Consider the following 206386-nt stretch of genomic DNA (forward strand, 5'->3'; position numbering starts at 1 on the left):
CATTCGAATAATCGAGTAACTTCGTTATCGCGTATGATACAGTGCAATTACTTGATTGCAATGATATCTCAACGATTATTAACAGATACCAAGATGTCTCGACAGTTGCAAAAATCTTTTATAAATAAATTACACGTGGCTCGCGAAGCTGTTTCAACGTTGCTGGAAACTTTTTGCGTATATGATATACGAAGCATTTCGAAATGATCATTGCAGCACTGTAGCGAGACACGCCTAACTTGATCGTATCGGTGAAATTTCAAACGGATTTGGAAGTGTGCATAGAAGTTATATTTACCAGGGACACGTACTTTCCAAAAATCATCAAACTATTCGAACAGTCAATTATTATTTAGTATGTTAATAAGCCACGATGTACAATACCCTTAAAAAGTTAGAAAGAATAAATTTTCGGAAAATGGAACAATTTGACTTTCAAATGGCTTGTATGTGATGTAATCATCTGTTTGATGAACTTTTAATTGCTATCGTAGATAGGATCGTAAAATACTACGAATGTTACAGACATTGTCGTGATTTTCCTATAAAGTAACACACGGCGCGTAGTCCGTTTGATGTTCGATTTGCTTGGCTCTTGTAATCCAATTTCAATAAAATTGTACAAAATGCACGTGATACGAAAGAAAATATAAAATATACAAAATACTCTTTACTTCTCTTTTTTTTTTCAATCATATTCTCAAAAATATGAATTTGCATCAAAATCTACAGTCCAATTAGAATATTAGAAAGAATATTCAGACAGACGATGTATATAAAGGAGATACAAATTACGACGATGAGAGAACTCGCAAGATATTTGTATCTGTGAAATTGCAACTGTTGCGTCGATAAATATCTACGCCGATTAAATGTTTGATACACTTCGGATTCTCATCGGAAAACCAGTAATAACATATTTCTATTTCGTAATATATTTCTGATGTACAGAGGATGCTCTCAAAAAAATATACACCCACTTTAATTAAATGGTATCGTGAAATTGCTGCATCGTATTATTACAATTTTTATACAAATCTTCCTTTCCTTCAATTTTGTGTACATTTCGGATGTATTCCTTTCTTTTAATCCTATTAATGGATCGATAGATTTAATTTTATAAAATTGATTTTTTGAATATTTATACATTCCATATCTTTTTAAGCACCACGTCACACGATTCTTTCGGTAGAAATAACTGCGTAAATTTAATAACTGCGTAAAATTACATTTTCTCTGTACCTGGGAGCTTTTGCGCGGTGAATTTTATACGATCGAAGCCCCTTTTTCGAATGGCATGGGTGCTTCGGCATGGGAAAGTGCCTCTCCATTATCGTTTTAGCTGGCTGTTTCCATTTGTATAAAATCGTCGTTATTATCGTCTTTATCACAACGAAACCATCCCATTACATTAGTGTATTTAAGGTTTCCCCACAGTTACCCCATCATTCGAGCAATCCACGTGCTTTACATAATTCTCAATATCACGTTTCCATTTTCTAACATCTGTGACTGTAGCTTTTCCAACATGACGTACTCTTGATGAATTCTATCGCCGATTCTTACACCACCTCCCACCTTTTTAATTAAATTCTATTTTCTTTCTGTACGACTGGAACGTTGTTAGTTTCATACCAAATTCTTATTTATCGGAATTCTATTCTATCGAACAGAGAAAAGAATGTGTAGATTTTTTAAAAAGAAACTTATCCGTCACTGAGAAATGTTAGGTTCGACTGATAAAACGTACAGACACCAGAGTATTCGTGGGAGCAGTCGAACATCAACGATCTCGGCATATTCCACCTCAAACGCGATTCCGTAAAATTCAAACTAATCGTCCAGCGAGCTGTTCCATGTTTTCCAAACTGAACAGATCGTGAGCATCGGCCAGCGATATGGGAAATGAAGATAATTTCCAATTGTTCGTAACATCTGACGATCATTCGACTTAAAACATAGTTCTCGCGGTCGCGGCAAACAAGTTACGCAGGCAATTTGTCAGCTGTCGAACGAGAGAGCTGGCTGGTTGTACTGCGTTGAAGCAGAGCGATGCGAAGAACGGGAGAGACGCGAAAGGGAAGCGTTCACCGAGAATACGTCCGTTTCGTCTTTCTCGTTAGACGGTGGAAATGAATTGGCGATTTCACCATGAATACTACAAAGGAAGTTAACGCTGTAACTGGCGCGAGTTTCGCGTGAAACGTAGCCTTTGACGAGGTGAAAGCCGGTTTGTTTGCGCGTCTCGCCGAACAAATCCGATAACCAAAATTGTCTGACGAAATTGTTTTACACGAGCCGTGTTCTCGGTAACGCTAGCGGCTATTTAATCAAAATTGTCGGCCGCGTTTCTCGTTGGCCGTTCGATCGACCAACGTGTAATTAAAATGATACTCTTAATAGATCCTCATGGACAAAGATAGCGAGGCTGGCAGTTGGCGAAGCGAGCTAAGCAAATAGCGAATTATATCGCGTGTTATAACGGGATCGTGGAAGTTTGCGCATATTTTTACACTGATAAATTAACCCTGCTGCTGATCCTCTTGTCGTAAGACAACATAGGAAAATATATAAGTAAATAGTATCGCGAATAATTACGAATAATTGCATTCATTTTCGTTAAAGGTAAATTATATTGTATTTACGTGCCAAGGATAGAACTGAAATTGCCGCTAATATTGATTTATTCTTGTTAAATTTCAATGTCAGAATAAAAAAGTTTAGTAGTTAGCGGTTGCGACCTCTTTGAAAAGCGTGTACCTAAAAGTGTGTCGCGAACAGTAAGCGATGGCGCGTATACTCGTCGAACACGGAGTACGGGTGGCTGTTATAATATAGAATTAAGTTGTTACGAAACGACTGTTTTATTTTTCAATTTAGTACTGACGGGGCTCGTCGTAACGTAAAATACTGCCATCTCTTCGTGACGAGTATACTCGTGGAAAACAGCCAATTGGTTAAACCAGGACCAGATCACGATACCGTTTAAAGATGAAATTTGTAGAATGGTTAGAGTTAGAGAATATCGGAACTTTGTATTATTATAACGTTTACCATCGCTGCGCTCTCGATATTAACCCTTAACTGCTGCTCTGGGACTCCCAGACGATATAAACATCCGCGTAACTTCGCTCTCGAGCAACGCGTGATGTCAAGTAATTTTCAATTAAGTCGCCCCTTATGACTATAACTTATAACTTCTGATCTTTGTTCCGTATAGGAGTAATTGAGAACGTACAACTTTCCTTTCGCTTTGTTTCGTCTTGTCCATTATGGATGAAAATGCGATTATAGTTACGAAACGAATCATTCTTCGTTGATCGCGATACAATGGAAATGTTTACAGCGAACGTTCCCGAGTGCTTCGAATAAAGAAAGAACGATGCAATACGATACTCTTTGACTTATAAATAACTTTCCTTTGAGACCAATCGGTGGATCAATTTTCTGGCTCCGCAGACGCAATGTTACACGTAATCCTAGGAATCGTGAAGTTTTCAGTCTTTTCTAATATTATTTTTCAACTTGAAATTCAATCTATTGGACGTAGGAATATTTTTACTGTAAACTATTAGAAAAATGTCCATCGTATAATCGACGAGCATCGCGAGAGTAATATCCAGGCTTTAAATTCTAAAGGCTCGTTACCGTACAACTGTAGTAGGCAACGTCGTTGCTCTAAACACGTACGTAATTTTGTTCACATTGTATAACCGATAACTATTTTCTTTTTATTATTTCTTTTTATTCGAATGTCCTTCAGCTTTCGCTTTACCACCGTACATCATCCCTACGTCATGCACCGATACTATTTTTCTTTTACACTGTGACACTTACTTCTCTGCTTGACCATGAGATCCTGATCATCATGCAAATGGTCTAAGACTGTTGTCGTAATACTCTACGGAATAACTAAAATTGTTGTATCGTTCTAACACGTTATAGACTTTATTAAAGAGGAACGTTTACTCGATAGAAGACTCAGATTCATGAAATAAGACACCGGTTTTCCCTGACGCCACTTTACGATATAAATAATTAAACTTTTTCTCCCTCGTATATGGAAAGCTTAAAATACTTTTCCTGTATTATCTATGCCAAATCTCCTGTCAATTTCGTTACTAAAATAAATGTTACAGTTATCAGCAATAATCGCTTGCACTCGACTATACGTTTCTTTAATTAAAAATTTATCAAAGCGAAGTCTTCGATTCTTTAAATTCTGCAAAATTTGATGAAACGCGCAATGACTCGAAACTTCCGACGAGTAATGTACGCGAAAGACTCTGTATACTCGTTAGGTCGTTCCTCAAACGAGAAACAGATCGAACTGTTCGCGTTCGAGTCAAACGTAAAGGGAAAAGATTAAATTTCCTAACTTTTCGTCGATAGGATCTTCATCGACGTTTATGACAGTTGACTTCTCTTAATTAGCGAAGCTTCAAGCTTTCGATATTTCCAAGTTTCAATAATTCTCATTCTCCGTTCGCCTTTCAATGACCGTTATTAGCGTGAGCGTGTGTCAATAATCAAAGCGAACGATGCTCTTTTGAACCTTCCTTTCCTCTTCCATTCGTCTTCCTTTTCAGAACGGAATAATGGCTAGATCTACTTTACTCGTTGCGCTGATTTAACGAGTGCGTGTTTATTCTCTCTTTATTCTTCGTCTGCTTCTGCCCTCGCATCTGTTGAACATCGATTCGATTGCTGAACTCGACTGTGTGATTCTCCTATCAGGAACGACATTTGCGTCGGAATATACATGTTACGGTCGTTCTTTAAAATTCTTCTAAATTAAAAGTTCCTTAAAACTCTCCTAGCTGCAAAGTTCTTCTCCTGAAAGAGTCGCGGTAAACGTGGATATCTGACGTTACGCGTTCGTTAACGAGCTTCTCTTATGTCAAATATTACAAAGCAACGATTTACCCAAAATATAGAAATATCTTCCGAAATAGCGGACTCATCGTTAGATTATTAGATCGCGGATGTTCGTGCATTTGTGGGAATTTTAAAAATGCAAAAGTCCATGAAACGTTTAGGAAACGTAGAGGATGAAATAAATCTTATCTATATATATCTTGAATATGTTTGTGTATGAATATCTTATGATTTGTGTGTATGAATATCTATATCTTTGTGTATGAATATGAATATCTTTGTGTATTTGCTACGATATAATTATTAAAAAGAAGAAGAAACTTTCAATCATGAGAAAGATGGAATATAATGAAATATATTCAGACATTGAATAAAAATTTTTATTTTCATTTCGGAAGATGGAACGAACACGAAATATGCAGCAAATTTTGCGAATGTTTCAAAATGAAGGAACTGCGCAAATATAAATATTTGCAAGTTAATTGCACTTAATATGGAACACCTGACTTTAAAAGCTTCCCAAAAACAGAAACATGCTTTTCTTTTCAATTGCCTTCGAGAAATTAATAAGTCCTTTCTGTGTCGCTTTATAAATTCTTTTAACATCGATATTACGTTTTTTCCTAATATTAAATTCTAACAATTTCTTACAATTTTTCAGCTGAAAGTTGTATTAAAATAATTTTGGCAACTGCTGAAAATTGTTGAAATTGTTGCACCAAGAGCGTAATTTCTGGGAAAAAAGGGTCGATGAGAACTCAAATCCTTCCGGGACTGTTTTACTCGCTCTATTAAACAAACATGTTTAATGATAAATCATGCAAAAAGTAATATTTTTTACGTTCATTATTTAACACGACTCTCAGAAAAATTTTATAGGCTGTCAAACGTAACAATCAACTGCATTCGATCAACGCATGCTTTCATTTTTAAGGAAATGTTTCATTTATTATTTGCGTTATTACTTTAATAAACGTTTGCTATACCGTTAACGTTCATATCTATAAACCAACGTTTACTTACAGCTTTACCCTTACATAACGTCAATCTTCGAAAGAATTACGGATTTTTATTATACAATATATTAATCTTAGTTATTATAACGTTAAGTTATTAGCAAAATTACAAGATTGAAGTTACCAGAAGAAAAAAAGCGAGGTGTTCGTTTCCTCTTTTACAAATATAGAAGAGGAAGGTTGCTTAAGAATGATTAAAACGTAAAATGAAATTCTAATTAAATAAACGCCGTATTACCATTTTTCTACTATAGTTTCGAGTAAATTCCGCGCACTAATCGTATTTCTCTACGGCACAATAATAACATTCTGTTAATCAGCCTTTGAAATGTCACCGCAAATGTTCCATGTGCAACGTGACGTGTATTCCGTGATAATTTTCTTAAACTATATGAAGTTAACGTTTATAACATTCTATAAAGTAATAAGCAAACTAAATGAATAGCCTTCATCACGCTGTATATCCTGTTTGCATATTTAATATTAATATCAAAGCTTCCATGCAAAAAGATGTTGTATTTTGCAAGCGTATTTTATTACCGAGTGCATAATAATTCATTAACAATCCCCACGATTTATCGTCACAGTACGAAAGTACGTTCAATAATTTACATTCTGTTTTTACACAGTCTGTTGTAGCTATACTTTGTTTTCACGTATTTCAAGTAAACATATCATCGATAAATACACCAGTACAAACGCTATTATATCGATGCAAACGTTAAAACATTTTCATCATGGTGAAATGTATTTGGTACATCAATTTTAGCGAATTCAATTAATGTATGACGAATGTTAAGCATTTACTTTGATTCGTTGAGTTTTAAGAATGAAATTAATTAAAATTTCCTTCAATCAAGGTAGATGTAATTTTAACAGAAAATTCCATTAAATTTCTATAAGTATTTCTAATGGTTACTCTTATGCCTATAGATAAAAATTAAAAAGCAAACTATCCTATAAAAATTAACAGATAAGATTATTTTTTCCTGTTAATTTCTATGCCATAATTGCCTCTTCGATTCCCCATTTCTCTACGATTTATTCGTCTCGTACACAATTTTAACGTAATATTTGTAACAACAGACAGAGATACTTAGTTAGATTTAACACGATTCTTTTTTTCGCTTTTGTTAAAAAATTATTCGCAGACCGCAGCTCCTCCTTCGATAAATTTTAATTCTCATTACGTGTACGTACATAAAACGTAGCGAGTACGAAACAATCACAGAATAACGTGATCTTCGATGAGATGCGATGTTTTAATAAGTTCTGATAATAGATGCATCATTAAATATGTAATTGGAAATGGTTGTTAATCGCGAGCATTAAATAATAATGTAATTTGAAAATAAATTAAATTCGATATATTTATACCGAATATATTAAAGACGTTTTAACATCGACATATTCAACATTTACTACTATTTTCCAGGCACAATATCTTCTTGTCGTTACGTATTTGAAACCTCCATAATATCTGAACTTATTTTAGCGGACACAGCAGTATGTAATAGTTACATTAATGAATAAAAAAAAAAAAAAAAACAACAACAAATCGCGAGTATCTTCGTTAACTTACAAGATACGTATTATTAAATATCCAAAGAACAATTCTAAACAATTTTGCAGAAATAACATTCCAAACAAATATAATACTTATTAATTGATATATTAAATTCGTCGGATGCAATTTTTTAATCGCACATGAAACAAACGTATATTTCTCATTTCGTTGAATTGTTTTCTACATTTAAATTATTCCTGGATAGATGAGAATTATACGAAACTCACGAAATAAGGAAATAAGCAAAATAAAAAGAAAAAAAGAAGAAAAAAGAGAAGAAACTGGTAGATTTCACTTATCGTTAAACTTATATTCTTAAACCAAGTTAAACTTAGTTCGCCATCTTCGTGATATTACGCAATTCAACAAACTGTCAGATGCAAATACAACGTTAACATAGAATTGTAACGATAAAAGTTATATTCGAAGTTATGGTAATCTCTTCTGCTATGACTCATCATTGTGCAACTGTAACTTATACCATTAACAAATCTGTATTTTCAGCCACGTTTCTAACTATAATCGTACATTCCATGTACATAAGTAATGTCCACATTGAGGAACGTATAACGCTTAGTTAATAAATTCGAAACCACATCGTTCGCGTGTAGTCCACGCGAACTATATTTGAATTGTGTTAAAATGGCAATTTGTAAATTTTATACGTCATATCGAAGGGATTAAGGATATTGAAGGAGAATACATAAATATTCGAGTCGCGTACATAAGTCTTAATATTATAATAATAAATAATAAGTCATAAATAAGTCATAAATAAATCATAAATTTTCATAATCTTAGTACGTTATTGATCTACGATATAGTAAAAGTTCTATACAATAAGTAATAAGCTTTATACAATAGCTCGTGGTTGATAACTCCGCGTTAAATACAATTTATGGCAACAAAATTTTATCCTATTCTAACAGTTCGTGGAAATAAAAATCGACGGACTTATGCAACTTCCAGTTGGCGAACAAATTAACGCAAGTTTCCAACGAATGAAACGCGAATAATGGGCCAAGGAATTTCCGACGATATGAAGAATTAGGTAACGTTGTCGGAGAAGAGTGCGCGAATGTAATACAATACCTTGGAAAAGTAAAACGTTTCTTTTAATAATGTAAATGGGCTGAAAAATATTGCGGCAGAAGCGAGCAATTACTGATTCTACGTGAAAAACCGAGTGGAAAATGTGGAATAAAATTTGTAAAAATTTCAGTACACCGGTTAAATCCTCAATTTCGATCCTCGGATGAAAAAAAATTAATTGTAATAAATCATACCAGGTGTTTTTCCTATCTTTCTTATTTTTCACGTAGAATCACACTCTGTGTTTCTATTCGATCTATTGGCCAAAATCTATAAAATTCACGTGGCGATCAACGTATCGATGCATTCTGTCAATTAATAAAAGAAGATATAGCTTAACGTAGAATAATCTTTTTTATTGCGATAGTGATGGAAATTTCATTATCGAGATTAATCGTTACCTTGTTGAAAGTCTGATCGGCGCTATAGCGAAAGAGTAGTTAGGCGAGCGGAATCACGGCGTGGAATGGAAAAGCGTGAGAAAGTAGTCTCATAATGTAATTAATGATCGAGGAATCGAAATTCTGTCGTATTTTACAGCGAGGATAAGAACTACTCAAGCGACAATCGAATGTCACTTAAGCGCTCTGGAGATGGAATCAATTAGTACTTGAGTGGCGTTAATTCTTGCGCGAAGATCAATTCTCGCAAACTATTCGAAAAATAAGGATTAAAAGGTTTTTACATAGGGAAGCGTAGGATTGAAGCTTAGGATTTAATTTTGACGCGAATAAATGAAAGTTTAAGAATCGAGATTTAATTGAAATAAAAGTAGGATCGTTAAATTAAAAAACGTGAATAATTCTCAATTTTTGTCGCATATGAAGTATAGACACAAGTCCTTCAAATAATAAAATATTTAACCAACGTTAAATATTTAACTATAACGTGAAAGTAATATAAATGTAAATGAATATCGAACATTCTGAATTATAACACCAATTAATCGCATGCTAATTAATATTTACGAATCATAAGCGAAACACGATGGAAAATCGAAATTCGATATATATATTTCGAACCGTAAAAATAAGATCAGTAGAATGAACATGAGTTGGTGTACACTAGTTTTTTATTAAATGAAAAATAATAGATACGAATAGTAATAATAATAGAATATTTCTTAATTAACTTTTTCATTAATAGATATTATGTTTACATATATACAAATAAATATAATTTTCTACAAATAATATATATGTTATCAATTTAGGATATGAGTATAAAATTTCTCACCATGTCACAAATTTTCCCGAACGTTATTTTTCGCATTTGAACTTGCAGTTGGATACTACGACTATATTTCTTGTATTTGTTTACAAGTTTAATAAAACTATTTTACGCTATGGCTTCGCTTGTTACTTACGGCTTCTTCAAACCAAGCGATTAAGAGATGGAATAAAGCTGAAATTACGTGATATAATATGCGCGTATACTTCGTGTGCCTGACATTACGAGCATCACACTACTTACAAAGGAGATTTTACCTTGTATAAATCATACTTTTACTTTAGCAGCATGATAAATTTTATCCGATTACTTGAAAGCTGTTTGTATTCCGAGTTATTAAGCATCGTTATAACAACGAATGGTGTTGATAATTCTCTAATTTATTTAAATTTCCAAATTAACATAAAGTGTTACGTAATTATTTTATAAATGTCTTAAAACGTTATGAATATTAGTTTATATGAAATCTTCCCTTAGAGAACGTGGGCGGATGAATATTAAACTTTGATGGAACGCATCTAACGATGAAATATTACATATCTATGAAATTCATCTAAATGATTAAATATCAGATATCTATGGTATTCATCAAACGATTAAATATCAAATAATATAAAAAAAATATAAAATAACAGTTAGCAACATTTCGATATTATGGATTAATTGAATTAACTTTTAAATCGAAACACAAACGTGTTAACTACAACCTGCGGATTAAAGCGATTACAACTTTTTCCTTTTTTTTTACTTTTTTTTTTTGATAGGAAAACTTCAACCAATACTTTTGTGTAAGCCTGTGAGGTAAGCCTCGACTTCTAAACTAACTTCGTAAGCTATAGAACTAAAAGAGCATAATCGTAATGTGATACGAATAGTCGGAAGAAATTTAACATTTATTTAAAAACTATATATATTTATTTAAAAACCGCTATATTACAAAGTCTTTAACTATATTTTTATGAATCTGTATAATTTGTTAGAATTTTAAAAGGATACATATATATATGCAAGCTCCCTAGATTTCATGTAGGATAGGGATTCTTTTTGTTTCGCGGGTAGCACGACAGGCTGTGTTTCACGGACAGACCGATCTTCCCTTGTTTTACGGACGACCATTTTAAGAAGCACGTTTTTCCCGAACGGACGGACAGACAGTTACATCAGAGACAAACAAGGTTACGGAATAGTTATTTAAGATTTTAAAGACTGAAGAAGAAAGATCGGTAGCTCAGGACGTTGAAAATCGATTCTCAATTTTCAGGTAAACATTGTACTAAAGACTTGTTATTTCCCGTTTATATAATTATTGTTATTTATTGTTATAAACGCATATTAATTGTCGTTTATTTTTGTATTTTATTATTTACTTTATAATAAAAACTCGATTTTCAGACTACAGAATCGATCCCTGAATTATCACCAAATTACGATCTTACAAATCGATTTTCACTACGCCATGCCGTTAGAAGTGAAGCTACGTATCGCCATGAACGAGAACGCAAGGGGGAGAAAATAGAATGCATAAGAATCCATAAGAAAACCAGAAGATGAAGTATGTGATGTCTTTCCTCCAGAATATCAAGCAAGAGATCATCGTCCGCGATTATTCAGTTTATCGATAGTGAAGAAAGCCGCAAACAGCTTAACCAAGGTAAGCCATTACAGAAACATTGCATTCACGATGGATGACGCAACGGCAGCGTCATACATCGGTACAAGTTTAAACTTCGTGTTTCGAGATATTTACTTAGAAGAATCGGAGATCATCCCCACAAGGAAAATAAAGACCGAAGTCGAAAAGCCCAATCTTCAAACAGAAACATTATTAGAGATCTTCCAGAAACAAAACATGCATGAGAGAGAAGGCACAGACTTTGTCATAAAACAATTTGATGGAAGGCAAAAAGCCACAGATTGGAGTATGAAATATTCATATTTCACATACGGATCCCTTCCATACTCTAATATGAGTATGAAACCGAATACGAAAAATACGAAATCCAAACTGATGAAAAAAGGATCAAGAATTTGAAGAAATATTTGGGAAAAACAGCATCAGAATGGTACCAAGCAAATCTGCTGAAGGATGAAGAATACAACTGGGAAAATTGGAAGGTGGCAGTTCAAAAAGCTTCTGGCAATAAAGGTTGGTCTGCAGTACGATACACTTATAACTTTAAATACATTTCAGGTTCATTCACTGAATATGCCATAAAAAAGGAATGATTAATATTGGAAGTAAGGAGGAAGACTTCTGAAGAGACAGGGATAAATCTAATTGTTATTGGATTACCCATACACATTCAAGATAAAATGGATAAAGAAACAGTACAATCAACAAATGAGTTAATCGGATTCTTGGGGCAATATCAGACGAAGGGAAAAAAACACAAGGGAGTAACGCAAGATTGGACAGAAAGCCAGAGCCACTGCCCAAGAAACAACCTTGTGTGATTTATGAAGCACTGAATTTCCCAGGTCGATTTCACCCAATAACAACTCACCAAAGAAATACATGCACATACTCATCGATCATTTTTCAAGGGTTGTTTTTATGTCCACATCGAAAACACAACACACAGAAGATATCATAAAACTTATAGACTCGACAGGAGAAACTGATTCCATAAAAATTATCCTTGCAGACCGATACCCAGTAATGACATCCAAAGAAATTCAAGAGTATACGAGGAAAAGGAACATTAAATTAATTTTCACCTCGACAGACTGCCCATCCTCCAATGGACTGAACAAAAGGGTAAATCAAACATTAGTAAACAGGATCAGATGTAATTCAGACAAAAATAAGAGAAACTGGACAAAAATCACAGAAGAAAGCGTAGAAGAAAACAATAACACCAGACACAGTGTAACGGGGTTTGCCCCAAATCATTTACTGAATGGAAAAATGATTGAAATCGTCCCTAAGGAAATAATGGAGAATAAGATAAACCTAAAAAGAGACAGAGAAGAAGCATTCAAAAACTCAACAAGAAATTTCGAAATCAACAAACAAAAATACGATAAAAAAAGAAGAGAACACGAATTTAAAATCGGTGATATGGTCTTCACCCATAACGGAAAAAAAATGAATAGAAATAAGCTGGAAGAAATGAGGAAAGGACCTTTCATAATTCTAAGAAGGATTTCAAACTCCATATATGAAGTGGATAACGGTAATCGGGGATCTGAAGGGAATCTGTTTCACTCCCCATTCGAGGGGCGGTGTAAACTCCCTAGAGTTCCTGTAGGATAGGGATTCTTTTTGTTTTACGGGTTGCACGACAGGCTGTGTTTCACGGACAGACCTTCTTTTATTTTATGGACGACCATTTTAAGAAGCAAATTTTTCGCGAACGGACGGACAGAGAGTTACATTAGAGACAGACAAGGTTACAGAATAGTTATTTAAAATTTTAAAGACTGAAGAAGGAAGATCGGTAGCTCAGGACGTTGAAAATCGATTCTCGATTTTCAGGTAAACATTGTACTAAAGACTTTTTATTTCCCGTTTATATAAGTATTATTTATTGTTATAGACGCATATTAATTGTTGTTTATTTTTGTATTTTATTATTTACTCCATAATAAAAACTCGATTTTCAGACTACAGAATAGATCCCTGAATTATCCCCGGATTACTATCTTACATATATGTACATATTTGTATATATATATATATATATATAGAGAGAGAGAGAGAGAGAGAGAATGTTACAAGGAAGTAATCTAAAACTCCGTAAATTTGTAGTACATGTTTAATGAGAGAAGTATAAAATATCTGATAAGCGTAGATCCAATAATTAATCCTATTTACTTGATATACCGTACTTTTTATTTAACATTTAAATCGAACGTTTAAATCGAACCCTCGATAGAATAGATAGAATAAACGTGTCCAATAAAATAATCTCGTCCATCATCTGATTTGAATCCAACGAATTTTTTTTTATGAATACACATAGAGAGAAATCTACCTATTGTGGACACACGTACAAATCAATAAATAATGCATGTCGTGCAATATCGGCTACAGAAGGAATAAATAGAGAATTATGTATTATCCACAGATGGCAGTTATACAGTGACTACGAAAGGTATTTAAATAATATGAATATAAATACATGATACACGTATTAAACTTGGTATTATTTAATGGTACTTTCATACGATTATAAGGATTTGATTTGAAATATAAAAGCTGATAGGAAAACGGTTCATTGGAAAATATGGACACGCGCAAATATTTTCTCGTGCCCGCAGTATATTAAAACAGAAAGTCAAATATTTGTTATGAATGGCGAAGGATATTTTTCTCTTCTTCTTGACCCAGCAATTGGATTTCATCAATATTATATAACGTTGATTAAAATTTACTTTTCTCTCGAGTGAGTACTATAAGATCACAAAATGACATAGATCTTTTCTTTGCAACTTGCTGAATATAAAACTGCGTCCTTTTACAGGCAACCATGTATATTCCAAGCGTGATGAAGGGATTAGATCATCGTATCGTAAATTATGCTTACTTCCAACCCCAAAGGCAGACTTTCTATGTGCTTGTCTCTTTGCTTCGAGGGCCAGCGAACTCTTCACTCTATATGACAGAAACAGCCTAGAATCCAGGGGGAAATTTGAAAGTCAATCAAGGAAGGAACTGCAAGATGGACAGAGCAAGGTCTCGTAGAAATGTATGTGAGATTCGTTTCTCGCAAATTACGAGATACGGAAACGTTTAAAGTCATCTACAGGCGGAAATCTGTTCAAGACAGTCGCGGTAATATTTCGACGTTATATTTCATACGTTAAGCCAGCTATTATTTAAATATGTTCTTTGAAATTAAGTAAAATCAAAGTAGCTGAAAAAGTACAGCTGATAAAATTACGTTCAAAACGTGAATGAACAATAATTTTTACTTTCGTTACGCTGTTGTTATCTATTATCCATTATTTCTTATGGCAAGAAATGGGAACGTGCTTAATTTACGATAAAAACGAGAAACAATACGTAAAATATTTTTCACGATAAATTATTTTCATATTGTTTGAAATAATTTTACGCTTCCGCGATATAAGTGGCGAATGTAATTGAACAAGAATCATTTTTGATAAATGTAACAGATATATACCGTATATATATGCAAAATATATTGTAACGTGTTAATTCATAAAGTTACGTAAAATTATTGGAAATCTATGTACGTAGGTATGTTTAAATATTTCATTCATGTTTTTATTCCATTGAATTGCAAGTTATATAAAATCATTTCATTAATAGTATAGTTCAATGATATAAGAATTGCGAATTAAGAATATTGTTTATTAGTGATATAAATAATTAAATTAGTAATAATGTATACTTAACACGTTCTTGTATTTTGTTATTAAGGTAGAGTTAAATGGTTAAAGAATTAAAATTATTTTGCTCTTCTTTCAAAATTATTTCAATCTCAATCTCATGTTTTAGAAGGGAAAACTATAATTTTTGTTCTTAAAACATATCATCCCCTAATAGTCTGCGTTCGAATCATGATTATTCTAAAAACCACTATGATTGTGTTATTGAAACAACGTCATCAACTAGTTTCTTAAACTATGTAGATGCTATTGAAACAAACTACGTACATGCATAGTAAGTTTATATGAATATTAAACATAAGAAACTTCGTTTGACTTGATTTGGCTGAAATCAGCTTGTCGAAGTGCATCATAGAAATAAGTCACGTCGATCAAAGTTGTAGCGCAATATCTATTAGACTGTCATTAAAGTCATCGTTGATACATTAATAGATGGTATCATACAGTTAAACGACATGTCATAATATTCTTTCATCTAAACCATAGTAGCAACAGACTGTTTCCTACAGACTAGAGGTATTTCATGGGACGATCATATAAATTCTTAAATACAATAATGTATAATACACATACGTACATACATGAACCAAGTCTGTAAGCATAATCTATAGACTATAATAAATACGTGAAACATTTTGAATTCTGTATTAGATTTGAAGAAATCTCGAATAAATCAAAAGATATTAAATACTACAAAACTGTGAGCATTATTAAGGATTAGGATGTGATTTTTTGAAAGATATAAATATAATTTATGAATAGTTTCAAAGATGAAGGTGAAAGAAATCTGTAACAAGAATTAGTCCCTTAAGGAAACGTTAATTACTTTGTTACTGTAGAAACACTTGTGGATTCTTCGATATAAAACTAACAATTATCTTTTATCTAAAGGATATGTTATAATACAAAGATCCTTAAAATTATTCGATGGAATATCCAATTGATATTAATGCTGATTACCTACTTTTTAACCTATCATTTACAAAGAACAGTTTATTTATCGAAGCTATAAACTCTTTTGCCCGCTTCAGAGCTTCCATCGACGATTTATGACGTACATGGTGCAATAATGCCTAATGCGATTCTCTTTAATATCCCATATTGCATACATTCTCGTACCGATTACACAAATTGTTTGAATTCAAGAAACATGCGATCACTATACCGGTATAAATTTGTTATTTACTTGATCTGAAATATCCTTTCAAGTTTGAAGTGAAATTGAAATTCTTTCAAATAATCTTTGACTTAAAGATGTTATTTATAGCTTCGCGTTTATCGATATTGATTCCCTAAATTTAACTGATTTTACATGTATATTTATTTTACGATTTAAGCATTACATGTTAGTTTAAGTATCATTTACATACCAGCTACTTGAAATCCATTTAATTTCATGTAACAACTAATTACAGAACAAGGTTTAATTTTTACGCTAACTAAGCTCAAAATGTCCATGAAGCATGATTTGTTTCTGGAAAGTCATTTAACTATTTTAACTAACGAAATGTATAACGAAAACTATCGATTTTCAGAACTTTATAATATAATGGAATCGTTTTACATATTTGCGGACAAACAACACAACAGTTTTCGTCTATGAATACGAAACAAAAAATTTAAATAAAAATTATATTAATCCTTTCGGTACGAGTTGTTTTTTAACATCGATGGTACGTATAAAGCAGTAAAGCATGTGCGTGACCTGAATACATTTCCGGTCTTTTTATAACGATTGTGAACAAATAATGTAAAACTATAACTTCAAAACTATAACGTATGTTTCCAGATAAAGAAAATAATCACAGACTTCGCTGGATGCATAAGCATTCATAGACAACATCAATGGAATTTTTTCTGATGAATATGTCCTTCTCCTGTAGGAAAGTATGAGATGACTCGTTTGTTTGTAAGAAATGTTCAAGAGCAGTTATGAAATCATTTACGGATTTCACTACGTTTTACATATTCGAAACTTTCCATCTTTGCATTTCTTTTCTGTCTCCCCTTTCTCGTGAATACTTAAATACATGATTTTTTCAAAACTTCACAAAAATAATCGTAAGAATCTATTCTATTTTTTCTCGTATATTTCCTTGTTTGGAAAAAGGAATAATTTATGACTTGTAATTTGTAAAATTACGCTAATAATATCAGTTTACTTGTACAAGATGGCCACCATACACATATTTGTCACATTAGAAAATATAGACCTAACCAAACAGGAATATTACACATTACAAGTTAACGTACATATATATGTAGTATCTATTTACAAGTATCGCAGATTACCTCTTGAAAAGTAAGAAAACATAAAGACTAAAGTAAAGTTGTAAATCTAAACTACAGTTCAAGTTATACAAGGCATGCAAAGCTTCTCTTGAAACGTTAGGTGCGTACTTCGATATACAATATAAAGAAACATAGCCCGCGAGAAAAGCTATATAGTACATACCATACAGATCCCTCGCCATAACTTTGTCAATATGCGCAACGAAATCGGTAATTTTCGCGCCACCACTCAAACGCCGTTTCCCTCGCTTTGGATAATTGAATTAAATCCAGATCGTCCATGTTTACAGCGAAGCAACATGTAATACCGCCAAAAGTGCTTTCCACCCCCTCACATAACTGACATCGGCCGTCCGTGGATCCAACGGAAGGATTTTGAACGTTGGGGAATGCGTAACGCTGATTGGCTATTGAGCTCGGGGGTCGATCGTATAAAGGGACGCCGGGTCGCAACGAGCCTCACAGTACCGCTTCGACTGTGAACGCGATAGGAATTGGACCGTTTATTTTACAAAGCTCATTTATCTTTTGCAACAATTACATTCGAATGTCTTTTCAAGCGCTAACGACATAATCGACGTTTGGTAAGCGATTAGTAACTGCGAATTCGTAGAATTCGTGGATAATTCTCGAGCTGTTTCGTGCGTACGCGATATTAAGTGGCACGCAAACAGGTGCACCTATTCGCGTAGCGCAAGAAATGTATCACGGAGGTCGTTGCAGGTAATATCCATCGACAGACGGGACAATTCGGGTGCACGATCTATGCCTATGACTGTGCAGTAGGGCATACTCTTCTCGACCACTTGTCTGGCGCCAACCACGACTATTGTCTCGCGAAGGCCAAGCTGTAAATCTTCGTTGCTTATACCGTTTTCTTGGTGAGTGTTAATTTTTTACTTATTCGATGGTATAATAATACCGTTATTACGAGGTAAAAGTTTTGTTAATTTTCATCAAATTCCGTTCGTTTTTCATTACCAATTTTCAATAAATTATCGTTGCTTGTCTGTCGGATTCGTATTATTATAGTATTTTAACTGTCTATGTTTTTAACGTTCCATGGCTAGAAATCCACGAACAGTACACAAATTACCAATTGCTGTTCTTTTATCTACGCGACGTTTAATTTCCGTTAAAATTAAATTACGTTTAAAAAGCTAGTTTAAAAAATGACTCGGTTAACCGGTTAATATCGGATTCTTGCTATAGTTGTTACATGACTTTTTACTATTTTTTGTCTATTGCCAAATAACCTTTCTCATGGTAGGCGGATCGTACACGATTATAACGTGGAGAAAACGTGAAGGGTAATCGTTTTACTAACTCGTTGCCTTAATTGGTTTACCTTAACTATGTTGGCTGTGTCAACCGATGATACGGGTTACGCTTATTTCATTGTTCACGCAACACGGTATAACGGTACATATCTGGAATCTGCATAGATGATTAGGGATGAATGTTATGGAAATTTCCAATCTAAACAACCCAGTCTTCAATGAGTATCGATCGATCGCATTTTAATGTCGTTAATTACGAGCAATTATATTAATGAAACTATCGTAAATCTTGTACAAATAAAAACAAAAAAGGATCAAGAAATTAATATTATTGTTACCATCGTTGCGCGCAAATATTACGTACAGTGGGTATTTTATCGTAAGAAGGAACATATTACTTTGTCCCAAAAGTTTCTTTCCTTTTATAAGGAAATTATTTAATTGTTAGTACATACGCATCTTCTAACGAATGGGAACAACTTCGAGTCACCGTAATCATCATATCGAATGGAGAAAAAAAAAGATCGAAAAATATATATATTGGAAACTTTGAATCTAAAATCTGATATTTATACGAACGTTGTAGCACGAAATTTAATTTCTCTTCTTTTTCCGGCTTCCGTAAAACGACTGCGTCTAAAGGACTTTCGAAACTTAATTATCCCGGTTGAATCTTTAAAGTAATATACATGGACTAACTTTTCATTGAAGACACCGGTAAGGAAGAAAATCGCCAGGAACTGGTAATTATCGAGCGCTTCCACAATGAGTAGACGGTCAGTTTGTCTAACTCCTTCATTCAAGGATAGCGCATACTTGAAGTGTTTCCTACTCCGGGGACTGTTATTGAAATGCTTGGAATTGCACGTATAGTTGCGCAGTTATGCGTTTAAGGGCCACATCTGTCATCTCGATTTTTTTATTATCGTTGCACACCACCTTGCATGATTTTAATAATATTTAGACAGAAGAAAAAATATGAATAAGTATTCTTGTTATTATTTGCGTTATTAAGTCAAAATGGAAAATACCTTCGGTTCGAACAGTTGATTTTAATCAACTTTAGTTGAAATTCGATTTGTACTTTGGAAATTTTAATCGGTTGCAGAATATATAATATTAGAATATATAATAACGGATATAATATGCAAAGTTAAATGTATTCTACGTCATTGTCATTATTGTTATTGTTTGATCGTGATCGGAGAATAATATTTTAAAAGACATGACGAATATATGGCATAGAATTTGTATTATGAGATCGAAATGGAAGATACTTTTAGTTCGAAGGTTTGATTAAAATTCAAATTTCATTGTGCTTGGCGAATTTCCATCGATCGTAGAATATACAGCTAAAACATCGATGTAACATCGAAAGTCAAGCAATATTCTACTTTCTCGTTTCGCTTGTTATCGTCATGTACAGCCTCGTAATATTTTTAAAACCATAGGACACATATAAATGAGATATAAATACGTAAGTGCGTTATTAAATCGAAATGGCAAGTACTTTCGGCTCGGATATCGATCAAAATAATATTGAGAGTGAAATGCAAGCTATGTGTATCACGCGTTATTTCAGCGCGAAGTTTCGGTGAAATTGAACCGAAAAATTTGATTTCAACGCAAATCAAACGCTGGTTGGCCGTGTCAAAAACATATCGCCGTATCCACTGTTTTGGTCCGGTTATTTCACGCGTGATGACACATATGCAAAATTGAAAGTCCTTTACAACGTACGTACACAAGTGTCCCGTGTGCTTCTTATCTCTCCTTACGCATAAAACGCTATGTGTATATTTCGAAATATGAGAAACGGTTGATTTGCTGTACAAAGTGCAACGTCACGTGATTTTTATCGAAAGCTATAACCATACCAGATATAACGTTACAGAATAAAATACGTCGCGAAATACCATTACAGCGTGCTTGGTTTTATTTTCTAATCTTTTTATCCTAACTTTGTCATTTCGCTCGTGCGTGTGCCTTGTAACGTAACGGTAGTAATACAGTTTTTACGTTCACTCGCATACGTAGCTTGCAACGTAGTATACTTTATGTTCAGACTGCTGGCCATAAACTCGATTTACAATAATTATCCTCCCTCTTGCCTTGTATTCTCGCTTAATCATACACACACACACGCAAAACCTTATTTTTATTATTCTTTTATTTTATTCTTTTTTTGTTATTTTACCTTCAGTTGCGATACGTAAAAGATTCTTGTAATTACGCTCCATCTAAGTGTTAGCCTTATACCTCTAACGTTATAAATAAATTCTTAATATCGAATCGACATCGCAGAAAAGGTAAAATATGGAACACTCAGATCGGTTAACAGAACAGAAATGTAGTTGTTCGCAATCATCGAGATCCGAGCATCAAATTGTTTGACTACTCGATGATCCACATTTTGCCATCAGAATAATAAATCTAAAATTTAGCGAAAATAGTTTCTGGCAAAATAAACGTTCAGAAAATGAACGACTAACTGAGTGAAGTAGCCTATAGTCGTTTGGCAGACATTCATCATCGATCGGATTAAGAAAGAAAGGGAGACCTGTTCCATATTTGGCCACTTTCCTCTATGTATGTAAAGTGTTTATAACGTAAAATGCTAAAGTCGAACCTTGTTAGCTCGAAGCCCAAGGGATGAGCAAAAATTTCCGAGTTCTAGAGGTTTCTTCTTATCGAAAACGTCGAGCAAATGAGGTTCGACAAGCGGAAATTCGAAGGAGTACGAAGGTTGAATTGCGTTCATCTTTTCAGGAAACGTTGGTATTTTAAGGTTCCCCTTCGAATTCGTTTGATTCGACGCAAAAGATCAACCCCTGTCATTTTTGCGACTTAATGCGTCTCTCGTTTCAAATATGTCAAATTGACAGAATAGTAGAACATCGACTACGCGAAAGGATAAACAATTAATTTTCCTCTTTGTCATTTGCACGCATTCTAATTCGTTCTTTTTCTCGGAGATATCGGATTTCGTTCACCCGTGAAGGTCACAAACTTTTAGACAAATCGTTGCAATCTCCTTTACATCTTCGATGTGTAATACGAATGGATACGATGGATACGATGGATAATACGAAATCGTTATCGATGTATTAGGTATAATATCGGTTGGTCGGAAAATTCGTTCCGATTTTTAAGGAATTTAATAAAATAAAAGCTTTGCTTAGTACCTTTCCATTGAGGAAATTTCAAGTATGTTTTCATTTATGTTTTTAAGCATATCACGCTGAAAAAACGTTACTGTAAATGTTTTTAAATATGCTCGTTGATTTTTAATAAAATATTACACGTGTTAAACGCTGCTGGGAAAGTTCGTTCGGATTTTTAACTCTTTGGACGATGTAAAAAATCATATTGAAAAGTTTCCCGCCGGAAAGCCTGAGAGGTTCTGGAAGAATGGATATTCAAGTTGCGTGAAATATGGGAAAAGTTTGCGGAAGAAAAAATCGTGCCTGTATAATTCGATAAACGTATTTCGAGTAGAAATGCAAATTAGAACCAAAGGATCTTTTCAATCGTTCGAAAAATACGTGGCAATTCAGGCTATATGCTTGTCAGAGCATCCGCGGAATATTAATTCTGTGTTATAACAGCCACGCATACTCCACGTTTCACGAGTATACTCGTCGTCGCTTACTTTTCGCGACGCATTTTAACACGCTTCTCAGAAAGGTCGCAACAACTAACAGCTTCATATCGTATAAATAAATTAAATCTTTTTTAAGAACATTTTGGCCATTGTATCTTTGATAGCTAAAACATTTTATTCCAGACAAATCCCTTGCTTCGTGCAACCAACACCGAATTATTTTAAATTAGATTGGTCGTTTGGAAAGAAGATACGCGTTTTCCTTTGCCCGCCAATTTGACAGGTGTTGGTAAAAACACGGTGGAAATGACTGGCGCAATGACGAAAAACCTTTAGCTTCCATCGATATGCGTCTGACGTCGACCTTCGAAGAAGTTGGGATACAACTTGCGTCTTACATTTTTCGTCTCGCGTTATTTGCGTAAATATACAAAGAAAGACAGACGTCTGTCTCAGTGTGGTTCCGATCGTTCGGGATCTAAATTCAGACCTAAAACTGTAGGTTCATTCTTCGCCATCCGCACGCTGTTCTCGTGATTCTTTGCCCAGAGTTTCATAAGACAGTCGCTAACGAGCTCGCTAACCGAAAGGTCTGCGACTGCGACCAAATGCTCTGGAACCGTACGACTTTTAAAACGATAAGGATTGACGACGACGAAGACTGAAAATGCGAAATATATATATATAATGCGTTCGTCTAATAACGCACGCACATTCGTACGGTAAATACCTGAGGTTATTTGGTGCAGGATGTGTAGATGTTTAATAGTATATTTATTAACAATTCTCGTTTTCGACTCTTTACGTACAACTCTTGATTCAACAAATGTTTTCTTGATCCGATTCGTTTCTTTTTGTCGCCCTTTAATATCCCCACTACGCACGCGATTGGTGGGCGTCCGAGACCGTTGTTACGTGACAACGGTCTCGGACGCCCACCAATCGCGTGCGTAGTGGGGATATTAAGAGACGACAAAAAGAAACGAATTTTTTTTTCCAACGTCATTTTCGTCCGTGACCGTTTACACGTGGCAATGGTAGCGGACGCCCACCAATCGCGTGCGTAGTGGGGATATTGAGAGACGACAAAAAGAAACGAATTTTATTTTTCCAACGTCATTTTCGTCCGTGACCGTTTACATGTGGCAATGGTAGCGGACACCTACCAACTGCGTGCGTAGTGGGGATATTGAGAGACGACAAAAAGAAAGGAATTTTATTTTTCCAACGTCATTTTCGTCCGTGACCGTTTACACGTGGCAATGGTAGCGGACGCCCACCAATCGCGTGCGTAGTGGGGATATTGAGAGACGACAAAAAGAAACGAATTTTATTTTTCCAACGTCATTTTCGTCCGTGACCGTTTACACGTGGCAATGGTAGCGGACACCTACCAACTGCGTGCGCAGTAGGGATATTGAGAGACGACAAAAAGAAAGGAATTTAATTTTTCCAACGTCATTTTCGTCCGTGACCGTTTACACGTGGCAATAGTGGCGGACGCCTACCAACCGCGTGCGCAGTAGAGATATTGAGAGACGACAAAAAGAAAGGAATTTTATTTTTCGAACGTCATTTTCGTCCGTGACCGTTTACACGTGGCAATGGTAGCGGACACCTACCAACCGTGTGCGTAGTGGGGATATTGAGAGGCGACAAAAAGAAACGAATTTTATTTTTCGAACGTCATTTTCGTCCGTGACCGTTTACACGTGGCAATGGTAGCGGACGCCTACCAACTGCGTGCGTAGTGGAGATATTGAGAGGCGACAAAAAGAAAGGAATTTTCCTTTTCGAACGTCCTTTCGTCCGTGACCGTTTACAGGTGGCAATGGTAGCGGACGCCTACCAACCGCGTGCGTAGTGGGGATATTGAGAGACGATAAAAAGAAACGAATTTTCGTTTTCGAACGTCACTTTCGTCCTTGACCGTTGACACGTGGCAACGGTAGCGGATGCCTACCAACCGCGTGCGTAGTGGGGATATTGAGAGACGACAAAAGGAAACGAATTTTCGTTTTCGAACGTCATTTTCGTCACGCCTTTTTCCAAATATTCGGTGGAGGGATTGTAGGGATATCGATGACTGGTTAGGCCTATTGGCACTTACGCTTCGATGTTATACTTGTATCGACGAAACCGTTGGAAAGTTTTGTTATCGCAGCTACATACGTAAGTGTGTAACACAGATTAACCATCGTACCTGATTAACACTAACTCTTAACGAAATGAATAAGGGCAAATGCACAATTTTAAATAAAATTTTCTATGTCGTTTCACCGGGCTTGGTAAGATTAGCGTTGAACAAGGACAAAAGGCGCCTTTATCCGTCTAACAGGGCATTCTCTTCCCATTCTCATATCGCATCCATTTACACGGTAACGTACGACCCTCGTACTCTGTATTTCTATATCTTTATGGTTATTCCAGACAATGTCAACAATAGAAAGAAAGATTGGTTGCTGACGGCTCGTAACGTATAGCTGGAAAAGTTGGAGCTGCAGAGAGCAACTTGTTAGAGTAGCGGCAATATGGAAGTTGTACTCGCACAGGTAAACTTGGCCATGTAGAAGTCTGGGCTGGGTTAGATCGTGTTCTAAACTCGAGTTACAGAGTTAAAATAACGTATCCGGACGTGTAGATGATTCGAGTTAAAGCAAGCATTATTTTCACTTATAGGAGGCAGCGAAACGAAAGGAATCAAAGAAAATTGTTACAGCCTCGTGCAGGTTTTTGAAGTCATAGGGGCTCGATCGTAAAACAAAATTCGCCGAACGAGCGGGTATTCTATTTACCTGATAAAGTTAAATATTATCGCCCGCGCTACAAAAGAAAAAATCTATTATCCATTTGTTCCTATCTCCACCATTTACATACACCGTTTTTGCAACGGTAAAATTCCTTTGCAAATCATTTTTTAACGAAAACTACGAACAATGTTTTCCGCGTTACTCTGACGCGCTTTTAATTCGCCGTGCTTCATGCGGCTTTTGTCGCAGCCGCTAGCGTTGAAATACGTGTCGCGGAAAGGTCGTAGTTGAAGCTGCGCAATAGTAAAGGAAAAAAGGCGCGATATCGGTTCATGTTGTAGGCGATTCGGCGTAAACGCGTGGGAGAGATACCCTGCAACGATTGCCGCGCTTTATTAACTAGCGTAGAGAAGTTGAAAGCGAGAGAAAATTTCAGTGACATCGATGAACACCCGGCGGTATGGAATACGGGTCACGCTTATCCCGGGCATCGATTGGAATTACTCGCACGAGATACGACCACGGATAAACGTTTCGAGGAACTTTTCCGTTGTTCCCAGCGTCGTCTCCTCCGATTTGCGAAATCTTTCGTACTTTTTCCGTCGATGTAACGAGCGTAGTTTCGGTCCAATTGGAACAAGGGTCGAAGAAAGGAAGCGAAATTGCTTTTTGACTCTCGATAGCTCGCTAAATCGCGACCTAGCAAACAACGAATCAGCTTACGCGGAAATGCTGCATTTATGCATAAGAAGCGCGCGAGCCAATTTCTTCGAAGATAATTACGTTCAATTAGCATAGAATTAATATCGTAAGGTCGGAATTTTTTTCCTTTTTATATAAAATAAAAACTGGTATTTTTAACGAGACTTTTTACTCGAGCAGAAAGAACGAGATTGGTTGTTGGTTGAAGTAGCAATAACGATGTGACGAATATCATCATTCGTTCGTTTCACTATTAATTTGGTGACGTTTTAACGACCAGGTATACCGGTTTCATGTTCTGTGCGAAACAATCAGATTGTGACACGTATACGTGTGGGAAATGTTTAAAGATTCGGAAGATAAAAGAAGCGAGTAATAGAATTTAAGGATGCATAGAATTCACAGAATATGCAACGATATATAGGACATTCAAAGTATAATCTTCGTTAGGATATTTAAAAAGTACGACAAATATCTGTCCGGGTTTTAACACTTTAGTGTGACCGTAAAAATATAAATATTCGTATATCCACAATGTAAATATAAAAATTTCAAATAATATTTCCATGTGATGTGGAATAATCGACGAGGAAGTAACAGTCGAAGACTGTTTGATGCACCCTTCTTGCGTGTCAGTATTGTTTCATAAAAATGAATTTAAAAGAAACTATTTGGAAATTGAGGTGGAAGATACCCTAAACTACGATAAAAAATACACACGTACACACTATTTATACATACGTACTGAGAGTGTTCCAAGGATGAAATGTTAAACAGCGTTGAATATTAAAACTATTTTAAAAATTAGAGGAAAATTAAGCCAGCTTACTGCTATTACTATTAGGACCGAGTATTAAGAACCAGATGTTACTAATCAGATGAACAATGAATGAACGAACAACGCAACGACAAGAACAAATTCTTTTTTTCGAATAAAGTCATCACACACACGCGCGCTTGTACGTTCACCTGAAGTATATAATAATTTATTATATTAATTAATAAGCCTATATACTCTACAATGATATAATTAGTTAATCGTTGAGCGTGGTATCGCAGGAAATGCGTGGACGAAACGTGCAAGTGCATGTTTATGCTCGAACGAGAAACTAAGTTTATCGAATAATTGAAAATATTCCGCGAACCTATTCCATAGAATTAAATAAAACGTGGATGTTAAACGTGGATGTCTTTAAACGTTATAAAATTCCTTCTTCTTCTCGTCTATTCGATTTAAACCCGACTTTTTCGCGCCTTCTTCTCGAACGACAGTAAATTAGAGTTGGAAATATTTAACGTCTCAAATAAATAAATAAATAAAAACTAATCGAAATTCTCGATTGCGTGATTGTGGGAATAATTTTCCCAAGTATTGAAAATTCAGGCAACATAAAGAGCTTAATACGTAAAGATCGAAAGAATGATCGGAAAGTAAAATAGAATTACCTGTCTGTATTATTTATTCCCGAAACTAATGAACTAAAGAGAAAGCGAATGAAGGTGAATTTCCTTTTGAAATTTTATCTCGCATGGGCAAATTACTCTATACTTTGTAGTACGTATACAGGAAATTCAATTTTCATTTAAATGCGGTGCACGTAACCTCTGGTCTATCGAAAGGAGAAACCTACCTGAAGAGTTCAATTCTGCCATGTGATATTTAGACTCATTCTTCTTTCATACATTTTTTCTATATTTCCATTTTAACCTCGTTTCTCCTTTCTCCGCTACCGATAATTTCGCGTTTCTGTCTCCTCCAATGTTTCATCTGTCCACGATCTGTGCAGTGTACGGGTGTCTCGTAGAATTTGAATTTCAATGCGCCGACAATGAGTTACCTACCTGCGGCTTGGAAATTATTTTTCATCGTCCTATTCGAGAGAGTTTACGCAATAGGTAAATTTCGTTTGTTTCGATAAGTCGGTCAAATTAGAAGCGATGCATAATAAAATACGGGTAAAATGTTTCGGGCGAGAAAGACTCCGTGGAACAGCGATTAACCTTTCGCGATTGCATGTAGATTCGATGACGAACTCGAAGATTCTTTATATCGAATAACCTTTGAAGCCACCATCTATGTTTATTTGTTAAGATTCAGATTCAAGTGATCGACCATTTCTGATTTCAAAGAGATGGCTTGGTTTTCTTATTTAGAAGTTTTACATTCGATCTTATGTACGAAGGGAACGTGAATCTTTATATTACTGCAGGGAAAGCTTGAAAGTTGGGGAAAAGTATTCTACATTCGTATTCTACATTCAAAAGTATTCGTATTCTACATTCACCTTTGTTCAATTCATTTTTATGTAAATCATTCCGCGACACAGATAATCGCAATAGAAAAGGACTGAAACTTCGATAAAAACGTCCCGACAATCCGATAAAAATTGTCTATGCAAAGATATTTAATGTTTCCCACGCCTTTCCTCGATCTAATGTTTCTCATCTAATTTTCTATTCGTGCATTTATTCTTCAGACTCGACGAAAAGATTCGCGGACATATATACACGTGGTTTCACGAAATTCTCGGGAAACCGTCCAATTTTCCAATCGTCAGAAAGATTCAGTCATTGATATGAAAATTGGTTTTGTTCCGCTTTCGAAATTTTTCAATTCGTCGTACTCGGGTTTTTGAATCCGATTGGTCTGCCCCCAACAACCTTACGACGAATCGCTCGCTAGGAGACGCCTCCATAGATGTCGGTAGAATTCGTCCAAGTCAAAAATATCCCTGGATCGTCTACCCCCTGCGGAGCAAAACAGATTTCAAGAAAATTTTCTCCGCCCATTATCCAGCAGCGTTTCGTCTTAATGAACAGTTCAAAAGACTATTAATCAGAGGATACGCCGCACGAAATCCTTTTTACGATCCGTCTCACAGTTTGCTAACCGTCGCCAGTAACAAACTCCAATCTGTTCCACAATCAACTCTAATTTCAAGGCAATCTCCACGCTAATTTCATTTTGGCATTCCAAATCGTATCTCGAAATGGAAATCACGTCCGAATACCCGGAAGATATAGTTCGCGGATCATCTCCGCGGGAAACATCGACTTTCTTTATTAATTCGTAATTGAGACTGATTTGTGTGGTTCGCGTGCTGTAATTCTCCGTATGTGCGTATAGCGCACGCGTGTGTGCGAGATACGTGACGGGGGAAAAAATGTGTGGGCGAATGGGAAAGACAGGGGTGGAAAAGAAATGTAGACGCCCAGTGGTTGCAAACAGTATCCGTACATCGGTGTATTTACTGCTTCATCTACGTTGGCGGATAAGGTGAGGCAGCTTCAAATTGATACATCACGAATTTTATTAAGTTTTCTTCTTTCTAAAATTTGTTCAAAATCGTCGACGATAATCGTCTATTCTGTGACACGTACGTGCCGGTGGCTGTGAAATTGCAGCAAGTCGTATACGATGGAGGACGAGAGGAAGTTTAAAAAAAAAAGGATAAAAGAAACGCGACAGTTTTAGAAAAAAAGAAAAGTTGTAATTGATAAGAAGAATTGGATTGCGAACAAGCTTGATACGGATGACTGTCTTCAACGTTGTTGGTGATGAAAGTCGCAATTAGTACGTAAGGTGCAGTTATCGTACACTGTTTTGTGAATTTTAAACTTCCCTTCGATCGCCGCTGTATCTCGTTTTTAGACGCGTTTCGACGTTCGACGTTCGGCGTTCGAGCGCGTTAAAAAGTATTTTTCCGACACGCAATAAAACGTTTCGTAAAATATACGATCTTCTAAAGTGAGATTTACGCGTCGTACAATTTTACGAGCAGTTTGTTCGAAAATGTGCCTCTTAAATGCTTAAATCACTTGCACTATTTTTAGAATTAATCGTATATTCTAGCTGCTGACTTACGATATTAAAAGATAATGGATTTTGTTGAAAAGACAAGTGAGAAACGAACAGATTTATTCTTTTATATCGCATATATGTATTGTAATTTTGCACCATTACATTGTTACATTCTCATCTGCTTCGATAACGAAATTTTCTGTTCCGTACGCTTTAAAGGCTCCAAGATATTTCGTGGTTCGATGGAACGTAGAATATTGCAGATCCATCGTGTCTTCACATTTTATCTTTTATCACTGATCTCTCACCTGCATATAATGTGGATTATAACGTTATTTTAGCATCCGCCTTTTCAGCGAAAGGTATAAAACGCGAAACTCCTCTTCGAGATCCATCGATGTTTCCATAAAACATTTTGTATGGGGTATTACCATACACGACACTTTAAGCTTTATAAACAACGTTTTCTCACTCAGTTACATCATACGAGTTACGCCATTGAAAAATTTTAGGCCGACATTAATAAAATTACAAGATAAAACAGTCGTTTCGTTGCAATTTCATTCTACGTTATAACAGCCACACGTACTCCGTGTTTGACGAGTATACTCGTCACCGTTTACCTTTTGCGACACATTCTAGGCACACGCTTTCAAAGAGATCTGGAAGAGCTGATTAATCGTATCATAAATTCACTTATCACTCGCTTTTTATCGAGCAATTATCACAATTTATTAATCACTGACAATTAGTCGGCTAAATGGTAACATGGACCGTTAGCATGGAAACGTAGAAGCATTTCAGCGTTCGCTGCGTACACGGGATTTATCGAGAAAAATACAAGTAGAGTAGAAATGCGTTTATTGAAACAAAACTTTAATTAACGCCCAATTAACGGAACGTTTGCTGGTATTATTCGAGCAAAGAGCGATACGTAGCGAGAAAAATTGGTAAGCTTCCATTATACGAACTCCAATTATATAAACTGTTCTCGTTTCCTGACAACTTTAGATAAATCGTCTTCCGCCATATTTGTCGAACGCGGTTTAACATCCGCAGCGGTCTCTCTGAATCCCGTAAAAACTGTGAAATGAAAGAAACGCATTTTGATCGTTCGCCTGTGCAACAGAACGAACGTTTCTACGTCGCTTTTGTTATTAAATGGTTTCGTAGAAAGTATTACGTGTTTCGTAGTATAGAGCCTTTTAATACAGTGAAAATACGGCCAGTTGGAAAAATCTGCGTACATCTCTTGGATAGAAAAAATATTTTCTACGTAAAGACGCAGGCAGAGAGGCGTGTGCAGTTGTTTAAGCTGTAAGCTGTTTGATAAATGTATTTTTAATATCTTTCTCGATAAATCCTCGTACATAGAAATACTCCGAAATGCTTTCACGTGTCTCTGCTAACGATTGATATTACATTTAGCCGACTAAAAGATTATGACGCGTCAGAACGCCTAGCGTTGCAGCGCGTGAAGTAGATGCGACAGGAACACGTTTACGCGTATACGGTAATAACTTTTAGTTAAATATCAACGTTTTCCTGACTTATCATCGCTCGTACGCAGAGACGAGCTCTGTCACGAAGCTGATCCTCGCTTTAAATTCTTACGTACTTCGACGATATGATTATTTAACGGGGTGTCCTGAATTAGAATGTTCTAAAACAGCGTCTTTTTGTGATTTTTTTTAGAAGGGAAAGAAAGAAACAAAGTTATTGAATTTTGAGGTGTGGCTTTATATATATTTAACGAATACAACAAATTTTTTTTAATGTTAACAAAAAAATTATATCAGATTTCTAATCGTTTTCAATCGGCGTGAAAGATTCACCTCGTAATTCTTGACTGAAACGGAAAAACTAGAAAGGATTAAATTATTATATATTTTTCTTCTCGATGAACTAAAAAAGTTTGTCAAAAAGTTGATTTAAATAATTGTTATAGCACCTTGAAGTTTATTCTTTCTTCTTAAAAAACACATTTTTTTATTTTCCGCCTTCTTTTTTTTTTAGTCCATCGAGAAGAAAAATATATAATAATTTAATCCTTTATTGGTTCTTCGTTTCAGTGGAGGATCACGCCGATTGAAAAATGCAGCCCTTGAAATAGGCTTAGAAATAATTTTACGCTGTTATAATTTTTCTTTTACTTTAAAAGAAATAAAAAGAAATTTTTTGTATTCGTTAAATATATATAAAAACATACCTCAAAATTCAATAACTTCGTTTCTTTCTTTTCCTTCTAAAAAAAAAATCACAAAAAGACGCTGTTTTAGAAGTGATTAACTTGCGATTTATCGTATATTTCATCTGTTGAAGTAACTTCATGAAAAATTCTACATCTTTATTTATGTATATCCATGGCCTGGAGATTGCTATTACGCAGATATATTGCAAATAAGGAGCGGCGCATATTATCCTACCCTTGAATGTATATTATATTCTGGGTTGCAAGGTCTAGGAACAAAGAAACTAATAAACAGATTTCTCTTTATGTTCCCTGAAGCCTCTAGCCAAAGCCAGAAGCTTACCTTTTTTGGTAATATTCTTTTGCCATAAATTTATGAACGTGCTCCCTATCGTTCCATTTTCTAGTAATACTAAAAGATTAAGGATCTGAATCAGTATTATATTATATTTATACCTTTAATTTATACCTTATATTTATACCTTTAATCATTTCAGTATACTTTTCTATTACAAATTCATCCATTCGTTATTCGATCAGTCAACGTCAAATTCAACATCATTCAAAACACGAATTAAACGACGAACGAGAAACGCCAGTTCTACGAAACATAGAAAAATAGAAACATTCCGATTTTTCTGATGAAGTTATCGTTTACAGTTATCGTTTCGAGTCAGGTGTTTCCGCTCGATGCGTAACATTTTTTACAATTGAAAGTGAAATTGTCGAGCATCGTTGAAAAAAAATTCTGCGTCGCAGCATGTACGAGCAATTTCAGATAAACACAGTTTATATTTTAATCGATGAACGGAGGCTCGATCTCGAGAACGTTTGTCGAAATTAATATTTGTAATCGTGGATTTCGATAATCCGAGAATTAGCTTTTACCTGATAGAAAAGAACTTAGTGGTAAAATATTGTTTTGTCAAACGAGAGGCTGTCTTTAAGTTTCAATCATATCGGGTACTTCGATTTCTTTAGGTGACTTTGATATTAACCCTTTCCACTCTGAATTTTATTTCAATTTCGTTACCAGCAGCTCGCAACGCTTTTAAATTCAATTTGAAATTTACTTTAACTAAAAAAGAAGACAATTTAAATAAACAAAGGAAGAAACAAATTCATTTAAATACCAGTTTTATTCACACTATTGTCGTACCTTGTAATTTTTAAGTGTATGGTATATCTTGGAACAACTTCCAGGATGCAATCCTGGCTTTTTTTCGCGCGTTTCACAAAAAAAGGTGGGTCTGAAAGAATGTCTAGTGGGACTCGACAAAGGAGTTCCTGAGGTAAAAACTGATGTCGAGTCACACTCCACACAGGAATACAAAGGGTTAAATATGCCATGTATCGTTCGTGTACATACATAATTTTCTAATGTAATTTGATTAAATCCGCATGTTGCACGGTTGCACTTGATTGTCCGTGCATTAAACCACCAAGATCAATTTACTGCCGGTATCGACATTAGTATTGACATTGCTAGTATTACGCTTGACGCTTTACGCCATCAAGATCATGAAAATCTATTTCGTCTATTTTTTCACATATGCCATGCAATTTCACTCCTTATCGATATATTTCAATTTAACTTTATTCCAACTTGATCGTGGTGTTTGAAATTAGAGAAAAACGTAAAATAATAAACAGAAAATAATTCTAGTAGTTTCTTACAGTAATTTTCTAAAACGATGCTACGCAGTTGATAAAAATATATAAAATAACGCGTAGGGCAACTGCTGTATCATTTTACCGTGTTGCTGATTTTATCGATATAGACGTAAATTCGAAATATCAAATACCTTGACAGGATATTCGACCTGTGATCAAGCTGCTATAAACTCGATGGTATAAACTCTTGGCAAATTATATCGTAAGCATTAAGAATTTGCTATAAATCGTTCGTCGTGCCGTAAAATGTATCAGTTACAGAGCTGATAAAATTTTTCCATCGACGAACGAAATAGACACGCGAATATTTATTCACTTGACCGTGTAACGCTGACAATTTGCAAGTCGTGCCAAATCCGCCGACACGGTTTTGCCTCTTTCTCGCCATAAATCGCACGTGTCAAGAGATTCGTGTGACAATCGATTGCGTTGCTCTTGCTTGGTGATGTTAATCGTAATTAGAAATATGTGCGCACGAATAAATTTGCAAATAAAGCCAAGAGTAGCTTGCAGCTTGCAATTTCCGTTCCGTCGGGCGATACTGCGCGAACAAATCAAAGAGGACAACAGAGTCTCATAAACAAGCGAATCTGCTAAACAAGATCTAAAATGTTAAAAACACGTCGCTGATGGCCACGAGTGGTTTACTGGATATCGAAACTTTAAACTACGTTTCTAATTCGCGAGATGCGCGGGTTACTCGTGAGATAAACGAGATATAGTGGAAACTCATTGTCTAACTCGCTACAAGTTGCAAAGAAGAAGCCATTGATCATTACTACGACGTCGTGCACTGTGCACATTGATTCGTTTGAAACGAGGTTTCTTTATTTTTAAGCGAACTCTATTTATTACCGAACCGAGGTTTTACCAATCTACGCAATTTGTGTTTGTACCGTAACTACCCTTAGGTAACACGAAAACAGAGGTCCTTGTGCCCCGGAGTACCACAGCACAGCTATGTGCCTGACGATATACGCGTTAATAAGCCACGACCCATGCGCATTCTTGAACCCGATAACAGGATAGTTGCGTTGATGCGTAACATTAACATTCGTCATTTTTTCGATCAATTTACTTTATCCAATTCTATGGGATTCACGTTGCAACTATGAAAAGAATTTGCGACTGTTTAGTCGGTACTTCTCTTCTTGCTATTTATTACTCTTCCACCTTTTTTTTTTTTGTACATGAAGAAATCCTCATGAACACTCCGCTGCTGCTAATAATCGGTAACAGCAGAGTACGACAGGAGTGCTCCAGGAACCTCTCATGAATTGTCTTCAGTTGCACCCTTTTCCGTCGTCCTCTTGTTCGAGCCAATCCTAATAATTCTCCGACTGTTGAATTTGATGCTAGGGAGGGGGGGGGACATTGCCCCTAGCGTTATCCCCTGTTTTAGTCGTGGGTCCGTTAGGACGGCGATGAAGCGGTTCTAGGGCCGCCTGACCGCCATCCCCCTGCATGCGTTATCCTACAAGGGTGAGAGTTCTTCTTTCTCTCCCTTTCTGCTCGCTCGCTAAAGAGGCGGACAGCCTCGTATTCCTATGGTTCGCTCTCAACATCGTTTCTAGAATCGCCGAGGGTGTGTCAATCTTTCACCTATGACGTGCCGCAGGGAGCAGCTGTGTAGCTCCCACGCCGGACAAAGCTCCAGCGCGTGCTGCGCCGTGTCCCTGCCCTCCCTGCTTTTTAAAATTCGCGATTTAAAATTTATATTAATTTATATTATATTTAAAATTTTCGCGATTCAACGTTCAAATTGAAATCTTTTTCGTTCTTCATTAAGTTAAGATTACTAGAAAATAATCGTAAATGCTGCTTTATAATCATATAATTCAAGTTAGAAGTGTGCACATACCTTACTATCATATATAGAATGAGCAAATACTGTTTACTAATATCTTCTACACGTTTCAACGATATATTCTGGACGTTTTGCTTGCGACGAAACAACGAATGCGACTGGTTTGTTGAAATAAACGAAGCCATGTTATAATGCGTCGCTATCAATTGCGCCACAGTGGCCTCCCCTGACCACCAATAAGATAAATGGTCCATTGGGGAAGAATGTTGTCTTACATCGTCATTTTATTATTATTTTGCCATTATATGCTTGGAACAATAAAAATATTCCCGTGGCGTGCTGAGTGAAACATGTGATTTCGGCGTGTCAGTCAAAGTGTTAAGGAAATTGAGCTACTTCGTAGTAATACGTCGAACTATTTTCTTTTAATTACACAACTTCCGTTTGTGTCTTGAAGTTTCGTAATAGACCTCCGTGGCCTGTCCGTGGTCCGTCGTGTTGATACGGCTTTTGCATATTCTCACACTGAGTTTCACATCTTGTACGTCTGTACGTTGTCAAAGTTTAGGCGCAGCGATAGTACAAGTAGTTAGAGGTATGTTCGAAGGTGAAGTTCAAGTTTCAAGCTTCGAGCGTAGATGTTCAGTAGGAGAGACGCGAAGGTCGTTGGTTGAAAGAGTAGACCAAGAGTAGACCATGGACGTAAACCAAGGAGAAACGTAACTGAAATTCTGTGCTACCCAGGAGAACGAGGATGATGAGAAGCGAATATAAAACAAACATATAGGTTGCTGGCAAACTCGAGGGAACAATAACTCGCCTCGTTCGCGTCAATGTCGCCATTGGTACGCGGTTATTCCGCTTTTTGATCCTCGAATTGAATTAACGCGAAATAGCAGCCGAAAGCCTTTGTGATTGACGTGACTTTGAATAACAGCGAACAACAAAAATTCGATGCGACGCTCGAGCGCGTGGCAATGGGAGCAGAGGACGCAAGTACGTCAACAGCGGTGCAATTTAACAATTCGAATGTGGTGAAGTGCATGGAAACCTTTAATCCGAAAAATAGCAAAGAAATAACTGCTGTCCCTTGCACGATTCTCGAGCGGCGTCATCGACCGTCAGCTCTATCGATAGCGTCCGTCGCGAAACAACAGTTTGCGTATTGTTCGTTGATAAAATTGCCGAGTATCGATTATCGTTCAACCCGGCGCGGCAATCTTTGACCCGCGGCCGGCATTATTGTCCAATTATTGGAAGAATTCGAGAATCGACGCAGCTTCCTATTGGCTTTGTTCGAATTCACATCCAATTCGCGGAATTAATTGGATTCATTCCTTCAAACGTATCTTCATTTACCTTCGATGTGCGAACGAGTTTCGCAACGTGATGGAACGTACCTTGTGCTACTTCGTTTACCCCAACAGACACAAAACAGAACGATTCTATCGATCAACGAGGATGAGGTGCCTTTATTTCTTTTTTTTTTTCCTCCTCGGTTTGAGCAGAGTAAAAACAGTGCGCGTAGAGTGCGTTTTGGCACTCGGTTCGGGGATCGGCAATCCATTAACGCTTCTCTGGCTCGTGTTGTTGCAGTTGTTTGCGATTCAAAGTGATTCGAGTTATCAAGCGACGTATAGTTTGGCGGCGTAGCCTGTACAGCTCTTAACGTACCAAGCTAAGAGTTCTCGTAGAAATCACCTCGAGTGCCACGAAACAAGTTTTTTCGCCAGCAGGAGAAAACTTGATGTAGTTCAGCCTTAACATATTCCAGATTCACGAACGAGGGAAGCGTACGGGTAGAGAGGCGTGTGTGTGTGTCGGCTGTTACTTGCAAAGGAAATTCTATTCGTCGAGATCGATGGCATAGACGAAAGCTAAGAAACGATCGACCAATGTTTATTGAAATTTATATTCTTTTTTCAGAGAAACGACGTTGCGACACAATCTTCCAGTGTTAGTGGTAGCTTATTCGGTAAGTGAAATCACAGTTAAATTTCATAATACGGTATTTTTATCGGTACGTAGAACGTTCTCCGGTAAAACATCAAAATTATTCAATTTTGCAATTTACAATGTTTTCTTCGCGCAAGTACCCTTCAAGTAAATTTATTAATTTACTGCAGAGATTAGTCGCGTGTTTTTATTCTTCGAAAGAATTGCAAATTAAGCGTCTAACGCAATTTTACGTCGTGCATATTTATGCGCAACTGTGATACGAATTCAGAGGTTCGATAAGGAAAAAAAGAAAAAAATGAAAAAATAATGTGTATTCTGTGCAACCACGGAGAAAGGAATATCCGTTGAACAACCAGTTTGTGAAATATCGATTGAATTTTTTACCGAATAACTTGCTGAAAATAACGTCAATTGTTTTAAAATTAATAAAATTTGTATTCCATGCAAAGATATTAAACCGATAGAAATGCTGATTTTATCTTGACGTTTTCCATTATTTTCAAAACAACTTTCTCAACATTTGTAGCCTGACCTTTTACGGTACACAGTTTAACCTTTATACGGTAACGCACTGTCGTAGAACGTATTTCGCGTCGTATAAGAAACAACAGAGAATAGATTTTCTGTTCGAAAACAATGAAAGAGATTTAATAAAAACAGTTTTATTATCGTGCAGGTACGAGAGACTTTTATCGTGAAAGCTATTTCACGAACATATTTACCATGGTGTACAAAACGGTGGAAAATTTAGGAGATAATTTTCACGAAAAAGAGATATATCACGTAGAAACGTATCATCGAGAAATATATATTAATTATCGTTTGTTCTAATAAATAATTAATAATTCAATTACGATACGCTTATGGTCGATTACAACTCATTCGAATATCTCGTAATGATTTAAACGAAGACGTTTAAAAGACATGCATTGCTCCTTCTATCAGCTCGACCATCGTTAAGATTCTCTGAAAAAGATCATTCCGCGAGTATAAAAAATTACCTTCGTTAAGTCCACACCGTTCATCAAGTCCGTTAAGAAGTTCATCCTCCGAGGAAATGTTTAAGACAGGGGACCGAGGCAAAGCGTTCGATGAAAGGGCAATTAAAGCGAACGCGTCCAATGAAAACATATCAAATCGAATTCGTTGTTAACTAATTTCTCGAATTATCGAAAAACATCGCTTTAATTGATTTTCGAACGAAATACATCGGTTCGAGGGTTTCAGGGTTTCAATTAGACTGCCGATGTTTATATATTTATGGAAATTCGCGTAGCATGAAAAAAAAAAAAAAAATATACGCGAAACGTGAGAAGCGGAAAACACATTGTAGATGTGGCAATATCGATAGTGGACGAAACAAATTTTAATTTGGCTCGCATATTTTTATGGAAATTCGTAATTCCATCGATCCGAAATTTTATTAAAAAATATTTTTTATCGCTTCGATGAAGGTACGAATGAATTTACGCGTGAACACCAGCGATCTAGTTATCACGCAGTTGTAAGTTAGTTATGCTCTTAACGGGACCCAGAACTTGGCAGATTTGTCATCTATTTTAAAAAACCTTCCATCGTTCGATTTGATAGGCTGTTTCCCTTTTTGATCTGGTATTAAAATATTCCCTTTGCTCAGCCTGGAAGTGATCTCCAAGTCATGGAAATAAAACGATAAAAGAAAAACAGAGCGCAGATAAAATTTTCCACGAAACGTTGGACATGTCTTATGCCGTTAAAATTACTGAACCTGCTCGAACAAGCTGAATAGCCTTTTTCGCAGCTGTACGACTAGTTGCACATCGTTGCACGCCATTTGTCGCGATTAGCTGCCGCCGACTAATGTGGAGAATTTCGTACAAGTCGTTGACTCGCTGCTAATTAAGAAGGCAAAGTTGCCGAGTAAGACGTCCGAATTATCTCCCTTTCTTTTTTCCCTTTTTCTATCCAAACGAAACTGACAGTATCAAAAATGAACGTTTTGGCGGCGAATAAAAAAGCTGAAACTACGTTCCTACTAACGCGATTCTTGTCGTGATAACAAAACGCAATTACTATGCACGCAGATTTATTTAATTTTGCTTCTCGTTGGAATTTCTGAGAGAAATTTTTAGTGATAGTGAAAGTAGCGCAGGATGACAGCTAAAACAACTTAAGGCAACTTCGACGAGTTAAAAAAAGGGCAGAAGTTTATTCTACGTCGAAGATAATACCGAGCTTAAGCGGGCTTTATCGCGATATCGTTTCACGTCAAAATATTTTTCTCAATAACGTCAAAGTCTTACGTTCGTTTTTAAAATCCTACAATTTCGATTTTCTTAACGTCTCGGAAGATCGCAGAGGAGAAAAAGCGCGACAAGAATATTTTCATTGACCTTTTCGCTTTGTGACCACCTTGTAATTAAACGGAAAGATTTTAATACTCCATTTATTCCATTCCTAGGATTCCTGAATTCCATTCATAGGAAATTCGAAATGGAACACGAAAAAATATATAAAATATATAAAGTAGCGTTTTCTACAGCAATTGGTTGGTAAGGCAATTTTCAACCGAGATTCTACCTTTTTACATTCTCCAAATAAGGATCCGCGGTTTAATTAGAATTTATTGGGAAGAATATGCAGAAACACGATGCAAGGACGAGATACAAGTTACGAAAGGATTTGCGAGTAACTTACGAGTAGCTTAGCAGCTACGATCTGTGAAATTTCAACTTAGTAAATCTTCTACACGAGGAATAGCGAGAGACAGGAATTTTGCGGAATTGGTCTTGTCGAACTTGGATTCGGCTTGGATTATTCGATAGAAAGAGTGACGATCTGTCGTGTGTAGCGGAAAAGCGTGTGAAGCTTTTCACAGAATCGTCGCAAAGGGAAACGATTATCGCGTGAATCGCTTCTCCGAGATATCGAAAGCTGCATCAGACCTGTTTCGAAGAAAAAGAATTTAACATACCGTGTCCCTTATCGATCCGGAGCTTTCACGGGCATTTATCCGCCAACAAGAGAAAGCTTTCGCTTTCGATATTTCTATCGGGCGCGGTGTGCGTTGTCCTGGAAAACGGCCACGAGTTTAAAGCGTCGTTGAAAGGCGTATTCGCAAGAATTGTAAAGATCAGATCGCAAGCCGAAGGCAACGGGAAACCGATGCTGACAAATGATGTTCATCGTAATATCGTAACACGACGTATTGTACGGGATATCGACGACGTTGTGTTCGCTACCGATGTTTTCCACTTAGCTGTAATTAAATAAAAGCGAGGATAATCTGAAAGATCAACGACGACAGTCAGTGGCTCGTTCTTCAACGTTACAAGTTCTTGCGATTATCGTTCATTTTCAAAAAACGAGATGCATAGAACAGTCGTCGCGTACGTTTTCTCTGCGTTTATGAGAAATTCGAAAACGAGTACACAGAGTGTACGAAATAATGCAGAAGCGTATAAAATATTCAAAACAGATATAAGCAAATTTTCTACTTACAAGACAAGTTTCGAAAGATTATGAAACTTCCGAGACGCGTACAGGACATTCTTTCGCTGTCCAAAGTTGCTCTAAGGGGATGAAATTCACCTCCGAGAATCGGCCTACTTTCCGATTTTCCGTTATAGCTTTCAAGCCACAAGTATACATAGAAAGAAACTTTTCGGACGAGAGTTACATCTTTCGATCAGCGCCTATCGTTCGATAAAAGTATCCGTCAATGTTACAGCAATAGCGGGAAATTGTCAGAGGTAGATTTCACTCTCCGAGGGTGAATTGTGGCAGAAAATAAAAATTGCGCCATACGCATCCACGTATTGTCTGCGTGCAATTTCAAAGTTCCACAATTTGTTGAATTTACGCGTTGACGTGTGCCTGCTTAATGAAGCGCGTTTTTATTTATTTTCGTTGGAATATGTATATCGTGGTCGTTTTATACGTTCAAGAGAAATCTGAAATCATGCAGAAATGGATACAACGTGCTCATAACGTGTAAAAACGTATCGGATGTCGTATACGTAAACGTATACAATATCTAAAGTAGAGTACCTGTTGCTTGTAACAACAGCAGGTTGTCCCCTAATCGTCTTTGTTTTACAAACATATCTTTTACGACAACGCATCTTTATACAAACACGAAAATTCAGTCAAACAATGCGATCTTCATCTTAATAGGACAAAATGGATCGTACGTAATTCGATAAAATAATAGAAAACAGAAAAATGTTGCGCGTCTATGATTTCCTTATAGAACGAAAGAAACTTTTGCCACGATCTAATATAATATTTAACAAATAACGGCAACTTCCGGTTCAAGTGTCTCTCTTAATTATTTTCGTGGAAATATGAGCGCGCAATAAATATTCACAGTCTAGTTAGACACAGTACTGTGAGAAGAAAGTAATAGAATTTTTATCACTATAAATAATAGATGCATATCCTTTATCACTGGTGGCATCCTAAATCATGCTAGTGGCTTTTGTCGCGTGACACAGCCTGGATATTTCTCTTCGGTTATTATCTGTTAGTCTGTATGTCCGGAGCAAGCTACATATATAAATGTACGTACATATATATGTCGGAGATGAAAGAACACCGGAACCCCTCCCTGGAATCGCGGGAATACCGCAACTCTGTAACTTAGATTAAACAAATGCCGCACCGATTATTCGAGTTTTATGATCATGAGCTTGGGCTCGAGGCGACAATCAGTCGCCGAACGTAGCCGCGGTCAAAGGGATGAACGTTTTATCTAAGAAAGGCACAGAGTAACTCTATACCTCTCCTTAAAAGAAATAGTCGTAGCGATACGTGGCAGTAAATACTTCAATAGTTTCTATCCCGCGGCCCGCCACACGCAGATTTTGTCCTTCGGGTAAGATGATCGCTGGGTGTCGGCATGCCTTTGTGGTGTATGTTTAGCTAACGTGAGGACCCGCTATAGATCTTAAGATTTAGTCAAGCGAAGTCCGTCAAATAGTCTTTGTTGCAACTACGGGAAGATAGGAGAAACCTATCTTCCACGAACGTTGCCCCCCGTCAACAACCTCCCCTCAAGGGCGGCCAGCATCTCTTTCAAAACGCCGATATGGAGATCGACCAATTAGCAACAGCGCTAATTTCCCTCACCTTTGGAACGAAAGCTTTCGTTGACGAATCCGAGGATCTCATGTCCTTAGACACACCCATTATAGTTCTCCTCGACGGCATCGTCGAGACGGAGATTCATTCTTTCGTACGATCTCATCGACGAATGACAGTACCACCTTACAACCAGTGAATACCTCACGTCTAGTTAACAGAGAGTTAGACTTGAACTGTGCGAGAACATACGTTTATCATCCCGTGACCGCGGATTCGTTTCGAACCTAAGGTCATTATCACTAGTGCTACGAGTGCCTAATCTTGTTGATAAGCCTGTGTTAGTAAACTCTTTATTGTATCACGGCAATGGCTAATTGTAATGAGAACTCATCAAACGCCCCTCTCCATAATCCTGACCCTAATCCGACATATACATACATACATACATACATACATACATAGTATATAGCAACGACAGGAAAAAGACTCGCAGCGATTAATTTTCGTTTGCCACGAGTCTATGAATCATTGGCGTTAGTCTGCTTGTTCGACTGCATTTTCCGTGGTAGTTCGATGTGATTAGGATAGCTCGTTACATGGTCGAAACATTGTTGAAACTGCTATATGACCATGATGTTACACAATGAGTGTGTAAAGATGAGAGAAAAGAGAGCGCGATAGGGAGAAATTTTGGATCTTTGTTTTGATCTCAAAATGGATCTTTGTTGAAACGACCTTTTTCGTTTAAATAATATGTAAGTTTTTTATTTATTTAAAGATAGCTACACATCTTTCCATTTACGTAAATCGATCTCTTCCATCTTCGTGAGTTAGATCTGTCGAAAGTTTTTTCGCTTTCTCGAGTTGGCAAGTTGGAAAAAAAAGAATCCCTGACATCGCGACGCGAAAGAATGATCGATTTGCCATAGAATGGTCATGTACAGTGAACGGCGATACTATCGCAACATCCTTCGCAATTGAATAATTTCTTCGTAAGGTCAGATCAAACGACTTGAGTTTTTGCGATGAACAAGGTAGAGGTTTATTTTTCAAGCTTTCTTTATCTGGGTTTAGAGCAACGGAAATTGGAACGTGTTTCGAAGATTCGCACACGTACAGAACGTTAAAAAAATAATTTATTTCGAAATCTTTCAACTTTCGATTCGCCTTTCATCTCTTCGATTCGCCATCTGAACAAATATTTTGAAAAATTCAAATCAATTTATATGCTCGTCCTTGCTTCTTTCATAACACGGATTACTATCATTTTGAATGAACATGTGCTTTTTTCGTGATTCGAATTAAAAGAATTAAACAAATCGGAACGTTGTTTTCCTTGTTGTAGCATTAACATTTTTATTGCGCTCGTAATTCACGATACTTAGGCTGCAACATACCGAAGCTCTTCTCATACTTGTATCGCATTAGGGGCAAATGTTACATGGTTGCAGAACCGTACAAGCAATATGCTGGAGACAAAGTGGGGTGGGATTTTATGTACCAAGTTAATGCTACATTCCGTTCTCGTTCACTCTAATGGGACGGCTTAATAAATATCATTCGATATATCTTGAAGGTTCCGCCATTTCTATCTGAAAGTTGTTCACCAAGGGTAGAAGGTAAATTATCGTTGACATTCCCTTCCTACACTCCCTTCCATCTGACATAAGAGACACGAAGGGGACGAAAAGATTGAGAATTAATGGTCAATATGATCTTGTAGATGATTTCTAAAATGTTCTGAAAGGGAGATAGCGACTGAACCTACACTGAAGCTATACAATCTTTACATTTTTTTTCGTGTTTAAAATTACCAATTTCTACATTTTACGTTTCCTTCATAAAATTAGAAACTTTCTTGACGAAGTTGCTAATAATCTACTTGGCCAGTCGACTGTTGCCACCTGTTTGGAAAACGTTTTCCTAAAAAGCGATGACGAGTATATTCAAACACAGGGTATGTGCAACTGTGTAGTATGGAATTAAGTTGTCAAATAAACTAAACCAGAATAACTAGTGAAATTGACTGGTTTTACAATTTTATTTTAAAATTCCTACTTCATGTTATATTCTTTTCCGCAATGATGTAATGACTTTTGCAACGATAACTAAAAGAATAATATAACGAATCTTGTTTTGTTTTTTATGTATTCAAACTCAAAATAATGTATCAAGGCTACCTATACCAATATCAGTTAAAATACCCGGTACTTGTCAAGGTGTAAAAGGGTAAAAGGGTCCCACAATCTGTTTCCCACAATCTGAATCCCAATTAACCAGTTTCCTCGTTTTGTACAACTTGCCACGCGTTCTTAAAATGTTTATTGCGTGTCATTCGATATAATGATAACATTTATCAGGAAGTGTATCAATCCTATTATAAGTGTATCAATCCTAGTTCAGGGATGATGGTCCCAGATGTATTAATAATCCCAAAAATGCACTACATAACATGGAATTCCTTCTGTAAGAAAGTAATAAATCACTAAATATAAAAATATTCCATTGTTACGTATTTTTTAAAGACCAGTCATTTTCGCTGGTTTTAGTAGAAATAGCTTCGTGTTAACTATCGGTAGTTCTAGCGTTAAGTTGTAACGAAACGACTTTTTTATTTTTCAACTTTATTGCCGAAATTTATCGCAATTGAAAACAGCAAGTTTTAACTATTTTTTACGCACGACGAGTATACTCGTCAAAGACAATTAACTGATTAAGATATTCTGTATGAATTTACCATAGAATCTAAGCGGGCTGACATCGATGATAAACGTACTGTCTTTTTCACCTTAAAAATATCTTCTTATTAGGTCTAAAATAATGAAAAGGGCAGGAAACTTGTGAAACTGCTTCCGAGGTATAAAAAGAAGAAGATATAGGGGGCGGGGCGTTAAAGGTTTTTAGCAGGGAGCGTTTCAAAGTCCCCAAATAAAAACTTCGAATGTGGTAATTTTTTTTTAATAATAAAAGTTTTATCGATGCTATATCGTTTCTCCCTGGTGTCTTCTGTACGCTTTGAGACATTTATGACCATTCGTAGGTGAGAGTGAAAGTTAATGATATCTCGCTTACATCGGAACAGCGACTTTATCCCTTCAAATTTATAATTTCGATCTTTTATTTTATCTTGTGAAGTTTTATGCTTCCAGCGTGTAGAGAGGTGTCTTTGCATCTTCGACTTTGCTTTGATCAACGATCGAGAATTTTATCTTCTGCAATCAAGTTTATTAAGTTGGACCAACAAAAGAGTTGCTCCAGTATTACTGTTCCTTTGCAAAATATTCTAGATTTACTTATTCGTTTATTTTTATAATTATTATTTATCGATTATGTCTTATTTATCAAAATATTTCTTTGTAGTCAACAAGCGACACGAAGGTCATCGAATGAACAAACACGAACTTATCGTATTTGTGGTTTTCAAGTATGCCGCTAATATTTATACGTTTGTTAGAAAATTTGTGCGTAGCACGGCGAAAATATGTGAATTATCAGAGGCAAGGTACTTTATTTAAGCTCCGTTCCGCCAATAATATTTACAATTATATTAATATATACAATTATATTAATTTGTACGACAATCTGCGGTTTATTGACAAATTCTCGTTTGATAGATTTTTTATAATCGGACAGAAAGCTGGCAAAGGCAACGGAGAATTCGCAGAAGCGTTCAAAAGGGAATGTTACCCTCGTTCGTCAGTCTGCTTGTTAGCACCCCCTGTAAAATTAATGAGGAGATCACACAATAAGAAATAACTGCAAATTTACAGATAGGGTTCCACCCACGCAGAGTTTACCTTCTAATGAAATTTCCAAGAGATAATGCTTTCTTCAGACAATTCCTCGGACTATTCGCGCGTTCAATTTGTATAATTGCTTCCTATCAGCCAGGACAATTTATTACGACGCAGTTTGCTAGCGATTAGCTATCAAACTTAAACGAAACTATTCAGATCGACGCTTTGGTAATGACATTATCGATGATATATCATTCCATGATACGTGATATAATTAATTTATACGTTATATCAACGTATTATATTATTTTCATCGCGTTGCTCTATCTATTATGGTTGTCGGAGCATCCCATAAATAATTCGATTGATCGAGGAGCGAAATTTGCGACAATGGAACTCGTCTCCGTAGAAATTTTATAAGAGGAAAGTAGAACATTTCATAGGAAGACAGCAGGCAGCTGTGGAAAATGATAAGAACATTAAACGGATAGACTTAACCAGTTAGCCGTCTTCGACGAGTATAGTCGTCACGAAGAAGTGGCAATATTTTGCCTCACGACGAGCCCTGTTGGTAATAACATTAAAAAATGAAACGGTCGTTTTATTACAATTTAATTCTGTATTGCAGCAGTCACTTTGTGTTTGACGAATATACTTGTCGTTTCAAACAGATTGCAACAGCCTAATGTAACAACATTTCCCTGTAAGTGGAAACTTATAAGCGACTATTATTATTATTATTATTATTATTATTATTGTTATTGTTATTATTATTATTATTGTTATTATTATTATTATTATTATTATTGTTATTGTTATTGTTATTGTTATTACTATCATTATTATTATTGTTATTGTTATTGTTATTGTTATTGTTATTGTTATTATTATTATTATTATTACTGTTATTATTATTATTACTATTACTGTTACTATTATTGTTACTATTATTGTCTCAATTATTGTTTCTTGAAAATTTTTAAAATTTCAAATTTTTAAAATTTTTAAAAATTTGAATATTCGAATTTTTAAAAATTTGAAAATTTGAAAATTTGAATTTCTATTTTTGTTTCTATTATTGTTTCTATTTTTGTTTCTATTATTGTTTCTATTTTTGTTTCTATTATTGTTACTATTATTGTTTCTATTATTGTTTCTATTATTATTACTATTATTACTATTATTATTATTACCTTATTTCACGTATATTTATGTGCAACATAATATGAACAAAAGAAAGAAAGTTTAAAAACATTATTACCATTGCCAGTGCGTTATGGTTATAGCGTCATAAGAGGCAAAAAAGGGGAATAAAAAGCGTTAAAACGTCCTAACTTCAATTTCCACGGCAAATGAAATTGTTTACTAAAAGGTATAATTTACATCTCATGGCTAACATATGTACATGCTCGTTAATGAACGTTGCAACACCTGCTGGTTTTCTATAACATTAGAAAATAATTGATCAGGATTACTAGATAAATGATATGATAAAATTGAATTTTTCGGTATTCGTACGAACCAAGGATAGACGAAACGCTGAGTGAATGTTTCTGAGTGATAATTTCATTTATTGTAATTTCTGTTTCATAAAAATCAATCTAACGTGCGTTTACACGTTAAGTTTTTCCTTTCATTACATACATGAACGTACGTGACGTTAATGAACGTTACGGACGTACATGAACGTTAAAGATTCTAAAGTTCTCCGTTATACCGTGATAACCGAAATGAAAATTCAGATTTTAATTTCAGAATCGAATGGCCTCTACTGTCTCTATTTATTGAATGGTTAAAAATATGTTGACGATCTGTTCGGTTTATTTCGTATTTGTAAAATTAAATTTCCCTTTATCGAAATGGTTTGCGATTACGTGTAAGTGCAATTGAAATGATCAAATGTCAATTCTCTTCCTTCCTGAAATTCATTTATCTTACATCGATCGACAACGTAAATGTCAGAGACCGTCGTTATAAATATCTATGAAACGTCAATGTAATGTAACGAGCGACGGATATATAGAAATTTAATTCCCTGTTATTTCTAGTTTTCCGAAACAACTGATACAATAGCGACAGCGTGTAACGGCAATAAATAAAATAGCAGGCTATTGTATTTCGTTCTAAATTAAAAAAAAAAAAAAAAGGATCAATGCAGCGGAGAGTATCGTTGAATTATTAATAAGTTGAAATGTTATTTTAACACATGCATCGAATTTAAGCTTGGCTCAAGTACGTTGTTGATTGGATTTTTAATTTGGTCCTTTATGGAACTAGGCTAATTAACCTGCTCTGTTTTTAATTATCATTCCTGATTACATTGCAACAGATTAGCTCTGACGATTTATGAAAGTTGTTCGTGTACTAAAATTAAAACGTTGAACGAAGATATAAAATATGCGGAAGGCGGCGAAGCTATAAGAAGTAAACAAGCGATGCTCTTTAATATTGATAATCGTTAGATTGTATTCTAATGATTAACCGATTACTTTAACGAAAGTGAATATAATACCTTTACTTTCGTTGCATTCATTATTACGTTTATATATAAAATTTGCTGCTATTAAATTCATTATGATAGTGAAAGAATAATTCCGCCGGAATATTATATCGAATTTCAATATTAAATGATTATTAAATTATAAACGATGATAAACCATAATAATAAATTATGTCTACCACGTAGTAGGTACGAGAAACGTATAAAAATCTGTTCAACATACACATAATAAAATAATAGAATAAACGAATTGCTAGCTAATTGTTTCATTATAATTCGATGAATAATATCGTAAGTTAATTTCGCGTATATTCAATTATTGAAACACATTGTGTATAATAAGAAATTTTAACATCAAATTACTTGGTAATTTAATTTCTGATCTCGAGATAATCCGCGTGACATCCTCTTTATTCTATCGATATTAAATTTTCACGAAGAAGTTAATTTCAAGCGAATGGTAATATTAATCGAATGTTAAGCACGTATTCTTTGCTACGCTGTCGCAATGCTATGTTAATTTATCAAGTCGATAAACTTTTCGACCGGAACACGTAATACGCAAACTTTCACCAACTAATACGAGTTGCAAATTATTAACGCGCTATTCGTTTCTCTAACGTTATTAACTGAGAACTTGCACAAATTTCTATTCAATTTCGAGCAATATACGCTGGAATAACGTTTGAGACGTTGTTAAAATTGGAAATTGCGATAAACGAATCGTTGACTTTTATCGCTTTCCTACTTACGTGTTACGGGTTTGTATTTGTCGAAAATTTCAACAATGTTCTGTCTATTAAAGAGAAATTACATTCGTCGTTCTCACATGTAAAGTTACTTCACCAATTAACATGGAACGCGCGTGTTTCGTAACACAGACAGCACTATCCTTTAAACCTTGCAGCGATAAATAGGTAATAATAATAATAATAATAAACCGATAATTAATACAATGTTTATGCTGTATAGAGTGTACTATATATCTATATAATAATCTATGTTTAATCTGTGCATTGAGGTTGAATGATAACTCCGACAAATGTGAATGAGAACTCTACGTGCGTAAATGAATTTCATTTTGTAGCCGACAGATGAAATTTAATAAATTATATATATAATTATATATATACTGACAAAATGTTATTTTCTATCTACTTTCTATTATCTAATTTTTATTTTAAAAATAACACTTTGCTAGTTTTAACTCGACTTAGTTCGCGAAAAAATCGAATTTGCAAATTTATCAAGTATACTTAAACGACGGTATGTTCCGGAATAAGTAGGACTAGATAATCGACAGGAGGTGGTTTCACGTGTGAAAATAAGTCGAAAACGTAAAATAACATTTCTTCGTAGAACGCTTTGTTTCCCAGAAAAATAAATTTGAAAATTTCTCATTTATTCGTTAACATTTATTATCTCGAAAATGAAGCCTTAAACGGGAACATGTTACTCCACATTTTCGACTTGTTTTCACACGTAAAATGACCTCCATGTCGATTATTCAGTCCCGTCCAGTCCGGAATTACCCACGTTCCGGTATGCTTGATAAATTTTCAAACTCAATTTTCTCGACAACCACGTCGAGAATGCAAAAATTTTTATGCTATATATATTTCATTTATATTTCCACGAAGAATCACGCGGTGCTTGCTTCTTCGTATCACTCGGCTCGGGCTCCGTACATCAAACTCGCACGTTGAACTATCTCCGCTATTTTTGTCTTTCTCATATCTATCTACATATTAAAACTACGCTGAGACAACTTCTTTTTCGTCTTTTCGAGTTTCCTTTGAAACAAGAAATAGAGATAATTTTTATTACGAAAGTCGATAACGTCGCTACGTTGTACTTGGCGTTTAATATCGAGTACTTATTACGAAGAAACTTGCTCGAGTCCTAAATGGGTCGTGTTGTTTTTCATTGGGGAAATTGATAAACGACGATGTGGAAGTAAAATAGTCGACAGGTCTCGTTCGTGCAACATCGCGACGATCGTTCAGACCACGCTGTTCTCGATACTGCAAACAACACGTGACGTCAAAAATGCATCGAATGCAAATTGGACAAATTGTGAATTTTAATAAATAAATAAAAAAAAAAACCATTGGGCTGAACATCTGACAGCACAGGCGGTATGACCCATGTTGAACCATGTTGATCGAAACGACGAAAGGTCACGCGTTAGCCTGCGTTGACAAAACGGTGCCACTTGAGTGGAATCATGCGATTTCTCTTACCGTATCGTCGTTTGATCCTTCCGTCGATTCTAATGGAAAATTGAAATTTCATTTCTGTTGCTTCTTAACAACACGACATAACGAGAAATCGAACGACTCGTTGTTATTTCATTTCGCTCTATCTCCTCGTTTTATTTATACATCTTTCGAAAAGCTATCGTCGATAGCGTTTTTAAACAGTTAACCGCGTTTCATGAATTAAACAGGTCGAGAAAAATGTTAATCTCGGTGTGTTTCATCTGTCGTATAATATAAAACATTACCATTTACCATAAAAATTCCAAATTTTAGTAAGAAGCGCTAAGAATGTTATTTAGTGGTACGTTCGCTTTGTCAGTAAAACTGAAAAATTTGATTTGTTCCTTTGTTATATCGGTTATTCCCTGTACAACGTATTCCTTTTTATAAACTCAGTTGATTATTTTCACCGATATATCGGCAATGCCCGAATTGTTTACGCAATTTTGTCTGCTTGCAAATTGAGTGGATGTTTTACTGCGTGTGTCCGGTATTCCCCGATAACGATCGAAATATAGTACAGAAAATATAATGCGATTCAGTTTTTTGGTCGAATGTGTGTTGAATAAATTATCGAATATGCAATTCCACGAACACGAGCTTCGAAAGTTGCTCCACCATCTACGAGTTCAACCGTAAAACCTACGCTTCCTATCAAAAAACATTTCCCCAATTTTATACCAGTTATATCATTGATCGAATCCACTTCACGTTGCTGGTGTTAGATTTGCCAAGTGCCACTTTGTGCGATATTCTGTTTCGAGAAATACCACACTGGGAGGATCCACTGAATTTCTTCTATCTTTTCACATTTTTCTTGTTTACGAATTTTGTTATTTTGTTACAATTTTAACATTTTATGTGGGAAATAATTCATTTTTTCGAAGAAAAATGTAAGCCATCGTCATTTTGGTTTAACGTCGTCGTAAAACTTATAACAGGAACACGTAACACATTTTCTTTGTGTTCGACGTGTATACTCGTCGTCGCTTATTTTTATTTGCATTTTATTCACGTTGATTTCTAAAACTAAATTCCACGGTTAACTGGTTAACAGTACATCGCGCTTCGTGAATATTTCAATTCACTCTTCTATGCTAAGGAATCGCACGAGTCATCTGATGCGTCATTCGTCTATCATCTGACACGGACGAAGAAAGGAAGAATTTCTCGAGATTTTACGCAGAACGAAAATTTGTTTTTCGATATACGCTACAATTTTGTTTTTCTCATAGAGATTATACGAGAAAGTAAAATGTACTATTGTTCGTTTTATTCCGCGCGATTCTCAACTTTTATAATCTCGCGTAACGTAACAAAGCATTGCAAAAAGAAATAAAAAGGTGGAAAAGTAAAAACTGAAAAATATGTTGCACGTAGAAATTTCTTACGATTTCTCTTCAAACTTTGAAAATTTGGATTCAAATTAACGCGATATAGTATCATTTACATGTACAGTTTAGTTGATAACAAACTAACAGCAAACAAAGCAATGTTTATCGATGTTTTACGAAATTTATTTATTACACGACTTATATTTGTGTGACTTTTTCTTCGTAATTTCGTAATTGATTGTTATTCTGGGTGTTTAGATATTTTTCATTCTGTCCACAGTTTCCACTCGGTCGTATCTTCCTTTCGTTAACAAACTTTCTCGAGTTTGAGGAAAATATGAGAGAACCGTTACTTTATATGCAAGTTTCCTTCTTCGAACGTTAAAAGTTCGAAATTTTCTTCAAGCATCAGGAGTATTTTCATTTGTCGAAACGAGGACGAAATTGGGGTATAAAACTTGGCGAGCGCTGCAGCATCGAGAATTAATGATATTGTGCTTCAACTTAATTTATCGCCATGAAAATGCTGGTCTGCACTTAGTCGACCACGAACTTTTACTATTTCGGACTTTTTCCTCCTAATATTTTATATTGGGTTGGCAACTAAGTGGTTGCGGATTTTATCATTAGGTGGCACTGACAAAATCCGCAATCACTTAGTTGCCAACCCAATATTATCGTTCCATCTGAAACTTCTATTATTTAAAGCATCGTATTAAACCTTGTGTCCGAGTACAATGTTTCCAGTAATATTATACAGGTTGGTTGGTAACTGGTGGTACAAACGGAAAGGGGGTGATTCTACGCGAAAAAGAAGTCGAAAATATAGAATAAAAATTTTTCGTTTGAGGCTTCGTTTTCGAGAAAATCGACTTTGAATTTTCGCTCGGTACGCGTGCACTTTATCACGTCTCGTTATAACGGACCTCACTGTACATCGTTGTCTCGATGGATATTATCGCAGTTTAAGTTTGTTTTTGCCGTAACGGAAAATTAGGAATACATAATGAAATAACATGAAGTAATCATAAAGTTTATTGTTACAAAAATTGCTGAAAGTGTTGCCCATTCTGTCCAACACATACTTCTGCTCTTCTAATTAAATTTCTATGAACACTTTCTAACGCATTCGTTTGTTTTAAAGTATGAAAGGCTACAATAATCTTTTCTTTCAATTGCTCGAAAATAAAACCTCGAACGAAAAATTTTTATTCTATATTTTCGACTTCTTTTTTCGCGTAGAATCACCCCCTTCCCGCTTGTACCACCAGTTACCAACCACCCTGTATGTTGGGTTGTCCGGAAAGTGTCTTTCTTTCAAAGAGACGTCTTTTTCAACGACGCATCTTTATACAAACATAAAACCTAATCTGTCGAACATTGTGATCTTTAGTTTGATAAAACAAAACGGATCATAGGTAATTCGATAAAATAATATAAAACGGAAAATGTGCATCCATTATTTCCTTATGGAACGAAAGAAACTTTTCGGACTACCTAATAGTTTCGTATTGCCATAAACGGAGAAAATTCGAACTTTCTAAGTAACGTAAACTAAAACTCGAAATTCGTTAAAGTAAAATTGAGGAAAAATCAAATATTGTGCATAGTAACTTTCTAAATTTTTATGTACAATGTTCGTCGTAATAATATCAACGATAGAATATAATCAGAAGAGTACGCGTGCGATAAATTCGATCGTGCGTTTAAAAAGAAATAAATGAAAATTTCAATAAGAACGTAGTTGGCGATTTAATAGAATTTCAATAGAATTTCAATAATGGACAAGAATTTCGTTATTTGTCCGGTAACGTCGTTGTGTCCATTTTCGTAAAAGCCAGATTACGATTGCACGTTTTTCTCGATTCGAAGCTTCGTCGAGTTTAATCCGGCGACCGGTTTAGGCTACAGTATGTTTCAAATTTCCAGCCCTTTGTATGCAGAAAAATCATTCGACCCGATGAACCGCGTGAAATGTAGAAGTTCACTGATTCAGCGAACGAAAATAAATCGCATGTAATATTAAATCGATATCGTCGACCTGAGGGCGAACTTTCTCTTTGGAATCTCGTATCTTGGACACGTCGAATCAAACTTTCGAAATTCGATATTTCCACCGATTCAATGCTACTCGTATGACTTTGATATTTGTCGATACAGCCCGGTACACGTGTAACGACATTTGCGACTTCGACGCATGGAAAATCCGTCTCGCAAAATGTGCGCTAGCCTGTGCTGAGCTGGTGAATGATTGCCACGTTAGAACGAAGTAGCTTCAATAAATAATTGATATGCAGCGAAATAAAGAAAGTTGTGGCAAAGTAAAAATTTTAATGTAAATCTTTCGATGGATTCAAAGGCGTAATAAAAAAAGGTAATAAAAAGATTTCGAAGCAGAACTAGATTATTTGAAATTCTCTGACGAAAATGATACGATAGAAGGTCCTTTAGTGCGGAAATTACGTTACAGAATTTTTTCGAATGGAAAGAACACAATGTAGTTATTGATTTTGAAGAACGTTCCATAAAATATTGAGTTACTTAAGCTGCTTATATTTTGATTTTTGAAAATAAGCAAACGCGTATTGTTTATCATTTTATTGTTAACTTATTTATTCCATCTTTTCTATTATTCGTTATTTAATATTAAAAATTACACTTATTTTCTTAAAGTTGATTCATATAATTATCATGCTTTCTTTTATGAATTAATTGAATGTTAACGCGTCGCGTAATTTATAAGTATTAAGAAAAATCGTTTATTCGAGTACATTATTCACCTGGTGTAATGTCACTCTATTAAGAAGCACGAAAGAATATATTCTTGTTCGATTTATCACGAAAAATAAAATCTTGCACGTGTGTACAAGCTGTTGGTTTCATCCAAAAACTACGACGCATGGGATAGAGAAACAGATATATATGCAAATGCACGTAATATATAAGAGAAAAACGTATGTACGAGTCCATAAATCGAAGTACGAACTGAAGAGGGAAATTTAAATTTTATCGAAAATTCTACTTCTAATCGACGTCTGCGTAAGATACGAGGACTAGCTGTTGGCGAGATACGGAAGCAATTTGTAGGTTCGATTTTAACGTCTAATAACTTCCAATGGCTGTCTGATATCCGCACGGTAACATTTCCAACGAAATAACGAGAGCGATTCGCAAAAGAAAATATCGACTCGCAACATTCGTTCTGGGCACGTGCTGCGTGAGCGCGTCTGCGTAATCCGTTTTTAACGGGCGAAAAAGTCAGTGTTATTGCTAAAACGAACGTACTAGGAAAAAAGTAGCGAAGCGTAGAACTTTAAAAATAAAACAACATTTTTCCACGTTATATTCCTTCTGATATTTACGAAGCCTTCGTGTGCCAAAAGAATCTGACATTCTAATGTGACAATAAACAGGAAATCTTTTAAGCAAAAAGAAAAAAAAAATACATATATCTCGAGTTCTCAGTGGGATTAGGGGCGTGTAACGAATCTTCATTTAGATTAACCATTGTTGTTATACGATATGCATGATATTTACTGGTACCGATATGATTACAGTACCGATATGGTACAGAGTTTGACAAGTAACCGTGGCAATTAGATACTCGAGATGCCAATGACAATGATCTTAGGTTCAATAACGAATCCACGGTCAAAGGGATAACAAATACGTCTTCTTCCAAAGTCTAAGTCGTACTGAGCTTACTTGTCCACAATTCAAGTGTAACTCAACTTACTTGTCTACGATATAAGTAGAACTCAACTTACTTGTCTACAGTATAAGTAGAACTCCCTCAGTCCAAATGGAACTGCACTTATATACTCGTCTCTGTACCCCTCGGGTCAACTATATTTTTAAGGAGATCTATACAATTACTCCATAGCTTTGTTAGGTAAAAACGTCCATGCCATGACCGTGGCTACGTTTAGCGACCAGTTGTGTCACTTCGAGCCCAAGCCTACTGTCATAAATCTCGGGTAAACATAGTCGGATTAAATCATAAACAACTACTTCTGAGTTTTATTATTTAAGTGCAGCTATAATAAAAAGTCTAGACTAAAGTATTGGGGGTCTTCCCAAAAATTCCAAAAGAAAGGCCCCGATGTCCTTTTATCTCCAACATGTATATAGGAGAAATAAAATAGTATAGTAATTTTTTAATTGCACACTAAATTAGTATTAAATTCCATACGATATTTTCAAAGATCTTGTATCTTTGAATCTATCAGATTTGTTTTTAGATACAAAAGAAAATTAATAAAAATGTGACTTATTTTTATTCATTCTTTTGTACTGTTCGATCGTTCTCCACTATGATACGGTTTCAACGAAGAAACGTTTTATTTATGTTCAAGTGAGAATTTACCTAAATCAAGATGAGAAGCCCGAATGTGAATGTGACGGCAAACTATGGCGAGCTTCAAATCGTCATAGAGGAAAGCACATCGGGCGAAGAGGAAGAGGAAGGGCGAAGGAACGAGTCGCCTCCGCGTGGCATGGATAATGTATGTTTTTTTTTCTTTTTATTTATTAGAATATTTACAATCAATTCTCGTTGAGAATTTTCAGTAACTTAGTTTGGCGTGATACAATGACATGGATTATAATAGTTTTATATTGTTGGTTCTAGTAGAAACTAAGGATTTAATCTAGAGGGTATTTTCTTTTTAGTCTGCGGATCTGGTCCGTCGTGTCCAGTAGTTGGGTGACTAGTGGGTTGTGGTGGTTGTTGACTCTTGTGTTATATCTGCTTCTGAACTTGTGTATTTCATCTTTGACTGTAGGTATCTTGAGGTCGCGGTGGATTGTTTCGTTGGTAACATACCAGGGTGCATTTAATAGGGATCTTAGCGTTTTCGATTGGAAGCGTTGGAGTATTTCAATGTTGGAATTACTTGCTGTTCCCCATAGTTGGATTCCGTAGGTCCAGACAGGTTTTATTACGGCCTTGTAGAGGGTTATTTTGTTCTGTATGTTTAGTTTGGAGCGTCGGCCCGTGAGCCAATAGAATTTTCTTAGTTTTTCCTTTAATTGCTTTGATTTCTCTGAGATATGTTTTTTCCAAGTTAGCCTCCTGTCCAGGGTCATGCCCAGGTATTTTACGGAGTCCTTGCTTGGGATTATTGTGTTGTTAATGGTGACCTGGGGGCAGGTTTGTTTTCGGAGCGTGAAGGTTACATGAGAGGATTTTTTTTCGTTTATTTTGAAGCCCCATTTTTGGAACCACTTTTCCATGGTGTCGAGACTTCGCTGGAGAGTGGATGAGGCAATTGTCGGGTCTGCGTGGGTAGCTAATAGTGCTGTATCGTCGGCAAATGTTGCTATTGTTACCTCGTTTGATATAGGTAAGTCGGCAGTGTAGATGGAGAACAGTAGGGGTCCGAGGACACTACCTTGGGGTATGCCGGATTCTATTGGGAATGTTACGGAAGAGGCGCCTAGGCATTTAACTATGAATTGTCTGTTGGTTAGGTAGGATTTTAAGATGGAGTAGTATGGATGGGGTAGGATCTTTTTGATCTTGTAGAGTAGCCCCACATGCCATACTTTGTCGAATGCCTGTTGGATGTCTAAGAATACCGCTGAACAGTATTTTTTCTTTTCAAGGGTTTGGCTGATCATGTGGATTATGCAGTGGATTTGCTCTACTGTTGAGTGTTGTTTTCGGAAGCCGATTTGGTGGTCTGGGAGTGTTTTCAATTCTTCTAGGAGTGGGAGGAGACGATTCCTGAGCATTCTCTCGAATAGTTTAGACAGGGTAGGTAAAAGACTGATTGGGCGATAGGAGGTGGTTTCATATTTTGGTTTACCGGGTTTAGGGATGAGGGTGATTAGTGAGATTTTCCAAGCCTTGGAAAAGTGTTGAAGGCGGAGGATAGCGTTAAAGATTGATGCGACGAGTGCAATCCCTTTTATGGGAAGTTCCTTGATTGCTTTATTTCCTATTAGGTCGTGACCTGCTGCTTTCTTGGGGTTTGGCCGACTGCTTGCTTGTATAATCTCTGCAGAAGTGATGGGCTCAATAGGAGGGGACATTTGGAAGGGAGTGTGCAGGTATTCGGTAACGTCTGCAGCAGCTACGGAGGAATGGAGTTTGAATACTTCAGACAAGTGTTTGGCAAATAGGTTGGCTTTTTCTATAAGGCTACGCGCCCATCCGCCTTGCGGGCGGCGGATTGGAGGTATTATTTGTGGGGGGCGCGTGAGTTTCCTGGAGGCCTTCCATAGTGAGTAGTTGGAGTCGGCTGTGGGGGACAAGCTGGCGAGATATTTGTGAAAACAGTCATTATTGTAGTTTTTTATGGTTTTGGATAGTTTTCTAGTTGCGTTGTTTAGTTTGCGTTTGTCCTCCGGTGTTCTATGGGTCTGCCATACTCTTCTTAGTCTACGTTTTTCTGCTATTTTTTTTAATATGTACTGGGGATATTCGTGTTTGCTGATGGACGTTATTGCCGGTGTGGAGAAGCGGATAGCGTTTATTATGCTCGTGTTTAGGTATTCCGTGGCTGCTTCGATTTCTTCGTTGGCTTTTAGTGAAGTTGAGGCTGAAGTTGTGTGTGTGAAGATTTCTCTAAAGAGCTGCCAGTTGGTGTGTTGGTTATGAATGGAGCCATTAGGTGTATTCTCGATGATAGTTGAACTGACTGTTACTATCACGGGGGAATGATCAGAGGAGAGATCAGCCGAGGAATTGATTTGGACGTGTCTTGACGAGATATTTTTAGTTATGATGAAATCAAGGAGATCGGGTATTTTGTTTGTGTCGGTGGGCCAGTGTGTGGGTTCGTATGTGGTAAGGTAGTTGAGGTTATTGGTTATTATGCTGTTGAGGAGGTTTTTACCTCTTACTGTAACTAGTCTGCTGCCCCATTGGGTGTGTTTGGCGTTGTAGTCTCCTCCGGCTATGAATCTATTGCCCAGGGTGTCCAGGAAGTTGTCGAAGTCTTCTTTGGCGATGGAGTGTCTGGGAGGGCAGTATACAGCTGAAGTGGTGATTGTACCATGACAGTCTTCTATTGCTACGTTTGTTGCTTGGAGGTAGTCTTTCTGGAATGGTGGAAGTTCGTAGTGCTTGATGTTTGATTTGATTATTATTCCGGTGCCGCCGTGGGCCTTTCCGCTGGGGTGTTGTGTGTGGTAGAAGTTGTAGCCGTGTATTTTGACGTAGTTTTTGTCGGTGAAGTGGGTTTCGGATATGAGCATCACATCGATTTGCTGTTGTTTTAAGAATAGTTCTAGTTCAAATTTGTGCTGAGCTAGACCGTTGGCGTTCCACAGAGCTATTCGCATTGGTTTTATTTTGCTTCTGTGCGTATGAATTTGTCCATGAAGAGTGTGAGTAGTGACAGCAAGTTGTTAATTTGCTCAGTTTGCTTCTCGATAAGTTTTTCGAGTCTGGTAAAGTTGTCTGTGTTTTGTGGGGTGGGAATTCTATTTTCTGTGTGTACAATGTGTGTTTTCGAGTTGTTTATGGTTATGTCCTTGGGTCTCAGTTTTGGATACACTATATTATGTAGTGTTTGTAGGCTGAGCATCCTTTGTAGTTCGCAGGATGCTCTCCTTGACAGTGGATACACTTGGCGGGGGTTTCCGGGGATTTAGTGCATTGGTCAGTGGGGTGATTACCTGCACATTTTACGCACCGGAAGTTGTGATTGCAGTATTTCTGCGTGTGGCCGTACCTTTGGCACCTCTTGCATTGTATTATTTCTTTCTTTACAAGAGGTGGCTCGAACTTAACTATGGAGTTCATCAGCCGATTGATATTGTAGATTTCTTTATTGTTTGTTTTTTGTTTTAGGTCTATAAAAAATAAGGATAGTGGGTTTTTTGTGATTCTATGCCTAATGTTACTGATGTTAGTTACTTCGTGGCCGTGATTTGACAATTCGCATTTTAGTTCGTCTAGATCGACTGAGTGATGGATATTGCGTAGCACCACTCGAAATGGTCTTTCTTGTTTGAGCTGGTATGTGTGGAATTTAGCGTTTAACGTTTTTAATAGCTTGGTTAACTTTCTATAGGCGTCTGGGTGGGTCGGCAGTATTTTCACGTGGTTGTTGTTAATCTTTAACTTGTAGTCCTCTTTGCTGATGTCTTTTTCGATAGTCTTAATCATTGACTGTATGTCGATTACGTCGTTAATGAATATCGGTGGGGGAGGGGGAATTCTTTGAGTATGGAGATTATTTACCTTTTCGGTTGTAATCATGGAATCTTCCGTGGACTCCAGTATTGAAAATCTATTGTAGGTGGTCACCTGGCTGGCTGATGGTTTAGTTTGACTCTTGTTTACATTTGTCTTGGTTGGTTCGAGCTTTCGTTTTTTCGTGTGATGGTCGTTTACCAGGATAGATGTGTTGCCCTCTTGCCACGGGGGAGGAAAAATGGCGGTGTTATAATTTAGCTCCGGGGAGCCTGTTGGGAATGATAGAGCCATCATCGAGCTAGTTAATTCAGTGTGAAAGAACTAGTCGAGAGGCTGTTAACCCCTGGCTAGGTTAGTTGGATTCGCTTTCGACAGATGGGCGTCACGTGGAATTTTGTGAACTTCACAGGGCACTGGACACACGTCTGCACGTCTCGGCACTCAGCAGCAACTGGATGGTCACGTGCTGCTTTGTGAACATTGCCGGGCACTGGACACACGTCTGCACGCCTCGGCACTCACGAACGAACCGGATAATGTATGTGATAATGTATTTTTAGTGTATCCTGTTAGCTTAACAAAACATAACGTTGTTCAACGTTTGCATAATATATTTAAAGAAAAAGATTGATCGTACTTTCTGATCTGAAAAAATAGCTCTGTTTATACATTATACATTATACATGTGTATGGGAATTAACTAGTGTCTATATAGTTTCACACTGACAAAATAGTTTCGAGTTACTTAAAAATAGTTGCTTGATTCAAGCAACTGTACGCGTTAACAAAATAGTTTCAAGTAACTTGAAAATAGTTGCTTGATTCAGGTAACTTGACCAATCTGAATCATCATAAAAACTTGGAAGGATATTTCAAGCAAAATTACAGATTCACATTGGTAAAATAATAGGTTCACATTGACAAAATGGTTTCGAATTGCTTGAATTCAAATCGTTTGACGAAGCAACATGACTAATCTGAATAGTTTAATTGTCATCTTTATCCAAGACTCGCATAGTCAATCGAGCCATTCGGAAATCACATTGACCAACTCCAAAATTGAAAAGTAGAGAAAAGTAATTACAAGTATCGCAAGTGGTGAGACAATATGCGATAAAAATGAAAAGATGAGCGTGGCATTAAGCTCTAAGGAACTAGAGGTTTTGTGAGAATCAATCGTGTACTTGGACGATGAAATTGCGAAATTGTGAGATTGTCCAAAGATGAAGTTGGTCAATTTGACTTTCGCCAGGCTCGATCGTCACTACGACAGTTCTCGCGTATCGAAACTATCTTGATGTTTGTGTGGACAGGTGAGACGAATGAGCGATCGTCGCGGAGAAGGATCGGGACATTCGGTCGTTACGATGGAAGCAGAGCTACCGACTTTGTTTCGCCGTCGCGAATCAGTCGCCTGTTTTCCTTTTGGAGGCGTGACTAGAATATTACCAACTCGGCGAGACCCAGCGTCCAGAATGTCCGCACCACCGAGCGGTAGAAGAAATACGCACTATCTTCGGTTGGACATTATGGACGACATCGCATACCTAAGAGCGAGGGAGGTAAGGATCTTTCGTTTATTTTTGTTGAAGTGATCACCACTTCTAGGAAAACTCCACATCTGGTCTTTTTAGCTTTCTCAAGCGCTGAAGCCATCGACAGCATATAGACAAAGGAATAGCAGGGAGGCAGACCCAATACGGTAGACAGGCGACGTTGGCTTCGGGGTTCTCAGTCATAAAGTAACACTGCTAGCGTGCGGATCTGGACCAGCTCAAATTGTATTCCTGTATTTCATTATTAAGTCAAATATATACTTTGTATCTTACACTTTATCCACACGTTTTTCTCTCTTCTCAACAGGTTATGGGCCCAGGGCCATATATAATATAATGGGATGTAATATTAGCAGTAAGTATTTAGGATTAATTTATATTTATTATTTTTTTTAATAATCGAATCGTATTCTTACGTTTGAAAATAATGCACGTTTTAGCCTATTCAAGATCCTGATCCAGTTATTAATTGTGACCTTATGGATGGCCGCGATGCTTTCCTTACAATGGCTAGAGAAAGACATTATGAATTCTTTTCCTTAAGGCGCGCGAAATTTAGTTCTATGTCTATGCTATACGAATTGCACAATCAAGGTCAAGACAAGTTTGTCTATACTTGCAATAATTGTAAGAGCCATGTAGAAACAAGATATCATTGTACGGTTTGTGATGTAAGTATTAAAACAATCATCTGTAAACATGTATCATCCAATTTTCAAACAATCTAATGTTATTATTTATTATGCTAGGATTTTGATCTGTGTATAAGCTGTAAAGAAAAAGACGGTCATCCTCATCATATGGAAAAACTTGGTTTAGATTTGGATGATGGTTCATCGCCGGCCGATGCTAAACAAGCTAATCCACAGGTAAAAATATATTTTTATTAACTGAATATATTAATAATTTTGCTATGAATATTTATAATAAATATTTTTATTTTATAATAGGAGGCGCGTAAACTTTCAATTCAAAGATGTATTCAATCGTTGGTGCACGCGTGCCAATGTAGAGATGCTAACTGTCGTTTAACAAGTTGTCAAAAGATGAAGAGAGTAGTAACGCATACTAAAGTTTGCAAACGAAAAACGAACGGTGGCTGTCCAATCTGTAAACAATTAATAGCGTTGTGCTGTTATCATGCTAAACACTGCCAAGAGACTAAATGTCTTGTTCCATTCTGTTCGAACATCAAACATAAGCTGAAACAACAACAGCTTCAACAGCGGCTACAGCAAGCGCAGTTGTTAAGGTAAATACGTCAGTAGTAGTGGTAGTGGTAGTAGTAGTAGTAGTAGTAGTAGTAGTAGTAGCAGTAGCAGTAGTAGTAGTAGTAGTAGTAGTAGTAGTAGTAGTAGTAATAGTAGTATTAGTAGTAATAGTAATAATAATAATAATAATAATAATAATAATAATAATAATAATAATAATAATAATAATAATAATAACAACAGCAGCAACGTTAGAATAATAATTTCCAAAGATAACTAGGTGTATGTATATCCTATGTATATAAGTTAGGTGTATATCTTTCTTTTTAATGTGTTTCAGGAGACGAATGGCTGCAATGAATAGCAGACCCACAGGTCCAGTGGGAGCAATCCGGACAACAGAGTTCAAATGTTACTATGACCACAGGTGTTGCTATGAAACCAGGTGTCAGTCCTACCAATTTACCTTCGCCACATCAACCTGGAATAGGATTGAAACCTGAAACTCAAACGCCACCTGCTCACGTTCTCCAAGTTGTTAAGCAAGTACAAGAAGAAGCTGCACGGCAACAAGTACCGCATGGTTATGGTAAAGTAACGCCAGGTGGTGGAGTTGGTGCTGGAGTTGGCGTAGGAGGACAAACAGGTGGCGTAATGCCACCACCTCCTATGCAACGTCCAATGCCTGTACAAATGCCAAATCCTGGCGGTACACATCTTATTCCAATGGATCAATGGACAGCAAGGTGAGTTATTGAATATAATAATTAAAATACCGTACACATATATGTATATAAAAAGAGGTATTAAAGCTACACCTTTATTTACAGTAGGTATCAGCCAAGTGCACTGATGCAACAGAATCCTGGTTTGAGACAGCAAACGCCGCAACAGTTAATGCAACAGCAGCAACAACATCAAGGGCTGCCAGCAATAGCTATGGGAGGACAGATGCCTAGGCAAGCTGGAGTTCTCGGTGGTCCGGTTAATCAAGTTGGTCCTCAAACTCAAAGCAACATGCACAAGCATGTATTGCAGCAACTTATGCAAACTCTAAAGAATCCCCATACTCCTGAACAACAAAACCAAATACTTCAAATACTCAAAAGCAATCCACCGATTATGGCTGCTTTTATCAAACAACGGGTATGACGATTAATTTCTTCTATATTATTTGTCTGCTGACATTTTCGATTTTAATAATTTCTATTACCATATAATTTTTTAAATTAATAGGCACTCGCTCTAAATCAACAACAAAGTGGTCAATACGGTGGAGGAGTGGGCGGACCTTTGGGTCCTAATCAGCCGCAGCAACAACCTGCTCTGCAGCATATAATGTCTCAGCAGCAGCAGCAGCAGCACCACCACCACCACCAACAACAACAACAACAGCAAGGCAGAATGCAAATACAGGCAATGCTAAATCAACAGCAGCAACAACAGCAGCAACAGCAGCAACCTGTTCAACAGCAACCACCACAATGGTATAAACAGCAAATGCTAGTATTGCAAAGGCACCAGCACCCGTCGCAGCAGCAACAACACCCGCAGCAGCAGCAACAGCAGCAGCAACAACAACAACAACAATTTACACAACCACCAGCACCGCCTTACGGTCAACAGCGACATATAAGGCCGCCCCTTCTCGGTAAGAATTATTTAATTCTGGAGAAAACGAGATTCGTCGAGCCGCTTGGTTCGTGGTCTAACGCTTGCCACGATTCCGCGTATTCTTCTCCAGGTTATGGTGGCTTTAGCGAACAAGGATACGGTCAACCTGGCTTAAAACCAACACCACCTCCGGTACCTTCTCCGCAAGGTGTGATGGGGCCTCCAGGGATTTCTGTACAGCAACAATTAATGCAGTCCGTTCGATCTCCACCGCCAATTCGTTCTCCTCAACCAAATCCTTCCCCACGACCGGTTCCTTCTCCGCGTAATCAGCCAGTTCCTTCTCCTCGATCAGGGCCGGTGCCATCGCCTCATCACCATCCACCTCATGGTACACCAACACATTCACCGGCTCATGAACTCGGTGGGCCAAGTGAAATGATGCTTTCGCAGCTGAGTGGTGGAACTGGTGCACCGACTGGTCACCCGGGTACCATGCCACATCATCCATCTCCAGTTCCACCACCCACTAGTGGCACAGACTCGAGTGAAGTGACGCCCATGACGCCACAAGATCAACTTTCAAAATTTGTCGAAGGATTGTAGTGACTATTAGTGAAGTCGGTTAACACGAGTGACTATGTTAGTGGGCGAACGATGATCTTGCATCGTATGTCAACCGTTTAGAAAGAACGGTCGCTGTTCCACCTCTCTGTCATGAGAACAGAGAGAGTAACTTCCATCCGTTCTGCGTTCCTAGCTTCGTGGAGATCAGGTACAACTACTTACGTCCGGTACACTGACCAAGTGCTGATGTTCAGAGACGGGTCAGAGTACCACTGGTGCGACCAAATTAATCCCGGATGACGCGTTTCCTTTTTCTATCTCCGAGTTAAGGTGCAGGAGCGATACAGCGTGTTGTGGTGCTGCTTAGATGCTCCGCGAAGATTCTACAGCTGGCTCAATGGACATTTGAACTTACGTTATTGTATTCTCGTATCTCAACCTCGGCTCCCCAATTGCGAACCAGTGGAACGACGAGAAACAATTAATTTGAAACTATACACACATGAAATCAAGAGAGACTATTAATACTTTATCCCCTAATACACATACATATACAAAAGAAACACACACTATGTCTCTGCCCAAACTTTTATTCCCCTTACACATGACTTTTTCATCTATATCACCTTCCCTCGCTGCTGCTCGTGCAGGCTGAGTGAAATCGTACAAATGTGTTGTGTATACTTAACGTTAATTAATAATTAATAGTTCAAATATTATTAGCGTAGCGATTATATGCAGTTATTATATACCACTATTATTATTATCGTGACAAGATGCAAAGTATATAACAAGAAAAAAAAACGAACTGTATGAAAATGGAAAGATATTGAAAAAGAAATCAACAACATTGTATGTAAGGAAGGGAGAAAAGAATTTAGTGGAAAGTTAAGTAATGTTAACTTAGGTTAATTTGTTATTAAGAGATCGCAACGGTTGCCGAAGGTTGTGCCGAAACCTTAGCACCATTAAATTTTATGGATCATTCTGAAATTAACCTTCAAAATAATCTGCTAAATTGTCCTATGGGAAAGAAACCTAATAACAGGACAGGCGAGACAACGCGGATTAACGGTGTCGCAACCAAAAAGTAGAAATTCACAAGCTTACTAATGGGAGGATTTATAAATCGTGTTAATTTTGACAACAAAAGTTTTTCAAACCGAGGGTCCAACATGTACAGTTCAATCAAAATATGTAGCTACGAAGCGTAATCGAAAAGGACCCTCGCATGAAAATCGTTCTGTACATACTATACTATTATTACGATAATAATAACGATTATTATTAATTTCCCTGTCTATTATGAATTTATTATTATTATTATTATTGCTATTATATATAATTCTTATTGATTCTTAATTATTATAATTACTATTATTACTCTACTACTACTACTATTATTATTAATAATATTATTTTTATTATTATTCTTCTTATTATTATTACCATTATTACTATTAATATTATCACGAAAGAAAAATTCAAAACATATAAGTATAGTGTTAATATTCGGGAAAAAAGCGAGAAAGGGATCCACACACACGCGTTATAATTATAATAGGATATCTCTGTGCACGATAAACCCGAGAAAAGGAAATACAAATACAGATACAAGTACACATACATACCGAAGTATGTGACTATGCCAGTGCTGTATCATAGTAAACTGTAAGTGTAACTTTTCCTCTCTCTTTTTTCTTCGATACCTATTTAAATGACTAGTTGGTAACGAATGATGCGTGAAGGTGTACTTCTGAAGTCCGTTTCGTCGGATATTTTTTAAATACACGATGTACAATGTAGCCACCATGTAACCAAGCTATAACCGATTTAATCATAATCAGAATCATTAATGGCACATGCAACCGGTGTAAGATTCATATTTAAACGTGGCGTTTCCGTCGACGAAAGCGCGGTCCGATTCGAAACAAAAAGCCAGAGAAATCATGACCCGTTTGAGAGACACGTTACCTCTTGAAAAATGTATTTGACTCATTCTGATACATTTATCATCAGATATATCTATATACATATAACATCGTACATTTCCATTTGTCTTATATACATCGGTACCCTTTGAATTCGTTATAAAAGAAGGCAAAAAGCATTTTTCTTTTTTTTTTATAAAAATAAAGAAAGAATCTAACGAACGATTGGCGAATGTTTTTTGCCTTGAAAATTTTAATCGCGGGGTTGGACGGGGGTAAGTTTAACGAGAATGGTTCGTTTAAGATAACCGGTTTTCTTTCACTCAATTAAGTTCCAAATTCGAAAGATCGCTTTTTGTTATTTTTAGACTATTTTAAATTCTTTTATAAATCGGTTAATGTGAATCGTCAATCGATTCCGAAACATTCCTTTTGTTATGTATTCTCTTTCTCGCCCTTTCTTTCCTCCATCCACCGGTTTTTCTCTACGTCCTTCGTCCCTCGGACTAGTTTTATAGAAAGAACGTCGTAGATTCGTCTTTCCAAGATCGTCATATAAAAGGACAAAAAGAAAGAGAAAAAAAGATAATTATGTAGAATTATGTGATAGCAGTTAAATCGAGCGGGTCAACTATAAATCGGTTGAGAAACAAATCTTGTCGTGCGTCTGAAATTTCTAAAAGTGAGATGAAAACGATAAGAAACAGAGTAATACAAAGAACAAAAAATAACAATCTACGAAATGCGGATGGTTATCGACTGTAGATTTAAGTAAACGATTTTACTAGTAAAAAGAATAAACGTAACGACGAAGACCCAAAAGTATTTGGCTTAGTATGGCTGTGTTTAGGGCAGTGTTGTAAATCTGAAAGTGGTATACCTTTTTTGGTAGTAAACTCTTTAAGAGCGAACAATCGAACGCTATTGTGTACCAATCCGACGATCGCGATCTACACGAGTCATTTTATCGTTTGATTTTATTAATAATTAATTACTAACGAAGATGACACAATTGCTAAGAATCGGCGTTCATTTGCGAACGAATCGTAAAAATACGATATGTGATGGGTGTGTGTGTGTGCAACAGATATAAAGAAAAATGAGTTTTCTCTTTCTGAAGATAGTTCGAGCACATAATTGCGAGTGTAAAAATGGGTCTTAGTGTGTTCGAACATCGAGAAAGAGATGGATTGTAGATTCGCGAAAGATTACTTCCGTAGATGATAAAAAATAAAAAGAAAGAAACGAATGAAACGGAAGCGGTTTGCACGTCGGATTTGTTGGCACGTCAGCGTTCGTGGACAATTTATTATTGTAACGAAAAGTGAACGATACAACACTATATATATATTATATATGTACTATATATACTATATATGTATTACATATATTATATATATATACTATATGTATTATATATATATAATACATATACTATATATGTATTATACGATTTGTTTTTCTTTTTATATTATCAAACACAATATAGGTCGCGGTTATATCATGATGGAGTAAACGTTAATTAATTAATTAATTAATTAATTAATTATTCGATAGACGATAATTGCAAACAAAACTATGGAATATAATTATTATTATTACGCTATTATTATTGAAATACCAACTATAGAGTACTACTTTTTATTATGACATTTCGTAACTAGTGAATTGATTATCTAATTAAAGATTAATGAGACGCAAGTGTAACATTTATCCCCCTCGCTCCTCCCAGGTAAAAAAAGAAAGAACTCACACCGTTCTTCATCCCAGTCTCTTTTTCTTTTCCTAAGGAAAAAAGTCTCGAGAGGGACAATGAGAATTTTCTCTCGATACAGCCCCTCGAATCCTGATCCAACACTGCATCGGTCACGATAAATGTACAATATTTAATATAATGCGCTTTCCTTTATTTATTTTTGTCGGTGGGATTCACGTCGTTCTCGCTAAACGAGACAAACGGAAATGGAATGAAAAGATACTGTCACCGTCGCCATTCAGATACCTTTTTGTATCCCCTGGTGTAAAGACCGTTCGCAGAGTGACTTCGGAAAAACTTTAGTTAACGTCTTGTTTGCCCCCGTGTTCGCTATTCATTTTGTAAACGCGTTTTGTAAAATATATATGTTCGGTTTAGATGTGTGAAAGTTAGCCTCACGATATCCACTCGGAGAGGGGAAAGTGAATTTAGGTTTTTGCTACAGTTTTGTACTCTTGGACGTAAAAAAGACTTCGTTTTTCTCTTAACGATTTGTAACGTAGATAAGAATACTGTATGTTGATGTTCATGAATATTTAACCGAATATTGTTATATTATTATTAAAAAAGAAGTTTTAAAAATACATTCCATTTTTATTTTTCTCTCAGCTCAGGTTATATATGTACATACGTGTATCTGTTCTGCCGCGCAACACATCTGCACGCCATCCCGCGCGGCTTGCCAACCAACGGTCTACGTGTCGTCCTTCGAACACTCCATAGGCCCAAGTACCCACCATAAAGTTGCAATTCTAGCCGCATTGTTCGCACACATGGTCTAAGCACATCTGTTTGCCAAAAAAGACTTTCTAATTCCAGAAGTGTTTTCAGCTGGTTTTTTAGAAAGGTCCTTGGGTTTATTACGTGCTCCTAAGAATTACGGAGAAAGCGAATAGCTAGCCAAGAAAACAATCAGGTTTCCCCATGAACAAGGTCATCTATCAACCACGATGGTAGGAGACATTCTCCCCATCCCTTCAAGCATCCGCGTAGGGCAAAACCAATCGACATCGCGGATTATTACCCTCACTTTCTTAACGAAACGTGTAAACAACGAATCCGCGTTCGTCATGCAAAAGGGCACACCCACATTGAACTTTCTTCCGTCTCAACGTTAGAGCGCCAAATTAGTCAAAGATCTAACGCCGAACTTCTAACATTAAGTCTAATACCGTGCAGCGTGATAAGTTATTAAGTGTTTATGTCTATTCAATCGTGTATACTAAGTGTTGAAAATATATATTTTAACTCTGTGAGCCACAGTGTTATCATACCTGAATCACCCCTATTATCTTAATCGAAATACGGGGATCGAACTATTCGTGGTGTCGATCATTCTAATCGTAACGGGAATTTACGACTCCCGTTGACGCGTATTCTAACGACCGCGTCTCCCCGCGATAGCTCGAAAATACAGTATCGAAAGACCAAAATCCTTCTTAAGAAGTATTTCTTATCGATAGTATTTATATAATCGCGAAAGAGTTACTAAGAAGGAAACGAATTATTTTTATCTTATCTTCCGAACAGAGACGAATCTTCTTATCCGTATACATCGAAACACTTTGAATTCTTTGTCACATTGCGCGTGTATCCCTTAATAAAGTACATATTTCAATACTCACAATGTGAACAACTAAAGTTTTTCTGTTAACTCTGTTATATTTGCCACTTTACTTGCTCTCACTTGCTACTACTCGTCTGTTCAGCAACTTCGCTTCGAACAATCGTTCGATTTTAATGTTTGTATATTTATTTAAAATTATTCGTTTCTCACCACGTGCACGATATATGGTCTCTTTCTAACTTTTTTCGAAACTTAGCCTCTTCTTACGTATCATTCGTATATTTTACACGATATTTGTACATAGAATTTCATTAACAAGATATAGCATTCAAACGCGTATGTACCCTTGTCTCGACCTGTCGACAAGTTGTACGGATTTTCAATTAGACGAGGACTTATATTTTAGTTCCATCGGATGGCAGAAAAATAAAGAAAAAGGAAGAACCAAAGTACAGTGCGACCTTCTGGCTTTCAAGGACTCCTAGGTTTTCACTGTCTTAACTTAAAATGGGACTAAAGTATGCAACGAACGCAACGCGTGTTTTCCTTCTATTTTCTCACCCTATTTATTCTTCTTGCGTTCGCCGAATCTCCTTTCCTTAGGTGTAAGGACTAATCATTTATCCGATTACAGCGCATAACGTAACAACGTAAACGAAACTGGCACGTAAGAATTATACATATACGTGTATATATTTATACATACTTACCATTAACACAATATGAAAAATCTGACGAAATAAAGTTTACGTATAATTATTTGAATACTGGACATTGTACCTGTGTGCTCTCAGACACCTTTCTCGCGATCATTTCACGTTTCAACTTCTGAATCCTGTCACGATCTGTGGATTCCCGTTCGAGCGCAGTCTTATTTATACATAACATGTCGTTCGTTTCGTTGTCCTTTGTGTACACAAACGTATTTAGATGTACATTTCTTGCAAAGAGTTGTTCGCGAGGATTCGTCAATATTCTAAAAGTCAGTAATGAAGGCAGTATGATGGTAACACATCGAATTAAATCAAATCGGAACACAGGCTTTTGTACGATTTCGTGAGGATTTCCGTTCCCTTCGTTTGACCGAAGTCCGAAGTGATTGCTGCCCGTCAGTTCTTCCGCCTTATCTATCGTTTTCAGCGACGAATCCTTGTTGAACGATATCATTGGACGGATAACAAAAGTAGGAAGTTCAGAGTCCCCATTCAGATCTATATGTACTAAGTTTACACGTACGATATGTTTATATTATCGCTTATATATAAACATATATAATATATATAAATATATATAATATATAAATATGTATGTGATATATATATTATATCATATTCTATATACATATCTTTTTTTTTTTTATTTATTTATTAGAATATTTACAATCAATTCTCGTTGAGAATTTTCAGTAACTTAGTTTGGCGTGATACAATGACATGGATTATAATAGTTTTATATTGTTGATTCTAGTAGGACAAATGGTTTAATCTAGTGGGTATTTTCTTTTTAGTCTGCGGATCTGGTCCGTCGTGTCCAGTAGTTGGGTGACTAGTGGGTTGTGGTGGTTGTTGACTCTTGTGCTATATCTGCTTCTGAACTTGTGTATTTCATCTTTGACTGTAGGTATCTTGAGGTCTCGGTGGATTGTTTCGTTCGTAACATACCAGGGTGCATTTAATAGGGATCTTAGCGTTTTCGATTGGAAGCGTTGGAGTATTTCAATGGTGGAGTTACTTGCTGTTCCCCATAGTTGGATTCCGTAGGTCCAGACAGGTTTTATTACGGCCTTGTAGAGGGTTATTTTGTTCTGTATGTTTAGTTTGGAGCGTCGGCCCGTGAGCCAATAGAATTTTCTTAGTTTTTCCTTTAGTTGCTTTGTTTTTTCGGAGATATGTTTTTCCCAGGTTAGCCTCCTGTCCAGGGTCATGCCCAGGTATCTTACGGAGTCCTTGCTTGGGATTATTGTGTTGTTAATGGTGACCTGGGGACAGGTTTGTTTTCGGAGCGTGAAGGTTACATGGGAGGATTTTTTTTCGTTTATTTTAAAACCCCATTTTTGGAACAACTTTTCCATGGAGTCGAGACTTCGCTGGAGAGTGGATGAGGCAATTGCTGGGTCTGCGTGGGTAGCTAATAGTGCTGTGTCGTCCGCAAATGTTGCTATTGTTACCTCGTTTGATATGGGTAAGTCGGCAGTGTAGATGGAGAATAGTAGGGGTCCGAGGACACTACCTTGCGGTATGCCGGATTTTATTGGGAATGTTGCGGAAGTGGCGCCTAGACATTTAACTATGAATTGTCTGTTGGTTAGGTAGGATTTTAAGATGGAGTAGTATGGGTGGGGTAGGATTTTTTTAAGCTTGTAGAGTAGCCCTTCATGCCATACTTTATCGAATGCCTGTTGGATGTCTAGGAATACGGCTGAGCAGTATTTTTTCATTTCAAGGGTTTGGCTGATTATGTGGGTTATGCGGTGGATTTGCTCTACTGTTGAGTGTTGTTTTCGGAAGCCGAATTGGTGATCTGGGAGAGTCTTCAATTCTTCTAGGAGTGGAAGGAGACGATTCGTGAGCATCCTCTCGAATAGTTTAGACAGGGTAGGTAAGAGACTGATTGGGCGATAGGAGCTGGTTTCATATATTGGTTTACCGGGTTTGGGGATGAGGGTGATTAGTGAGATTTTCCACGCCTTAGGAAAGTGTTCAAGGCGGAGGATGGCGTTAAAGATTGATGCGATGAGTGCAATCCCTTTTATGGGAAGTTCCTTGATTGCTTTATTTCCTATTTGGTCGTGACCTGCTGCTTTCTTGGGGTTTAGGCGACTGATTGCTTCTATGATCTCTGCAGAAGTGAAAGGTTGAATAGGAGGGGACATTTGGAAGGGAGTGTGCAGGTATTCGGTGACGTCCGCTGCGGCTATGGAGGAATGGGGTTGGAATACTTCAGTCAAATGTTTGGCAAATAGGTTGGCTTTTTCTATAGGGCTACGCGCCCATCCACCCTGCGGGCGGCGGATTGGAGGTATTATTTGTGGGGGGCGCGTGAGTTTCCTGGAGGCTTTCCATAGTGAGTAGTTTGAGTCGGCTGTGGGGGACAAGCTGGCGAGATATTTGTGAAAACGGTCATTATTGTAGTTCTTTATGGTTTTGGATAGTTTTCTAGTTGCGTTGTTTAGTTTGCGTTTGTCCTCCGGTGTTCTATGGGTCTGCCATATCCTTCTTAGTCTACGTTTTTCTGCTATTTTTTTTAGTATGTACTGGGGGTATTCGTGGTTGCTGGTGGACGTTTTTGCCGGTGTGGAGACGCGGATAGCGTTTATTATGCTCGCATTTAGGTATTCCGTGGCTGCTTCGATTTCATCATTGGTTTTTAGTGAGGTTGAGGCTGAAGTTGTGTGGGTAAAGACTTCTCTAAAGAGCTGCCAGTTGGTGTGTTGGTTATGAATGGAGCCATTAGGTGTATTCTCGATGATAGTTGAACTGACTGTTACTATCACGGGGGAATGATCAGAGGAGAGATCAGCCGAGGAATTGATTTGGACGTGTCTTGACGAGATATTTTTAGTTATGAAGAAATCAAGGAGATCGGGTATTTTGTTTGTGTCGGTGGGCCAGTGTGTGGGTTCGTACGTGGTAAGGTAGTTGAGGTTGTTGGTTAATATGCTGTTGAGGAGGTTTTTGCCTCTTACTGTAACCAGTCTGCTGCCCCATTGGGTGTGTTTAGCGTTGTAGTCTCCTCCGGCTATGAATTTGCTGGCCAGGGTGTCCAGTAAGTGGTCAAAGTCTTCTTTGGCGATGGAGTGTCTGGGAGGGCAGTATACAGCTTTTTTTTTTTTTTTTTTATTTATTAGAATATTTACAATCAATTCTCGTTGAGAATTTTCAGTAACTTAATTTGGCGTGATACAATGACATGGATTATAATTGCTTTATATTGTTGATTCTAGTAGGACTAGGGGTTTAATCTAGTGGGTATTTTCTTTTTAGTCTGCGGATCTGGTCCGTCGTGTCCAGTAGCTGGGTGACTAGTGGGTTGTGGTGGTTGTTGACTCTTGTGCTATATCTGCTTCTGGACTTGTGTATTTCATCTTTGACTGTAGGTATCTTGAGGTCTCGGTGGATTGTTTCGTTGGTAACATACCAGGGTGCATTTAATAGGGATCTTAGCGCTTTCGATTGGAAGCGTTGGAGTATTTCAATGTTGGAGTTACTTGCTGTTCCCCATAGTTGGATTCCGTAGGTCCAGACAGGTTTTATTACGGCCTTGTAGAGGGTTATTTTGTTCTGTATGTTTAGTTTGGAGCGTCGGCCCGTGAGCCAATAGAATTTTCTTAGTTTTTCCTTTAGTTGCTTTGTTTTTTCCGAGATATGTTTTTTCCAAGTTAGCCTCCTGTCCAGGGTCATGCCCAGGTATCTTACGGAGTCCTTGCTTGGGATTATTGTGTTGTTAATGGTGACCTGGGGGCAGGTTTGTTTTCGGAGCGTGAAGGTTACATGGGAGGATTTTTTTTCGTTTATTTTAAAACCCCATTTTTGGAACCACTTTTCCATGGAGTCGAGACTTCGCTGGAGAGTGGATGAGGCAATTGCCGGGTCTGCGTGGGTAGCTAATAGTGCTGTGTCGTCGGCAAATGTTGCTATTGTTACCTCGTTTGATATGGGTAAGTCGGCAGTGTAGATGGAGAATAGTAGGGGTCCGAGGACACTACCTTGCGGTATGCCGGATTCTATTGGGAATGTTGCGGAAGTGGCGCCTAGACATTTAACTATGAATTGTCTGTTGGTAAGGTAGGATTTTAAGATGGAGTAGTATGGGTGGGGTAGGATTTTTTTAAGCTTGTAGAGTAGCCCTTCATGCCATACTTTATCGAATGCCTGTTGGATGTCTAGGAATATGGCTGAGCAGTATTTTTTCTTTTCAAGGGTTTGGCTGATCATGTGGGTTATGCGGTGGATTTGCTCTACTGTTGAGTGTTGTTTTCGGAAGCCGAATTGGTGATCTGGGAGAGTTTTCAATTCTTCTAGGAGTGGAAGGAGACGATTCGTGAGCATCCTCTCGAATAGTTTAGACAGGGTAGGTAAAAGACTGATTGGGCGATAGGAGCTGGCTTCATATATTGGTTTACCGGGTTTGGGGATGAGGGTGATTAGTGAGATTTTCCACGCCTTAGGAAAGTGTTCTAGGCGGAGGATGGCGTTGAAGATTGATGCGATGAGTGCGATCCCTTTTATGGGGAGTTCCTTGATTGCTTTATTTCCTATTAGGTCGTGACCTGCTGCTTTCTTGGGGTTTAGGCGACTGATTGCTTCTATGATCTCTGCAGAAGTGAAGGGTTCAATAGGAGGGGACATTTGGAAGGGAGTGTGCAGGTATTCGGTGACGTCCGCTGCAGCTATGGAGGAATGGGGTTGGAATACTTCAGTCAGGTGTTCAGCAAATATGTTGGCTTTTTCTATAGGGCTACGCGCCCATCCACCCTGCGGGCGGCGGATTGGAGGTATTATTTGTGGGGGGCGCGTGAGTTTCCTGGAGGCTTTCCATAGTGAGTAGTTTGAGTCGGCTGTGGGGGACAGGCTGGCGAGATATTTGTGAAAACGGTCGTTATTGTAGTTCTTTATGGTTTTGGATAGTTTTCTAGTTGCGTTGTTTAGTTTGCGTTTGTCCTCCGGTGTTCTATGGGTCTGCCATATCCTTCTTAGTCTACGTTTTTCTGCTATTTTTTTTAATATGTACTGGGGGTATTCGTGATTGCTGATGGACGTTTTTGCCGGTGTGGAGACGCGGATAGCGTTTATTATGCTCGCATTTAGGTATTCCGTGGCTGCTTCGATTTCGTCATTGGTTTTTAGTGAGGTTGAGGCTGAAGTTGTGCGGGTAAAGACTTCTCTAAAGAGCTGCCAGTTGGTGTGTTGGTTATGAATGGAGCCATTAGGTGTATTCTCGATGATGGTTGAACTGACTGTTACTATCACGGGGGAATGATCAGAGGAGAGATCGGCCGAGGAATTGATTTGGACGTGTCTTGGCGAGATATTTTTGGTTATGAAGAAATCAAGGAGATCGGGTATTTTGTTTGTGTCGGTGGGCCAGTGTGTGGGTTCGTATGTGGTAAGGTAGTTGAGGTTGTTGGTTATTATGCTGTTGAGGAGGTTTTTGCCTCTTACTGTAACCAGTCTGCTACCCCATTGGGTGTGTTTAGCATTGTAGTCTCCTCCGGCTATGAATCTATTGCCCAGGGTGTCCAGGAAGTAGTCAAAGTCTTCTTTGGCGATGGAATGTCTGGGAGGGCAGTATACAGCTGAAGTGGTGATTGTACCATGACAGTCTTCTATTGCTACGTTTGTTGCTTGGAGGTAGTCTTTCTGGAATGGTGGAAGTTCGTAGTGCTTAATGTTTGATTTGATTATGATTCCGGTGCCGCCGTGGGCCTTTCCGCTGGGGTGTTGGGTATGGTAGAACTTGTATCCGTTTATGTTCAGGTAGTTTTTGTCGGTGAAGTGGGTTTCAGATATGAGCATTATGTCGATTAGCTGGTGTTTTAGGAAGAGTTCTAGCTCAAGTTTGCGTTGCGCTAGACCATTGGCGTTCCACAGAGCTATGCGTCTTGGTTTTATTTTGTGTCTGGGCGTATTAATTTTTCCATTATGATTGTTAATAGCGATAGCAAATTGTTTATTTGCTCTGATTGTTTCTCTATTAGCTTTTCAAGTCTAGAGACGTTGTCTGCGTTAGGTGAGGTGTGGGCACTATTTTGGGGAGGATCCCTGTGGCTATTTGATGTATTTTGAGTGCCTTGTACCGCTTGGGCATAGGAGTTTGAGGGAGTGGTGAGTTTGATAGGGCTGGGTGTTTGATTGGTTGGGGGGATTGGGATAACGGTGGATTTCGGCGAGCTGGGTGTTTGGTAATTTTCCTCTTTTGTTCTAAGTTTGGGGTATTTGCTTGAGTACAGAGTTTTGTAGGCTGAGCAGCCTTTGTAGTTGGCAGGATGATCACCTTGACAGTGGATGCACTTCGCTGGGGTTTCCGGTGATTTCCTGCACTGGTCGGTGGGGTGTGTACCTGCACATTTGACGCAGCGGAAGGTGTGGTTGCAGTATTTCTGTGTGTGCCCATATCTTTGGCACCTTTTGCATTGGACTATCTCCTTTTTGGTTTGCGGTGGTTCGAATTTAACGATGGCGTTCATTATGCGACTGATATTGTAGATTTCCTTGTTGTTTGGTTTCTGTTTTAAGTCAATGAAAAATAGGGATAGCGGGTCTTTTGTGACTCTATGCCTTATGTTGCTGACATTGGTGACTTCGTGGCCGAGTTTCGATAGTTCTATTTTTAGTTCGTCGATGTCTGCGGAGTGGTGGATGTTTCGTAGCACCACCCGAAAAGGTCTTTCTTCTTTGAGTTGGTAGGTGTGGAAGTTGGCGTTCAGGGCCCTGAGTGTCTTGGTGAGCTTTCTGTAAGCTTCTGGATTCGTAGGCAGGATTTTTACCTGATTGTTGGTTATCTTCAGGTTATAGTCCTCCTTGGAGATATCTCTTTCTAAGGACTTGGTCATTGTCTGGATGTCGATGACATCGTTAATAAATATTGGTGGGGGAGGGGGGCGTCTCTGTGCGTGGTGGTTAAGTGGTGAGTCTGCGGTTTCCATGGCATCGTTGGTGGATTCCAAAATTGCGAACCTGTTGTGGGTGTTAATTTGCGTTGGTGGATGTTCGTTCGAGTTTGTGTCTGCTGGTTCGGTTTTGCGTTTTTTCGCCTTATTGGCGTCGTTGGCACGGGGGGATCTGCAGAATTTCTGCCACGGGGGGAGTAGCGCGGGGTAGTGATGGGTTTGGACAGGCGAGCCTGGTCGTGATTGTTGGGCCATCATAGAGCTAGCTATTTCAATATGAATAACTAGTCGTGAGGCTATGCGGCAGGGATCGGGTTGGGGTTAGGTGCGTAGGCTTTTCTTCTCTCTGGCGGATAGGAAACACTTGGGAAGATAGGAGCACGTTGTGTTCACTTTCGACGGTTGGGCGACACGTGTTGTTTTCGAACTTCACTGGGCACTAGAGGCACGTCTGCACGCTTCGGCACTCGACAGCGAACTGGCAGTATACAGCTGAGGTGGTGATTGTACCATGACAGTCTTCTATTGCTACGTTTGTTGCTTGGAGGTAGTCTTTCTGGAATGGTTGAAGTTCGTAGTGCTTGATGTTTGACTTGATTATGATTCCGGTGCCGCCGTGAGCCTTTCCGCTGGGGTGTTGGGTGTGGTAGAAGTTGTAGCCGTGTATTTTGAGGTAGTTTTTGTCGGTGAAGTGGGTTTCGGATATGAGCATCACATCGATTTGCTGTTGTTTTAAGAATAGTTCTAGTTCGGCTTTGTGCTGAGCTAGACCGTTGGCGTTCCACAGAGCTATTCGCATTGGTTTTATTTTGCTTCTGTGCTTATGAATTTGTCCATGAAGCGTGTGAGTAGTGACAGCAAGTTGTTAATTTGCTCAGTTTGCTTCTCGATAAGTTTTTCGAGTCTGGTAAAGTTGTCCGTGCTTGGTGGGGTGGGAATTCTATTTTCTGTGTGTACACTGTGTGTTTTCGAGTTGTATGCGTTTCCTTGCGTTGCCTGCGCATAGGATACTGTTGGTGTGGTGAGTTTTTGGGGTTTAGGTTCTTGTATGTTTATGTCCTTGGGTCTCAGTTTTGGATACTTTATATTATGTAGCGATTTGTAGGCTGAGCATCCTTTGTAGTTCGCAGGATGCTCTCCTTGACAGTGGATACACTTGGCGGGGGTTTCCGGGGATTTAGTGCATTGGTCAGTGGGGTGATTACCTGCACATTTTACGCACCGGAAGTTGTGATTGCAGTATTTCTGCGTTTGGCCGTACCTTTGGCACCTCTTGCATTGTATTATTTCTTTCTTTACAAGAGGTGGCTCGAACTTAACTATGGAGTTCATCAGCCGATTGATATTGTAGATTTCTTTATTGTTTGTTTTTTGTTTTAGGTCTATAAAAAATAAGGATAGTGGGTTTTTTGTGATTCTATGCCTAATGTTACTGATGTTAGTTACTTCGTGGCCGTGATTTGACAGTTCGCATTTTAGTTCGTCTAGATCGACTGAGTGATGGATATTGCGTAGCACCACTCGAAATGGTCTTTCTTGTTTGAGCTGGTATGTGTGGAATTTGGCGTTTAACGTTTTTAATAGCTTGGTTAACTTTCTATAGGCGTCTGGGTGGGACGGCAGTATTTTCACTTGGTTGTTGTTAATCTTTAGCTTGTAGTCTTCTTTGCTGATGTCTTTTTCGATAGTTTTAATCATTGACTGTATGTCGATTACGTCGTTAATGAATATCGGTGGGGGAGGGGGAATTCTTTGAGTATGGAGATTATTTACCTCTTCGGTTGTAATCATGGAGTCTTCCGTGGACTCCAGAATTGAGAATCTATTGTAGGTAGTCACTTGGCTGGCTGATGGTTTGGTTTGAATCTTGTTTACATTTGTCTTGGTCGGTTCGAGCTTTCGTTTTTTCGTGTGGTGGTCATTTACCAGGATAGTTGCGTTGCCCTCTTGCCACGGGGGAGGAAACATGGCGGTGTTATAATTTTGCTCCGGGGAGCCTGTTGGAAATGATAGAGCCATCATCGAGCTAGTTAGTTCAGTGTGAAAGAACTAGTCGAGAGGCTGTTAACCCCTGGCTAGGTTAGTTGGATTTGCTTTCGTCAGCTGGGCGTCACGTGGAGTTTTGTGAACTTCACAGGGCACTGGACACACGTCTGCACGTCTCGGCACTCAGCAGCAACTGGATGGTACTTGCTACTTTGTGGACTTTGCCGGGCACGTCTGCACGCCTCGGCGCTCACGAACGAACTCTATATACATATTGTACACACATATACAGGTACACGTGATACACGTGTAACGATATTACAATATTACATTATATTATACTACAGGATGGGAGGGGATGGACTGGGAGGGGAGGGGAGGGGTGTTCTGTGGGATTAGTATAGTATTCGTATATCTATTTACATATTTACATATTTACACTTAATTCAGTGGGCGTTGCCGTTTTGTGGCTCTTTATCTTGTTGTTTTTTGTTATGGGTTCCGTATCCACCAATATTTTTTTGTGTTTTTTCTGTGTTTGTCTTCTGTATCCTTTTGGGGGAGGGCCATGTTGTATCTCCACCTAGTGTCTGCAGTACGGCTATCTAGGTTTTCCTCGTATTGAATAGATTTCATTCCTATTTTCCTTTGCATATGATAAATTATGGGTATGTTGTTTTGGTCTTGGAGACAGTTTCTTTCGTCTAGGTATATAAAGGCTTCGGGGGGGATGTAGCCTGTTAACAGAGTGATTTTGAAGTATGCGTCGTTTGGGTATAAGCAGCCGAAGATTAGGCTGTTTTCTTTGATCTTCGCGGCTTGCGAGAAGTGATTTCTCGTTAGTTTTAGGATGTGACAGTCGATGCGGTGGATGTTGGCTAAGTCGTATATTTTTTTGTTTTTTACGTATTTTCTGTATCCGCTGTGTTCAGATCTGTAAATGCTCAGGCAAGCTCTGATGCATTTTCTTTCAAATATGCGAATTTTTTCCATTATTGACGCTGGTATGTTGTACCATATTGGACAGCCGTAGGTTATAATGGGTCTTATTAGCGATTGGTAGCACATGATTTTTACTTTGCTATCGAGAAGTCTGGAATAAAACAGCCTTTTTGTATTCCAAAAAGCTTTGCTGGCTTTGGAGAGTTGGATTTCGATATGTTGCTTGTAATTTAGTTTTTCATCTATGTTTATTCCTAGGTATTTTACGCAATTTTTGTGTGGTATGAGGTTCTCTTCGTTTGCTTTTTCTTTTAGGCGGAATTTCCTGATTTGTTCCCTTTCTGCTGGGCCGATTTTGCTTGTCATGGGTCTGAATAGTATGGTTTCGCATTTGCTTGCGTTAATTTTTAGTTTCCATGTATGATAGTAATCGCTGATTTTGTTAAAGAGTTCTTGCAGTTCTGTTCTTATCGTTTTGGTTTTGCGGCCTGTTACGTAGATGATTAGGTCATCCGCGAAGGCTATGGAGCGTTTATGTGTGGATGCGTTGAGGTTAAAGAGGTTTAGTAAGTCGTTATTGTAGATGCTGAAGAGTAGCGGGGAATTTACTGTTCCTTGTTGCAGGCCGTTCTCTATGGAGAATTCCTTGCTTGAAGTGTGCGAGCCGTCGGTCATTATGAACGTTTTGTTTGTTATCATGTCCCATACTATTTTGATTAGGTATTCGGGGAAGTTCTTTTTAATTATTTTATAAATGAGCCCTGGGATCCAGACGGTATCGAAGGCTTTTTCGATGTCTATTAGGCAGGCGGCTACTCGTTGATTTGCGTTAAGTGCCCAGCAGATATCCGACGTAAGTTTGTTTATTGCGTGGATTGTGGAGTGTTTGTGGCGGAAGCCGAATTGGTTTTCCGGGATTATCTTATTTTTTGAGCAGAAGGCTGCTAGGGGGTTGTTTATGATCATTTCGTATACTTTGCTTATGTTGGGGAGGAGGCTTATGGGTCGCAGGTTTCCAGGTGATGAGCCGTCTTTATTTTTTTCTTTGTAATGGCTATGAGTTTGGCTTTTTTCCATTTTTGGGGGAAGTACGTGTTGTTCAGTGCGTTATTAAACAGTACTGTGTAGTACCATTTTATTTTGTTTGGTAGGCGTTTGAGCGAGATGTTTGGAATGCCATCGAAGCCGGCGGATTTTTTGTTGTTTAGCGTGGAGAAGATTGTACTTAGTTGATTGAAGTTTGTAAAGTAGTTTATTTCTGGGTCGGGCTGTTTGGGGTCGTCCGATGTGTTTTCGTTTGAGAATGTGCAGACTGTTTTGTTTAGCGCTATGTCTTGTTTTATTTTATTTTTTAGTATGTTTGTTTCGGCGATGATAATTCTGTTTAATTGTTCTCGGCCCATGTGTTCGTTTTGTGTGTGAGTTTTGGCGAAGTGGGTGCCGATAATGTCTAGTTTTTCCGTTGTTTTTGATATTATGAAGTTGCCCTCTGTGTCTTTGTTGGTGTTGTGTATCTCGATGCCTGCTTCTTGGATGAGGGAGGCTTTTTCTGGAGGCAGTTTGAGGGGCGGGATGGAGTTTTGTTCCTTTGGTCTGAAAATTTGATTTATCTGCGGGAACTTGCTAGCAGAGTCTTTTTGGAGATATTTTTTATTTTATTTGTCCAGTATTGATTTATAGAGTTTGCGAATTCTTGTTTTAGTTGTGATTTTATTTCGTGTAGCAGGTACTTTAGGAATTCTATGTCTTCTCTTTTGTCGTAAGAGTAGTTGTGTCTTAGGTTGTTTAATTTCGATAGTATGTAACTTTTATCTCGTTGTAGTTTTTTTATTTTATAGTTTATATATGGCTCGCAGGAGTCTTTTTTTTTAAATGTCGGTACGGATTCTTGTATATGTTTTTCTATTTCGTCTATGAACGAGTCGATTTGTCTGTCTGTTAGGTTGACATTGTTGTAGATTTTTAGGTCGCAGTTCTGTTCGAGCAGGTTTTGGAACTTTTTCCAGTATGTCTTTTTATAGTTGAACCTGGGTGTTTCGGTCTGCGTTTCGAGTGTTAGGTAGTCGGATGTGTTTTTGCTTATCTGAAATACTATGGCGTTATGGTCGCTGTCGTAGTCTATGGTTTTGAGAGTGTTATTTGGTCGTAAGTTTTGGAATTTTATTCGGGCGTCTGCTAGGCATATGTCTAGGTAGGAGCGTCCTTTTGGGTAAGAGGGTAGCTCGGAGCCATAGAGGTTTGTTTTGTAGAAAATGCTTTTATTGTCTAGCCAGGTTCTGACGGAGTTTCCTCTCGTGTTGTTTGTTTCGCTTTTCCAGCTGGTATGTTTAGCGTTAAGGTCACCGGCTATTATGTAGTAGTTTTCCTGTTTGTCGAGCTGTAAAAGTTGGAAGAGATCGTCGAATTCGTCGTTAAATTGATTCTGGTTTCCGTGGGCTGCGTAGGCTGCGGAGATAAATAAGTTTTCCTTATTGTTTATTTTTATTTTTATGATCGTCGTCTCTAGGATTTTGAATTTTGTTATTTTGTCGTTTTGTATTGTTTTGAACTTCAGGGGGTTTTTTATGAGGATTGCCGTTCCTCCTCCTTGGGTAGCGTTTGGTCTGTCATGTCTTATTATAGAGTAGTTTTTGTATTGCACTTTATGTCTATAGTTCAGTTTGGTTTCTGAGATAAGTACTATGTCGGGGGTTTCTTTCTTAATTAGTGTTAGCATGCTGTATCGTTTTGGTTTGAGATTAGTGAGTTGGCGTTTATTGAGATGATTTTCAGATGTTTAACTTTTATCTGGTTTATTTTTTGCTGTGATTGGTGGACGGGTGGGTTTTGGCTAATCTTCGTCTATATTTTCGATGATGTTGAAGATGGAATCGATTCTTTCTTCATGTGTATTTAGTGCTTTTTTTATTTCGTTTAGTTGTGTTTGTTGTTCGCTTAGAGCTTTTAGAATGCTTTTTTTGAAGTCTTCAATGACATTTATTATGCTTATTCGGGGTGAGTCTATTGTTGGGTTGGGGTTTTGTTTGACTTGTGCCGCTATGTTTGTTACTTGTGGGCTTGTCTCGTTTATACTTGTTCTTTGTTTTACTATGTCCGCGAATTTTAGCTCGGGGACGTACTTACGGCTTATTTTGGCGATTCTTTCGGCTTTTGCTGTTTTTGCTTTGATGATTTTTTCATTAATCTTTTTGGGTAATTCGACGAGTTTTGGGCATCCTTTGTATGATGCAGGATGTCCGTAGTTTTTGCAGTTTACGCAGTAGATTTTTTCTTTGCTTATTGCTGCTTCTTTTTTTATTTTGCACTCGCCTGGCCCGTGCGGTTCAGTGCATTTTACACAGCGATAGTTTAGATTACAGTTTTGTGCTGTGTGGCCTATTCGCTGGCATTTGTAGCACTGTGTGATATCGTTTTTTTAAATTTTTTCCCATGCTATTTTTAGATAGTTAAGTCTGTTTATTTTTAGTAGGTTCCCAATGTTGCTATCGGGGGAGACTTGAATTATATAGATTGGGAGCAATGTGTTGTTCTCCCTTGATTTTCTTGTTGTGAATCGAGTCACTTTGGTGAAATTAACTTCTTCTATTTTCAGGGCTTTTAGGTCTTCTAGTATTTCCGCTTCTGTGTAGCTGTTTCCTAGCCCTTTTAGTAGGTACGTGTGGGGTTTTTGAGATTTTGGGGTATATGTGAAATAGGCCGTGTTGGCTGCGGTCAGTATTTTTTTTGCATTCGCGTAGTCATTTATGTTTTGAAGATAAAGCACGTGCTTACCTGAATGGATTCTTTTGATATGGAAATTCTTGATTTTGAGGGAATTTTCCATGAGTGCTATTGTGTCTTTTGGGTCTTGTAATGTTATGTTGATGGGGGGTGGCCTGGCCCCATTTGCTGATGTGGGGGGGTCTGCCTGGTCTTCAGCGGGGTGGCTGGGTGGCAGGCCCTTATGAGTTTGGTTTTTCAGTAATGTTAAAGGATGTGGTGTTGTTTTTTTTTGGCGGAGCGGCGGGTGGGGGGGGGGGTGCTTGTCCGGACGGTATAGCTTTTGCTTGTGGTTATTGGTGACGTGTCCGGGGGAGTGGGCTGTCTGGTTGCCTTTTCCCTTAATACGTCGTTTTTTTTTTAATGTTTTCGATAATGGTTTCATGCGGTTGCGGTGTGCAGGGGTCTTGGGCTTGGAGGGCTTCGAATCTGTTTTTTAATGTGATTGCCATTGGTTGAGGTTGTGGGCTTCTTTTTTGTTTCATATTTTCGTTTTTATCGTCGTGCTCTTCTTGTGAGTCGCTTTCTTCTCCTTTTAAATTTTCTTGTTTTGTGTTTATTTTGTTCCTGGTTACCAGGTTTGGGGGCGGATTGAGTTTCCGCGTCTTTTGTGTAGCAGTTCTTATGCTGCTATCTTTAATTATTTGTTGTTTTTCTATTTTTCTTTTGATTCCTTTTTTTGACGAGCTTATGGCGGGTTCTGCCTCCTTGGTTTCGATTTCATTCCTTTCTTCTTCTATTTTTAAATTGTTTGTAGAGAGGTTGATGTTATCACTATTTTTTCACTGTTTAGCACTCTTTTTGTTTTTCTTTTTTTTTTTGCTCTCTCACTGTCTACTGTGCACTGTATAGCTTGCCGCGCTCACTGTTAGGGCCTACGCCTGTTTATCCCTTAGGGCCGAGAGGTCCGACCTGCTCGGAGGATTACGGTCAACTGAGAGTATGTACGTATGAAAGTGCAGAGAGTGAAACTGAAAAACAACCTTTTATAACTAGCGAGAATGTGAGACAATTGAGAGATAGAGATAAGATCAAGCGAACCGATTTTTATGGTAACCCAGTAACGTACGTAGCGAAAAAATTACCAGTGGATTTTAACGAAACGATGAGATCCGAAAAGAAAGAAATTATGTGGCTAAAGAAAATATTTCTCGAATGCAAAATAGAGATATTTAAGTATACGCTATGTGTAGATAATACTAGTGTCGTAAAATTAATTAAGAATCCTGAATTCCATCAAAGAAGTAAGCATATTGATATAAGATACCACTTTTTGCGAGATTTATACAATAGAGGCGAAATTGATGTAACATATGTAACAAGCGAAGAGCAACTGGCAGATATATGTACAAAAGCGTTGCCAAAACCAAGATTTGAATATTTAAGACAAAAGTTAGGTTTGAAAAATAAAAAAGATGTTAAGAGGTAATTGCTTATAGAGATGTAGAGTTTTTAGGGAGGGTGTCGAAGTGACTATCACTTCTAATATAAAAAAAAAAACTCTACATGATCTGTTTAGTCTTCTCGTAGTTTTTTTAGTAATAAATTAATTTGAATGGAAAAGAGAAAGGCAGTTGGCAAATGTATTTGTGAAGACATTGACAAAATCAAGGTTCAGATATTTACGACGAGAGTTAGAAAATATTCAGATATAATTGTTTGTTGGGATGTAGAGTTTTAGGGAGGGTGTTGAAGTGGTCACCACTTCTAGGAAAACTCCACATTTGGTCTTTTTAGCTTTCTCAAGCGCTGAAGCCATCGACAGCATATAAACAAAGAATAGCAGGGAGGCAGACCCAATACGGTAGACAGGCGACGTTGGCTTCGGGGTTCTCAGTCATAAAGTAACACTGCTAGCGTGCGGATCTGGACCAGCTCAAATTGTATTCCTGTATTTCATTATTAAGTCAAATATATACTTTGTATCTTACACTTTATCCACGCGTTTTTCTCTCTTTATATACTGAATAACCTCAACAATTTTAGCCGCTCTATCTCCGCTAGTTTGCAGACTAAGAAGAACCGAGTTTAAAGTTGACGAACTTCTATACGATCGTGCGAAGTTAAGATTTGAAAGAACCAAATATTCGTTGCTCTCCAGGTATACAATTTTCATCGTATTATTTATTATTTTATTCTTTGTAACTTATAATTATTTACACATCATATCGTTCTTTATAACAATGTACGCATACGTGGATTCATCAATTACTTTTTTTTCTTCTTTTTTAGGTGGAGTTAGAACAATTATTAATTAGGCGAGAATTAACAGTTAAAATTACGGACGAATCGAGTCGCTATGGTTTTCATTCCTTGTTCGTCAGGAGCCTCGCTAAGGAAGCACGTCTTCGTCGGTGAAGCTTATAGCATGGTCGCGAAGAAGCTTATTTTTCAATTGGAATCATAAATTATTAAGCAATAACATAGAAATTTGCTTCATCCCGCGCTCAATCGCCAGGGACGTGTCGTAAACTAGGTATCTCCGCAGGGTAATTTGGAATTATATTACAGCGGTACAAGTTGCCGAACTTCCTCACCCGCACAGATATCGTGATCTTCTCGGAAAACTAACATCTCGTGTTAGTTCAAGTAGCGTCCCATCTTTGCCAGTAGAAGGCGCGCCAAGAGCACGTGAAAGGTTGGTCATGACACTCGCGGCATTCACACCTCGAACACAGAAAAAGATACTTGTTAACGTTCAAGCGGTTCAGATATTGTTCAATTTTCGCGCGACACAAACGTTGTTCAAACTTGGAACGCTACAGGCATTTTTCAACTCTGTTACGAGGAAACTTATACATATTCATTGAAGACATACGAAAGAATACGCGCTGTATTCGTTATCATGCGTTTTTTTTTATTAGAGTTCAGACTTTTATGGATCGTCATTATTGGAACAGCAAGCGTTCAGTTCTGTTCTTCCCTACGTACTCATAATCTTGGCTGATAACCGCCATTCGCTATATACATCGTTGGTATCGACGTCAAAGGATTAACACAGTCAAATACACAATCCATACAATCCGATTTGATTGATTTTAGATCTTGCATCAAACAGATCTCTATATAAACAGATAATTTCTGATTCTAAACATTTGTATTACGTTCATCTAATTATTAGGATATTAGATATATTATAAAGGAAGATATTATGTATTAAATAATCTGCCTCTTCTTCCGCTTTGAAATCCTCTACAAACGCCATTTATAGTCGTTCAACTTTTCAGCTCACGGAAAAAAACATTACGCGTATTCCTAGCAATCGCCCAAAGACTCGAACGTGTGCTTCGATAAAGCTCGCTTAACTTTCATCGACACATCGATAACTTTGCGTTCCAAGATGTTATTACGCCCTAGAATCCCTAACATAATTTTGTAACCAGAATTTCTGTGCAAAACAATTCCATCGCTTTGTCACGCTTAACGGCTTAATCATCGAAACATGTATCATAACGCACGAATTATGATAAAAAAGAAACTGTCTTTCGAATAAAAGCAATCCGTTTGCCAGGTGCGCTTAAGGATATACAGGACGTCGACGGAGCAAGTGTACGAAATACAGCCGCTGGAGGGTAACAGTTCCGCTCAACGTTACACTCAACAGCCGAAACAACGATTCTCTGAAATGCCTACTCCGTCGGTTTCGCCGACATCTTCTCTCCGAAAGCGCGTCTCGGAACTGCCAAGAGCCGCGAGTGCATCCGTTTCCGGTGCTGCGGGCATTGTCTGCTCTAATACGGATCTGATATCGATCCTAAGCTCGTTAGCGTCTTCCGCGACGGAAATCAACCGATGCGGCGAGGAAGCGCCGAGTTCCCGGGACGATAGCAAATCAAACTGGCCCGGAAAAACGACCGAACAGAAAGGAAGACGATCGAAGAGCTTCCGTTCCAATAGCTTCGACGTGTCGACATTGCACGGAGCTAAAAGTAAGCTTAGCGGATCCTCGAAAGCCGCTATTTCGACCTTTATGGCACCGTCGAATTGGTTCACGAAGAGACACCAACCGATGTCGAAGAAGCCGGAAGATTTAGTAACGGCCAGTTTAAGTCTCAAGTTCGATAAATCGAAGGTAGTGAAGGCGGTGAAGGAAACGTTGGGTAAAAAGTCCCCTAATAGCGAGGTCAAACACAAAGTCGTATGGGACAACACTAGTGGAACCAAAGTGGACGCTCAGCTAAGTTGTATTGCTCGTTACGATATCGTTTCTTGTTTAAGAGCCATCGTAGGTGAAAGGAGGAATGCAAGAACGCACATAATACGCAAAAATCTATGGCAGATTCAAAGTACAGTACTCGTTGTGATATTCGGTAAAGATAATAAGTTCTCCTATGGAGATTTCATTTTTCAAATTATTCTCGTACAGGTACGTGTTTGCATAAATAAATAACACACGGTCTCTGCGTAAATACCCAGGCCAGTTATAAATATTTCAGTTTGCCAACGATATCTCAACATGTGGGACACTCACATGTGTGCTACTTCGTGAGCGATGATAAAGGCGCTGGTCAAGCCTTCGTCTCGATTTAACGCGCACGATCTCGCGGGATCGCATACTCCTGACACAGGTGCGTAACCGGAAGGACCTCCTATATCTAACCGCGTCAACCATACAGCAACATCGAGATTTACGCCCTTCGAGGACAGCATCTTTCTGTTCCATTTGTTCACGTTCTCGAGAGATCGTCTGGCATCGCCACGGCGGACCTACGACAACGTTTAATATTTTCTTAATAAAAGCTAGCTAATATTACGAATATATTATATTTATTATTACATCATGCATTATATACTATATATAAATATTCGTCAATGATAATAAATATATGTGCAAGTAATCGTGTTGTTGATTGTAATCAAATGTAACTTGTAACGCTATTAGTATTTTAATCTTCCTGAAAAATGTTGAAATGTTGATTCGACAGCAGAGAAGAATAGCAGAAAAAGAAAAGTAAAAGGAATCGCAAGTGTCGTATATCAATGATATTATCATAGGTCTATAACATTAAATTAAGATTCCTAAGAGATGAAAAAGGTTTAATAGTCGATTATACAGATATTTCGGATACACGATAAATGCGAGGTTTGTCAATGATCCGTGAAAATTGTTTGTTTGGAAATTTGTTTCCAAGGGATCGTTCACGGTTGTCCAATTTAACAAAATGGAACTCGTTGCATTTTATCGATCTAAAACGTCATGCGCAGATATTTTGACCTATATAATTTATATACCATACACTGTACAGATAAGTAGAAAATAAAATAATTGACACTCGCATAGGCGTATCTCAGATAGTTACTACTTTAGTTAAATGATTTAATTTAATGGAAATCGCTTACCATAACGTCTCGTTTTTCCGCGTATAAAATCATTCGTACGATCACTAGAATCATGTTGGATTCGAGCGATGGGTCCATGTAAATTGCACTGACCTAGGATTAAAATACGTACGAAAATGTAACAGGCGTTAAAACAGTATTACAGCCTTACAAATAAATTATTATTCAAAACTCTCGTAAATACATCGTATCTTATATAATTTTCCTAAAAAATTAATTTTATTCGTTATATTTATCTTAGGAAATGTACGTTATTAATCTCAACAGCATTGGAAAACCAATTACCGAATGGCTGAAATTAATCGATTACAAAATTCCATTACGGATAAATTATTCGCTGAACTTTTTAAAAGATACGTGCAAGCTTTGAACAGTGTAAACAGAAAATACAGAGCTTCCGTCCGAATATACGATCGAGATGTTTGAAAGCAAGTAGCGTACCTTGAAAATACAGAGATACGCATAACTCTGCCCTATGTTTCCCGGTTGCTTGCGTACATATGTAGGAGGAGGTATTCTATATCTAAGTATAATAACAGAATTTCGTTTGGTATTACTTACGATGTTTAAAAGAGCCAAGATATATTGCTGTACTCGAATTCCATGAAAACGGAGTAATCAGCAGCTATTCCAAGCTCTAGCCATCGTGGCGGCGAATCCTTAGCAGCTGGTCTTTTCTCTATGAAATGACTTATCTTAGAAATCGACTTATCTTCCACGAAATTAGAAAGTCTACTCGACTCGACTTGATAGCTTAAACGCATGATTATTAAAAGCATAAATTAATATCTACGAGCAAGTATTCGTGGAATAATTATTATGATATAAATAATTATTTCAAAAGTATAATTTCAAAAATATCAATTCGGTATCACCGTGAATTTCATCCTGCAAATTTCTTTAAAATTCTTGACAAATTTTGGTAAACGTATTCCTCCAGCAAATTTTTCTATTTTTCTATTTTTTTACATTAAATTAGGCAAGATAGATAAAGATTCGTGCAATGGACAATATACATATGTGTAATAGACAGGGAATAATAAAATAAATTAAAAACAGCGAAATATAGATGAACGTGTAGAAGATCAAGCGAGAGTGGAACGCAATAGGGAGAATAATTGTAAACCGAGTTCCTTTTAAGGCTGAAGATAAGCTATTCTTATATTACATGCTGTTATTATTACTTTTGTACACGATAGATTGGAATATCAGTACAATTTCTTTCTTTCAGTAATATTCGATGATTCGTTAATTTATTAACCGCTATATTGTACGTGGTAAGTAGAAAAGCAACGATTGTACAAGAATGGCATTTGGAAAAATATTTGACTTACTTGATAATCTGTTCCTTTGCCATTTAGGACCAGAGAAGTATCCAATTTCCTCGGGATTTGTTATTTTATATAGGTTGGGGTTGATAATCAATCTCGGATCCACTCGGATTGGTTATCACACCTTTTATTTTCTCTCTTATACAAAACACCAAATCACACAGCAAACGTTTAAACTCTCCCAATGCGTCTTAGCAATTAAGGCGTGGTCGACTCCTATGGCAAAAGAGCGTCGTTAGGAGTCGTACCAACATAACCCTAGTAACCTTTTAGTAACTAGCGGTCATACCAACTGAGCATTTCTCAACAGGATTTACGTCGATCGATAATTCTTCCACTATTGTATCGTTGTATTCTGTGGAGACATCGTCTTTTTCATCGTACAGAATCAATTTCTCAGCTTCTGGGTATTCCACGTCGAAGACGTCACCGGAAAGATTATAAAATCCCTGAACATCGTGGCTTAAGGAATCGCGTTTGCTTCGTTTCGACTTTCTCTTACTTTCTTCAACTTCAAATTTATTCGATTTCCCTGTAACCGAATTATCAACGTTTTACCACGTTTGCCTGTCTTATCTTCGCTATTCTCGTTACGGATAAAATGAAAAAATAGTTGCAAAATTTCTGAAATTGTAAATACGACCAGACTGGAACGTATCAACGACATATACGGTGTCACAAAATTGTGACAAGTCAATATTCCAGTTGTTAGTTTGTTGAAATTACGCCACCGCTGATTAAACGTATCACGCTTTAATAGAAAATTCAATTTCCCAGCGGGGAAAATGGAATTTTGCGCTAATTAAAGTATTGCGCTTTTGTACAAAATTCCATTGTTTTCTGTTGCCCGCGAAAATGCAATTTTACGACGGACATTTCAGACAAATTTCCATCAGACGGCTTTCCATCCGTAAAAAAGAATGCTATCTATAAAAGTGTCAATGGAAATTGATCAAAGTAACGTCAAACAAACCCGTTTAAACAGCGAGGTAAGTAGACCAATTGCTTTTAACAAAACCTGTATCGTTGCTCTTAACCGTTTCACTTTTAAATATCAATCGGCGCTGTTCCTCATTAAAATTTCGATTTAAATCGAACGAGAAATACAGCGTAACACTTGGAATTTTCTATCGTTTCTCAACCATACTTCGAACATTTACGTCGCATTCTTCGATTCATAGGATCGCGATGTTGGATTCTTCGATTTCGATACAAAAACGTTTCACAGCTTTCGACGCGGGAAATTTAATTAAGAGAACAAGTAATTTGTTTATAAACTGCCAATTACGTGCCTTGAATTTCCGATATATGCAATAAATTTCATTGCTACTTGACCTAAGTGGGTCATAAAGTTGCAACCGTGTAAACCGTGCCACGTAATTTTATTGCATTCAATTTTCCACGTTTCCAACAATTTATCAAATTAGAATTTATCCGCGCATCGTACGAAATTTTTCATAAAAATTGATTAATAATAGTAGATATATAGCTCCTCGTATTCGTAAAACAGATTTTTAATCTGTAAACAACGAGTCGTGGTAATTACGATACGATCGATTTTCAACTTAGCAAAATTTGTTTCCATTTAACATTCACATCCAGATTGTATTTCCTTTGTAATAAATTAATTATATAATTAAATAAATTTATTATTCGAACCGATATTCAGATACAGTTCGAGTATACTTGATAAATTTTCAGACTCGATTCTCCAAATCGAAAATGAGAACGTTTTATCCTATACTTTTTCTTCATTTTTCCACAAGGATTCGCGTTGTTCTCGCTTTCAGACGTTGTTCCGTTGCATCCTGTATATACGGGGTGTGCCAAATTTAAACCGCCAAATTGTAAGGAGTTGATTTACAGACAAGAAGAAGAAGAAGAAGAAGGAAGAATTTTATATAATGTTCGTCAACGGACGTTTCTTTACAGAATTACAAACGAGTATCGTTCGTACGAAACAGGTAACGACGCGTTTTCCATCGCAGCGTGCAAAAGTTCGCTGTATTATCGTGTCAGCGCAGTTGCATGCTTTTTATCATGCGACAACAAGCCCGTGTCGTTAATAGCTACAATAATGATACAATGAAAAATTATTATCTGGTATGTTTGATTGGTCGTTGGAGAACGTTGTCCGTGTGCTCGGATAGAAGCCTGACATCGATCAACGATGGGAGTAATACGATCTCGTACACACAGTTGCTAACAATTCGATCGAGTAGCAAAAACCGCGTGTTTTTACTCGTTGCGCTAGTTGTTCACGCGAACTCGCATCTCCAGAATAAACCTTCCGTTTTACAGTTGCGAAACCATAAATACAGAAAAGAAAACGCAGTTCTTGAAACTCTGACGAAACGCTGATAATACGGTCAATTGTCGCGTGCTGTGAAATGGAAAATTCGTCGTTACTTGTTTCATACGTACGATACTTGTTTGTAACTGTGGAAAAACGCGTTTATTGCCCAGCTTCGTACGACATGTTTTTCGGTAAATATTTACAAAGCGGACAATCTCGCCATATTCAACGGCTTTGAAATATGTTTGCCAAGGCTAATATTCCGAACAACTTTTTCCTGTAATACTCTTTACCGTCGCTCTGCTTTCCGCGATATTCGCAGCAATTTCTGTCTCGACGACAGCGATGATTTCGTAGTTTCGCTTTTCTCGATATCACTGCTAAAGCTTTTCCTACCTCGAATAACGACGCAAAGCTTCGTATGAATCGTATCTATCCTGTTACTTGATACGCGAATTTAATTCGCGGTAGCCTCAGTGATGTTTCTTTCCTGTGCGAGTTGAAAATGATTATCAGAAATGCATATATATATATGTCGGCTGGACGATAGGATTGGGGGTGGAGGTGTTCGATGAATCTTCGTTGATATTGGCCATCGATGCGGTGTAACAATGGTAGAGTTTATTGGCACAAGTGAGTGGTATTACAGCGTTGGTAATTAATCACAATGTTAGATACTCGCGGCGCTATGACAATGGCCTCGCGTCCGGTAACGAATCCGCGGTCAACGGGATGTCGAACGTGTATATTTCGTGGAAGTCTAAGTTATATTCAGGTCGCCACAGAACAAGCACTACGTACCGGAGAATTACTTGTATCGTCGTTCAAATCGTACGGAAGTGTGTCTCTCCATCACGGTGACGCTGTCGAGGAAAACTATGATGGGTGTGACTAAGGGCACGAGATCATCGGATTCGTGGAGAAAAGTCTTCATTCGGAAAGTGAGGGAAATTGGAGTTACTGTTAATTGGTCAATTTCCATGTTGATGGTTGGGGAAGGGTGCTGGCCGCCCTTTGTTTGTCGGTTTGAAGGACTTTCGTTAAATAGATCTTAAGATTTATAGCGGGTCCTCGGGCTAGCCGAACATGTACTGTGGAGACACATCAACATCTGGTAATCGTCTTACTCGAAGCATAGTCTGCGTGTGGCGAGCCACGGGACAGAAACCATTGAGACATTTACCATCGCACCCTGTCCCAAGCATTTCTTTTAAGGAGAGTTATAGAGTTACTTCCTGCCTTGGTTAAACAAAACGTTCATCCCCTTGACCGCGACTACGTTCGGCGACTGGTTGTCGCCTCGAGCCTGAGCTCACTATCATAAATCTCGAATAAGTACAGTCGGATCGAATGACAACGGTTTTTTTAATACGGCTATGGTGAAATCTAAATTACAGTACTAGGTGTCTTCCCAAAATTCCGAGGAGAAGGCTCCGGTGCTCTTTCATCTCCGACATATATATATATAAATGTACGGACATCAACGTCCGAGACGTTCGTCCATGCCAAACGGTAACGCGTACAGGAAACATTTGTTCAAAATGACTTTGACTTTAGCTATATTTTCAAATTGGAATTAGCTAATGGTCGTTCGCTTTGTAAATGATTATTTCTTTTTATTCTTTTTGCCTGCAGATTAAGCCCTTCCTGTTTGACGGTTTAAATTTATTAAATTAAATTTATTAAACCGAATATATATATATTCGTTTGTACTACGATTACTCTCATACTCTATGTATGGTGTTATCATATCGACGCTATCAGTTCTTACAGTATCACGATCAGAGTCAATTTTAGAATAGAAGAAGCAATTAACGGCGGATCGCAAAGTAAGAAGCTTATAACATAATTGGCAAGGAAGTCGGTAAATCGATCAACCAATCACCTACATCCAACCGTCTAACGAAAGATGAAAAGCCATCGCGATAACGATCCTTCTCACCTGCAGGATTTTCCGGATTCACAGACACGAAGCTCGAATTATTCCTGATCGACCACCACTTTTCGTTTTTCGGCTGAAACATCACATGCTGGCCATTCGTCAGCGGCTGAACGAAGAACGATCTCTGCCCGATCAACATCAAGGCGTACACTTCTTCTTCGCATATCGTCACGACGACGAAGGAACTCGCGTCTCCTTCCAAGCTACCTTGTCGAAGATCGCAGTTCGCCTTGGCGTTACGTCGCTCGGACTTGGTTTTACCCTGACGCACCCAATTCACGGTGAAATTCGACGACAGTATCAATCGATCGTTGGCCATGGTCCTTAAGGTCCAGTTGCTGATCTCGAGGAACACCGGCTCTTAGTGGAGATACTCGCGCCAAGTTTCTCGGTCTTCGTGGGTCGATCTTCTGTTCCGCGCGCTCTCATTCGGGATCACTCGAGGGTAAACGATCTCGTACTCCTGCAAGCTTTGCAGAAAGTCGCTCATTCGCGACTTAGTAGCGATCGTGCCGAGCAGCCACGTGGCGAGGAGAAAACTGGGAAGTTTCGATCGCGTCATGTCTCGCGCGCTTTGATCGAAATTTCAATAGGATTTTCTGGCTACCCAAAACTTGCCAGGCATGCTCGTTCACTCGCAGACGTAGTTATCGCGATGAAAGCAGCTAATTCGCAGACCCGATATTCTCATTTCATTTCGCCGGTTCGTAACGCTTTCGAAACGCCGTGTCATATAGACGCGGATGCGACGATACTCTCGCGTTCTAACATTTTCAATGTCTCGCGCTTTATCACGTAGCTCGCGCGGAAGTAATACGAAGGTGAATCGTTGATTTTAATACACAGGGTGTTGTTTAATCGATCGAAATAATGGAAAAGGGAACGATTCTACGGTACACCAGAGATGAAATGAAATCATAGAATGCAGTGGTTTTGTAGGTAGTGTTTTATCGAAAAGATTAACCGTGAATATTTGCTCGACCTATTTATACCAAATTGATACAGAATCTTAAATTACAGACGAATCTTTCTCAATTCCCTTCGATCATCCTCTCTAGGCGTACGAAACTGCCTCGTTGAATTCGAACGTTTCTCGATTTCCTTCGACGTCTTTCAATTTCTTCTTTTTTCAATCGCCGTTCGCCTTCTCAAAGCTGTCTTCGAACAGAATTCTTAGAACGACTTCCAATTCCTTTCGATTCGTCCAATCGTTTAGCTTTACGAAACTGTTTCGCTAAACTCCTTTTTCCACTGTACTTGCGTATCGTAACAAACTCGTCGGCGGTAACTCGCGTCGATTAACGATTCACCACTAGTAAAGTAACCGGGAATGCAGCAAACTAGTAGTCGGTAGAACGAAGCGGAACGTAAGTGGAGCGAGCGATAAGAGCGATCGCGACAATTGCACGCCTCGCCGTGCGATTCCCACGCGAACGAATCATTAAATTCGAGCCAAAGATTCTCACTAACTCGAAGATTCGCGCCAGTATTTTCCACGCGCGCGTCACACAAATTCGAACGACTTTCGCGAAAAGGACGGAAGGATAAGACGATCGATCGGATCTCGGGTCGATCGCGATACCCCCGGACAGAAGGTTTCGACGATAAAGTGGAGTAAACGCGATGAACGAGCTTCGTGCTACGACTGGCAGCCACATAGACGGATGAACGCAGCTGCAAACGCACGCGAGTGCAGCGGCGAACTGTGCGTAAGAGTAAGCGCGAACGCGAGACTGAAAAAAGCACCAGCGCTTACCGCCCACTGAAGTTCTAGTAATGGCAGCTTTATGTGCAATCACCGAGAAACGAGGATGCTGGCGAACGCATTGTTCGACCCCGACCGAGACGATTTAACAAGGGCCGAGGATTTCATCTTGAACGACCTTGCTCTTGTCACGACCGGCATACTTCAAATCCGATGGACCGATGATGGAGATAGAGATGTGGCGGCCTTGGCGACAATGTATATCGCCGAAGTGCCTAATGAGTCATCTGTATCCTAACGGTCCTTCCACCGAATGTCCTAGAAGTGTGACAACGGTCACGTACGCCTACAGGGTAGTGGGGATATTGAGGGATGACAAACAAAGAAGAAGACAAACCTGACCCCAGGTCACCATTAACAACGCAATAATCCCAAGCAAGGACTCCGTAAGATACCTGGGCATGACCCTGGACAGGAGACTAACTTGGAAAAAACATATCTCCGAAAAAACAAAGCAACTAAAGGAAAAACTAAGAAAATTCTATTGGCTCACGGGCCGACGCTCCAAACTAAACATACAAAACAAAATAACCCTCTACGAGGCCGTAATAAAACCTGTCTGGACCTACGGAATCCAACTATGGGGAACAGCAAGTAACTCCAACATTGAAATACTCCAACGCTTCCAATCGAAAACGCTAAGATCTCTATTAAATGCACCCTGGTATGTTACCAACGAAACAATCCATCGTGACCTCAAGATACCTACAGTCAAAGATGAAATACACAAGTCCAGAAGCAGATATAACACAAGAGTCAACAACCACCACAACTCACTAGTCACCCAACTACTGGACACGACGGACCAGATCCGCAGACTAAAAAGAAAATACCCTCTAGATTAAATCCTTAGTTTCTACCAGAACCAACAATATAAAACTATTATAATCCATGTCATTGTATCACGCCAAACTAGGTTACTGAAAATTCTCAACGAGAATTGATTGTAAATATTCTAATAAATAAAAATAAAAAAAAAATGATACATGTTTCGATGATTGAGCCGTTAAGCGTGACAAAGCGATGGAATTGTTTTGCACAGAAATTCTGGTTCTAAAATTATGTTAGGGATTCTAGGGCGTAATAACATCTTGGAACGCAAAGTTATCGACGTGTCGATGAAAGTTAAGCGAGCTTTATCGAAGCACACGTTCGAGTCTTTGGGCGATTGCTAGGAATACGCGTAATGTTTTTTTCTGTGAGCTGAAAAGTTGAACGACTATAAATGGCGTTTGTAGAGGATTTCAAAGCGGAGGAAGAGGCAGATTATTTAATACATAATATCTTCCTTTATAATATATCTAATATCCTAATAATTAGATGAACGTAATACAAATGTTTAGAATCAGAAATTATCTTTTTATATAGAGATCTGTTTGATGCAAGATCTAAAATCAATCAAATCGGATTGTATGGATTGTGTATTTGTCTGTGTTAATCCTTTGACGTCGATACCAACGATGTATATAGCGAATGGCGGTTATCAGCCAAGATTATGAGCACGTACGCAAATAGACTAGAATATTTTGCAAGAATGAAATGTCTTGGTATGGTACGCTTATTCTATCTATCCAAGTCAAAATAAGTATAAAAATCGGGTGGCAATCAACATATTAAAAAAAAAAAAAAAAAAAAAAAGAAAAAGAAAAGGAGAAACAGATGCTTCTGATTGTTTAGTGCATTTTCATAAAATCTTCTAAATGTTTAATTCTCATAGAATAAAAGGGAGAGCATACGTTTGAATCTCAGCAGATTTTATTAATTCTTTGAAACCATAAATACAATATGAGTATTACATCAACTTTAGTTCATACATGTAACAACATATTATTCTGCATGTAGCAGTTACATATAATGAAACATTTACTTATCCAATAAATCCATATTCTCTACTAAACGTTCGTTTATTAATAAAACTGCCATAATCGTCCACGCATTGTTCGCTTCCTTAATTATTTTTCAAAGTATAACGATAATCAATGATGCAACAGAAATATCACGTAACATCCCAACAATCTTACATGAGATTTTAGCTGTTTTTACTATACAAATTAAGTCATTATTAAAATAAGTCATTATAATAATATATATATATGTCGGAGATGAAAGAATACCGGAACGTTCCCTTTGGAACTTTGGGAAGACCCCTAGTATTGAAATTTAGATTTCACCATAGCCGTATTAAGAAACTGTTGTCATTCGATCCGACTGTATTTATTTGAGATTTATGATAGTGAGCTCGGGCTCGAGGCGACAACCGGTCGCCGAACGTAGTCGCGGTCAAGGGATGAACGTTTTATCTAACAAAGGCATGAAGTAACTCTATAGCTTTCCATAAAAAAAAAAATACTTGGGACGGGGCACGACGGTAAACATTTCAACGATTTCTGTCCCGTGGCTCGCCACACGCAGACTTTGTCCTTCGGGTAAGACGATTGCCAGATGCCAACGCATCTTCGCAGTATATGTTTAGCTGGGCGAGGACCCGCTACGAATATTAAATTTCAATTACACAAAGTCTCTCAAATAGACAAATGGCCTGTGCCCCAACTACGGGAAGATAAGAGAAATCTATCCTTCCACGAACGACGCTTCCCGCTAGCAACTTTTCCCAAGGACAGCTAATATCTTTCTCTAACCACCAACATGGAAATTGACCAATTAACAGCAACGTCAATTTCCCACACCCTTCGAACGGAGACTTTTCTCCGCGAATCCGATGATCTCGTGTCTTTTTTTTTTGCGTGGGGAGCGGAAAATGCAATTACGCATGCCCAGTGACCCGCATCACTGGGTTATGTGGGAGTCGGTCGGTTGTCGTTGCCATACCCACTAAAAACCCCTCCTCCTTCTTCCTCCGCTTAGAGGGCAGACAACCCCGGTAAAACCTGTCGGCAGTCATCAGGGTTGTCCTTTCGTGCCCCGTTGTATCTACTTCTTCGGGCAGTTACTGCTCATGTCGTCCTCTCAGCCAGTTCAGAATACTGGACTGGTCTCCTTCTGCGGTTTTTCGTTGTTTCGTGTTCTTGCCCTCATTGCTCCACGTAGTTGTTGTTTCGCTCGTTCTCCTCCTTGCCTCTTCCCAGGCCTTCGCTGTCACCCTCCTGTGACACATGACGGTCTTGCAGAATTGCCTGAATTTATTCCAGCTCTCGTCCTTGGCGGTCACCGTGGCGATCAGATTGCCCACGTCTATCTTCCCGCCCAGAGCGTTCTCCAGCTCGATCCTTCTGTCCGTCCACTTCGGGCACGCGAAGAGGGCGTGCTCTGCATCGTCGTTCGAATCTCCACAGTCGAGACAGTTGCTGTCGCTGTCCCTGCCAATCCTTTTCCTATAGACATCGAAGCTCCCATGCCCGGTTAGCAGCTGCATGGTGTGGTGATCGATGTCCATCTTCTTTTTGGTAAATAGCAGCGCACTCGGTATTAATTTCTTTGTGATATTTTCCTTTTTGTAGTTGTTCCACTCCTTCTGACAGTCCTCTTGGGCCTTCTTGCGAATCGCCTCCAGTTCCTCCTTCAGCTTGCTGCCGTCATCCGTGCCAATCCTGGACCCATGGATCTTGTTCCTCTCGTAGGTCTCTCCGAGCATCTTTATCCTTATGCAAATCGGGAGATTCCCGGTCAACACGCAAAGTGCCGCGTGGGAGACGGTACGGTATGCCGTCGTTGTTATGCACAGGGCCGTTCGTTGTGCTCGTTTCAGCTTTTTCCTGTTCTTATCGGTATTCGCTGCTCTAGCCCACACCGGTGCTCCGTAAGTTACGATGGACTCCCACACGTTGTAGTAGAGCCTACGAGCCAAGCTGGGCGGCCCGTTGATGTTGGGTAGAATTCCCCTAAGGGCTCCTATTAACTTGTCGACTCTATTACACACCATCTCGATATGCGTACCGAACCTCCGACTGGAGTCGATGACGACTCCGAGATCTCGTTCCCTTAGGCACACCCATCATAGATTTCTTCGACAGCGTCACCGCGACGGAGAGCCACTCACTCTAGTGCGATCTCATCGGCAATCGACCTGTCTTTCGTATACGTAATAATTGCCCCTTGCTCTAACATACAGTGTAACTTAGACGCTAACGAAGGGTAAAGTTCGTCATCCCGTTGACCGCGGATTCGTTATTGAGCCTAGGATCATCGTCATTTGCTTCTCGAGTATCTAATTATCGCGATTACTTGTCCAATTCCATCATAGTCATATTTGCACTAGTAAATATCTCCTCTATTGCATAACGATCACGTCTAGCGCCAATAGGGATTCGTTTCACGCCCTTATCCCTAACTCTAATCTTAACGCCAACCCGACATATATATATACATACATATATATATTTTATACATACATACATATATCAATTTTTATACACACAATTATACATATTCATTTTCATTTAATATTTTCATTTAATAATTTAATAAACCTTCGTCCCGCAAAGGCAAATAAATTCACGCATAACATTTCTCTTCAGCGGCATTGTTCTAGGATTGTATTTGTTGAAAGAAGGATAGCATTAAGCGCTGGAATAAAGAATGACGAATCGTTATTCTTTAACCATCGTACTTAGACACATATTTATTGAGCTACTTGTATTTTAATCGAAGTCTAATATCCTCCATCTGTAGGCGTAAATATTACTGCCGTTGTTAATGTCATTTTAAGTTTTACTACTGGAAAGGACATTTAAGTTTGAAGGCAGGCAAGTCTACTGTTCTTAAAGCTGACATTTAGACATCTAAGATTTTTTGTGTCTTTATTGACAAAAATATATTTGACTTTGCATATCTAAAATAAAGGATTTGCGTTATCTAAAATAAATAGATCATCTTTCTTTAGAAAATTCAATGTGGTGAAATTAGAATATGAGATAAAAGAAATACTATGCATACTTATTGTTCTTCTTAAAAATTAAAGGAATACTCATAATCCTAAAACATCCTTTCTATGTTGTACTAGATATATATACAATTAAAATGTGTAATAATGTGAATGATAAACCAGTTCGAATAATTATTTTGCTTAAACGTAAGTTAATTGAAATCAGATGAATGTTATATACGCATTATACCGTGCATTATGAACTATTGATTGATTGATGCTCATATTTAATTATTAACGAGAAAATTAGAAAAATCAGATTGAATTTAATCTGTCCTTCTTATATTTATTAAGATGAGTTCTGGGGCTTGAAACACTCGAGATTAGAAATTTTGATTAATGTTTCACATTATGACTGGACGCTTGTTGTAATATCTTTTGTACGAGATACACTATACATACACAAGATCAAAATGGAATTTCGAAACGGTCGTATCGTTCAACAAAAATCTCCTTTATCTTTGATCCTCTTCATAAAAATGCAATTCTCCTTTACAGAACATCATATAACATTTATTGTACGATATATTGTTCAATTATATTTCGAAATTTTCAGCTTCGAATCTTTGTTTAATTATACTGTAGAATTAAATATCATGCGTTATTTAAATATAGAGATAGACTAAACTTTTGTTCACATTTATTAAAGCTGTATCAACTGAGATGCTTAAATTTGCAAAATTTCATGGACTTTTATATTTAATTTTTCATCATGAATCCCGCTTTGCGATACAATACATATTAGATTTATAATATCTTAAATTTACAGTACCAATGCTGATTTTATCTGAAACTATTTGTTTGCAAATGATATCTTTCTTCGTTGGAATTACCCTTCACTTGTAAATTAATAATTATTAACATTGAACAGTATTGTTAAACTTCAATAAAAATAGGATCGATAACTAAATGTTAGTTAAAGAAACTTCCTATTACAGGTATAACAAATCATATTGAATTTTGTTTAGAAAACAATAATAAAAATGGGTGTCTTTTTGTGAAAATAATTTACAGCATATCACTCGACTTATTCATATAAGAGATATTAGTTTGTTTAAATACCCTGTTGCACCCTTTTATTCATTTTCAACCCAATTTTTTCACAACATTGAAAAATATTTTAAGCCTGAAGAAAAACATGAAAAACTTCTTATTAGCATGATTTCATGCTAAACATCTTCTTAAGATATTATAAATCTTTCTTGTTTACTAAAACCAGAGCCTAACTGAAATATACGAGTATCGCAACAGGATTAATCGTAATACATGATTAAATACAAGCAATATGTAAGCTATATTTTTACTTTTTACTTCAGAAATAAATATTTCACCAGCATCGTCTTTAGCTTAAGGAAAATAAACTTGTGAAATTTAATTTAAAGCTTCGTAAAACATGGAAATGTTGCAGGATAACAAATCAGAAAAGATATATTAAATAAATCACAGTTCAGGTATCTATAACATGTGATTCTCTTAACAAATCTGTTTCATTCATCAAGCAACTGCAAAATTTCCGTAAAATCAGAAGCGGTTTCACAAATTATAGGCATTCGTAAACATGATAGATAAGAGTTAGTATCGCGGCGTTTTAAAGTATCTATGAGCGTAATATGGAAAGTAAAAAGATGTATAATAAAAATAGTTCACTTTCCAAGCTATCACTAACATTGTAACGAATTATTATACATATAACGGCTCACGAAAGTACTCGGACGCTTACAGAAACTTTCCATGAATATTTTGTTGAAGCTTTTCATGAATTTCAAGATGCATTAGGCTGTCTCAAAAGTTTCTTTCGTTTTGTTCTATTACTACAAAATAGATCATACATAAATCGATAGAATAATATAAAACAAAAAGTGTCGTGCATCTATTATTTCCTTATGAAACGAAAGAAACTTTTGAAACAAATGTAAATAGGAATTATAAGATGCTTATTGATTACCATCGGTATTTGGACAGTTAATTATGTATTGTATAAATAAGTCACAATATTTTTAGTAGGAGCATTTTTACCCCTAATCAATCACATGTTTAAAAATACTCTTTACATTGTACATTAGTTTTTTGCTATGTGTACGTCTGCAATAAGCATCTTCTAGCTTCCATATATATATTTCCAAATTAGTCTCAATTTTTACCGGTGTAATCATGATAGACACGTCTCGTTACATTGAAGTGAAGTGAAGAAAAACACTAACACACATAATATATATTCGCAAAAATCTTCTATCTAATATTTTCGTCAACTACTGTATACACATTTATTATATATTTGTGTGAGATTAAAATCGACAGATACGATAAAAGAATATTGTAGAGGTATAGCAATAAGAAAGTACAAGGAAAGTATAGCTCGTTAATTTGAATTACACCAGATTGTCAGTCATCTATTAGGTCGTGTTAATCTCTGAATAAATTCTTAAATAAATAAGTGTTAATAAAGATAAAGATAAAGAAGTGTTAATTAAACTAGAGACACTTAACATTTATTAGCATTTGTTCTTCCCCATTACTTCTTGAATAGGTCCTTTAGGGAAGAACAGAGAGACGGTTCGCTGGATTCCGTCTGATTCCGATTTTGATTCTTGATATTTGAAAACCAATTTGTCACTTTGCCTGACATTGGTTTGTTCGGAGATACCGAGGGCTTTCCGCTCGACCCGGAAGCCCCCGTATCGTTTCCCTTTTGCGCCGTTAACATCTTCTCAATTGCGCTACCAAATACCTACGGACAAAATTGTTCTTATAAATTTATGAATATTATGTATTTACGTATTTGAATGAAAATTTTTATGAAACGAGATTTCGCGTTAAAATACGTAATAGTAAATTATTATAAACAGTTAAAAGTATTTAACTGTTATTTAATATTCCTAATATTCAAAATAATATTTAACATTCCTATATTATTAATATAGATGAGAAGTCTCGATAAGATAGTTTACAATCATTAAGTACAGTATCGCAGATCCACCATCAGAGGTCAGTAATATTAAAATAAAATTCATGTTGGATTAAAAGTGTGGTTAAGTTGGGGCTAACCCCAAATTTGCAAATTTTGACCTAAGTCAAAAAGTGGCCATTTTTGCACCTCCTCGCGAACGAAAAATTCTTGTGCGACGTTTAAGAGAATTTATCAAAAAAAAAAAAAAACAAAGAATTATTAGCATTTATACGAAATGTGACATGGAAGTTGAAAAAGATGAGTGTAGAGATGAAAAAATTAAGCAGAGGTCAAACTTACGCGCTACACTTGATCTTCATTTTCTTTAAATTTTGATCCAGCTGATAAATCAGTAATTAAACCAAGGGAACTAAGTTTGAAATCAAGCGAATCTGAAATACTATCAGACTGTTGCTACGTGAGAACAATAGCCATCTTGTACTTCGTATTTGCTCGATTCCAAACTCTAATCGATATACCAGCAGAATTTACCAGCAAAATAATTATTCAGAGATTCTGTCGATAAAACAATTGAAGTTTAAAATCGAACGAATCCGAATTACTGCGAGATCGTTGGTGGCTATTGTTCTCGTAGCAACAAACTGATGGTACTTCAGATTCGTCTGATTTCAAACTACAATTGATTTATCAATAGAGTTGTCGAAGAATTATTTTGTCGATATCGGTGTAGAACAATAGCCAACAACGATCTCGCTGTACTTCATATTTCATCTATTACAAACGTCGATTCATTTACCAGCAGAGCATCTGAAGAATTATTTCACATGGATCATGTAGAAAAAAAAACGAACACGAAAATGGAACTGTAATAACACTTTTCATTCCTTGTTGAGAGCCGTTCTTAAACATTTTGCAGGAATTTTCCCTTCGCAAGAAGATCGAAAAATAACCACTTTTGACGCTCTGTTTTCATCCCATATGAATTTTATCTTTAATATTACCGATTGATAATAATGTCACTGCGATATTGTCCGCAATGATTGCAAATTATCTTCTCCACGTTTCACCTATATCGATAATACAGAATATCAAACAACAATTATTTAATTTCACGTTGTTGTTGACTTTATTAATTTTTACGATAAAGTGCATTCTCTGGAAGAGATTTTACGATTTACGATTTTCTTTTTCATTCCCCCTTTCACAGTTCGTTCGTGAGCGCCGAGGCGTGCAGACGTGCCCGGCAAAGTCCACAAAGTAGCAAGTACCATCCAGTTGCTGCTGAGTGCCGAGACGTGCAGACGTGTGTCCAGTGCCCTGTGAAGTTCACAAAACTCCACGTGACGCCCAGCTGACGAAAGCAAATCCAACTAACCTAGCCAGGGGTTAACAGCCTCTCGACTAGTTCTTTCACACTGAACTAACTAGCTCGATGATGGCTCTATCATTTCCAACAGGCTCCCCGGAGCAAAATTATAACACCGCCATGTTTCCTCCCCCGTGGCAAGAGGGCAACGCAACTATCCTGGTAAATGACCACCACACGAAAAAACGAAAGCTCGAACCGACCAAGACAAATGTAAACAAGATTCAAACCAAACCATCAGCCAGCCAAGTGACTACCTACAATAGATTCTCAATTCTGGAGTCCACGGAAGACTCCATGATTACAACCGAAGAGGTAAATAATCTCCATACTCAAAGAATTCCCCCTCCCCCACCGATATTCATTAACGACGTAATCGACATACAGTCAATGATTAAAACTATCGAAAAAGACATCAGCAAAGAAGACTACAAGCTAAAGATTAACAACAACCAAGTGAAAATACTGCCGTCCCACCCAGACGCCTATAGAAAGTTAACCAAGCTATTAAAAACGTTAAACGCCAAATTCCACACATACCAGCTCAAACAAGAAAGACCATTTCGAGTGGTGCTGCGCAATATCCATCACTCAGTCGATCTAGACGAACTAAAATGCGAACTGTCAAATCACGGCCACGAAGTAACTAACATCAGTAACATTAGGCATAGAATCACAAAAAACCCACTATCCTTATTTTTTATAGACCTAAAACAAAAAACAAACAATAAAGAAATCTACAATATCAATCGGCTGATGAACTCCATAGTTAAGTTCGAGCCACCTCTTGTAAAGAAAGAAATAATACAATGCAAGAGGTGTCAAAGGTACGGTCACACGCAGAAGTACTGCAATCACAACTTCCGGTGCGTAAAATGTGCAGGTAACCACCCCACTGACCAATGCACTAAATCCCCGGAAACCCCCGCCAAGTGTAACCACTGTCAAGGAGAGCATCCTGCGAACTACAAAGGATGCTCAGCCTACAAATCGCTACATAATATAAAGTATCCAAAACTGAGACCCAAGGACATAAACATACATGAACCTAAACCCCAAAAACTCACCACACCAACAGTATCCTATGCGCAGGCAACGCAAGGAAACGTGTACAACTCGAAAACACACAGTGTACACACAGAAAATAGAATTCCCACCCCACCAAGCACTGACAACTTTACCAGACTCGAAAAACTTATCGAGAAGCAAACTGAGCAAATTAACAACTTGCTGTCACTACTCACACGCTTCATGGACAAATTCATAAGCACAGAAGCAAAATAAAACCAATGCGAATAGCTCTGTGGAACGCCAACGGTCTAGCTCAGCACAAAGCCGAACTAGAACTATTCTTAAAACAACAGCAAATCGATGTGAAAACGAAAGATCCTTACCTCCCTCGCTCTTAGGTATGGGATGTCGTCCATAATGTCCAACCGAAGATAGTGCGTATTTCCTCTACCGCTCAGTGGTGCGGACATTCTGGACGCTGGGTCTCGACGATTTGGCAATATTCTCGTCACGCCTCCAAAAGGAAAACAGGCGACTGATTCGCGACGGCCAAATAAAGTCGGTAACACTGATTCCATCGTAACGACCGAATGTCCTGATCCTTCTCCGCCACGATCGCTCATTCGTCTCACCTGTCGACACAAACATCAAGATAGTTTCGATACGCGAGAACTGTCGTAGTGACGATCGAGCTTGGCGAAAGTCAAATTGACCAACTTCATCTTTGGACAATCTCATAATTTCGCAATTTCATCGTCCAAGTACACGATTGATTCTCACAAAACCTCTAGTTCCTTAGAGCTTAACGCCACGCTCATCTTTTCATTTTTATCGCATATTGTCTCACCACTTGCGATACTTGTAATTACTTTTCTCTACTTTTCAATTTTGGAGTTGGTCAATGTGATTTCCGAATGGCTCGATTGACTATGCGAGTCTTGGATAAAGATGACAATTAAACTATTCAGATTAGTCATGTTGCTTCGTCAAACGATTTGAATTCAAGCAATTCGAAACCATTTTGTCAATGTGAACCTATTATTTTACCAATGTGAATCTGTAATTTTGCTTGAAATATCCTTCCAAGTTTATATGATGATTCAGATTGGTCAAGTTACCTGAATCAAGCAACTATTTTCAAGTTACTTGAAACTATTTTGTTAACGTGTACAGTTGCTTGAATCAAGCAACTATTTTCAAGTAAGTTAGAATCATTTTGCCAATGTGAACCTGTAATTTTGCTTGAAATATCCTTCCAAGTTTTTATGATGTTTCAGATTGCTCAAGTTACCTGAATCAAGCAACTATTTTCAAGTAAGTTAAAATCATTTTGCCAATGTGAACCTGTAATTTTGCCTGAAATATCCTTCCAAGTTTTTATGATGATTCAGATTGGTCAAGTTACCTCAATCAAGCAACTATTTTCAAGTAACTTGAAACTATTTTATTAATGTGTGCAGTTGAGTGAAGCAAGTATTTTCAAATAACTCGAAGCTATTTTGTTAACGCGTACAGTTGCTTGAATCAGGCAACTATTTTCAAGTAAGTTGGAATTATTTTGTTAACGCGCACAGTTGCTTGAATCAAGCAACTATTTTTAAGTAACTCGAAACTATTTTGTCAGTGTGAAACTATATAGACACTAGTTAATTCCCATACATAATGTTAATTCCCATGTATAATGTATAATGTATAAACAGAGCTATTTTTTCAGATCAGAAAGTACGATCAATCTTTTTCTTTAAATATATTATGCAAACGTTGAACAACGTTATATTTTGTTAAGCTAACAGGATACACTAAAAATACATTATCACATACATTATCCAGTTCGTTCGTGAGTGCCGAGGCGTGCAGACGTGTGTCCAGTGCCCGGCAATGTTCACAAAGCAGCACGTGACCATCCAGTTGCTGCTGAGTGCCGAGATGTGCAGACGTGTGTCCAGTGCCCTGTGAAGTTCACAAAACTCCACGTGACGCCCATCTGTCGAAAGCGAATCCAACTAACCTAGCCAGGGGTTAACAGCCTCTCGACTAGTTCTTTCACACTGAACTAACTAGCTCGATGATGGCTCTATCATTCCCAACAGGCTCCCCGGAGCTAAATTATAACACCGCCATTTTTCCTCCCCCGTGGCAAGAGGGCAACACATCTATCCTGGTAAACGACCATCACACGAAAAAACGAAAGCTCGAACCAACCAAGACAAATGTAAACGAGAGTCAAACTAAACCATCAGCCAGCCAGGTGACCACCTACAATAGATTTTCAATACTGGAGTCCACGGAAGACTCCATGATTACAACCGAAAAGGTAAATAATCTCTGTTACGTCGCGTGAAAAGGTCCGCGCGACGTACTTTAATGTCTGACCGTCCAGACCCAAACGTCATTAGAGAACCCTCAATAAAACTAAGGCCCACCATAAACCGATTCTCATTAGCTTGCAGAAACCTTGAATCCTGCAAGCATTTTCGGTTTATAGCGGGTACTTAAAAGGTCCTTAGGTTTATTGAACGTTCTTAAATATTACGGAGTAAGCTGGTAGTTATGACGGGAAAAATTGTTAATTATATGACAGGGAAAATCAGGCATTTAGAGATTAGAAACATCTGGGTTTTCCCACGAGTCATGCCGTTAGGATACTTCCATATCCCAACTTCAACCGTTAACGTCTTAGCTAATGGTAACGGGGATCTGTGTCCTCACATTCATAACGGAAATCGTTCGAGTCAGTCGTCAGTGCAAGCCACCCAAGTCAAACAGTCGGAGTCAAGCAGTCGACGTCTCTTCATTCAGTCTTTCGGTTGATCCTGTTGATTCGATTCAGTCAAGGTTGGATCTGATCAATCGCCACATCTACTACGACCCACGAGCCTTCCTCTCTCAGATTGGCAGTCAGAATCTGAGCAAGATCCAGGCAATCTTCAGACTCAACGACGTTACTATTGTGTGTGATTAAACGAAGCTGTTGGAGAAAAATATAATCATAACCCTACCAATCACGGAGTTATATTAATTCAACCACCCCTATTATCTTAACGGAAATCAGGGGATCGATCTACTCGCGGCGTCGATCATTAGGATCGTAACGGGAATTTACGACTCCCGTTGACGTGTTTCCTCGCGATTAAGTCTCCCCGCGATAGCTCGAAAATACAATCTCCATACTCAAAGAATTCCCCCTCCCCCACCGATATTCATTAACGACGTAATCGACATACAGTCAATGATTAAGACTATCGAAAAAGACATCAGCAAAGAGGACTACAAGTTAAAGATTAACAACAACCACGTGAAAATACTGCCGACCCACCCAGACGCCTATAGAAAGTTAACCAAGCTATTAAAAACGTTAAACGCTAAATTCCACACATACCAGCTCAAACAAGAAAGACCATTTCGAGTGGTGCTACGCAACATCCACCACTCAGCCGATCTAGACGAACTAAAGTGCGAACTGTTAAATCACGGCCACGAAGTAACTAACATCAGCAACATTAGGCATAGAATCACAAAAAACCCACTATCCTTATTTTTTATAGACTTAAAACAAAAAACAAACAACAAAGAAATCTACAACATCAATCGGCTGATGAACTCCATAGTTAAGTTCGAGCCACCTCTTGTAAAGAAAGAAATAATACAATGCAAAAGGTGTCAAAGGTACGGCCACACGCAGAAATACTGCAATCATAACTTCCGGTGCGTAAAATGTGCAGGTAATCACCCCACTGACCAATGCACTAAATTCCCGGAAACCCCCGCCAAATGTATCCACTGTCAAGGAGAGCATCCTGCGAACTACAAAGGATGCTCAGCCTACAAAACACTACATAATATAAAGTATCCAAAACTGAGACCCAAGGACATAACCATACAAGAACCTAAACCCCAAAAACTCACCACACCAACAGTATCCTATGCGCAGGCAACGCAAGGAAACGTAAACAACTCGAAAACACACAGTGTACACACAGAAAATAGAATTCCCACCCCACAAAGCACAGACAACTTTACCAGACTCGAAAAACTTATCGAGAAGCAAACTGAGCAAATTAACAACTTGCTGTCACTACTCACACTCTTCATGGACAAATTCATACGCACAGAAGCAAAATAAAACCAATGCGAATAGCTTTGTGGAACGCCAACGGTCTAGCTCAGCACAAATCTGAACAAGAACTATTCTTAAAACAACAGCAAATCGATGTGATGCTCATATACGAAACCCACTTCACCGACAAAAACTACCTCAAAATACACGTCTACAACTTCTACCACACCCAACACCCCAGCGGAAAGGCCCACGGCGGCACCGGAATCATAATCAAATCAAACATCAAGCACTACGAACTTCAACCATTCCAGAAAGACTACCTCCAAGCAACAAACGTAGCAATAGAAGACTGTCATGGTACAATCACCACTTCAGCTGTATACTGCCCTCCCAGACACTCCATCGCCAAAGAAGACTTTGACCACTTCCTGGACACCCTGGGCAACAGATACATAGCCGGAGGAGACTACAACGCTAAACACACCCAATGGGGTAGCAGACTGGTTACAGTAAGAGGCAAAAACCTCCTCAACAGCATAACAACCAACAACCTCAACTACCTTACCACATACGAACCCACACACTGGCCCACCGACACAAACAAAATACCCGATCTCCTTGATTTCTTCATAACTAAAAATATCTCGTCAAGACACGTCCAAATCAATTCCTCGGCTGATCTCTCCTCTGATCATTCCCCCGTGATAGTAACAGTCAGTTCAACTATCATCGAGAATACACCTAATGGCTCCATTCATAACCAACACACCAACTGGCAGCTCCTTAGAGTAGTCTTTACCCGCACAACTTCAGCCTCAACCTCACTAAAAACCAATGAAGAAATCGAAGCAGCCACGGAATACCTAAACACGAGCATAATAAACGCTATCCGCTTCTCCACACCGGCAATAACGTCCATCAGCAATCACGAATACCCCCAGTACATATTAAAAAAAATAGCAGAAAAACGTAGACTAAGAAGGATATGGCAGACCCATAGAACACCGGAGGACAAACGCAAACTAAACAACGCAACTAGAAAACTATCCAAAACCATAAAGAACTACAATAATGACCGTTTTCACAAATATCTCGCCAGCCTGTCCCCCACAGCCGACTCAAACTACTCACTATGGAAAGCCTCCAGGAAACTCACGCGCCCCCCACAAATAATACCTCCAATCCGCCGCCCGCAGGATGGATGGGCGCGTAGCCCTATAGAAAAAGCCAACCTATTTGCCAAACACTTTACTGAAGTATTCCAACCCCATTCCTCCATAGCTGCAGCGGACGTCACCGAATACCTGCACACTCCCTTCCAAATGTCCCCTCCTATTCAACCCTTCATTTCTGCAGAGATCATAGAAGCAATCAGTCGCCTAAACCCCAAGAAAGCAGCAGGTCACGACCTAATAGGAAATAAAGCAATCAAGGAACTCCCCATAAAAGGGATCGCACTCATCGCATCAATCTTTAACGCCATCCTCCGCCTTGAACACTTTCCTAAGGCGTGGAAAATCTCACTAATCACCCTCATCCCCAAACCCTGTAAACCAATATATGAAGCCAGCTCCTATCGCCCAATCAGTCTCTTACCTACCCTGTCTAAACTATTCGAGAGGATGCTCACGAATCGTCTCCTTCCACTCCTAGAAGAATTGAAAACTCTCCCAGATCACCAATTCGGCTTCCGAAAACAACACTCAACAGTAGAGCAAACCCACCGCATAACCCACATGATCAGCCAAACCCTTGAAAAGAAAAAATACTGCTCAGCCGTATTCCTAGACATCCAACAGGCATTCGATAAAGTATGGCATGAAGGGCTACTCTACAAGCTTAAAAAAATCCTACCCCACCCATACTACTCCATCTTAAAATCCTACCTTACCAACAGACAATTCATAGTTAAATGTCTAGGCGCCACTTCCGCAACATTTCCAATAGAATCCGGCATACCGCAAGGTAGTGTCCTCGGACCCCTACTATTCTCCATCTACACTGCCGACTTACCCATATCAAACGAGGTAACAATAGCAACATTTGCCGACGACACAGCACTATTATCTACTCACGCAGACCCGGCAATTGCCTCATCCACTCTCCAGCGAAGTCTCGACTCCATGGAAAAGTGGTTCCAAAAATGGGGTTTTAAAATAAACGAAAAAAAATCCTCCCATGTAACCTTCACGCTCCGAAAACAAACCTGCCCCCAGGTCACCATTAACAACACAATAATCCCAAGCAAGGACTCCGTAAGATACCTGGGCATGACCCTGGACAGGAGACTAACTTGGAAAAAACATATCTCGGAAGAAACAAAGCAACTAAAGGAAAAACTAAGAAAATTCTATTGGCTCACGGGCCGACGCTCCAAACTAAACATACAGAACAAAATAACCCTCTACAAGGCCGTAATAAAACCTGTCTGGACCTACGGAATCCAACTATGGGGAACACAAGTAACTCCAACATTGAAATACTCCAACGCTTCCAATCGAAAACGCTAAGATCCCTATTAAATGCACCCTGATATGTTACCAACGAAACAATCCACCGCGACCTCAAGATATCTACAGTCAAAGATGAAATACACAAGTCCAGAAGCAGATATAACACAAGAGTCAACAACCACCACAACCCACTAGTCACCCAACTACTGGACACGACGGACCAGATCCGCAGACTAAAAAGAAAATACCCACTAGATTAAATCCTTAGTCCTACTAGAACCAACAATATAAAGCTATTATAATCCATGTCATTGTATCACGCCAAATTAAGTTACTGAAAATTCTCAACGAGAATTGATTGTAAATATTCTAATAAATAAATAAATAAATAAAAAAAACTGAATTAGAGAAAACACAGATTAAACTCATGCTAATATATTTTAACGACACATACAAGGAAGTCACTTATGCGCCCAACCCCATCTTAAAACTAGACGAAAGCGAAATACTACAAGCAATAAAGGAAAACCATAACGACACCGTAGGACATTTAGGGATACAGAAAACGTATCAACGGATTAAGGATAAGTTCAAAATCCCCGGCCTTTTTGAAAGAGTAGAAAACTTCGTGAAGACATGCGACACATGTCAAAAGGAGAAACTAACACGTATCAGACCCAAAGAGTCCCCACAGATCTCAGACACACCACTTCACCCTAACGACAAAATCGCTATGGACATCATAGGACCGATGACGAAAACCAAACGCGGAAATCAATATATACTTTCAATTCACGACGAACTTACGAAATATCTAATCCTTGTTCCCCTTAAAACGCAACGAACTGAATCTATAATTAACGCGCTCATTGAGCACTATATTTACATATTTTCGGCACCAAAGACGATTCTGACAGACCAAGGACAAAATTTTGTTAGCGATTTAATGACGAAATTTGAAGAGGCCTTTAAAATCAAACACGTCAAAACAACTTCATTTCACCCACAGAGTAACGGATTCCTCGAAAGAACACATGCCTCGGTTAAAGATTTAATTCGTACTGCGTTACACGGCATTGACAAAGAATGGGACGAAGTACTTAATTTCATTTGTTTAGGATACAACACTGCAAAACATGAAGGAACAGGATTCTCCCCCTTCGAATTGACTTTTGGGCGAAAAGCGAACTTACCTTCCGCAATATCCAAATTCCCCGCATTTACCTATGACGATATGTACTCACTTTGGCAAAAACAGTTAAATAAATATTGGGAAACAGCTCACAAAACACTTATTCAAAATAAGCAACGCTACAAGCGAGACCAAGAAAAAAAGATTGTTAAAACTCAGACCGTGTTTAGGAAAGGAGACTTTGTTTTAATTCACAATGACCATAAAAGAGATAAGTTGGACATTGAATGGTTAGGACCCTATAGAATCAATGATGTGAAAACTCCTTACTACATTATATCTATCGACAATATTAAGAAAAAGATACATGGTAACCGATTGAAAACGTACTTTTTCCAGGATAATGCTGACCCTGGCACTAGTAACAATACCCTTGGTTAGTTGTCTTAAATTCACAGGATAGGAATTACGATTTATAAACAAATCCAACCAATTCTACTACGATCTTAGAGGACCAAGATCAATCTAAACTGGGGGGTATGTCACGACCGGCATACTTCAAATCCGATGGACCGATGATGGAGATAGAGATGTGGCGGCCTTGGCGACAATGTATATCGCCGAAGTGCCTAATGAGTCATCTGTATCCTAACGGTCCTTCCACCGAATGTCCTAGAAGTGTGACAACGGTCACGTACGCCTGCAGGGTAGTGGGGATATTGAGGGATGACAAACAAAGAAGAAACAGATGTTACCGAAAGTCAAATTGTAAGAGTTTCAGTCTTGGAAAGTCACGGCTGGAGCTCAGAACAAAATCGCAGTCAGTGTAAATTCAGAAATAAATTCTCTTGTTTTTTTGTTATCTTAATTTTTTCTTTTCGTACGAGCCTCCTGCTTTTTATTTTACGTGACAATGTTAACGAAACAACGCCATTAAGACACGTATGGTCTCGCCCTTGTAACGCCACTGTGGCTGAGAAACTATATTACTATATTACGAAACTATATTACGCGTGATATAAAACGTATTATAGCTATTGAAGTGGTCACCACTTCTAGGAAAACTCCACATCTGGTCTTTTTAGCTTCCTCAAGCGCTGAAGCCATCGACAGCACATAGACAAAAGAATAGCAGGGAGGCAGACCATAAACTGTAGACAGGCGACGTTGGCTTCGGGGTTTTTCAGTCATAAAGTAACACTGCTAGCGTGCGGATCTGGACCAGCTCAAATTGTATTCCTGTATTTCATTATCAAGTCAAATATATACTTTGACCAGCTAAACATATACTGTGAAGATGCGTTGGCATCTGGCAATCATCTTACCCGAAGGACAAAGTCTGCGTGTGGCGAGCCACGTGGCAGAAACCATTGAAACGTTTACCGTCGTGCCCCGTCCCAAGTATTTCTTTTAAGAAGAGCTATAGAATTAATTCATGCCTTTGTTAGACAAAACGTTCATCCCTTTGACCGCGGCTACGTTCGGCGACTGATTGTCGTCTCGAGCCCGAGCTCACTATCATAAATCTCAAATAAATACAGTCGGATCGAATGACAACAGTTTCTTAATACGGCTATGGTGAAATCTAAATTTCAATACTAGGGGTCTTCCCAACGGCGAAATCGGAGGCTCTGTGGTTCTACGACCAACGACGAAGAGGAACACCGCCTGTGGAGCTGTCGACGATCGTCATCGACGGAGAAGAGGTCCCTGTGGGACACCGGATGAAGTATTTAGGCCTGATCGTCGACAGTCGATGGACATTCGAGCCACATTTCAAGCACTTAGCCCCGAGGGTAACGGCCGCAGCTAACGCCCTATGCGGCCTATTACCTAACATCGGCGGGGCAGGACTGGGAGTCCGCAGGCTCTACGAGGGAGTGATCCGGTCACGAGTCCTTTACGGAGCACCTGTCTGGGCCGAAGATCTGGCGGCAAGTCGGCGCAATCTGACTCTGGTGAGAAGACTCCACAGGACGATCGCCATCCGGGCAGCCAGGGGATACAGGACGATGTCCTACGCGACAGCGACCGTGCTGGCCGCGTCCCCTCCATTTGAGCTACAGGCTCTCGCCCTTCGTCGGGTGTACGAACATCGGAGAGCCTCGACCTTGGACCGACGTGCTACGCCGATGGCACCAACCACGGACGTTCGGGAGGAAGCAAGGCTAGAAGCATGGGAGCGGTGGCGCTCGCAGCTTTTGGAAGAGGATGCGGTACGCCCTCATCGAGCAGTCCGCGCCGTCCTACCCAACTGGGACAAGTGGAGAGATAAAGGCGGGGTCCCGCTGACATTCAGAACGACTCAGGTGCTCACCGGCCACGGGGTGTTCGGTGAGTACCTGCTCAAGATCCGGCGAGAGGTGACGTCCATCTGTCACCACTGCGGGGAGGAGGAGGACACGGCGCAACACACGCTGGAGGTTTGTCCGGCGTGGGAGGTACCACGACGCGTCCTACGACTCGAGATCGGCGAGAGATTGGCCCCCGACACGCTCATCGAAGCCATACTCAAGGGACCCCAGGAGTACATAGCCGTCCGCACCTTTTGCGAGCAAGTTATGCTCGTGAAGGAGCGAGCGGAGAGAGAGAGGGAGAAAGCTCAGCATCCCAGCAGAGCGCGACATCAAGGAGTCTCCGCGCGTCACGGAGCGGCGGCACCCCCGCCGTAAGCGCGCCCAAGGAGTCATCGAGGAAGTAACAAGACCCAAGGATAAGGGCGCTAGGGGGCGTGGTCCCCCCCTGGCGGCCCCGATCTTCTGTCTAATAAGGAGGTCTCCCGCCCAGCAGGGAGATAGACGACGAGGAGCGCTTGGTAGTATTCGCAAGAGACCCCGAGCCCTCCTCGAACAGCCGTCTGGAAGACCACCGTGGAGTTTTAGTCGGTAAGAGTCCGACACTACCCAGCTGCGTGCAGCTGGATGTCCATGAGGATTTCTCCACGATAAAAAAAAAAAAAAAAAAAAAAAAAAAAAAAAAAAAAGGGGTCTTCCCAAAGTTCCAAAGGGAAGGTTCCGGTGTTCTGTCATCTCCGACATATATATATTATTATAATGACTTATTTTAATAATGACTTAATTTGTATAGTAAAAACAGCTAAAATCTCATGTAAGATTGTTGGGATGTTACATGATATTTCTGTTGCATCATTGATTATCGTTATACTTTGAAAAATAATTAAGGAAGCGAACAATGCGTGGACGATTATGGCAGTTTTATTAATAAACGAACGTTTAATAGAGAATATGGATTTACTGGATAAATAAATGTTTCATTAAATGTAACTGTTACGCGCAGAATAATATGTTGTTACATGTATGAACTAAAGTTGATGTAATACTCATATTATATTTATGGTTTCAAAGAATTAATAAAATCTGCTGAGATTCAAACGTATGCTCTCCCTTTTATTCTATGAGAATTAAACATTTAGAAGATTTTATGAAAATGCACTAAACAATCAGAAGCATCTGTTTCTCCTTTTCTTTTTCTTTTTTTTTTTTTTTTTTTTTTTTAATATGTTGATTGCCACGCGATTTTTATACTTATTTTGACTTGGATAGATAGATTAAAGCGTACCATACCAAGACATTTCATTCTTGCAAAATATTCTAGTCTATTTGCGTACGTGCTCATAATCTTGGCTGATAACCGCCATTCGCTATATACATCGTTGCTATCGACGTCAAAGGATTAACACAGTCAAATACATAATCCATACAATCCGATTTGATTGATTTTAGATCTTGCATCAAACAGATCTCTATATAAACAGATAATTTCTGATTCTAAACATTTGTATTACGTTCATCTAATTATTAGGATATTAGATATATTATAAAGGAAGATATTATGTATTAAATAATCTGCCTCTTCTTCCGCTTTGAAATCCTCTACAAACGCCATTTATAGTCGTTCAACTTTTCAGCTCACGGAAAAAAACATTACGCGTATTCCTAGCAATCGCCCAAAGACTCGAACGTGTGCTTCGATAAAGCTCGCTTAACTTTCATCGACACATCGATAACTTTGCGTTCCAAGATGTTATTACGCCCTAGAATCCCTAACATAATTTTAGAACCAGAATTTCTGTGCAAAACAATTCCATCGCTTTGTCACGCTTAACGGCTCAATCATCGAAACATGTATCATAACGCACGAATTATGATAAAAAAGAAACTGTCTTTCGAATAAAAGCAATCCGTTTGCCAGGTGCGCTTAAGGATGTACAGGACGTCGACGGAGCAAGTGTACGAAATACAGCCGCTGGAGGGTAACAGTTCCGCTCAACGTTACACTCAACAGCCGAAACAACGATTCTCTGAAATGCCTACTCCGTCGGTTTTGCCGACGTCTTCTCTCCGAAAGCGCGTCTCGGAACTGCCAAGAGCCGCGAGTGCATCCGTTTCCGGTGCTGCGGGCATTGCCTGCTCTAATACGGATCTGATATCGATCCTAAGCTCGTTAGCGTCTTCCGCGACGGAAATCAACCGATGCGGCGAGGAAGCGCCGAGTTCGCGGGACGGTAGCAAATCAAACTGGCCCGGAAAAACGACCGAACAGAAAGGAAGTCGATCGAAGAGCTTCCGTTCCAACAGCTTCGACGTGTCGACATTGCACGGAGCTAAAAGTAAGCTTAGCGGATCCTCGAAAGCCGCTATTTCGACCTTTATGGCACCGTCGAATTGGTTCACGAAGAGACACCAACCGATGTCGAAGAAGCCGGAAGATTTAGTAACGGCCAGTTTAAGTCTCAAGTTCGATAAATCGAAAGTAGTGAAGGCGGTGAAGGAAACGTTGGGTAAAAAGTCCCCTAATAGCGAGGTCAAACACAAAGTCGTATGGGACAACACTAGTGGAACCAAAGTGGACGCTCAGCTAAGTTGTATTTCTCGTTACGATATCGTTTCTTGTTTAAGAGCCATCGTAGGTGAAAGAAGGAATGCAAGAACGCACATAATACGCAAAAATCAATGGCAGATTCAAAGTACAGTACGCGTTGTGATATTCGGTAAAGATAATAAGTTCTCCTATGGAGATTTCATTTTTCAAATTATTCTCGTACAAGTACGTATTTGCATAAATAAATAACACACGGTCTCTGCGTAAATACCCAGGCCACTTATAAATATTTCAGTTTGCCAACGATATCTCAACATGTGGGACACTCACATGTGTGCTACTTCGTGAGCGATGATAAAGGCGCTGGTCAAGCCTTCGTCTCGAATTAACGCGCACGATCTCGAAGGACCTCCTATATCTAATCGCGTCAACCATACAGCAACATCGTGATTTACGTCCTTCGAGGACAGCATCTTTCTGTTCCATTTGTTCACGTTCTCGAGAGATCGTCTGGCATCGCCACGGCGGACCTACGACGATTTATTAATATTTTCTTAATAAAAGCTAGCAAATATTACGAATATATTATATTTATTATTACATCATGCATTATATACTATATATAAATATTCATCAATGATAATAAATATACGTGCAAGTAATCGTGTTGTTGATTGTAATCAAATGTAACTTGTAACGCTATTAGTATTTTAATCTTCCTGAAAAATGTTGAAATGTTGATTCGACAGCAGAGAAGAATAGCAGAAATAGAAAAGTAAAAGGAATCGCAAGTGTCGTATATTAATGATATTATCATAGGTCTATAACATTAAATTAAGATTCTTAAGAGATGAAAAAGGTTTAATAGTCGATTATACAGATATTTCGGATACACGATAAATGCGAGGTTTGTCAATGGTCCGTGAAAATTGTTTGTTTGGAAATTTGTTTCCAAGGGATCGTTCACGGTTGTCCAATTTAACAAAATGGAACTCGTTGCATTTTATCGATCTAAAACGTCATGCGCAGATATTTTGACCTATATAATTTATATACCATACACTGTACAGATAAGTAGAAAATAAAATAATTGACACTCGCATATGCGTATCTCAGATAGTTACTACTTTAGTTAAATGATTTAATTTAATGGAAATCGCTTACCATAACGTCTCGTTTTCCCGCGTATAAAATCATTCGTACGATCACTAGAATCATGTTGGATTCGAGCGATGGGTCCATGTAAATTGCACTGACCTAGGATTAAAATACGTACGAAAATGTAACAGGCGTTAAAACAGTATTACAGCCTTACAAATAAATTATTATTGAAAACTCTCGTAAATACATCGTATCTTATATAATTTTCCTAAAAAATTAATTTTATTCGTTATATTTATCTTAGGAAATGTACGTTATTAATCTCAACAGCATTGGAAAACCAATTACCGAATGGCTGAAATTAATCGATTACAAAATTCCATTACGGATAAATTATTCGCTGAACTTTTTAAAAGATACGTGTAAGCTTTGAACAGTGTAAACAGAAAATACAGAGCTTCCATCCGAATATACGATCGAGATGTTTGAAAGCAAATAGCGTACCTTGAAAATACAGAGATACGCATAACTCTGCCCTATGTTTCCCGGTTGCTTGCGTACATATGTAGTTGGAGGTATTCTATATCTAAGTATAATAACAGAATTTCGTTTGGTATTACTTACGATGTTTAAAAGAGCCAAGATATATTGCTGTACTCGAATTCCATGAAAACGGAGTAATCAGCAGCTATTCCAAGCTCTAGCCATCGTGGCGACGAATCCTTAGCAGCTGGTCTTTTCTCTATGAAATGACTTATCTTAGAAATCGACTTATCTTCCACGAAATTAGAAAGTCTACTCGACTCGACTTGATAGCTTAAACGCATGATTATTAAAAGCATAAATTAATATCTACGAGCAAGTATTCGTGAAATAATTATTATGATATAAATAATTATTTCAAAAGTATAATTTCAAAAATATCAATTCGGTATCACCGTGAATTTCATCCTGCAAATTTCTTTAAAATTCTTGACAAATTTTGGTAAACGTATTCCTCCAGCAAATTTGTCTATTTTTCTATTTTTTACATTAAATTAGGCAAGATAGATAAAGATTCGTGCAATGGACAATATACATATGTGTAATAGACAGGGAATAATAAAATAAATTAAAAACAGCGAAATATAGATGCACGTGTAGAAGATGAAGCGAGAGTGGAACGCAATAGGGAGAATAATTGTAAACCGAGTTCCTTTTAAGGCTGAAGATAAGCTATTCTTATATTACATGCTGTTATTATTACTTTTGTACACGATAGATTGGAATATCAGTACAATTTCTTTCTTTCAGTAATATTCGATGATTCGTTAATTTATTAACCGCTATATTGTACGTGGTAAGTAGAAAAGCAACGATTGTACAAGAATGGCATTTGGAAAAATATTTGACTTACTTGATAATCTGTTCCTTTGCAATTTAGGACCAGAGAAGTATCCAATTTCCTCGGGATTTGTTATTTTATATAGGTTGGGGTTGATAATCAATCTCGGATCCACTCGGATTGGTTATCACACCTTTTATTTTCTCTCTTATACAAAACACCAAATCACACAGCAAACATCTAAACTCTCCCAATGCGTCTTAGCAAATAAGGCGTGGTCGACTCCTATGACAAAAGAGCGTCGTTAGGAGTCGTACCAACATAACCCTAGTAACCTTTTAGTAACTAGCGGTCATACCAACTGAGCATTTCTCAACAGGATTTACGTCGATCGATAATTTTTCCACTATTGTATCGTTGTATTCTGTGGAGACATCGTCTTTTTCATCGTACAGAATCAATTTCTCAGCTTCTGGGTATTCCACGTCGAAGACGTCACCGGAAAGATTATAAAATCCCTGAACATCGTGGCTTAAGGAATCGCGTTTGCTTCGTTTCGACTTTCTCTTACTTTCTTCAACTTCGAATTTATTCGATTTCCCTGTAACCGAATTATCAACGTTTTACCACGTTTGCCTGTCTTATCTTCGCTATTCTCGTTACGGATAAAATGAAAAAATAGTTGCAAAATTTCTGAAATTGTAAATACGACCAGACTGGAACGTATCAACGACATATACGGTGTCACAAAATTGTGACAAGTCAATATTCCAGTTGTTAGTTTGTTGAATTTACGCCACCGCTGATTAAACGTATCACGCTTTAATAGAAAATTCAATTTCCCAGCGGGGAAAATGGAATTTTGCGCTAATTAAAGTATTGCGCTTTTGTACAAAATTCCATTGTTTTCTGTTGCCCGCGAAAATGCAATTTTACGACGGACATTTCAGACAAATTTCCATCAGACGGCTTTCCATCCGTAAAAAAGAATGCTATCTATAAAAGTGTCAATGGAAATTGATCAAAGTAACGTCAAACAAACCCGTTTAAACAGCGAGGTAAATAGACCAATTGCTTTTAACAAAACCTGTATCGTTGCTCTTAACCGTTTCACTTTTAAATATCAATCGGCGCTGTTCCTCATTAAAATTTCGATTCAAATCGAACGAGAAATACAGCGTAACACTTGGAATTTTCTATCGTTTCTCAACCATACTTCGAACATTTACGTCGCATTCTTCGATTCATAGGATCGCGATGTTGGATTCTTCGATTTCGATACAAAAACGTTTCACAGCTTTCGACGCGGGCAATTTAATTAAGAGAACAAATAATTTGTTTATAAACTGCCAATTACGTGCCTTGAATTTCCGATATATGCAATAAATTTCATTGCTACTTGACCTAAGTGGGTCATAAAGTTGCAACCGTGTAAACCGTGCCACGTAATTTTATTGCATTCAATTTTCCACGTTTCCAACAATTTATCAAATTAGAATTTATCCGCGCATCGTACGAAATTTTTCATAAAAATTGATTAATAATAGTAGATATATAGCTCCTCGTATTCGTAAAACAGATTTTTAATCTGTAAACAACGAGTCGTGGTAATTACGATACGATCGATTTTCAACTTAGCAAAATTTGTTTCCATTTAACATTCACATCCAGATTGTATTTCCTTTGTAATAAATTAATTATATAATTAAATAAATTTATTATTCGAACCGATATTCAGATACAGTTCGAGTATACTTGATAAATTTTCAGACTCGATTCTCCAAGTCGAAAATGAGAACGTTTTATCCTATACTTTTTCTTCATTTTTCCACAAGGATTCGCGTTGTTCTCGCTTTCAGACGTTGTTCCGTTGCATCCTGTATATACGGGGTGTGCCAAATTTAAACCGTCAAATTGTAAGTAGTTGATTTACAGACAAGAAGAAGAAGAAGGAAGAACTTTATATAATGTTCGTCAACGGACGTTTCTTTACAGAATTACAAACGAGTATCGTTCGTACGAAACAGGTAACGACGCGTTTTCCATCGCAGCGTGCAAAAGTTCGCTGTATTATCGTGTCAGCGCAGTTGCATGCTTTTCATCATGCGACCAGAAGCCCGTGTCGTTAATAGCTACAATAATGATACAATGAAAAATTATTATCTGGTATGTTTGATTGGTCGTTGGAGAACGTTGTCCGCGTGCTCGGATAGAAGCCTGACATCGATCAACGATGGGAGTAATACGATCTCGTACACACAGTTGCTAACAATTCGATCGAGTTGCAAAAACCGCGTGTTTTTACTCGTTGCGCTAGTTGTTCACGCGAACTCGCATCTCCAGAATAAACCTTCCGTTTTACAGTTGCGAAACCATAAATACAGAAAAGAAAGCGCAGTTCTTGAAACTCTGACGAAACGCTGATAATACGGTCAATTGTCGCGTGCCGTGGAATGGAAAATTCGTCGTTACTTGTTTCATACGTACGATACTTGTTTGTAACTGTGGAAAAACGCGTTTATTGCCCAGCTTCGTACGACATGTTTTTCGGTAAATATTTACAAAGCGGACAATCTCGCCATATTCAACGGCTTTGAAATATGTTTGCCAAGGCTAATATTCCGAACAACTTTTTCCTGTAATACTCTTTACCGTCGCTCTGCTTTCCGCGATATTCGCAGCAATTTCTGTCTCGACGACAGCGATGATTTCGTAGTTTCGCTTTTCTCGATATCACTGCTAAAGCTTTTCCTACCTCGAATAACGACGCAAAGCTTCGTATGAATCGTATCTATCCTGTTACTTGATACGCGAATTTAATTCGAGGTAGCCTCAGTGATGTTTCTTCCCTGTGCGAGTTGAAAATGATTATCAGAACTGCATATATATATATATATATAAATGTACGGACATCAACGTCCGAGACGTTCGTCCATGCCAAACGATAACGCGTACAGGAAACATTTGTTCAAAATGACTTTGACTTTAGCTATATTTTTAAATTGGAATTAGCTAATGGTCGTTCGCTTTGTAAATGATTATTTCTTTTTCTCCTTTTTGCCTGCAGATTAAGCCCTCCCTGTTTGACGGTTTAAATTTATTAAATTAAATTTATTAAATTAAATTTATTAAACCGAATATATATATATATATATATATTCGTTTGTACTACGATTACTCTCATACTCTATGTATGGTATTATAATATTGACGCTATCAGTTCTTACAGTATCACGATCAGAGTCAATTTTAGAATAGAAGAAGCAATTAACGGCGGATCGCAAATTAAGAAGCTTATAACATAATTGGCAAGGAAGTCGGTAAATCGATCAACCAATCACCTACATCCAACCGTCTAACGAAAGATGAAAAGCCATCGCGATAACGATCCTTCTCACCTGCAGGATTTTCCGGATTCACAGACACGAAGCTCGAATTATTCCTGATCGACCACCACTTTTCGTTTTTCGGCTGAAACATCACATGCTGGCCATTCGTCAGCGGCTGAACGAAGAACGATCTCTGCCCGATCAACATCAAGGCGTACACTTCTTCTTCGCATATCGTCACGACGACGAAGGAACTCGCGTCTCCTTCCAAGCTGCCTTGTCGAAGATCGCAGTTCGCCTTGGCGTTACGTCGCTCGGACTTGGTTTTACCCTGGCGCACCCAATTCACGGTGAAATTCGACGACAGTATCAATCGATCGTTGGACATGGTCCTTAAGGTCCAGTTGCTGATCTCGAGGAACACCGGCTCTTGGTGGAGATACTCGCGCCAAGTTTCTCGGTCTTCGTGGGTCGATCTTCTGTTCCGCGCGCTCTCATTCGGGATCACTCGAGGGTAAACGATCTCGTACTCCTGCAAGCTTTGCAAAAAGTCGCTCATTCGCGACTTAGTAGCGATCGTGCCGAGCAGCCACGTGGCGAGGAGAAAACTGGGAAGTTTCGATCGCGTCATGTCTCGCGCGCTTTGATCGAAATTTCAATAGGATTTTGTGGCTACCCAAAACTCGCCAGGCATGCTCGTTCACTCGCAGACGTAGTTATCGCGATGAAAGCAGCTAATTCGCAGACCCGATATTCTCATTTCATTTCGCCGGTTCGTAACGCGTTCGAAACGCCGTGTCATATAGACGCGGATGCGACCATACTCTCGCGTTCTAACATTTTCAATGTCTCGCGCTTTATCACGTAGCTAGCGCGGAAGTAATACGAAGGTGAATCGTTGGTTTTAATACACAGGGTGTTGTTTAATCGATCGTATAATGGAGAAGGGAACGATTCTACGGTACACCAGAGATGAAATGAAATCATAGAATGCAGTGGTTTTGTAGGTAGTGCTTTATCGAAAAGATTAACCGTGAATATTTGCTCGACCTATTTATACCAAATTGATACAGTATCTTAAAATACAGACGAATCTTTCTCAATTTCCTTCGATCATCGTCTCTAGGCGTACGAAACTGCCTCGTTGAATTCGAACGTTTCTCGATTTCCTTCGACGTCTTTCAATTTCTTCTTTTTTCAATCGCCGTTCGCCTTCTCAAAGCTGTCTTCGAACAGAATTCTTAGAACGACTTCCAATTCCTTTCGATTCGTCCAATCGTTTAGCTTTACGAAACTGTTTCGCTAAACTCCTTTTTCCACTGTACTTGCGTATCGTAACAAACTCGTCGGCGGTAACTCGCGTCGATTAACGATTCACCACCAGTAAAGTAACCGGGAATGCAGCAAACTAGTAATCGGTAGAACGAAGCGGAACGTAAGTGGAGCGAGCGATAAGAGCGATCGCGACAATCGCACGCCTCGCCCTGCGATTCCCACGCGAACGAATCATCAAATTCGAGCCAAAGATTCTCACTAACTCGAAGATTCGCGCCAGTATTTTCCACGCGCGCGTCACACAAATTCGAACGACTTTCGCGAAAAGGACGGAAGGATAAGACGATCGATCGGATCTCGGGTCGATCGCGATACCCCCGGACAGAAGGTTTCGACGAAAAAGTGGAGTAGACGCGACGAAGGAGCGTCGTGCAGCAACTGGTGGCCAATTTATTCACCACGTGCCGTAGGAATTTAATTTTCTTTCGCGCAAGAACGATCCACCATCGGAGAAAGTAGAATATAATTAATTTCGATCTCGTGTCGATCGCGACGTTCCGGATGGAACGTTTCGCCGAAGAGGTGGAATAAACGCGACGAAGGAGCGTCGTGCAGCAACCGGTGGCCAATTTTTCCACCACGTGGCACCACGTGGAAATTTAAACGTTTCCCATGAAAATGACGCACCATTGATGAAAGTAAAATACGATAATTAATCGGTCGTCGAGTCGAACGTGATATTCCGGATAAAACTTTTCGATGAAAAAAGTGGAGTAAACGCGACGAACGAGCTTCGCGTTACGACTGGCAGCCACATGGACGGATGAACGCGGCTGGAAACGCACGCGAGTGCAGCGGCGAATTGTGCGTAAGAGTAAGCGCGAACGCGAGACTGGAAAAAGCACCAGCGCTTACCGCCCACTGAAGTTCTAATAATGGCAGCTTTATGTGCAATCACCGAGAAACGAGGATGCTGGCGAACGCATTGTTCGAACCCGACCGAGACGATTTAACAAGGGCCGAGGATTTCATCTTGAACGTTGCTCTTGTCACGACCGGCATACTTCAAATCCGATGGACCGATGATGGAGATAGAGATGTGGCGGCCTTGGCGACAATGTATATCGCCGAAGTGCCTAATGAGTCACCTGTATCCTAACGGTCCTTCCACCGAATGTCCTAGAAGTGTGACAACGGTCACGTACGCCTACAGGGTAGTGGGGATATTGAGGGATGACAAACAAAGAAGAAACAGATGTTTTTTCTTTTCGTTCGAGCCCCCTGTTCTTTATTTTACGTGACACTCTCGACCCCACCAGAATTCTTCGCTTTCCCTTGAACCGCGAACTCGAAAATATCGTATTCAGTAAGGCGACGAATCTAATGAACGGGAATTAAATCTGTTCCGACAGCTTCCTTTGCCTGGATGAAAGAATAAGTACGAGAGATAAATTATGTCAGATAATGCACAGTGACTGGCAGAAAAGTCATATCTACTTACGTGTATGAATTCTAAGTAAAATTTATATTAAACATTTCTTTTTTTGTCTATTACACACTTTTTTTTCTATTCTACGATATCTGTTACACGTTTACTCGTCTCGTCGATTACAATTCAATTTTATAAAATTACAGCATTTCTTCTTCAAATTTTCTTCATGGCTTTCGATATTTGCAATGCTCAGTGCGTGGTGGCTGTGCAGCTACAGCTAACAATATCTTGTATATCAGTATCTTTTATAATCTTATACAGTGGCTGTGAAAAGGTATTTATATGCGTTAGGTTGTCCCAAAAGTTTCTTTAGTTTTATAAGGAAATATAATGTTATTATTATTGAATTCTGTACGAATAAAATAAAATGGATTCTATTACTACAAAATAGATCATACATAATTCAATACAATAATATGATACAAAAAATGTACATTTATTATTTCCTCACAAAACGAAAGAAACTTTTATGCCAACCTAATGCTAATACTTACGTATCTCTATCTTTTTCAATTTTTTTTCATCAGCCGTTACATTTCACTTTCAACTAGTGTCAATAGTTCGTAGTCATACGATAGTACTATCAAGTGACGCGAAATTTATCTGTCCATCTGCATAGTGGATGGTTTTCGACCAGTGACTTTAAGCGATTTTCCACTTTCTTCATATTTTTGCTTAGATTCCGCTTCGCTTAAAAAGATTCACATGTATCGATATGAAAATTATTGGAAGATATTCTAACAACTTGCAAGAGTATTCAAGAATTTTTGAGCACACTTTTTAAAACACGAGAACGTAAACAGATATTGCATGATCCTAAACGATCCAGCGTGTAAATGTCGGTAAGGCTTTTGCAGACAGAGGACAATTAATATGCTTTCAATTAATATAATTGATTAGCACGCTGGGATAAACACAATGGTAGAAATAATACAGAAATACTTTTTGTAGCCACTGTAAGTAGCTGTTGGGTACAGTATTGTTCAAAAGTAGACAGACGCTCGATTACTTTTGGCAAAATGTACTTTACTCGCAAGATTATGCATAAATGGACTGCAAAATTTCATAACAGTTAAACGTAAAACGGACAATAGCCTACGTTTTGTAAAATGGTTTATCGAAATTAGGAGATAAAGAATTTCAGATAAGTAAGAGTGTAAAAAAGAAGAGAAAGATGGTTTTAATATTAATTTTAAAAATATTAAAAGGGACATTTCTGATTTTCTTATCCGTTGATAAATTGTTGTTTGAATAATTGCTTCTTGGAATAAAAAATATTTCTTTCCATTTTATTTGCGTTTTACACAACGAGATGAATGGCAACGAACGAGATGCAAAATGAGAGATGCTTAGCATCGAGGCATTACGCGTGGGCGATAGATTAGTATGACTCTTCAGAAAGAAATTACATTACGCTTAACGACGATCGTTATTCTTTCCTGGAATGGTTTTATTTCCTCTTAACAAGGCGATGTCGTCTCACGTTTTCTACGAAAAACAAAAAATTCCATTCTTTGCCTTAGTTTTCATTATATGCTATCGCACGATAAATCATATCCCTTTGTTCACGGATGTGGAAATTTAATTAAAACCGATTTCTAGAAACGAATATGTGTTTTCCATTGGAACAAAACCCTATATCCCGTTAGAACCTTCCAGGAATTCAAGAACTTTGTAATTTTCCGTTTGACGATGTCGGATCTACATTCAACCTAAGCTCTCTCGATTTCTACGAAAATGATAACACGCAGATTTCCAGGATGCTGTTGAAAGAACAGAATGCACGAGTATAAACTGAATGCTTTCATTTAGGCAGTGTAATTACGTTAATTGGTTACAGCTGTAAACGCGCTGGTATAAACTATATAGTTTAAGCGATTTAGTAGATACCTGATCTCGCGTTTCCCTGTTTCCAGCGAAATTTTAGTATTATAAACGGAATGCGGATGTTTGTGCGTTTGAGAGAAATGTGGGTGTGTATAAACGTCCAGGTTGTACACTCTTGTTCACGAGTATCGAAAAATATGCCGATCGTTAAAATTGTTCGCTTCCTGCAAAATAATCAAAATAATTGGAAACCAATCGGAGGATACTTAAAAATTAAAGTAAAATAAAAAGAAAATTAAGGTATAATTAGTAAAAGAATATTGTACAGAGATCGTACGAAGGAATTTAAATAAAAGTTGTGTACAATTTTCTAATGTTATGTGTCCACGAGAAAATTCCCATTCTATTGGGTTTTCCCAAAAATTTCTTTCGTTTTATAAGGAAGTGACAGATGCACATCATTTTTTGTTTTACATTATGATCCATTTTGTTCTATTAGTAGAAAACGGATCATACAAAATTCAATAAAATAATGTAAAAGAAAAAATGTTGTGCATCTATTATTTTCTTATAAAACAGACAGAGACTTTTGGAACAACCTAATATGTTTCTCATTGACATCCTTGGGAATTAAGTAGAGGATAATGGAAAAATGGAAATCGATAAAAAGTATTTATTATTAAATCGAGAGTTTTAATGAATTTTTTTTTTTAGAAAAGTTTGTTACTTTATACAATTTATTGGTAGTGTATTGCTATAACAATTTTTCTAAAATTTACAATTTAAATTACATTGGTTCGTTGAACGATCGAGTAATAACTTAGCAGTGTTTTAAATCTCATTCTCGTAGATTTGATTGTATTTGTAATTATTATAATTATGAGCATCGTATTCTTAAGAACATCCCCTTTTTATATTATCAATTGTTCTTTGATTTATCGACATCATTAGAACGAGAACATCATTATTATTTTCTTATTTCTGAGCTTCGTATTATCGATATCGTCGTAATTTTATTGATTTATTAATCAATATTCATCGTAATATTATTATGAAACACATAAGGAATGAAACTCCATGTACACATTTATAAAATGAAAACAGCATTTTCATTGGTAATGCGATAAATCTTATGTATCGTGTTGTTGTGTAATATTACAGTGTATGTTACAATGTACGTATAAACGCGTTAATAGAACCAATTATTCTCATCGGCGACTAAAATGATTCACGATCGTGTGTTACTTCGTCTGCAATGTCAGGACGGATACATGATAATTGTTAATGTAATTTGTAATACTAAAGCTAGAAACAGATCGATCCCTCTTATCGTCAGATCGTTCGCAGCACCGGTACCGATATTGCAAAACGATTTCTCGCAGCAAGTGGTGCAAGCGGAGAGTTTTGTTCGTTCACCGACCACTATACATCCGGAGTCGCATTTGTTAGTACACTTTCTCTCCACCGACCAAGTTTGTGGACTAGACGTTGAATCTTCGGTGCTGGTAGTGTAAGAAAATCGCTTTACCTGAAGAGAAAGAAGCAAACGTGAAAGGAATATTTGCAGATTTTAAACTTTCACGATGTTCGTTATATGACATGTCCTAGCGGATCGCAAGAGACACTCGTACGCTAAAATATAGTATTTCTTTTAATTTTGTCCGAGTACGAGCTCATTTTGGGCGGCATTAAACCACGAACTTGATAGTATCGAGCGAAAAGAGAAAAAAGAAGACTGAAAAGAAAAGATGAGAAAGAATTCTACATGTACGTAGAATGATTCTTGATACTAAAATTAAATTAATATTTGCAACAATTCCTTGTTTCACTCTGTATGACATTTCACATTGGAACTTGTAACGAACACGAGTGAGTGTGAACGTAACATATTTTTAGTCAAGGGAATATCAATTTTCCAGAATATCTCGCATCATTTCCAGAGAATACGGTTCGTTCATTGTTAATTCGGTCGGTTAATATCGATTACGGATTTCGTAAAATTTTTGCCGTGTATGTGCAAACTGTACAATTATATCATATCCAATATCATTGTTGATTACCAATAAATAAGAAGAACAAATAAAAAATTGCATTTGCATATTCCCTCTAATGTGTACACCATGTACATATGTTCCTATAAAGCGGATTCAATTTCAATAAAGTACGTAATTATTATGAAACTGAATTGATCGACTATATTGAACATTTCCAAACACTAAAATCGCGTTATGAACGAAATGAAACTGTGGCTCTATCTTGAACAGCTTTCTCTCGCTCTCTTGTTGACGATAACTAATATCGCTTTTAGCTAGCTGTTTGCTATATTCTGTTTGCTTTAAAAGCACGCGATCAAAGCAAAATATCAAACATCTGCTGAAACACGTGCGTGACCTGTGTATAATCAACAAGCGTTTGAATCGCTGTTATCATTTGTCATTACCATACAGGTCCTTTTATCACCAGTGCACTTGTGCCCGAAAGTGGTGAAGTTTCCGGTCAGATTGGCGCATCTCTCTCCATCTTCCATTGTATCACACTGATGACACCATAAATCGTTTGCTCGTTCCGACGCTGCGTGAGTTCGATGTTCCGTAGTTAACAGTTGGCCTGATCATCGGACACAATCAACCGACAAATACGTATTAATTAATAGAAATCGTGATTTATCCTAGATTTCTAAAGATTATTAAAATCGACGTAGGAATCGGACGTAAGACGTTGGGCAAATCGTTGTCTACTTTTTAATGCTTCGCATCTTTCTCTCTTTTATTTCTTAGAAATTACTTCCTTCTACTTCTTCCTTTCTTTCATTTTTCAAACAAATGTGTCGTGCTTTCATTAACGTCAGATTTTTGTACATTTTTGTAAAAATAAATAGATATTAGTCTTGACATTTACAGACACATCGGCGATATGCGTAAGATGAAATTTCGTCGCGTTCGTTGACAAGATTGCTAGGAAGATTGCGGAAAGGGATATCATCGAGGAAATCGTCTAATAAGGTGAAACATCGGTTTAGGTTTCTTATTTAGAACGGAATTCTTCGGATGTTTAGCTTTTCCGTCGAATAGCGTCTCTAACGATATTTCGCCAAATTTTCCTGCTGTTCTTGCGATACGTCCGACGGTAAGACTTGGCAAGCAAAATATCGTAAACGTATCCGGAAATTACGAAAAATTTATTTCGATTTATTTCAATTAAACGTATTCCGAGAGCAGCAAACGTATTCCTTATCCATTGGCAGGTAATCAACGAAATCATACACGGGTACTTAAAAATACCTACAGTTATGAAAGATATTTCCAAGTTCGGAAAAACGCTTCCACGCAAGTTTGATCAATCGTACCAATCCTCTAGAGTTTCAGCTTCTTAACAGATTCGATCATCTCCGAAGACTAAACAGACGGTATACGACTACGTTTGCATCTACACGACAATTGGATCTACGCAAGACTGCAGATTCGATATCCACGAAATATTCTATGTATATTTCATGAAGTTAAAAATTATACTGTTTTATTTCACATCTGGTTCCAATAGAATAAGATGGATTAAACGTAATTCAATAAAATAATTTAAAACAAAAAATGTTGTGCGTCTATTATTTCCTTATAAGATAAAAGACACTTTTGGGACGGTCTAATGTTAAAAATTCTCTGTGAAAGTTGATTGTAATATTCTTCTTATCTAAAGAAAAAGAGAAAATAGAAATAGATGTATTCAGTATGAATTATTTATTTTATACATAGGAAACATAGGCAAGACGGTAAATGAAAAAGGTAGCCTCGAAATGAGAATTCATCGCGAAGCTTATCACGGAAGAAAAGTCAATTAAATGCACCGTGTACGATGATCGTTGTTTACACGATTCGTAACACAAATGGCTAACACCTACGAGTGAAGGCTTCAACAGGTGCACTTTCCTCTATATGCAGTTTATATGTAGAGAAAGATCTTCGCTATAAATAGACGAAACATCGTTCCTTCAGACATCTAGTGAAAACTCCCTCAACGAAACACGCTCCTAAAACGCAACTTGCTCGTAAAACAAATAGGGCCATGTAACTGAAAGGAACCTCGAGAAAGAAAGAGAAAAATGGGAAGAAACAGAAACTTCCATTTTCCATTACAGAAACGCTCTTTGTTGAAAGAAAAATTCCTCAAATTAAAAATTCTCAAAGACGAAATACCGCCATTGTCTATCCTGGCAAATTATCTTCCGTCTTAACCAGTTACCTACTCTTGACGAGTATACTCGTCACGCGTAAAAAGCAGTTTTTGCTGTTTAAACTGCAATTTCAGCGAAAACTAAAATATATTCGTAAATTTGAAGACGTTTCGACCATTTGGAAGCCAGGACCAGGTAAAACGAACAAATGAAGAGATATAAATAATTATTATGAAAAAACTATAATACAGCGTGAACAAAGTAGTTGTTCTGTCCTTTCTAACGCATTTTAGTCGCATTAGTCGCAACGGCTAACTGGTCAATACATTGTCGAGTCGATCAACTTTGGTATTCCGATCGTATCGACGTGAAAATCGGCGTGACGAATAAGGCGCAAGAATCGTTTTCTTCTCTCGCAAATACCGAAGATGGACAACGCGTATCGGCGAATTTTTAATTTCAGAAAAATGTAATTTGATTCGTGGCGAAACGTGTGAGAAACGCGTCGAATTAAAGAGGCGAAGGTTTAAGCAGCCCGACAAAGCGAGTGAAATGCGAGGCTTACCATTGATGCTTACGACCATGGAGATAGACACGACGATCAGGAAGTACGTGACAGGGTACATGTATCGGCCATGTTGATAACGTCTAGCGCGTCACATTCGAAAATAAATTCGGCTGATGTCATTGGCGCATTGATCGCATGCTGGTGTATGGCGGCGAGCGCGTTGCGACGCAAAACGAGCGGATTTGGGTACAATAGGCAGCCATATTGAGAATAGCCGGAGTCTGCGCTGGATGGGTACAGCTGCTCCAGAAACCTTGAAGCCCAAGGAAAATCAATATCCATGGCAGCCGGAAGGTCCTGTTCGTTCAGCGGGAACGTTTGACGTCAAAGTTTCTGCGCATTCGCATCACACCCAGAAAAAAGAAAATTCACTGTCACTGAATCAATGATTTGTCGACACCGCAACTAAAATTCAACTTACAATGCCTCGAAAGCTAAAATAGTCCGACACTCGCCGTAAAAATATCTTTCGTTTCGTACGTTCATTCGAACGAAATAACTCGTCTGCAACTGTGGACCGAACCATTTGAATTTTGCTCGACGAGTTAGAGGAAATCTTCGAAATGTGTTATTTAAATCTTCGTTACAGGTCCAGCTAGAAAAGTTGTAAAAAGCTACCTTTACTTTCTTCTTCGCTATTCCGACTAATTGTACTTCTTTCAACATTTCTTTACACGTCACCTATTGTTAATCTTTCCAATTCTTCTAACTCGTAAAAAAAAAAAAAAAAAAAAAAGAAAAAAGGAAAGAAACAAATTGTTTGACTCAATTTTTGAAAAGTTATTCTGTTTTAAAGAACGCACCAACGCCTCCTATAGCCCGTTACACGAGACTTCGGGATTTTGTTCGTTTTGTAACGAAACACGACTATCCAGATCACATTGGTAGAATTTGAAATCATCCTGAAAGTGCAAATGTAAAAGGCAGAAAATAGTTGTGGCGAATATTTGGGGGGAAAAATAGTACATAGTATAGATAGGTATTTTGAGCGTACAATAAATATCAAAAATTATTCCATTGAATATCGAGACGTATCGGTACAACAGATAATTGACTGTTTAATTAATTTCGTGAAATTAATTTCCTCCACGAGATACACCATAAAGAGCTATCTTCAACATGTTATAGACGCGAAATACTGTCCCATTGAACATTGAGATGCATCGATGTGATGGATAATTGACTGTTTAATCACTTTTGGAATCTCTGCGAAATATACACTCGCACTAAATATCTTGTTACTTAAAATACAATATAATATGTAATATGCGATATGTAATATAATATGTAACATACACGTACACACGCGATATATTTATAAAGAAGCACGTATCAGAGTTGGAATAATTTCGTGAGCAACAGTAGACGGTAAATGTAATTTGCAAACGACCTCTTTATCAAATATCGATAAACGCGATCGATATGGAAGGGATCAGTCCTTATGCTGGCCAAATATTCCGTCATCATTCAAACATCCATCGAAACTAATCCCAGTACATACCATTCGAATAATCGAGTAACTTCGTTATCGCGTATGATACAGTGCAATTACTTGATTGCAATGATATCTCAACGATTATTAACAGATACCAAGATGTCTCGACAGTTGCAAAAATCTTTTATAAATAAATTACACGTGGCTCGCGAAGCTGTTTCAACGTTGCTGGAAACTTTTTGCGTATATGATATACGAAGCATTTCGAAATGATCATTGCAGCACTGTAGCGAGACACGCCTAACTTGATCGTATCGGTGAAATTTCAAACGGATTTGGAAGTGTGCATAGAAGTTATATTTACCAGGGACACGTACTTTCCAAAAATCATCAAACTATTCGAACAGTCAATTATTATTTAGTATGTTAATAAGCCACGATGTACAATACCCTTAAAAAGTTAGAAAGAATAAATTTTCGGAAAATGGAACAATTTGACTTTCAAATGGCTTGTACGTGATGTAATCATCTGTTTGATGAACTTTTAATTGCTATCGTAGATAGGATCGTAAAATACTACGAATGTTACAGACATTGTCGTGATTTTCCTATAAAGTAACACACGGCGCGTAGTCCGTTTGATGTTCGATTTGCTTGGCTCTTGTAATCCAATTTCAATAAAATTGTACAAAATGCACGTGATACGAAAGAAAATATAAAATATACAAAATACTCTTTACTTCTCTTTTTTTTTTCAATCATATTCTCAAAAATATGAATTTGCATCAAAATCTACAGTCCAATTAGAATATTAGAAAGAATATTCAGACAGACGATGTATATAAAGGAGATACAAATTACGACGATGAGAGAACTCGCAAGATATTTGTATCTGTGAAATTGCAACTGTTGCGTCGATAAATATCTACGCCGATTAAATGTTTGATACACTTCGGATTCTCATCGGAAAACCAGTAATAACATATTTCTATTTCGTAATATATTTCTGATGTACAGAGGATGCTCTCAAAAAAATATACACCCACTTTAATTAAATGGTATCGTGAAATTGCTGCATCGTATTATTACAATTTTTATACAAATCTTCCTTTCCTTCAATTTTGTGTACATTTCGGATGTATTCCTTTCTTTTAATCCTATTAATGGATCGATAGATTTAATTTTATAAAATTGATTTTTTGAATATTTATACATTCCATATCTTTTTAAGCACCACGTCACACGATTCTTTCGGTAGAAATAACTGCGTAAATTTAATAACTGCGTAAAATTACATTTTCTCTGTACCTGGGAGCTTTTGCGCGGTGAATTTTATACGATCGAAGCCCCTTTTTCGAATGGCATGGGTGCTTCGGCATGGGAAAGTGCCTCTCCATTATCGTTTTAGCTGGCTGTTTCCATTTGTATAAAATCGTCGTTATTATCGTCTTTATCACAACGAAACCATCCCATTACATTAGTGTATTTAAGGTTTCCCCACAGTTACCCCATCATTCGAGCAATCCACGTGCTTTACATAATTCTCAATATCACGTTTCCATTTTCTAACATCTGTGACTGTAGCTTTTCCAACGTCACGTACTCTTGATGAATTCTATCGCCGATTCTTACACCACCTCCCACCTTTTTAATTAAATTCTATTTTCTTTCTGTACGACTGGAACGTTGTTAGTTTCATACCAAATTCTTATTTATCGGAATTCTATTCTATCGAACAGAGAAAAGAATGTGTAGATTTTTTAAAAAGAAACTTATCCGTCACTGAGAAATGTTAGGTTCGACTGATAAAACGTACAGACACCAGAGTATTCGTGGGAGCAGTCGAACATCAACGATCTCGGCATATTCCACCTCAAACGCGATTCCGTAAAATTCAAACTAATCGTCCAGCGAGCTGTTCCATGTTTTCCAAACTGAACAGATCGTGAGCATCGGCCAGCGATATGGGAAATGAAGATAATTTCCAATTGTTCGTAACATCTGACGATCATTCGACTTAAAACATAGTTCTCGCGGTCGCGGCAAACAAGTTACGCAGGCAATTTGTCAGCTGTCGAGCGAGAGAGCTGGCTGGTTGTACTGCGTTGAAGCAGAGCGATGCGAAGAACGGGAGAGACGCGAAAGGGAAGCGTTCACCGAGAATACGTCCGTTTCGTCTTTCTCGTTAGACGGTGGAAATGAATTGGCGATTTCACCATGAATACTACAAAGGAAGTTAACGCTGTAACTGGCGCGAGTTTCGCGTGAAACGTAGCCTTTGACGAGGTGAAAGCCGGTTTGTTTCCGCGTCTCGCCGAACAAATCCGATAACCAAAATTGTCTGACGAAATTGTTTTACACGAGCCGTGTTCTCGGTAACGCTAGCGGCTATTTAATCAAAATTGTCGGCCGCGTTTCTCGTTGGCCGTTCGATCGACCAACGTGTAATTAAAATGATACTCTTAATAGATCCTCATGGACAAAGATAGCGAGGCTGGCAGTTGGCGAAGCGAGCTAAGCAAATAGCGAATTATATCGCGTGTTATAACTGGATCGTGGAAGTTTGCGCATATTTTTACACTGATAAATTAACCCTGCTGCTGATCCTCTTGTCGTAAGACAACATAGGAAAATATATAAGTAAATAGTATCGCGAATAATTACGAATAATTGCATTCATTTTCGTTAAAGGTAAATTATATTGTATTTACGTGCCAAGGATAGAACTGAAATTGCCGCTAATATTGATTTATTCTTGTTAAATTGCAATGTCAGAATAAAAAAGTTTAGTAGTTAGCGGTTGCGACCTCTTTGAAAAGCGTGTACCTAAAAGTGTGTCGCGAACAGTAAGCGATGGCGAGTATACTCGTCGAACACGGAGTACGGGTGGCTGTTATAATATAGAATTAAGTTGTTACGAAACGACTGTTTTATTTTTCAATTTAGTACTGACGGGGCTCGTCGTAACGTAAAATACTGCCATCTCTTCGTGACGAGTATACTCGTGGAAAACAGCCAATTGGTTAAACCAGGACCAGATCACGATACCGTTTAAAGATGAAATTTGTAGAATGGTTAGAGTTAGAGAATATCGGAACTTTGTATTATTATAACGTTTACCATCGCTGCGCTCTCGATATTAACCCTTAACTGCTGCTCTGGGATTCCCAGACGATATAAACATCCGCGTAACTTCGCTCTCGAGCAACGCGTGATGTCAAGTAATTTTCAATTAAGTCGCCCCTTATGACTATAACTTATAACTTCTGATCTTTGTTCCGTATAGGAGTAATTGAGAACGTACAACTTTCCTTTCGCTTTGTTTCGTCTTGTCCATTATGGATGAAAATGCGATTATAGTTACGAAACGAATCATTCTTCGTTGATCGCGATACAATGGAAATGTTTACAGCGAACGTTCCCGAGTGCTTCGAATAAAGAAAGAACGATGCAATACGATACTCTTTGACTTATAAATAACTTTCCTTTGAGACCAATCGGTGGATCAATTTTCTGGCTCCGCAGACGCAATGTTACACGTAATCCTAGGAATCGTGAAGTTTTCAGTCTTTTCTAATATTATTTTTCAACTTGAAATTCAATCTATTGGACGTAGGAATATTTTTACTGTAAACTATTAGAAAAATGTCCATCGTATAATCGACGAGCATCGCGAGAGTAATATCCAGGCTTTAAATTCTAAAGGCTCGTTACCGTACAACTGTAGTAGGCAACGTCGTTGCTCTAAACACGTACGTAATTTTGTTCACATTGTATAACCGATAACTATTTTCTTTTTATTATTTCTTTTTATTCGAATGTCCTTCAGCTTTCGCTTTACCACCGTACATCATCCCTACGTCATGCACCGATACTATTTTTCTTTTACACTGTGACACTTACTTCTCTGCTTGACCATGAGATCCTGATCATCATGCAAATGGTCTAAGACTGTTGTCGTAATACTCTACGGAATAACTAAAATTGTTGTATCGTTCTAACACGTTATAGATTTTATTAAAGAGGAACGTTTACTCGATAGAAGACTCAGATTCAGGAAATAAGACACCGGTTTTCCCTGACGCCACTTTACGATATAAATAATTAAACTTTTTCTCCCTCGTATATGGAAAGCTTAAAATACTTTTCCTGTATTATCTATGCCAAATCTCCTGTCAATTTCGTTACTAAAATAAATGTTACAGTTATCAGCAATAATCGCTTGCACTCGACTATACGTTTCTTTAATTAAAAATTTATCAAAGCGAAGTCTTCGATTCTTTAAATTCTGCAAAATTTGATGAAACGCGCAATGACTCGAAACTTCCGACGAGTAATGTACGCGAAAGACTCTGTATACTCGTTAGGTCGTTCCTCAAACGAGAAACAGATCAAACTGTTCGCGTTCGAGTCAAAAGTAAAGGGAAAAGATTAAATTTCCTAACTTTCCGTCGATAGGATCTTCATCGATGTTTATGACAGTTGACTTCTCTTAATTAGCGAAGCTTCAAGCTTTCGATATTTCCAAGTTTCAATAATTCTCATTCTCCGTTCGCCTTTCAATGACCGTTATTAGCGTGAGCGTGTGTCAATAATCAAAGCGAACGATGCTCTTTTGAACCTTCCTTTCCTCTTCCATTCGTCTTCCTTTTCAGAACGGAATAATGGCTAGATCTACTTTACTCGTTGCGCTGATTTAACGAGTGCGTGTTTATTCTCTCTTTATTCTTCGTCTGCTTCTGCCCTCGCATCTGTTGAACATCGATTCGATTGCTGAACTCGACTGTGTGATTCTCCTATCAGGAACGACATTTGCGTCGGAATATACATGTTACGGTCGTTCTTTAAAATTCTTCTAAATTAAAAGTTCCTTAAAACTCTCCTAGCTGCAAAGTTCTTCTCCTGAAAGAGTCGCGGTAAACGTGGATATCTGACGTTACGCGTTCGTTAACGAGCTTCTCTTATGTCAAATATTACAAAGCAACGATTTACCCAAAATATAGAAATATCTTCCGAAATAGCGGACTCATCGTTAGATTATTAGATCGCGGATGTTCGTGCATTTGTGGGAATTTTAAAAATGCAAAAGTCCATGAAACGTTTAGGAAACGTAGAGGATGAAATAAATCTTATCTATATATATCTTGAATATGTTTGTGTATGAATATCTTATGATTTGTGTGTATGAATATCTATATCTTTGTGTATGAATATGAATATCTTTGTGTATTTGCTACGATATAATTATTAAAAAGAAGAAGAAACTTTCAATCATGAGAAAGATGGAATATAATGAAATATATTCAGACATTGAATAAAAATTTTTATTTTCATTTCGGAAGATGGAACGAACACGAAATATGCAGCAAATTTTGCGAATGTTTCAAAATGAAGGAACTGCGCAAATATAAATATTTGCAAGTTAATTGCACTTAATATGGAACACCTGACTTTAAAAGCTTCCCAAAAACAGAAACATGCTTTTCTTTTCAATTGCCTTCGAGAAATTAATAAGTCCTTTCTGTGTCGCTTTATAAATTCTTTTAACATCGTTTTTTCCTAATATTAAACGTTTCCTAATATTAAAATATTAAAATAAAATATTAAAATAAAATTCCTAATATTACGTTTTTTCCTAATATTAAATTCTAACAATTTCTTACAATTTTTCAGCTGAAAGTTGTATTAAAATAATTTTGGCAACTGCTGAAAATTGTTGAAATTGTTGCACCAAGAGCGTAATTTCTGGGAAAAAAGGGTCGATGAGAACTCAAATCCTTCCGGGACTGTTTTACTCGCTCTATTAAACAAACATGTTTAATGATAAATCATGCAAAAAGTAATATTTTTTACGTTCATTATTTAACACGACTCTCAGAAAAATTTTATAGGCTGTCAAACGTAACAATCAACTGCATTCGATCAACGCATGCTTTCATTTTTAAGGAAATGTTTCATTTATTATTTGCGTTATTACTTTAATAAACGTTTGCTATACCGTTAACGTTCATATCTATAAACCAACGTTTACTTACAGCTTTACCCTTACATAACGTCAATCTTCGAAAGAATTACGGATTTTTATTATACAATATATTAATCTTAGTTATTATAACGTTAAGTTATTAGCAAAATTACAAGATTGAAGTTACCAGAAGAAAAAAAGCGAGGTGTTCGTTTCCTCTTTTACAAATATAGAAGAGGAAGGTTGCTTAAGAATGATTAAAACGTAAAATGAAATTCTAATTAAATAAACGCCGTATTACCATTTTTCTACTATAGTTTCGAGTAAATTCCGCGCACTAATCGTATTTCTCTACGGCACAATAATAACATTCTGTTAATCAGCCTTTGAAATGTCACCGCAAATGTTCCATGTGCAACGTGACGTGTATTCCGTGATAATTTTCTTAAACTATATGAAGTTAACGTTTATAACATTCTATAAAGTAATAAGCAAACTAAATGAATAGCCTTCATCACGCTGTATATCCTGTTTGCATATTTAATATTAATATCAAAGCTTCCATGCAAAAAGATGTTGTATTTTGCAAGCGTATTTTATTACCGAGTGCATAATAATTCATTAACAATCCCCACGATTTATCGTCACAGTACGAAAGTACGTTCAATAATTTACATTCTGTTTTTACACAGTCTGTTGTAGCTATACTTTGTTTTCACGTATTTCAAGTAAACATATCATCGATAAATACACCAGTACAAACGCTATTATATCGATGCAAACGTTAAAACATTTTCATCATGGTGAAATGTATTTGGTACATCAATTTTAGCGAATTCAATTAATGTATGACGAATGTTAAGCATTTACTTTGATTCGTTGAGTTTTAAGAATGAAATTAATTAAAATTTCCTTCAATCAAGGTAGATGTAATTTTAACAGAAAATTCCATTAAATTTCTATAAGTATTTCTAATGGTTACTCTTATGCCTATAGATAAAAATTAAAAAGCAAACTATCCTATAAAAATTAACAGATAAGATTATTTTTTCCTGTTAATTTCTATGCCATAATTGCCTCTTCGATTCCCCATTTCTCTACGATTTATTCGTCTCGTACACAATTTTAACGTAATATTTGTAACAACAGACAGAGATACTTAGTTAGATTTAACACGATTCTTTTTTTCGCTTTTGTTAAAAAATTATTCGCAGACCGCAGCTCCTCCTTCGATAAATTTTAATTCTCATTACGTGTACGTACATAAAACGTAGCGAGTACGAAACAATCACAGAATAACGTGATCTTCGATGAGATGCGATGTTTTAATAAGTTCTGATAATAGATGCATCATTAAATATGTAATTGGAAATGGTTGTTAATCGCGAGCATTAAATAATAATGTAATTTGAAAATAAATTAAATTCGATATATTTATACCGAATATATTAAAGACGTTTTAACATCGACATATTCAACATTTACTACTATTTTCCAGGCACAATATCTTCTTGTCGTTACGTATTTGAAACCTCCATAATATCTGAACTTATTTTAGCGGACACAGCAGTATGTAATAGTTACATTAATGAATAAAAAAAAAAAAAAAAAAACAACAACAAATCGCGAGTATCTTCGTTAACTTACAAGATACGTATTATTAAATATCCAAAGAACAATTCTAAACAATTTTGCAGAAATAACATTCCAAACAAATATAATACTTATTAATTGATATATTAAATTCGTCGGATGCAATTTTTTAATCGCACATGAAACAAACGTATATTTCTCATTTCGTTGAATTGTTTTCTACATTTAAATTATTCCTGGATAGATGAGAATTATACGAAACTCTCGAAATAAGGAAATAAGCAAAATAAAAAGAAAAAAAGAAGAAAAAAGAGAAGAAACTGGTAGATTTCACTTATCGTTAAACTTATATTCTTAAACCAAGTTAAACTTAGTTCGCCATCTTCGTGATATCACGCAATTCAACAAACTGTCAGATGCAAATACAACGTTAACATAGAATTGTAACGATAAAAGTTATATTCGAAGTTATGGTAATCTCATCTGCTATGACTCATCATTGTGCAACTGTAACTTATACCATTAACAAATCTGTATTTTCAGCCACGTTTCTAACTATAATCGTACATTCCATGTACATAAGTAATGTCCACATTGAGGAACGTATAACGCTTAGTTAATAAATTCGAAACCACATCGTTCGCGTGTAGTCCACGCGAACTATATTTGAATTGTGTTAAAATGGCAATTTGTAAATTTTATACGTCATATCGAAGGGATTAAGGATATTGAAGGAGAATACATAAATATTCGAGTCGCGTACATAAGTCTTAATATTATAATAATAAATAATAAGTCATAAATAAGTCATAAATAAATCATAAATTTTCATAATCTTAGTACGTTATTGATCTACGATATAGTAAAAGTTCTATACAATAAGTAATAAGCTTTATACAATAGCTCGTGGTTGATAACTCCGCGTTAAATACAATTTATGGCAACAAAATTTTATCCTATTCTAACAGTTCGTGGAAATAAAAATCGACGGACTTATGTAACTTCCAGTTGGCGAACAAATTAACGCAAGTTTCCAACGAATGAAACGCGAATAATGGGCCAAGGAATTTCCGACGATATGAAGAATTAGGTAACGTTGTCGGAGAAGAGTGCGCGAATGTAATACAATACCTTGGAAAAGTAAAACGTTTCTTTTAATAATGTAAATGGGCTGAAAAATATTGCGGCAGAAGCGAGCAATTACTGATTCTACGTGAAAAACCGAGTGGAAAATGTGGAATAAAATTTGTAAAAATTTCAGTACACCGGTTAAATCCTCAATTTCGATCCTCGGATGAAAAAAAAATTAATTGTAATAAATCATACCAGGTGTTTTTCCTATCTTTCTTATTTTTCACGTAGAATCACACTCTGTGTTTCTATTCGATCTATTGGCCAAAATCTATAAAATACACGTGGCGATCAACGTATCGATGCATTCTGTCAATTAAAAAAAGAAGATATAGCTTAACGTAGAATAATCTTTTTTATTGCGATAGTGATGGAAATTTCATTATCGAGATTAATCGTGAGCTTGTTGAAAGTCTGATCGGCGCTATAACGAAAGAGTAGTTAGGCGAGCGGAATCACGGCGTGGAATGGAAAAGCGTGAGAAAGTAGTCTCATAATGTAATTAATGATCGAGGAATCGAAATTCTGTCGTATTTTACAGCGAGGATAAGAACTACTCAAGCGACAATCGAATGTCACTTAAGCGCTCTGGAGATGGAATCAATTAGTACTTGAGTGGCGTTAATTCTTGCGCGAAGATCAATTCTCGCAAACTATTCGAAAAATAAGGATTAAAAGGTTTTTACATAGGGAAGCGTAGGATTGAAGCTTAGGATTTAATTTTGACGCGAATAAATGAAAGTTTAAGAATCGAGATTTAATTGAAATAAAAGTAGGATCGTTAAATTAAAAAACGTGAAGAATTCTCAATTCTTGTCGCATATGAAGTATAGACACAAGTCTTTCAAATAATAAAATATTTAACCAACGTTAAATATTGAACTATAACGTGAAAGTAATATAAATGTAAATGAATATCGAACATTCTGAATTATAACACCAATTAATCGCATGCTAATTAATATTTATGAATCATAAGCGAAACACGATGGAAAATCGAAATTCGATATATATATTTCGAACCGTAAAAATAAGATCAGTAGAATGAACATGAGTTGGTGTACACTAGTTTTTTATTAAATGAAAAATAATAGATACGAATAGTAATAATAATAGGATATTTCTTAATTAACTTTTTCATTAATAGATATTATGTTTACATATATACAAATAAATATAATTTTCTACAAATAATATATATGTTATCAATTTAGGATATGAGTATAAAATTTCTCACCATGTCACAAATTTTCCCGAACGTTATTTTTCGCATTTGAACTTGCAGTTGGATACTACGACTATATTTCTTATATCTGTTTACAAGTTTAATAAAACTATTTTACGCTATGGCTTCGCTTGTTACTTACGGCTTCTTCAAACCAAGCGATTAAGAGATGGAATAAAGCTGAAATTACGTGATATAATATGCGCGTATACTTCGTGTGCCTGACATTGCGAGCATCACACTACTTACAAAGGAGATTTTACCTTGTATAAATCATACTTTTATTTTGGCAGCATAATAAATTTTATCCGATTACTTGAAAGCTGTTTGTATTCCGAGTTATTAAGCATCGTTATAACAACGAATGGTATTGATAATTCTCTAATTTATTTAAATTTCCAAATTAACATAAAGTGTTACGTAATCATTTTATAAATGTCTTAAAACGTTATGAAAATTATTTTATATCAAATCTTCCCTTAGAGAACGTGGGCAGATGAATATTAAACTTTGATGGAACGCATCTAACGATTAAATATTACATATCTATGAAATTCATCTAAATGATTAAATATCAGATATCTATGGTATTCATCAAACGATTGAATATCAAATAATATAAAATAAATATAAAATAACAGTTAGCAACATTTCGATATTATGGATTAATTGAATTAACTTTTAAATCGAAACACAAACGTGTTAACTACAACCTGCGGATTAAAGCGATTACAACTTTTTCCTTTTTTTTACTTTTTTTTTTTTTTGATAGGAAAACTTCAACCAATACTTTTGTGTAAGCCTGTGAGGTAAGCCTCGACTTCTAAACTAACTTCGTAAGCTATAGAACTAAAAGAGCATAATCGTAATGTGATACGAATAGTCGGAAGAAATTTAACATTTATTTAAAAATTATATATGTGTATTTAAAAACCACAATATTACAAAGTCTTTAACTATATTTTTATGAATCTGTATAATTTGTTAGAATTTTAAAAGGATACATATATATATGCAAGCTCCCTAGATTTCATGTAGGATAGGGATTCTTTTTGTTTCGCGGGTAGCACGACAGGCTGTGTTTCACGGACAGACCGATCTTCCCTTGTTTTACGGACGACCATTTTAAGAAGCACGTTTTTCCCGAACGGACGGACAGAGAGTTACATCAGAGACAAACAAGGTTACGGAATAGTTATTTAAGATTTTAAAGACTGAAGAAGAAAGATCGGTAGCTCAGGACGTTGAAAATCGATTCTCAATTTTCAGGTAAACATTGTACTAAAGACTTGTTATTTCCCGTTTATATAATTATTGTTATTTATTGTTATAAACGCATATTAATTGTCGTTTATTTTTGTATTTTATTATTTACTTTATAATAAAAACTCGATTTTCAGACTACAGAATCGATCCCTGAATTATCACCAAATTACGATCTTACAAATCGATTTTCACTACGCCATGCCGTTAGAAGTGAAGCTACGTATCGCCATGAACGAGAACGCAAGGGGGAGAAAATAGAATGCATAAGAATCCATAAGAAAACCAGAAGATGAAGTATGTGATGTCTTTCCTCCAGAATATCAAGCAAGAGATCATCGTCCGCGATTATTCAGTTTATCGATAGTGAAGAAAGCCGCAAACAGCTTAACCAAGGTAAGCCATTACAGAAACATTGCACTCACGATGGATGACGCAACGGCAGCGTCATACATCGGTACAAGTTTAAACTTCGTGTTTCGAGATATTTACTTAGAAGAATCGGAGATCATCCCCACAAGGAAAATAAAGACCGAAGTCGAAAAGCCCAATCTTCAAACAGAAACATTATTAGAGATCTTCCAGAAACAAAACATGCATGAGAGAGAAGGCACAGACTTTGTCATAAAACAATTTGATGGAAGGCAAAAAGCCACAGATTGGAGTATGAAATATTCATATTTCACATACGGATCCCTTCCATACTCTAATATGAGTATGAAACCGAATACGAAAAATACGAAATCCAAACTGATGAAAAAAGGATCAAGAATTTGAAGAAATATTTGGGAAAAACAGCATCAGAATGGTACCAAGCAAATCTGCTGAAGGATGAAGAATACAACTGGGAAAATTGGAAGGTGGCAGTTCAAAAAGCTTCTGGCAATAAAGGTTGGTCTGCAGTACGATACACTTATAACTTTAAATACATTTCAGGTTCATTCACTGAATATGCCATAAAAAAGGAATGATTAATATTGGAAGTAAGGAGGAAGACTTCTGAAGAGACAGGGATAAATCTAATTGTTATTGGATTACCCATACACATTCAAGATAAAATGGATAAAGAAACAGTACAATCAACAAATGAGTTAATCGGATTCTTGGGGCAATATCAGACGAAGGGAAAAAAAACACAAGGGAGTAACGCAAGATTGGACAGAAAGCCAGAGCCACTGCCCAAGAAACAACCTTGTGTGATTTATGAAGCACTGAATTTCCCAGGTCGATTTCACCCAATAACAACTCACCAAAGAAATACATGCACATACTCATCGATCATTTTTCAAGGGTTGTTTTTATGTCCACATCGAAAACACAACACACAGAAGATATCATAAAACTTATAGACTCGACAGGAGAAACTGATTCCATAAAAATTATCCTTGCAGACCGATACCCAGTAATGACATCCAAAGAAATTCAAGAGTATAGGAGGAAAAGGAACATTAAATTAATTTTCACCTCGACAGACTGCCCATCCTCCAATGGACTGAACAAAAGGGTAAATCAAACATTAGTAAACAGGATCAGATGTAATTCAGACAAAAATAAGAGAAACTGGACAGAAATCACAGAAGAAAGCGTAGAAGAAAACAATAACACCAGACACAGTGTAACGGGGTTTGCCCCAAATCATTTACTGAATGGAAAAATGATTGAAATCGTCCCTAAGGAAATAATGGAGAATAAGATAAACCTAAAAAGAGACAGAGAAGAAGCATTCAAAAACTCAACAAGAAATTTCGAAATCAACAAACAAAAATACGATAAAAAAAGAAGAGAACACGAATTTAAAATCGGTGATATGGTCTTCACCCATAACGGAAAAAAAATGAATAGAAATAAGCTGGAAGAAATGAGGAAAGGACCTTTCATAATTCTAAGAAGGATTTCAAACTCCATATATGAAGTGGATAACGGTAATCGGGGATCTGAAGGGAATCTGTTTCACTCCCCATTCGAGGGGCGGTGTAAACTCCCTAGAGTTCCTGTAGGATAGGGATTCTTTTTGTTTTACGGGTTGCACGACAGGCTGTGTTTCACGGACAGACCTTCTTTTATTTTATGGACGACCATTTTAAGAAGCAAATTTTTCGCGAACGGACGGACAGAGAGTTACATTAGAGACAGACAAGGTTACAGAATAGTTATTTAAAATTTTAAAGACTGAAGAAGGAAGATCGGTAGCTCAGGACGTTGAAAATCGATTCTCGATTTTCAGGTAAACATTGTACTAAAGACTTTTTATTTCCCGTTTATATAAGTATTATTTATTGTTATAGACGCATATTAATTGTTGTTTATTTTTGTATTTTATTATTTACTCCATAATAAAAACTCGATTTTCAGACTACAGAATAGATCCCTGAATTATCCCCGGATTACTATCTTACATATATGTACATATTTGTATATATATATATATATAGAGAGAGAGAGAGAGAGAGAATGTTACAAGGAAGTAATCTAAAACTCCGTAAATTTGTAGTACATGTTTAATGAGAGAAGTATAAAATATCTGATAAGCGTAGATCCAATAATTAATCCTATTTACTTGATATACCGTACTTTTTATTTAACATTTAAATCGAACGTTTAAATCGAACCCTCGATAGAATAGATAGAATAAACGTGTCCAATAAAATAATCTCGTCCATCATCTGATTTGAATCCAACGAATTTTTTTTTATGAATACACATAGAGAGAAATCTACCTATTGTGGACACACGTACAAATCAATAAATAATGCATGTCGTGGAATATCGGCTACAGAAGGAATAAATAGAGAATTATGTATTATCCACAGATGGCAGTTATACAGTGACTACGAAAGGTATTTAAATAATATGAATATAAATACATGATACACGTATTAAACTTGGTATTATTTAATGGTACTTTCATACGATTATAAGGATTTGATTTGAAATATAAAAGCTGATAGGAAAACGGTTCATTGGAAAATATGGACACGCGCAAATATTTTCTCGTGCCCGCAGTATATTAAAACAGAAAGTCAAATATTTGTTATGAATGGCGAAGGATATTTTTCTCTTCTTCTTGACCCAGCAATTGGATTTCATCAATATTATATAACGTTGATTAAAATTTACTTTTCTCTCGAGTGAGTACTATAAGATCACAAAATGACATAGATCTTTTCTTTGCAACTTGCTGAATATAAAACTGCGTCCTTTTACAGGCAACCATGTATATTCCAAGCGTGATGAAGGGATTAGATCATCGTATCGTAAATTATGCTTACTTCCAACCCCAAAGGCAGACTTTCTATGTGCTTGTCTCTTTGCTTCGAGGGCCAGCGAACTCTTCACTCTATATGACAGAAACAGCCTAGAATCCAGGGGGAAATTTGAAAGTCAATCAAGGAAGGAACTGCAAGATGGACAGAGCAAGGTCTCGTAGAAATGTATGTGAGATTCGTTTCTCGCAAATTACGAGATACGGAAACGTTTAAAGTCATCTACAGGCGGAAATCTGTTCAAGACAGTCGCGGTAATATTTCGACGTTATATTTCATACGTTAAGCCAGCTATTATTTAAATATGTTCTTTGAAATTAAGTAAAATCAAAGTAGCTGAAAAAGTACAGCTGATAAAATTACGTTCAAAACGTGAATGAACAATAATTTTTACTTTCGTTACGCTGTTGTTATCGATTATCCATTATTTCTTATGGCAAGAAATGGGAACGTGCTTAATTTACGATAAAAACGAGAAACAATACGTAAAATATTTTTCACGATAAATTATTTTCATATTGTTTGAAATAATTGTACGCTTCCGCGATATAAGTGGCGGATGTAATTGAACAAGAATCATTTTTGATAAATGTAACAGATATATACCGTATATATATGCAAAATATATTGTAACGTGTTAATTCATAAAGTTACGTAAAATTATTGGAAATCTATGTACGTAGGTATGTTTAAATATTTCATTCATGTTTTTATTCCATTGAATTGCAAGTTATATAAAATCATTTCATTAATAGTATAGTTCAATGATATAAGAATTGCGAATTAAGAATATTGTTTATTAGTGATATAAATAATTAAATTAGTAATAATGTATACTTAACACGTTCTTGTATTTTGTTATTAAGGTAGAGTTAAATGGTTAAAGAATTAAAATTATTTTGCTCTTCTTTCAAAATTATTTCAATCTCAATCTCATGTTTTAGAAGGGAAAACTATAATTTTTGTTCTTAAAACATATCATCCCCTAATAGTCTGCGTTCGAATCATGATTATTCTAAAAACCACTATGATTGTGTTATTGAAACAACGTCATCAACTAGTTTCTTAAACTATGTAGATGCTATTGAAACAAACTACGTACATGCATAGTAAGTTTATATGAATATTAAACATAAGAAACTTCGTTTGACTTGATTTGGCTGAAATCAGCTTGTCGAAGTGCATCATAGAAATAAGTCACGTCGATCAAAGTTGTAGCGCAATATCTATTAGACTGTCATTAAAGTCATCGTTGATACATTAATAGATGGTATCATACAGTTAAACGACATGTCATAATATTCTTTCATCTAAACCATAGTAGCAACAGACTGTTTCCTACAGACTAGAGGTATTTCATGGGACGATCATATAAATTCTTAAATACAATAATGTATAATACACATACGTACATACATGAACCAAGTCTGTAAGCATAATCTATAGACTATAATAAATACGTGAAACATTTTGAATTCTGTATTAGATTTGAAGAAATCTCGAATAAATCAAAAGATATTAAATACTACAAAACTGTGAGCATTATTAAGGATTAGGATGTGATATTTTGAAAGATATAAATATAATTTATGAATAGTTTCAAAGATGAAGGTGAAAGAAATCTGTAACAAGAATTAGTCCCTTAAGGAAACGTTAATTACTTTGTTACTGTAGAAACACTTGTGGATTCTTCGTTATAAAACTAACAATTATCTTTCATCTAAAGGATATGTTATAATACAAAGATCCTTAAAATTATTCGATGGAATATCCTATTGATATTAATGCTGATTACCTACTTTTTAACCTATCATTTACAAAGAACAGTTTATTTATCGAAGCTATAAACTTTTTTGCCCGCTTCAGAGCTTTCATCGACGATTTATGACGTACATGGTGCAATAATGCCTAATGCGATTCTCTTTAATATCCCATATTGCATACATTCTCGTACCGATTACACAAATTGTTTGAATTCAAGAAACATGAGATCACTATACCGGTATAAATTTGTTATTTACTTGATCTGAAATATCCTTTCAAGTTTGAAGTGAAATTGAAATTCTTTCAAATAATCTTTGACTTAATATATTCCCTATTGATATTGATTCGATATTGATTCCCTAAATTTAACTGATTTTACATGTATATCTATTTTACGATTTAAGCATTACATGTTAGTTTAAGTATCATTTACATACCAGCTACTTGAAATCCATTTAATTTCATGTAACAACTAATTACAGAACAAGGTTCAACTTTTACGCTAACTAAGCTCAAAATGTCCATGAAGCATGATTTGTTTCTGGAAAGTCATTTAACTATTTTAACTAACGAAATGTATAACGAAAACTATCGATTTTCAGAACTTTATAATATAATGGAATCGTTTTACATATTTGCGGACAAACAACACAACACAGTTTTCGTCTATGAATACGAAATAAAAAATTTAAATAAAAATTATATTAATCCTTTCGGTACGAGTTGTTTTTTAACATCGATAGTACGTATAAAGCAGTAAAGCATGTGCGTGACCTGAATACATTTCCGGTCTTTTTATAACGATTGTGAACAAATAATGTAAAACTATAACTTCAAAACTATAACGTATGTTTCCAGATAAAGAAAATAATCACAGACTTCGCTGGATGCATAAGCATTCATAGACAACATCAATGGAATTTTTTCTGATGAATATGTACTTATCCTGTAGGAAAGTATGAGATGACTCGTTTGTTTGTAAGAAATGTTCAAGAGCAGTTATGAAATCATTTACGGATTTCACTACGTTTTACATATTCGAAACTTTCCATCTTTGCATTTCTTTTCTGTCTCCCCTTTCTCGTGAATACTTAAATACATGATTTTTTCAAATGCAATAAAAAAAAAAAAAAAATAAAAAAAAAATGCTAATTCGTATATTACAAAACTTCACAAAAATAATCGTAAGAATCTGTTCTATTTTTTCTCGTATATTTCCTTGTTTGGAAAAAGGAATAATTTATGACTTGTAATTTGTAAAATTACGCTAAAAATATCAGTTTACTTGTACAAGATGGCCACCATACACATATTTGTCACATTAGAAAATATAGACCTAACCAAAGAGGAATATTACACATTACAAGTTAACGTACATATATATGTAGTATCTATTTACAAGTATCGCAGATTACCTCTTGAAAAGTAAGAAAACATAAAGACTAAAGTAAAGTTGTAAATCTAAACTACAGTTCAAGTTATACAAGGCATGCAAAGCTTCTCTTGAAACGTTAGGTGCGTACTTCGATATACAATATAAAGAAACATAGCCCGCGAGAAAAGCTATATAGTACATACCATACAGATCCCTCGCCATAACTTTGTCAATATGCGCAACGAAATCGGTAATTTTCGCGCCACCACTCAAACACCGTTTCTCTCGCTTTGGATAATTGAATCAAATTCAGATCGTCCATGTTTACCCCCTCACATAACTGACATCGGCCGTCCGTGGATCCAACGGAAGGATTTTGAACGTTGGAGAATGCGTAACGGTGATTGGCTATTGAGCTCGGGGGTCGATCGTATAAAGGGACGCCGGGTCGCAACGAGCCTCACAGTACCGCTTCGACTGTGAACGCGATAGGAATTGGATCGTCTATTTTACAAAGGTCCTTTATCTTTTGCAACAATTACATTCGAATGTCTTTTCAAGCGCTAACGACATAATCGACGTTTGGTAAGCGATTAGTAACTGCGAATTCGTAAAATTCGTGGATAATTCTCGAGCTGTTTCGTGCGTACGCGATATTAAGTGGCACGCAAACAGGTGCACCTATTCGCGTAGCGCAAGAAATGTATCACGGAGGTCGTTGCAGGTAATATCCATCGACAGACGGGACAATTCGGGTGCACGATCTACGCCTATGATTGTGCAGTAGGGCATACTCTTCTCGACCACTTGTCTGGCGCCAACCACCACTATTGTCTCGCGAAGGCCAAGCTGTAAATCTTCGTTGCTTATACCGTTTTCTTGGTGAGTGTTAATTTTTTACTTATTCGATGGTATAATAATACCGTTATTACGAGGTAAAAGTTTTTGGATGTGTGATTTCTTGATTGAAGAGACGCTATCATTATTAAAAGTTTGAATATCCCGCCACTAGCGAGGGAAACATAATACAGAATGATTCTTTCATTTGCTTACATTCGATTTGTTAATTTTACTCTTATTCTCCTTTTTAATTCGTAATTTAATTGTGAGGACATATGCTATGGAGCAATTTTTGTTACTTTTAGCATCGTTGCTTTATTTGTTAAGACTGTTGAGCAATACGATCGTTTACTTTATTTACTGCCTTGTTTGCTATTATTTTACTTTTAAAGACAGGTATTTTGGAAATATAAACTTATACATATTGGTATAATATTGATATACTTGAGATAAGCTCGTTTATGCTGTTGCTGTTTAGGATCGTTTATTCATTAAGGTCATTGTAATCATATGACAACGAGAACTAGTGTAAAATATATAAAATGTATAGTTCTATTTTAATAATCAATTTTTAGTGTCTTTAGCGAAACGAATTGATTCGTATTAAAAATGTCGTTTAGTGAATAGGAAAATAGGACACTGAAGGTTTAACTAATTTAAAAGGATTTAGTTATTGAAGATAGTACTTGCTGAGCAAATGGATCGCTAAGTTGTCATAATGCTACAAATGATACACGCTTGTTAAATGAAAATCCATCGACTTTTCATTTTTCCATTTGTTTAAGAAATATGTTATCCTATTAGTTTATTCCATTAATTTTTATAATGATATATGCAAACAAAAGTGTATAAATAATAATATGCAAATAATTTTTTAACTTAAATGTCACTTATTTAATGTTTTATAGAATGATATAAGTATACTACTGATAAAATTAATTAATCGAGAACGGAATTAATGCTGTTTATTGTAATCAGAAAGAAAATGGATTAAGGAGCGAGAAGATTTCGAACGTAGCGAAATTATTTGTTGATTGAATATCTTCTCCTACCTGACAAGCAATGCGGGTTATTACAAGTAGTTTTTACTTAATTTCCAATTAGTTATCGTATCTATAAGGTGTTGTCAAAGTTTTGGTACATAAATTTAGCTTGCATCGTATTGTACCGATTTATTTATATATCCTTTTTTATATGATTTATGTTATTGAGCTAGGATTATATTAAATTATTAATAAAATGAAAGAAAAATGGAAATTAAAATTAAATAAAATAGAATTGCATTAAATAAGAAATAGAAATAAAGTCGAACTAAAGCAAATTCAATTAAATTATTTCTTTTTACTTGCCTATGGGATTCTGGGATTATTAAAGTTCCTATTACGTACTCGTATTCCCGCTAATTCTTAAAATGAATTGACTATGAAATGAATGAGACTATTTCTCCGATTATATTAAATAGGCAATATCAATTACGTGTAATTGAATACATTATTCGAACGTTTTCTACAGAACTCTTGTTATTAATACATTATGGAAAATTTGAAACCAATTCGATATATATATAGAGGTTGCAAGGCATTTATTGCAAACATATGCTTAACGAAAAATTAGTATACAATATTAGTAGTAGTCTCAAACATACAAATAATCGCAGTAAATGTCCTGCGACTCTTACATACATTGTCATACTCGTTTGAAATTGTAATAATACGTTAATCTTGTCACAGTATCGATAGGATATCAAGATATTCTTAATAATATGTCCACAAGGAGTTTGCAGGGATATTCAAATATTTTCGCGAACCACTGTAATTCAGCACAAGAGCAGAAAATTCCAGATTTTTTAGTTCTCGATCAGAGTGAATGTTTATACAAGTAACATTCGCTATCTGTGTCCATATTTACCGAACATTTCTATTAAACCTGCGCCAAGCTCGTAGAATGCCTCAGGTCGTATATGAGATGTCAGTTTTATCAAACGAAACGGGACCAGCTAATGTTTAATCTCGTAAACTGAAGTTGCCAGCAGAAAAGTACGGCTCTATATAGTAATTGGTGAAGACCGTGAAACGCGAAAGATGAGAAAGAAACAAAAGGCGGGGGATACGACGAATCATGGCAATCCATTTTATTTTCCAGCCATCGATTAACGGCCAACGTTTAATTTCATTTCTTTCGCAAAACTCAATTAGAATCGTCGCGACAATCGCTAGAAACCGCAGGCAAATCTGCCAACGTATCGATCGTAGCGGACGCCAATCCCTCTGCGTTAAATGAAATAACGAAATTCAAGATGTAAATTTCACGAAACTTTTCCTCTCGCATTTGTTCGCCAGTCGATGCTTCAAATACTACAGAATATAGCTATTTGCTTTTTGCTGGAAAGCTGAGCGCTATTTCGCTTATACGTGAAACAGCGAGAATTAGGTATTTCAAAGACACTGTCTATGGAAATCGCTGAAAATTCCAGCCATTTAATTTCACACTGACCTACTCCTGTTTTTTAAATACTTTAGAAGAGGGCGCTACTCGTTACCATTTTATATAGCCATGAAGCGTTTAATCCTCGAAGGAGGATAATCTTAACAAGATACATCTCGGAGAGATGAATAGATATCGGAGATGAATAAAAGTTTTTCGATTCTTCATATTTGATTTTTTAAGTAAAACTTTCCGTTGATCCTGGCTTGAATCTTCTACTTTTTCGTGCACCCAAATGCTTATTATTAGATGAGAGCGATAGGAAGGTTTTTCCTGTTTCGCAACATTAAAGACAGCAGGAAACGAGCTAATAAAATTGAAGTCACTTAGCCCTTAATATATTTAATATGAGTAATTTTTTAAATATAGCCATCTATTAGCGTGCGTTTGAACTTTGCGTTTTTCTTTTTCGCGCACCTGAACGTTTTTTATTAGACTGAGTGGGACACGTACCTAGGAAGCTTTCCGTGCTTCGCAACTTCAAAGTAAACAAAGGACATTTGACAAAGTCAACAAGCGACGAGTTAAAAAAATTGAAGTTAAGATAGACAGAAAGATAATACGTATGTAGTACCTCTGTGGAAGATAATATAAAATGGAAACGTATTTGACGCAACAGAAATATCTTTCTGCAAATATAGGAGACGAGGAATCAATTTAGCAAAATAATTAAATAAAGTTATTGACTCGCGAATTACACGCATGTAATACCAGATAAAATAACTTTAATAATCTTTGTTTCTTATATTCTCGTGAATAATAATTCTTTAATCGATAGTTCCATGGATATTTAGAATAATATCTACAAATTATTTAGAAATGCATAAAAATCCACGGTTTGTTTAATCGTATAGATACATACATAGATAGGTTGAAGGTTTATTTTGAAAATTCATTAGAAACCTAAGAAGTGAATTTACGAACTGCACAGGCGGATAAGTTTGAACGCGAGGAAGAGTGTGGTTCTTGAGTTCGATGATTTTTCCAAGTAACAGTCTTAATTCACGTGCGAATGTTAAATTGGAAATCTTTTAAGCTTTACGCAAATTATACACACGGTTTACACAATAAATATTTATAGAGGTGAAAATGATCTTTAAAACAATCCTTCGTATTAAAACCAAATATTTGAGTAATTCTTAAGGCGAAGATCGCGTATACAAACATTGAATATATTACATAGAGGAAACGTTGCAGAGTAACGTAAAATAATGTTCGTGATACAATTAAAGGCCGCGCTTAAACTAACAGTTCGATCGGGAAAATTCATTACCTTTTAAAAATTCAAATCCAATTAAACAGAATCCAACGAAATTGAATTTCCGCTTAAAAATCTTGTACAAGCCTTTAAAAATCAACGTATGTACCTACTTGTCGCTCTACAAATGCTCGCCGCTATAAATTTCCCTGTCTTAAAAGAAGTAGAAGATACAAACTATATAAACCACATAATTTTTATCGCTTTATATCACGTTGCTATAATACGTTTTATATCACGCGTAATATAGTTTCTCAGCCACAGTGGCGTTACAAGGGCGAGACCATACGTGTCTTAATGGCGTTGTTTCGTTGATATCGAATAATATCGCGCATCGACGATAGGCGACGCGAAAGAAACGCGCCGAGCAAAATCTCAAAGAGACGCTGACAATGCCTTCGTGTAACGTAAGGGATGAAATGAAAAGTCGAGAACAAGTCTTTTTTCCTTTCCTCGTTCTTAGTCAGTTAAGAAGAAAGCGAGAATGGAAGGGACAGCAGCCATGAAGTATGTACGTTTTCACGTCGGTGCCTCTCATTGTCTGCTGCAACGTTACACTGCGTTTCGTTGAAGATACTCTAGTATTGCGAACCTTTATGGTCAAAGCACGTCGAATAGCCATCAAGCGGGTGTATACGACCTATTTGTGACCCAACAACTAAGCTCGATATTAATTCTAGACCCTTGATCCTTGGCCAATGAGTTCACCTGATTATCGTAATTAAGCAGTTATGATTTTAATCGGTTTACGAACGCTTCGATTTTAAAGTAGGATCGGATATCAAGAACAACAGATTTTAAACTGTCGGATTGCATCCGACGGGACTCGTATTTTCTGCTTCGTCGATCCCGTTTTTATCGATGTTTTGATTCGAAGTTTCATGAACATTGCAGATCGTTACGTTGTCGATTATGATAAATCCTGTAAGAATATATTGTATAGATTTGTATTAACATAATGATACATACATAATGATACAAATATTACGCAATACGTGTATCGTACGTATTTCACCTGGATGGTAAAATCAATGGAATTGTGTTTCTACTAGAAATCTTCGTCTCTGACGTATACAGTGGATAGAAAGGCAGGAAATTTGTGAGATAAATTATAATACGTATCCGAATGTGACAAAAACGTCTCGTATAAAAGCAAGTGTTTGTTTATTAGGGCGAGAGCTGTGCTTAATTGCGGAAAAACAGACGCGCGGAATATCTCGTCCGTGGGAATGTACGAACGGTATTGTGTTGCGAAATAACGCATTCGTAGCGTCGTACAAACGTATTGTGTCGTGAAATAACTTGTCCGTGGCCATCGTACGGGCTGTGTATATGCAATGTCGTGAGATATCTGTACCATAATTGCGATGCGGTTAAACGAATATATTCAATGATTTCATCGTCTTTATTGCATAATTAGCTAAAGATGTCGACGGTATTTGTTGATGTATTTTTTATCTTGGCCTAAAGAGAGAAATATTAGAAATTAGGATTTCCAGTAGTTTCTATCCTATGTGATGATGTATCGATAGATGGATTAATTACAGTGGATTAAACAGAAAACGATGATCATTGAACTCGAACTTGATCTTAAAGCAGTCGTGCGATATGACAACTCTCGATTTTAGCGATTCTTCACTCTTGACTCTCCGGTGGCTAACTGACGATCAACGACTGTGATGTCGAAATATTAGGTCGTTCGAAAAGTTTCTTTCGTTTTATAAGGAAATAATGGATGCACAACATTTTTCGTTTTATATTATTTTATCGAATTACGTATGATCCATTTTGTTCTGTCAAAATAGGTTTCATGTTGTATGAAGATGCATCGTTGTAAAAGACGTGTCTGTAAAAGAAAAACACAACCTAATATATTGATGGCCGTTAGGTCTATCGAAGTTTTCTGATCCTTTCGGTTTGTTGGCATTTCCGCTTTATTGTCTATGTTGTCTGTATGTCGGCGATGATTTTCGCGGTGCTATAATTGAAACCAAAGAAGCCTCTGAAAGAGGATCGTTATGCCGAGGCCTAATTGTATCTCTCGCAGGACTAAGGAAACTAAACACTAGAGAGAAGATGTAAAGTTTTGTTTGAAGTGAGATCCACTTCAACGGTATTAATAACTTTAGAATAAGAAGAAGTTTCGGTGAAGTTGAACCGAAAAATTTGATTTCAACGCAAATCAAACGCTGGTTGGCCGTGTCAAACACGTATCGCCGTATCCACTGTTTTGGTCCGGTTATTTCATGCGTGATGACTGACACATATGCAAAATTGAAAGTCCTTTACAACGTACGTACACAAGTGTCCCGTGTGCTTCTTATCTCTCCTTACGCATAAAACGCTATGTGTATATTTCGAAATATGAGAAACGGTTGATTTGCTGTACAAAGTGCAACGTCACATAATACAAAATGAAATTTATTTTCTTACAACTGAAACGGAGACTCGGTTTATTATCTGTGATTTTTATCGAAAGGTATAACCATACCAGATATAACGTTACAGAATAAAATACGTCGCGAAATACCATTACAGCGTGCTTGGTTTTATTTTCTAATCTTTTTATCCTAACTTTGTCATTTCGCTCGTGCGTGTGCCTTGTAACGTAACGGTAGTAATACAGTTTTTACGTTCACTCGTAGCTTGCAACGTAGTATACTTTATGTTCAGACTGCTGGCCATAAACTCGATTTACAATAATTATCCTCCCTCTTGCCTTGTATTCTCGCTTAATCATACACACACACGCAAAACCTTATTTTTATTATTCTTTTATTTTATTCTTTTTTTGTTATTTTAGCCTCAGTTGCGATATGTAAAAGATTCTTGTAATTACGCTCCATCTAAGTGTTAGCCTTATACCTCTAACGTTATAAATAAATTCTTAATATCGAATCGACATCGCAGAAAAGGTAAAATATGGAACACTCAGATCGGTTAATAGAACAGAAATGTAATTGTTCGCAATCATCGAGATCCGAGCATCAAATTGTTTGACTACTTGATGATCTTATTTGCGTAAATATACAAAGAAAGACAGACGTCTGTCTCAGTGTGGTTCCGATCGTTCGTGATCTAAATTCAGACCTAAAACTGTAGGTTCATTCTTCGCCATGAGTTTCATAAGACAGTCGCTAACGAGCTCGCTAACCGAAAGGTCTGCGACTGCGACCAAATGCTCTGGAACCGTACGACTTTTAAAACGATAAGGATCGACGACGACGAAGACTGAAAATGCGAAATATATATGTCGGCTAGATGATAGGATTGGGGGTGGAGGTGTTCGATGAATCTTCGTTGATATTGGCCATCGATGCGGTGTAACAATGGTAGAGTTTATTGGCACAAGTGAGTGGTATTACAGCGTTGGTAATTAATCACAATGTTAGATACTCGCGGCGTTATGACAATGGCCTCGGGTCCGGTAACGAATCCGCGGTCAACGGGATGTCGAACGTGTATACTTCGTGGAAATCTAAGTTATATTCAGGTCGCCACAGAACAAGCACTACGTATCGGAGAATTACTTGTATCGTCGTTAAAATCGTACGATAGAGTGTCTCTCCATCACGGTGACGCTGTCGAGGAAAACTACGATGGGTGTGTCTAAGGGCACCGGATCATCGGATTCGCGGAGAAAAGTCTTCATTCGGAAAGTGAGGGAAATTGGAGTTACTTAGTTGGAGGAAATAGGGGAAGGGTGCTAGCCGCCCTTAAGAGAAAGTCGCCATCGGGCCGCGTCGTTCGTGAGAAAAATAGACTTCTCCAATTTTCCCGTAGTTGGAACAAAGGTTGTTTGTCGGTTTGAAGGACTTTCGTTAAATAGATCTTAAGATTTATAGCGGGTCCTCGGGCTAGCCGAACATGTACTGTGGAGACGCATCAACATCTGGTAATCGTCTTACTCGAAGCATAGTCTGCGTGTGGCGAGCCACGGGACAGAAACCATTGAAACGTTTACCATCGTTACCATCGTTTACCATCGTATAGAGTTACTTCCTGCCTTGGTTAAACAAAACGTTCATCCCCTTGACCGCGACTACGTTCGGCGACTGGTTGTCGCCTCGAGCCCGAGCTCATTATCATAAATCTCGAATAAGTACAGTCGGATCGAATGACAACGGCTTTCTTAATACGGCTATGGTGAAATCTAAATTACGGTACTAGGTGTCTTCCCAAAGTTCCGAGGGGAAGGCTCCGGTGCTCTTTCATCTCCGACATATATATAATGCGTTCGTCTAATAACGCACGCCCATTCGTACGGTAAATACGTGAGGTTATTTGGTGCAGGATGTGTAGATGTTTAATAGTATATTTATTAACAATTCTCGTTTTCGACTCTTTACGTACAACTCTCGATTCAACAAATGTTTTCTTGATCCGATTCGTTTCTTTTTGTCGCCCTTTAATATCCCCACTACGCACGCGGTTGGTAGGCGTTCGCGACCATTGTTACCTGACGTTTGAAAACTAAAATTCCTTTCTTTTTTCGCCTCTGAATATCCCCACTACGCACGCGGTTGGTGGGCGTGCGTGACCGTTGTCACGTAACAACGGTCGCGGACGCCTACCAACCGCGTGCGCAGTGGGGATATTGAGAGACGACAAAAAGAAAGGAATTTTATTTTTCGAACGTCATTTTCGTCCGTGACCGTTTACACGTGGCAATGGTAGCGGACGCCTACCAACTGCGTGCGTAGTGGAGATATTGAGAGGCGACAAAAAGAAAGGAATTTTCCTTTTCGAACGTCCTTTCGTCCGTGACCGTTTACACGTGGCAATGGTAGCGGACGCCTACCAACCGCGTGCGTAGTGGGGATATTGAGAGACGATAAAAAGAAACGAATTATCGTTTTCGAACGTCACTTTCGTCCTTGACCGTAGACACGTGGCAACGGTAGCGGACGCCTACCAACTGCGTGCGTAGTGGAGATATTGAGAGGCGACAAAAAGAAAGGAATTTTCCTTTTCGAACGTCCTTTCGTCCGTGACCGTTTACACGTGGCAATGGTAGCGGACGCCTACCAACCGCGTGCGCAGTAGAGATATTGAGAGACGACAAAAAGAAAGGAATTTTAGTTTTCAAACTTCATTTTCGTCCACGACCATTGTTACACGACAACGGTCACGGACGCCCACCAACCGTGTGCGTAGTGGGGATATTGAGAGACGACAAAAAGAAAGGAATTTAATTTTTCCAACGTCATTTTCGTCCGTGACCGTTTACACGTGGCAATGGTGGCGGACGCCTACCAACCGCGTGCGCAGTAGAGACATTGAGAGACGACAAAAAGAAAGGAATTTAATTTTTCCAACGTCATTTTCGTCCGTGACCGTTTACACGTGGCAATGGTAGCGGACGCCTACCAACCGTGTGCGCAGTGGAGATATTGAGAGACGACAAAAGGAAACGAATTTTCGTCTTCGAACGTCATTTTCGTCACGCCTTTTTTCAAATATTCGTTGTAGGGATTGTAGGGATATCCATGACTGGTTAGGCCTATTGGCACTTACGCTTCGATGTTATACTTGTATCGACGAAACCGTTGGAAAGTTTTGTTATCGCAGCTACATACGTAAGTGTGTAACACAGATTAACCATCGTACCTGATTAACACTAACTCTTGACGAAATGAATAAGGGCAAATGCACAATTTTAAATCGAATTTTCTATGTCGTTTCGCCGGGCTTGGTAAGATTAGCGTTGAACAAGGACAAAAGGCGCCTTTATCCGTCTAACAGGGCATTCTCTTGCCATTCTCATATCGCATCCATTTACACGGTAACGTACGACCCTCGTACTCTGTATCTCTATATCTTTATGGTTATTCCAGACAATGCCAACAATAGAAAGAAAGATTGGTTGCTGACGGCTCGTAACGTATAGCTGGAAAAGTTAGAGTTGCAGAGAGCAACTTGTTAGAGTAGCGGCAATATGGAAGTTGTACTCGCACAGGTAAACTTGGCCATGTAGAAGTCTGGGCTGGGTTAGATCGTGTTCTAAACTCGAGTTACAGAGCTAAAATAACGTATCCGGACGTGTAGATGATTCGAGTTAAAGCAAGCTTTATTTTCACTTATAGGAGGCAGCGAAACGAAAGGAATCAAAGAAAATTGTTGCAGCCTCGTGCAGGTTTTTGAAGTCATAGGGGCTCGATCGTAAAACAAAATTCGTCGAACGAGCGGGTATTCTATTTACCTGATAAAGTTAAATATTATCGCCCGCGCTACAAAAGAAAAAATCTATTATCCATTTGTTCCTATCTCCACCATTTACATACACCGTTTTTGCAACGGTAAAATTCCTTTGCAAATCATTTTTTAACGAAAACTACGAACAATGTTTTCCGCGTTACTCTGACGCGCTTTTAATTCGCCGTGCTTCATGCGGCTTTTGTCGCAGCCGCTAGCATTGAAATACGTGTCGCGGAAAGGTCGTAGTTGAAGCTGCGCAATAGTAAAGGAAAAAAGGCGCGATATCGGTTCATGTTGTAGGCGATTCGGCGTAAACGCGTGGGAGAGATACCCTGCAACGATTGCCGCGCTTTATTAACTAGCGTAGAGAAGTTGAAAGCGAGAGAAAATTTCAGTGACATCGATGAACACCCGGCGGTATGGAATACGGGTCACGCTTATCCCGGGCATCGATTAGAATTACTCGCACGAGATACGACCACGGATAAACGTTTCGAGGAACTTTTCCGTTGTTCCCAGCGTCGTCTCCTCCGATTTGCGAAATCTTTCGTACTTTTTCCGTCGATGTAACGAGCGTAGTTTCGGTCCAATTGGAACAAGGGTCAAAGAAAGGAAGCTTTTTGACTCTCGATGGCTCGCTAAATCGCGACCTAGCAAACAACGAATCAGCTTACGCGGAAATGCTGCATTTATGCATAAGAAGCGCGCAAGCCAATTTCTTCGAAGATAACTACGTTCAATTAGCATAGAATTAATATCGTAAGGTCGGAATTTTTTTCCTTTTTATATAAAATGAAAACTGGTATTTTTAACGAGACTTTTTACTCGAGCAGAAAGAACGAGATTGGTTGTTGGTTGAAGTAGCAATAACGATGTGACGAATATCATCATTCGTTCGTTTCACTATTAATTTGGTGACGTTTTAACGACCAGGTATACCGGTTTCATGTTCTGTGCGAAACAATCAGATTGTGACGCGTATACGTGTGGGAAATGTTTAAAGATTCGGAAGATAAAAGAAGCGAGTAATAGAATTTAAGGATGCATAGAATTCACAGAATATGCAACGATATATAGGACATTCAAAGTATAATCTTCGTTAGGATATTTAAAAAGTACGACAAATATCTGTCCGGGTTTTAACACTTTAGTGTGACCGTAAAAATATAAATATTCGTATATCCACAATGTAAATATAAAAATTTCAAATAATATTTCTAAGTGATGTGGAATAATCGACGAGGAAGTAACAGTCGAAGACTGTTTGATGTACCCTCCTTGCGTGTCAGTATTGTTTCATAAAAATGAATTTAAAGGAAACTATTTGGAAATTGAGGTGGAAGATACCCTAAACTACGATAAAAAATACACACGTACACACTATTTATACATACGTACTGAGAGTGTTCCAAGGATGAAATGTTAAACAGCTTTGAATATTAAAATGTTAAACAGCTTTGAATATTAAAACTATTTTAAAAATTAGAGGAAAATTAAGCCAGCTTACTGCTATTACTATTAGGACCGAGTATTAAGAACCAGATGTTACTAATCAGATGAATAATGAATGAACGAACAACGCAACGACAAGAACAAATTCTTTTTTTCGAATAAAGTCATCACACACACGCGCGCTTGTACGTTCACCTGAAGTATATAATAATTTATTATATTAATTAATAAGCCTATATACTCTACAATGATATAATTAGTTAATCGTTGAGCGTGGTATCGCAGGAAATGCGTGGACGAAACGTGCAAGTGCATGTTTATGCTCGAACGAGAAACTAAGTTTATCGAATAATTGAAAATATTCCGCGAACCTATTCCATAGAATTAAATAAAACGTGGCTTTAAACGTTATAAAATTCCTTCTTCTTCTCGTCTATTCGATTTAAACCCGACTTTTTCGCGCCTTCTTCTCGAACGACAGTAAATTAGAGTTGGAAATATTTAACGTCTCAAATAAATAAATAAATAAAAACTAATCGAAATTCTGGATTGCATGATTGTGGGAATAATTTTCCCAAGTATTGAAAATTCAGGCAACATAAAGAGCTTAATACGTAAAGGTCGAAAGAATGATCGAAAAGTAAAATAGAATTACCTGTCTGTATTATTTATTCCCGAAACTAATGAACTAAATAGAAAGAGAATGAAGGTGAATTTCCTTTTGAAATTTTATCTCGCATGGGCAAATTACTCTATACTTTGTAGTACGTATACAGGAAATTCAATTTTCATTTAAATGCAGTGCACGTAACCTCTGGTCTATCGAAAGGAGAAACCTACCTGAAGAGTTCAATTCTGCCATGTGATATTTAGACTCATTCTTCTTTCATACATTTTTTCTATATTTCCATTTTAACCTCGTTTCTCCTTTCCCCGCTACCGATAATTTCGCGTTTCTGTCTCCTCCAATGTTCCATCTGTCCACGGGTGTGTACGGATGTACGGGTGTCTCGTAGAATTTGAATTTCAATGCGCCGACAATGAGTTACCTACCTGCGGCTACTTCATCGTCCTATTCGAGAGAGTTTACGCAATAGGTAAATTTCGTTTGTTTCGATAAGTCGGTTAAATTAGAAGCGATGCATAATAAAATACGGGTAAAATGTTTCGGGCGAGAAAGACTCCGTGGAACAGCGATTAACCTTTCGCGATTGCATGTAGATTCGATGACGAACTCGAAGATTCTTTATATCGAATAACCTTTGAAGCCACCATCTATGTTTATTTGTTAAGATTCAGATTCAAGTGATCGACCATTTCTGATTTCAAAGAGATGGGGCTTGGCTTTCTTATTTAGAAGTTTTACATTCGATCTTATGTACGAAGGGAACGTGAATCTTTATATTACTGCAGGGGAAGCTTGAAAGTTGGGGAAAAGGTAATTTCGTATTCTACATTCACCTTTGTTCAATTCATTTCTATGTAAATCATTCCGCGACACAGATAATCGCAATAGAAAAGGACTGAAACTTCGATAAAAACGTCCCGACAATCCGATAAAAATTGTCTATGCAAAGATATTTAATGTTTTCCACGCCTTTCCTCGATCTAATGTTTGTTATCTAATTTTATATTCGTGCATTTATTCTTCAGACTCGACGAAAAGATTCGCGGACATATATACACGTGGTTTCACGAAATTCTCGGGAAACCGTCCAATTTTCCAATCGTCAGAAAGATTCAGTCATTGATATGAAAATTGGTTTTGTTCCGCTTTCGAAATTTTTCAATTCGTCGTACTCGGGTTTTTGAATCCGATTGGTCTGCCCCCAACAACCTTACGACGAATCGCTCGCTAGGAGACGCCTCCATAGATGTCGGTAGAATTCGTCCAAGTCAAAAATATCCCTGGATCGTCTACCCCCTGCGGAGCAAAACAGATTTCAAGAAAATTCTCTCCGCCCATTATCCAGCAGTGTTTCGTCTTAATGAGCAGTTCAAAAGACTATTAATCAGAGGATACGCCGCACGAAATCCTTTTTACGATCCGTCTCACAGTTTGCTAACCGTCGCCAGTAACAAACTCCAATCTGTTCCACAATCAACTCTAATTTCAAGGCAATCGGTCGATCGCACGGCTGGCGGACGTAAATCTCCACGCTAATTTCATTTTGGCATTCCAAATCGTATCTCGAAATGGAAATCACGTCCGAATACCCGGAAGATATAGTTCGCGGACCATCTTCGCGGGAAACATCGACTTTCTTTATTAATTCGTAATTGAGACTGATTTGTGTGGTTCGCGTGCTGTAATTCTCCGTATGTGCGTATAGCGCACGCGTGTGTGCGAGATACGTGACGGGGGAAAAAATGTGTGGGCGAATGGGAAAGACAGGGGTGGAAAAGAAATGTAGACGCCCAGTGGTTGCAAACAGTATCCGTACGTCGGTGTATTTACTGCTTCATCTACGTTGGCGGATAAGGTGAGGCAGCTTCAAATTGATACATCACGAATTTTATTAAGTTTTCTTGTTTCTAAAATTTGTTCAAAATCGTCGACGATAGTCGTCTATTCTGTGGCACGTACGTGCCGGTGGCTGTGAAATTGCAGCAAGTCGTATACGATGGAGGACGAGAGGAAGTTTAAAAAAAAAAAAAGGATAAAAGAAACGCGACAGTTTTAGAAAAAAAGAAAAGTTGTAATTGATAAGAAGAATTGGATTGCGAACAAGCTTGATACGGATGACTGTCTTCAACGTTGTTGGTGATGAAAGTCGCAATTAGTGCAGTTATCGTACACAGTTTTGTGAATTTTAAACTTCCCTTCGATCGCCGCTGTATCTCGTTTTTAGACGCGTTTCGACGTTCAACGTTCGGCGTTCGAGCGCGTTAAAAAGTATTTTTCCGACACGCAATAAAACGTTTCGTAAAATATACGATCTTCTAAAGTGAGATTTACGCGTCGTACAATTTTACGAGCAGTTTGTTCAAAAATGTGCCTCTTAAATGCTTAAATCACTTGCACTATTTTTAGAATTAATCGTATATTCTAGCTGCCGACTTACGATAATAAAAGATAATGGATTTTGTTGAAAAGACAAGTGAGAAACGAACAGATTTATTCTTTTTATATCGCATATATGTATTGTAATTTTGCACCATTACATTGTTACATTCTCATCTGCTTCGATAACGAAATTTTCTGTTCCGTACGCTTTAAAGGCTCCAAGATATTTCGTGGTTCGATGGAACGTAGAATATAGCAGATCCATCGTGTCTTTACATTTTATCTTTTATCACTGACCTCTCACCTGCATATAATGTGGATTATAACGTTATTTCAGCATCCGCCTTTTCAGCGAAAGGTGTAAAACGCGAAACTCCTCTTCGAGATCCATCGATGTTTCCATAAAACATTTTGTATGGGGTATTACCATACACGACACTTTAAGCTTTATAAACAACGTTTTCTCACTCAGTTACAGCATACGAGTTACGCCATTGCCAAATTTTAGGCCGACATTAATAAAATTACAAGATAAAACAGTCGTTTCGTTGCAATTTCATTCTACGTTATAACAGCCACACGTACTCCGTGTTTGACGAGTATACTCGTCACCGTTTACCTTTTGCGACACATTCTAGGCACACGCTTTCAAAGAGATCTGGAAGAGCTGATTAATCGTATCATAAATTCACTTATCACTCGCTTTTTATCGACCAATTATCACAATTTATTAATCACTGACAATTAGTCGGCTAAATGGTAACATGGACCGTTAGCATGGAAACGTAGAAGCATTTCAGCGTTCGCTGCGTACACGGGATTTATCGAGAAAAATACAAGTAGAGTAGAAATGCGTTTATTGAAACAAAACTTTAATTAACGCCCAATTAACGGAACGTTTGCTGGTATTATTCGAGCAAAGAGCGATACGTAGCGAGAAAAATTGGTAAGCTTCCATTATACGAACTCCAATTATATAAACTGTTCTCGTTTCCTGACAGCTTTAGATAAATCGTCTTCCGCCATTTTTGTCGAACGCGGTTTAACATCCGCAGCGGTCTCTCTGAATCCCGTAAAAACTGTGAAATGAAAGAAACGCATTTTGATCGTTCGCCTGTGCAACAGAACGAACGTTTCTACGTCGCTTTTGTTATTAAATGGTTTCGTAGAAAGTATTACGTGTTTCGTAGTATAGAGCCTTTTAATACAGTGAAAATACGGTCAGTTGGAAAAATCTGCGTACATCTCTTGGATAGAAAAAATATTTTCTACGTAAAGACGCAGGCAGAGAGGCGTGTGCAGTTGTTTAAGCTGTAAGCTGTTTGATAAATGTATTTTTAATATCTTTCTCGATAAATCCTCGTACATAGAAATACTCCGAAATGCTTTCACGTGTCTCTGCTAACGATTGATATTACATTTAGCCGACTAAAAGATTATGACGCGTCAGAACGCCTAGCGTTGCAGCGCGTGAAGTAGATGCGACAGGAACACGTTTACGCGTATACGGTAATAACTTTTAGTTAAATATCAACGTTTTCCTGACTTATCGCTCGTACGCAGAGACGAGCTCTGTCACGAAGCTGATCCTCGCTTTAAATTCTTACGTACTTCGACGATATGATTATTTAACGGGGTGTCCTGAATTAGAATGTTCTAAAACAGCGTCTTTTTGTGATTTTTTTTAGAAGGGAAAGAAAGAAACGAAGTTATTGAATTTTGAGGTGTGGCTTTATATATATTTAACGAATACAACAAATTTTTTTTAATGTTAACAAAAGAATTATATCAGATTTCTAATCGTTTTCAGTCGGCGTGAAAGATTCACCTCGTAATTCTTGACTGAAACGGAAAAACTAGAAAGGATTAAATTATTATATATTTTTCTTCTCGATGAACTAAAACAGTTTGTCAAAAAGTTGATTTAAATAATTGTTATAGCACCTTGAAGTTTATTCTTTCTTCTTAAAAAACACATTTTTTTATTTTCCGCCTTTTTTTTTTAGTCCACCGAGAAGAAAAATATATAATAATTTAATCCTTTTTTGGTTCTTCGTTTCAGTGGAGGATCACGCCGATTGAAAAATGCAGCCCATGAAATAGGCTTAGAAATAATTTTACGCTGTTATAATTTTTCTTTTACTTTAAAAAGAAATTTTTTGTATTCGTTAAATATATATAAAAACATACCTCAAAATTCAATAACTTCGTTTCTTTCTTTTCCTTCTAAAAAAAAAATCACAAAAAGACGCTGTTTTAGAATTGATTAACTTGCGATTTATCGTATATTTCATCTGTTGAAGTAACTTCATGAAAAACTCTATATCTTTATTTATGTATATCCATGGCCTGGAGATTGCTATTACGCAGATATATTGCAAATAAGGAGCGGCGCATATTATCCTACCCTTGAATGTATATTATGTCCTGGGTTGCAAGGTCTAGGAACAAAGAAACTAATAAACAGATTTCTCTTTATGTTCCCTGTAGCCTCTAGCCAAAGCCAGAAGCTTACCTTTTTTGGTACTATTCTTTTGCATAAATTTATGAACGTGCTCCCTATCCTTCCATTTTCTAGTAATACTAAAAAATTAAGGATCTGAATCAGTATTATATTATATTTATACCTTTATATTTATTTATACCTTTAATTTATACCTTATATTTATACCTTTAATCATTTCAGTATACTTTTCTATTACAAATTCATCCACTCGTTCTTCGATCAGTCAACGTCAAACTCAACATCATTCAAAACACGAATTAAACGACGAACGAGAAACGCCAGTTCTACGAAACATAGAAAAATAGAAACATTCCGATTTTTCTGATGAAACGTTATCGTTTCGAGTCAGGCGTTTCCGCTCGATGCGTAACATTTTTTACAATTGAAAGTGAAATTGTCGAGCATCGTTGAAAAAAAATTCTACGTCGCAGCATGTACGAGCAATTTCAGATAAACACAGTTTATATTTTAATCGATGAACGGAGGCTCGATCTCGAGAACGTTTGTCGAAATTAATATTTGTAATTGTGGATTTCGATAATCCAAGAATTAGCTTTTACCTGATAGAAAAGAACTTAGTGGTAAAATATTGTTTTGTCAAACGAGAGGCTGTCTTTAAGTTTCAATCATATCGGGTACTTCGATTTCTTTAGGTGACTTTGATATTAACCCTTTCCACTCCGAATTTTATTTCAATTTCGTTACCAGCAGCTCGCAACGCTTTTAAATTCAATTTGAAATTTACTTTAACTAAAAAAGAAGACAATTTAAATAAACAAAGGAAGAAACAAATTCATTTAAATACCAGTTTTATTCACACTATTGTCGTACCTTGTAATTTTTAAGTGTATGGTATATCTTGGAACAACTTCCAGGATGCAATCCTGGATTTTTTTTCGCGCGTTTCACAAAAAGGTGGGTCTGAAAGAATGTCTAGTGGGACTCGACAAAGGAGTTTCTGAGGTAAAAACTGATGTCGAGTCACACTCCACACAGGAATACAAAGGGTTAAATATGCCATGTATCGTTCGTGTACATACATAATTTTCTAATGTAATTTGATTAAATCCGCATGTTGCACGGTTGCATTTGATTGTCCGTGCGTTAAACCACCAAGATCAATTTACTGCCGGTATCGACATTAGTATTGACATTGCTAGTATTACGCTTGACGCTTTACGCCATCAAGATCATGAAAATCTATTTCGTCTATTTTTTCACATATGCCATGCAATTTCACTCCTTATCGATATATTTCAATTTAACTTTATTCCAACTTGATCGTGGTGTTTGAAATTAGAGAAAAACGTAAAATAATAAACAGAAAATAATTCTAGTAGTTTCTTACAGTAATTTTCTAAAACGATGCTACGCAATTGATAGAAATATATAAAATAACGCGTAGGGCAACTGCTGTATCATTTTACCGTGTTGCTGATTTTATCGATATAGACGTAAATTCGAAATATCAAATACCTTGACAGGATATTCGACCGGTGATCAAGCTCCTATAAACTCGATGGTATAAACTCTTGGTAAATTATATCGTAAGCATTAAGAATTTGCTATAAATCGTTCGTCGTGCCGTAAAACGTATCAGTTACAGAGCTGATAAAATTTTTCCATCGACGAACGAAATAGACACGCGAATATTTATTCACTTGACCGTGTAACGCTGGCAATTTGCAAGTCGTGCCAAATCCGCCGACACGGTTTTGCCTCTTTCTCGCCATAAAACGCACGTGTCAAGAGATTCGTGTGACAATCGATTGCGTTGCTCTTGCTTGGTGATGTTAATCGTAATTAGAAATATGTGCACACGAATAAATTTGCAAATAAAGCCAAGAGCAGCTTGCAGCTTGCAATTTCCGTTCCGTCGGGCGATACTGCGCGAACAAATCAAAGAGGACAACAGAGTCTCATAAACAAGCGAATCTGCTAAACAAGATCTAAAATGTTAAAAACACGTCGCTGATGGCCACGAGTGGTTTACTGCATATCGATACTTTAAACTACGTTTCTAATTCGCGAGATGCGCGGGTTACTCGTGAGATAAACGAGATATAGTGGAAACTCATTGTCTAACTCGCTACAAGTTGCAAAGATGAAGCCACTGATCATTACTACGACGTCGTGCACTGTGCACATTGATTCGTTTGAAACGAGGTCTCTTTATTTTTAAGCGAACTCTATTTATTACCGAACCGAGGTTTTACCAATCTACGCAATTAAATTTTTGCGTTTGCACGCGAAAATTTTATCCGTCGCTCGACCCTTGACCCAGACTAGTAGTCGGCCAAACTCGCGTTTCCGCAGGGAGAGACTTACTCAAATTTCTCATCGACCGCTCAATCGACCCGTTTGTACCGTAACTACCCTTAGGTAACACGAAAACAGAGGTCCTTGCGCCCCGGAGTACCACAGCACAGCTATATGCCTGACGATATACGCGTTAATAAGCCACGACCCATGCGCATTCTTGAACCCGATAACAGGATAGTTGCGTTGATGCGTAACATTAACATTCGTCATTTTTTCGATCAATCTACTTTATCCAATTCTATGGGATTTACGTTGCAACTATGAAAAGAATTTGCGACTGTTTAGTCGGTATTTTTCTTCTTGCTATTTATTACTCTTCCACCTTTTTTTTCTTTTTGTACGTGAAGAAATCCTCATGAACACTCCGCTGCTGCTAATAATCGGTAACAGTAGAGTAGTGTCGGACTCTTACCGACTAAAATTTCACGATGATCATTCTACGCGTACGACAGGAGTGCTCCAGGAACCTCTCATGAATTGTCTTCAGTTGCACCCTTTTCCGTCGTCCTCTTGTTCGAGCCAATCCTAACAATTCTCCGACTGTTGAATTTGATGCTAGGGAGGGGGGCATTGCCCCTAGCGTTATCCCCTGTTTTAGTCGTGGGTCCGTTGGGACGGCGATGAAGCGGTTCTAGGGCCGCCTGAACGCCATCCCCCTGCATGCGTGATCCTACAAGGGTGAGAGTTCTTCTTTCTCTCCCTTTCTGCTCGCTCGCAAAAGAGGCGGACAGCCTCGTATTCCTATGGTTCGCTCTCAACATCGTTTCTAGAATCGCCGAGGGTGTGTCAATCTTTCACCTATGACGTGCCGCAGGGAGTAGCTGTGTAGCTCCCACGCCGGACAAAGCTCCAGCGCGTGCTGCGCCGTGTCCCTGCCCTCCCTGCTTTTTCAAATTCGCGATTTAAAATTTATATTAATTTATATTATATTTAACATTTTCGCGATTCAACGTTCAAATTGAAATCTTTTTCGTTCTTCATTAAGTTAAGATTACTAGAAAATAATCGTAAATGCTGCTTTATAATCATATAATTCAAGTTAGAAGTGTGCACATACCTTACTATTATATATAGAATGAGCAAATACTGTTTACTAATATCTTCTACACGTTTCAACGATATATTCTGGACGTTTTGCTTGCGACGAAATAACGAATGCGACTGGTTTGTTGAAATAAACGAAGCCTTGTTATAATGCGTCGCTATCAATTGCGCCACAGTGGCCTCCCCTGACCACCAATAAGATAAATGGTCCATTGGGGAAAAATGTTGTCTTACATCGTCATTTTATTATTATTTTGCCATTATATGCTTGGAACAATAAAAATATTCCCGTGTCGTGCTGAGTGAAACATGTGATTTCGGCGTGTCAGTCAAAGTGTTAAGGAAATTGAGTGAGCTACTTCGTAGTAATACGTCGAACTATTTTCTTTTAATTACACAACTTCCGTTTGTGTCTTGAAGTTTCGTAATAGACCTCCGTGGCCTGTCCGTGGTCCGTCGTGTTGATACGTCTTTTGCATATTCTCACACTGAGTTTCACATCTTGTACGTCTGTACGTTGTCAAAGTTTAGGCGCAGCGATAGTGCAAGTAGTTAGAGGTACGTTCGAAGGTGAAGTTCAAGTTTCAAGCTTCGAGCGTAGATGTTCAGTAGGAGAGACGCGAAGGTCGTTGGTTGAAAGAGTAGACCATGGACGTAAACCAAGGAGAAACGTAACTGAAATTCTGTGCTACCCAGGAGAGCGAGGATGATGAGAAGCGAATATAAAACAAACATATAGGTTGCTGGCAAACTCGAGGGAACAATAACTCGCCTCGTTCGCGTCAATGTCGCCATTGGTACGCGGTTATTCCGCTTTTTGATCCTCGAATTGAATTAACGCGAAATAGCAGCCGAAAGCCTTTGTGATTGACGTGACTTTGAATAACAGCGAACAACAAAAATTCGATGCGACGCTCGAGCGCGTGGCAATGGGAGCAGAGGACGCAAGTTCGTCAACAGCGGTGCAATTTAACAATTCGAATGTGGTGAAGTGCATGGAAACCTTTAATCCGAAAAATAGCAAAGAAATAACTGCTGTCCCTTGCACGATTCTCGAGCGGCGTCATCGACCGTCAGCTCTATCGATAGCGTCCGTCGCGAAACAACAGTTTGCGTATTGTTCGTTGATAAAATTGCCGAGTATCGATTATCGTTCAACCCGGCGCGGCAATCTTTGACCCGCGGCAGGCATTATTGTCCAATTATTGGAAGAATTCGAGAATCGACGCAGCTTCCTATTGGCTTTGTTCGAATTCACATCCAATTCGCGGAATTAATTGGATTCATTCCTTCAAACGTATCTTCATTTACCTTCGATGTGCGAACGAGTTTCGCAACGTGATGGAACGTACCTTGTGCTACTTCGTTTACCCCAACAGACACAAAACAGAACGATTCTATCGATCAACGAGGATGAGGTGCCTTTATTTCTTTTTTTTTTTTCCTCCTCGGTTTGAGCAGAATAAAAACAGTGCGCGTTGAGTGCGTTTTGGCACTCGGTTCGGGGATCGGCAATCCATTAACGCTTCTCTGGCTCGTGTTGTTGCAGTTGTTTGCGATTCAAAGTGATTCGAGTTATCAAGCGACGTATAGTTTGGCGGCGTAGCCTGTACAGCTCTTAACGTACCAAGCTAAGAGTTCTCGTAGAAATCACCTCGAGTGCCAAGAAACAAGTTTTTTCGCCAGCAGGAGAAAACTTGATGTAGTTCAGCCTTAACATAACATCCAGATTCACGAACGAGGGAAGCGTACGGGTAGAGAGGCGTGTGTGTGTGTCGGCTGTTACTTGCAAAGGAAATTCTATTCGTCGAGATCGATGGCATAGACGAAAGCTAAGAAACGATCGACCAATGTTTATTGAAATTTATATTCTTTTTTCAGAGAAACGACGTTGCGACACAATCTTCCAGTGTTAGTGGTAGCTTATTCGGTAAGTGAAATCACAGTTAAATTTCATAATACGGTATTTTTATCGGTACGTAGAACGTTCTCCGGTAAAACATCAAAATTATTCAATTTTGCAATTTACAATGTTTTCTTCGCGCAAGTACCCTTCAAGTAAATTTATTAATTTACTGCAGAGATTACTCGCGTGTTTTTATTCTTCGAAAGAATTGCAAATTAAGCGTCTAACGCAATTTTACGTCGTGCATATTTATGCGCAACTGTGATACGAATTCAGAGGTTCGATAAGGAAAAAAAAGAAAAATGAAAAAATAATGTGTATTCTGTGCAATCACGGAGAAAGGAATATCCGTTGAACAACCAGTTTGTGAAATATCGATTGAATTTTTTACCGAATAACTTGCTGAAAATAACGTCAATTGTTTTAAAATTAATAAAATTTGTATTCCATGCAAAGATATTAAACCGATAGAAATGCTGATTTTATCTTGACGTTTTCCATTATTTTCAAAACAACTTTCTCAACATTTGTAGCCTGACCTTTTACGGTACACAGTTTAACCTTTATACGGTAACGCACTGTCGTAGAACGTATTTCGCGTCGTATAAGAAACAACAGAGAATAGATTTTCTGTTCGAAAACAATGAAAGAGATTTAATAAAAACAGTTTTATTATCGTGCAGGTACGAGAGACTTTTATCGTGAAAGCTATTTCACGAACATATTTACCATGGTGTACAAAACGGTGGAAAATTCAGGAGATAATTTTCACGAAAAAGAGATATATCACGTAGAAACGTATCATCGAGAAATATATATTAATTATCGTTTGTTCTAATAAATAATTAATAATTCAATTACGATACGCTTATGGTCGATTACAACTCATTCGAATACCTCGTAATGATTTAAACGAAGACGTTTAAAAGACATGCATTGCTCCTTCTATCAGCTCGACCATCGTTAAGATTCTCTGAAAAAGATCATTCCGCGAGTATAAAAAATTACCTTAAGTAATTTAAGGTTAAGTCCACACCGTTCATCAAGTCCGTTATGAAGTTCATCCTCCGAGGAAATGTTTAAGACAGGGGACCGAGGCAAAGCGTTCGATGAAAGGGCAATTAAAGCGAACGCGTCCAATGAAAACATATCAAATCGAATTCGTTGTTAACTAATTTCTCGAATTATCGAAAAACATCGCTTTAATTGATTTTCGAACGAAATACATCGGTTCGAGGGTTTCAGGGTTTCAATTAGACTGCCGATGTTTATATATTTATGGAAATTCGCGTAGCATGAAAAAAAAAAAAAAAATATATATATATATATACGCGAAACGTGAGAAGCGGAAAACACATTGTAGATGTGGCAATATCGATAGTGGACGAAACAAATTTTAATTTGGCTCGCATATTTTTATGGAAATTCGTAATTCCATCGATCCGAAATGTTATTAAAAAATATTTTTTATCGCTTCGATGAAGGTACGAATGAATTTACGCGTGAACACCAGCGATCTAGTTATCACGCAGTTGTAAGTTAGTTATGCTCTTAACGGGACCCAGAACTTGGCAGATTTGTCATCTATTTTAAAAAACCTTCCATCGTTCGATTTGATAGGCTGTTTCCCTTTTTGATCTGGTATTAAAATATTCCCTTTGCTCAGCCTGGAAGTGATCTCCAAGTCACGGAAATAAAACGATAAAAGAAAAACAGAGCGCAGATAAAATTTTCCACGAAACGTTGGACATGTCTTATGCCGTTAAAATTACTGAACCTGCTCGAACGAGCTGAATAGCTTTTTTCGCAGCTGTACGACAAGTTGCACATCGTTGCACGCCATTTGTCGCGATTAGCTGCCGCCGACTAATGCGGAGAATTTCGTACAAGTCGTTGACTCGCTGCTAATTAAGAAGGCAAAGTTGCCGAGTAAGACGTCCGAATTATCTCCCTTTCTTTTTTCCCTTTGTCTATCCAAACGAAACTGACAGTATCAAAAATGAACGTTTTGGCGGCGAATAAAAAAGCTGAAACTGCGTTCCTACTAACGCGATTCTTGTCGTGATAACAAAACGCAATTACTATGCACGCCGATTTATTTAATTTTGCTTCTCGTTGGAATTTCTGAGAGAAATTTTTAGTGATAGTGAAAGTAGCGCAGGATGACAGCTAAAACAACTTAAGGCAACTTCGACGAGTTAAAAAAAGGGCAGAAGTTTATTCTACGTCGAAGATAATACCGAGCTTAAGCGGGCTTTATCGCGATATCGTTTCACGTCAAAATATTTTTCTCAATAACGTCAAAGTCTTACGTTCGTTTTTAAAATCCTACAATTTCGATTTTCTTAACGTCTCGGAAGATCGCAGAGGAGAAAAAGCGCAACAAGAATATTTTCATTGACCTTTCCGCTTTGTGACCACCTTGTAATTAAACGGAAAGATTTTAATACTCCATTTATTCCATTCCTAGGATTCCTGAATTCCATTCATAGGAAATTCGAAATGGAACACGAAAAAATATATAAAATATATAAAGTAGCGTTTTCTACAGCAATTGGTTGGTAAGGCAATTTTCAACCGAGATTCTACCTTTTTACATTCTCCAAAATATGGATCCGCGGTTTAATTAGAATTTATTGGGAAGAATATGCAGAAACACGATGCAAGGACGAGATACAAGTTACGAGAGGATTTGCGAGTAACTTACGAGTAGCTTAGCAGCTACGATCTGTGAAATTTCAACTTAGTAAATCTTCTACACGAGGAATAGCGAGAGACAGGAATTTTGCGGAATTGGTCTTGTCGAACTTGGATTCGGCTTGGATTATTCGATAGAAAGAGTGACGATCTGTCGTGTGTAGCGGAAAAGCGTGTGAAGCTTTTCACAGAATCGTCGCAAAGGGAAACGATTATCGCGTGAATCGCTACTCCGAGATATCGAAAGCTGCATCAGACCTGTTTCGAAGAAAAAGAATTTAACATACCGTGTCCCTTATCGATCCGGAGCTTTCACGTGCATTTATCCGCCAACAAGAGAAAGCTTTCGCTTTCGATATTTCTATCGGGCGCGGTGTGCGTTGTCCTGGAAAACGGCCACGAGTTTAAAGCGTCGTTGAAAGGCGTATTCGCAAGAATTGTAAAGATCAGATCGCAAGCCGAAGGCAACGGGAATTCGATGCTGACAAATGATGTTCACCGTAATATCGTAACACGACGTATTGTACGGGATATCGACGACGTTGTGTTCGCTACCGATGTCTTCCACTTAGCTGTAATTAAATAAAAGCGAGGATGATCTGAAAGATCAACGACGACAGTCAGTGGCTCGTTCTTCAACGTTACAAGTTCTTGCGATTATCGTTCATTTTCAAAAAACGAGATGCATTGAACAGTCGTCGCGTACGTTTTCTCTGCGTTTATGAGAAATTCGAAAACGAGTACACAGAGTGTACGAAATAATGCAGAAGCGTATAAAATATTCAAAACAGATATCAGCAAATTTTCTACTTACAAGACAAGTTTCGAAAGATTATGAAACTTCCGAGACGCGTACAGGACATTCTTTCGCTGTCCAAAGTTGCTCTAAGGGGATGAAATTCACCTCCGAGAATCGGCCTACTTTCCGATTTTCCGTTATAGCTTTCAAGCCACAAGTATACATAGAAAGAAACTTTTCGGACGAGAGTTACATCTTTCGATCAGCGCCTATCGTTCGATAAAAGTATCCGTCAATGTTACAGCAATAGCGGGAAATTGTCAGAGGTAGATTTCACTCTCCGAGGGTGAATTGTGGCAGAAAATAAAAATTGCGCCATACGCATCCACGTATTGTCTGCGTGCAATTTCAAAGTTCCACAATTTGTTGAATTTACGCGTTGACGTGTGCCTGCTTAATGAAGCGCGTTTTTATTTATTTTCGTTGGAATATGTATATCGTGGTCGTTTTATACGTTCAAGAGAAATCTGAAATCATGCAGAAATGGATACAACGTGCTCATAACGTGTAAAAACGTATCGGATGTCGTATACGTAAACGTATACAATATCTAAAGTAGAGTACCTGTTGCTTGTAACAACAGCAGGTTGTCCCCTAATCGTCTTTGTTTTACAAACATATCTTTTACGACAACGCATCTTTATACAAACACGAAAATTCAGTCAAACAATGCGATCTTCATCTTAATAGGACAAAATGGATCGTACGTAATTCGATAAAATAATAGAAAACAGAAAAATGTTGCGCGTCTATGATTTCCTTATAGAACGAAAGAAACTTTTGCCACGATCTAATATAATATTTAACAAATAACGGCAACTTCCGGTTCAAGTGTCTCTCTTAATTATTTTCGTGGAAATATGAGCGCGCAATAAATATTCACAGTCTAGTTAGACACAGTACTGTGAGAAGAAAGTAATAGAATTTTTATCACTATAAATAATAGATGCATATCCTTTATCACTGGTGGCATCCTAAATCATGCTAGTGGCTTTTGTCGTGTGACACAGCCTGGATATTTCTCTTCGGTTATTATCTGTTAGTCTGTATGTCCGGAGCAAGCTACATATATAAATGTACGTACATATATACATACATACATACATACATACATAGTATATAGCAACGACAGGAAAAAGACTCGCAGCGATTAATTTTCGTTTGCCACGAGTCTATGAATCATTGGCGTTAGTCTGCTTGTTCGACTGCATTTTCCGTGGTAGTTCGATGTGATTAGGATAGCTCGTTACATGGTCGAAACATTGTTGAAACTGCTATATGACCATGATATTACACAATGAGTGTGTAAAGATGAGAGAAAAGAGAGCGCGATAGGGAGAAATTTTGGATCTTTGTTTTGGTCTCAAAATGGATCTTTGTTGAAACGACCTTTTTCGTTTAAATAATATGTAAGTTTTTTATTTATTTAAAGATAGCTACGCATCTTTCCATTTACGTAAATCGATCTCTTCCATCTTCGTGAGTTAGATCTGTCGAAAGTTTTTTCGCTTTCTCGAGTTGGCAAGTTGGAAAAAAAAAGAATCCCTGACATCGCGACGCGAAAGAATGATCGATTTGCCATAGAATGGTCATGTACAGTGAACGGCAATACTATCGCAACATCCTTCGCAATTGAATAATTTCTTCGTAAGGTCAGACCAAACGACTTGAGTTTTTGCGATGAACAAGGTAGAGGTTTATTTTTCAAGCTTTCTTTATCTGGGTTTAGAGCAACGGAAATTGGAACATCTTTCGAAGATTCGCACACGTACAGAACGTTAAAAAAATAATTTATTCCGAAATCTTTCAACTTTCGATTCGCCTTTCATCTCTTCGATTCGCCATCTGAACAAATATTTTGAAAAATTCAAATCAATTTATATGCTCGTCCTTGCTTCTTTCATAACACGGATTACTATCATTTTGAATGAACATGTGTGTAAATTTCGAGCTATCGCGGGGAGACGCGGTCGTTAGAATACGCGTCAACGAGAGTCGTAAATTCCCGTTACGATTAGAATAATCGACACCACGAATAGTTCGATCCCCGTATTTCGGTTAGGATAATCGGGGTGGTTGATGCGGTATAACACTGAGAGTCACAGAATTATAATAATGTATATTTCCAACAATTAGTCTACACGATTGAAAAGAGATAAACAATTAACAACTTTATCGCACGCAGATAATGTAGATGTATACAATATAGAGCAAGGCTCTTACAATTGAACTTAGTCTCTTGGTGGACGTAGCACGATATGATACTTAATAGAATAAGCGAATGTTTGGCAATGTCGCGGATCGACTTGAATTGGCGTTCTGTTCAGAGTTAGACGTTAGGCGTTAGAATTTTGACTAATTGGTCGCTCTTGCGTTGAGATGGAAGAAAGTTCAGTGTGGGTGTGCCCTTTTGCATGACGAACGCGGATTCGTTGTTCACACTTTTCGTTAAGAAAAGTGAGGGTAATGATCCGCGATGTCGATTGGTTATGCCCTACGCTGATGCTTGAAGGGATGGGTAGAAGGCCTCCTACCATCGTGGTTGATAGGAGACCTTGTTCATGGAAAAACCTGACTGATTTATTAGCTAGCTATTCGATTCTTCCCGATGGGTGCGTGTTTGCTTTCTCCGTATTTTTTCAGCGCGCCTGATAAACCCAAGGACCTCTCTAAAAACCAGATGTGCTTCGACAAATATTTTTTGGCTTAAGAAATTCTTCAGGACAAAGGGGTTGACTGAAGACGCCTGTTGATACAATACAGTGACAGCGAAAGAATATATTGGGTCCTTAGGTTTATTGAGGGTCGGAGTGACGTTACGCAGGCCGCTGGCTGTCCGGTCGCGAGGGCTGGCATGCAGATGTTTAGGCGACGTAACAATGTGCTTTTTTCGTGATTCGAATTAAAAGAATTAAACAAATCGGAACGTTGTTTTCCTTGTTGTAGCAATTGTACCTTGTGTAACATTTTTATTGCGCTCGTAATTCACGATACTTAGGCTGCAACATACCGAAGCTCCTCTCATACTTGTATCGCATTAGGGGCAAATGTTACATGGTTGCAGAACCGTACAAGCAATATGCTGGAGACAAAGTGGGGTGGGATTTTATGTACCAAGTTAATGCTACATTCCGTTCTCGTATTTGCCGGTGTGGAGACGCGGATAGCGTTTATTATGCTCGCATTTAGGTATTCCGTGGCTGCTTCGATTTCATCATTGGTTTTTAGTGAGGATGAGGCTGAAGTTGTGTGGGTAAAGACTTCTCTAAAGAGCTGCCAGTTGGTGTGTTGGTTATGAATGGAGCCATTAGGTGTATTCTCGATGATAGTTGAACTGACTGTTACTATCACGAGGGAATGATCAGAGGAGAGATCAGCCGAGGAATTGATTTGGACGTGTCTTGACGAGATATTTTTAGTTATGAAGAAATCAAGGAGATCGGGTATTTTGTTTGTGTCGGTGGGCCAGTGTGTGGGTTCGTATGTGGTAAGGTAGTTGAGGTTGTTGGTTATTATGCTGTTGAGGAGGTTTTTGCCTCTTACTGTAACCAGTCTGCTACCCCATTGGGTGTGTTTAGCGTTGTAGTCTCCTCCGGCTATGTATCTGTTGCCCAGGGTGTCCAGGAAGTGGTCAAAGTCTTCTTTGGCGATGGAGTGTCTGGGAGGGCAGTATACAGCTGAAGTGGTGATTGTACCATGACAGTCTTCTATTGCTACGTTTGTTGCTTGGAGGTAGTCTTTCTGGAATGGTTGAAGTTCGTAGTGCTTGATGTTTGATTTGATTATGATTTCGGTGCCGCCGTGGGCCTTTCCGCTGGGGTGTTGGGTGTGGTAGAAGTTGTAGACGTATATTTTGAGGTAGTTTTTGTCGGTGAAGTGGGTTTCGCATATGAGCATCACATCGATTTGCTGTTGTTTTAAGAATAGTTCTAGTTCAAATTTGTGCTGAGCTAGACCGTTGGCGTTCCACAGAGCTATTCGCATTGGTTTTATTTTGCTTCTGTGCGTATGAATTTGTCCATGAAGAGTGTGAGTAGTGACAGCAAGTTGTTAATTTGCTCAGTTTGCTTCTCGATAAGTTTTTCGAGTCTGGTAAAGTTGTCTGTGCTTTGTGGGGTGGGAATTCTATTTTCTGTGTGTACACTGTGTGTTTTCGAGTTGTTTACGTTTCCTTGCGTTGCCTGCGCATAGGATACTGTTGGTGTGGTGAGTTTTTGGGGTTTAGGTTCTTGTATGGTTATGTCCTTGGGTCTCAGTTTTGGATACTTTATATTATGTAGTGTTTTGTAGGCTGAGCATCCTTTGTAGTTCGCAGGATGCTCTCCTTGACAGTGGATACACTTGGCGGGGGTTTCCGGGGATTTAGTGCATTGGTCAGTGCGGTGATTACCTGCACATTTTACGCACCGGAAGTTGTGATTGCAGTATTTCTGCGTGTGGCCGTACCTTTGGCACCTTTTGCATTGTATTATTTCTTTCTTTACAAGAGGTGGCTCGAACTTAACTATGGAGTTCATCAGCCGATTGATGTTGTAGATTTCTTTGTTGTTTGTTTTTTGTTTTAAGTCTATAAAAAATAAGGATAGTGGGTTTTTTGTGATTCTATGCCTAATGTTGCTGATGTTAGTTACTTCGTGGCCGTGATTTAACAGTTCGCACTTTAGTTCGTCTAGATCGACTGAGTGGTGGATGTTGCGTAGCACCACTCGAAATGGTCTTTCTTGTTTGAGCTGGTATGTGTGGAATTTAGCGTTTAACGTTTTTAATAGCTTGGTTAACTTTCTATAGGCGTTTGGGTGGGTCGGCAGTATTTTCACGTGGTTGTTGTTAATCTTTAACTTGTAGTCCTCTTTGCTGATGTCTTTTTCGATAGTCTTAATCATTGACTGTATGTCGATTACGTCGTTAATGAATATCGGTGGGGGAGGGGGAATTCTTTGAGTATGGAGATTATTTACCTTTTCGGTTGTAATCATGGAGTCTTCCGTGGACTCCAGTATTGAAAATCTATTGTAGGTGGTCACCTGGCTGGCTGATGGTTTAGTTTGACTCTTGTTTACATTTGTCTTGGTTGGTTCGAGCTTTCGTTTTTTCGTGTGATGGTCGTTTACCAGGATAGATGTGTTGCCCTCTTGCCACGGGGGAGGAAAAATGGCGGTGTTATAATTTAGCTCCGGGGAGCCTGTTGGGAATGATAGAGCCATCATCGAGCTAGTTAATTCAGTGTGAAAGAACTAGTCGAGAGGCTGTTAACCCCTGGCTAGGTTAGTTGGATTCGCTTTCGACAGATGGGCGTCACGTGGAGTTTTGTGAACTTCACAGGGCACTGGACACACGTCTGCACGTCTCGGCACTCAGCAGCAACTGGATGCTCACGTGCTGCTTTGTGAACATTGCCGGGCACTGGACACACGTCTGCACGCCTCGGCACTCACGAACGAACTGGATAATGTATGTGATAATGTATTTTTAGTGTATCCTGTTAGCTTAACAAAACATAACTTTGTTCAACGTTTGCATAATATATTTAAAGAAAAAGATTCGTACTTCTCCGGGCATTTTAGTGTTTTTCTTCCTTCCCATCCGATGTTCCTGCTATTTCATTTTCTGATGTGAGCGCCTCCAGTGAATTTATTTGTTTGGGTTTCTTCTGGGGGTTTCTGTCTCTATTTCTACATAATTCCACTGGGTGGAATCGGCCCGGGAAGTTCAGTGCTTCACAGATTGTGCACGGTTTTTTTTTTGAATGGTGGATTTACCTTTCTAACCATGTCTATCTTTCTTTCTTGTGTTTCTTTCCTTTTTCTCCAGTCTTCATATTGTCCCAAAATTCCTATTAGGTCATTTGTTGTCTGTATATTATCGCTTTCGATTTTGTCTTGGACTTCGATAGGTAATCCAATGACAATCAGGTGTATCCTCACCTCTTCATCCATTTCCCTTTTTACTTCCAATATTAGTCGTTCTTTCTCTATTGCATATTCTACGAACGAACCTGAAAGGTATTTAAAGTTGTAAGCATATCGTATTGCAGGCCAACCTTTATTCTTAAAGGCGTTGAGAAATGCTTCTTTCCAATCTTCCCAGTTGTGTCCTCCAGCTTTCAGTAGATTTGTTTGGTACCACCTTTTTGCTGTTTTTCCTAGGTACTTTCTCAAACCTTTGACTTTTCCTCATCGCTTTTTATTTTGTATTTTTTGCATTCCTCTTCATACTCTGATATCCAGTTTGTGGCTTTCTGAGTTCCTTCTAATCGTTCTATATTGTTGTTTGTTTCAACTATTTCCCTCTTATCTCGTCTTTAAAGGGTCTCTAGAAGTTTTTCCATTTTCACTCGATTCCGGTTTCACACTCGATTCTGCACTAGCGACTGGGTTACTCGCGCACGATGGTCGTAAGTTCTAGCACTGTTATAATCGGCACTGATCCCACTTCTGATGTCGGGTTGGCGTTACGATTAGAGTTAGGGTTAAGGGCGTAAACGAATCCCTATTGACACTAGACGTGATCACTATGCAATAGAGGAGATATTTACTAGTGCAAACATGACCATGTTGGAATTGGACAAGTAATCGCGATAATTTGATACTCGAGAAGCTAATGACAATGATCTTAGGCTCAATAACGAATCCACGGTCAACGGGATGACGAACTCTACTCTTCTTTAGCGTCTAAGTTGTACTCAATGTTAATGCATGGGGCCATCACTATGTATCCGAGAGTTACTTGAATCGTCGTCGAGATCGTACCGGATAGTAACTCTCCGTCTCGACGATGCCGTCGAGGAAAACTATAATGGGTGGGTCTAAGGACATGAGATCCTCGGATTCGTCAAAGAAAGCTTTCGTTCCAAAGGTGAGGGAAATTAGCGCTGTTGCTAATTGGTCGATCTCCATATCGGCGTTTTGAAAGAGATGCTGGCCGCCCTTGAGGGGAGGTTGTTGACGGGGGCATCGTTCGTGGAAGATAGGCTTCTCCTATCGTCCCGTAGTTGCAACAAGGACTGTTTGTCTAAATGAAGAACTTTGCTTGACTAAATCTTAAGATTTATTGCGGGTCCTCAAGTTAGCTAAACATACTGCGGAGGTATATTGACATCTGGAGATCATCTTACCCGAAGGATAGGATCTGCGTGTGGCGAGCCACGGAACAGAAACCTTTGAAATATTTACTGCCACGTGTCGCTACGGCTATTTCTTTAAAGGAGAGGTATAGAGTTACTCTGTGCCTTTGTTAGATAAAACGTTCATCCCTTGACCGCGGCTACGTTCGGCGACTGGTTGTCGCCTCGAGCCCAAGCTCACTATCATAAACCTCGAACAATCGGAGCAACATTTGTTTAATCTAAATTACGACATTACGGTATTCCAAGAATCCAAGGAGAGGTTCCGGTGTTTTTCCATCTCCGACAAATATATATGTTTTGAATAAATAGAATTAAAAAGTGAGAAGAAATTAAGAAATAAGAAATTAATCAAACTTACGAAAAAAGATCAATGTCTCTGTTAAATTATATACGTTGTTTATATTAAATAATATTACTCCTGTATTGTTGATAGAATTTGTTTACTACACACACATATATATATATATGTAGTATCGTGGGCAAAAGGCCTAAGATATCTGCAGAATAGTAAACAATGTCGCGAGAGCCGCGGCATCGTCGGGTACATCAATGTGTCGTCGATCCTTTTTAAGTGGATAGTTTCGTGGAAAGGGCCCGCGTGACCCTGGCCACGGGCGTTTCGGGACACGTGTCTCGAACGGCGGGAAAAGACAAAGAGACGTTAAAGTGAGTATTAGTTGAGAAGCCGGAGAGAACGGATGCAAAATGTGTGCAGAGTGTGAATTGAGAAGCGAGAGCGAGCGAGTGTAGAAGCCGAAGAGTGTGAATCGGGAAGTCGAAAGCCGCGTCTGAAAATAAGACGTACGACAGCATTGTAATTATTTCGTTGCTTCGAATATTATTAATTAAATCAAAACATCATTACTTGTCCTTTCCTCTAAGACCCATTAAGATATTACATAATTTTGGGGGCTCAGCCGGGATCTAGAGCGCTAAGTGACAAGTGAAAGTGATATTTCGGAACGATGAGTAACTACATTGCAGGAGAAGCATATTTGACTGACGAGCAGGTGGCTCAGATGCGAATACCTGAGTTAAAAGACGAGCTGAGAAAACGACGGCTGAGATTAACGGGTAGAAAGCGCGAGCTGGTAGCGCGATTGCTGGCTGCGGTACGTTTAGATCGGTAACATGGTGCACGAGAAGAAGACGACGATGACGACGATGTTTTAGAAGACGACGACGACGATGAGATGGGCGTGATTGGGGACCGTTTAGACGGCAACGGTCCAGGGAATCACGATCTCAGTAGTCAAGACGGCGGAGTTCGGGTGACTCCAGTGGTAAGACGACGAGGGCAAGACGAGCCTAAGTGCACGGTGTTAACGTTTGAAGACGTAAAAGACTCGTTAGGAAAATTCAGCGGAGATGACCTACCGAATGTGAGCCAATGGATAAGGGATTTCGAGGAAATGGCGGAAGTGTGTGGCTGGTCGGACATCCACATGGTGGTTTTCGCCAGGAAGCTTCTCACAGGCTCTGCTCAAGCTTTCGCACGCCAAGAACGATGCACGAAGTCCTGGGCGAAGTTTAAAAAGGCGTTGGTAGATGAATTCCCAGACATAGTGAGTGACCGGGAGGTACATCAAGAATTAGCACATAGAACGAAAAGAACAGACGAGAGTCTGCTTCAGTATATGTATAATATGCGTGAGATTGCGGGACAAGGAAGAGTCGATACACAGTCGGTAATCAACTATATTATCCAGGGTATTCCCGATGAGGTCGCGAATAAAGCCATACTATACGGGGCCAGGAATATGCAGCAGCTGAAGGAACGCTTCAAGCGGTATGAAGCGATGAAAAGTGAGATGAGGACGAAAACAAAATTTGGGGAATGCAAGGACGATGAAGCGGAACGATCAGCAATACGGAAGCAATCGAGGCAAACGAGCAGTGATCCCAAATGGTGCTTCAATTGCGGCGGTGACGATCACTTAAGTGTTACGTGTCCAAAGAAAGAGAAAGGTGTGAAGTGCTTTAGCTGCAACGAATTTGGACATGTTGCGGCGAAGTGTACTACACGACCAAAGGAGACTTACGTCATCTCGAGGCCCGAGAAGAAGGAGTACGTGAAAGAAGTGTCGATAGATGACTGTAAGATTACATCGTTAGTAGATACGGGTAGTGATCTCACGTTCATACGATCAGACGAGTATGCGAGGTTAGGATCACCACCGCTAGGAAATTGTAAACTTAAGTTTGATGGTTTGGGTTCCGCTGACAATGAGACCTCGGGTGAATTTACGAAGGTAATGACGGCCGACGGGCAGGCTGACGGTCACGAAGACGCGTCGGATATATTGAGGGTCAACGTGATAGAACAGTTTGACGCGATAGATGTAGCGCACATAGAGGAACCTCACTACCGTGAAGCGATTCGCGATATCTTTAGGGGGTATAAGCCAGAGAAGACGCGGGATGTCGGGATAACCGCGAAAATCGTGTTGAAAAGCGACAAACCCGTAGTACAAAGACCGCGAAGACTGGCGCCGTCTGAGAAAAGAGAAATAGACGACTTGGTGAAGTTGCGAAAAAACGAAGGCGATTTTAAGTGTCAGGTATGTCATAGGCCGGGCAAAAATATGGAGTACGCGGATACCCCGAGTAGAAATTCACTGCCGGGTGCTGTGTATGTGGCTGAGTGTGAGGACGGGCTGATTGCACGGTTGAGAAGCGCACAGAAGAAGGGCATTGAAGTCCGTAAGATTTTAGATGCCGCAACGTGTAGTCAGGCCGATAGATATGTAACCAGAAGATTAATCGACGAAGAGTGGGGCGTGAATTTCGAAAAACAGCGTCGTGAGTTACGTGAGGACGCGAAAAGGAAGATCGCTGCGACGCAAGAAGAAAACAAAAGGAATTTCGACAAAAGACGGAAGAGTGCGAAGCAGTACCTAAGGGGAGATCTGGTAGCCATTAAGAGAACTCAATTTGGCCCAGGTTTAAAATTCGGGGGCAAATTTTTAGGTCCGTACCGGGTATTGCGAACAATGTGGAATGACCGATACATGGTGGAGAAAGTAGGGGAGCATGAGGGGCCTACGCACACGTCGGCGACCGCCGACTTCATGAAGCCTTGGGTCCTCAACGCCGAAGACGACGCATCCGACGATAGCGAAATTGAAGACCACATCTGAGGGCAGATGTTATTGCAGGATGGCCGAATGTAGTATCGTGGGCAAAAGGCCTAAGATATCTGCCGAATCGTAAATAATGTCGCGAGAGCCGCGGCATCGTCGAGTACATCAATGTGTCGTCGATCCTTTTTAAGTGGATAGTTTCGTGGAAAGGGCCCGCGTGACCCTGGCCATGGGCGTTTCGGGACACGTGTCTCGAACGGCGGGAAAAGACAAAGAGACGTTAAAGTGAGTATTAGTTGAGAAGCCGGAGAGAACGGATGCAAAAGGTGTGCAGAGTGTGAATTGAGAAGCGAGAGCGAGCGAGTGTAGAAGCCGAAGAGTGTGAATCGGGAAGTCGAAAGCCGCGTCTGAAAATAAGACGTACGACAGCATTGTAATTATTTCGTTGCTTCGAATATTATTAATTAAATCAAAACATCATTACTTGTCCTTTCCTCTAAGACCCATTAAGATACTACATATATATATATATATATAAATTATATATAATAACAATTGTACAGTGTATAAGTATAGCAAATGAAGATACAGTGTAGCCTGAAAAGTAGTATTAGACAGTAACTAGTCAGACGCGAGTGTTTCAATGATCGTTCGATGTTTCTTATTACTAAGGTGGATAGTTTCATAAATTTTTCCAAAGTAAATTAATATTTCTTTGTTATTTAGTAAAAAAATGGATCAGTGTTCCATCAATGATTAAGGAAAAGAATTAAATATTAATAAATTATGATATAAAAAGGAAGCTAAAAAGCTAAAAAGGAAGCACCCAGCAGACCTTATAAAGGACATAACCTAACAAACACGAGGATGGTACCCCGCTGGGGGTAGCCACCAACATGCTAATTTAACCGTTAAAAAATTCTACCAAATGTCCAAATTGGACAAATTGTGAATTTTAATTCGTTATTTTACATATCGTAATTAAAGTACAATAATTAACTCTTAATTAATTTAATATATATCATAATTTATTTCCTTTCCCATAATTTATTCCTTTTTAGCTTTTTAGCTTCCTTTTTATATCATAATTTATTAATATTTAATTCTTTTCCTTAATCATTGATGGAACACTGATCCATTTTTTTACTAAATAACAAAGAAATATTAATTTACTTTGGAAAAATTTATGAAACTATCCACCTTAGTAATAAGAAACATCGAACGATCATTGAAACACTCGCGTCTGACTAGTTACTGTCTAATACTACTTTTCAGGCTACACTGTATCTTCATTTGCTATACTTATACACTGTACAATTGTTATTATATATAATTTATATATATATATATATATATATATATATATATATGTAGTATCTTAATGGGTCTTAGAGGAAAGGACAAGTAATGATGTTTTGATTTAATTAATAATATTCGAAGCAACGAAATAATTACAATGCTGTCGTACGTCTTATTTTCAGACGCGGCTTTCGACTTCCCGATTCACACTCTTCGGCTTCTACACTCGCTCGCTCTCGCTTCTCAATTCACACTCTGCACACCTTTTGCATCCGTTCTCTCCGGCTTCTCAACTAATACTCACTTTAACGTCTCTTTGTCTTTTCCCGCCGTTCGAGACACGTGTCCCGAAACGCCCATGGCCAGGGTCACGCGGGCCCTTTCCACGAAACTATCCACTTAAAAAGGATCGACGACACATTGATGTACTCGACGATGCCGCGGCTCTCGCGACATTATTTACGATTCGGCAGATATCTTAGGCCTTTTGCCCACGATACTACATTCGGCCATCCTGCAATAACATCTGCCCTCAGATGTGGTCTTCAATTTCGCTATCGTCGGATGCGTCGTCTTCGGCGTTGAGGACCCAAGGCTTCATGAAGTCGGCGGTCGCCGACGTGTGCGTAGGCCCCTCATGCTCCCCTACTTTCTCCACCATGTATCGGTCATTCCACATTGTTCGCAATACCCGGTACGGACCTAAAAATTTGCCCCCGAATTTTAAACCTGGGCTAAATTGAGTTCTCTTAATGGCTACCAGATCTCCCCTTAGGTACTGCTTCGCACTCTTCCGTCTTTTGTCGAAATTCCTTTTGTTTTCTTCTTGCGTCGCAGCGATCTTCCTTTTCGCGTCCTCACGTAACTCACGACGCTGTTTTTCGAAATTCACGCCCCACTCTTCGTCGATTAATCTTCTGGTTACATATCTATCGGCCTGACTACACGTTGCGGCATCTAAAATCTTACGGACTTCAATGCCTTTCTTCTGTGCGCTTCTCAACCGTGCAATCAGCCCGTCCTCACACTCAGCCACATACACAGCACCCGACAGTGAATTTCTACTCGGGGTATCCGCGTACTCCATATTTTTGCCCGGCCTATGACATACCTGACACTTAAAATCGCCTTCGTTTTTTCGCAACTTCACCAAGTCGTCTATTTCTCTTTTCTCAGACGGCGCCAGTCTTCGCGGTCTTTGTACTACGGGTTTGTCGCTTTTCAACACGATTTTCGCGGTTATCCCGACATCCCGCGTCTTCTCTGGCTTATACCCCCTAAAGATATCGCGAATCGCTTCACGGTAGTGAGGTTCCTCTATGTGCGCTACATCTATCTCGTCAAACTGTTCTATCACGTTGACCCTCAATATATCCGACGCGTCTTCGTGACCGTCAGCCTGCCCGTCGGCCGTCATTACCTTCGTAAATTCACCCGAGGTCTCATTGTCAGCGGAACCCAAACCATCAAACTTAAGTTTACAATTTCCTAGCGGTGGTGATCCTAACCTCGCATACGCGTCTGATCGTATGAACGTGAGATCACTACCCGTATCTACTAACGATGTAATCTTACAGTCATCTATCGACACTTCTTTCACGTACTCCTTCTTCTCGGGCCTCGAGATGACGTAAGTCTCCTTTGGTCGTGTAGTACACTTCGCCGCAACATGTCCAAATTCGTTGCAGCTAAAGCACTTCACACCTTTCTCTTTCTTTGGACACGTAACACTTAAGTGATCGTCACCGCCGCAATTGAAGCACCTTTTGGGATCACTGCTCGTTTGCCTCGACTGCTTCCGTATTGCTGATCGTTCCGCTTCATCGTCCTTGCATTCCCCAAATTTTGTTTTCGTCCTCATCTCACTTTTCATCGCTTCATACCGCTTGAAGCGTTCCTTCAGCTGCTGCATATTCCTGGCCCCGTATAGTATGGCTTTATTCGCGACCTCATCGGGAATACCCTGGATAATATAGTCGATTACCGACTGTGTATCGACTCTTCCTTGTCCCGCAATCTCACGCATATTATACATATACTGAAGCAGACTCTCGTCTGTTCTTTTCGTTCTATGTGCTAATTCTTGATGTACCTCCCGGTCACTCACTATGTCTGGGAATTCATCTACCAACGCCTTTTTAAACTTCGCCCAGGACTTCGTGCATCGTTCTTGGCGTGCGAAAGCTTGAGCAGAGCCTGTGAGAAGCTTCCTGGCGAAAACCACCATGTGGATGTCCGACCAGCCACACACTTCCGCCATTTCCTCGAAATCCCTTATCCATTGGCTCACATTCGGTAGGTCATCTCCGCTGAATTTTCCTAACGAGTCTTTTACGTCTTCAAACGTTAACACCGTGCACTTAGGCTCGTCTTGCCCTCGTCGTCTTACCACTGGAGTCACCCGAACTCCGCCGTCTTGACTACTGAGATCGTGATTCCCTGGACCGTTGCCGTCTAAACGGTCCCCAATCACGCCCATCTCGTCGTCGTCGTCGTCTTCTAAAACATCGTCGTCATCATCGTCTTCTTCTCGTGCACCATGTTACCGATCTAAACGTACCGCAGCCAGCAATCGCGCTACCAGCTCGCGCATTCTACCCGTTAATCTCAGCCGTCGTTTTCTCAGCTCGTCTTTTAACTCAGGTATTCGCATCTGAGCCACCTGCTCGTCAGTCAAATATGCTTCTCCTGCAATGTAGTTACTCATCGTTCCGAAATATCACTTTCACTTGCCACTTAGCGCTCTAGATCCCGGCTGAGCCCCCAAAATTATGTAGTATCTTAATGGGTCTTAGAGGAAAGGACAAGTAATGATGTTTTGATTTAATTAATAATATTCGAAGCAACGAAATAATTACAATGCTGTCGTACGTCTTATTTTCAGACGCGGCTTTCGACTTCCCGATTCACACTCTTCGGCTTCTACACTCGCTCGCTCTCGCTTCTCAATTCACACTCTGCACACCTTTTGCATCCGTTCTCTCCGGCTTCTCAACTAATACTCACTTTAACGTCTCTTTGTCTTTTCCCGCCGTTCGAGACACGTCCCGAAACGCCCGTGGCCAGGGTCACGCGCGCTCTTTCCACGAAACTATCCACTTAAAAAGGATCGACGACACATTGATGTACCCGACGATGCCGCGGCTCTCGCGACATTGTTTACGATTCGGCAGATATCTTAGGCCTTTTGCCCACGATACTACATATATATATATATGTGTGTGTAGTAAACAAATTCTATCAACAATACAGGTGTAATATTATTTAATATAAACAACGTATATAATTTAACAGAGACATTGATCTTTTTTCGTAAGTTTGATTAATTTCTTATTTCTTAATTTCTTCTCACTTTTTAATTCTATTTATTCAAAACATATATATTTAATATAATCGATACAGCTGCATAATGCGAAGCTTCATTAATTAATATCAAAAACGTTCATCGTTTTCAAACGTCAACTGTAAAAAAATAATAATATATAACAAATTATTAAAAAACAAAGTATGCGGGGAATCGATTCTCGATTTTCAGGTAAACATTGCACCAAAGACTTATAATTTCCCGTTTAGATAATCATCGTTATTGATTGTTATAGACGCATATTAATTGTTGTTCATTTTTGTATTTTATCAAATCATTTCATAATAAAAAAAACTCGATTTTCAGACTTCAGCATCGATCCCAACCAAGGTAGGCCAATATGGAAATATTAAATTCACAATAGACGATGAGACAGCAGCACTGATACCGATACGGATTCAAACTTCGTTTTCCGAGACATTGTCTTAGAGGAAGCATAAAGAACACCCACAAGAAAAACAAAGACGGAAATCGAGGAACTCAACGTGGAAATGGAAAAACTTCTAGAGACCCTTTAAAGACGAGATAAGAGGGAAATAGTTGAAACAAACAACAATATAGAACGATTAGAAGGAACTCAGAAAGCCACAAACTGAATATCAGAGTATGAAGAGGAATGCAAAAAATACAAAATAAAAAGCGATGAGGAAAAGTCAAAGGTTTGAGAAAGTACCTAGGAAAAACAGCAAAAAGGTGGTACCAAACAAATCTACTGAAAGCTGGAGGACACAACTGGGAAGATTGGAAAGAAGCATTTCTCAACGCCTTTAAGAATAAAGGTTGGCCTGCAATACGATATGCTTACAACTTTAAATACCTTTCAGGTTCGTTCGTAGAATATGCAATAGAGAAAGAACGACTAATATTGGAAGTAAAAAGGGAAATGGATGAAGAGGTGAGGATACACCTGATTGTCATTGGATTACCTATCGAAGTCCAAGACAAAATCGAAAGCGATAATATACAGACAACAAATGACCTAATAGGAATTTTGGGACAATATGAAGACTGGAGAAAAAGGAAAGAAACACAAGAAAGAAAGATAGACATGGTTAGAAAGGTAAATCCACCATTCAAAAAAAAAACCGTGCACAATCTGTGAAGCACTGAACTTCCCGGGCCGATTCCACCCAGTGGAATTATGTAGAAATAGAGACAGAAACCCCCAGAAGAAACCCAAACAAATAAATTCACTGGAGGCGCTCACATCAGAAAATGAAATAGCAGGAACATCGGATGGGAAGGAAGAAAAACACTAAAATGCCCGGAGAAGTACGAACCATTGATAAAACTGCGAGTTAAAGTCAACGATCAAAAAGAGATTAAAGGTGTTTACGGGAGCGAATGCAAGTTTTATCGATCAAAGGATCATTGATCAGATAAAAGAAGACAAGAGCATGTTCAAAACCATCAATGGGGAAGACTTCACGAGTAGCCGGGCAAGACTAAAAATGAGGATAAACAAGATAGAGAAAGAGATAGATGTGTATATAGTACGCAATAATAACTTCACATATGATCTCATCTTAGGGCTGGACGCCATAAGGGAATTCAAACTAAGACAAGACGAGAATTTGAGGGTTAGCCAAAAAGTAGACGACAAAGAGGAAGTAATATTTAATAGAAAAGAAGAAAGAAGAAATAACCAGAGAAGAAAGGTAAACGTTACCGAACACAAGGAGACGGGTAAGCCTATGGACAACCTAGAACACCTAAATAACCTACAAAAAATAGAGGTAAGCCAACTTATAGAGAGATGTATTTGCTAAACACAATGTGGGAACCAGGAAATCACAAGAAGCTTCTATTAAGCTAATCGAAAATAAATACATATCAAAGAAACCATACAGATGTAGCATTCCAGATCAGAGAGAAATAGAATTCCAGATTACGAAACTACTAGAACACGATCTCATAGAGGAATCAAGTTCACCATTTGCAGCACCAGTGACACTAGCCTTTAAAAAAGAGTCGAATCGTAGAGATAGACTATGTATTGATTTCAGAGAGATAAACAAAATTGTAGTTCCGGAACCACAACCATTCCCAAGAATTGAAGATATCATAGTCAAAGCGGGAAATTGCCATTTCTTCTCAACGTTTGACATTAATTCGGCGTTCTGGTCAAAGAGGCGATTCAGTACTGGCAGCATTGGTTAATCGGTAGATACTTCACTGTCCTTTCAGACCATAAACCGTTGGAATCAATGAGAATCAAAGCAAGAACCGATGAAACTTTAGGAGACCTGATGCACTACTTATCGCAGTACGACTTCAAAATCATCTACTCACCAGGAAAACACAACATAGAGGCAGTCGCACTATCCAGGAACCCCGTCTTAGAAAGTTTTGAGAACGAAGAAGAGGTTTTGAAAGTAGCGAATATTATAAAAAAACAAGACATAATCCGAGATCAGAAAGAAAACAGAGAAGATATTAAAAATACGAAAGACCTTATAAAAAAATCAGAGATTTTTTTTAAAAATATTAAAGGACGCCAACGTATATTCGTCTCACAAGAGTTTAGTTTAGGCGAGCATATCATAAAGACGGTGCATGATTTCTTTGGCCATGTTGGAAGGAATCACATATTGAAAAAAATCCGACCCTTTTATTATTTCAAAAATATGGACCGAATTGTCGACAAATTCTGCAAACAATGCGAAACCTGCATTAGGAATAAAAGCAGAACGAGAAGACCGATCGGGCTTATGTGGAGACTAGGAACAGCGAGGAAACCGTTTGAAATAATGTCATTCGATACGGTCCGAGGTTTTTCCAACAACAACTCACCAAAGAAGTATATGCATATACTCATAAATCACTTTTCAAGGGCTGTTTTTATGTCCACATCGAAAACACAACGCGCGGAAGATATCATAAAACTTATAAACTCGACAGGAGAAACTGACTCCATAAAAATTATCCTTGCAGACCGATACCCAGCGATGACATCCAAGGAAATTCAAGAGTACGCGAGAGAGAAAAACATTAAATTAATTTTCACCTCGACAGACTGTCCATCCTCCAATGGACTAAACGAGAGGGTAAATCAAACATTAGTAAACAGAATCAGATGCAAGATCAATTCGAAAAAAAAAAGAAACTGGACAAAGATCGCAGAAAAAAGCGTAGAAGAATACAATCACACCAGACACAGTGTAACGGGATTTGCCCCAAATCACTTACTGTATGGGAAAATGATCGAAATCATCTCTAAGGGAATAACAGAGAAGAAGATAAACTTAAAAAGAGACAGAGAAGAAGCATTTAAAATCTCAGCAAGAAATTTCGAAATCAACAAACAAAAATATGACAAAAAAAGACGAGAACACGAGTTTAAAATTGGTGATACGGTCTTCACCCACAACGGAAACAGAATGAATAGAAATAAGCTGGAAGAAATTAGGAAAGGACCTTTCAAAATTTTGAGAAAGATTTCAAACTCTATATATGAAGTGGATAACGGTAACCGGAGATCTGAAGGGAATTTCTTCAAACTGGCCCGGAAAAACGACCGAACAGAAAGGAAGTCGATCGAAGAGCTTCCGTTCCAACAGCTTCGACGTGTCGACATTGCACGGAGCTAAAAGTAAGCTTAGCGGATCCTCGAAAGCCGCTATTTCGACCTTTATGGCACCGTCGAATTGGTTCACGAAGAGACACCAACCGATGTCGAAGAAGCCGGAAGATTTAGTAACGGCCAGTTTAAGTCTCAAGTTCGATAAATCGAAGGTAGTGAAGGCGGTGAAGGAAACGTTGGGTAAAAAGTCCCCTAATAGCGAGGTCAAACACAAAGTCGTATGGGACAACACTAGTGGAACCAAAGTGGACGCTCAGGTAAGTTGTATTTCTCGTTACGATATCGTTTCTTGTTTAAGAGCCATCGTAGGTGAAAGGGGGAATGAAAAAGAAAATCGTAAATCGTAAAATCTCTTCCAGAGAATGCACTTTATCGTAAAAATTAATAAAGTCAACAACAACGTGAAATTAAATAATTGTTGTTTGATATTCTGTATTATCGATATAGGTGAAACGTGGAGAAGATAATTTGCAATCATTGCGGACAATATCGCAGTGACATTATTATCAATCGGTAATATTAAAGATAAAATTCATATGGGATGAAAACAGAGCGTCAAAAGTGGTTATTTTCCGATCTTCTTGCGAAGGGAAAAATGTTTAAGAACGGCTCTCAGCAAGGAATAAAAAATGTTATTACAGTTCCATTTTCGTGTTCGTTTTTTTTCTACATGATCCATGTGAAATAATTCTTCAGATGCTCTGCTGGTAAATGAATCGACGTTTGTAATAGAGGAAATATGAAGTACAGCGAGATCGTTGTTGACTATTGTTCTACACCGATATCGACAAAATAATTCTTCGACAACTCTATTGATAAATCAATTGTAGTTTGAAATCAAACGAATCTGAAGTACCATCAGTTTGTTGCTACGAGAACAATAGTCACCAACGATCTCGCAGTAATTCGGATTCGTTCGATTTTAAACTTCAATTGTTTTACCGACAGAATCTCTGAATAATTATTTTGCTGGTAAATTCTGTTGGTATATCGATTAGAGTTTGGAATCGAGCAAGTACGAAGTACAAGATGGCTATTGTTCTCCAGTAGCAACAGTCTGATAGTATTTCAGATTCGCTTGATTTCAAACTTAGTTCCTTTGGTTTAATTACTGATTTATCAGCTGGATCAAAATTTAAAGAAAATGAAGATCAAGTGTAGCGCGTAAGTTTTACCTCTGCTTAATTTTTTCATCTATACACTCATCTTTTTCAACTTCCATGTCACATTTCGTATAAATGCTAATAATTCTTTGTTTTTTTTTTTGATAAATTCTCTTAAACGTCGCACAAGAATTTTTCGTTCGCGAGGAGGTGCAAAAATGGCCACTTTTTGACTTAGGTCAAAATTTGCAAATTTGGGGTTAGCCCCAACTTAACCACACTTTTAATCCAACATGAATTTTATTTTAATATTACTGACCTCTGATGGTGGATCTGCGATACTGTACTTAATGATTGTAAACTATCTTATCGACTTCTCATCTATATTAATAATATAGAAATGTTAAATATTATTTTGAATATTAGGAATATTAAATAACAGTTAAATACTTAAATATATGTTATTTGATTTGTTTTAGAACGAAGCTCATTCTCTGGAGTGAAACCTTTAGTTTCTCTTTCTTACGCGATAAAGGAGAGGTGCAAGGATTTAAATATTTATAACATTATGACCTTTATTCTTTAAGCATGAAAATATTTTAAATACAAGCATATAAATATTACATATAAATATTTCTATTTACATATACATCAAGTAAATTTACATGTACATTTTCATCTTGGTAAAAAGAACGTGTAAATTATCGTATTTACTATTACGTATTTTAACGCGAAATCTCGTTTCATAAAAATTTTCATTCAAATACGTAAATACATAATATTCATAAATTTATAAGAACAATTTTGTCCGTAGGTATTTGGTAGCGCAATTGAGAAGATGTTAACGGCGGAAAAGGGAAACGATACGGGGGCTTCCGGGTCGAGCGGAAAGCCCTCGGTATCTCCGAACAAACCAATGTCAGGCAAAGTGACAAATTGGTTTTCAAATACCAAGAATCAAAATCGGAATCAGACGGAATCCAGCGAACCGTCTCTCTGTTCTTCCCTAAAGGACCTATTCAAGAAGTAATGGGGAAGAACAAATGCTAATAAATGTTAAGTGTCTCTAGTTTAATTAACACTTCTTTATCTTTATCTTTATTAACACTTATTTATTTAAGAATTTATTCAGAGATTAACACGACCTAATAGATGACTGACAATCTGGTGTAATTCAAATTAACGAGCTATACTTTCCTTGTATTTTCTTATTGCTATACCTCTACAATATTCTTTTATCGTATCTGTCGATTTTAATCTCACACAAATATCTAATAAATGTGTATACAGTAGTTGACGAAAATATTAGATAGAAGATTTTTGCGAATATATATTATGTGTGTTAGTGTTTTTCTTCACTTCACTTCAATGTAACGAGACGTGTCTATCATGATTACACCGGTAAAAATTGAGACTAATTTGGAAATATATATATGGAAGCTAGAAGATGCTTATTGCAGACGTACACATAGCAAAAAACTAATGTACAATGTAAAGAGTATTTTTAAACATATGATTGATTAGGGGTAAAAATGCTCCTACTAAAAATATTGTGACTTATTTATACAATACATAATTAACTGTCCAAATACCGATGGTAATCAATAAGCATCTTATAATTCCTATTTACATTTGTTTCAAAAGCTTCTTTCGTTTCATAAGGAAATAATAGATGCACGACACTTTTTGTTTTATATTATTCTATCGATTTATGTATGATCTATTTTGTAGTAATAGAACAAAACGAAAGAAACTTTTGAGACAGCCTAATGCATCTTGAAATTCATGAAAAGCTTCAACAAAATATTCATGGAAAGTTTCTGTAAGCGTCCGAGTACTTTCGTGAGCCGTTATATGTATAATAATTCGTTACAATGTTAGTGATAGCTTGGAAAGTGAACTATTTTTATTATACATCTTTTTACTTTCCATATTACGCTCATAGATACTCTAAAACGCCGCGATACTAACTCTTATCTATCATGTTTACGAATGCCTATAATTTGTGAAACCGCTTCTGATTTTACGGAAATTTTGCAGTTGCTTGATGAATGAAACAGATTTGTTAAGAGAATCACATGTTATAGATACCTGAACTGTGATTTATTTAATATATCTTTTCTGATTTGTTATCCTGCAACATTTCCATGTTTTACGAAGCTTTAAATTAAATTTCACAAGTTTATTTTCCTTAAGCTAAAGACGATGCTGGTGAAATATTTATTTCTGAAGTAAAAAGTAAAAATATAGCTTACATATTGCTTGTATTTAATCATGTATTACGATTAATCCTGTTGCGATACTCGTATATTTCAGTTAGGCTCTGGTTTTAGTAAACAAGAAAGATTTATAATATCTTAAGAGGATGTTTAGCATGAAATCATGCTAATAAGAAGTTTTTCATGTTTTTCTTCAGGCTTAAAATATTTTTTAATGTTGTGAAAAAATTGGGTTGAAAATGAATAAAAGGGTGCAACAGGGTATTTAAACAAACTAATGTCTCTTATATGAATAAGTCGAGTGATATGCTGTAAATTATTTTCACAAAAAGACACCCATTTTTATTATTGTTTTCTAAACAAAATTCAATATGATTTGTTATACCTGTAATAGGAAGTTTCTTTAACTAACATTTAGTTATCGATCCTATTTTTATTGAAGTTTAACAATACTGTTCAATGTTAATAATTATTAATTTATAAGTGAAGGGTAATTCCAACGAAGAAAGATATCATTTGCAAACAAATAGTTTCAGATGAAATCAGCATTGGTACTGTAAATTTAAGATATTATAAATCTAATATGTATTGTATCGCAAAGCGGGATTCATGATGAAAAATTAAATATAAAAGTCCATGAAATTTCGCAAATTTAAACATCTCAGTTGATACAGCTTTAATAAATGTGGACAAAAGTTTAGTCTATCTTTATATTTAAATAACGCATGATATTTAATTCTACAGTATAATTAAACAAAGATTCGAAGCTGAAAATTTCGAAATATAATTGAACAATATATCGTACAATAAATGTTATATGATGTTCTGTAAAGGAGAATTGCATTTTTATGAAGAGGATCAAAGATAAAAGAGATTTTTGTTGAACGATACGACCGTTTCGAAATTCCATTTTGATCTTGTGTATGTATAGTGTATCTCGTACAAAAGATATTACAACAAGCGTCCAGTCATAATGTGAAACATTAATCAAAATTTCTAATCTCGAGTGTTTCAAGTCCCAGAACTCATCTTAATAAATATAAGAAGGACAGATTAAATTCAATCTTATTTTTCTAATTTTCTCGTTAATAATTAAATATGAGCATCAATCAATCAATAGTTCATAATGCACGGTATAATGCGTGTATAACATTCATCTGATTTCAATTAACTTACGTTTAAGCAAAATAATTATTCGAACTAGTTTATCATTCACATTATTACACATTTTAATTGTATATATATCTAGTACAACATAGAAAGGATGTTTTAGGATTATGAGTATTCCTTTAATTTTTAAGAAGAACAATAAGTATGCATAGTATTTCTTTTATCTCATATTCTAATTTCACCACATTGAATTTTCTAAAGAAAGATGATCTATTTATTTTAGATAACGCAAATCCTTTATTTTAGATATGCAAAGTCAAATATATTTTTGTCAATAAAGACACAAAAAATCTTAGATGTCTAAATGTCAGCTTTAAGAACAGTAGACTTGCCTGCCTTCAAACTTAAATGTCCTTTCCAGTAGTAAAACTTAAAATGACATTAACAACGGCAGTAATATTTACGCCTACAGATGGAGGATATTAGACTTCGATTAAAATACAAGTAGCTCAATAAATATGAGTCTAAGTACGATGGTTAAAGAATAACGATTCGTCATTCTTTATTCCAGCGCTTAATGCTATCCTTCTTTCAACAAATACAATCCTAGAACAATGCCGCTGAAGAGAAATGTTATGCGTGAATTTATTTGCCTTTGCGGGACGAAGGTTTATTAAATTATTAAATGAAAATATTAAATGAAAATGAATATGTATAATTGTGTGTATAAAAATTGATATATGTATGTATGTATAAAATATATATATGTATGTATATATATATATATATGTCGGGTTGGCGTTAAGATTAGAGTTAGGGATAAGGGCGTGAAACGAATCCCTATTGGCGCTAGACGTGATCGTTATGCAATAGAGGAGATATTTACTAGTGCAAATATGACTATGATGGAATTGGACAAGTAATCGCGATAATTAGATACTCGAGAAGCAAATGACGATGATCCTAGGCTCAATAACGAATCCGCGGTCAACGGGATGACGAACTTTACCCTTCGTTAGCGTCTAAGTTACACTGTATGTTAGAGCAAGGGGCAATTATTACGTATACGAAAGACAGGTCGATTGCCGATGAGATCGCACTAGAGTGAGTGGCTCTCCGTCGCGGTGACGCTGTCGAAGAAATCTATGATGGGTGTGCCTAAGGGAACGAGATCTCGGAGTCGTCATCGACTCCAGTCGGAGGTTCGGTACGCATATCGAGATGGTGTGTAATAGAGTCGACAAGTTAATAGGAGCCCTTAGGGGAATTCTACCCAACATCAACGGGCCGCCCAGCTTGGCTCGTAGGCTCTACTACAACGTGTGGGAGTCCATCGTAACTTACGGAGCGCTGGTGTGGGCTAGAGCAGCGAATGCCGATAAGAACAGGTAAAAGCTGAAACGAGCACAACGAACGGCCCTGTGCATAACAACGCCGGCATACCGTACCGTCTCCCACGCGGCACTTTGCGTGTTGACCGGGAATCTCCCGATTTACATAAAGATAAAGATGCTCGGAGAGACCTACGAGAGGAACAAGATCCATGGGTCCAGGATTGGCACGGATGACGGCTGCAAGCTGAAGGAGGAACTGGAGGCGATTCGCAAGAAGGCGCAAGATGACTGGCAGAAGGAGTGGAACAACCACAAAAAGGAAAATATCACAAAGAAATTAATACCGAGTGCGCTGCTATTTACCAAAAAGAAGATGGACATCGATCACCACACCATGCAGCTGCTAACCGGGCATGGGAGCTTCGGTGTCTATAGAAAAAGGATTGGCAAGGACAGCGACGGCAACTGTCTCGACTGTGTAGACCCGAACGACGATGCAGAGCACGCCCTCTTCGCGTGCCCGAAGTGGACGGACAGAAGGATCGAGCTGGAGAACGCTCTGGGCGGGAAGATAGACGTGGGCAATCTGATCGCCACGTTGACCGCCAAGAACGAGAGCTGGAATAAATTCAGGCAATTCTGCAAGACCGTCATGTGTCACAGGAGGGTGACAGCGAGGGCCAGGGAAGAGGCAAGGGGGAGAACGAGCGAAACAACAACTACGTGGAGCAATGAGGGCAAGAACACGAAACAACGAAAAACCGCAGAAGGAGACCAGTCCAGTATTCTGAACTGGCTGAGAGGACGACATGAGCAGTAACTGCCCGAAGAAGTAGATACAACGGGGCACGAAAGGACAACCCTGATGACTGCCGACAGGTTTTACCGGGGTTGTCTGCCCTCTAAGCGGAGGAAGAAGGAGGAGGGGTTTTTAGTGGGTATGGCAACGACAACCGACCGACTCCCACATAACCCAGTGATGCGGGTCACTGGGCACGCGTAATAGCATTTTCCCCTCCCCACGCAAAAAAAAAAAAAAAAAAAAGGGCACGAGATCATCGGATTCTTGGACAGCGGAGAAAAGTCTCCGTTCGAAGGGTGTGGGAAATTGACGTTGCTGTTAATTGGTCAATTTCCATGTTGGTGGTTAGAGAAAGATATTAGCTGTCCTTGGGAAAAGTTGCTAGCGGGAAGCGTCGTTCGTGGAAGGATAGATTTCTCTTATCTTCCCATAGTTGGGGCACAGGCTATTTGTCTATTTGAAAGACTTTGTATAATTGAAACTTAATATTCGTAGCCGGTCCTCGCTCAGCTAAACATATACTGTGAAGATGCGTTGGCATCTGGCAATCATCTTACCCGAAGGACAAAGTCTGCGTGTGGCGAGCCACGGGGCAGAAACCATTGAAACGTTTACCGTCGTGCCCTGTCCCAAGTATTTCTTTTAAGAAGAGCTATAGAATTACTTCATGCCTTTGTTA

At 37.9% G+C, this 206386-nt stretch overlaps 4 protein-coding genes and 8 long non-coding RNA genes across 18 annotated transcripts; 8 read left to right on the forward strand and 4 right to left on the reverse strand.

Annotated features, from left to right (window-relative positions):
* The first annotated feature begins 13071 nt into the window (after window positions 1-13071).
* LOC126927259 (uncharacterized) lies at window positions 13072-14062 on the forward strand. 2 transcript variants are annotated; one of them, XR_007715332.1, is made up of 3 exons: window positions 13072-13261; window positions 13749-13880; window positions 13963-14062. It is a non-coding gene; the product is annotated as an uncharacterized LOC126927259 (long non-coding RNA). The 2 variants fall into 2 exon arrangements; XR_007715331.1 differs by lacking the exon at window positions 13072-13261 and having other exon boundaries at window positions 13651-13880.
* Window positions 14063-14092: 30 nt separating this feature from the next.
* On the forward strand, window positions 14093-16707 carry LOC126927270 (uncharacterized). The gene is made up of 3 exons (XR_007715342.1): window positions 14093-14171; window positions 14250-14560; window positions 16677-16707. It is a non-coding gene; the product is annotated as an uncharacterized LOC126927270 (long non-coding RNA).
* A 38903-nt stretch (window positions 16708-55610) lies between these two features.
* Window positions 55611-62082, forward strand: LOC126927225 (uncharacterized). Its single transcript, XM_050743506.1, has 3 exons — window positions 55611-56603; window positions 61561-61809; window positions 61882-62082. The coding sequence occupies exons 1-3, from the start codon at window positions 56475-56477 to the stop codon at window positions 61951-61953; spliced, it is 450 nt and encodes a 149-aa protein (XP_050599463.1). The 5' UTR covers window positions 55611-56474; the 3' UTR covers window positions 61954-62082.
* Window positions 62083-63406: 1324 nt separating this feature from the next.
* LOC126927214 (putative cyclin-dependent serine/threonine-protein kinase DDB_G0272797/DDB_G0274007) lies at window positions 63407-69466 on the forward strand. Of its 2 annotated transcripts, none has more exons than XM_050743487.1 (4): window positions 63407-63760; window positions 63845-64160; window positions 64251-64665; window positions 64759-69466. In XM_050743487.1, exons 1-4 carry the CDS (start codon window positions 63432-63434, stop codon window positions 65232-65234), a joined length of 1536 nt encoding a protein of 511 aa, XP_050599444.1. In that variant the 5' UTR covers window positions 63407-63431; the 3' UTR covers window positions 65235-69466. The 2 variants fall into 2 exon arrangements, with proteins under 2 accessions (XP_050599444.1, XP_050599445.1); XM_050743488.1 differs by having other exon boundaries at window positions 63848-64160.
* A 20306-nt stretch (window positions 69467-89772) lies between these two features.
* LOC126927263 (uncharacterized) lies at window positions 89773-90699 on the reverse strand. The gene is made up of 3 exons (XR_007715336.1): window positions 90647-90699; window positions 90086-90178; window positions 89773-89983 (listed from the first exon to the last, which is right to left on the reverse strand). It is a non-coding gene; the product is annotated as an uncharacterized LOC126927263 (long non-coding RNA).
* A 957-nt stretch (window positions 90700-91656) lies between these two features.
* On the reverse strand, window positions 91657-128095 carry LOC126927218 (uncharacterized). 5 transcript variants are annotated; one of them, XR_007715290.1, is made up of 2 exons: window positions 128018-128095; window positions 91657-91948 (listed from the first exon to the last, which is right to left on the reverse strand). XR_007715290.1 is itself a non-coding variant. In XM_050743497.1 (2 exons), exons 1-2 carry the CDS (start codon window positions 126213-126215, stop codon window positions 91686-91688), a joined length of 582 nt encoding a protein of 193 aa, XP_050599454.1. In that variant the 5' UTR covers window positions 126216-126219; the 3' UTR covers window positions 91657-91685. The 5 variants fall into 5 exon arrangements, 1 of the variants encoding a protein (XP_050599454.1); XR_007715289.1 differs by lacking the exon at window positions 128018-128095 and adding an exon at window positions 126918-127786; XM_050743497.1 differs by lacking the exon at window positions 128018-128095 and adding an exon at window positions 125897-126219.
* LOC126927261 (uncharacterized) lies at window positions 96375-126837 on the forward strand. The gene is made up of 2 exons (XR_007715334.1): window positions 96375-96475; window positions 126718-126837. It is a non-coding gene; the product is annotated as an uncharacterized LOC126927261 (long non-coding RNA).
* LOC126927260 (uncharacterized) lies at window positions 104405-120476 on the reverse strand. The gene is made up of 2 exons (XR_007715333.1): window positions 120404-120476; window positions 104405-105029 (listed from the first exon to the last, which is right to left on the reverse strand). It is a non-coding gene; the product is annotated as an uncharacterized LOC126927260 (long non-coding RNA).
* A 3045-nt stretch (window positions 128096-131140) lies between the features above and the next one.
* Window positions 131141-135210, reverse strand: LOC126927224 (uncharacterized). Its single transcript, XM_050743505.1, has 3 exons — window positions 135155-135210; window positions 132862-133028; window positions 131141-131949 (listed from the first exon to the last, which is right to left on the reverse strand). Exons 1-3 carry the CDS (start codon window positions 135171-135173, stop codon window positions 131680-131682), a joined length of 456 nt encoding a protein of 151 aa, XP_050599462.1. The 5' UTR covers window positions 135174-135210; the 3' UTR covers window positions 131141-131679.
* A 12306-nt stretch (window positions 135211-147516) lies between these two features.
* On the forward strand, window positions 147517-196503 carry LOC126927257 (uncharacterized). Its single transcript, XR_007715329.1, has 2 exons — window positions 147517-147775; window positions 195728-196503. It is a non-coding gene; the product is annotated as an uncharacterized LOC126927257 (long non-coding RNA).
* Window positions 150375-150788, forward strand: LOC126927250 (uncharacterized). Its single transcript, XR_007715320.1, has 2 exons — window positions 150375-150606; window positions 150689-150788. It is a non-coding gene; the product is annotated as an uncharacterized LOC126927250 (long non-coding RNA).
* Window positions 150819-153512, forward strand: LOC126927265 (uncharacterized). The gene is made up of 3 exons (XR_007715338.1): window positions 150819-150897; window positions 150976-151286; window positions 153399-153512. It is a non-coding gene; the product is annotated as an uncharacterized LOC126927265 (long non-coding RNA).
* Window positions 196504-206386: the final 9883 nt, after the last annotated feature.

Source organism: Bombus affinis, unplaced genomic scaffold (genome assembly GCF_024516045.1).
Source record: "Bombus affinis isolate iyBomAffi1 unplaced genomic scaffold, iyBomAffi1.2 ctg00000080.1, whole genome shotgun sequence".
Taxonomy (NCBI): Eukaryota; Metazoa; Arthropoda; class Insecta; order Hymenoptera; family Apidae; genus Bombus; species Bombus affinis.

What these genes read in the sequence shown, in the direction of transcription:
- LOC126927225 (XM_050743506.1), top strand. Translation starts at nt 56,475, where the DNA reads ATGAGAAGCCCGAATGTGAATGTGACGGCAAACTATGGCGAGCTTCAA. An exon ending in CTCCGCGTGGCATGGATAAT is followed by an intron (nt 56,604 to 61,560) that starts GTATGTTTTTTT and finishes TTGTGTGGACAG; the next exon opens with GTGAGACGAATGAGCGATCG. An exon ending in CATACCTAAGAGCGAGGGAG is followed by an intron (nt 61,810 to 61,881) that starts GTAAGGATCTTT and finishes TGGTCTTTTTAG; the next exon opens with CTTTCTCAAGCGCTGAAGCC.
- LOC126927214 (XM_050743487.1), top strand. Translation starts at nt 63,432, where the DNA reads ATGACCACAGGTGTTGCTATGAAACCAGGTGTCAGTCCTACCAATTTA. An exon ending in ATGGATCAATGGACAGCAAG is followed by an intron (nt 63,761 to 63,844) that starts GTGAGTTATTGA and finishes CTTTATTTACAG; the next exon opens with TAGGTATCAGCCAAGTGCAC. An exon ending in CTGCTTTTATCAAACAACGG is followed by an intron (nt 64,161 to 64,250) that starts GTATGACGATTA and finishes TTAAATTAATAG; the next exon opens with GCACTCGCTCTAAATCAACA.
- LOC126927218 (XM_050743497.1), bottom strand. Translation starts at nt 126,215, where the DNA reads ATGTCCAACGATCGATTGATACTGTCGTCGAATTTCACCGTGAATTGG. An exon ending in GAATCCGGAAAATCCTGCAG is followed by an intron (nt 91,949 to 125,896) that starts GTGAGAAGGATC and finishes ATTCGGTTACAG; the next exon opens with GGAAATCGAATAAATTTGAA.
- LOC126927224 (XM_050743505.1), bottom strand. An exon ending in GTGATAAAAGGACCTGTATG is followed by an intron (nt 131,950 to 132,861) that starts GTAATGACAAAT and finishes CTTTCTCTTCAG; the next exon opens with GTAAAGCGATTTTCTTACAC.